General features: G+C 37.8%; 4 protein-coding genes and 1 long non-coding RNA gene across 12 annotated transcripts; 1 reads left to right on the plus strand and 4 right to left on the minus strand.

The window, feature by feature from the left end:
- Positions 1–1,763: 1,763 nt before the first annotated feature.
- Positions 1,764–119,940, minus strand: BRIP1 (BRCA1 interacting helicase 1). Of its 5 annotated transcripts, XR_008467710.1 has the most exons (23): positions 119,283–119,475; positions 118,399–118,528; positions 117,527–117,638; positions 116,853–117,047; positions 116,420–116,547; positions 115,375–115,512; positions 109,363–109,656; positions 108,655–108,876; positions 107,715–107,914; positions 103,993–104,125; positions 103,330–103,481; positions 102,622–102,793; positions 102,370–102,507; positions 101,797–101,958; positions 78,016–78,175; positions 77,113–77,234; positions 63,404–63,516; positions 61,038–61,120; positions 59,016–59,342; positions 57,432–58,265; positions 54,123–54,201; positions 49,986–52,373; positions 38,272–38,749 (listed from the first exon to the last, which is right to left on the minus strand). XR_008467710.1 is itself a non-coding variant. In XM_054209008.1 (22 exons), exons 2-21 carry the CDS (start codon positions 118,489–118,491, stop codon positions 38,724–38,726), a joined length of 3,804 nt encoding a protein of 1,267 aa, XP_054064983.1. In that variant the 5' UTR covers positions 118,492–118,528; positions 119,283–119,475; the 3' UTR covers positions 1,764–2,218; positions 38,693–38,723. The 5 variants fall into 5 exon arrangements, 4 of the variants coding, with proteins under 4 accessions (XP_054064983.1, XP_054064985.1, XP_054064984.1 ...); XM_054209008.1 differs by lacking the exons at positions 49,986–52,373; positions 54,123–54,201 and adding an exon at positions 1,764–2,218 and having other exon boundaries at positions 38,693–38,749; XM_054209010.1 differs by lacking the exons at positions 38,272–38,749; positions 49,986–52,373; positions 54,123–54,201; positions 119,283–119,475 and adding an exon at positions 119,885–119,940 and having other exon boundaries at positions 54,549–58,265; positions 115,375–115,509.
- Positions 119,941–120,293: 353 nt separating this feature from the next.
- On the minus strand, positions 120,294–139,418 carry INTS2 (integrator complex subunit 2). 3 transcript variants are annotated; one of them, XM_054208145.1, is made up of 24 exons: positions 139,093–139,418; positions 138,484–138,622; positions 137,678–137,780; positions 137,323–137,436; positions 136,481–136,611; positions 136,221–136,394; positions 135,434–135,660; positions 134,516–134,641; positions 133,870–133,941; positions 133,660–133,774; positions 132,923–132,991; positions 132,348–132,482; positions 131,682–131,858; positions 130,861–130,969; positions 129,741–129,845; positions 129,099–129,263; positions 128,708–128,909; positions 128,032–128,157; positions 126,267–126,456; positions 125,070–125,315; positions 123,707–123,814; positions 123,168–123,273; positions 122,816–122,992; positions 120,294–121,961 (listed from the first exon to the last, which is right to left on the minus strand). In XM_054208145.1, the coding sequence occupies exons 1-24, from the start codon at positions 139,383–139,385 to the stop codon at positions 121,792–121,794; spliced, it is 3,579 nt and encodes a 1,192-aa protein (XP_054064120.1). In that variant the 5' UTR covers positions 139,386–139,418; the 3' UTR covers positions 120,294–121,791. The 3 variants fall into 3 exon arrangements, with proteins under 3 accessions (XP_054064120.1, XP_054064119.1, XP_054064122.1); XM_054208144.1 differs by having other exon boundaries at positions 136,481–136,629; XM_054208147.1 differs by lacking the exons at positions 138,484–138,622; positions 139,093–139,418 and having other exon boundaries at positions 136,481–136,645; positions 137,678–137,782.
- A 2,712-nt stretch (positions 139,419–142,130) lies between these two features.
- Positions 142,131–196,645, minus strand: MED13 (mediator complex subunit 13). 2 transcript variants are annotated; one of them, XM_054208142.1, is made up of 31 exons: positions 196,338–196,645; positions 194,141–194,375; positions 184,118–184,286; positions 169,545–169,690; positions 169,053–169,100; positions 168,273–168,470; positions 167,163–167,357; positions 166,036–166,198; positions 165,623–165,733; positions 162,922–163,605; positions 160,244–160,460; positions 159,248–159,332; positions 158,757–158,878; positions 157,466–157,556; positions 157,080–157,294; positions 156,430–156,626; positions 154,307–155,223; positions 152,718–152,885; positions 151,412–151,635; positions 150,651–150,840; positions 149,674–150,139; positions 148,787–149,006; positions 147,898–148,089; positions 147,525–147,748; positions 146,944–147,086; positions 146,555–146,713; positions 146,274–146,459; positions 145,936–146,084; positions 145,513–145,686; positions 144,248–144,348; positions 142,131–143,535 (listed from the first exon to the last, which is right to left on the minus strand). In XM_054208142.1, exons 1-31 carry the CDS (start codon positions 196,401–196,403, stop codon positions 143,403–143,405), a joined length of 6,588 nt encoding a protein of 2,195 aa, XP_054064117.1. In that variant the 5' UTR covers positions 196,404–196,645; the 3' UTR covers positions 142,131–143,402. The 2 variants fall into 2 exon arrangements, with proteins under 2 accessions (XP_054064117.1, XP_054064118.1); XM_054208143.1 differs by lacking the exon at positions 169,053–169,100 and having other exon boundaries at positions 196,338–196,642.
- Positions 196,646–200,906: 4,261 nt separating this feature from the next.
- LOC128912375 (uncharacterized) lies at positions 200,907–227,635 on the minus strand. Its single transcript, XR_008467614.1, has 3 exons — positions 227,187–227,635; positions 208,573–208,630; positions 200,907–208,399 (listed from the first exon to the last, which is right to left on the minus strand). It is a non-coding gene; the product is annotated as an uncharacterized LOC128912375 (long non-coding RNA).
- A 2,857-nt stretch (positions 227,636–230,492) lies between these two features.
- On the plus strand, positions 230,493–239,144 carry RNFT1 (ring finger protein, transmembrane 1). The gene is made up of 9 exons (XM_054208149.1): positions 230,493–230,636; positions 232,557–232,975; positions 233,305–233,381; positions 233,958–234,058; positions 234,712–234,865; positions 235,927–236,085; positions 236,919–236,984; positions 237,843–237,944; positions 238,137–239,144. Exons 1-9 carry the CDS (start codon positions 230,632–230,634, stop codon positions 238,269–238,271), a joined length of 1,218 nt encoding a protein of 405 aa, XP_054064124.1. The 5' UTR covers positions 230,493–230,631; the 3' UTR covers positions 238,272–239,144.
- Positions 239,145–242,141: the final 2,997 nt, after the last annotated feature.

Below are 242,141 nucleotides of genomic sequence, written 5' to 3' on the forward strand. Positions count from 1 at the left end.
TTTCACACCTTGAAAAACCAGGCTAGCAGAAAGTCATATAAAACTGATTAATAGAAGAAATCACGATATCAAGAGAAAGATCTCCTGTTCTGACTGGTTACAAAAATTACACACAGGACTCTCATCGCTGGCCCCAGTTCTATGTGTTAAAAACACAAAATTGAAGAGTATCTGAAATTACAGATCTGAAATAAAGACGCATGCTGGATTAGAAGTTTAATAATAAGTGCCTTGGGGACTAACTGGTGACTAATGACAAAACAGGAAATAAGATGAAATACAGAAGGGACGTACACTAAGTTCTCCATGATTATTGAAGTTAATACTCAGGAAAATGGAGATCAAAACAGTGATTTTATTATATAAGAAAAGCAATATTCATTTAACACTACTTTTGTAATAAAAACTATTAAATTCCAACCTAAATTTGAGAATCTGATGCTCATCTCTGAGACAACCACCCTATTATTTTGTTTTATCATGTTAATTATGTTACCACAGATGCCCATCCTTACAAATATGTTATTTTTAAATAGTGTAGCTTTTTTGAGCTGTGCTAATGAGGAATGTCATGACAGCAGTCACCCAGGCTTAAATACACAGACATGAACGGCCAATTTTAATAATTATCTTTGTATTTGTATACATTGTATACAGGTGATAAAATTATTCTTGAAGAATTTTTTTATGACGTTAAAGGGTAAATTTATACAACAGTTTGATATATTTTACACACCATCTACCACTACAAACTATTGTTAAACCTTAAAATCAATACAAGTACGTTACTTCAAGTGAAACCAAAGTCACACCGTGTTTTCAAGAACAGAAATGGGTTCTGCTGCTATTTCTCTCTGCATCTGTTAGTCTGGCTCAGATTCCCTCACACGCTGTGGCTAAAAGCTGGTAATTCAACCATTTCACACGCTTATGATAAAAATCTGAGATTCAATTAAAAAATTATTCGGGCATACTAAAGCAAATGTATTCCAAAATACTTTAGGAAACAGAAAGGAGGAGATAGACAGTCTGAAGTGATCATTTATGTGAACGGTTATGTATGGCTGAAACAGAAAAATCTCAAGCAGCAGCCGATTTATACGCTGCTAATTCCTTCCTTAGACGATCAGACTTAGACTGGTCTGATTTCAGCAGGAAAATCTCTGCATAGAGATCAACACTGGTCTCAAGCATAAGATCCTAATTATTTGAAAGGCATTTGTTTTCATAGCTTTTTTTTTTTATGTGTCCAAGTCGATGGCATTTTAATGCCTTATTAAATGGTTGTTTTACAGCAGCCCGTCTGTTCAGTCTCTGTGCCCATGTCTGTACTTTGTGCTGCAGGATTTTACTTTTCATGCTAGCCAAAAAATATTTTCCAAATTCCCTATAAAAGTTTTCGATATTTCCTAAGACAAATACAGTGTTTTTTTACATACTCTAAAATGACATTGATACGGTAGATAGGACATGTATGCCCCTCCATTTACGGTGTGCTTGCAAAAAAGGTGAAGGTTTGTGTTCGTTAAAGGTATATGCTTGCTAGCTTGGACCCAGCTTTATATGATTTTTTTTAATTACATAAAGAAACGCGAATGTTTTCATTTCTGTTTTTCTTTAATTCGGTTTAAATCCCAGCAATAGAAAATATGTGAACAGTCCCCTACCACGTTTTTAGCCCAGACATTGCCACGTGGGGTCTCTAAATGCACAAGAAATAAAAAAAATGAACCAATTCAAAACCAACTCGAAATAAAATTAAATTGAGGAGAAGTTTTCCTATCAAATTACTTTGAAGTGCACGTAAGGTAAACAAACATTCAAATGTGAAAAGGAAGGTAGATTTACCAGCATTCTGACAACAGTCCCAGTGAAATGTTTCTTTTAAACACATGGTGAAGCCCTTGCTTTGTTGAAGTCAAATGGCAGAACCCCCACCGACTTCAGCGGGGCCAGAATTTGTAACCAGGTAGCTCTTTCCCATCACTTACACACAAAGATTGTGCTGCCTCTCCACTGAAAGCTGAAGAATAGCTTTATTGGAGTTGGCATTAAATAACAAAGTCTTTTACTTATCTGTCTTATTAGTCCTGATGAATATGTGGTATGGATCAGCAACAATCTTTTAAGACGGAGTATAATCTAAATTGCCTGTTTTCAGTTCTTGAGGGTTCTGTAGCAGTAAGCAATAATGAACAGACGATGGAAGCAGCCAGACCTACAAAAGAAATAGTATTTTAAAAGTACTGTACTTAGGGGAAAAAAGGTTTGCCTTTGTACATAAAGAGCTCTATTCATTAAAAGAAGTTTTTACAAATGTGGTTATTTCAAGTAGTCAAAAAGCGTGAAACACACTTAAAATGAGTAAAATTTGTGGGTTTTCCTGTGGGTTAAATATGTGCCATGCTAATAAAGCTCTCCTCACACCTCTTCCTAACTCATAGTCTTTGGCCTCATTCTGCAAGATGTTTCGAATTGAGGGAGCTCAGCACTTTGCTGGAATGGACCATTAGCCGTGAAAGTCCCAGCTCTGCAAAGATTTATGGACTTTAAAGGGATCCAGAAGAAACCATCTAAATCTGACATTCAGCATGGCACCACCATGGTGTCCTGCACCAAGCCCATCGGTATGTGCGTGAGTGAGCTCCATGTGCTTACCTGGGTCTACCCCAAGGATCCCACTGGGGGACAGAGCACTGGGAGGAGTAGCTGCCACGCTGAGTAGATAAGCAGGCACAATACAATCACGGACTCATAGAATGATTTGGGTTAGAAGGGACCTTAAAGATCATCCAGTTCCACCCCCTGCCCTGGGCAGTGACACCTCCCACCAGACCAGGTTGCTCCAAGCCCCATCCAACCTGGCCTTGAACCCCTCCAGGGATGGGGCACCCACAGCTTCTCTGGGTAAACTGGGAAGCTCCCACCTCTCTTACTACCCTCACAGCAAAGATGAAATGAGAATGGAGACCAAGCCACACAAATCAGAAACATCAAGCAATCTCAAACCTCCTTCCTTACAGCCCCCAGCAGGTCAAATTTTGAAGCACAAATGACTTCGAATTCTGCCCAGATCTCACGTTACCCCAGAATCCAAGGACCTCCCACGTACATACATACCTGGGGCCATTGACTGAGAGGCCCCAATATCAGGCACAAGTAACAGCTAACTGAGTCTGCTATTTAATGGTAATGTGCTTGTCGGAGCTTGCAGGAGGGATTCCCACATTCAGAACCAGTTTTCTGGTGCTCTCCTTCCCAGTCCTGTTTTTAAAATGTACCTGGCACTTATGCTGTATAAAAAACATATCAACAGCTTACACACGAGAAAACCCACCCCTGCTTCATGTTTCATTAAACGTTCCCCTGCTGATGCAGGTCAGTACGACACAGTGACCCGGCAGAGTTAGATGCGAGCTCATTCAACAGGGATTTTACAGGTGATGAAAATCTTTACACAACTGTTTTTCCAGTGTTCGATCCCTCCTACTGATTGAAGAAAGCTTCAAATAGCTTTAAAATGAAACAACTGTGTTAAAACCTGATTATCCATAAGCACCCACTTTCCTAGCTTTTGTCATTTCGGTTCTCAACTGCCCGTGATGTCCAGAAGTTGAGATACCTGTGTTTAACAGAAATGGTCTTCAAACCCATGCACTTATTTGCCTTTGCTTCTGTAACTCTGGCATCACGGTCCGTTGCTGCACATGTCAATGAGACACTAGAAATGTAACATGCCGGCTCCACGATGGTTCAGGTACAGAAAAACAAGACGTTTTGTAAAGCATGGCTTTAGATACAAAAACTTTAAAGCTGATTCTCTGTTTGCTATAGCGAAGAACCCTCAGAATTTCATAGCGCTTGGTTTAATGTAACAACAAAATTATCAGTCTATTACTTAGTTCACACACATAGACCCAAGAAACCATAACGATATTTTATAGCTAGCTAGATAGGTATAAACACGCATATGTTTCAGTCACATGGTATTGTATCCTCCTTCACTAAGGTACAGATTTTCTTTGCTTCATCTAACAGTAGAGATGGAGACTGCAGTAGCAGCATACCTCCTTGAACACTAACAAATTAATAAAATTCGATTTATTGCAGCATACTTATGTCAGGAGAAAATAATGAATGACAGAGACATACGTTTCTTCAATATGCTTGTTTAAAAAAAAAAAAAAAAAGAGTCCATAATTCTGCCCACAGCAGGAATCCCGTTACAGGAGACTGCCCATCCCTCCAATTCCCTGTTCCATGGGAATGCAGATTTTCAGGAGGGCCATTTTGCCAGCTGGGCTTTGGGCTACTACCAGGGTTTCCCCAGGTGAGCTCTTCCTCGTGTTCTGGAATAGGACAAGGCTGGTGATGAACCTCCAGCGCTGCTTTCTGGACAAACCTGTGCTCGAGCCTGTTTCATACCATGGGAGCACAACATTCCTCCTTTCCGTGATCAGGAGGCAACACGTCCTTCAGAGTCTGCAGCCTGCCGAGGATTTGTCCAAACCATATATCCTTTTCCAAAGAAACAGCAGTGAAAATGTTCTATAGATTTAACCACTGTCAGATGTTCTTTGAGCAGAATATTAATTTCTCTCCCGAGAACATGAACTTTTTGTTGTAATAAGCCACCATCCTCTCAAGTCCTTTGATTTCCTCTGTCAATACTGCCCCCAGACCATAAGCGCTAGCATCTGTGTCCAGCCTGAGAGGTGTTTGAAACATGGGGAGGCTAAAATGCGAGCAGTTACAAGAGCTTTTTTTTAAAAACTGAAAATGTTAAGTCACACTATGCTAGCCACTGAAACGGTTTCCTTCTCACCAAATGCATGCAGTGGTTTTACAATGTTAACAAAGCCACGAATAAACTGCCTGAAATAGTAGCAGCAGTAATCCTTAAAAAAACACGGAATGCTTTACCTGACTGCCATTGTCTGGAGAGCCGGTCAGGACTGTCCTGCCTCCATTTTCTTCTTGTCTGGGAAAACCATTCCCTGGCCGGCTGTGTACTCATAATTAATTACTTCTGTTTGCAATGATTCACTTGTCTTTGGATTTGATTTCAGGTTGATGACTTTCAGCGTATTACAGACCATTTGTAAATACGTCAGTTCCTGTTCAAATGCTTTACTTCATACCAAGATATCCTCTAGAGATAATCTGAACCAGGCATGCTGCACCATACCTTTTCCCCATCCCCTAAAAAGCAGCAGGTGCTGAGCCAAAAGACATCTTTTTAAATTGCAGGAGGTCTTGTCCTGCTCTGAAAACTGTTCCCTCCCCCTTTTCCCGTTGCTTGGCTCTGCAGAATCTGCTCGGGCCACCATTTGACTTTAATCAGGACTGCGAGTGAGGTCCAAAAATTGTTGAAAGCTCACTTATCCCATCCCCGTTCATTTCCTTGATGCCCAGTAGCACTTCTTACCGCTTTGCTTTTGCTAAATAGCGAGGTGCGGTGTAATGGGTTGGTTTCCCTCAGAATCAATCTGTGGTAGACCACTGCGTGCAGGCTGTATATTTATTGGATCCAGAGAACGGATTTTTAACTAAACAGTACACCGATATTGTGATCGCAGCACAGCTGTGGTGTCTTTATCCCTGCTAACACAAGTACCAACAGCAATGGCGACTCCAACTTCGGTAGAGGCTCACAAGCTCAGTGTAGCCTGAAGATACTTCGTGGACCTTTATGACTTGTATTGATCTCTGAGCTGATGTATTTTCAAAGTTACACTTACCTGCGCTGGCTGGCTTAAAGCTAAAGCAAATAAACCTACCTGCAGCATCATATGCGGCGAGGAAGTCACTTGAGAACATTCTGCAGCTCTGCATTTAAATTAATTTAGAATTTAAGTTTCTTAGTGCAAGAGAAAATTAACCGCTCCTTTAGATCTAGCAGCTAAGGTTTCTGCAAGGGCTTAAAATGTGATTTTTCATCACCTTACCTTTACCTGGGGGAAAAGATACTGCAACAAGTAGCTGCTGTACTAGTTCACTGCTCTAACTAGGAAAATCTGCTCACTACAAATCAATTATCTACAAATACTGTGCTTCACCTGGGTCACATAATTAAAGAAAATTTCTGGAGATTTAATTTGTAAGGCAATATTTCCAGCATGTATTACTTTATTACTAGCCATAATGAAATCCAAATCCTTCCATAGCTTATCCATCATTTTAGTTACATTTCTTGCTCAGAAGAGGACAAATGTTCAAAATCAATTTTCCCACCTTTCGGGTGCATCATGTTTGCCAGCAGTCGCTCTCCCTGCTTGAGCCCAATTTATTCTTTTCCAGTCCACCTAGGCCAATAACTTCAGTTTGAGAAAGGGTACTTTATTCCATTCATTTCACAGATCCTAATATACATTCAAAAAGTAAACTGACCAAATCTAGAGAAAAGCTATAAGCTTTATCCTCATTCCTTTGGAGCTCAGCACTTTCAGCTTCATGTCTTCACATTTCCTGAACTGATTGAAGAACTTTCCCTAGACATTTCTGAGGCTCTGTCCTGGACAGCCTCAGAACGGCTTTTATGGCCAATTTTTTCATAAGTCTAATATTTAACCGAACTACTTCCTTTAATTTTTCCACAGCTGCCAATTTTCCTTGTTTTACAAACCAAGATTATCACTTTTCCTAATTGTACAGTAAGGCCAGGGATCAGATTAGGATCGCCCCTTTTCATCATTCATTTTATAAACAGTACTTGAGTTACAGGATTTGGCTGCTAAGAGTGCCAGTTTCTGTCCATCTTTCCAGTCATTCACTGGGGCTGTGATTTGAACAGACCATATGTGCTCCTCCTCAAGCCCAAAGCTCAGAAGTAGAGGGTTTGATATTATTTGAGTTGATCTGAAATATCCCATCCGAGTATCTGTAAATTTCAAATTACAAGTATATTTTTTCTCCTCATTTCCCATCTCACAGAGCTGTCTGACTGACAGTCGTTTCGTTATGCTCTGGACTTCAAATGTGACCCAAGATTCTTTGATTTCATTCCAAAATTGATATTTTAATTTATGTCTTCATCTGTGCTAGGAAGTTCCAGGCTGGCCAAAACTTTCCTGCTTTCTATTATCTTCTGGTAAGCCTGCCGGGTGATGGCAGTCGTATTGCTGGACAAGACAGTGATCCTGACAAATCAGTCCTGGAGATTTATATCCAGCCTTCCCATCCGGCCAAGGAATTTGGTAGATGTCCCCAGATTTTTCGTTCTTATCACAGGTCTCAGTCCTTCCAAAAAGGGGCTTCCAAACATAGCAGACTCTTGTTGAAATTACATCTGGCCATCTTTGATTTCTGCAAGCCCTGCAGAAAACAAGGTACATGAGAAAAAAGGAAAAAAGAAGCAACAACTTTTCAGATATCAGTGTTTAAAAACACTGTCTGGATGTTCTGAATTAATATTGTGTTAGAAGCAGCCAAATGGCTGTATGCCAAGGCTCAACCCAAGGTGTATTTTTATGGCAAAGCTATAAACCCACAAAATAAGTGGTTTACAATGGAAATTCTGACACGCTTTGAATACTAAGAGCAGAAATATACTGGTTGTGGCAAGTAAGTATTTGACAGCTGTGGTACTCACCTGTCAGCTGTACGGCCTAAACAAGTCCATTTTGATGGTAGGATTCCTCCTTTATCTCATCCTGCTTCAGCCACGTAGTTTTGGGGCAGATGGACCGAGGCATATTCTGCAGTTCATTCTGGAGCCCTTCAAAACCCTTTTTCTGACTGATTTTACAGGGAAAAGCACTGCCGCCTGCAGCGTTCTGAAGCTTAGTGCACTGACTTGGCTCCAGGCAGAGAGGAGCTTTCATCATCTGAAAGATGGGAGTTTTCCTTGGACGCTGTTCCTTTCCAGTGGACTTCCCACAGGGTGACAAGGTACCATGGTTGGGAAGAACTGTGGGGTGGAGCCTCCTGGCCTTGCTTTCAATCAGAAAACATCCTTGGAAACTTGTTGATACCAGGGCTATGGATCAGCCCACACACGACTGGAGAAAGGTGCAACCTCGAGTAACATATTTAGGATACTCTATGAATTTACACAGGCATAAAGATTATTGACCTGCTGTGAATGTGATAATAGTAGGAAAGTACTGGCAATGATGATAAAGGACTAAAAAGAATTGCATTACACTGAAACATGGTACAAATAAATACCATACCTAATGTGATATGTCATAATTCTCATTTGAAAAAAGACAGGAGAGAGTTTTACTTGCACATGAATGCACAAACTGGTCACCTACATTAGTAGCCTCCCATCAACATATCATTTACAACATATATATATATATATATATATATATAAAGGGAAAGTAGGAGGAAAAAGTGTGAAAATGCAGAGCCATTTTTCATTAGAAATATTTAAAATGGCAGTGTTCAAAACAGCTATCTAAATGGTATTCACTGGCTCTATATCTGATCCATCTCTATCGCGTGTATTAAACCTGAGATTTCCAAATATAGTTAAGGAGCTTACGGATACCTTTCCTATCCCAAGCATCTTGATTTGCTTCAGGAAACTAAGAAAGGAGTCAATCTTCGATTGTCAGAATAGAAGTTGAGACATGCACATACACACTTCTACACACATCTTGAACTTATTTCATACTTCACACACAAGTTGGAGAGAAAAGATTGTGACTCAAAGTGAATGAAATCCAACCAGCTGACAAATAAACACGGGATGATGGATTAAACTTTCCAAGTAGCACACAAGCTTTCTACGCTATAAGATTAACTTTTGCTACTCTTAATGCACAGATGAACTGCAACAGCAAATAATGCAGAAAGCTTTTTCTTTTAAATAAAATGGAGAGGAAATTGAAACCAAATTACACATTACTTAAAAATAATCTATCTGGAGATTAAATAAACCATTTGTGACTATGAACCAGGATTCATACCTTTACTTCCAACATCTTCCATTAACACCCCTAGGAAATTTAACACAATTAAATTAACGTTCTAAAGGGCATGCTGGATGGAGGGAAGCAGAGCCTGGGGCATACTAACTGGCTGCAGGCTTTAAGAGAGTCTAACAGCTTAAAGACATAAGCAAATTTTACTTGCATCTTGAGGATATTATTCATAAATTTACATCAGCTTAGTTTGGTAGATTCTAAGTGCATTTATAGAATGCCTAGAAATTAAACCAAAGCCAAAAAAAGGCATTGTTTTGTTTCAAATCACAAGCAAGCTGCTTGTCTCAGATTTGAAAACCTCTGTGGTTCTCCACAGAACTTCCTGTACAAACAAAAAGCTGCCATAACGATTTAAGACACGACTGAAACGCTATTGACCAAAACAAAAAAGTTGACTACGGGGCAAGAACCAGACGGAAGTTGATGGAAAGAGAGCATATGAACCAATCTTAACAAAGACACATCTAGATACATCAATAGTTACGTAATTAGAAGTTTTGAAAGGGCTGCAAATTCAGAAGAACGTCAAGGCTCACACACGCTGGTGCTTTCCACGCTGCCACAGCAGTAGTTAGCTGAACTGCCTACAGGCTGCCTGACTGTAGACTCGGTGGTTACGTGCTCTAGCGTTTTTTTTTTGGAAATGCAACTGGCATGTGAGACTTAAATGCCCTGGCTTCAACTTGGATTAGGAGATCATTATATGGTAAAACATCCCCCCCAACTTTCATCAGTTATGGCCAATATTACTTTAAAACACGGTACAACACATGTTGCCGCTCTACTTCGTCGACATATCTTTAAAGTCTGCATATCTACATATCTAGTCTATACAGCTTTCAAGTTAATTATTTTAGTGGCTTTTTTCGTGTTTGTATATAGATAAAAGGCGGATGAGGATATTTTTAATATTCTGGCAATGGAGGTTATGTTCAGGCGAACTTCTGTCACCAACAGAAAGAGAGGATCCTGCCTCCTGCCTTCATTCCACCTCTGTTCTGAACAAGTGGTACCTATTATACTTTGCTATTCACTTCAGTAAGCTTTTGAGTGCTCCAAGCATATACACACATACATAGTTAAAAATTAACATTTATTTTTTAAATACAAAATCAGTTCTGATGCAACCTGGTGAGCTGAAGGAAAATATCAATGTGTCCGTGGAAAGAGTCTTTGGCAAAAGACTTTATTTTTCTTTTTGTGGAGATCAGGCTTTTCTTTATGATTAGTCTCATATGTTTCTTGTTGGTTACTTAGGTTAATTTTTAAATATAAATTAATGTTTATGTTAGTTTAATCTCTCTATTTGGATGCTCTAGGAACGGAGCCCCAGCGTGGGTGTGTGCCCAGGTCTTCTCCAGCTGTGCCTTGCAAACGAGGGAAAGGAAGGAGATTGACAGCTCTTGTTGCTCCCCAGACCAGCTCTGCAAGTCTACAACAGCCCCGGTGCTTTCTTTGGACCAGGCTGCCTCCTTTTATTAGCTCCTAGCTGCATCACTGGGTAAGAAAATCAATGGAAAATGGATTTTCTAAAATATTTGTTTTGGTGTAAAACAAAGATAGCCCAAGAAAAGTACTTCAGTCAGAAATCCCATGACTGAAAAATTAGACTGGTAAGATTTGAAAACCAAGTTAAGAGTTAAGGGCTTTCTTAGTTTTTACTTTCTTTGGAAGACATAGAAAATAAACCCTTTTTTGGTACAACGATGCTCAGAGTCTAAGTATCTCCTTCTGATGTGATTTAAGTCAAGAGATTTTTCTTAAATAGCATTAACTATTAGAATATTAGATTTAAAGATAGATACACAACTTTCATCATTGAGATGTAAAAGGTTTAACAACTCAGACCCCTACAGTCCAGCTGCAGAAGAGCTGGAACATCTCCGCCATGGCATGGGAGCAGGATGTGGAAAGTTGGAAGGTCATTGGAAAAAATATGTGCCATAGGAACTCCATTTTGTACCATTTTGAAATCATCAGGGAAAAACTGAGGGATGCAAGCCATGAGTACGAATGCAACCCCAAGCAGGGGGAGGGCAGCTATTATAGAGCTGCTGCAGCTCTGGGTCTGCAGTGGGAATTCTGGGAGATCCGTTTTGTCGGCGCTCCCTGAAATGGCCAGGCTATACCACCGTGCAAGCCCCAGGCATGGCACAGAGGCGGGGAACTGATCCAGCATCAGTGAATGTGTCGCATACAGTCAATCTGGATGAAACAGCAGAAATCTTAAAATCGCTGAGACAAAGATAAATCTGTTTCCTAGGTCCTGTCTAGACTAGGAAAAGATGGGTTCTGTCCCTCACTGCCAGGGCTGGAGAGGATGTGGTCAGCTGGGTACGTTCGATCATGTATGTGGTTACTGCACAAAACTGAAATCGCTCTGCAGAACCCGTCTTCACTGAAAATATTACTCTAACCCCAGCAGTAGCCTTGCTGGGCGGACAATGTCAACCTGCCAAATATAAAAAAAATGAGGTTTTGCTAAGCTACTTGTTATTAGCTGCTCAAACCTTGACTGCAGCTGAATGAAGAAACCCCAACATTCCCACGACGAACACACGGCTTAACCGAAATACGGGAGGTCCTTTCCTCAGAGAAGATGACAAGCCTAGGAATAATTGTTAAAATAAATACTTGAAAACTTGGCTCTCTTTCTTCACCTACACAAAACAGAACAGTTAAATCTGTAAGCCAAAGTTTCTGACTAAATTTTACAAAGTATTTCTCCTTTGAAACAGTTAAGCAGCATACTTTGATCTTTGTGTATGAAATACTTCATCTTTCAGGGTAATCATAGTCAATGTCCAGACTCATTTTAAAGTATAATTTGTGGCTTTAATATTTACAATGTTATTTTGAGGAAACACAAAAAATATAATTCAGTCAGTATTGTTTATGTCTGGTTTGAAGTCACAGATGTTACAAATTGAAGTTAAGATATTCAGAATTTTCACATCTTTTGGAATTTTAAATTGTGCCTATGGGACAAAATGTCTTCCTGCACAAGGCTCCTTCCCTGACTGATCTCCAGTTGATTTCAGGATGATTTGATTTCTACTTGACATTAGAAGACAGAAATTGGCTAAAAGTAAATTCTGGATCATATTAAGGATTATTTGGCTTGCCAAGTAATATTATCCTGTAAGTCTACATAGTATAAACCACTACAGTAAAGGAGTATTTTTATATGAATTATTTCCATACAAAAAGAAACTGATTAAGAAATACAGCACATAACTTTCTTATATCAGTGTAACACCAGTGTACCACATCTATAGGGCTGTCTGAAAAGGTGAAGCCTGGGGTAAAGGCTGGGGTACGCGGCAGGAGGGACTACTCGGAGCGTAGATTAATGGAAAATGAAGAGCATGGAGGATGTTCCCTGACTCTAGCACAAAGCACAGCAACAATTTAAACACAGATCAATAGAAATAAAAGCTCATATTGACAGAAATCTTACCTAAAAGAACAGATTCCATTTTATATTTAGTAATACTAAAACAAAAAAAAGGGAAGAGGACTGGCTCAATCCTGTAAACTCTTTAACGGGAGTACCTACAATGTTTTCACTGTCTTATTAGCGATTGTTTTAATAAAACTGGATAAACTGTACTACTTTTAATTGCCTTAGGAATAACATAACATCTCTAATATTTTGACAGCGTAAGTCATGTGATGCTCCTTGTGCAAACAAGGAGCACTGGGCAAGAAGATGACAGTCTCTTTTTTTGGAATGACTTTACTGCATGCCCTCCCCAAAAGAAAACTGGCACGTGTACCCTAGACGGGAAAATACAATAGTCCTTCGTGTCCAAAACAGTATTTTATTTGTAATGGCATTCATCCAGTTTTGAAACAGAGATAAATGCAGTAGACTACATCTTCAGAACCCATGAAGAAAAAAGGCTCACATGCCTTGAGAGCTATTGTTACCAGAGAGGGAGCTTTCCCAAGAGGCACCAACAAAATTGAAGATAGGCATCAAAGATAAAATTAATTAAATGCTTATAAAAGAGGAATATCCACTATCTCTGTTCCTTTCCAACAAACATCCCCATCTGGAATTTATTTTTAGGATGCTCATTCCTTCTCACAGGTTCAATGCTACCCATTTCACACCATTTAACTATTGAAAGCTCTTGAAATTCCGGACCAGGGAAGCCAGAGCCCAAAGTATTTCACAGTGATGTAGCTAATGTGTCAGACTTGTAAAATAGCTCTTAGTGGTAGACCTCCATTTAGAGAAAGACGGAAACTAGCTTTAAATACTTAAGGCTTTAATATCTAGTCCATTACGCTGCAGCAAGGTCTTGTAAAGAGTCAATTATGGGATACTTCTGATTTGATCCACATGCAAGGGAAATCCGCTTCTTTGCCTTTAAACCTCTGTAGTAAGTGTCCTGTTTAAATAATTAGTGACACTTTTTCTTTGATCAAATTGATTCACATAGTTATTCTTTTATGTTAATTTAAAACTTAATCCATGTAAAATCCAAGACAGATCTTAATCCATCATTCAGAGAGCTTTTACAAAAAGGCACTATCATGAGATTGTCCAGAAAACACGACAGGTTAAAGACAGTAGTGAACAAACTTGAAGTAAAATGCCTTTTTTTTTTTTTTTTTTGGCCTTCTGAAAATCTGTGAATCACCAACCAAGTTAATACTAGTAGCATGGGTAAGCAGTGCGACAAATGGGAAATAATTGTGAGCGGAGACGCAAAGCTAGCAGCTACTCCAGCACAAAACCTATTCTCCAGCATATTTAACGATGACGCCAAAATCTGAGCGTTTCCTGCCATTAAAAATGTGTTAATCATGGAAAATATTTTAAAACAAACTGCAGCTACTTTAACTGATATTCTTCCTTTCTATTCAAAGCTTAGCTGTCCAGGTTACAGGGAAGTTACCAGCAACAAAGTTGCCTGAAAACCAGACAGAGCTAATTACGGTGCTCAGCCAGTGGACTATGTAGATATATGTATGCTCTCAATATTCATCACTTCATGCCCATGCCATTGTCTTTGGTAGATATTTCTATAAATCTATGAATGAGAGGCTGGTAATAAAGTTACCTGTATAAGTGCATAAATATTTGAGTTTTGTCCAAGCCCATAAATTCAATAGACCATGCCCACTCTTTACTTACTGTACACATACAAATAATTTGAATTAGTATCTCCACAGTGAGGTAAAAATTAATTACAGTCTTAACTGAACACAAACTGATAATTTCTGCATAGCAGAGTTACACTTTACCATAACATTTCAGATGCCTGTATGTTTCCTAATAATAATAAAAAAGTTATGTTTCTAGGCAGCAGCACTGCCATTTAATGACAAACGAGGCACAGGAACTACTTTGCTAAAATACTGCTCTATGCTTCTTCAAAAGGCTTGATGGAGGAGCACTTAAAGCCTTCAAGTGTTTTCCTAAAATACTACTGCAACACCACAGAAGAAAGAGTAACAGATAATATTTCACAATAATTAAAAAAATATTTGAGGAAAACGAGATGACCATTTTGCTTAACTACACGACAAAATCTTTGAGCAAAATTATTTTGTAAAATGACTAATGGAATGTAATTGCTGCAAAATTTCCACTTGAGCATGAACAGCTGGGTCTTGAGGACCTCTGCTGTCAGGCAGCGCACTGTACAACCGACCGTCAGAATATTGTCTCTGCCTAATGGCATCGGTGAACAATTTTCCATATCTTTAGAAATTACTCTGGCTGTACAGTCACACTGAAATTTGAAAATCATTTCATCTAGTATAACAACCCGGTACTTTTGTAAGTGAGTATCTTTCAGCTATCTATCACTTATAAAGTTAGAGACTGCTGTGAAAATTTAAATAGCTGGTATTTTAATTCACATGCTTATATTTGCACACTGACGGTGAAATGTGGAGATTTGCGGATGTTGTCCCTTCACCATTTCGAATAGCGTGGAGTGAGAAGAAACTCGCAGATAACACTGGAGACACCAAGGCACCAAAGATATGGCAGATAGAGTCTGGTGAGCTGTACACTGATAAAGCAAACTGAAGATAAAAGTCTTCACAGAGTCCCTTCTGTAGAGGAATAGTCTCCATCCTCTAGGACAGTGGCGAATCAAATCGTGTAACACCCGAAAGCTGGAGACAATAGCAGCAGCCCGGCAAGGCTGTCTCCGCTACCGCAGGGCGACTGGGCCGGCACAAGAACGCTACCTGTGACACAGCCAGATCGATCCGCTACTGACTGAAGTCTGTCAGCTACTGGCTGCAAACACCAGTCCGTCTTCATGTACAAAGGAGAGATATCTAAGTTAGAGCTACAAATGCCAATAAGAAAAGGAATGTATTGCTATCAAAATTAGGAGGCACCTTCAGGGAGCATGAGAAAGGTAAGCATTTTATCCTCCCCTGTACATTTTGGGAACACCGCCCTCTGTAACATCTGAGCATTGTGCATACCGAGTTCATACACCATCTACTGACTTGCATGTGCTATGTACCTATAAAAACTGCTGGGGTATATTCTAATCTTGTTTAAGCTACTAATTGTTCTTTATTAAGACATAGTTTTTATTTTTCAGGAAAAGTTGGACAGTAAAATTTGCCCAGAACTTGTTATTTGGCTTTCGAATACCATTTGAAGAAAGACTGTGCAAACAGAGAGTGCCGGCAGTGTTCTAACTCCACCCGCCGTGCTCTGCCCTTGACAAGTATTCTCCTTTCAGAGGTATTAAATCTTGGCAACATCCATTGCAGTTCCCACTTAAGCTGAAGTAAGTACATGTACAGAAGGGCTCTGTCAACATATCTGAGTGGAAAGATGTTTGGATTAACTAAGAAAACCTATTTCAAATCTCAGATAATAAAATGTCCTCCTAAATCCTAATTGCAACTTTCATCTTGTGTCTTAGACCTTGCCACCAGCTGATGTGCCGATACAGATCAAGTGTTTAGTTTGATAAATGCGGCTTACCAAGGTCTTGGTATTGCTGACTGACAGAGTAGCTGAATAGGATACAGGCTTCTAAAGGTGATTATCTGCCTAAAGAAGGAAGAAGATGAGCACAGGATAACCTTGTTTGTCATTTTGCGCACTTAATCAGACAAAGCCCATAATACTAAGAGCTTCTCTATACTATCAAAAATAAAACAAAAGCAGCTTTCAAATAAATTACACTACCATTTTACAGAGGGGGAAATCCATAAGCACGCATTGGAGAATTATCTTTTAGTTGCTATTTTCCAGCAAAAGAACTTATAACTGGAACACTAAATCATATTCCCAGGGTCTTTTCCTTAGGCTGTTGTTTGGAGTTTATTGCAGCCAGATCTCACTTCAGGGCACACATAAAGCAGCATTCTAGTTTTAAACAAGATATCCAGGTAGAAAGTCACTAGATAACAATTTAAACTAAAAGGGCAGGTCTTGTTATCTAAAAGAAATAGAAATATAATGTTTTTTCAAGGAAGATAGCAGACCGAGAAGGCTAACTCACTAATGCCCCTTTTCTGTGTTGAGATAACACCAGCAGTACGTGGCCATCGCTTTATCTTTGTGTCTGTAGAAAACGAAACACATAAAGCAATTCTAATGTAATATGACAGAGTAGTGTATTTCTCACTTATGGATTTAACTTACAAAGCATTATGTTTAAAGCAGGTCAGCGTGTAGTGTCCCATTACACCTTACTCTCAGCTTTGTTTTATGTGACAAAGAAAAGACCAATTAATTTTAATGAAGTTCTCTACTTCCAAAAGGGAAAATGTGAGAAGTGGAAAAAAGAAGATTTACTCTTGGTTCTGCTTTAGGGTTAATATAACATCTACAGTCGTGTTACGAACTTCTCTCTATTTTGTAAAATATCTGTGATATTTAATTTGCATTTCTTTAACAAAGAGCTTGCATGGAATTAATTTAATACAAACAGACGATTAAAAGCAGGTGTCATCAAAATACATACAAACAACCAGCATTTTCAGTGGGGAGCACTCCACCATTTAAACAAAAAAATAAAACAAAAATCTCAAACCTCAAGAAGCAATAAAAATGCGCAAGTAACACCACTTTAATACTAATATTTCAAAAAGAATTAAAGGGGTCAAAATCTCAACTGAAATGCATTCAATCCAGAAAAAAAAAAAATACACATTCAAAATTGCCAATAACTTGTTATTCTCATTATTATCACAATTTAACAGCAACTGAGTCCCTATTTCGTATTGAAAGCTCCTAGTCTTCACTTTTTTATCGCATGCAGCAAATACTTAAGCAGCCAATTTTCATAAAACAAATTCCAAAGCAAAGGCCATTTTCTCTAAACTCGCAATATGCGAGTAGGCTCATCGACACCTCCAGGACTATTCACACGAGCGTGGTCTCGCAAGGTCTGGCGTTGACATTAAGAACCGCACTTCTGGCTGTTGACTGGTATCAGAATAAAAGTACCTCGGTTCACAATTTCAAAATTTTACAACTGATTATTGGCCGTATCATTTGTTACTGTTCATTTCATAGCTGAAAGGTTTTGATTATCAACTCTGTCAATCCAAGCGACTTGTAATCACACCTAATTCTACATCTAAATCATTAGAAGGATAAAGTTGTTATACTTGTAATGGTATTTGTCCTACTTTGAACATTACCAAACTGTTTTATCTAATCCTTTAGGAAACACCATAATGAGGCTCATCTAATGGCTTCTACTGGTTAGGACGGCAAACTAAAAGATTTAGCTCCTCAGTCTGTCTCTAAATCTTCTAAGTGAAAGATGATTTACAGTTAAGCTATGAAAAATGTGACCACACTCAAGTCTGGAAAGTCTCAATCTGATTTCAACAAATTTAAATCATGAGAAAAGATTGCGTCTCACTAACTATAGATTTCCTTACCCAGGGAATCAGCATCTGGTGTGAAGCATTCATTAAGTTATAAAAGGTTTATAGACTTGTCTGAGCTTCTTATTAGGAAAAAATTGCTAGATTTTTCACTGAAAACACTGATCTGAAAGGTTAAGGTTATAGTTTCTGTGTTTGATACCTAAAATAATGTTTTCCTGTCCCACTTGCAAAAATGTTATAAAATCAACTAAGATATAATTATTGTGAGAAGAAATGGTCATCTCAATACATTAAGACAAATATTTACAGAAATTAAAAGAGAAAGTGGCGTTCTTTTTGTTATGATGAAGATAAATACCCATCCTTTTTTAATTACTTGATCTCTCCAAAGTGTCTGAAGAACAAAAGAGGATAGTACTGACATTACAGAAACCACAAAACATTTATAAAGACAGGACTACATTTTGTTTAGAACGTAAAGCAAAGATTTAGCAACTAATAGTTTCAGAGCAAGCAAATCAGGAGGTGAGGAGGGGAATGGAACCTAGGTAATTAAAATATAAATTTCTTTGTATCAGGCTTTTGAAGGTTGATGCCTTTCGCCTTGTCGGAGACCCGTGCCCCATCCTACCCTAGCACCAGCTCCAGCGCACTATTCATTCATATGAGGCTCTACTGAGCACTCACAAATAGGTTGGAATTTGCAACACAGCTCTGCACCCAGCAGTACCCAGTTAAACCACCAACAGCTGCTTGGTATTAATAAAACTCAAGTCTCCAACAAACCGGTGGAAGCTGTTTTGTTGAAGTGAACTGAATTTTTCATTTCATAATTAAACCCCGCGCAGTACAAAAAAGACAAAACCGAACCTGCAGTCAACTCAAGTGGCAAGTCCCGGCCGGGACTGAGAAGCTGAATTTAACAGAAAGTTACTGTCTGTGAAAAAGAAAAAAAAACATCAAAACAAAAGGAAATGAAAGAGGAAGATAAAGGCCAATACTGACCTAAATACGTGTTTAAGAAATGGATTTCAAATGTCTGTGCTGAAACTCACTTCCTGAGCCTTCTCTGGTAGGAGGAGCAGCACTAACTCCTGTAGGCTTCAGATTGTCTCTCGCCCTTTGAGAACACGGCAATTCCAGCACATACTCGCTTCTGCCAGCAAACATTTGTCATCCTCCTGGTCCCCTAAACCAAAAATCCACCTCATGGACAGTAGAGGGAGTGAGGCTGAAGGAAGCACTGGAGGTGGACTGGGAAGAAGAGCGTGGGAGGAAGAGTGGGACAAACAGCCAGAGAGAGAAAAGCCCTTGTTGCTAGAGGATGTTCTGGTGGAAGAAGAAAGTAACAGGCCCAGGTAGATAAACTCAGTTTTGCTGGTGGCAGAACCTCCTGCTGATTCAACGACAGCAGGAGCAAAACACACGGTTTCCTATACAGAGGTCTGGAAAAAATGAGAGAAAGCAACTTCACAGGGTAACCTTGCTAGAGACCCTCATTATCGGTGCAGGGAGACCTTCATTATTGCTCCCTGGTTTGCAGGGAGAACATCCTTTCCTGTCAGATTTTAAGTAGTTGTGATAATTGTTATAACTATTAAGAATTCACCTTTCTTCCTAAACAGCAAGAAAACATTTTTTTTTATTCTTTTATTTTTAGGCCTTGGGCTTCCTCCCTCTCAGAAGGTCTCACAGTGGATTTCCGTTCCCTATTGAAGCGCATCCTCGCTGTCTGCAGAAAGGCAGGGCTGCAGGTGCCTCCGCACTCGTCACCGGTTTCTCACTTAACCAGAGAAGTCCTGCTAAATGACACGGGGGAACCTTGCATTCTAAAGCCAGAAGAATTGGCTTTAGATACAAGTTTTTAAGTAAAACAGCCTAGGGAATATGCAAACTACATTCTCTGAAAGTAAATTTGGGGTTGATCCTAAGAACCACTCCTAATTAGTGTCAAAGAGAACTATTTCCTTGCAAAAACATTCTTCTGTCTTAAAAATAAAGTTTTGTATGTGAAACAGGAATTTTATTACTAGTTTGATGGCCAGACAATAATCACCTAGGTGTATAAGCAAGTCTGCTATAGCTGACACCACTGTGCAAAAGTTAAACCCCTACTCCCTTCCCCCACAAAAAAAGAAAGAGTAAAGAAAAACAAAACGGCTAGTAAGAAAAGCAGAATCTCAGAAAAGAAACTTTAAAGTATTTTAGAATAGAGGTGAATGCATATCCAACATATTTATTTGTAAAACCAATAAAAAGTATTTGGAATAGCCACAAGTTCATCATACTTAAGTGAAAATTAAAGAAAAGATTAAAGCATACAAGTTTAGCACCATGGGTTAATGTGCCCATTTTACCTTCCTCCCAAGAACATATTCCAGCAGAAATCTGGGAAAGAAACTCTTTTCACGGCCTGTTCAAAGGGCTAAGCATTGTGCAGTGTTGAGTGGTTTTCAGTTTGAATAGCAATATAAGCACACCTGCTGAAACATTATTCTTCAGTTAATGTTTACTTGGGGAATAAGAGTTTGGGTTTTGGAGTTTCTTGCTATGACACCATTGAAAACGTAATTTGAAAAGGTTATTTCAGTAGTGCCTTTTCAGTGATCGGCATTTGACTGTTGATCTGTTCTGTGTTTTTCTCTGTTGTTCTGGTGTGCTTATCCAAAGTCTTTGTTATGAGTGATTTGCTATTCATAAAACCTGTGAAAAGTTTAGTATAACTAGTGATCAATGAAAGCATCTTCAAAAACACAATAACTTTTGTGGCACTGGGTGTAACCTAAAATTGAAAGCTCTTCAATATTATGTATCACTACCTCAGCACATTGATATAACTGAATGCTATACGAAGCCTTTATCATACATGAAAAAACCCTTCCATGCTGAAGGCATTATAACGCTCAGATATTATTTCTGTTCAATGCAGCGCTGACAACAACAGAACAGTCTGATGTATGACTAAGGCAGATGAAAATGAACATCTGAAACAGTCCATGAAAGCTGTGAATTGCTTTCTTGTTCGAAAGAATATATTCAAAGTGTGCTTTGAACTTCCCTCTGCTGTGAACGATGACTGTGAAGAATATGAAAAAGTGGAGAAAGGGCAAACACAATTCATTTTCTGACTTGCAGCCCCATTGTCCTCAACTGCACTTTTCCCGCACCTTTGCATTAGGAAGAATTACAGTATTAAGGAGAAGTTCCTTTATAGATAATCGTGGAAAGGTTTGACTCACGGTCACATTCGTATCACAGCATTGTCAATCTATGCACAGTACACATCAAGTACTTTGTATTTATTTTATAAACATTTTTATAATATTTCAGATGTCTAGAAAAAAAAAATACTCTGAGAAATGGTAGATGCAATACTGTTCTCAATAATGACTCCAATGCAAAATAAGGTAAAACTACTGTCAAAAAACATACACAGAAGTTACCTAAATGTTTGTCAGAGAGACTGATTTTTTTTCTCTCCTAGCTCTGACACAAATTATTCACTCATTTCTGAGAAAGGGAATTTAGTTGTAGGCAAATATGCCAAGCTGAAGCACTGGAGAAAAATACTCTGTTTAAATACAGAGCATTTTGAAGTTAATAGTAGTCTACTACCCCACACCTCCTTACTAAGGTGATTCAACACGGACCAAGAGCATCTCTATAGGTGTAACTCCTGGTTTTATCACCCGTTCATTCATCCATATATACCCAGACTAATAACAGACAATTACAACACATAAGATTTTTCACATTCCAGATGTAACTAGGTTTTCACTCGCCTTACAAATATACACAAAGAAACCTGACAGATTCAGATATTTACTATACTGGAGGAAGTAGTTACCATTTTGATGGGCTTGGTGGAATCATACTGAGACCAAAGGACATTCTCTGGGCGCCAGTTCTTCACCGTGTCCCAGAAGTACCCGCTGCACTAACCACAGCTTTCAGAAATTAAAAAGCTGCATGAAAAAGGGAAAGAGCTCCTATCATAGAAAGGCTACAGAGAGATGTCTGCCTAATAGTGGTCCAACAGCATGGCAGCTTCCTCATCTACACAGGAGTTGCAGGCTTTAGTCCCAGCCCTTAGCCTTCTCAGGACTTGCCAGATCAAACAGCCTTCAATCCTTCTGAACTGCTAATTTTAGGATCTTACTGGTTCCTTGTCCCCAAAGAGTGGCGTGTTCTCCGTACCTGGGAGATCTTCTCCTTCTTTACAATAATTCACATGCCCGTGTCACGCAATGTTGATTTTAAGACATTGAAACGCAAATCTACTCATCAAAAGCACGAGACAGCACAAGGATTCCAGTACGGCTGATTCTTACTCTTGCTATGAGGAACAGGCGCACACAGCTAGATAATAAGCCAGTAGTAACACCTGTGTTAGGACAAATCATTTTGCGAACAATTTAACTAGACAATGTGCTCTGCAAAGAGCCCCTATTTGTATTTCCCAAAGGAAAATTCACACACACCCCCCAATACTTTCTAACCCCATCTTTTTACAGCTTGTCCCTATTTCATCTTCTGAACACAAAAGCTAATGGATAAATTAAAACACTCACTTGCAAGCAGGTTATATTTTGTATTATGGTGCCACTTACAAGTGGCATTTTCCAAAATTTTACAGGATTCTGTACAAATATATCTGGCAAATTACCTGCTTGTATTTAAAGGTACAGCAAAAATCTTGCTCATGCTTAACATTCAGTGTTCTGGCTTTATATGCAGCATATCAGTTTGACTTATAATTAAGCTAATAAATGTATATCTGCAGGCACCAGGATAAAAATCTTAGAACTTTGTCAGACCAGAATACCCTATGATACTGAAAGGAAAAATTATTCCTATTTGCAAAAAATAATTCAAGCTGCATATAAAAAAATAATCTTTCAACAGCATTATCAACATTTATATTAATATCCTTACAGCAGTTCATTTAGACATCGGGGATGGGTAGAAATAACACTAGTGTTCTGCTGCCACCTGCAGCTGAACGGAGAGTGCTTGTTTCTTCAGCAACAGCCGAGACCAATGCTTATATCTGAAGTTATAGACTATTTTCAACTGTTAAAATGCTCCCTCCTGGGTTATAATTCACTGATCTGTCCGAGTTTTGTTGCCTCACATTACTGAAGAGAACTGGTGAGAAATTCGACAGACTGATCCACCTACTTGAGCAATTCCTAATAGACGAGGAGGAGAACAGATACATGCAAGCTTTGAAGACTATGAAAAATAAGTCAATTAAGCACGCAACATTCAATACTTGCAGAAAGAATATTTCAAACTGGCCTTTATTTAATGTTATAAAAGCGGTATTAATAACTGCGGGTATTGTTAAATTTCCAGTGTCCCTATCCGTACGTCCCGTTACAAGCAACTTGGCTCGTTCGGAAGCTTTATTATCACTTTGCTAAGGGAAGCGTGCAGTATGAATAAACTTTCATTTTTATGCTGAACAAAACCGATTCATGTTCTGGTGAACACACAGCAGATTCCAAAAACCTGAGATACGCAGCGGGCTTTGCAGCTGGACTGCTCTGTGCCAGCAAGAGTCACATACATCCATCATTAGTCTCAATTTATTATCTGTACAGAGGGTCTTAATAATGCCCTAGGCACCTCAGAGAGCCTGAAAAACTTAAATATGCCAAGATCCCAAATACAAAAAAGTATTATTCAATACAACATTCTGCTGTATTGAACCTAAACTACTGCTGAAAACCATCGAAAGTTTTCATGAAGGACTCTAGTGGATATTGGCTGCTATAACAGCTAATCTCTATCCTTCCATTTTTAAAAAATGTTCCGAATATTCATGAGTATTCAGCATAAAGCAGAATATTAAAGTGAAAATTAAAATCCATATTATAAAAATGCATTAACACTGGCCACAAAACTTCTGTATCAGCTGTGTTAATTCAGTAAGCACTACCCCTGACTTCACTTGTACTGCTGCTTGCAAGGGAGGCAGTACTAGAGGATGCTGCAATATTCTACGCCTCCTTTTGGTCTTCTCAAAAGAAAAATGTAAGTATTTATTGCTGTTCCGTATGTGCAACAACAAACGGGGTAACACAAAAATAGACTTCTATTTCTTCAGAGCAAACTATTAACAAAAAAACAGTAAAGAGAGAAAACCCACGTAAGCACGGTGTGTTTAAAAGCTGTAAATGTTCAAAAAGAAATGTGTTAGCTACTTGTTATTCTTATAATTTCTACAAGCTTTTTATCTAGTTAACTTTTCATTAATAAAACACTCAAAATACTTCTAGAGCATCACAAACATACTTGTCACAACTTCTGATGCTTTACTTGTCACCGCAATCTATATAAATAGTTTCTTGAGATTACAGGTGCTTGTCCCGGAATGAGGCAGGAGTAAGTCCTTGTAAAGACCCTTTACAGCCTCAGACCACATCCTGATACTTTTCTCTGGGCGTGTTATTTCTAAACATTTATTAGCATTCAGAAGTCAACCCAGCCGTATATCTGAAGTGACATATAAGACTTAAGACACGTACTCATAGAAATTAAATGAACAACCTCTCACTCATCTTTCAGCATTGTGTAAAATGTTCTTAATTTATCTACGATCTTTAAAATAAACAAAGCGACTGCCAAGAAAGGCTCTGAAAGCTGCAGATCAAACTAAAACCTTTCAGTAACAGATCTACAGCTTTGAATGGGCAGTTCTGAATGGCCTAAATTCTTACATAATTAGAGTCATATAATACACACACACACTCCCATATCCTTATGCATGTGCTTGTGTGTGTATATATGTGCGTGTTTGTGTACACACACATATCTATCTAAAAAAAATAAATAATATAAAGATATGCCCCGAAGCAATGCAGACACAAGGTATGAACAGCCAAAAAATTAAATAGGTCATATCTTGCATAACTTATCACATATCGCTTCAAGAAGATATAAAAGTCAGAAAAAATAAACAGATATCGATATTAAATCAGAGGAGTAGATAAGAAACTGGAAATAAAGCATATACTCTTTTGAAAAATTATTTTGTAACAGCAGCATGTGTTTGAAAATTAGCGAAGAACATGTGCCCAGACATCAAATAATGTGACAGGTGGTATTACCGCAGGAAAGATAAGCATCCCACGGAGGCCCCAGAAAATGCTCAGGGACTGCTTAATATTTACTGGTCTGGGTATCCCGTCAGACTGGCTCGAACAGGGACTGCACCAGTCACTGCTCTTCTGCCTCCTCTCCTTCCAGCATCAGAGCTATGAGCTCCACTGCTGCTTCTCAGCTCTCTTGTCAACGTTACTACTATCTTATAAAGTGTAGCGAACCCCCAATGGCATTATAATTTAATCATAGCAAAAAGAAGAGTGACTGTCACGCTGACAGCCAGTGATTGACATGGCCTGGATTTCTGCTGTCAAAGATTTGCATGTCAATCAATAAGAACCCATATGGCATGTGTTTACAGTGATCAGAAGTCATTTGATATCAGTATCTTAGCAAAGCTTTGATGGAAATGAAATGAGATCCATGTTCTATATTCCCAAACACACGAGCTACAATAGATGCATGTAGAGCTCTCAGTAGCTGAGTTAATGCACATTAATGCTGCGATGGGTTTGAGAACACAATGCTCTAACAACAAAACCATCAGGCAACGTCCCCTTATTAAATTCAATGAGGATGCCATGTCTGCTCCTGGCACTGTCCCATAGCTGTTCCTATTGATTTTGCAGCTTTCCATTTTATAAAATAATACATCTCTTCTGAATATGTATGTGTGTGAAACTCATCACCTCTGGTAATGTCATCAACCATGAATTATTACTGAGCCACATCTAGACTTCTTTCATAGTTCCTTTTGGCACTTCATGTGTTCACTTCCACTTTCTGTCTAAAGTATTGCAAGATCATTAGCTAAATTTGGAATGCAACTGGAGAACACTCAGGCTGACAGAAGGATCTGAACATTAGATTCCAGAGAGAAAAATAACTTATCAGGCAGATATCCTTATTGCTTTAAATATCTGGCATGGTGTTCACTGGGAAACCATTCTGGATGAAGGCCACAAAAACTCACATGAACTCATGCTGGTTTTATTGCAAATTCTTGATAGCAAAAAAATGCACGTCTGGTAGTAATCATAGTTGGGCATAATACCATCCTGTAATGCAATTCTGTGCACCCAAAGAGTGATAAAAAGTGTCTTGACCCTTCTTATTCATGACTGAGGAGGCTGCAAATTTACCCCAGCGTATTGCAAGAGCAATAAAGCTTTTCTCTCCATAAGTGAGTTTCATGTTCTTAATCCTGCCCGCACGCTGACAGATCGTATCTGAGCATTCTTTTGCACGGATATTCTCACACACACAAAAAAATAAATACACCAAGACTGCAGAAAGACTGTACAACTCCTCCTATTTTTTTTGTAATTTCTTCCTATTTCTTCACATGGAACCTCTTCTAATGAGTGACCTGCTACAGCTGCTAATGCCAGTTTTTCCAGATAAGCTGAGTATTAGCTGTATGTGACATTTAATGGCAGTGGAAAAGTGTAAAGTACACTCACATTATACGTAGCACTACCTGGAGCATTCATTTGAAGATGGATAGCCGTCAGATTTCCCACGTCTCTCTAGGAACATATCTAAACATATGACCAAATGAGTTATCCATCAGAACAGTAACAATCTGAACCTTTTTTTGAAGGAAAAACATGAAAAAATGTTAGAACTGGGGGGAAAAGAAAGGAAAAAAAGAAGAAAGGAAAAAAAGAACTAGGAACTAGCCCGGTTCTCTCTGCTCTAACTGCCAGGTCCATGTTGTCTTGCTTGTATCAGCTACTTGCATTTCCTGGATGGTCACTTAATGAAGTAATTAGTTCATCATTTTTAAGTCCAAACACTATGTGCCTAGACAAGTTTTGCTTTTGTATATATAGAATTCCTTCATCCTTTTATTGTCTTTAGTGCCATTCAGCGGTGACTCAGTTCATGAAGGAGAGATGCACAGTTTTCGTTTGGGTAAGAATTAACTGGCTATCCAGTAGCAGCAAGTTTTTCCTTCCTCCACAAAATGCGTTTTCGCTTTAGCACAGCATTGTTCCATTGTGATCCTAATCAAATAAACTGATGAAAGTAAACATCTGTAATTCAGGAGGCATTTGATCACCGCCTTTCCTCTGCGTTTGAACCAAGGGGTTCTTTTACAAGATAACTGCCCTCTCCCAGGGTGGTATACGTGATTACCCAATTCCTGTTGTTACAACAGACATGCTTAAACCACCTATTGTGTGTACTATCCATAATTATATTTGTGGTTTCGTTCCATACTGTCTCCTGGTCTGTGAGCTCAAGCCTCTCCTAATCCTCTTTAAATGAATGCCACAGAGTTCTAAGGCCCAGAGATCTTATTACCAACAATTACCAATTTCTGCCTTTTCACAACACTTAAGGAATCAAACATACAAAGAGGATATTAAGATCTTTCAAATACATGAATCAATAAGTCACACTGGATTAAAAGAATTTAGAAGCAACCCTTTAATAAATCTGGAAGCATTAAAACGAAGAAATATTACCACGACCCCAGGTTAAGTACAATAAGGGAATATAGATGATGAAATATGTCTAAGTATATATCTAATATGTCTATGTATTGAAATCTGTGTGCAGAAGACACATGGGAGGCTGGAAATGCAGTGCCAGGTTCTACCTCCACTTGCAAAATACAGGTTCAACAACAGAAGTGTTTTATAATGCACAGCATGATCAAAATCAAAGTTGGAGAAAACCTCCCTCTCTTTGAAGGTCAAATGATTTAATGTTTGACTGAAATTACAAAAAGATCAGAATAATAAAAATTATAGTGAATTCAGGACACAGCAAAAAAACGTATAAAAAAGTAACTTCCATAATAAAGCCAGTCTGGGGTCTGTGTCACTTCCTCGCTGTATAGAAAGTCTTACACCTTACTAAAGCTATCAACTAAACCTCTATTGATTTTACTTATTTAAACAATCAACTGCAGGATTACTGAATATATATTTGTTACATTTCGATTAACATCTAAGCACTGTGCCCCTACGATAATATTCATTCCAGAGATTAATATTTTATAGAGAGACCTTACTATAAAGTTAGTACATTAACTACATTCTTTTCTCAAACACAAGAGACAAATTAAGCTCCACTCTATGCTGACTACCACTCATAAAAGCTAGTTAATTTAATTGGAATATCTGGTAAAGTAAAAAAAATAAATTACAGACTGCACTGGAATACTAACAACATTTTACAGTCCATAGAATATTTATTTCTTTATTGCTCAACTCTGGTGGTTTTATTTTCTGCCCTCTATATAGAATGTTTACATCTAAGTTGTATTTGAGAGATTAGAAACTGGCTGGAAATTTGTCATTGAAAGCGGCCAAATTCTGAAAGCCCATTTAACTAAATACGTTTTAGAATGTGTGGGCAGATCCGTATGAGCATATGGGTGCACATCAGCCTATGTCAAGTGCTGTACGATGACTAGAACATACACAAAATCCCATACAGGTGAATCTAATCAGCAGTTAAATCCTGTGTCCCATCTCTAACACTGTCCAACACCACTTGATTCAGACTGCCAGAATTAAGGTTAACAGGCAATCACAAAATCCAGGTGTACAGTTCTGGACCTCCCAGTATAAGACAGACTCTGATAAACTGGAGCAAGTTGAGCCGAGGGCCACCAAGAAGGTCAGGCTGCTGGAGCAGGCAGTCTAAGAGGAGGAGCTGAGAGAAGAGAAAGCTTAAAGAGGGGGCACAACAGCAGCTTGTCAGTACCTACAAGAAGGCCACCGAGAAGATGGAACCAAGCTCCTTACTGATGTGCAGCGTGGGAAGACAAGAGACTGTGGTCATAAATTAAAACAGGGGAAGTTCTAGTTAGATATAAAGAAACAAATCAAAGAAAACAAAACAAAAAAAATCACAGAGTATAACTGAGCAGTGCCACAGGGGCCGAGAGAGGTAGGGAAATCTCCACCCTTCCTTGAAAGTTTTTGAGATTGGACAAAGTCCTAAACAGCCTGGTCTGAATGAAATCCCGCTTTGAGCGGGAGAGGTTGGACTACTGATCTCCCAACCTGAATAAACCTGTGATTACAGCTCTTCTGGGCCAGGCTGAACATCCACATGAATCCACAAGACCTTTCTTCTGAGAGTCGTCAGAAGTGAATATGAAGAGAAAAATAATCAGGAGAATTATAATGACCCATACCCCAGATTCCATTTTATGGACTTCCAGAGCTGGTAGGCAGCTTTTTCTTTATTAATATCGTGTTTTTAATTCTTGAAATAATTTAATCAGTTCTTGTTGCAGAGCTTTCTTCCATGAGTATTTCTAATTGCTTTTGGAATCTATTTACGCACAAGGCACATGTTACAACCCGTTTCAAGGAGTCTCACAATTTAATTCAACAATGCATGAGAAGTATCACAGTCTTTCATAGACATCAAACACTCCTCATTCATTGTTGAGCTCATCTTTTTTCTGATTAGAACCCCTTTTCTTTCTTATTATTTACAAAGTAATCAAGTTTGCAGTGATCACTTTGGAAAAAAAGACAGCAGTGGTAAAATCCCTTTTGGATCCATAGCAACCGATCATTTTTATCTGTTCTCTTTAAAGTTCAAATACTAGGATTAGATACAGCTAAACACGTAACACTGAGTCATTATTTAAAAACGCAATGTTGGCCTAAGAAATTATTAAGAGCATTCATAATAAACATGTTCCTTCACAGAGAGACAAGCTGCCTTATGATATGCTCACGGGCCCCATCTAAAGGCCCTTTACACCAGTCTTTCAATGGATTCCAACAGGAATCATCAGATTTTCACTGAACAATCCATTTTACTGAACATTCCATTTACTGAATAATTCCAGGCAACAATCACCTTTTCAGGTTTGCTTTTTTCCCCCCCTCACAAGCCTATACGTAGGTCTACCAACTGCTGTAACCAGAATTCACCTTCAGCCACCTACGGCAATTCATTGCTGTTCGCCTCAGCCAGGCCGCAGTCAGCCACACAGGCCAGCGGGATCCGGACACGGAGCTCGTGCAGGAGTGCACAGTTGCTTAGGATTTGGTATGGTATGCGATTTCTTATTTTGAATATATTATATCTCGTTATGACAGTTCCAGAGAAGAGAGGCTAATAACAATAAAGGGCTGCCCTCACTTGTCTATCAACAGTTATTAGATACTCTTCTTCTGAACATTTGTACTAAATTTAACTTCACATTGTTACAAAAGTTGACTCCTCCCAAATCTTTCAACATCTGTTTGATTCCCTCTCATTGAAAAACCATGCTTTTCCTCTGCTGCTGGATACACAAGAAGAAACTAGCTTAATTTGCAGCAAAGATAAAGGTTGCATTTAGGAAACCTTTCAAACTCTAAAGGTAGTGCAACACTTGAGGCAGGCAACCCAAGAAGCCGATGGAGTCTCTTTCAGTGAAGAATTTTAAGATGACAAACATTTGACAAAGATGGGCTAATTATATTTGATCTTGTCTCTGTATAAGGGGCCAAATTAGAATGGCTGTCTCGTCACATCCTGCAATGATTTCTATGATTGATGGATTCTTTTTCAAATTTCAGCTTCTGTGCATTGTGCAAATAATACTTTTACTTCAAACCACTTCAATCACTTGCTCATTCATCAGACTATAAAGTTTGTAAACACCATAATACCTAAGCGGGAGGCAGTGCATGCCATGCAAATTCTAAACATGTCTAAAGGACCTTTATGCAGTTCTAGTAAATCACAGGGTGTTTTTTTCTTTTTAAAGATAAGTATACCACTGAAATTTTGTCTTATTCTCCTTTTAAAAGTGGTCCAAATAAGCTCCTCTGAGATTTACCATTCATGCAGAGACCAGTACAGGCCAGGAAACTAGAAAGACAGAAGTTTTAAAAATGTAGTTACAGAAACAATGGCATTTACTGGACTCCCTTATTCTACTAGCTGAAGTTTGTTTTAAATGACCATGGCCAATTACTTGGCATAAACTATTTATTCCAATACGACTAATTTTCAAATGTTTTATTCAAACTAGAGAATTTGGGAGAGACGCTTTTCTTACTTTGCTTTTTTTGAGAGAGTAATGAAAGAATAATAGTTACAAAGTCTGCTGGAAAATCCTTTGATATGGAAAAAGGAAACATTATGTCCAATTAAACCTGTAAAACCAGCTTTAAACTGGGATTTTCAAAATTACTAAAATAAGAAACCTTCTTGAAAATGCCGTTATCAAAATTAATACATTTACATGTATTTTCACACAACTAAGAGTTATATCATGGAGGCAAAATAGGGCAAGTTAAGAACAAAATTATAAGCTGAACTACGAAGTTCATTGATACTTTCAACAATACATTCAATGTTACTTCAACATATTTTTAATAGAATTTCAAGTGAACACAAAAACCTGCATAGTATGTATAAACCTCCACTGGGAAAAATACTCAATTACTTTCTGCATGCATAATGACACTACATAATAATCTTAAACTTATATACCAAAGGAGTTTAAGTTTTTTAACTAGGGATTTAGTCACACTTCATCAGTATCATATTTACGTGAGCTCAGCCATACACAAGTGAAAGTTTTACTGTCAACTTACTTTGCATGTTCTGTTATTAATCCATACAAAGTCCATTGAGGTGGTCCCCAAGGTACCATCAGTTTTCAAATGTTGTGAAGAGTGTTTAAAATCTAGGCTAAGTGGATTTGCCAAGGTATGGATTTTGTCCTATGACAAGTTTAAAATGTGTAACACAATTAAAACCAATCTGTAATACCAGATACCAGCTTTAAAGATGACAGAGAGGTAACACAGGATATTAAATATGTGAACGTTATGTATCTGTATGGTTTCTACATGTAAGCATACTACAGATTTGTAATATAGGCATTGTAGAAATTATTTATATAACTACTATGACTACTGTTTTATTATTATTTGAAGCTGCAGATTCCCCAAAGGCACTAATTGAGGGCACAGCCCATCACACTGGTGTTGTCTGGACAACATGAAATGGGCTTTTAAGGGTTTGCCCTCGATAGACAAACCAGTCAAGTCTTATCTCTGTTAATGGATTTACACATCCTATAGATAAAAGATAAAACAACAAACACCACAAGCATTTATGGTATGGGGCAGCATCGTAAGCCTGCATACCATTACAAATGTTTCATGTATATTCCTATATAGCAACAGTACTTTTTAGCTCTTTAACTATTATAAAAAAATTCCCATGTACGCATCCCTCCGATTAAAGGTCTAAAAAGTAAGGGAACATGAGCTATTCTTAAAGTAAGTCACATAAAACCGAACATTTTAAAGCCATAAACTTCCCAGTCTATTAGAAATAAAGCACATTTGTATTTTAAGAGGTTTTCCAAGTGCAAGTGTGATTTACATTGTTCAGACACTTACAGTTATTATTCATTTCCGTGAAGCAATGCCCAGGAGAATGGCTTTGCATGATTCATCTTAAACTTGCGCCAGTTCTGTACTTTCTGTTTACACCTGTGTAGATGGCAGAGGTTTTGTGGTGGTTTTGTGGTTTTTTTTCCAAAGCTGTATTTTCCCTCTGAACTACCTCTACAAACACTATCCCCCTTATTTTACAAATACCTGCCATCCTTACAGAATATTTGATATATTCTACGTGTTAGCCCTAAAAAATTCTATACAGTAGTCAAGAACTATCAAGGTCATTTCCTTTAGATGAGTTATGTTTTGACTGGATTTTTCAATTTTTTTACTATGGCAACATATGGCCAATCAGAATAAGAAAATCCCATCTGTTTGCAATTGGTTTCAGCTACTATGTTTTAGTCTGCTGGTAATATTTTGCATTCTAAGCTAAGTAGGACTTAAGATAATTTTTCTTTTTTTTTTAAATAGACCTCTAGAAAGGAGAAGATTCCGAAACAGTTTTAATTCAGCAGTGATACTTTCAGCAACAATTTTAAGGTTTTTCATTCTATACTATTATCAGAATCAAAATGCATTTGTATAATAACAATAGTTCTATAAAAGATAAAAGCATGGAGGAAGTTACAAACCCACCTACAACTCTAAGTGTCTTTCATAGTTATATTATAGCCCAATACGGTGTTCATTGTGTAGAGAGATCAATAATCGTCTCAAGCTATGATTTAAAGCATTTAGAGGAAACAGCTTGTAACAAAGCATGACCGCTCTGGCATTGAAACTACATGACACGGGACTTGTCCAGCCAGCTTTGGGCGAAATTCCTCTCTCATCGTGTCTCAAGACAACTTCCTGCTAAACGCACGCCCGGGTGGGGAGAGTCGCTGGAGGAAGCAGGACTGCAAGCCCGGGCTACGTTTATTTTTACTGGATTACTTATAATCCAACACCATTGCTTCTTTCTAAAACTCTTCCATTTATATATTCGTAGGAACTTTTAGTACAACATATCACCACTTTTAAATGCAGCTAAGCTGCTTTAAGAAAAAGAAAAAAAAAAATCAAAACCGCAGTCACATTGTGATCAAATGGTATATTGACTTATTTTTTAAAAAGAGGGCAATAGTTATTATACTCAAGCTTATATTCACTACGTGGTATATTACATACCTCTACACCTTCAGAGGCAACCAACCAAGTGGTATAGCAGATGCTATGAAAGGTGACTTATGAGATTGTTACGCTTGCTAGGCATCAACGAAAACAAGTTGCATATTCACAGGACAAGGAAGTCTTTAAGATTAGTGTCTGATATGGGAGTAAATAAACCGTACACCAAACAGGAATAATAATCTAAGCATTTAAGTTATTAAACCTACTGTGCATCAAATCATCTCACCACCGTGTATGATGAAAACTTTTGAAAATAAACACCTGATAAATCATTCATGCGGAGACACAGTCAAATATAAACTTATACAACGTACACAACCAAATGAAAATTCCCGGACAGATTTATTAGCTTGTGGATGTTCCTAATTATTTGAAAAACTATAGTCTTACTACCAATAGTAACAGCAATCTGTAATAAGACTCTGAATCTCAGAAAAAAAAAGTCATTTATTGAAGAGATGAAGAATAAAAAGAGAGAGAGAATTAAAACAATCTCATAATGTAAGGCAAACATATGGTGGGCAAGGGCAGTGGTCCCTTGCATCAGCACTGTTATCCTGTCACTACCAACAAGGCGTACTATAAGTATGAACTCAAGGATACAATGCAGAAGGCATACCAGAAGGAAGGCAGGGGAAGATTTATTGCATTCAATTATTTTTGTTTAAAAGTTTCCTCTGGGGCACAAGCACGTAATATATTGTACTTTCCATTACCTGGTGCAAATGTAAAACATACCTGAAAAACACATTTCATGCTTATAACATATTAAAACAACAAGTAAGATGTCATGGCATGAGTTTGATAGATTAACTGCCAGTTACTGATGTTGTACTATATTAGTTAACAGCAAATTAATATCATCAGGCATATTTCCTCTCTTATACCTAAAAAATATTAGTACGAAAACAGAGATTCCCATAAATTCTTATCACTAGATTCTAGAGTTGGGTTTTTAATCTAACTTGGTACAAGATAAGCAGCAATTTACACATTTGTTTGCAAATGTATTACTCATAATCAAAACTTTTTCTACCTCAGATACCTTTTGCAATTTAGAGATTTTTTTTTTTTATTATAAGCCTGAAAACCTACATAAGTGTCCCCACGATTTTTTCACTGTGATACTGATTCTACTTGACACACACACACACTCTTGTACTTTATGAAGTAGCTCTCAAAGAGCATTTCAACGAATTGTACTGAGTTTACGATAACTGTCCCTACCATAAAATGAGACCAGAATCTTTCATCAACACCTTTAATTTAAATTTATGTAGCTCTGTAGATTCACTGTTATTCAAAGTAAAATAATGGGAGGCCAGCATGTTCTTACATAGACTTTATATCGCCACACTTATTTACTATAATAGCCTGACCATCTGGAACGTACTCTCATCTTATTTCATTTGTTTTGTTTTGTCCTCCAGATTTTTTTCAAAGCAAGGAAAGCAAAGAAATAAATAGAAAGCAACTTGACACAAAAAATCAGATGCACACTAAAGTCTAAAATGTTATCATGTTGAACATATGGCTAAGTTTGGTCTTTCATGCTTAGCATTCCACAGGCTCCAGGCTCCACTGGATGCACATTTCAATTACAGTTAATTGTAATAAGTGACGCATTGCTACATGCCTCTCCTGGCTCCACCTTCAGAAAAAAACCTGCAGACACATTAGTTTTGGCGAAAGCACTTCAACTTCCATTCAGACACCACTCCAAACCATGTAACAAAATGAAGCTTATTCTGATATTTGGCAGCCAAGCCCTGCAAAGCCGCAGCCCTAACCATGAGTTGGGCACATCCCCAGTCTCGCTGCAAGTCAAGCTTTCCTTAAAAGGCTCCTCTCCAGGACAGCTGTTCTTCCATATTATACATGTATATTCTCAAGTATAATCTCATGCTTCCTCTGACCTAAGAAGAACACAGTAGTGACTCTCTGGCATATTCCCCAAGTGCAAAGTTTTAAAATCAGAGTTCACAATCCACTGTCCCTGGCCCAGTGATAACCCTCACATCTAGTGATGGAAGTACATCCTTCCTTACAGCCCCAGTTTTGTGGGATCTGAAACTGCATGTCACCTCTTCGTGTGTATAACAGAAAGAAGTGGACACAGGGTTTCACTTGGATTTAAAAAAATAAAATATGCAGTAAACATTGATCAACATCTCATAATTTTTGAGAATTTTCTAGGCTTCAATCAAATTTCTCAAAGTTGTCCAAGACTCCTCACATCCTGCTCACATATACTGTCTGAATTGTAAGTTTCTCTCAAACTTTTTCTACCTCTCCCTCCAAAATAATTCACTTTCTTAATTATCAGAATACTATCCCATTGCCAGAATTAATAGGTTCAAATGTAAGTTCTCCAGCACTCTCTATTAGCAGTAGCTGGACAAGCCAGCCTTTCTAGGGGGGTAATGGCAACTACAAGTACACCCTATGTGACTGGATTAGGAGTAGTAATTCTATTTAGGGCAGCCTTTGGTCAGCAGTACAAGCCAGTGGCTGTGGCTCCAAGCAGCACTCCTGACCTTTGATTTATATATCAATTCCTGGCTTAGATTTCCATATCCTTGGCTGCTATTTCAGTTCCCGTCTGGCTCCAGAGCTTTGGCTCTTGAAACACTGGCTACAGCATGACTGCCTACAAGCCAATCCTTCACATCAGTCAAAGGATTTACTGCTTCTTCCTGGGAGTTCCAATTTGAAGAACTGTTTTGTCCCATGCATTGACAGCGTTTTGTTCAGTTACTATTTTAAATTGGGAATCATAGAAGTTTATTCCATTGTCCCGGGTTCTTTAGTTTTATTGCATAGAGTTGATATGATATAGCTGAGTTTACATTCAATAAAGCATTGAGTAATACAGAAATTTCATAGCCAAAATTCATGTTATGCATATATCATCGCCTTAGTGACATGTGCCAAAGTCACAACTCCAGTCTCTAAAACCTAGAAATAGTGTAAAATCTATGAGAATAAACTATCCATCTCTGTTTTTCAGGTTTTTAAAGTATGTTTGTATTGCTTCTTATCGTTACTGTACAGTCCTGAGTCCTAGAAGTTTAATTTAATCAAAGGAAGTTGATGTTCATACATGCTTACACACTTCTAGGAATTCAGTTGGGAACCACCCACCCACCTTACTTATCCCCACAAAGAACACTTTGGAAAATCTGGGCACTTTGTCTCCATAGCATTACCAACACAAATGAAAGCAAAACAGTTCCCAGGATGTTTAAAAGGAAGCAGGCACCTCTTTGAAGAGCACACTGTGCCCTACCTGCACCTAAGCCTTTGCTGTCATCACCGCTGGTGGTATTTCTACATTGCAAGCTTGTCTTTCAGGCTAAATTTCCACTCCATCCAAAATTCAATCTATTTTAAACATTTTTCTTATGGCTATTTTCTGTTTTCCCAGTCATCCTTACTGACATCCAAATTATTTCTCCAGCACTTTTCCCACTCCCAAATAAACTGTGATGTCTATAATCTATCTACTCCAAAACACATGGACAGGCATAAGCAGGACTACGCAGTGGAGATTGGAGTCCAAACTCTCATGCACACTAATGGACAAAGGCTGATTTAGGTTAATGTTACGCACTTAAATCACAGTAAGTTTTTAGTATTATCTGTGTGTGTCATTTCATCTATTCGTAAACTTAACAATTGAAAAAAAAATCATTAATAGAAATAAACCCCATAGAATAGAGGTAGACCTGAGCTATGTTTTTTGTAAGTTAATTTTTCAGTGGTCTAGTACGGCACCTATGGTTTAATATGGAATGCAAAGAGGAAGAATGTGGCCTCTAAACGCAAGCATTTCAACTTTTTTCTTTAGTATGCCATGAAGCACCAAAATTACTGATATTCATGTTCTTTTGCAGAAGCAGCTAAGAACACTGCTTCCCCCTCCTTTACAAAACAACTATCTATCTACAGTGTTCTAATGTAGATTAAGTTATGACAATACAAACCCAATGGAGTTCAGAGCTGTGCTACTGAAACACACAGTAATGAAGGAAGATTCAACCTCCAGCTCAGTGATGACAAGTGAGCTCTATAAACTGACATTCCTAGCTTTTGCCAAAAAGAAAATCAATAGCATCTTTAATGACTAGCAATCATCTTTAATCAAACCAAACAACTGTTGAGAACCCTCCTGTGATAGGAACGGGACTGTGTCAATATAGTAAAATATATGTTATAAAGTAGAAGAATGGGTCTACAACTCCTGCTCTAAAGCTCCGCTGCTGCCCAAGAGACAGCCGGCATGTGTAGAAATGCAGATAATAAAGTTTTGAGGGATCAGGGTTCAGTTTATTACAAAAAATATTGGTAATAAGATGATAAATAGAGAAGAGAAAAATCACACTCGAGTTATATTAATTTGTTCTATAAACCCAAATGCAGAACCAAGTAAGCATGAATGTCTATTAAATCCGTATTTTCATATTTTCCAGATCCAGACCATAACGAAGGATAGAGCAGAGGAAGTGGGTTTGATTAATTAAAAAAGAAGCAATACAAGACTGCAGCTGTTCCTGCTTAAGCACACAGCTTCAGAAAACTTCCTTCAGTTTTGCAACCTTGATCTCAAGGTGCTCCACCCTTGCTTTCCTTCAGAAGAGGATGAAGAACTTGAATAATGCTGCACAATGTACAACATGGCTAATCTTTCATTCAGAATATCTTTTGTGGTTTTTGTTTTGTTTAAATTAAAGAAATGCATTTTAAAAAGAATTTTGAGAAAAAAAATCTGGTTATAAAAAAGCATAGCTGCTGAACTAGAAAGCAAAATTGTTCTGGTAAATTTTAATTTTAATATTTTGGAGTGGTAAGCAAAAACTGTAAAAAATATACTGCATTTAGATTATTTTAAACAAAAAAGAAAGAGAAAGAAAGAAAAAGAATGTCTGTGCCTCGTTTATTTAGAGCCTAATGAGTGTTCTTAATGCAGAGGGGAAAGAAAGAAGTTCTGTTCAGGCATCCTAAAAGAGCAAGTATCAAAAAACTAGTGAAATGTGCAGCCCAGTGAAAGGTTCAGTATCTAATGATAAAAGCACAGCAGTGATTCAAAAGCAAACAAATCCTGCTAGAATGAAAAATCAATGAGCTTTGAGAAATTCTGACAATGAAAAGGTCTCTCTCCCTGTGAGATCAAGTGGAGAAGCCCCATTAACAGAGCAGCCATCTGCTTTTTCCTGCTTCTTACGTACTGTACATACTTACGCTACTTTTTCCTTCATCAATACAAGGACATTCACAGTTGAGCAAACAGGCCCAAAGCTTGGGAAAAAAGAAGAAAAAAAAAATTAAAAAATCAACTTGAGTGACACAGAACAGAGACAAAAACCAGCCTTTAAAACCAAACCAAACCAATCCAAATCCAGCACAATACTTGGAAATTAGAGAAACAACTCCTTGCTGCACACACTATCTCCAGTACCAGGGAACCCGATGAATCCGTGAGGCCCGAGCCTGACATATATCCCATCGAGGGAAATGATTATTCCCAAGCACAGAGATTAAACACTTGTGTAAATTCTTTTGTAAGAGTATCTGACACAGCAGTGGGCAAAAAGTTTCAAGAAGCCAATATCAAAGAAGCATGATTGCCCCCAATGCTGCTGAATAAACTTCGAGATGAAGGACAAATTTGTATTATTGACAAATGGCTTTATTGACCTGTCTCCTTTGATTACCCATCATGTTAGTGTCTTTCTAGACAGGGTAAATGTTTCTAATATAAAGGCTGAAATACATACTGTGGAGGAAGAAATTTTACAAGAGACATCACGTAACAAAGCGCTGGTAGATAACACAAGCTTAAAAGAGAAAGGAAGTAAAAATTCCACTCTCTTGAAGAGAAAATTGGCTCTGATTCATCCCCTGAAGGTGACACTCATAACAAAATCCAAAGCAACAAGTGGTTTGGATTTGGGGTCTGTTTTATCAACTGACAGTTGAAATCTAGCTGTAAGGAAGGAAACATTCTGGTTCCATTCATGGTAGTTCTCTTGTTGCTTTGCATGACTTTCAAAGCAACTAAATAGTTGGGAAATAAATTAATAAAAGTTAAAGAGCTCCTCATTATAATTAACATTCAGACATCTGCATTTACCAAAACACCCAAAATAAAGCTTGGTTCTTAATCACAGTCAATCATGCGGACAGTGCACTGTGGAGGAATGTAACGAATGTTTTGGCTACAGCACTAATTCTTTTCAGTGAATAAATATATTTGCTTAAGAAGTAATGCAAAACATACATATTCCTTTCCAAATTCCCCAAGTGCCTTCTCTTCTTTTCCCCTATCCTTTCCGAGAGACTGTATTTAATGGACAAACATTTCTTCAATTTAGTAGTCTTACAGCTAATTAAGAGGGTATGCCAGTTCTTTACCACTAGAATTCAGATCTGTTTCTCTTCAACAAACTTTATTCTTCAATACAATTTATACTGAAACTCTAATATGAGCAGACTGACTTTATACAATGGCTCTCAAGTTTATGACATGAGAAAAACATTTTCTCTATTACTATAAATTCTAAGGATTTATTTTAAACTAGTAAAATGGGTGTTTTAGCTCCATTGATGAACTTACATTTACAATATTGATTCACCTTTTTAAAAGCATAAGTAGTCCAATGCATCAGAAAAAACAAACCCAATCATTCACTAGCTTACGGCATACTGCATTTAAATTACAATAAAAGTAACCTTTATTTACATATATATGTATATTTTCACCCCAGAAATATCCTAGAATGTTAAAATTTGGCATGGAATATATATTTGCATCAAGGAAAATGGTATTTTAGAGTGATAAAAGGGATGACAACGGTTTAAGAGATAATAATGCCTGCTTGCGTCCCAGAAGAACAAGCTGTAACCTCTGGGTAGGGTGGTTCAAACAAAATAAAATTTACTCAAAAGACCCCTCCAAACCACTCTATAAGCTACATATTTCTTACTTTTAAAAAGAATGTACAGTACTATCATGGCTTACTACAATTTCTCAGATGATTTCCAAATGTTTCATTACTACATAGTATGGGATACAATTTCTGATCCAGATGCTTAAAAGAACAAATCTAACAAAGAAATTTAATCTGAGCTAGACTTGGCAAATTTTCCAGAAAAAAAGGAGAATGATGTTTTGGAAGCTGCTCAAACAAAAGCCAAAATGGAAATATGCCTCTTTCAACCATACCCTAGGCTGCTGTTAAAAATAAAAGGACACTTACAGTTTCCACAAGTGTGAACTGCAGCTGAGGTTTATAAAATATAAAACGTAGATGTCAAAACTGCCCAAGAATAGTTCTTTACTTTTATGTAAAGCTAAAACAACCATTTTCTACACTGCATTAAAAAAAGAAATATGAGAGGTCTTACATATACATGAAAGATTCTACATCAATTAGAATAAAAACACTCATTGATTTTAAATTATTATATCTTTAAAAATAAATCATGGAAGCATGTAAATGGTAGAAAACTGACACAAGTCCACTAAGCAATAATAACGCATGCTTCTATAGAAACTTTAATCTGACTATTTCAAAGCACTTCATGAACACAAGCTAAACGTCTGTAGAAGTTTTTTCCATCTACGTAGTAGGGAACTGTAGGACAGAGCTCAAATATGTTTGGAGTCACGTACGATTTACGTGAATTCAAATGTGCTGAGGTATTGTTTTATCTGATAGCCTTATTCCTCCTCTGAAGAAAGACATGGCTAAATCTTTGTATAGCCACACATCTATCTATAAACACCATAAAAATCTTTAAAATCTTAGCCAATTTTTTTTATTATTATTATTTCAAGCCCTTCAGAGAGGAGAAAGAACCAAATTTATCCTTGGCTCCACTTACTCCAGGCAAAGAATTTGGCCAAATGTTTGTATTCCATCAAGAGGAAGAAACTATGAACTTAAATAATAAAAATAACCAATACCACATACAAGTTACATATGGAAGAATGGTGGTAATTGTCTGTCTTTCCACCCCCCTACCTTACATTATTGCTGTATGGTTGCAATTTAAGAACTAGAAAAGTTCCCAAACTAGAATTCCTAAAGTGAACTAGCCAGACATAACTACTACAGAGAATATCCCTGCCCGCTGCATACCACGGTCTGCGCGCTCCGATATCCACCATGGAGTTTAATTATGTAAATCTATAATACTATAGTCACTTTATATAAATCAATTTTATTCTAGTTTCCTAGAAAGGAGGAATGGCTTGCAGAATCCAGAGGTATCCGATTTAGAAAACATCTGCAACAAATCTAATTCACTCTTTCATTCCACTACAGCCACTTGGCTCTTAAAGTGTGAGAAATGGCTATCACTTAGTAAACTTAGTGTCAAACTACTTGAAAGTACACTCACTCTAAAAATAAAAGAAAAGTCAAATTACAAATGTTCTTACCTACCTTGACTGGAGGTTTACATTTATAATAGAACAAAAATTTACAAGAAGGGAGAGTTTGCTATACAAAATTAATGATGAGAAGTTTAGATGCATCTAGTGAATAAAATCTCTACGGCATTCAGATGCTTTAACTACATTTATATTTTAATTACGTCACAAGGTACGGTAAAGTACAATTTAAAAAAAGACTTGAATATAATCATTTAAATGCAACGTTCAGACTCTGTGGAGCTTTTCATTTTTCCTGTGCATGATTGCAATTCTGTTTTGAATTCACACCCACAATGGCCAAGACATTTCCCATACTGATAACAAAGAGGGGTTTGTTACTGCTGATTGAGGGGTCAGTGGCAGCTGCACTGTGTGGCTGACATAATCAGTATAAAATACTTGCTTGTAACAATGGCTGCTCATTAGAATATAAAACAATCGAAATGTTGAATGTGTAATTTCAGCAGCTGCTACTGTATACATTTTCAACAACTTCTAAGCATCAGCTATCAGTGCACTAACTTTCTCCTTCACATCCCAGACCTCATTTTAGTTGTAAAAACCGTCTGTGGGATTGTACAGGTTTCAGAAGCCTGAAACGAGCCAGTATAACAATAATCCCACAAAAATAGCAATATTCTTAATCCAAACCATTCCAGGGATGCATTTTGCAATGCAGCTTCTCAAAGAGTTGCCGTAATGCAGCAGAGGAACAGACTGAGGCACAAACTGAGACCCAGGAGCAGGGGAAGGACAGAAGCTTCCCAGGACAGGCTTCCCTTCAGAGCCAGCTTCGCCTGCAAAGACAACCTGAGTTTATATAAACAAAAGTTTACTCTATTTTTGCATCAGTACTGCAAAGGAAGCACGAAAAATTGATTACGTTTTGCCACTCGCAGCTTCAGTAAGCATTGGCCTTGTCCGATGAAAGATGACTTGATTGTCAGTGCTAGGCAGACAATAAATCACAGTGCTGGCAACTGCCTCAGCACTTTAAGAAAATTTTAAAATATGTTGGGCAAGCCTAACACTAGTTTTTGGTTCCTATATTTTTTAATGTCTCTCTCTCTAAAAAAATATTTAAAGAAAACGTCTATATTTTAAAGCGAATTTCAACATAGTGGAATTCAAATAAGCCTGACAACTAAGTTAGCAGAATTTTTCTGGCAGACAGAATGCCAGCATGAGCAGGGAGGTAGGAGACTAACTGGTGCTTCATTTCTGTTATTTATCTATTAAAAAAGTAAAAAGACTACGTTAAGTGGCTCTAGAAGTCCAGTTTTGAATTTAAAGCAATCATTAGCTTATGAACACCAAACTCATCTTTCTCTCCTGCCCGTGGGATTTCTCCGAAGACCACTTTGCAGCCGTGCCCATGAGCAGGGGCTGTCACATGCCTGGCAGGCTGGTCCCCAGCCTCCTCCAGTTTAACAACGCAGTCCTAAAGCGGCAGAGGCACACGATTATGGATCTGGTACCACATGGAAATGGCAAGAAGCTATCTGTCAGAATCAGTGATAAAAACTATCCTCAAGTAAGAGCTTGTAAATGCATTTCACATCAGACGCTATGAAATCATGCTACAATACTTAGGGAAACCTACGCAGCTTGTCTCTAACCCAGACAACAAAGGAAAAATAAACTTCCATGTGGGAAAGATAACAAATTATTTCATTTAGTGGCTTCTGCTCAACCACTCTCTCTCTTGCCTGGATCTCACCTCTACTGACCAGCTTTCTCACCCATGTCTAACATCTTCTGACACTCAGCAAGCTCCACCAGAGGAGAAATGCGGCAGTTGTCAACCTACAGAAAGCTTTGCAGATACTGTCGTCTTATGCACCCCACTAACGACAGCTTAACACGCATGAAGACGTTTATGATTGATGAGAATTAAACTATGGAAAGAGAAGAAATGGAATTTTCGGAATTTGAAAATCAGATTGGGTAAGCGCTATAAATCATTATCATGAGAATATCTGGGAGAAATAACGGATTTGACGAGTAGGAGTTGGCTTCATTCCTGTGCTTTACAGACCAGTTTCTGCATCCCTCCTTGTATTGGGTTTATGGGGCAATACACTCCTTAACTAGTTAGCGGTTACTCAAGAGTTATCCCTTCTTGTTAGCGACCATGGAAATACGCATTTGTACAAGTAAAATTTTGAGTATCTGATACTATAATTCAAGAAGAGGAGGATAATTCATCTTTAAAAAGAAAAAAAAGACATCAAAAGGACTAGTAACTGCAAGATAGCACTCGGAGGTTGACATGTATTTCTCACTAAATGGGATTTAGTTTCACTTAAATATTGCTCTCAAGGAATTCATTAAAGAATAAAATATTCAGTCCCTGATACCTAGAGCTTTCAGCCTTATCAAAGAATAGTGTAAGCATGGGTATGATGACAAATACACAGAAGATTTTGCAATGACAACATGGCACGCACTAGTATCCAGAGCTATTTACTGAAACATTGTTTACTCTTCTTCCCAGAGTTAGAAACCCGTTTTTTCTTACCAAGGCCGTATGTTCAGCAAATAACGATATTTACAGAGTCTGCAAACAATCTTTTAATGAGAAAGGCAGAGGTAGCCTGCAAGTATTTTCAATGCGTTTCATACAATTCAAGCAGCAGTGTTAGTTGAAAACAGCCAGGAACGCAGGGAGGAGGAGAGAGAGAAGGAGCGAATGCATTTTTGGCTGAGTAAAAATGAACATGGTGTCAAGACTAAGTTAAGACATTCAGACAGATAATTCCTGGGACACCAATGATTCCGGCACCAGCAAAAAGCAGCAATACAAAAGACCTTTCCCAAGGTCATCTATGGCTCTTCCCTTCTGACGGTGCGCATACAGATGCTCTGAAAATATTTAATACATTTACACTTAAACTCAGGTAAGTTCCAGTATCTGGCCTGTCTGTCCCCAGTATGTTATTTCTCAGAAATTCCCAACATGCCTTATACAAGTGCTCGAGAACTGGTGCGGTGGACGTACAGGCTTTGTATGAAATAAAAATCACACACAGAAAAATAGCAGAGATTAGATTTAGTCATGATATTTAATTAAAATTGGTAACTAAAGAGATCAGTGAAACTCCAAGTAGCAGGGAAAGAAAAAATGCAGAGCAGAAAATGTCATTTCACAGGAACAGAAAAACACAGATTGTGAAGGAAAAGGAAAAGCACGGTGTCAAACCACTGCTGATACAATGGTTTGTATCAGCCTGATTTAACAATTAGCTGCAAGGCTTATGCACGCTTTTATACAAAGCGGCGTGTTTATATTCATTTGTTTTATATTACAAACATACACATCAGCGTGCAATATTATCACTGAAAATTTAGAAAGCATTTATTAAAAATTATGATAACCATGGTTGCAGAACCTCCATATGAATAGGATACCTGTGCCTGTCCACAGCAATATATTCCCAGTCATTTCAAATAATCCAAGTAAAATAAATAATTATTTCTGCAACGACACACCAACTATTCTCAATTTTTACCCTTCAAGTGATTTACCAAGTAAATATCCATATGCCCAACAGCTAAGAGTGCAATAAAGAGAATTTGGTCCCCGCAAAATTTAATTTTGATTTTCTGGAAGTGTAAGATGTGTCTGTCCTTCATAAATATTCAGTAATGATCTATTACACGTGGAGTGTTTAAAGAATAATTTACAACGAGCATGCCCAATTTATTTTAACTTGTATGAAGCACCCACCATATTTAAATGGTGGTATCAGCTGACATAAGCAACTATTTAACAACTACCAAATGCAGTTGAACTCTAAATTTATTTACTGTAAGTAATGTCAGATGAATGTTATTATCCTCCTGACTCTCAAAGATATTGTTTCAATGCTCATATATAATAAATAATTGCCAGTCACAAATACTCTTCTACAGAAATAGTCGCTCTACCGTTTAGGTTATATTGTCAACAGAAGTAACATTAAGAAAATTTAAGCTGATGTAATGGTTTTCATGGCATCTTTTTGACAACAAAGCTTGTATCTAAGATCTGACCACTCACAATTTCTAAACCAGATTATAAAGCTAAATCCACGCAAACCCTTAATGGATCAGGATTTTATTTCTAGCGCTGCAAAAACTTCAGTTGTGGCCAAGTCTTATCAGCTACAGTGGCAGACAGATTACAGAAGACGGGCCGTGGATAAGTATGAAGCACCACCAGCTTAAACCAATTACACACTTAGCACAAAGTTGTCAAACTACAGCCAAATGCCAAATCCTAACATGTAATTTCTATCATGCTAACAAATTTAAAGGAGAATTATACTGAATAGTCAGCCTGTAAGAAACGCAAAATGTGGCTGGGAAAACATATGGTAAGAAGGACAGTGTTTGGAAATATGGAAGATTTTAGTGGTGTGTAAATAAGGAAACCATACTAACTCAGGAATTACCATTGCAGAATCTACAGGATTTTTTACTAGAAGCCAACGGTTCAAACCTGCCTGCGTCTATTCACTGGCAGACATATCTATTAAATTATTTGCCAGCTGAGAGTCATTTCTTTTACAATAAGCAGCATAGTGAGAGGTAACTACAAAGCAATCCATAGCTGTCCTAATTACTCTTTATAGTCAGGAAAATGTGTGATAAAATGCATGTTTTGTGATTCACCTCCTCTGGTTTACTTGCTTTGGTGCTGTTAACCTGTAGCTCCTGATGGCCTTCTACTGTGCTCTTAAACCATATGAAAAAAATCTAGAGAGACAATCACTGTACAATTTAAGGCACATAATTAGCAATTATTTCATGCACACTTCACAATAATAATCTGTTACGTACTAAGGGAAAGAAACATTAATGAGCTACTTCTGGTGCTGCTCTGTGTACTGTGTTTGCATAATAATGAGGTCCAATCTGCTGGAAAACACATAAAGGACAAATTAATAAGGTCGTCATTTTTGTCTAATGATGCTTAATACAGTTTTAGCAATCTGCTCAAGACAAAAGACGGTCACTCAGACATAGCCGATTACGCATTCGCGTGGCAGATGAAATCTTTATTAAACAGAATGATGAATCTGATTAACATGTGATAACAAATATACAGTCTGCGAAAACGACCGTGCCACCTCCTGCAAGCATCCCTCACGTCGACTATTAAGGCTTTACTCAGATTGAGGTCAGACTGGTATTCCCGATAGGCGCATTAAGATAAAAGTTTGCCAAATGTGGTAACATGATGAACAAAACAATATCCTGTTATATAAAAGCTACTGTCTCAACAGCTGACTGTCTAATCACTTATAGCAACAACTCCTTAATAAGTTTAAAAATTTAATTGTCAAGAGTTTCACTCACCTTTTAACATATGAAAGACAATTTATTATATTAGCTAAGCTAGATCTTAAAGCACCCCGAGCCCTCTACATTTATGGTACCAGAATATTTTCTGTAAGTCCCAAAAGTACCGTCTTCCATAAAGTTGTTACCATTTCACAAAGAAGACTGCAAACAGGAATATACAATTATTTAGGGTATTTTAAGGGATATAAAAAATAACATTAACTTATATGCCACCAATTTCATATAAAGTTAATGGAGGTTTCTAGGTCAATGGCAAACACATGATGTAATTGAATTTGTAGAAATGTAGCAGTAAATTTAAAAATCTAATTTTAAATATAAATGTATAATTGATAAAAAAGTAGTTAAAAAAAAATTGTAAAAATGTAACTGATTAATCCCACCTTAAATTTAAGCCATGAAAAGACAGTGCTTCCTCTTTAAATGATTACCAAATCTAGAAGTAAATTACAGCTATTAAATCCAGTGATTCTATTTTAAGCTTGCTTTGCTATAGCAATGTGATTTCTATTACATGAACAATTCCTTGCCTTCCAGAACCAACTGTACTTGATTTACAGACAGCACATGACACAAAGTAATTTAAGATGACATATGATACCTCATGACAACGTACATGATTTAACAGAGGGTAGGCAGCAGTATAAACTACAATGTTGATTTTATCTCTACAAATACATTGCTCAACAACAGCAGGATCTTATAGTCGAGAATATATAACTGGGAGCTAAAACTGACTTAATCACAGCTTCTTCACTTTAACGCATATGCACTTGCTCTGGTATATGATAGCATATAATAAATCATCATTTTAAACCCCTTTCACTCATTCTATGTCTTCATTTACATTCATATATTCCCAATTGCAAGAAAATGACAGGCATTTGATTTAAAGCAAGGAGATGATAAAAATAAAGCTGTATTTACCTCTACCATCACTCATCCCCAGTCCATCCTACCTTTCTAGATAAGTAGCATAATTTTCACACAAAAAAACCCCAATAAAAAATAGTAGCTTCCTTCCTCACCCCACAACTCTCCCACTCAAGTCCTCTGGCACATTACTCTAGGCACCAGGCACACAGTTGCAACAGATTCAAAGCAGAGATGCCAGTTCTGACAACTGTTTCACAGGTATCTTGAAGATGATGGGATATTTTTTTCCCCAAGCCCCTCTTTCAAACAAAGACATGCATTAAGAGATTAGATGTCTCTCTACTGAAAGCCACTAGCTTTCAGAATGACTCTCCAAAGCCAGATGTGGTCTTTTTTAGCCTATGTTGCTCTTCCAGGCCTAGAAGTTTACCACAATTTCTTTCTAGTGGATAGAAATAAGTTATAAGAAAAGAATAGGAAAGGAAGGGACTTATTCAGAAAACCTGCAACAACTAACCGGGTCTTTCTAGCTAAAAGAAACAGAAGAAGTTAAACCTACAGGTAGGCTAAGAACATAACACTTGCTTATTTTACACTAACAAAACCACAACACTTTGAACCTAACACCAGCTGATTACACATGTACATTGATGCACCTGGGATGAGAGGCAGCCAGCCCCTTCTTCAGCTGCCTACCTCGCCAGCAGCATGAATAAAGCTGCTGACAGTGTGGGGTTTGCACAGCCAGCCATGGGAAGCAACAAAGAAGCGGAACACAAAGCTTCTGATTTCCTGGCAGCAGTACTGAGCCCTTGTTTCAAATATACAGAAAAAGACTGTTAAAAAGATAGAAGAAGAAATCATTATGCCTCAGAGGAACCCATTATTTCATGTTCTTTCGGTATACATTCTCTCAATGTAACATTTCATTATCGTTGATATAGAAGGAATCCTAAAATACCATGAAATCTTAGTAATAGCGTTCAAAATATCAACATTCATGGCATATAATACTTCATAGATTTTGTTCCATCATCACCCATATGACTATAGCGCATTTCAAACAGCCTGTACAGTCAATAACGATGCATGGAGGCCAAAACGTAAGGATCATATTCAGTTTTTGACAAAGTTTTAGTCTCGAAAATCTCTGACTAAATTCAATTACATTTATATCCACAGAACAAATGAAGGAAAATTCAGGAAAGGCATAGGTGTCCTAAGGTTACCTGCACAGCTCATTCAGGATGGAGCCTCACCCTCTGTTTTTATCTTAAACTAAGCCATTGCTAAAAGTACAGTAAAAGTACACATCGCTTTCTTGTCTAGATTTCAAAGAATTCTATTGAGAATGTAGTTTGCTAACGTTGTTGGAAATACAATACCTATGAAAAAAGAAAAGTTTCTTCCTGTTGACTCCTTTAGACCTTGTCTGTGTACATCCATCAGGGTCTGATTGACATTTTTGGTAGTGCCACAAATAACATAAAACTATGTGTCTGAAAGTTCAAGCCTGACTGTATCACTTATGCAAATATGTTTTGTTCTGCTTTTCCTTTCATGAAAGACATGGATAGCTGCCGCCTATATTTTCCTATCCCTTTTCATAAGATGTAACACTATAGACACTGCATCAAATTAGCTATAGACAATCACAAATATACTAAGTGAGCTGAACTCAGCTCTTAACTATAAATTCAAATCTTTGTGGTAGAAATTAGATGAATCATATACAATTCATATAGATAAAATAAAATTTTCATTCTACCTTTTACAGAAAAGGTATTTTAATATTCACTTATGAAAATATTTACTATGAAAATCATTCAATAATCATTTTAATATACAAAATAAACTAATTTGACTTACCAATGACTGTACTTTATTATTGAAATGAGTAACTTCAGCTCCTATCAAAGGACATGGAGAAACTGACTGAATGACACAGCTCCTGCACTGTAAATAACTTGTCAGAGAATATTCCTTCTCGTTCCAAACAGCATTTAAAGATAAACTGGCATTCAAGTCTTTCAAAAAGAAAGAAAAAGTGCTTTACATAGGCATCAAGAGACATTTTAAAACAGATAAAAGATCACAAGTTGCCCTTCACGTTTCAAAACGCAGTGTTCTTATTTTGCCAGAAAGCAACATGGTAAAGAATGCTTACTCATCTCTGCAGGCTCAGAAACTTCTACAGTAAAAGTCCTTGTGACAAAACTCATATATGATTAATTGTGCCATCCTAACACCAGAACTGCCCAGACACAAACAAAAGTAAGTGCTTTACATTTGGTCTCTGTCACCTGAATGCTGCTGAAGGATTACACATTCCACGCTCTGGCACCTGGAATCATTTCACAACAAATACACTGAGTTTGCAGAGCCCTACTTTAACTACTGGGGCTGGAGGGTATGTGCCTCCAATTCACGGATTTTAATTCATTGTAAGAAATGTAAATGATTCTGTTCTCATTATCTTTATCTTTTCTTTTTGATCAGAATAATATATAAGATTTGGGAGCGGAGGGTAAGCTGGTAAGCATGGTCAGTGTTTGGTTAAACATGGAGAGTTCAACAGATCTCAGTGAAGTTTCACCTGCTTCCAGTCAACAGTAAGTGTGTGGCACTCCTTTTGTGTGTCAACCAATTCTCTCTCTCAGTTTGATGGCTGAAGGAAGAAGATAATATCTCAAAGGAAAAACCTTACCATCAACTTCCCAAAAGGACAAAGGCAAGGGCTGAAAGTCTTGTGAATGGCCCAGTTAAGAGAAAATAAGTGTATATAATTAGTTTTCCTGGCCAAGTACCATTGTCAATATCTGATTCTCCAACTCCTGTATTTCCAGTTTCCCAAAAAAACCCACTGACCCACATGGTTTGCTGTTTATCTGCTTTCTAGCCAAATGCTGTGCCTTGGACAGTATGCCTGTACTGCCTTCAGCTTCCTTGTTCCATAAAATAATCCAATTTCTCCTCATAAGCTTTAAATAATCTTTCTCATTTATCTAAGGTCAAAGACATAGTTTACAATTGTCATTAACACCTTTCAGCATGGTAGTATTGCTTTTACGCTTGTTTCATCTTTCAAATATTTCCTGGGATTTTCAGCAACATTCACAATCCTTGTCAAGAGGACACAAAACCACCAGTATTCATTGAAAGATTTGATATTTTCATTTAAGAAAAAAATTTCATTTGCTTTAAGAAGCAAAATGTTCCTTTCAATAAGCTATGAAAAGGAAAGATGTCCTTGAAGGAGAAAGCAAACGGCCAGAGCATTTAATTCATATCCAGTAAAGAACTGTTGGATATTGGACTTCCTTCAAACTTACAGAAACTAAAGTAGGAGCAATGGAAAGATGTGGAAGTTAAAGAACAATGCAGACTCAATCACCACACTCTGGCAATAAACAAAATATTGTTAAAGTATCTCTTCAACAAAGATGTAATGAAGCAAGATACTAAGCGATGAAGATCACCAAAAAAATGAAGTCAGAATTATTGACCAATAGGTAGGCAAAAATCAATACCAAGACCTTACTGACACAAAAAAGAAAACAGTGTTTGCAGGAACTACACTCAGCCAATTGCGAACAGAGAAGAAAACCAGTAGAATGCGTGATTTGTAACGTGGTAGTAACCAATGTCACTTACAAGGAGGAAATTTCCTAATAAGGAAACAATTATAATAAAGCTTTAGTACAGTTTTAAACACTTTACATAACAATTTAACAAAAGACAGGCTATAGTCTTTTTGAAAGCTCATGTATTTCTCTTGGCTTAAAAAAGCTTTCCATTAAAAATATCTGCAAACCCTGTAAGAGTGCTATTTTGGAGAGTAAGTAGTAGTGGGGCAAGAGGCTCGTACTGGTCCTCTCCATAGGAGATTTCACATATAAATCAAGGGATACAAACATGTTACCAAAATCAAAAGCATCTGCAGGAAAAGAAAGAAAACAATGTGTTGTATTTAACTTAAAGCTAAAGGACTTGACAAATGTTAGGTGGCATTTATCAGTAATCAGTAAGATTTACCTTCACTTTTCACTGGCATCTGATAAACCTTCAAAGTTTCTTTAAGGTGACTAAGACTTGCAGCATCCGAGATGATCAACATCGTATTATCATCTTCTGAAATGGCATCTAGTTCACACATACAGTTATTAATGGCTTCTTTACTACTTATATTAGTATTCCTGAAGAGTTTCCAGATTATTTTCAGTTCAATATGACTGTAGCAAGCTTTTCTCAAAATTCCTATAATTTAAGAAGTGGGGTGTAAGACTTATATATACATGGTTTTGAATACAGTACTGTTCGAACATACTGCAAACTTTCCACATTTACAAGATGATAATTTAGGCCCTGATCCAATACCCACTGAAGTCAGTGAAAAGACTTCTATTGATGTAAATGGACCTTGGAAGAAGGCCTTATTTAAATTTTTTAATGTGTCCAAAATTTACTTTTCAACAGATAATTTTCCCCTTGTTATTACTCCCAAATTGACCAGTGAGTTTGAATCCACTTTGAATAAAGTCATTTATTTTTCATTTTCTTCAAACTGTGGCAGATTTTTTAACTTTCATCAATCAACTGACATCTGAGATTCAGTTTACACAGCATAAAACTTCCCGCTGACAACGGACACCTTGGTCAATGTAGGCATTAAAGTACCTCAGTGATTCACAACGCTTTCATTTAACACATAGTGATTCCCTTTCACAGATCCTATACCAAATTGCAAAGATATGATGATGCTGATAGATTGATATTAAGAAAATGAATGAAAGTCTACTGATGAGATTACACAAGTCTTAAAGGAGATAGATACATTATGGTTGCTCTAGGAAAAGAGAGGGGCAACAAGTGGCCTCCATCACCTGGGCCTCCCTTTCTTTACCCATAAGGCAACGTGGACTTTGCTAGCTGGCATATGACTTTGATAGGTCCAGAAGCAACAGAGAGATCTCCCACTCCCCCTCAGGATCAGGTTTGGTTTGCGAAAGAGGAGACTTGTCCTTTCTTGATTTCTTCTGATCCAGATAACATCTGGACCTTCACGACCTGATGTCGGGTTCAGCTACATCACACAATGGAGTCATCAGCCGCTAGCACACAGTTCGCGCCTACTAAGCCCAGCCTCCCTAAGCATCTATATCTAATTGTTTCTACTTATAACAGATGATTTTGTAATTAGGTCATTACCACACATGGCCCAGTAGCCTGAAGATAGAATACGTTTTAAAAAGTAGCAGAGTTGTTATTACCATTATCAGCTTTTAGACCTTCCCAAATTAAAGTGCCTCACAAAAACGTAGAGACAATTCCCAAGAATAATCCACATTTCCTACAATGGGTCAACCAAGGACTAAAACCCAAACTAAATTAATATAGGTAGGTTACATAACGAAGAATTAGTGTGATCGTCGTTTTTCAATAAAACTTTCGATAGTTTCATTAAAACATGTATTAGATTCACAGAGTTACTGTGCCAAGATATTACCAGACTTCTCACAGCAACTGGTAGCAAATTAACACCTAATCCTTAGAACGAACGTACCCCAGTGAATGCGCCGCTATGTTACAGATACTTTCTTTCAGCCTCCCATAAGGCCAGGAGCAGTTGCCTTCAGTTAACTCTTAAATAATAGCAGTCAGATTCCTACTGTACTTCAGGACAGGTCAGTGTATGAGGACCACTGAATCAAGCAACAGAAATATGCCAGAAAGAAATTACATTAACAGTAACTTATTTTCACTGAAATGCCAAGTAAAAATAGTTGTGTTATTGTGACAACTCTCTCTTTCTCCCCCAAGAAAGATTTTCTGCAGCTCTCCAGTACATTTACAACAACCCATTTACCTAGTTACCATATCCAGTGGAGAAATTAACCAATTATTCCAAAATATCCCTCCAGTATCCAAAGCTAAGAAAGTAAAAAGATGGATTAAAAATCCTGTCATTCCCAACCTGAAACAAACGACCAGTTACATAGATCTTACCCTCTGCTTTTGGCAGTATTTCAGCTCCACAGACAATACAATAAAGTCCTTTCTTGCAAGGCTGGTGCTGTGTCTCCTTCTAACAAGACAATACGCAAATTCATGTAAATACTAGTTTGCATATAGTACCTATGTAACTATGCAGATTGAAGCATTTAAATATAAACACAAAGAAACATATCAAAACTGCTTCAGAGGAATATACTACTTGAAATACTCAAATCTATTTGAACCTATGTTTATCATTTATATTAGCTAATAATTAAGATATACCTCATGCTAAAAATACTTAACCTAACTTAAATAGAAATACTTTCATATAAAAATATGAGGTATTTTATAGTCTATAACGCTCCAGGCTATCAAAGATTTAGTTTGGAATTTTGCAAAGGAGTCTAGGACGATAGGTGCCCAACTCCTGTCGAGTTTCAGTTCTATTATGTTCTTACACTTTGCAAACTTTGCCCTAAAAATTACAGACTAATCAGAAATTGGAAGCACGGCTTATATTGAAACAGGAATCACATCTGTAATGAGTTTGAGCTGGACTCTGCAGGTTTCTGCCTGCATTAACAGGGCTTGAACACACTCAGCCTTTTTGTTTCCCGTGAGAAACAAACGTGTCTCTTCAATGTGTGAATCGTAAAGATCTAGAGCAAACCATGCAGACGATGAATAAACTATTTCATCAGTATTATTTCACTTAAAAGATTATATAATAATCTTATTTCCCTTGCACCTTAACATTCAACAGCAGCCACTTAAAACAGGCCCTTTATTCTATCCACAGGGTACCTTTCTTTCACAGGTGCTGCCACTTTGCCTAACTGGAGCTTTTCTTTGCCTGCATCGTCTCTGAACTTTCAATCCTTTAATAAAGTCAAGATTTTATGATTATTTTAGATGGAACAGATCATATCTCGCTAGCTATTACATCAAAGTGCGAGAGGACTTTTCAGTAATATAGCTTTTATAGATTTGGGAAGTCCAAACAAACAATTCTAGGAAAGTTGCTACATTGACTTCACTTCCCTTCTATTTGCAAGCTGGGCAGCACGGTTTTTAATTTAATATTGGGAATCACCATAAATACATTAACTATAGAAATAAAGAATATTCTTACCAGTAACATATTAAATACCATAGTTAGTTAGATATAAAAACAAATTAAGATTGAATTTACACAGCTTTTACACCAAAAGAAACTGTCCACCCCCCACCCCCCAAAACCCAGTAATACAGAGGATTATCATCCATCAGTTGTCCAAAGCAACACAGCTATCGTCAGGATCTGAGTTTGGTGAATTTGTGGATAGAGACTTTTCAAGAAAAATTGAGTATCTAGTAGGCTGAAAGCTGATACTTCAGTACATATTTTTTAAAACTAATGGTTAAGGAGAAATTTTATATAAAATGTAGACGTTGTAAACTAATGCAAAATATTTGACATGAAGGCAGCCATGTCTTAAAGGATTTCTAATCAAAGTAAGATGTGACACAAGATCAAGAAGGGAACAATCTGCTCCAGATAAGGAAAGGAAGATGGATTTCTTTTTTTAATGATACGGATTTAAAGACAGACAAATCTTCTGAAAGACAAATAAGGGGTAGTGGTCTATGAGATGAGCAGACAAGCCACAAAGCTTAAGTGATGTCTATTATCTATTTAGATATACATAAACATAAAAAGTGGTTTGATACAGAAGGCCTGTTTTAAGAAAACTGAGCTATCAGAGACTCAAGAGGATGTCGGAGTGCAGTTGCAAAGTCACCTGCCAGAGGCTGCCCCGGCATTTGCTGGGATATGGGACGCTTCTAGTCCAGAAGCCAGTTAAAAACAGAAGCCCACCTACCCTAAGTCCTGATATTCAATCAATTGCTTCAATCTAAAGTAAGTATTTTTGTCTTTAGATATGTCATACGTTTAAACTGCTGTCAATACTAGAGCCTGCTTCTGCCCTGTCAACCAGTTTAAATCCATGAGCAAATGATTAAACGATACCAGGAAACCTAAACCAAGAAAACATGATCCTTACGTGGCATCAATATAACAAAAAGTTTAACTAAATGCCTTATACCAAGTACTGCAAGATAATGCTTGTTAGAGAAATTCAACAGTATTCTTACCATTCTTGCAGAGTATCTAATTTTATAAAGATGCATTTATTGTGTAAAGAAACAATATAATTTAAATCCTGTCAATATGAAAACATTCACAGGTCTGTAGGTGTGGACATCAGAATGTTATTTAGATGAAATTCCATGGAAAATGACCAGTTAACAATTTCATCTCTGCTCTCAGTCAAAAGATACAAATACTTCTGAACAAATCTTAAGACTGTAAAAATCCTGCATCTTCATATTAATATATGATGAAAATGGACAATCTTTTCTTAAAAAAATCAAGCATAGTATGTTTATTACAGAAAAGTCCTGGCTGTTTTGATTGCAAGAAGTGAAAGTAATGTTTAATATATTTAAAAAAAAAAAAAAGTAGACTGAGGAAGAGTTAAAGACCTTTATGTACAAATTTACAACATTGCGTAGAAAATGTGTTTGTAGGGCATACAATTGAGTACATATTTTGATATGAATACATACAGAACCTGACCAAAAGAAAATTAGATCCTCTCACAAAAGGAAATTTTAAAGAAACTTCAGCTTTTATGTAAAACAAATAAAGGCCTCTGAAGAAGCCTCTCATCATCATCAAATATCAAAATGTCCAAATACTACTACAACACAGCTGCCGATAGACATCTTCACAAAAGAAATTTGAGGGAAACAAGATACTGAAGAATATAGCTATTTCAGTATCTAGGCTCAATCTATCAAATTACTTGATCTGCAAAGATGCTGTTCTACATATTTAATTCATAAAAAAAGGCCCTAACAAATGCAGAAAACCATAATTTGATTATATGGGTGTTTTGCTTTCTGAGAAAAACCCAATTGTTTGATTGTATTTAATGGCGGATTAATTAAGTCTGTAATAGACAAACCTCCTCAGCCTACAATTACAAGTCAAATGCTACCTGGGCTTCTATTCAGAATATCCACACACATGATGTCCTTTCGCCACGCAGTTATGATGAAGAATCTTAATTATATCTATAGAAAACCGCATGTAGCATAACCTTCACAATGAAAACCAAAAAAGTATAATGAAAAATTGAGTCATAGTATTAAATGAGAACTAGAAAGGCATCGCTGCTCTCTCGTGAGGCGATGCTGTAAAGGCTGCTCACTACCTTTCCTCCAGAAGCTGTCACTAAGTGCTAGTATTGTTCAATAGAAAAGAGGACACACCTTTATTTCGTGATCTGGAAAGACTGATTTTCTGTTTCTTGGTGTCCGTTTCTTGAGATGCTATCTGCTCTGCTTCTATTTCATCAGTCATCTCTACATAATTAACTGCACTATTCTTACTCCTCTCATTTCGCATTATTCCATATAAATTTGTGCTTCCGCCATCATCAATCTTATTTTTAGTCACACTTAGCGTTTCTGAGGTCTTGATGGCAAAAAGATCATCAGCGACTGTGGAGTTTCCACATTCAAGCCAATTCGCATTTGTATTACAGGTTGGAACCTGTGGTTCAATTTTCTCTTCCTCTGATTCTACGTCATCATAGAGTTCTGGTGTGAAGTAGATGCTCTCATCCTCATCTTCAGCTTCTGCAGATACGCTTAACTTCGCAAGTTCAGATTTCCCTCCTGCTGAAGGGAACTCACTGCAGGGCTCAACTCGAAGCTGTAGCTTATCAGAATGGTCTTCAGCAATGGGAGCCTCAGCATTTGTAACTGAAAAATTAGTTGTTTCCAAACATGATTCTGGTACACTTTGTTTACGTTCTGAAATTAACAATGACTGGCATTGATTTTCACTATCAATAAGTTCACTAGCCCTATTCACATTCTTTTGTTTGCTACTAGCTGTGGACATGCAGTTCTTTGCTACGGGCAAAGGTGTTGAAGTCAGTGGTTTAAGGCAGCAATGTTCTTTCACAATATCAGAATTAGTCCAACCATTCTTTTTTTCTCTCTCTATTTTAGTTGCTGGCATTTTGGGTGTGGCGTCCACATGTTTTCTTCTTTGTGTCACATGGTGAGAATGACTCCCTGCATCAACTTTCTGGCCACCTGTGAAAAATCACAAAACATTAATTAATTGTATATGCCTTCCCCCTGCTGATTTACAACATGTTTAGCACATCAAAATTACCGCTTTTTTATTAGGTTTACAATTATTTTATAATACTCATTAAGGTCCAATACAAACAAAACCACAGATGTTACAACTATCTTTGCACATCACTTGTCTTAATTAAATCAATAGATTAACTGGCACATGTAAAGTTAAAGTATGACTGGATTTAAGATTTTTATTTTTTTTATTATTGTGCTCTTATGTTATTTACATCTTTCTTGCCTGAAATGAAGTCATAAGCTTTCCTAAAATTTAGGAATGGATAGATATTTACTTGTAAAGCTGTTACCGGAAGAGATTATATGAAAGGTGTCTCACAGCAATGTCTAAACAACAGATGTAGCTTGAACCAAGGCACTCATCCTGCAATAACACTAATCTTTATGTGTTTCAAGTATATTTTAAATTCTCGTCATAATTTTCAATTCAAAAAGAAATTTAAGTGGAAGCGTTTTTGATTCCACTATCAACTTATCAAACATTTTCAATTGCTTCAAGACAACCAGATGGAATGACAATTCATTTCAGTCTGTTGAGCACAGCTCATACGCATTTGTGAATAATTATCATTTTGCACCACAGCACTTCTGTAATTTTAAAAAACACTTGTTTCTCCCAAAAAATATGCAACTTCACATTTAAAATTGTTAATGAGGTTTTTTTTCCACAGGAAATGAACATACTTGGTTTCATTGTTGCCATGATGTTACTTGGCTGATTTGATGCTGTAGAATTAACTGAGCTGATGGTTGTAGTAAAATTAATTTCTGAAACCAACTTTTGCTCCTCACTTTTAGCAGGAACATCTGGTGGCAGATGAATAGTTGCATCCCGTTGAGAGGCTTGTGACAGGTCTTTTGAATTTGAAGGTACATGGAGAAATTCACTGCTGCACACTGATGGACCTTCAACGCCTTTCTGGTTCCTCATAGCAAATGCACGCAAGGATTCAAGCGCAGTAGCAAACTTTTCATGGTGCTGGATTTGTTGACGAACCCATTTAGATAATCCTAAGAAAAAGACAACAAAAAGACGACAGAAAAAAAAGAATGTTACTACAAAACTACATTGTCTATACCAGATACTCCACATCAGTAAATATTACCCTAATATTGCAAATACTTCTACATATGCATAGACAGATTCATAAAGATTTCAAGAAGTTGCTCATGGAAGTAAGATAACGTTTGTCTTCATTTCCAGGGCTGGGAACTGGATTTAATCAATAGTAGTATTTTGATGAGTAATACTAACAATATTATTCGTTTTTATTAAAAGGTAAAGACCTTTTTCACTAATACTTTTTTAAGTTCCTACTGCTGCATTGCAAAAACATCATTATATTTCTTCTATGCCCAGGTGTTCATTTTGCTTGTTACCATGAATTATTAAAAAGTAATTTACATATAGTACAGCTATTTATTATCATACCAACAGGGCCTGACAAAATTAGAATATAAAGAAGCTTTTACAATTGTATTTCAGATTAAGTAACAGTAACTCAGATATTCAGAAAGAATCACAACTGCTAAAATATAACGCAATACGTTGTTACCCACCAATCATTTTTACAATTCCCAAATTATCAGGTGTCTTGAGCACAACAGCTGTTTACATGATGTTGGAACACACAAGAGTGAAGTAAAAACTAACTGTCTTGATTTTTAAAAAATGTTTTTAAACCCATTTAAATATTCTTTTAGTATTGATTAAAAAAACCCCAAACCCAGAGAACTTGAGTCTTCTGTAAAGTTTTACTTTTTAGAAAAAGTGCTAATCTTACCAAATTCTGTGCATATAGATTATTTGTATTGCTATATGCATTACTTCCGTTTACTTTGACAATTTAAATGTATTTTTAGTACAGACATGTCAGAAAACGGTTGAACTTGTATTACAGCAGCTGAGCTCCACCTGCTGACTAGACTGCAACAGCATCTGTTTACATCATCTTTTTGCCCATCGCTTCTAACAGGGCAGGAACAAAGATACAGCACGCGTTCCTAAGCAACTTCTTTTTTCATTTTCTAAAAAAAAATAATATTTAAAGTAGTGTGTACCACCTGGTTTATCTGCATTTTTTCTAGCCAGTATAAAACTACAAATAGAAAATACTTTTTCCATATTGAGCATTTAGTAGTTCCATGTTAGAATGGTACAACCTTTACCCCTTCTTACCTAAAAAGCCAGAACGCTAAATTCAGACTGCAAACCCTAATCACTACAGCTCCCTACAGGCAGAAAGTATACGTCCACTAGAGACTTACTCAAAGTCCAAATAAAAATCTAGTAAATACTTGGTTTTAATATATACATATATATACATGCACACATTTGTCTATATACATTATATGTATTTAATATGCAAAGATCTGTCCTTAAGTTTTTATAGATCGCATTTTAAGAAAGAATTCTCAAATTCTGCACACTGAAATTTCTGTATCACGAGCTGCATATCCAAAAGGGGAATGAAATTAAGTTGACCGAACACTGGTATCAACGCGTTTCGGTATATTTAATGAAACAGCAATACACCAGGGTAGAGTTTTAAAATTTTCAGTTTCAATTGCACAACTTTGAGTTCAACGGATGTATTTCATTATGACTTCTACTCATCTGTATCTGTACAACCATATTTATGTAATCTTAATTTTTCCCTATTTGTTAATACTAGGATCTTTTCCAGAAAGATTTTTACAGCTTACCAGTTATGTACTTATTAGGGTTATTCCGGAAGCGGTCATCAACTAAAATAAGAGCACCCCAGTCGTTCCTATGTCTTATACACCTAGAAGTGAGCAACAAAAAAGGAGTGTATATATAATTAGAGTGCATATAGTAAAAAACTGTGGGGATTAGACAACAGGGATTGCAATATGCAAATATATACAGGAAATGCTATCCTTCTGTCTTACACAAAAAATTGTTATGATGTCATGGAAGCTTAATTTTCCTTCAGTTCCTAAATCTACTGTACAAAAATAGGTAAATTAAAAAAAACCCACACAAGTATTCAGCAGCTAATCAAATCACGTGACATTTGTTTTCCACTCTTAACTGGGTAGTGTAAGTACTGAGAGAAGAACATGTAAGTGTAAAAGAAAATAAAATGGACTGATGCAACTGCAAACAGGTTTTTAAATGACTAAGCCATATGTTATTCCTAACTCTAATAACAAAATGAATAATGCTACAGCCCAAAGCTGCGAGCGATACCGTTGGGTTCATAATTCAGTTGTTAGAGGCCTACAGAAATAATCCAATAGTCACTTTGCATGCACTGATACTATTTTTAACATTTTTAACATGGATTTCTCTGCTGCCTGCCAGAAAAAAAATAATTAAAGAACAGTGATAATATAAATGAAATATGGAAAAGAATCTGTCAGTAACAGTTTAGGATTATCAGCCCCACTGTATAAGAAGAGGACAACTTTTAAAAATTATGTTTACAAATGTACATAAAACCACAAGTGTGTCAGAGTCAGGGCTTAAAATGGGAGCAACAAGGCTGGCTCTCCAAAGAAATATTATTTATTTATATTTGAAGTCCCTTCATGATAAGAAAAGCTACCGAAACATCTTTAAGAAACAGATTTCTTCCAACTTCTCATTTTTTTCATTGCTTTAATAAATGTGGTTTTAAGTCATAGCTTAAATGAATTACGCCCACTGGAGACATATCCTACAATTTCAGAAAAAGTAGCACTGCAAGGAATTCATGGCGTGACTGTCACCTGGCCATACACACCATCTGTTATATTCCCAAAGGCTGCTATTTCATTTCATGGAATTGTGTTACTCCATATAATGTAACAGCACTAAATTAAGAGAAAAGTGCCAGACTGAAGAGTGGTACGCTTCTGCTCACTTCTACCCCTGCAGGCACCTTTGCAATAAGAAGCTTGCCTATCTACTATTAACTTAGGATCAGCTTAGTAGACTGTTCTGGTTTTATGAAAATAGTCATCATACGCTGTCATCCTTCGCCAAATCTCAATTTGCTAAGAGCTTAGTCCAATGTTATTATACACAATTTACACATTTATGTTAAAATCGAAGTCTATTCTTTCCACTTTAGACTAGCATAACTTCATTCAAATGATAAATTATATCATAAGCAACTTTTACTAAAGCTAGATTTAAGTTAAAACAAAAGTTCAAAACAATTTCTTATTATTAGCATTCCACCACTTTAACTTCTCTGAAAAAAACCTAACTTTCTCTCCAAAGAGGAATCTAAGAAATCAGACCTATAACAAGAATTTACAATGAGATTTTACTATGTGGACTATTTTCTCTCAGTTTTCTTTCTAAATCTTCATTTACGTCACCGCATTTGTATTAGGTCCAACTCAAATAACAAGAGTCTTCCAGCTGATGTTGCTCCTCTTATCTAGAAATCTGTGGCTATACCTCTATGACAGATGTACGGCACCTATGATAGCTAGCTGTATCTATCTAAGTATATGATAAATTTTGTTGGAGAAGGATTAATTAATTCTATCCTGTTAGTAAGATTGGGGGGAATTTTTTTCATTCCAGTAAGCAAGCTATACCACTTCTTCTAAATCTGGAAAGAAATCAGTGAGCGTGATAATTGAATTGACCTTTTGCAAAGGTCTGAGAGCACGCCCCCCCATTTCTCCCTTTCAAAAACACTTGTAGCCTAAACATCAAACAACTCTAAGCCCACTGAGTGCGTCAACAATTAGTACATTTGAAAAGACCTAAGAATTTTCATTTGGTTTAGAAGTTCAAGAACTGTTTGTCTCTGCAAACGCTCTCGTTTCTGTATATCTGGACCACAAGCAATAAAACCTGCACCCAAACTAAAGTGGATTATGAATGTAAAACAAGAACTCTAATTATCACAACACTCAAAGGCAAAATGACTCAAAATAGACAGTTGCCAGTACAGAAGAGCTGAAGACCCAATTTCTACAATATGAGGTTTTTGGCCTGATTCATCACCTTTGTGTTACGAGTGAGGAATTAATCCTTAAAGACGTCACATCAGAAAGAAGTTCTACAAATATATATGGTTTTGATTATGTTCAGTTTATCTCACCTTCCCAGGGCTTGGTTCAGAGCCCTGTAAGCTTGAATTTCATACCACTGACTCCCTGGTAAAAGGCCTCTTGTATTTTTATGCTGGTCATTGTATTTCCTCTTTAATTCAACCTAAGAAAGAAATCATAAAATATTGTTTTTAATAATGATGTTGAAAAGGAAATATTCTAAAAGGGGAAAACAAGCAAAGGATGATTAAATAAGCGAATATTCAAAGTGTGCTTCAGTGTTTCAACTTTGTATTTTGCATACTAACCAATTATGGCTTTTACCCTTCTCAAGTTATATTTAACATGTGATCTATTCCAATAACTTCCATGCGTTAGCACAACAAGCACACGCTTACTCAAATCTCAGTGCTTGCGACAGAAGGATACCTGTTCACATGGCCAAAAAACCCAGATAGAAGTAAATGGACTAACTAGACCACAGTTCTATTTGCTCATCTGGAAATAAACAATACAATGGAGATCTTTACCCTTTCCTTTATCACAAACGCTGACTCCTGATCTATTGCTGGGACCAGACCATGCTTTTCTCAAGTGAGGGTTAAGCAAATATAACCCCTTCTACTGAAGCTAAGAACGAACTTGAGGGACAGAGTGGCCTCGCTAAATTTCCAGAAGCCACCAACACCAGCTCTAATTCTGAGCTTGCCATCACCTTCTGTGGTTTGGGAACAAACTTTCCACTGGCTAAATCGGAAGCACAGGTGGCAGTGAAGGTCTGCAGGCCCAGGGCTCGCATAAGGCAGAAAAGAACATGTTCGTCTTTTTAAAAAATGCCCCCTCTCTGCTGCTTCAAAAGGAGATCTGACATCAACCGCACAAGAAATCCCTTGCCTCCTCTTTCTAATCGTACGGATAACTACACATACAGTTCCTGATCTGAATTTGAACAAGAATTTGTATTTGGCCATTATACACAGTTCCAACATACATCAAAAGAATTCATTATTATTGGGAGGTGGCACAACTGAATTATATTTTGTAAAAAATAAACAAGCACAAAAATACACCAAAAAGGGTCTTTCCATTGCTCTTTTGTACAGTATTAACCTTTCTAAACTGACAAGTGAAAGGACACGCTTCAGGAGAGAAAACAGCAGACTTCTAACCTCTTCTGACAGGTAACTTTCAAGTCGTATTTGGATAAGAAATTTTATTTTGCGTACTTATGCCCTTTAAATTGCCTGTCAAATTTACAAATTCAGTCTTTACAGCCAGAAAGTAAATTCAGTTTGATTTCACAGATTTAATATTTGTTCCAGTCACTCAGAATTTATTGACTGGCATGTGAGGTTTCCTTTGTAATTTTCAAAACAGAAGATGATTCCTTCTGAATGTTTCACGAACATTAAAACCATTCTTTAAAAATGAACTTAAGCTTATCTGTGCATTTCCACAAATGGAAATACCGCCTGGAGAAACAAAAGGGTACTCCTCACCATTTGAAATGAGGGATGATGTCGGAAAATTTCACTAGATCTTTAAAACATAATTAATGACAATATATTCCCGAACATACATTGTATTTTTATTCTCATCTTCGTATGTTTTCTAACAATTTCTGCTTTTGAAGAATTTCTGTCATCAGTAGGATTTTGGCCAATTGTAACAAATGTAGCTTTACCACAGTTTCTTACTTCGCTAGCAGATTGTTCAAAACAGTATTAGAGTAACTAGTCACATGTCTTACACTGATAAAAATGACACCATTTTTAATTACGTGCATAAATCCACCAAAGTAACAGGAGAACGCAAACCAGTCAGATCACCTGCATTGTATTGCATTACCCTGCGATTAAAAGACTTTATTTATACAAACTCCTAATATGATAGCATTATGCAAATGTATACTGCTTGAATTGCACATCAACAGCGACCTCTCATTTCTCAAATTATACAAAAATCCTATTCTCTTGGTCTAAATGTGTAATGTATCTTTAAAACTTATCTTTTCTATCTTAAGAAAAGGGTTAACAGAAAATATACATTCTGTTTTCTCACTTAAACGATCATGTCTTAGCAGGAGATGACAACTTACATTGCTGAGAGTTCAGTTTTCATTATAAGTCTACTAAAGGTAAAAGGCCAGGGCATGTCATTTTAATGCAATCAGAATCCATTTCATTGTATAACTCTTACATTATCAAACATCAAATCAACGCCCAATTCAAAATGACATGTTACATATGTGAAAAAGCCAGTCTCTCCTGCTAGCAAATATCGTAAATGTGCAGTAAACCACAGGCTAGAAGGGATTAGTTAAAATGTCAGAAGACAGCCTTTTACTTTTACCTGTTCATCCTTAAAAATATACTCTTAGCTATCAGGCATGCTTTACAGACAAATAGCTTCAGCAAGCAGCAGCAGAAGGCCCGTGGCAAGCTCTGCCATCTTGTAGCTGTCAGACAGATTAGTCTTTGATCTATCTGGGAGGTCACGGTCACATTCACATTCACTAAAGTCTAAACAACATTATACCTGCTAACCACTCGTTATTTTAATGCTTAATTAGTTCAACATCTTCCACTATGGAATATTAACTGAGAAATATCAACAAAAAAATAAATGCCGTGAACAAATATCTTTTTTTTTTTTATGACTTGGAAAAAATATTTTGATGCAGTTTCTGCTACAATTCAAAAGAACTTTCAAGCATATTTTTCAATCAAAATTACCAATACAAGTTTTTCTTCGATAACAACAACAACAACATGAAACAACATTCATTATATTAGATTTTAAGTGTTTGATAAGCCACAAAAAAAGTTACCTGTGGTAACATTGCTTCACATGAAGAAACTCAGATTTATTCAGGATTCAAGGAATATATAAGTACATAAAGTAGATTTATACTGTGATGACCACGGACGATATCAGGTAGCTTACGACACAAAGGTCAGAAGACTAGCTCAAAAACTAAAGCTTGTTTTTGAACCTGCAAATTCAGATACTGAAGCCTGCAGAATGCCCTCTTGGCACCACACCAAACTGAAGCAGATCTATTCAAAATTAACAAAACCGTGGTTATATTTAACAGCAAGGTATACAAATATCAATCTGTAATGAACTATTTGTTTCTACAGAAAAATCAATGGTTGGACAATAAAATTAAAGCACTATTTTCTCCTTTAAACAGAGTTCTTTCCATTCTGTAAATATAAAGCTTCGTGTTTTGCAGTCATAATTACAACTGAGCTACGGAAATGTGAAACCTAACTTCAGTACGTTTTAGGTATCTTCAGCTAAAGGTCTGCACAGCAGCCTACGTGCTAATTTACCTGTTAAGAAGTTTTAAGGAGAAAGCATTTAACCTACAAAGAATAAGAACTACTGTGCTACACCATCAATTACTTTTTAAAGTTTTCCTTCAGTAAACCCAAGCAGATGGTCCAGCAGACACTCAGACGAAGAACATGACCTTAGACATAAAGAGCAAAGCCTAGCAGGACTGGAAACATGCATTTGGGGCATTTACATTCATAATCAGAATACTTTAAATCTATTTATCAAAATGAAGGCTGAATGGGCTAAGCCACAATATGCTTTTTTATTATTATTTTGCAGGATTTAAATCAGCAAAATAAACTGTTTGGTTTTACTTCATCTGGCAAAGTTTCAATATTTTTTTAGATGTATTGCTTTATTTAACCAAATGTAGTGCTATACTTTGCTTTCTAAAAACAAACAAAAATCCCAAGCTGTTAGTAATAGTTAACAAGGCAGACCTGCTCTTTGACAAGCCATCACTTCACAAACATCTTCAGTTGTCTCCTATTTTCTCTGGTAGATTAAAAATGACCTGCAGTTTGTAACCTGTGGGATTACAAACCAGATTACCCAGAAATCTGAAGACAAGACAGAAACTTAAGAATACAATGGCTCTATTGTGAGCAGTTAAACAGAGCACTCATCTAAACCCGCGTTTCTCTCTACATCAGCACTTAGCAGTGTTGTGACAGCCCAGGTTAAAGAAAGAGACAATTCCTGAAAGGAAAAAGGCAAATAAATCTGGCACTGTGTCAATACACGCATACACATGTAGGTAGGTACATCTACACACGTGTGTAAACTCATGCCCTTCATTCCCCAGCACTCTCCTCCATCTATTCCCCATGTGACTAAAAGTCAGAAAATGAATATAAATGTTTTCTGGCATTCCACTGACTTGTTTCTCTGGTTTTATGAGAGGAAAAATAGTAATGAAAACAAAGACCATTGCTCATATCATCGAAAAAACTTTAAAAGACACATTCATGTTTAACATCTACTAATTCCCCACCTCCTAAAAACAAACAAGCAAAAAATACCAGGTGGTCATTCCCTGCTTCCATCCCCCCCAAAAAGACATAAAAATGGTTTTTAAGCAAATCTACCATCCTAAAAACCTCATGTGTCCAGTTAAGAGTCTCTCTTCCACCTGAAATAGCAATAATTAGAATTCTTCGAGAACATACTTGCCATCTACTTTCCTCCTGACGAATGCCAAGTAATCATAAAAGTTTGTAAGTGCAGGAAAATAAAAGACATGAAAACCCATTTCTTTTCTTTCACATCTGAAAATCCTTAAATGGAAGTAGCATTAAATAGTGCGGCATTTAACTTTCCCCCTCCTCACTTCAAAAGCAGTAACAACGTCTGTGAGATTTAAGACTAAATAATGCACGTGTAAAGACCTGGGTGAGTCATAGAACACGCTTCAAACATCCTTGCTCCTCAGTAGACCTACTAAAAGCTGTATCTAAACACAATGGCTCAATTTATTAGCCCAAAGGAAAAAGATACGATGGCAGGATGTTATCTTTAAACACTCCAAGCATTCCAAGTGCAGCGTTAATACATATAAAACAGTATGAAATAAGCAAATGCTCATTACCTATAATTTTTTCAACTAGATTCTATATATTACGATAATATGAGGCCATTCTAACCATCTCATATACCTAAAAGACTGTCACCAGACAAATACAACACTCTCCTGCTTTCACACACGAATACCTTTATAAAGCATTTCTTTATAAAGCAACAAGAAAACCCCAAAACTGGGAGCACAACAATACCATATATGCTGTGAATAAGACTTTATCAGCTAGTGACACGAACAATGCTTTGTACTGCTCAATTATCCTGTAGGTGCGCATTTCACAGCCCCATCCTATGAGAGTGTCTGTAGCAGATGACTTGCTGGGAGGCTGAACCCCACACCTGCCGCCCTCCAGCATCTGCCCCTTACAGAGGCCACCAACCCAAATCAACAGCTCCTGCAGCAAAGCCACGTAAGCTTAAAAATAGCGCAGGTGACCTTTTCTGCCTGAAAATTTCTATGCACACTTCAAAATTTGCCTTGCTCCGCCAACAGTGAATAAAATAAAGAAATAATATCTCCGCAGATCTAGATCTCAGAGTAGCCATATCTTGCAGGCTGTTGTATCCGATCGGTGCACCTGAGAAGATACTGAGCACCCATGGGATCTGAACAGTGCAATGTTTATTGCTTCAATGAAGATAGAATCAAAACTATGAAAAGTTACCGGAAATGGGGAAAAAAAAAATAAATCATGGAAATGGCATGAAAGAAACTATATATACGTAAAACCACAGATAGCTTGTTTCCCCATAGCCCAAAAGCTTAAATATGAGATACGATTTAAAAAAGTAAAGGCAAACAACCCAACAGAAAACTCCTGTCCACTGGAGTCTACTAACTGGCCAACGCCACCTTCTGGGGCAGAAACACAGCACTGCCACTTTATGCAAAGCTGTATTTCTCTTATTTTGAACTCACAAGATATTTTATGACTAAATGCTTCCCCAGTATTCTCGCCCTTAATCCCAGTGTTAGATGGGAAGCTTATGTAATGTTGTAACCACTGAACACTTTTAGTATTGTCAACTACACCATGTGGCATCTCAGAGATCTGGAAGTTTTACGGTTTGACAAATCTTGTAGCACATTCACCCCAGGCCCATCTACTCATCTCAGTCTTGTAGGCTTTGAGGGACTGCGAACAAGTGACTTGATTAAAATCTAATGCAACCAAAACTCTCCTCTGAAGAGAAAATTCAATCCATTTCCAGTGAAGCAGAAGTGAAAAAAATCAAACAGCTTCCCTTGAGGTCCAACGCTGCTGCATACGCTCAGCGTCACTGCGTCTAAGGTGAAGTGGTAAGTGTCAGTCATCTTACAAATCCCCAAGGTGATAGCTTCACTTTTAAAGCTTTCAACATACTTTGACAGTAAAGTAAAAACTTAAAGGTCAACGTTACTTGCTAAGGACAAGATAAACACAAGAAAATCACTTTGGAATTTTTTTTGTGGATCAGAAAAGTAAACTATTAAATGGAAAGGAAAAGTTTTGATTTTCTGTATTATTTATCCAAAGGCTTAACTTCCGGATATATTCAGGGATGATTTCTGTGATCTGTGCCAACATATTGACATTAGCCTTGCACCAGTAAAGAGAAATGCCATGCACTAGCCTTACATGCTAACTTAACTTAAATGTTACCTTAGCTAAGGTAAGCCTCTGCCATCAATGTTTTTCTTTCTCAATTAATTCTATGGGATGTGAGAAGAGTGTGGATAGCTTTGACGTTTTGCAACCATTCTTATTTCTGGAAAAGTGGGAAGTGAAAGGTTTTTGAGATATCTTACTGCTTCAAACTGATGTAAGAAATTGCCACACCACCACATGTTTACTGCATTGCTTGGTTTTCTGTACACAGGTAGCTGTACCTCCTGGCATTTTCCTTTGGGAAGATGGGAGATAAAAAAAAAGTGACGAAGATCTGCACTATCCAGCCCGTCGTCTGGTACGATTCTGCACACTTGCACACAGCACTACCCCTTAGTAAGCAGTATCACAGCAGACTGAAATAATTCACAGCGTACTGCTGCAAGCCCAGAACAATGCTGGCTGAATGATACGAAAGCATGCTCTTTTACAAAATGGGAAAGTATATTGTTTCGATAATTGTTATTTAACACATAGAATCTTGCTGCATAACATCGTACATCTCAATGCTGCAAGTATATTAAGTATATTTCTTATTTACATCCTTTATCATTTCAAAAAGCTACTTTGTAATTAAAATACAAAACAAAGTTGAGTGTGAAGTGGGGCATGGAAGAGAGACAAGCGTGTGTGTGCATATGTGTACATATACAAACACGTACACACCTTGCATTTTTACCCTATTCAGTATTGCCCTCTCAGAGAACGTTCAATAAATAATATAACATCATGTTTGGCTTTCCTGTGAAAGTTCCATAAATGTTTTCCAGCTCCCCACTTTACATTTGTAATTTTTTTCACAGTAATGTAGTGAAGAAGAAAGTAGAAGTGTCAGGTTTAGACAACCATCAACACAGACAATCAAACAAACACAAAATTCGATCACTTTTTAGAAACATTTAAATTGTACTGAAAATGATAGCACATACTGTCTTAAGGCTTTTACAATGAATGTCAGATTTGACTGGAAAGTTGTGGCAAAGTTGCTCCGAAACATTCACCCTGCCTAAAACAATCACATCAATAACAGAAAGTCAGTCTTATATCTCTAAAAAAAAAAAAATAATAAAAAAAAAAATCTTAAATTCACAGGGAATTTTCAAATTCTACTAAAGATAAACACAACAATGACCTTCCCATAAAATGTAATTTTCCGTACTAGTTTGCCCATATTTTAAAACAACACTTTATTTTGAATAAGTAGTGAAAATATTTTTTAAGTGATGCAAAGCTATGACGGAACTCATACAGTGCATGCTACATTTCTCAATTCAGGTTAAGCACCTAAAATAACAATCCTTTTCTTAGAAATTTTTCTTTTCCTAGAATATAGGTTGCAGGAAATGAATTATTTCAGCAACCATTTATCCAGCACGAAATTCTTTCTCCTTTCAATGAAGAAAAAGCATATAGGCTTAAAAACTGCCACAAGGACTAGAAATTAACTTAAATATTCAAAAAACGCTATTATTTTGAAATGATACAAATAGCTCAATTTTAAAGAAAGGAGAAAGAAACTTCAGCCTGATAACTGCAAACTCCTGGTATCATTAAGTTACATATAACCCAGCAAATTGTAATGGAAATGATGTGTTCCATCATGTTTCCCAAATTATGTTGCTGGAAACAATAAAGTATTTGCCTTCATAGCTGATATTCACCCCATAGCAGCTATGGGAAATACTTCTCATTAATGGCAAACTCAGCCACATCTCTCGAGTAATGTCACTGCACAGAAATCCTAGCCTTATCAAGTTTATTTTCCTTGCGCATCTATTGATGTAGAAGGGTTTGACTGCATTTTCCTCTATATTTTGCTAAAGTTCTCTTAGCTGTTACATGATTAAGTACACTCTATTGTACTACGATCAAAAGCATCTGGAAAGGTGGAAGTGAAGAAATGCTCTCTGGGAAAGTTAGCTTAATGCTTGCACTTCAGAGTCGCCCATTATCAACATTTCATAGCGAGTTTCTTTATTTTCAGGTCCCCAAGGTAAGAACAGTAAATTATGACTTGAACTAAACAAGTCACACTTGGCTCCAAAATCAGATTTTCCTACCTCCAGTTTCAGGTCCCAGAGGTGGGCAGAGGAAATCCTGGTCACAGCCAAAGAAGTCATTTTTGGCTCTGAAATAAATTTTCCTGCTTTACTAGAGCCAATCCCTACCATTGAGAGTACCATAGCTTTAAGCAATACTTTAACATTTCTTTTATATATTTTGCTTTAGCAACCTGATTCTTCAGCAATGCGACACCATTTTCAATAACACAGAATTAGGGGTTTCGCCTCTCTTTATAAAATCAGTATTGTATCAGTATAAAATCAAGTATGCTTCTGAGCCTTAATCATTTCTTTCTCTCTAACACTGACAGAGTGCTTCAGACTTCTCTTTGTGAAAATGAGTGAATGCAAGACATTACGTATCTAAAATTTTTAAGTGAGGCAACTGGAAAAGAAAGTAAACTATATTCTTTAAAGGTTTTACAGAAAATAATGTAACTTATAAAAGCATACAGTTACTTAAGGAGACCAAATACTTGCCATTTAATACCAGAAGTTGTGGCGTATATTTAGCACAAACATATGGAGAAAATAAAATTGGATATTATGCACAACACTTGACAATGAGTTTCTTGCCCATATAAAGACCAATGTCTGAATCCAAAGTGCTACAATTCAAAATATATAACAGAAGTTAATGAATAGTATGTTAGCATCAGATAACATGCATATGGGATTACACATCTTTTTCTGTCACATTATTTATGTTCTCTAATATTACAGTTCACTGGTATTAGCATCAAGTTACAAATCATAAAACATATTTAGAAAGCAGGTTGATCACAGATGAGTAATATTAGTGGAGATGAGCCAACATCAAACTGCCAACATAAAATATTGGTCTCCAATGGTACAATTCTACAAACCCTTGTGATTGTGCTCAGTCCTAGAAGTATTAAAGGGATTACTCACACAAGTAAAAGCTATGTGCAGGAGTAAGGGGTTATGGAATTGAGTCTTAAGAGGACTTTTATTAACCCAAAAAAGCAGACATGCAAGTGCATTTTCATGTAGAAGCAGAACACTTTTTCATGATTTAAACCAATCCCAGAAGTATATCATTCAGGGATATTCCAAGGGAATTGTTAATCTCTTGCATTTCCTATTTTTCAAGGGATGTCGCTATTAATCATCTTACCAGTTTCTTCGCTCAGTAATATCTACTAAGCACCTATTCCTATGTAAAAGTAACAGATGTACCTGTATTCATAATTTTACGTCTATATACATCTAACGTCACTGTGTTTTGAACTTTCTTCTGTCTGCTCAAAATTCAAGCTCCTCCCAAAACTTCAAAGCTGGAATTTTTAAAATTTCCAAGTTTTAATCAGTTTTCTGGTTAACCTACAAGATCTAAAGAAACATTAACGGACTATATCATAATAGCAAACGTAACTATCCGATAAAATTTACCTGTTTAGTTTGGGAACTTAATGTACTCTAAAATCCTACAAAAAAAGATAAACTGTACAATGTCCTCTAATGTTTAAAAAAATCTGGATTCTTCTAACCCCAGGAGGAAAAAAGAATTCCGATAGGAAAAACATTTAAATTAAAATCAGCCACCCTAAAAGAAAGTCACTCCGTTGAACTTCGAAGGGAGATTTTGTATCTTCTCAGTATAATGAGCACTACTGATATGCTTTGAAAACAATCCTGAATAGGAAAAGGTACTTGAATAAGACACTGTAAAGATATTCTTCCTGATAGTTCCATCATAAATTATTTCTACTGTTTAACGCAAGGAGTATTTGAACATCAGCCTTCACTTTAAAACCCAACTCTATTCCCACCTCAGTTCCAAAGGATTAGGATTTGATTATAAAAGTACGGTTAGAAGACAAAGTTCCATCATAAGCTGGATGACACGAGTATAATTTAACCCCCTGGCAATTGGGCTTGTAAGTTTTGGATTCTAACTGCTAATGAAATAGTAATTCAGCCAGCCGAACTCCACCTGGTTAGGACAACAGGTTAAGGATTAACTATAGACAGTTGTCTGCAATTAACAAAGAATCTCTTTTCATTTCAGGTAATACTAGCAACTATCTGCTACATGAGAGCATGGTTTATAGCATCCCTTCCAGTCCCTACCAACTTCAAGCACCTTTTTTTCCTTATTGAGAAATTCATACTCCTTCAGTTCTACAAAGTTTTACTCACTGAAGAAAATTCCAAAGCATTTAGAAGAATTGTAATAAAGTTTACAGGAATAAAATTTTGTTTTCCTTTCTAATGTTTAGGTAAGGTCTGTTGGTCTAGGGGAACTGAAGCAATAAACAACAATTTGCATTTGTTAATACACACAGACTATTAAAAATAAGACATCACATTGGTTTTATATAAAGTTAACAATTTTTTTTAAATGTAGCACTTACTCTGCTGTACCCTTTTATAATACATTTGTTTCATTCCATTCTGGGAAGCAATACTATTGAACATTGAATACTATTCCCTGCTCTGGCGCGGGGCTGGACTAGATGATCTCCAGAGGTCCCTTCCAACCCTATGATTCTATGAATTAGCTCTCCCAGAAATATACACAAGGAATAGTTTCAGGTGAAAACTGGTGTCGTGTCCCATTCTACTTCCCCTCTCCTCTTTTTATGTTCAATTTTACATGCCAATCTTCACTATCAACAGCCAGTTTTCCTTAAAAATATAATTCCAATTCCTTTCCTGAGCTGACTTCTTCAGAGAACGGTGACTATCCTTCACTCTATCCTACTTCATGCAATTGAGCTCAACCAGTAGAAGAAATGTGCATTAATCCAGAACTTTTTGGGCTATCTGATAAACCTAAAGCCCTGGAAAAAAAAAATCCCACCATTCAATTTTGCGGAAGTACTGCTAGCTGGATATCACTTTGGATCCAAATTCTTGAGCAAAAGACACATTTACAATAAAACCCATTTCCCCTAGCGTTATGGCGCGTGCAGTGCCATGCACCAGACAGCTCCTCAAATCTGATGCTCAGAGACTGGTGCATGCCCTTCTCTCATCTAGAATTGATCACTGCAGTGCTTTGTGCATTACCATATCTAAATATATACACTCAAACCTTTAGCTGCTTGCAAGTTGGCAGCTAGTGTTTCTATCCTGACTTAAAAATGTAGAGGTTTTCTGCAGTCTAATTAAAAAAAAATAGTTTAACACAACACTGATTTTTTGGAATTTAGTTATCAGTAATGGGATGTACTGCCTGTGATTCTATTATATTACATATTACCTTGAGCTTAAGGTAAAATCAAATACACTATTTTAATCTTAAGGAACATAATCCACTGTGAACATAATTCACTCTTGACACATTCTTTCCAATTTAATTTTGTATCATTTAGAATATAAAAATAATGACTTCCTGGAAATCATTTGGAGTAAATTGTAAGAGTTCCAGCTACACTGCAAACCAAGTATTTCCAAAATATCATTTCAGCATATCCTTCTAAAACAAAGAATTTCTAACTCCAGAAAGAGTGCTAAGTATTCTTTGAATGTAAATGTTTTTATACTAAAGTACAGTGTATTATATTTTACTAAGATAAAAAATGTTGTGGCTGAATAAGTGCTTCAAGAAAGTTATGCAAGCATTGAAAGAACATTGCAGTAGGCAGCCACCACTAATATAACCTTACGAGTCCTATAGGATGTGGGTTTTTTCCACCCAGGCTGTAATTAGGCACACACTGTAGACAACAAAGAAGTCTTTGGTTGTTCACTTATGCTCAGAACACATCTCTAAACCCAAAGCTGAGTCTGTTTGGGCTTTCAAGTGCAAACCTATGTTTTTCTTGTTTGATTTGGCATTACTAATAACCAGAATCCAGCTGTTTCTGGTACTTATTTATTCTGCGATACTTCATTTTGTTTCTTAGCTTCACAAAGCAGTCCCAAATAGCTCTAAAAGGTACGCATAAGATAAAGTAGTGACGATGGCTATTATCACTGGGAAGAAGTGTGCCAGCAACTGGGTGACTAACTAAGTGGCACGCCCAGACCACTAAAAAATAAGTGGTCTTACAAACTCGTCAATAATAAATGTTCTTTTTTGTAAGTAGAAAGAAAGTCCAGAAAAGCATTTTTCCGTATTCATTGGCTTTCTTTTCCTTTATGAATGCCTGGCTTCAACTACGAAGTGCCTATTCTAGTGGAACATCATCTGTCCATAAGACAAGTCCTGTTGAAGTCAAAAGGAAGGTAGCGTTGATGTGGGTAATTACACAGCAGTGCAAACAACAGGATGCTACTTTGCCCACCTGCTGAAAAATACAGAGTCTCAAATTCCTTTAATTGGAGGCACGTCAGGATACTATCTTTAGAAGGCACTTAGAAGTGTTTGCTAAAGTTAGACAAAGCTTGAATTATCAAGAGACTAATGTCCTCAGTATCCAGGAAGAGGTTCTGTTATGTCATAATTTCAAACCTCAAAATTTCAAGCTAATAAAGCAACATTAGCCTGGAAAAGGTTTACAATTTCACTCTCCGTTTAAGTGGGTAGTGTCATACACACAGTTACACTAAAGAAGGCAATGGGAATTAGAAAGGTGATATATTGCAGTCAATAATGATCTTGTGTGTGAAACACATTGCTTCATTATGTTATTATTTTACACTATAACTATCTTTATCTTTCCACTTATTTTCTGAAGTAATCTTTCGATCAATCCGAATGCCTTGAAGTAGTATTTTCCCAGTGTTTATCCTAGATCTTCACATTCAAACACCCCACAACAGTAAAGAGTCAGGAAGTAATTTCATTTTTATACAAATAACACAAGTTTTGGTGCATGAAAACAGGCAAGTGAAGATGGAAACATGTACTGTTGCTTGGCAGCGTATGAAGTTAATGAGCATTTTAACAATGCAATAGCCTCCTATAGCAATGTCAGACAAAAATTTAAAATATCTCTAGCATGATATTAACTTATTTAGAATGACATAAATGAGTCCACAAGACACGCTACACTGTTCCTCCTCTTACCTGTGTAGAAGGTAACTCAAAGTATGCAAATGGGACCGAGCGGAATCCAAGAGTAAACATGTAGAAAAAAAATATTTTGTGCGTATTTGGTGTTTTAAACATGACATAAAAATAAAGTACAACTCTTTCAATTAATATCCTACCTGAAGGTCTTTCACATTTGGAAACGGAATACCTATGGTTATAACTGCCCGGGCATTCTCATCACAGAAATCCAAGCCTTCACTAACTTTTCCTCTGCACACAGCTATAAGGAGTGCTCCATCTTGAACAAGCCAGAGAGGAATATACAAATCATTCCCAGTGATATCGGAAGAAAGTTTCACCAACATCTTCTAAAGTGCTAAATGTAATACATTATAATACACTGTGTATCAGTCTGGAAAAGGTGAGTGGATATAAAAATACAGACTTCTTTGTTAGAGGGATGAGATTAACTCCACACTTCTATCAATAATGTCGTGATTTTGCATATCAACTAGCAAAATAATTTTGCACTATATAATATAGTGGTACTTAATTATGCAAGAACCATATATATCTACAAAAAAATTTTAAATTTTAAACCTTAAATTTTGCACTCCAAAAATCATGCTATTTATTGTCTAACATACTATCATTCTTTATTCTCTCTACTAACATTTAAGTATTTTGAGAAGAAATGCTATAGTGGCTCTAATATAATATGGTAAATCACAGTTATGCAATGTACTTTAAGTTCGATTCTTTGAGAAGCCACTCTGCGCCCTGCTGGACACACAACTGCACATCCCTACACAGCTCACTGCCTTTTGAATATCACTATTCGGATTATGCATCCTCCTGTACTTCCCTATATCTGTATGCAACAACATAAATAGCAGTCAATTTTCCTCATTTATCACAATAGCTTATTAAGCTGAGGTTGACTTCACTGTTTATCCATGCCTTAATCTAATTGTTAAGCATGTTAAGAATCTTTTAAAAAAAAAAAACAAAAAACAAAAAACAAAACAACAAAACTTGAGGAGTCTGTATCAACTATTTTGTATACTTGAAGAACGTACCTTTTTCTCCTTTACATTTTATTGCATCATAGTATATTTTCAGCAGTTCATCAAAATCACTCTTTGCCCCTCCTTGAGGCTCCACAATGACTGTCTTAACCAGCTCCAGGTTCCTCCATAAGCCTGTGTGCATCCAGCGATCTTTTAATTTATCCAACAGCTGAAAACAAACAGAAAAATCCAGAAGAGCTGTCATGAAAGGTCAATCACTTGAACTGTTCAAATAAAGCACAAAAACAATTATTTTCGTGAAATTGTATTATCCAGTTTTTGTATTTATGAATACAAATTTCCCTACCATACAGTGTTCCACAGCTACGCAACACTTAGTAAACATGATAGCCACTAATTTTGCTAATTAGAAACAGTGCAGATTTGTGAGTTATCAAAGCAAAACTCTCTAAATTATGACCGTGGTCACTAAAGAATATCTTCTGGTATTCCAAAAAGCAAGAGAAATGTCATTCAAAGAAATTACCTGTTTTTCTGATTACCAAGTAAGAGATCCACAAGTAATACTGGAAACAAATTCTAAATTACTTTGAAACAAACCTGTATACTTTAAATTTCTACAATATTTCTGTATTTTAAAATTTACATAGATAAGTTGAGGCATTGACGTAGGAGCCTCCTCTGCTTCTTGAAGGGCCTCTCAGCTTTGTTATATCTACCAGATTCTGAACTGTGCACATTTCACTCCAAATCAGTAACGTGTTCAAATCTTGCATGCAAATAAGCTTGTTCCACATTTAGTGCAAAAATAATGAAAATATGTATTGCATTACAAAAAGCAAAGTCTAAAATTGCCACAGAAACTGAAGTCAGATGGGTGGGGGTCATTTTGCAGTTAGCAGTCATTCCATGCCCTTTGCTCATCAGTTTCTAAACTGAATTTCATCAAGAAAGGGAGCAAAAAAGTCACTGCTTCACCTGACGTGTTTGTTTGACGGTGCACAGCACTGCCCTCAAGACAAAAGCAAGGCAATCAACACATTTTAGAATGAACTGAGCAGATCTGGTTCAGTGGACAGAAGTAAATACATTATTTCACTCTCGCTGTTCATTAGCATGTCACTAACTGTTGTACAGTAGCGTTGCTGAGCTTCATATGTACAGAGATTTTAAATTCACACATTCTGTAATACGGGTTATGCTCTTAATTTGTCTGTACTTCCCTCAACTGCACTCACTTAAGACTTTCCCAGTATTTTGCTCCAGGCTACGTAAACTGCTCCATCTGGAACCTGCACTTGCCCCAGTTCGCTGCTCAAAAAGCCACAGCATCCCTTAACTCCAACCCACTTGGCTTTCTGATGCACTCCAGCCAAGATCTCAGGATCTGGAACAGTTAGATTGTTACAAAATTAATCTGTCCCGTGTCCAAATATACAGTTTAAGTGTTATTGTGAAGCAGAACTAATGGTAACTAGTTGTTGTCACCTTTGAGTTTACAGGGAGAATACCTGCAAATTTATAGTTTACAAGAACCCTTGCTATTTCATGTTCTCAGCATTAAAGGTCTGAGTGTTAACTCATTCTCTGATGTTCAGTATTTGGATTGGTTCCTTTTGAGGTACACGTGGTTCAGAGGGGACAAATACTATTTTATTCTTGAATTTTCACTAGTTTTGCTCAAGCTAGCAAATCTCAGGGAATTATAGTTGCTTACTACCTACACGACACCATTCTCAAGCAAGCACAGAGAGACCAAGTGATGACCAGTAGGAACAGTTTCCTACGCACGCAGATGTTACTGTAGAATAAATCATCTCTTCTAAATGTGTCTGTCCTACTGTTTGTCCCCTTCTCTACCAGCTCTGTCATTTCCTGGCAGCATCCTGTCTGTAATCTCTTTTTATATAAAAGGTCGTAATACTATGACCAAGCAATGACTGTCCATCTTGCCATCCACAGCCTGCCACTATGTCTTCAGTTCTTGGATATCATATGGAGATAATTCTGGTAAAGAAAAGAATCAAACAAATTATGCCTGTAAGTACATCCATTTGGGATCTGTTAGAGCTGCCAGTGACTGTAATATTATTAGCTTTCCAGATTTCATTCTTCCTGCTGTGAAAATAATGTCTGCCTGGGCATTCACTTAGCAGTCTATGCTAAACTCACTTCTAGCGCTGTCTGCTCTTTACCATGCAGTAAGATAATATAGGCAGGATATATTTGGGATACAACTGAATTTGGCATTCACGTACAAAAAAACTACCCATGCTTTGATTTCTAAGGGTCACTTGCTCCTCCTCCTATCATCTCAGCTACTGAAATCAACTGGTATTTTTCAAACACACCCTCATGAAGCATTCTTAGCAGAAAAATTGTTTTCTTGATTTAAGAGAACCAAAGTGTGTTGACAGTCTCAGAAAGGGCAAGATTCCTTACAAAAATTACTTAATCCCTTTAGTGCCACTGTATTTCTCTCCTATTTGAAAGGATTATAACTTAAATTCATATTTGGAAAGATGGCAGTAGAAAATCTTCCTCCAAATTCATAAGAAAACATCTTTTCTCTTTTGTGAGTTACCCAGTCCCTCTGGGTAAGGATCTATTAGACCATAATAGGTTCAGGTTCCTTGTTTAATTGGCAGCAACCTTCACAATAGAAAATCTACAATTTTTGATGGAAATGGGTGAATTATTCATGAAAATCTTTGGCAAGAATGGAACAATTCATTTAATTCACACAAAAGTTATTACCTCTTCCACTTAATGGAGTTTGCTAGATATGGAAACTTTCTTGTACCCAGGAAAGTATGCACAAACACACAAAATACCCATGCTATAGACACAGACACTAAACCAACAAGAATTATGGACATGACTGAATAGAAATAAATAAAATATAGAACACATACATGCCTCGTAAGAGCTAGGAATCAAGTGCGGGTTTCTCATAAAAAATTATTTCACTTTGGGTTGAAAAAGTGCAAATGGGAGCAAGATATAATGCCAGGAATCACAGGAAGCAACCATTAATGCCCACACTCAGTCACTTTTTCTACCCAAGGGAATAATAGTTTCTGCAGTGGAAGGCAGTCTGTGTATATTTTATTAAATCCCTTAAAAATGGATTCTCAAATGGTTTATTAACAAATGGCCTTCCTCCAGGAGAGCAGAAAATCTTGTTAGAAAGAATCTGTCATCTTCCCATGCACTGAAGGATGTTTACTTTGATAGCTCTTTCCTTTTTTTCCTTTCTGCAATTTAAAGACACCTGTAAGCTATGATCCATAGGAACTATGAGCTCAGTATTTAGATTCCCCATTCGCCTTTGTCAGCATCCTCTTTTTTAGGCAGCTTTTGAAGCACTCTTCAAGCTTGGGAATGGGGGAAACTGTTTTCTCAACATCTCTTGCCATTCTCTTGCACTCCTAGGCAAAATCCTCTCATTCTGTGTCCACGAAGGAAAAGCTTTGCCCCTTTCCATTTGCCGCTTTGTTTTATTCAGTGCCAAAAACTGCATTAGGGGTTCCCCGTGTCGTGAAGCAAGACCAAAGATTTGTTTAATGTATTTTACCCTAAGGCAAGTTCATTGTAATTTCCAGCATCTTAACGAAGTTGAGAAGTTAACTTGCAGCAATCAAGTTGCTGGGAATGCACATTTTCTGCAGTACTCATTACCTCCTGACAGTAATTTTCCAGGTAGCAATTACCTGAGGTGAGGGAGGGTCTAACAGAAAACACTGTAACATGATGAGTTACTTATTCTGGTTTACAGTTCCCTAGCTCTTGTCCTGCTACAAGCACCTGCTACTAAATTTCTTTACATGGAATATTCCTTAAATATTTTAGCATTGACTCACGTAATGAATGGATCTCACCTTGCCAGCAGAGTAAAATGGCATCACAGAAATAATCCCTCCATCAAAAAGTGCTTGGGAAAGCAATGGAACACTTAAAAACATGAAAGGATGCTCAAGAGCAGTACAGGACAAAAAGGATAATGGCCTAAGCAGCATCTGACAGCAGAGTAAAATAACTCTGGCTTTATTAGCTAGTTTAACAACTATTAACTATTTAATAATAACTGTCAGTTACAATTTCAAACTATATGCTGTCTTGTTACCCATACATTTATATAATGATAATTGAACAAAAGGTATTTCAAAGTGCCCAAAATTTACACAAATATCTTTTAACCCTCTTAAAGGTCTGCCATGATACACTAAAATCCCCACTTCTCCAAACTTTGGTATTTTTTCATCTTGTTTCTATGTAATATTTTTTTTAATGATATGAAGTTCCGTTTTTCATTGTTATTCCGATACGAAGGGTAGCTGGGGGGAGAAAGGAAACAGCCATTAGTTTTTTCATAATAAAAATCACAGTATTGGCACCACTGTTAGTGCAAAAAGTCAGAGATTCCCAAGGGACTAACATTGATCTAAAAGCCTTTTCCCAAGCAGAGCTCTTCATGTGTTTGCTACCAGAATTTTCTTTTTGAATAAGCACTGCTTCAAATCAAAGTGTGTCTTCAGTGGGCTGGAAACGTGTTTGAAGGGTCAAATAGAAGTTCTACATCCAGTCAGCACAAAACTTTAGAAATGGAAAATAGACCTCTATGGCCAACCCCGAGGCTGAGCAACAGGAGTGACTTCCCTAGACTCCGTTTTGGTAGAACTAAGAGGGCTGTGCTACACTTGGGACTAAAAGGGCAGTCACTTGCAGAAAACAGGGTTATCATCCAATCCACCAATACGTAAAAGTGACACACAAAGACGTACAGTGCTGCTATAATGATGTACTCCTACATCATCTTTTAAGTATCAGTCCATTAAGGTACATGCTACATACAGACACCAAAATTCTATTTACATGAAACGGAGTGAGGAAGAGGTGGCACCAGTTTTAGAAACAGCTAAAATCATGTCATACAAACATTTTCCCCTTGATTTCAAGGCTACGTTACATGGTACTGTGTTTTGGTTTTTTTTAAATGTAATATAGAGATATACATCTTAAGATCATTTCCAGCTATGGTTTGTAAAACCTGAAATGTCTCAAGAAACACGAAACAGAAAATACTGGCCTGGGCCATTCCCTGCTGAATACATAAAACGTACCTGAATACCTACCTGATTAGAGAAAGTATTTCCAAAGGGAATCTAGACTAAACTAGAACACTACAGACATGTAGATTAGGGACTTCAGACATGGAATAAAAGGAGCCCCCAAAGCTCTGGCAGATGGAGAAGAATATACTTTTACATCTACAAAACTGAAATACATCATGCTATTTTCCTAGTACACAGACTAGGGAAATTACAGATTATCTCATTAAACAGTTTCTTTTTCTATATAACTTTGGAACTGTCTTACAGATTTATTCTTTTTTAACTTTGCAATACCAAAAAACATTTTAAAAAGCTGCAGATATATGTGCCCACATCCAGCTGCACCTCTCTCCTCATACAGGATGAGCAACTGTTTTGGCAACCATAATTCGATTCAGAGAGACAAGAGAACCTGCCAAGTTGAATTGTGCTCTTCTAGCCCTTTCACAGTCCTACGTTGTGAAAAAGGCCATAAATTCCCCATGCAGGCAAAGTCAACTGCAAAGTAAGGAAAATGCATCCAAAGGCAATTCCAACTGCCTAGAAATCCAGCTAGGATGAGGGAACAAAACTAAAACCTACTCATTTAAATAAAACAACAAAACTTTTTCCAACACATGGTGCTCTAATTTTAGAACTAGCACTCCTTCCACTCTCATCTGACTCAAACTTAGGAAAATGAAACAGGTATCCCTGCATATTTTAAACATACATTAATAAGGTCTTATACCTTTCCAAAGTATGCAACACTTAATGTCTTACCAGCATTTCAATTTCAATAACACATTATAAAAGAGAACAAATACATCATAAAATAGACCGTGGGAGATGCAAATCTCCAAGTGGTGGTATTGTAAGTGATTCAGTCACCAAAAAAAGCTAAATAACTTAGAGACTGTACTCCAAACATCTAACAATAAAACTTAATAGTATTAAATAATTTTGCTCTTTGCAAAATTTTTTAATTAGGTTTTTCATCTGTCATTAAGAATGCGCATGAATCAAAGTCTTTTAAAAACATACTATTTAAGATAGACCTCACCAGCAGTGTGCCTAACATTTTAAATAGCTTTTCTTTAAATTTTATACTAGATGTAAATGTAACTTATACCTTCTTCAGTACAGAAGACTTTAATTTCTATATCTTTCCCCTCCTCTTCTTCCACTGATCTCATAAACTCTGTTTTGCTTCAAGACATTGAGTAACTCAGTCCTTCAGCGAGTGCTTTTATCTTATCTAAGCAACAGGAGGAAGCAGTGCAGTGGAGGAGGCAGAGGAGTGCAAATACCTAATTTATACATTGAGTCTTATCAAATGTTTTTGCTTCAATGCACTGCTTGTATCTTGACAGAAAAGTAACAGGTGTCAAAACCAAACAAATAAGAGGCCTTTCCCCCCCCCGCATCTACTGAAAACCCTTGCATTCAGAGAGAATGCAGTTTTCTTGTCTTACTACAAAATGTTTCCCACCATTTGGACTGTCTGCCAAACCAAAAATAGTACACGTTGCTTTATATATCACAGGACAACTCAACCAGCATCTCCATCAGCTGCCTCCTCTCTTCCTTTCAATAAAAAAAATAAAAAATTAAAAAAAAAAAATCTATACACTCTGACAGATCTTTCTGCAAATTTAAGCTATTAGGATGGAGGACATCACATTTTCCACTAAAGTAATCCTCTGATGATCTCAAGGCACAGATGTTTTTATAATGTATCTAATTCCATAGGTATTGCATTACCTTTAATAAGTTTCCAGGATGATGCAGTTTGCTGAGTCAGCTGGTTAGCTACAGCTGGAACGTTTTGTTCAAACCACTCTCCCACTGGTCTCAAAGCTCTGGTCTGTTCAGCGTGATGGTTAATTACCTGGTTGAATGTTCGACTTCTATTATGAACGAATGAAACTCTCTCTCTATTAGTGATAATCCCAAAATATATTCAGTCATTAAATAAATGCATTTAGTACATTGCTTAAACACTAGTGGCCTTAAATTCATGTTATTTCAAAGTAACCCTGAAGAATGTATCCAGCCAGACTCCACCCACTTTTTTCACATCACTTACATACTGTTATTCCAGGCTCGTATTAAACTAACTTCTTCAAGAACTGAGATGTTTTGCAAAAGTACAGAATTAACGAAAGTTATTCGATAGTCTCTGAACTAAAAGAGTTGCCAAGCCTCTGTACTAAATGACCCAGAATCCTGAATGTAACTGACCTCCAGGACTATTGGAACTCTTCAATTTGGGGGAAACAACAGTTTACCATGTCAATGTGGTGGCATAGGATCAGTAATTAATTCTATTTCCATCTTTAGTAAAAAAAAACAAACAAAAACAAACAAACAAAAAAACCCAACCAAAAACCCAACCAAAAAAGTCCTTTGAGGTTAAAAGTGAGCACAAAGGAAATAGCAGAAGGAAGAAATCAAAGAGAGTAATGAAATGGGAATAAAAGATTGAAGGGAAAAGAGAGAAGTGCCTAGGATTCAGGTGAAATGAAAAAGCCGAGTTGCCCTCCAAAAACGAGGGAAAATATTTGGGCCAACTAACCAATAAGTAATTATGTCCATTATCCAAATCTTTAAAATAAATTTGGAAATAGCACTCTAGATCTATTAAAAAATAGTACTATAAAAAGCACAATGTCCCTTAATAAGAATGAAAGGTCACATGTATGAAAAGAAAGCAATGAAACCCAGTAACATTTATCAGTATGACCAAAAATATTACATGCTTTCAAAAGGACTGAAAGAACATGCACCTTTTAGCCACAAGTCATTTACCAAATTGGCCGAGCTAATTTACATTTCATCTTTTTTTCCTTTTTTTTCTCCTTAATCAACCTGTACACCTTTTCAACTGTCATTTCATTCTTCATCACATTCCTCACCAAAAAACAAAAAACCTCAATTTTGCTTGACACCCAGACATTTGCACCGCACTAGGCTGGAACTACACCAGCCAAGAATAACTTAGTCCATTGAATTATTTAAGCAGTTGTTCGCACTCAATTAGATTTTCATGAAAGGTTAAGCAATAGACTGATTCGCAGAAACCTCTTCATGTTTATGGGAGGTATCTAACATAACACAAGGAGGTATTTAAAATTCATTCTTTTGAATGACTAAGTGGATACAAAATACTAAAGTATCTATTTAAAAAAAAAAGTATTTTAAACTTCAAATTCCACTTTCTCCATTTCTAATTAAAACACATTTCATTTAAGGAGAACATGAAAATATGTCCTTTGTGAAGTAAAATCTACTTTCAAAATAGAACATTAATTTCCCACTGTTAATGGGAAACTGGAGAAAAATACCAAATGCCCATCTAAATACGCACAGGTAATCTTTTCTTTATGTGCCAAAAAATAAACTGATTTAATGGAGCATTTTAATGGAAACAGGCCACACAAAGATGCTATTCTTATCGAGGAGAGGCTATGCCTCCTTTCTACTGCACATTTCCCCAACTATTTATTATCATCGTGGGGCTACAACCAGCAATGCCCAGAAGTGTTCTTTTGAACCAGACTTGCTTTACAGAGCACTAACTCCAGATCAATTTCTGTCTGATTTCCTTTCCCAAAGTGTTACAGAGCCTCTGTAATGAAAAGCTCCACAACTGCAAAACAGAAAATATATTAAAAAATTATTAAACATTTTTTCTGCCAGCAGGAAAAAGAAAGCATTCTATTGTAAAACCAATAATTAAAGAATACAGGGAATATAATATGTTCAGACTTTGATTTCTTTTTTTAAGGAATATGAAGACCAGGCAAGGCATAGAGGAATTTTAATGTGGAAAGACCTTAGAGGAGCACTGAAATAAAAGTAGACATTGGAAGGAATGAGACCAGAGTGTATGCTCACCTAAGTACAACTTCCAGAGGAAAACACACGTTCCTCACTTTTTTCAGAACCTCTCCTTTTCAGCTGATGAGGAAGATTTTCTAATGTGTATTTAACTGCTAACCCTTAACGTCTGTTACCGCAAAAAATCAAATCAAGTGCATAAAACAAGAGCATGTATATTTAAAGCAGAGGTGGTTAAAAGGAAAGTGATTTTAAAAACTTAAGCTTACACAGATAGTCATGATTCCAAAATTAAAACAAAATTGCTGAAGTTGCTCAATGCTCAGCAGGTCATTATTTTCTATAAGAAAACCTAAATTTTATTGGAAAGCCTTTAACAGTCCAGAGATGGAATCCAGGAAGTTGTGAAGGGACCTTGACGCAATCACAAATTTATTTAGTTTACATTTCTTCCAGAGTTACGAAGAAAGATCATACAGCCTTTTAATTTTCCTAACAGGTAGTCTAGATCATGGAGTCTTTCCTCAACACAACTCCCAGGAGAAAGTCACCCTCAGTTGGAAATCTGTGTCATCACTACATGTGCTATTTCAAGAGATTTTTCACTTAGATCTCTCTCATCATTTCTTCACAACAGCAAATCAGCTTGAAGAATAAAACTTTAAAGCCAAGTGTCTGTGATTTTCAAGAACTTGTGTGGAAAAATTGTCTTTTTAAGTTTGGAAGTACTGATTTTGTCAAGGAAAATTTTAAACAAACATGATAGACAAACATTTAGGACTCCTGTGTTGAGATACCTACGTACGCTAGTAAACCTGGGGTAAAATCTGTGCTAGCCCAAACAGGCTTGGCAGACATACTGGGGGGAAGGGGGGGAGGCTGGGAAAGAAAAAAAGAAAAATTAGATAAAGGCTACCATGCAACTCAACTACATAATTAAACTAAACCCTGAACATGGTGAAAAACTCTGTATTATGAACAAGATTCTGATCACCATGTGCACACTCCAGCACAATCAAAGGTGAATAATTCATAATCATTTTCAAAGAAAAAGTATGCATCACTCAACTTGGGGGAAACACAGGGGATTTCACTGGTATGATTTTTTCTTTAGGGACAACGACAAAGTGCCGCTCACCAGCAGGAAACTGAAGCACTGAACTGTGTTCCATGTGCCATAAATCAACACTGCAGCCTACAGGATGTCTCTCTGGTACCAACATGCCATCAATTTTTCAATAACCTCCTTAAATAATGGAATATGTGAACGGCGACAACAGTAATGAAAAATGAAATGTTTTGCACGCCAAAGACTCTAGAATAACATGGTTAATACGTTGCTTCTACAGTTAAATAAGTTTTTTAATATAAAATCTTTTCCCAAAAACCCCAACATGTTTTACCACAAAATCTGGATAGCCTTTGAAGTATTCAGGCTTTGAGCTCCATCGCAGCTGTTTCTAAACAACCTGGTTCAAAACAGGGTTTCTTTTGTGGTTTTAAAATTAACCAAGACAACAGCTTTCTGTGTTACAAGAACTGCTTGTACATTCACCCTTGGCTATCATTACACTTTCACGTTCCGTTGAGACAGCAATCTTTCAAGCAAAGAAAGCTCTCCAGAAAAAATTCTTTTTAACAGTATTATTTAGATCCTGGTCCGGAATCAAATACGAAACTATTAACAGCACATGAATGAAGTCAGCATCCTGCTGTCCTCTTCTTCACCAGTCAAAACCCAAGCTCAGTCATCTTTGACCTCTTTTTTTCCAGAACAAAGAAGAAGGGAAAAAAAAAAAAAAAAAAAAAAAAAAAGAGTAGGTTGTCTTAGCGGCCCATCAGTAGTGAGGCACAGAACCATCTGCAGAAACGCATTCAAAGAGACGTGCGGTGTGGTCCTAGGCATGAGGCCGACCAACCTGACAACGCTCATAGAGTGAACGGGGGCAGGCAGATGCCTGTCACGGGGAACTGACTCCACGAGTGGAAGACTAACAGGTTAACAGGTTTTTAGCTTTTAGTCTTCTATTAACACTAGCAGAGAAAATATGTTCAAATTTATAGAAGGCATTTTATACCTGTAGTTATTAAATAATTTTAAGAAATGTTAATATTCCCTCTACTTTCTCAGAAGGGTTAGTCATTTTTCCCTTGTTATACAGAATATCAGTGCATGTAAAAGAACTAAGGCAATTTCTCAGCAACAACCATGTATGTTATGCACAATGTTTAGCTCTGAATAGGTATTTACATAATGACAAATTATGATAACAGGGAATGATATCAGCTCTGATTCTTCCAGACATCTAAAATTTCTCATGTGGGAAGCAGGATCACAAAACAGAAAAATCAGTACAATTCCAGACCTCAGTCAAAGAATGAAGCAAATGTTAAAAAACAGAAATGCAAAGCGATAAATCTTTCCACAATCATGACAATGTGGATGATGACCCTCACCAGTGTCACCAGGATTAGAAACATGTACTTCAGTCAGCAGTAATTAAGGGGGGAACAAGAAGCAATTAATCTCACACCACAAGAAGCTCTTCAATGACTTTACTGAATGAAAATTCCACAGCAATCTGCCAAAGTTAACTAAGTATATAACATTTCTATAGCAAACGAGAGATAAGATAGTGTTCTGTAGATAAAACAGCATGAATAATAAGAATGAATCGTGAATCTATCCCACAAAAAGAATCTGATGGTGGGGAGGAAAGCCTGAAAGCAGGATCCCTGAACACAGTTTATCATAAATTTAGTGACCTCCCCAGAACTGTGCTAAATTATGCTAAGTAAGGATTAAGTATCCTTCCTTCTCAAGTGAAAAAGAATTGTCTGACCTCATGTAACTTCGACCATCTTTTGTCCCACAGTAAATGCTTGATGTATCTTCACTATACATACTACACAATATTAAAAAATAAATAAAGAAAGAAAAACACACTAGTGTCAGTATTTCTTCCAAGTGGACAACTCTATCCCCCTCCCTCCTTCCCTTCTCCCCCACAAAAAAACATAGGAAGAGAGAAGAATGACAGACTTCTCAAAATAGCTGATTCTTAGGAAAAGAATTTCTTACGTCCTGATCAAAAATAGGAAGAAAAAGCTGAAAACAAAGTTTTAAATGTTAACACCCTGCAATTTGGCAACCAACAAGCCAAGTGGCTCATTTGTAAGTCAAAACCAGAAGTTTTAAGTTTTGTGCAAGTTATTAGTTTCAAAACATTTTTGCTTAAAATAATCCATTAATGAGCTGTGAACTGAATCAAAATGCAATGAATACTCTTCAGAATACACCATCTCACTTACCCAATTAGCAACTAAGTCTAAGGCATGATTTTCTGAGACACGACTGATAGGCTTCCTGGCTTTCCAATGAAGAAGAGTTTTTCTGAATTTAAAATAGCCCAAGTATCCCTTTCAACACATTTAACATTCGAATTCTTGTATGTGCTGTTACATTGCTGATACAGAACATGGTACCTAAATATATGCTTTGAAGTATATTTTATCTCATATATAGTGTTTTCCACACATGAAGAAGTCACATCTCTACCACATCAGGCACTGAACATCTCAGAAATGCCAAAGGGACCAGGAACTCTGCGGGTTGCAATGCTTCAGAACAACATTAATGTCAGAGTAACCTGTGCAAGGTACACTTTCTTCTTAAAAATAATGTTGCTTGTGTATATTCTTCCCTATTAATAACTACTGTTTTCTATCCTGCTTTCCCTCCCCTTCATTAAAAGCTCTTGAAGAAAAAGACAAGTTGACTGTAATTGTTATTTACTATTTGGACTCTATCACTCACAGAGTGCAAACTTTGTTTGCAAAACCCATTCACAATGCAGTTAGTACTTAAATGGTAAGAAAACTATGCAAGCAGAAAGTGTTAATTACAACGGAAATTGGAGCATGTGTTAACTAGATACAACAATTCAGCTTGCAGCACTTTGACAAGTCAGAGCTCAGAAGTGAGAAACAATAATAGGTTTTTAGTTTATTTTCTTGATGCTGTATGCTCAGGGTATTTAAACTAACAGCATAATAAAATATTAAACTGCACAGCTCACAGGGTGTGAAATTCACAAGCAAAACACTCATCTACCAGTATGGCATAAAATTTTTTTAGACATAATACCCAATAATCTGCCACAGACTGTCACTACGGATTCTACTTTATATGACGTGCAGATGCTATCAGAAAGTCTAGCTGCTCTATGTAAAAAGCAAGTGCCACGGGGCACTTGAATAATTGCACATCCCTTGCTGGTCACCGTAGCAGTTCAGTAAGCCACAGAGTGTATTTGTTCATTCTTTGCAGCTGGTAATTCAAAAAGATAAGGTGGGACCCAAATCACACCTAGAAATTTCCCCTGAGCCAACAGCACTGACCTGCTGGACCACTCAACCTTAACGGCCGCCGTGTACTCGAGGAGCGGCCGTGTGTCAAATGTCTGATTGCAGTAAGTTGTACAGACGAACAGCAAACGGCTCCTCCATTCCCACAGCTTCTGCGGGCTTCCACAGAACGAGAGGTCAGAACAGTTCATTCTTTTCATATCACCTCACCCAAATTTCCATTCACCCAGAATATTCACCTGAGTAACTCTGGTTTATTTGGTTAATGTGTGGTAAAGACAGACCCAGTTAACAATGCTGAAATTTCATACTAACAACTTTATAACAGAACCCATATTTCATAAAAAGATCAGAATTTCCAAATGAGTATCTTTATTCTTATATTAAGGTCACCCGTTGAAAACCATGTTTTAAAAAAAGCACGGTAAAGTTTCATCCCTGAGGCTGAGCTCTATCAGGAAAAGGGATGATCACGCTCCCTTCCTTGAGTGTGCATCATCATCTCTTCCCCTGAGCTCTGGCACTTCTCTCACCTCTTGATGAGCCAACTCAATTCACAAGGCCAGCAGAAAACTAACCAGGGATTTAAAAAAACTTAAAAAAAAAAAAAAAAGGGGGGGGGGATAAAAACTTTTCCTTTGCTCTGGAGATCTGACTCAGATGACACAAAATTCAGAGTAGCACAAGAACAATCACAAGGAAGGGGTAAGAACCTTGTCATTCCACAGCAAGCTGCTGGATCATCTCCTCCAACTTCTCAAGTCATATTTAATGTTTGGATTGCCTCTAATTTCCCAGAAACCAGAAAAATCACTCCGTAACCAGTGCATACCTAGGATCCTGTCATACTATTTAAGAGAGAAAACAAATATTGTGCAACTATTCCGATTGTCAGTTACCATCCCTTAAAGATAAAATTTTATCTTTGACATAGCCTAATGTTTTTCTTGGCCTGCTTTGTAACACACGTGGCTGGCCAAAACTAAAATCAGCCATCAGTAACCAAGCAGTGGGGAAAAAAACCCACTCCAAAACCAAAACCCAAACAACTCAACAGGTTAAAAAATTCTAAGTGAAAACATTGTAATAAATCCTTATAATAAAACAAGCATCAGCTTTAAAAGTTTAGGAGAACTTTAACTACGCAGCACTTCAGTTATTCTTTTGGAGCATAATTCAGGACTATTCTGGCTTTCTTCTTTCAAGGAGATGTGTTTGCTGTAGCCTCTATAATTACACAAGAAATGATCTTGCCAGGGTGCGAACTGACAACTCCATCTTCAAATTTAGTTTGGCAGAGTAACTTGACTGAACTGACGACATGAAAGAAGGAGGCTCACCAACAGAGTTTGAGGATAAAGATTGTATACTTGGTATAGAAAAACTCTAATTCTTCTAATTCTTCACTCTTCCTTCTGCTCCTGTTCTTCTCTATTTGAAACAATACCATCACAATAGTCTTCAGTGCCGAGGGGAGAAAAGAGCATCATGATGGAATGGCTGAAATCTTGATCACACAGAGTGATTTTTACATACATCTCTGCTATGCTCAAGTCAATGGGAAAAACAGAAACTGCAGACTTCAGAAATCACATAAGATTTACAGGAGCCATTGGAGCTCTCAGAAGACACCTCAGATAATGCACACCAAGCCTGAAAATTATTCTTCTGGATGAGTGTGAGGGCCCCAATAGCTAGACAGTTTATATTACAGACATTTAAAAGTTTAAATGATGGAAAAATGGAGAATAAAACTGAAAGTAGATATCGTATATGGGATTTTTTTGCTCCCATTAATCATAAAACATGAAGCAGCTGAGAGAAAGATCAGAAAGAAAACTACTAGTGCAGAGTTACAGTGAAAAACAAGCAATAGAGAAACAATAGTGGACAACAAGTAAAACAAAATTCCATTTACATTTATTAGGTAAAAGTGTTAAAGTGCTTATTTCCTGAGTTATTAGAATTCGGCTTTTTTAGACCACATTTTCCCAAAATTCTGGGCCATCAGACAGAAATCACTTCACTACGATTTTCAGAGTAAGGCAAAAGACACAGCTTTAGAATCTGGCAATAAGCCTTTCTTTTCAAAGAGAAAAAAAAAACACACAAGAAAAACCAAACCCAAAGGGTCACTTCAGTGTCACGAGCCCAACCTCAGCCCTCTGCAGTTACGGAAAAAACCCCAGTGACTTCCAGAGGGCATTGCACAGAGTCGTTAGTGCCAGGAGAGAGACACGGAGTGCTTCTTTAATTACTGTGTTGTTTAATTACTCTTCCATCATTTTGCTCTACTTTTATTGTTAGGTACTTGCGCATAATTTGAGATAACAAGGATGGCAGAATTCTATTCCCTGAAGTCTTTTCTTGTTTTTAGGGTTTCTTACATACTGTAATAGCACCGTTGCAGCTGTTTGGCTCAAACAAATAAGGCTTCTGGAGTAAGAGAATGCCTTTCCCTTGAGAGCAGCAAGCAAATGCTGTGCAGAAAGTGAGTATCATTATTAATTTACAATTATTTCGTAACTTATCCCTGATATGCCAGCCTGTTTAAAGGCCTCCTTTCTTTTCGTCCCAATGAATGTGATGTTGGATATTAGCTATAGTTACAGCATCTAAAACTAGATCACACATTGAAACATTCTGCTTCCTGTACCATTTTAAAGCTGTAACCGTGTAAATTACATTCTCTAACATTAAAATGATGCAGCAAGTTAATGTTTATGTTAACTTCAAAGAACAGATTTCTGTCATAAAACACACTTGGTGTGAACAGATCCCTACATCCTGCAAATATTTACAAACGGGAGTAAATCTCTTCCTCGACGTACTCCTACAGCTGTCAACAGGAATATCAAGGAAAATATTACTCTCGATAAAGCATTTATCCATGCATATTATACCTAAATACACCTAACAAAAATTTAAGCAACCTTATGGAACCCACCCGACGTAACTAGATAATTCCTCACTTAAGCACTCTGCAGTCACTGCAGCTGCACCATGGAGCAACCATCTGTGGTGCAAACAACTATTTTTCTATTTAATTTCAAATTCACCTTTTAACTGCACAAACCTAATGGTTTCCAATTTTTCCTCCATACGCATTACAAGCAAAAAGACACTGTGGAATGTTTATCTCTTATCTGGATATTGTCATTTTACTGTCTCAAACTTCTTAAAACAAGCTTTTCGCTAGGGAGGAAATCAGTCAGCATCAGACCTAGTGGGGAAACCCTGCACTTGCTCAATGTCTGTGGCTCTTACATAGTTCCAGATGTTCAGAACATTAATAATGCACTAACTCAAAACCTCTTTTTGAAACTTTAGAATGTGCAAATTGCATTAAAACCTCTTTGCCCTCATTAATGGTATTGTTACAATCCCAGTACTCTGGAAAATGTTTTTTGGCATTTGTTTAACTTTGTGATATTGCCATTTACTCATTTTAACAGCCAGTGCTCAAATCTTAATGCTTTTAATAGGCCTGGCTAAACAGACTACCATCTTTTGTAAATTTATTGAAGTAATTTATTAAATAAGTAAAAGTTGTCTGAAGGCAGTGTTGGGGTTTTTTATTGATAGCAGAAAAAAATGCGTTTCTTATAATTCATTTACAAAACTGTGTTTCAGGAAAGTTTTAGAAATGAAAATATTCTGTTCTTTTTTCAGTGTTATGACCAATTCATTTGCTGCCCCTCTGATGTAGACTTCTTTTAAAAAAAATAATTTCTACCAACCTCATACAAATCTCAGTAAGAAAAGGGGTCTGTCTTAAACTAAGAAGAGCCAGACATTCAGAATTAATACTGAAATTGTATCCCTCCCTCAGTCTGTCATATACAGGGGTGGCACATTTATGTCCAGGCCAGCAGACAGTATATTTGAGGACTTGGGCTCATATCCAATGCAGACACACCGCTGTGCAACGGCAGAAGAGTAAAATAGTCAGAGGTTAAACTGAGGTCCCTCCTGTTTATTCCAAATAACTACTTAGACTGAACCTGAGGATTCTCAGTCTGTTTGAAAACAGCACAAGTCAGACCTATTGCCGTGCTCTGCACTGCTCAGAGTTAATGAGCATTGTTAAGACCTGCTTGCCTAAAGTTGTGTAATACTGCCAAAAATGGTTTGTCAACAGAATGGTAAGCAGCGCTGGTCTGCACCTTCACTATAGCTTTCGTTGATACCTTAAACATGGAAGGGAGCCAAGACAATAAACAGAGGTGTTCCTGTCCAAATGGATTTGCTGACACCAATCTGCCTGTTCTCACTGAAGAAAACACAATCAGCCAAGGCAAGGAGAAAAAGGGATGAGACTGGGAGAACTTAAACTCTGAACTAGCAGCTCTTAAAATTATGAGATACATAGAAACTCAAATGTGAAATTCAGCATTTATTTTTTGCAAGTGACAAAAGTTACTATACATGTATCATTATAACCTTACCCCAAAATTCTCAAGGGAAACAGCAAATGCAATGCAGCATTAATTGGTCTGTACCTACATGTTAATAGTTTCGCCTTCCTAACATAGTACTTGGCAATGCCAATTTATGATGAAGGACATTTTTTCATTAGTAGTAGGATTGAGACTGCCAGATGTATTCAAGATTGGATATTGAACGGTTTTGTCTCAGATTTATTGTACACAAAATTAATGACCTACATGCATGGAAAAGTAACAACTAAACGTTGCTAGAGCGGACTGTATTGCAAATATTTACCCTTATATTTAAACCTCAAGTTCAATAGCATCTGTGATAAAGTGACCTAAAAATGATTTTTCTCATGGTTTTGGTTGCTTTTAAATTATACTGTTAGTTACAAAAGTGCTACTTCAATAACGGAGCAGTGCTTTCAATTAGCCTTGTAATTCCTGTTTCCTCTTTCACTTTGTTCTGTTGTTCTTTTCCTCAATTCCAGCTCACAGCAAAGGGGAGGAACAAAACTCAAACCCACCCATTAATACAGGATGTATAAGAACCTTCTCTAGGATATACCAACTAACCTTACTGGAAATAAGTCAGTCTGAAAAAAGGTAATTCACAAGAAAAGTGCTCTAGGAAACAAATGCCTTAGACCACTTTGTTCCAACATAGTATTTGTTAAGGTTGGAATCACTGCAGTGCACAGCAGAAGCTCCAGACAGTCCAACAATTTTCCAGCACATACTGTTTAACTGTAAGAAAGTCTTTCTACTTCTTCCATGATTCTCCACTAAATTCTCCTAAAACCATTAATTGATTCTTTTTGTGTGTGTAACTTCCAATGAATGTTAATGCAATATAAGAAACACTTAACAATTCTGCATTCATTTTCTTTTCCACTTCTGTTATCTTCACTGCTTCTGCAATTAACTGCCCATTAGAGGTAAAATTCATACGAGACCATAGCTGTAAACCTCAAACAACTGTCACCTGCATTTTAAAACAGTAAGACAACTGGCATGAAAAAAAATAGAATCTATTTTGCAGACATTTGGATACAAACATTTCACAGAGAGTATAGCAAATAATTTTTTTTAATGTGGATTTAGACCATTCAGCTACTTCTAAGAGGTTCACGACACAGACAACAAAGCTGTTACTATTCCTATCTTCGTAGGCTAGTGTTTCTTGAAATTCTCTTCATTTTTCAAAGATATTTCCCCTACAAAACTATTTAATAGTTTTGCATTTGCATATAATGCAAAATACACAGCAACACTGTGCAACTACCACGTAAAATTGCTATTTGACCTCAAAAGTGAAAGCCTTTTTAAGGAAAGCAGATACAAAAGAAATATGATTAATCTGAAATGATGGAGAACATGACATCTTAAAGGTGTAGGAGAAAAAGAAAAAAGCAGTAAACAAATCTTGGATTCTCAAGTGAAGAACACATCAGTTCGTAAGTTTTACTGATGAAAACAGGCATTCAAAGCCTTTTAAGCAACCATCTTATTTTAAAAGCTTTACTTCCAAGTTATGGCTCAACAATTAGCAGATACAGATTAACAAACAATGCCTCTCAGAAAAAAACAAAGCAAAAACAAACCCCAACACACCAACATTAACATTATTGTCCAAAGCTTATTTTGTAAAAAAGCTACTAAAGAAAGGTCAGTTAATTCATCATGATGGATTATCACTAAAATTTATAAGCATTAGCATTTTTCTCCTTGCTGGATACCTTGACTTTGATATGACACATATTGAATGAATCATCTAAGATGCAGGCACCAGGCAAGATATATCTTAATGCAGACAGGTTGGCGACATGAACCCTAATGGTCTTTATCTTAATCTTGTTTAAAAGCATCTTAGATTTCTGAGTAATCTTTTCACCTTCTGATATTCTCTTTTATAGAGTGTTTTTGTTGGAGTTGCTACTGATTTTCACATAAATGCATTTTTGTTGCATAGTATCACCAGCCTTAGTAGCCCTAAAAATGATCTAGGTTTGCAATTTGGTAGATGTTAAGATAAAGCTTATTTTTAAAAAAGTCAATGTACCAGAACTCCAATAATGACAATAAAAATTTGTATGTTATTGTAGATTATCCCATTCATGAAAGATGGCATTGCAGCTGTTCATAACATAAACATAAACCTGTCAAATGTGGAGATGTATATCTGATGCATTGTTTTCTTCTCATCCATATGTTTTCCTCCACTGCATTATTAACCTTGGATATTTGCCATGTGTATATTTTAAACTGTCACTCTTCAACAAAAAATATGTTTATTCAAATACCTGATTAAAATAAAGGCGAGTTTATCTACTATTGCTTTTATCATATTCACATTGCATCTAGTAATTTTCAAATTACACAGAAATAACAAGGTGGGAGACTTTTCCCACAAACTTGTACTGAGCTCTTTCTGCTACTGCTGCTTTGATTAAAAAACAAAACAAAACAAAAAAAACCAAAACCAAAAAAAACCCCAACAAACAGGATAGAGGGGCACAGAGGAAGATAACAGGTGAATTATTTTTAAATCAGTTTTTTTTTTTTTGCAGTAACAGCAGTTCATACATTAGGTAAAAAGGTCTTTGGAAGTATTTTCTTAAGCTGATCATTAGGAAAGGATGCAGGTTTACAATGTCGCAGCCTTTAAATTCTTTACAAAACAGTTGAGTGACATTCTACAGATTATAAATATCTTGTTGTAAGGGGCACTCCAGAGCAAAACATAGACAAGTGACTACTATCTCTTCCTGGCAGTAGACAGCTTCTTCAAAGAAATCTAGAATCTCCCAGGAAATATCTACCTGAAGAAACGCTAATAGAGAAAAATGCAAGCCATTAATAGATGCTTTTTGCCCACATTAGCACTGGAAGGAGTATGTGCCTAAAATGCTAGCTCCTGCAGCAATGTACTCTACTGACATTTATAACGTTCGTCCCAGATATTCTATAAGCGGCATCCAGTTTTCCCATTTTATGATTAGGTTAATGTGGTGACATTTAGACATTTTACTTGCCCTCTATTTATTTGCACTTGGAAACTTTCTAGTAGGTTGTTATCTCTTCTAGGTGAGGATGAGATATTTTTTCTCTCTATTACACACTTCAAAATCTGAAACAAATCATTACATTTCTGCCAGAGTCTGTTTCTCTAGCTCTAATATGAATACAGGGGTCATCACTTTCACCAAGTATTGGTAGATTACTTCTTTAATGTATACAAAACAACCTAAATTTCCAGACCAAATATAGAGAAATAAGTATTACTCATGAAACCCCTCAAATTCCAGACTGAGAAGTTCAAATGGTAATATTTTCTATTTCTGCCATAAATTTGTTTTATTTCTGACATCACGTAATGAAGTTCTGAGTAACAGCACAAGCAGGCAGGGAACACTGCTTGGGTGCTAGCTCTAGGGTCCCAACATCGCTCATCACAAACTGTGTCAGGCAGGGTTCTCAACTTCTGCTTCCTGGAGCAGGTGTTACACCCTTCATTCTTCCTACTCCCATAGACCGAGGCCAAAAAGTGTTGATTTACCATTCTTACAGCAAAAAAGAACATATACCTATATTTTACTGAAGTGAACAGAAATGAATGAAAGTGCAGTTAGATGCTGTTTCCGTCTCTAGCACCTTATCTAGAAACAAGGAAAGTAACATACAATCTACTACCTGAATGAAATTAATAAAGGGCTTTCCAGAAAAATAAAATTAACTTTTTTACAAAGCAAAATAATTAGGGATAATTGTCAGAGGCATTTTCAGGCAAACAGGTAAAAATGTGCAGCATGAACGCGGAAAGTGAGGTAGTGAAACAGCCAGAGGCAGGCAAGAAGCAGGGCTTCTGCCGGAGGTGCAGAGCAAAAGGGCATCGTTGTTGAGCCACAAATTCTTAAAACTAAGAGTACGTTGAACTAAAAAACACATCTCTAAGAGTAACCAAACTCAAATCCAATGTACATACCTAAATTCAAGCTCACCAAATTACCTGGATAGATGGGACTCAGAAGTCAGAGCACTGCCCTCAGCCTTCCAGACATTTAAAAAAAGCTTTACTTTTCACCTATTCCAAAGTTGAAACTCCAATTCATAAAACAACCTGAACCCTCAAAAAATCTGCTTATCTCACAATATTTAATATACGTGGTCATGTACCTCACTAAATTAATCAGATCTTGATTGCCTTGAACAATTTCTTTAAGAGCTGCAGTTTTTTAAAGAGACGTAGCAATTTTCCCATGAAAATCTCTGAAAATCAGTTTTGAAATGCAAATGTGCAGGTAAGCAATATTCTGTATGATGATGAAAAATACCTTGTTTTCCCTGTACTAATATGCTTATCCTTACATTATTCTGTGCTTTCAACATATTAGTCTCAGACTCAAAGGCAACACAGTCCAGAATAAAAGAAGTAGAATGAAAAAGGGCATCCATAGAAAAATATTGGCAATGTGATTTTAAAATATCATCCTTCAATTGTCTGCAATTTATATTTATCAATACTTTCGCTAGGATCATGGAAGTGTTCCCACAAAGAAAAAAAGCACTCAACGTGTTTAGCGAGGTGACCTTTCAGTAAAACATAAGGGCAGCGTGAGGGGAAAGGGTACCAGAGCTGTCCAGCAATCTCTTTCCTTCTTTATTAAATGTCATTACAAAATCTCTCTATACTTTCAATTCAGATTACTAGTCTCATAAAAACTCACATAAATATTTTTCAGGTCTGTATACATAAGATCAGCAATCACACACGGTTCAACATTAGAATAACGACGATAGTGAAAACTGAAATATGCCATTTCAATTTTTAAATAAATTGAGTGCAAAATTTATTTTCAGATTGTTAACTTCGCATACAAATGCGGAGTTTTGTGAGCTAGGTTAAAGAAATTTATAGTCAGTAATCTGCTTTTTTCAATTACTCTACATTACCTGGTCTAATGTGGTCACCTAATGGTCACTGTCAGTAATTGCACTGATGACTGCAATTTTTTATATACACCCAGTGAAGAAAACCCCCTCGCTTTGCAGCCTCTTCAGTTAAATAGTAAAACTAACGTGAAGGTTTTGTAAAAAAGAAGAAATCGGTTTTATTTCATTTTTTAAAATATCCTCTGTTAAGGATCCTTAGAGATGAGAGAAACGGTCCGAAACCTTTATTTCCATTATGCTTGGGTTTTTGTTCATTTGGTAGGATTTTTGTGTTTGCTTTTTTGAAAGGTTTTAGTTTTGTTTGTTGAGAGGATTTTTAAAAATATCATAAACAATGGTATAAATGAAAAAAGTCACACTCTTGCAAGCATTACAAGAAAAATGGGCATGAATTACAGAATTATATTGCGGGTTTATATTCCTGTTCTTCAGAGCTGACCATAAATAACAGTAAGAACTAATGGAGTAGAAAGCAGAACTACTGTGAGGTACAGATTAACCATAATTAGATATTTGTTGTCAGTGAAATTAGATATTACATGGTTTGAAATTGAGAAATTTGATTCCTTTCAGCCAATGCCAGTGAGCAATTCTCCCCGACTCAAGAAAAATATACTAGAATCTCCAATGCAGTGAAATGGAACAAGAAACAAGGAAGAAGAAATTAACTGGATGAATACCATATTCAAACAGCATACAAAGAAAATGCAAAGGCATTCTTGCTGCTGAGTTATAAAGTTTCCTTTCAAGATGTGTGCTTACATGGAGGAGATTTTGGGGTGTTTTTTTGGGTTTGTTTTTGTTTTTTTTTTTTTTTAAATTCTAAAACAGTCAGGGAAAATTCAGGAAAAAAACTGCAGTTCAGTCTCGCTCTTTTTTTGGTAAAACTAATTGAAACCATTGTACTCATTAACTAAGATACAGACATCTGTCAAAAACGAATATGAACATGTTTTTTCATTAAAACAAACTTATATGCCAGTCAATATGACATCCAAGAAATTACAATATAATATAATCACAGTGTGTTACTACAATACCTTTATTTTATAAACATTTATGTACGTTGATGCATAAAGCAAAAGATTACACAGCAGAGTGTGTTTTTAGAGAAAGAATATGAGTTCAGATTTCCTTACCTTATAGGATGGCAAAAAGCACAGAATTCCTTGGCCAACTGTTTGACACACTGAAAGCAGAAGTGCTCCCACCTCATCTTGGAACTCAAAGGTCTCTGTATGCTGGAACGTGGCACACAACTTCCGACCGTTAGGGCCTGCTCCAATGGTGCCAACCCAAACCTGGTGCATTTCATATTAAAAAAATTAATTTGAAAATACGCAACACAAACTGTATTAAATTACATTAGGTTAAAAAAAAATTTCACGTGTGAAGGAAAATATTGAGATATTTCTAAACAAATTAATTCCAGTATTTAAAAACAGAAGAGAAATTGCAATAACTGACATAAGATGGCTATTACCAAAATAGCATGACTTTGACTTTTCCAGGGGAGCATGCATCTAAAAATTGCCCCTTTTTTCATTTGAAAATGTCCTTTACAATTGCATTAATCCAAGCAGTAGACTGTTCTGTACATTTCTTTTTACTTACAGAATGGGTTTGTCATCATTTTTACTTGCAAGTTATCATTTCTTTTACAATAGCCAGCATTACAACTCAGGAGAGGGAATAACAATGCAGAAGTTTACCTGTGAGTTCCGAATAACGTGATTTGCCTCCAACTGAATCGAAAACTTCACGCCAAGCTCTGAAGAGAATGAATCCATTGGAGAGAGCGTACCAGATGTCAGAACAATTGTTCTAACATCGCTTAAGTCTGAAAAAGCCTAGGTTGGAAAAAGAAAAGGAATTTAGAAAAACCAATACAATCACTTTAAGATTTTATATGTATTTGTTATCACTCAAATTACTTCAGACCTTCTACTTCACGCTCAGCTTACCACAGCAGGATTCAAGCACCAGAAGTTAAGCATGTGGACTAAGGTTTTCTGACGCAAACTCCTTTTATGCTTGGGCCGTGTAAAGAATGCACTTGTATCTGAAACATCCAATTGGTTTTCATTCATCCAAGTGTAACTTTGCTGTAGAGCAACTCTGTAGTCATCTGCATACCTATATAGAGAAATATAAATATCAATAAAAACTACAATTAAGCAATCAAACTGTAAGCATTAAGCTCATACAAAGCAAAGACAGTGTTGCTACAATGCATTTATCATTTAAGTATAAAAAAAATTTATACTTTCAGAAAAAACAGTGAAACTTTAATTAATATTCTAAAATAAGGTTTAAATCAGAAATTTTTAGTAACTGCTGGCATTAGTAGTCAAGCTATCAAGACAGTCAAATGATAAGTGCTATGCAGAAAAACAAACCCCATGCATATTTAACTTGGCAACACATCAAGAAAATTTACACCTAACCTTCAAATAAATTTCTCCAATATTTGAATTCATTTGTGAATGAAAAAGAAATAATTTGGTAGTATTTAAATTCTTCCCACATAAATAGATTTTCCAAAGCTTTATGAAATGTAGGTTTTGCTCAGAAGCACCATAACTGAGGTGTTGCATAAATGATAGAGGCATTTTGGCAAAGCAGCTGAATTAAAGACAACCACGCAGCTCAGGCTATGTATTTGCACTGACCTGCTCTTATCTTTAAAAAGATATGAAAAAACCATGAATAACCCTTTCAGAACAATCTGAGTGGCAGGGCTCACAACTGGTATCTCAATAAGTTCCTCTTTACCAAGCATTGATATTTTTTCTTCTTTTTCCAGGACAGTAGCAAGATGTTTCTGTAAGAGGCAAACAAATTCCACATTAACAACCTTCAAAGCATCTTCTCAAAACCAAAACTAATAGAGATACAAGACTATCAGCACACTGTTTCAAAAGTTCGCCTAAGATGTTAAAATTAGACTGAAGACAGAATTGGAAAGGGAAAGTAACAACGCTTTTAATATATTTGGCTTACACAGAAAGGAGGTATAGACTTGAAAGTAGGATAAATACATTTCAGCAGTCAATAAACATGCAGGTGGATAGAACAGACGAAACTATCACGGACTCAATAGTTCGATTTAAATAATTGCACATGATCAATTATATCCTTTAACACATTGACTCTCCACAAATTCCAGTAGCTCAAGTGGATTACTCCTGGTTTTCATCAGGTACCATTTTCAGACAGCTTTTCAATATTGCAGTAAATTAAATGATGTGTTAGCATTTAACTTAGCATTTTAAGATGTTTAACAACATCAATATTATGCCCTCTGTACTCATTTACATAGCATACAACATTACCTGTAAAATGGGAAAGGTAATATCAGTTATTCCCATTTTGTGCAAAATGGTGAGCATTTCTTTTCCACTCCAGACCTTACAGGAAGTTTCATACCCTCTTTCTACTAGTTGACTTGAGCTCTCCTGTAACCAGCTGAAAAAGAGAGAAATCAGAAATAATTCCAGTATTAATTTTAGAGATTTGGAGATACTTTGCAGGTACAAACCAAACCTCAACAATTGCAGCAGACTTCTATGAGGATGATAAATATTTTACTACATCTAAGTAGAGAGATTCTGCTGTTCCTTATGCCAGTTTTCCACTGTTGAACTAACTTCTACGGAACTGCTCTTGATGCAGCTCATTGAAGAAGCAAATTTGTCCCTATAGGTTTATATTTTATCATCATGTAATATCTTTACAATATAGAAAAACAATTAAAATATAATTTGCTCTTATGATATAACATGTCAGGCTCACTTAAGAAAGATCTCTGCTGTACTTTTAAAGCCACTCATTATTAGTGTAACTGATGCGAGTTGGTTTATCATCCCTGTCAATTGTAGGCTTTCCTATTACGAATAAATCTCAAACCATGAAATGAGTACATTTAATATTTATATACAGTAAGGGAAAGCGGGGGCAATAAAAAGTGCATATTTTAATAACCTACCTACAGGTATTTGTAACTCTGCTACATTTTGAAAATTAAGCAGAATTATAATTGTATGTACTAAAAACATGCAGATCATCTCATCTATGGCAGAGATTTTTCTCTAACCAAATGTCCCCTCCATCATCCCTGCAGTATTATAAGACCTTCCCTCTGCCTAGAAAAGCAGGCAGGCTTCCTCCCTCTCAGGAAATGCCGGAGCTGTCTGCTTCATCAACCAGCAGGAGGCATCAGAAAGACAGCTGTCATTTCTACAACAGTTCAAAATATTTACCTGTAAAGTCAGTTAATCATTATCAACTAAAGCAACAAGGTTTAGTGACTGTTTCGGTTCCAGATTTCCTGTCCTGTCGCTGCAAATAATCTGATCAATGGAACGATTGGAAAAAAAAAAAAAAAAAAAAACCACACACAAAAAAAAACCCAAACCCACTAACTTTCCTTTTGCCAGTTAAATGCAAACAAAACCCCATAAATACTACCATAGCACTCCTTTGCTTCTTTGGCTATAATTTACTTTATCTTATTAAGGAATGATGATCACTAACACAGGCAGAACTTCACCAATGTAGTACTCTGCCCCATTTCCTCAAATGTAATATCAAAAAGACCTGGAACTGAAATTAAGAAAAGGCCGCTATGACAGAAACAAAACAGATTTACAATGGATAAAACATTTCAGGAAATGTAAAACTTCTGTTTCGCTGTTAGGAACTTCAAACACCATCACGTACTTTTCCAAATGGTCATGCTATAAATGCAAATAGAAACTTAACACAAGGACCTTTCTAGTACTAAAATATCACAAAAAAGCAAATTCTAGAATAGATTCCATCCAGTTAAATCTAATGTTAAAGCAATTACTTCAAATACCCGTTAATTTATTTCTAGGGTAAAGCAGTAAGAATAAATAAAATTAGCTTGATTCCCAGAAAGATATCTATGGTTTTGAACTGAAAATTGGTGCATGCAATATTTTCAGGAAAAAAATCTAACAAATGTTACAAACATGCCTTCAATTCAAAAAAGTGTATTTGCTTCTTCCCTCCCCCCTCAAAATCCCATTGTTGACACAGCTTACTCCATTGAACAAAGCAATTTGTCCTGGTAAATCTGCACCTCATCAGAAAAGCTCGCCAGAATACCTCTATTGGTATATCTTCAAATTCCTCCGAAAGGTCATTTTAGCACCTCTGTGGCACTAAGCCCATACTTGAGTGCTTTCTGGAATGAGGGGCCAGGATCTTTATAACTGAAATAAGATTTGTCTAATTACCCATGCATTTGGCAAAGCCATGTCACTATGCAACAGCATTTTACCAATTACTGGCTATTTACACCCATTTTTCTGCTTTCCAACAACTGCTTTTCATGCTGTTGGCAGATTTGCCAAGACAATCAACCTTAGTTTTTCTGATAAGGTTATAAGCTTGAGGCAACCAAATCTCCAGCCATGCTGTACTCATCTTTTACTAAAACTTAACATTTGAAATATCCAAGGTAGGAGAATTTTCTTCTGAAAAAAAGAAAAACAAAAGTCACTTGTCTTGTGACACATAAACATTAACTCTCAGAATAGAGAAACGATAGGAAAAATGGTGAACTACTTGCTGTAGTGTACTCCAAAGTCTATTTCACCAACCACTAGCGCAACAAAATGACGTGACATGCACTGAATCAGAGTTCAGCTAACTTTGAAGCCACCTCTATCATTATTTGCTTTTATTCTGCTGACACTGCTGTTTGAGGTTTCATTAGCAGTGTGTGCCTGAACTCTTTCAGTGCCTCTCAATCCCTCACAAGAAAAGGTTCAAAAATCGAGGGCGACAGAGATAAATTCCAAATTCTTTTGTGGTGACAGACTCTTCTGACACTGTTTCAACTTTCTCATGTTCACACTCTACCCAAAAGACTTGGGTACCCTTGACTTCTTGTTTCTTTCCCTCCTTCCTCAGCTTCTGCCCCCAGTCCAATTCCTTTTGTTCCATCCCCTCTCACGATTTTCAACTTTTGCTCAGGTCTTCTTCCCCTTCCAGTTCTGTCTCCATAGTTTCTGGGTTTTACCTTCTTTTTTGTTCTTACTACCTTTTCCTCTACGGGTACAGAAAGAAGCAGAGAAGACAAGAATGTTTTCTGTTTTTTCATCTTCTTTATGGTTTATTGATCAATTCTTGCTTTCAAAACCACTCCCTCAATCATCCATATTTCTCTGTCCAGTGAACTCCACGACCCTTGCGTTCCAACAAGGCAGATACTAAGAGATTTAGCACATCCTTGATTTCAATTTCAGGACAAAAACAAATCATTAAAACCACATTTTACTGACACAGTCCAGGGACAAAGAATGATCAGAAATTCCGTGTGGACAAACTTTTGCCCGAGAACATCAGAAATTCAAAGAGGATAGCGCATGCTCTGTTCAAAGAGTTTGCTACCCGAATGCTCTAAAGACTTGTACAAATCTCTTCTGAGAATTTGCACGTACCCCAATTTTGCAGACCCTTATCTTTTTGCTCATCTTCAAGTTGTTTCAAAGGGAAAACAAAGGGCATGACTGATAAAATTCACTTTCAGCTACGATGAATCTGTTCCAAACAGATTCCAGTCTGATTCCAAGAAGAGATTCTAACCTGTTCCAAGGTTTTGAAGACAACTTATAAATATGAAGTAATTAATGCTTTGACAAAATAATGCTATTACTATTTGTCAAATAAGCAAACAGAAGCACGAGAAAAATAAAAAAATATTTATCTTAGGTAAAATTTTCATACAGAACTCCACAAACTAGGACAGCAAGCCCCACAAAGATTAGCACATCATTCAAGAGCATAACATACTTTTGAAAACAGAATTTCAAGGCTTCCCTTTAAGACAAGAGTATTTTTTAAATAGAACAAACCCCTCTGGATTCCTCAAATGCACAAAGATCAGGTGGCTGCATAGTTTGAATTATACCTCTGTTTTATCTGATGTAACATAGGAACCAGTAAATTGCATCAGCAAAAGGAATCTAAATTTAATTTTAAAAAATACTAATTGATACAATGGGATTAGAAAGAGTTGCCTTACTTTGTCAAAGAACAGCACACAGCCCGTAGGGCCTCATGATCCTTCTGCCTGATGTTGTTATTGACCATGAAATCTAGCTCTTCTCGAGTAGCTCTTAGTTGACTTTCTGTAACACCGTAGCTCACTGACTCCCGAGCACAGTCCTCAATATTATGGGCTTCATCTAAAATGACTACTTGGCCTTTTAGGTTAATTTCCATCTAAAAAAGAAAATTATTTTCTAGTAAAACAGAGTGAAAGACATTAATGAGAAATAGCAACTAACAGGATCCTGTTAAAAAAGTGCATATTTTGCACCATGATGTAAGCAACAGGAAGTTTTAAGCTTTTTGATCCAATTTCTGTAATGTAGAAAATAACTAGAGGGAGAAGAGAGAGGAAAAAAAGGCCTTATCTCAGCCTGGATGAATATAATCTGAACCTTTTTTACAATGAGGGTAGTGAAAGCCTGGCTCAAATTGCCCAGAGAGGTGGTGGATGCCCCATCCCTGGAACCATTCACGGTCAGGTTGGATGGGGCTCTGAGCAACCTGGTCTATTTGCAGATGTCCCTGATCATGGCAGAGGGCTGGACTAGATGGCCTTTAAAGGTCCCTTCCAACCCAAACTATTCTATCATTCTATTACACTCTCCATCAACCAAACAACTGTGAAGTTTGCAAGGGTTTCTCTTCCACCGATTGAAAAAAAAAAAAAACAACCATGTGACTGATCAGCTAGAGTATGGACCAGTGGAAACACTACTTGGAATACAGAAATGGTCATTTGGGAGGGGGGATAGTGGGAGAAGGGAAGAGAAAAAAATTAATTCACGCAAGAATTATTTTGTAGATAATATTTTGGATATAAATCAGATTTCAGCTGACCATAGCCACTGAACTTTACGTTTCTAACTTCCCTTTAATTTCAGTTATTGTAATCTTCTTACAAATATACTTACACTCTCCCGTATCTGCGGGTCTAGCAGATAATTATAAGGACAAAATACAATATCTGCTCCCACCATGAGTTCTCTGGCTGCAAAATATGCACAGGCATGAAGCTTCTTTCCCAGGCTCACTAGATCTTCGATGTCCCAAGCATGATGCATCCTCTGTGCAGACCGTAGGGCATGGTGTTCACTGAGTTTATGTACACCATGATAGTAAAGACAGGACTTGCCCTAAAAGCAAATAAACACAGATAGTTCCTGGTTACAAAAAATAATGAAAAACAAGTAAACTTAAATCCTCCAACTTGCTACGTGCAATTGACTTTATGTCCTGGAAGCATTTCTAACAGCTATTTTTTATATTGGACAATAATGAAAAACACATCATGGAAGGAAAAAAACAGGCAAATCTATGTTCCTAAAATGTGTATCAATAAAGGACACTTCTTTCTTCTTCATCTATAAAACCAAAGACAATTTAAGTCTTAAGAGCATTAACCTAGCAGTCATAAATATTATTCCTATCAGCACATATTTTTTCAGTATTGATACACTCTATCAACATTTTCTAACAATTAGTATTTAAACCAAATTACCAGAGACATTTAACCAATGTAGTATAAAGAAGTCAAAAATATTACTCATTCCAATCGTTCAACTACCTTTCATTTTAATATGTTTAAATGAGCGCTCATTTTCTGAAACAAAATTACTCACATGTTTTCCTTCCAGCAATTCTACACACATTTCGTTCCTGTTACCAACACTACTAGATACCACTGGATGAATACAGGTATAATCCCGGCTAGAAAGAATTGTCATAGGGACACTGGAATACGCTGTTCTCTTCAACTCTCTGGTAATCTGGGATATTTGCTTGTGTGTTCGTGTCCCAAAAAATATTTTGGGAATGAATGACTGATCGCCATTTTCTTTCTTCTTTGTGTTACTAGTATTTTTATCAGTTTTTTTTCCAGAAGAACAGGAACACTCAGTGCAAGGACCAGAAGACTGCAACCCAAAACAAAAAAAAAGATTAACAAAGTCCCACAGTATGATAGACCATAAACAGATTTAGTATGTTTATTTAGAAAATGCCCTCTAGGATAGTTCAAGATAGCCTGTTAAATCACCAGGTTGGCACACCAAACTGCAAAACGTTTAAAAATGTTAAAGCATAAACACCGTGTCCTCATGCTTGAAAATCTAAAAAAAAAAAACTTCTAGCAATCACTAGAAACAACATTATCATAACCCAATCATAGAAAGAATTATTATTCCAGTAGAGTATTTGCACATGTGAATAATACAAATAAACTTCTCACATTTAAGCTTCAGCATTAGAACACTCCTGTTACAGACCAAAAAGTATCCAGCATCCTAAATTAAGAAACCGACACCCAAACTAAAATACTGAGTACACTTTTTCTTGAAGCAAGCAGAAGAAATCTGGACAGTTTAAAGAAATCTATTGGCAGATAAAACAGACTACATTATATACACTCTCCATTAGAAACACGTTTGTCATGCCATTACCTCAAAGGTCATCTAGTAACTATGGGAACAAAAGACAAAATAGGGATTAATTCTAAACAAAACCTAATCCTGTAGATTATTTCTTAAAAGACAACTTTTTTCTTCTTGAGAAGGACGATCTTTCATAATATAAAATACTGGAACAACTGTCATGAAATTGTAATAATTATTACAAAGAGACACAAGGAAAACTAAATAACTGGTGAGTAACCATGTCCTCCCATAAAAAATAATGAATTCTTCTAGTGTAAAAAGAGTTTGTATTTGGTTTTCAGGTGACAGTGCAAGTAACAACATGTACTGCCCGCTCAAATACTCCTCCCTCCCCTTTTAATTGTAATCAGTAAGATTATCCATTATAAACAAATGCTAAGTCATGCTGTGTGTTACACCACAATTCTGGGGATCAAGCTGTCTTTTAGCCTCCACTCTGAGAAAAAGCAAGTTCGTGTTACCCTCAGTCCCACTCAGTCTTGTCCGCCATTAAATATTACAATACATGATAGAATGCATGTAAATGTAACCCTTCTGGAGCTGTCACTCACTGGGATAAAAGGTTCACTGATGTGCCAAATAAACAGGCCTCAAAGCAGATAAAGTTACACCCATGCTGGAATTGTTACATTCCCCTCTCAGGTTGCCAGTAACAGCAGATTTCATTACGGTGTGCTGCCACATTAAATAGCCAGTTCCAAATATCCTGCCTTCTATATCGAATAATTACTTATTCACCGAAAGGATAAAAAGAAGAGTTATGAATGGGGCTCTTGTCACCAGCGAAGCAGGAAACAGCTGACATATGGTATATGTTACATACGTGGCAACACTCAACTCCGTCTGTACTCACAGAGAAAACTGCAATGCAAATTGTGCCTTCATATTTCTATCAACTATATTCTGTTTTGCTCTTTGAAATAATGAAAACCACATTACCATGCTAACAATTAATATAACAGAAGCAGTTTACTTACTATGTAGGGCCTTTAAAAACACATTTATCTTTTAATTCTAATTCACGTCAGAGTGTGTTTTCAGGGGTAAAAAGAACACACAGAATTCAAAGATGATACCATATCACTAATATTTCCCTGCTAACGCTAAGCCTAACATTTAGTCTGCCAAATAAAAGTAATAGAAAAATATTAGGACCAATTAGGCAGCTATTTCGAAGAAGTTGTTCTAACGGCAGGAAAATGCAGTTCAAATAAACATATACATAAATATGAACAGCAGGCTCTTCTATGATGGGTTTTAAAAAAAGAATTAACTTGTTCTTATATGCGTTTTACAGGTGACCCTAAAAGTTTGTCTTAAAAGGTTTAAAATTGGTATAATACTGGCTTTAAGAAGCCCTTTACCCAGTATTCCAGTTTTAAAATGTTACCTTTAACTTTGAAAATAAGTGTGGGTTGTTTTTTTTTTTAAATCATCATTGAGAAAGCTGTACACTCAAACTAATTTTATAGTAACAGTAAGAGTATAAAACTGCCTGCAGTAGTCATAACATTTCTGAAAGCCACAGGCACCATTAGTCCAAAATACATAAATAAATAAATCAAGACTTTTTAAAAGGTACTTTATAATGAAGAGAAACTTTAAGAAAATTGTAAAAACATAGTTTAAAAGGTTGAGCTCTTAATGTTATTTGCACATTATTCAAGTGTGTCAATTTGCATTTGAATTCTTCCTATCTTTTAGAAAATGGCTTGGCCATCTTTAAATTTTATTAAAACCAAACTATTTTAATTATGTATTTCCATAAAAAGAATTTACTGTTGATATCACATAGCAAAATCTAACATGGTGTTAATCTCCCACTACCACAGCAAAAGGAAAGAGAATACTCTCCAGCTGAACAAAGTGCTAACTCCAATATGGCCGTTCCCATAGCAGCGTTGCCTCATAAAGTACAAATTTTGAGACTCATAACACAGAGATATTGGTTAAACTGTAATAAAATTAGAAAATCTTTCAATTTAATTATGAAAGAATTGGGGCGGGGCGGGAAGAGCTGAATAGAAAACTATTTCATAATACCCTCTGGCTTCAGGACTAAACCTGTTTTCAGCTGTTTGAATCTGGGATAGGGATTTTCATTTGGGAGAGGGGGGAAAAAAAAAAAAAGATACTTCTCTATTTTCTGCAGTATTTAATCAGAAACATCCAGTAACAGATGCTGTTAGAGATCAGATATCAGACTATATGGACCTTAGGCTAATCCAGCTTGTTTTTACTTCTGTCAGAGGGTAGATAATACAGCCTATCACATCAATATTTATACGGCAAAAATGTGGAAGCCTGATTAAAAAAAAAAGAATAATCAGGTCCACCAACCTGTCCTACCTGTAAAATAGAGCTAAACAAACACTGAGGCTATGATCTTTGAAACACAAAGAGATAAGAGGAGTTCTTCATATCTTCATCTACATTGCCCGCTTACAAAGCCATCTAAATGATACGGCAGTGAATACCTCTTGTGTGAAATATCACACAAGCACAATCTAGTAAGATATCAGCAGTGACATTACCAGAGCTTTTCAACTATTCCTTTATAAGCTCTCAAAAAGCACAGTATTCTGCTGCTGCTGCAGCCTCTTGATTAAAGTACACAAAGCAGCTGTTTATCCTCTCACAGTAACCAGCAGGTGAACCCAGTTCAATATTTATCACAGGCTTTCACAGATCACTGCTAACCAAGCAAACGTTTTAATTAAGCTGGAACTTGCTTCAAAGAGCTCATTCAAAACGTCAATCAGCAGGAAAAGGATCAGATACGGTGTCAGGTGAGAGCGTGTAATACAAATCCACAACTTTCTTCATCCCATCGTGGTAAATTAGCCTATTCTGGAGTCCAGACCCTGATTGTAACAGGCTGCCAGTCTCCTGGAATGTGTAACAGAAGTCACTCAAACTCCATTGTGAAGGTTGTAAGCAATATGTTAAACTGCAATGGGCTAGCACATTAAGACAGATTCTTTTCACAGTTGTTTTTTGATACCCCAAGTGTTTGTTACACTACTCTCCATTTACTGTTTACTTTTTTTACCTAGTATAAATGGGGATTCCTTAACCCAGCTGCCCCAGTTTCTCAGACCCTATGCTTTGACAGGAGTAATCATGAGTGTACCGTAAGGGTATAATTTCTCATTTAAACTCACCCTAGAACTGCCCTCTCCTGCAAGAATTAACAGCAGAAGGGCAGAAATGGATTTCCAGTCTCCAGACCCAAAGCGGCTAAGAACAGGCTGTCACCTTGGGCATAAGATCCTCACCCACTGGATCTACGGGTGTCATTCTGATGATGCAGCACCTCTCATGCTCTTAAAACTACCAATGCAGTCCCTCTCTGTTGGGCTATAAAAAGGAATACTTGACAAGGAACTAACTTTGCTTTAAGCACAAGATTGACTACAGTAAAACACAAGATATACAAAGGGAGGGTTATCTCATTGATTAAGAAAATATTTCGATTGCATTATTCTATTATCCTAAATACACAGTCCATTATGGTAAGTGTGGAACATAACCTCAGCTGACTTCATTTCCTAAGCTGCACTAGAAAAGCATTTTTGTACCTAACAGCCTATGCTGTGATGATATTCGTGTCTTAAACTTAATGTAGTTAAACTGCAGAACTACTAATGATAAACAGGGCCTTACTTTCTGCAGTTCTTTACTGATAGCAGACAAGTTCTCAGTCTGCTGAAGTAAAAGTTCATCACACGAAAATACTACCTTATTCTTTCTTAGAAAGAAACTTTGTTAAAAAAACAAACAAACAAACCAGTACTTTCATTCTTAAAAGAAACTTTCACAAAAATAAACACTTTTATTTCTTCTTAGGTTACTTCTTTCTAAAGGAGTAGTAAACAGTATAGTGTTTAAACTTTGAATAATATGCTGTACTGTCTATCTGCAAAATCAGACCCAAGGACAGCACATTATAACAGCTCAACTACTCATGTACAGCTCAACTACTGTTACAAAAATAGTCATCTCAGAAAAATCAGACTGTGATTCAGTATTTTATTATATATCAGTTTGTTGATCTATACCAAAAGTTTTCAGTTTTCTTCGCTACGTGAAATTTCCAGAAGTTGTAAATCAAGTTTTTCAGATACCCACAGCAAAGTACCAACACTAATTTTACAATCAAGGAAGGACAAAAGGTCTTTTTATTTGAAAATCAACAGCACACTCTGCTGGCCTTTGTATTTCAAACTACCAATTGAAGTTCAGGGGCACAAGGCATTTCAAACCCTACTCAAAAATCTACAGAGCTTTCCAAAACTAGTAAAAATTACTTCCCATCAAATGACCTAGAACACAGATTCACTTTTGTCAAGAAAAGATCTAGCTCCTAGTGTCTTAAAGTAATACCAAAGCTTTTGGCTTCTTTTGTGGTAACTTAAAACGAAAAAAACAAAAAACACACCCCAAAAACGACAGACAAACAAAAAAAACAACCCAAAATGTAAATCTGTCACAGTAACACACTGGATTTTTCTTCTTAATCATGTGAAATATGTATTACTCATTTTTTATTATACTATATAATAATGATCAGCTCTAACTTTCTCCATACTTTTTAGATCTTTTTAAGGTCTAAAGGCACACATGTTAATATTAAATGCTGTCTTTAATTTACTACATATGCCACAAAACAACGAATGGCAAGTTGAATGAAATCTACAAACTCTGATGTCACTTAATATCCATGGTCCTAGTTTAAAGTTCTTCCATAATGCCATAGATCTACTGTAAATTGGAATATAACACACAGATTTATATCTGCTGTACAATTGCTGTCACGTATTGGAAGTTTACAGGCTGAATTGCTGCACCAGATTCTGTGCTATTGGGGAACCATGGTGTAAAAAAGTTCAGCCCACTGTTTAGAAGAACAACTTTCACAGAAATAATCTACACTTTGCAAACCATGTTGGTTAGACAGCACCATTAGGAGCAAAAGCCACTGCAGTTCTCGCTATTGATAATGACAGTATATTACTTTAAAGCAACTTACATACTTGGGAACCTTTACATTAGGGTGTAATGCAGATGGAGGTACAGTGTTTTCTGAAACTATATTAACAAGCTGAATTTCATGCATAATCCTTTTACAGTAATATTTTTTTTAAATTGGTCTTGAACTAACAGTCCTGATGTAAAAGATATTACTATATTACTTACTGTTTCGGGAGAAAAAGTAGTGGTTTTCACACTTTTTTCAGAGTGAACAATCAGCTGTCCATTTTTTCTCTGATGATAAACTTCTAAAGCATCAACTAGCTGTGCTCCTTTTGCAAAGCAATGACGTTTTCTAACCTGCTGGGAAAAAGAAGTGCTGTGTTCAAATACACCGGACAGAACTATGTGCCTACACTAGCAGTCAGTGATTTAGTTCCAACTGTTTTCCACTGAGTCTGTTTCAGTATCAGTGCCTCACTAGTATTCGTCAAGAGTTTAACCAAGTCTAAGCCACACAAAAGTCATTTGGGAAAAGCTATAAAGTTTTAATTACAAAATTCAGCAACAACAACAAAATCTGTAATTATTGCTGGGCTTTCCTTCTTTAGTTTCCCACTGATACAAAACTGATAGAAATCATACTACTACCTAGATATAAGTAGAAAACTTCCATAACTAAAACAAGAAATAAATTCAAGCCATATTGATCTAAAAAGTTGAACAAAAGTAACCATCTGAGCAATACTCTAAAAGCAATAAAAAAAGCTATTTACAGTGCACATCTGAATACAAGTACTAAGTCATGTGATGCCAATACTGACACAGACAAAAACTTTACAGAAATATTGCACTCCACATATTAGGCCAGAGATAATTACATTTGACAGGATATAAAACAGAACTCTAATACATTGACAGTATTACTTGAATTTCTAATACATACTTGGAAGAGCACTTTCAACTCTAGAGTCTCATTCTTTGACTTAATATTACAGATCAACTGGGGATAAATAAATACATTTTGGGGATATTAGCTGTTTAAATATGCAAGATATAATTTAGGACATGGTTATTACGAACAATTTAGTGCAACAATGGACTCCTTTGTAACAAGTAACAATAAAAACGAACAAAAACCTGTCAATTTATACTATGACTGTGACATGACTCAACTATTCTCTATGCCCCTCTCTGGAATGTTGATTGGTATTTGACAGCTTTGTTGAACTACACCTGGATTATTTTACTGCCAATAAAATTTGCTCACCTGCTGCTCAGTTTCTAAAGGACGAATCCTTTTCCTGTCTACTTGAAAATCATCACTCTCCTTGTCACATAGAGATAACCTTTTTTTGGCAGACAATTTTGAAGCTAGCGTTTCATTTTCCTTGCATTCTGTAATTAAAAATAAAAAGGTATGTTGGCTACCAGGAATGCATTAAATAAGAGACACGTTTTAAAAATAGAGTTTACGATTCCTACATGTGATGTAGGAAACAGACATTTCTAGACCCATTCACTATCTCCATACAGATTTCCATGCAGGGCAGAATCATGTAGCACTCTGCCATTATGATGGTAAAAAAAAAAGTCCCTGACTTGAAAGCAAAAAAAAAAAAAAAATTTAAAAAAAAAGTGACATCACTGGCTACATATTTTACTTCCAGAACAGATTTTTAACTGCCTATGTATGAAGTTACCTGTATTTGTTAGTGGGCTTCCAGGTTTTATGGAACTTCCTGTTTCATAATTATTAAAAGAACAAGAAGCACCATGATTCACACTTGTTGCAGCCTCGTTGCTCTTAGACTGGGAATGACACGTGCAGTGACACAGTGGTGAGGTCTCTGGCTTTCTGTCTTCCTTTTCACATGACGATGTAAGTGGCGATTTCTCTAAAGGACAGAGTCATTTGTCTTCCATTAAAAACTACTCAAGACTGTACATGAGAACTAGACTTTCGAAACAGTTAAGATGAAAGATTTTGTTTAGGCACCAGCTATAAACCTCGTGTCTCTACAAAGTCTGAACAAACTCTCATCACCCTTTGAAGAACTGCAGTGCAAAGAACTGTAACAGCTTGCAGAAACGAAAAATACCCTTCTTTTTCAATTCAATCTGCATAACTATAATCCACAAGTATTTTCATTCAAAGTTTTCTTTCCAATTCCCTTATGATAACAGATCGCTAAATCCAGTTTAGCATTACTGGCCATTACTGGCTTACGTTGCCAATCAGGCAATACGTATAACAGTGGACAAAGACCTAGTTAGATACCTGAAATCAAATGTTTAAAGTCTGATAAACAACAACAATTCATTATAATATATTTTGGTAATAAAAACTGGGCAAACAGACACTAAGACAACTTACCATACAGAGACTGCTGCCATGATAATGCAGAACAAAGTAACGCCAGGCTTTTGCCACTTCCTGTAGGGCTCTCCAACAAACAGTGTTGCCTGTTATTTAAGCCCTTAACAATCTTTAAGGAGAATAACAAGAACAAAACCAGAATTAATAGGAAAAAACAAAGCGGATGTCTTTAGCTAAGCTAAAAATAACTTCTAAAAACAAATCAGAACACCTGCTGTCTTGTAAAAAAAAAGAAAAGAAAATCAAAACACACCTCCATCACCTTTAATAACAACAACAGGTCAACGAGCCTTAGCTGTATTTCTCTCAAGAGGAACATGGCTATTAGCAGCGCTCAGAGGTTCACTTACGGGGGCTGTGAAATACTTACCTGCTAACAGCAATACCTAAGGGGGCTAGCTAGCTTCCTTTAGTCTTACAGAACCAAAACATCGCAAACATCTGTTAGACAACCAAACCATTTGTCCCACAGAGAAAAAATGTTTAAAAATGGATAAAACTGTGTAAAAATGTGTAAAGTGTAATAATTCATTTTTAAAAACTCTCCAAAAAGCAAAAACTTACTGAAATATTACATTCTGTTTAAAAGACAGATGTTTTACTAAATCATTCCTTCTTATATACTTGCAAAATTATATAACATTTCTATTACGGTATATCTAGTTAAATAATCATATATATTACGTAACACATAATTGTTTCTTAGCTTAAATGTTCACAAATCCAAAACCTACTTCCCACTCCCTAGTCATGGGCCAGATATCTTTGTAAGATCAGGAAGTTATGTTACAACTGAAATTCTCAAGATATTGGTGGCTCTGAAAACATAAGCTATTAGTTTAGCAAACATTAATATAAATTCTACTTACAGAATTCATCATAGCAAGTTGTGAAGGGTAAGCCTTGCAAGGGAATACAATCTTTACTCCCCCAATAGTGTATTCTGACACATCAGAAGACATTGCTACTTTTTCCTCCCGTTTACTTCAAGTTTTTTAACTGCAATAAAAAACAGTATTAACAAGTCAACGATAACAACCATGCACAGCCTGAAACATATGGCACCAAAACCAAGCAGAAACTGCCAACCTGACAAGGGGGCCAAGTAGCTCAGGATATTACCAGAACTGGCATATAGGAATTTACACACTGTCAGTTCAGACTCGGTCCTGAGAAAGCAAGTTACTACCATCCAATGAGTAATATCAGCAATTTAATTCTATTTCTCAGACTGCATATTGTTAGGGTAAAACCCCAAATCCTTGGGGGAAAAGCATTGCAGGATATTTAACAAATAAACAGCCAGTTTTTCAATTCTGCAGGTCCATGAGCTTGAACTCAAAAGATATTGCAAGCTACAAAGATGCAGCTGACAACAGTAGCTTGTATTGTTCATTCTCTAACAGTGAGAAAATAAAACTGGACACTGATTTTTAGAAATAAGATTTAAACCAACTTCTTTTTCTACTAGTAATACAGTAATTATTCAGGGTAAGACGAGGTGTCATTCACTTTACTATCCTGTGAGTATTATCTTGGATTTCTCTCACTCTGGATAATAAAAGAAAGTCAATTTCCCTATCATGCTAAAACATCAAAATTATTGAATTAAAAATACTGAAAAGGCATAGATGGCTTAAAAAAGGACGTTTTTTAAAACGACAGCATTTTTTTCTTACAGCTTTTCAGTATCTACAAAATAAAAGAGCAATTTTAAATTGGCAGATTCCCTGTGATAAATTAACTCACTAACCTGTATTTTCATCTGACTTTTAATGAGTAAGCATATATACCAAAAAAAACCCCCACCGACGTGTGGCATGATTCAGCTTCATCATCAACTTTCTCAACGGGAAAAAAAAATCCTAGCAAAAAGAGATTGCTGACACGAGTTTACATCCTACCCCTCCTTCCAAAAACGTCACCGCACCCCATTAAAAGGCTTTTCCCTAACACATTCGGGGGGAGGGGCCGTCGCTCACACGAGCGCTATTTCGGAATTGAGCTTTGCCCAAGAAACACCAACGATCGGGACACCGGGAGCGCGGAGAGACCCTTCGTCCCGCTCTGCCCCCACCGCGGCAGCGCCTCCGGGGCCACTCCCCGGCGCCGCCTCGGCCCTACTCCGGCTCCAGCCCCGGGAACGACGTTTCTGCCTCTCTGCGGCCGAGGGCAGGGAGCACCAAGGAAGCTGCTGTCATTCTCCTTCGTGCCTCAGCCCACACAGAGGCACTTAGGCGTTTCCTTTATCTTCTTTAAGAGGTGGGGGGACCCCAGAAAGCCACTTTCCGCCCTTCCTTCCCTCCCAGCCCGGTGCCCTCAGAGCCGCGCTCGACTCCACGGGAGGCGCCTCACCTCAGGCGGCGACCCCGACCCCCTTCAGCCTCCGTCCTTCCCGCCTCCGCCCCGGCGCCAATCAGCTGACAGGAAAGGGCCCTGAGCCGCCAATTAGCAAGCGGCACACTGAGACGCTCCCTCCTTCCACTCCTGCGCTGTTAGAACCAATCACGGAGGGCCTTGTTGGCTTCCGGGTTGTACTCGTTGCTGGGCAACCGCGGGGTGAGCGTGGGGGAATTCTATTGCAAAATATTTTTAATGCTTTTAATTATTTACCTTGTTTTAGGCAGGCCGCGGCCCGAGGGCGGCACAACTTCGTCCTGTTGTGTGGAGAAACCCCCACCTCGTGTTAAACCGGGTACAAAACCTAAAATCCATCCAGGCCCCTCCCTTTGCAATCAAAAGTATGAATATCTACGACTTGATGCAAAGCAAATCATACGCTGTTGCGTTTTTTTTATTTAAATACCAGTCCAGCATATAAAATTACACTTAGAACAGAGGAGGAAAAAAATACATACATTTAGATTATTTACATATTTTACATCAGGATGACAAAAATACACTGGGCAGCCAGAGGGTGCTACGGGAGGGTGAACCCAGACGCAAACCCGCATGTTTGGCAGTTGGGTATCAGCCTCCATCAGCCACCGGCCAACGGCAGCAGACGAGCAACGCACAACTTTCAAGGCCTCGCTAAAGCATCAGATCATTATTTCTGGTTTTAACTGAAAAAATATTTTACTTATTTAAGGACCCTGGGTGCTGTGAAATGAGCAAGTGCTGGATTGACAAGTTTAGCAATGCCCATGTGTTGAGTTACTACACTTAATTCTGGCACAACCACCAAACCCTAATCTTCTTTCTCTGCCACAAAAGCACGTGCTGCCTCGCGTTTGAGCTTGTGCAACCTTCAGGAAATTCCCAAATATTGCATCACACACCGCCTTCTGCAACGGCACAAAACACATCTGTCGAGGCTAAATCCTGCAGCTTTTGTGCAGGAAAGAACAAACAGCTTCATGCATGAAGCACAAAGGATTCCACCTTCTCGCCCACTTGAGCTGCATGTAACCCCTTCGGTATGGCTGAAATCTGCCGTTCCTTTCCATGAGGGGAAATTTAGCTTCAGTCCAAGTCAGCCTCGACACTAATTTCTTTTTTTAATCTTATCCTGATGACAACTTGAGATACCTTTGCACTTATTCTCGAAGTCTTTCTCATCTCTTTTACACTAAACCATCTGAGCGGCATTAAAAATACACATTCTTTTAAAATCACATTTATACAGCCCATTTTCAAGTACTAGTACTTTTTTTTAAAGAAACTTTTAGACCAGTTTCAAACTTTTAACGAAGGCTGGCTGGTCTTCAAATGAAGCTCCTGATTTCACAGACTGAAACTTTGACTAACAGATTGAAACACACCTAAAAAAAAAGTTAAAGCATTTTCTTAGTACTCAGTGTGATGGTGCAAGTTACTTACACCACTTTTTCAAGTCTTCCTTGGAGTATTTAATTTCCTCTTGCTCCACAAGGCTCTGGAACCACAGTTCCTTTAACTTAAGCAAAGGCGCTTCAATCTCAATTTTTCCTCACCCATCATATTGCTGTTTGCACAACAAAGTATTCACATTTCAGAGTGTTATAAACCCTTTTCAGGTGCGTTGCTGTATCACTTCAGAAACCAAGCAAGCCTGAAAATCACGCTCAGTTTCACTGACCCCACCAGCCTCAAAAGTTTTCCCTGGAAGCAATATAAGCCTCTTTAGAGAATTCTTTTCTTTTCAGCCATAACCGAATCAAACGAATGAAAACCACGGACTTCTTGCGCTCCAGTTCCTCAGTCCACTTTCGCAGCTTTCTCCAAATTTAGGCACCCCAGACCGTGGGACCAGCTACAGTACAATTTCATTTGCGTTCTTCCTAAACTCCACTTACGCTCATGTTAATTATTTCAATGATAGTATTTTCAACACACTGGCATAACCGAACATCAGGGTCCATGCTTGCAATGTCTCTTGAACAGCTCTTGATAGATGAATCTTTACAAAGTCCTGACACTTCATGCGGTTTCTCCTTGAGTTGCTGGAGACCTAGAAAATTAAGTAGAAGCAGCAAAGTACATCTAAATAAATAAATAATTTTAAAAATTGTTATATTACACCCCTAACACAAACATCTATGCTATGAAATTGCAAATTTGAGCTGTCACTATTTCATGCACCAGGCTTAACTCTATGGATTATTTCTACAAACACTACAACATTTCTTTTTACCTAAGTCTGACTCCTTTGGGGTTTTTTATATTACCCTCTTACTTCTTTTAACACAAATATACTAGCACAGATAGCATCAGGGAACCTGGTAGCACACGGAGAGAGTGTTTGTCTTTAGACAAAAAAAGAGACAAAAACAGGCTAAAGATCAACTGATACACTTAAACAGTTAATCCACGTTCACACAATCACTATGTATTTATTGAACCGTGCTATGTCATGGGTAAAACTCCAGGTAGCTCATTTGACTTTCCTACAGATTAGGAAGATTGATATGGCCATTATGCCTCAGCTGAGGGGTTGAAACGTCCTTGTGTTCTCAAAAGGCAACAGCCTTCGCTCATGTCTTTCGTCCTTAGACTACAATGGCAAATTCTATGCACAACACTTGCACTACAGGGATACATCTTGAAATCGCACAAGCAGGGAAACAAAACAGAAGGCAGGCAGTACAAAGCTAAATAAGAGGGGTACTTTCAGCCCTTTTAGCATCTAAACTCTCTCCTCCAATCCAATAAATCCACCTACCCCTACGCTTTCAGTATTGACAAGACAACAGCAGTAAATTTCATTTCATTTCATTCCAGCTACACTCAAACTTTGGAAACATTAGCATAATTTTCTCCCTGGGACCACAACATTACTTTTGAAATAGAAGATACTTTACTTACGTGTAATAATTGGGTCGAAGTCTCTTGTCTGCGTAGCAACATCAGAGGCACAAACTTGTCCTATTTGTATCAGCAGAGACATAATATCCTCATACAAAGGAGGAAAGGCTTGACAGAATGACACCAAACAAGGCAGGGTCGGCATAAAAAAAGCATAGCGCTTCGACTGGGTTAAAACTATCAAGGAAAAAGAAATGGTTAAGTAAAAAGGAATTATAAAAATTCAGTCAAGAATTGTTGTTACTTTTACAACTGTAATTAACACAGCGGCATTTAGACAAAACTACCTTCAACCTAGACAAATAATTCTAATTTACACAAGAATGTATTTAGTGGTTGCTGGAGTGCTTACCTGTGAGTAGGGTTCCCATCACATTGATAGCTAACCGAGCCACGCTGAGAGACTTAGGTAGTGCGTACTGGATACACAAAAATGAAAGTAACTGGATGGCAAATATCTGTTCAGTAGATGAAAGGCAAAAGAGAAATAAGCCATAAAGTTACAGATTGCTTTGCATTTTCTATCCAAAGCTCTTCACGTAACGTGAGTTAGTAAATATTCTCTGTTTTATACTCAATATAAAGAACAAATGAAAGTAATTATTGAGAAGTGCTTTTACTCATGTTCTTGAAGGTAATATTGAAATTCATGAGTATTTTCTGAAAAAGCGTCCAAAGATACGTGAGAGGAGTTGTCACAATCCCTGTTTGAAGGGGATTTAAAGGCCAGGCCTTTAATTTCAGGTAAAAGCGCTACAGATGTTACCTTAATATCCTAGGCAAGTTAGAACAGGACTTTTTTTAATGATCCTTTTATTTTCTCCCCTTAACTGATACTTCATCAGAGTTAACTACCTACAGTGATTCTCAAACCAGATGAGTGTACAGCACCTGTTTTTCAAGTTCAGGCTGGGCAATGAGCTCGGGTATGAAATCCAGACAGATGTGCATCGAGGGAATCCCCGCCACTGTCAGAGCCAGAAGTTCACATGGATAACCCTGCGTGATTAAGAAAACAGATATGTCAAAGGTGGTTTAAAAATTCTGCTTCAATTAAGATTTTAAATTAGATCTGCGTTAATCATAGAATCTTCATGGTTGGAAAGGACCTTTGAGATCATCAAGCCCAACTATACACACACAAAAAACAAAACCAAAAACAAAACACAAAAAAAAACCTGCAAAAAAACCCAACCCCTACAATCTCTGCCACTAGAGCATGCCCTGAAGTGCCAAATCTACATGTTTCTTAAATACCTCTAGGGATGGTGACTCAGCCACCTCCCTGGGCAGGCTCTTCCAGTGCCTGACCACTCTTTTCAGTAAAGTAATGCTTTTTTCAAAACTAATATACTTGGAAATCTCTTTTGTTCAGAATTATAAGCAACAGGCCTGCATCCCAAGGCAACACGAGGCAGGCTCGGTGACAAAACGAGGGTAGGAATCAGTTCTTTATCCTCAATACTCAAGGTATGATTTGCACATATGCTCCCCCCTTCACCCCCCCAACTAAACCAGGCTGCAGCGATGGCCCTCTCTTTCTGTGTCTTTCCCGTGTTCCAAACTTCACCAAAGGCCCCAGCTTGCTTATTTCACAACTGCAGCATTATGACTTTTTCAGTCACTTAATCAGTTCCAGGTCAAGGCAAATTAACTCCTTTTAAAGAGACTGCCATCTGGCAACCAGCAATTTAACACACGCTAAAAACACATTTATATTAAAAAAATTGTTTTTTTGAAGGCACACAGCTGTTTTGGCAGGAGCAACATTTCTCCTTCCACTCTAAAGAGATAAACTGTGCCCTAACCAAAAGGAAAGATAAGAAGATTTTTACATTTGAAGCCAAAATACAGTTTTGAATAATGGGTACACTAGTTTAAAAACACGGCCAGAAAAAAGTAACCCATAAAAGATGTGGAATAAGTAATTATAAGATGATTAGGCCAGTTTTCCTTGGCCTAGAATGGATAAATTACTTTGATATAAAAAAGGGCAGAGGCACAATGCAAGCATGTGATTAATGATGAGGAACAGGCATAGTTTAGCCGCTCCCTTCTCGACTACAACACAGCCCAAGCACAGAAATATGGAGAAAATGTAGGTACTGCAAATTTGGCGAGGCGGGAAGCAGAGAAGTGGGCCATTATAATTTCTGAGGAACACAACAGCAGCATTCAACATCCTTTGACCACTTCATTTGGCTCTTTCTTAACCAGAGAAACCACGGAAAAACTAAAATAGTGCAAAGCACACCTGGAAATGAACTAGTTTGACTATGTTGGGATCAGCTATATACATCTGATGCAGCAGACAGCAGATCAGACACTGGACCTCTCGAAGATTACACAGCAAGCTATCTTCTTCTTCTTCGAGTTCTGGACTCTTAGGGCTTGTGGTACTATGAACGCTCTTCAGCAAACTGTGGATATTACTGCTCTGGGCTTTCTCTTCTTCTGTAGGTAAGCAGATCTCTAGAAGAATCTGCACAGCAGCACTGTCCTGTGAAGAAAACAAGCAACAGAACATGCATTAAAAACCCCAATGAAATCAAAGAAATCAAATACAAAGTAATGACAACGGAAGAAATGGAAGACTGTCAAGGTGGCTAGAATTTCTAGCTATAGGGGGTTTTTTTCTGTACAATAAAAACAACTCAGTTCAAGAATCAAAAACCCTGAAGAGCGTTAAAAAGCCCCAACACTTTATCTGAATCAAGACTCAAAGAACAGCAGCTTAATCTAATGGATCATCACAATCACAGATCAAAAGAGTAATTTCAAAGAAATCTCAAATTGTTTCAAAATAAATATCCAATGGTCCCTTGAAGCATCCAGATCAGAAAAAATTTGCACATGGCCATGTAATTCATAGTGTTCAGAGGAGAATACACTACTCATTTAAAATAAAACTTCCTATTAACTCAAAAATTATCTTCTAATAGGGACTACCTATGTGACACTCTTCCAGAGAGAGGTAAGCGACTGTCTGTGAAAACAGGATTACCCAAGAATTCCCATAATGTCAAGCTAGAGTAAGTTAACTGTTCGTCAGCCTCACACTTTACAATGCTGGCTGCTTCTCTTAACTAACACAGTTCAAACGATCACACGTAGGTCTGTCACGTTTATTCGTGTTTTACTGCTGCAAAGCTAAGTACAGAAAGAGCCTCTGGATAACACAAGCAACAAGGCAAAGGGGCTAGTACGCAAAACTCTTCTGTTCTAACAGAAAAGAACACTATCAAAGCAGTTAACCAACACAATGCTTCAGACTAGAAAACAGAAGACCGAAAATATTTAACAATTCAAATACAGAAGCGGTTTTCTTTTTCATTGTAACAGAAGTTGGTAAAAAAGAAATAAAAAGGTCTTCTTTAATTTCCTGTTTCTGTATTTCTGTTTTATCTTTGTCTTTCCTCACATCATTTAATATCCATTTCTTCCCCCTTACCTGTGCAGCAAGCAATGCATTTTTTAGTTCTTCCCTTGTAACTTCTGGGGCCTCTGGACCCATTGCATTGTTTTGGGATGGCCTAATGTCCTGCTCTGCTGTTTCTTTTAGGTGAGCGTTGAGATAAGCTTTTGAAGCAAGAAGATATCCGTTCAACATGTGCAAAGTTATATCCATCAGAGGAGGACTCCTGATACAGGAACACATGATAAAATACAGGCAGTTGAGTAGGCAGAACGGTAAGACAGTAATAAGGTGAACAAACTAAAAGCACTCCTCTAAGGCGGGTTTGGTTGATGGTTCATACCAACGATGGTTCATACTGAAGCTGTTTTCCCTAACACAGCAAAATACCAAAGGTCACAATCCCTTCTGCTGCCCTGCCATTCAGTCCTACTTCTCTCACGCGCACACATTTATGGGTACACGCCAAAAAAACAAGGAGCTGCTGAAGAGACTAATTTCAGCTGAACAAAGGAAACCTAAAGAGTGTTGGCGGTACGTGAAGTAAGGAAAAATAATGACCTGAATGATGAGGAAAAATAGGGCAGACAAGCTCTGAACTACTTTCACAATACTAAGATGGTAGTTTTCAAATCACATTGCATTATAAATCTCCCTAACAGTTTTGGAAATGTAGGATTTTCAATTTGCACCCAGGGCTGAAGGGACATACAGTTAAAAATTTCACCTATGGGTTGGGGATTAAAGATGTCGTCAGAACAGAAATTTGAAATCTAGCCGAGTTGTAGCAACTCAAATGAAAATTGGCTCAATTGCTAAAAGGCAAGAAGCGACAGATGCATACAAACAAGAACGTGAAGAACAAATCAAGTTGACTATTAGCCCTTTATTATGAACAAAAGGATAATACAAAAGGGGAAAAATAAACCACAACTGACAGAAAACATGAAAAAGAATACAGAAGGAATAAACTTAGGGGCTGAAGTACATTTAGAATGATTAACCGTATCTTTTTTTAGAATAACAAATGCAATTTTCTTCATTACTATGAAAAAGCAAAGTCATAATTTACAAATTCTGACTTATTGTTTGCATTATTTCATATTCTCCTTAAAAGCTGGTCCATTGCTATCAGTTATGATCATTTTCACTACTAAAATCCTCAGCTTATTCTTCTGCATCAGAGCCATAAAGCAGCACTACACATCCTCCTCTGTCATCACTGACACCTAGAGGAAATAATTTCTAAGTCCTATTACAAGACTTTCTTGGGAAATTAAGCAAATCTACCCTTGTCGTATCCATCAAGCACCCACTGGCAGAAACTGTTACCCAGAAGGATGGAATACGTACAGGCCCACAAGGGACAGCAAAAGACAGTGTGCAGTGCAGGGATGTCACAGCTACAACCTCAACCACCACCACCACCACGTGGCAGCAGCCATTTTAAGCATGCTGCAACGTCTATTTAGAACAAATTCACACGCACAAATCTAAAATGGATGATCTGTGCACAAATCTCAGTTTCCGAAACAGAACTGAGTGTAAGGCTGTCCAACAAGACACTCGGCTGGACAGCATGACATGCTGAACCAGCCCGCGCAGCTCGCTCAGTCCTCCGACCAACAAGCTTAATACAAAAAAGATGGAACTTACAAGCTCATATGATTAGTTTGAAAATATGTTTTGAACTACTGAAAGCTTTTAGAAGTATTCTGTGAGACAGCTTTATGATTAGCATTCTCTATGTATCAATGTAAATACCACAGAACGCAAAAAGCTGCAGGAGGGAGATGCTTACCTGTGAACTCTCTGATCGCATCTTAGTACAATCAAAGGATCAATCATCAGATCATTCTGCGTGTATTTCTGCTGTCGGACTATTTTTACTGATGGCTGCAGAGCATTAACAGTCATCACCCACAACCTAAAATGAGATTATTTTTACAATTTTTTTTATTAGATAATCTGTAAGAGAATAGGGATCACATAAGCATCTGGATGCTCGCTTATCTCAATTAGCTGTATTTTTCTAGGCCTATCAAGGAGCAAAAAACCCCATGATTCATTTGCAGCCCCTGAAGTTAACCAAGATATAGTTAACTCACATTCACTGGAATTACAGCGACCAAACTCTTTTCTCTGCAATACAGCATCCGGTTCCTCAGAAAAGGCACATTCTTACCAAAGTGAGCTTACCAAACCAATGTTTCAGCAGCAATTTGTCATACACAATGTACACTATAAACCCATACTCCTGTATTTTAAGCGAACTGGTGACTTCCCTTCCCCTGAGAACAAGAAGTACCGTCCTTTTAAATGCAAAGGTTAAAAATCTCAAGAAAGCAAAAAGGAATGCAACTCCAACACATTCTATTCAGTCACAACCTCCAGTTTCCCAGACAAAAGCATCGTGCCATTATTTTTGAAACAGACAGTGGCATTCCACAACAAACTAACCCGTATTTTGAGCCTACCTTCTTGGCATCACAGTGTTCAGAACCATCCAAAGCTTATTGACAGTCTGAAGAATCCTCCGAGGGACTCCAGCATTGAGCAAGCGATTCATATTTGATGTCAACACCTCTGCGTATGGGATCAATTCACCAGCTGAGAGAAGTGTTAAATGTTCTAAGATTTGCATCAGCTGGGTGTGATTTCCAGGCAGCATGGAAAATGCTGTAAAATAAAGACAATGGGATCTTGGTAAAACTGGACTTCTGACATTTTTTTCTGACTTGGCAGCAGAACATTTTCATGACACAAATGCACTACGATCAAATGAATTAAATGGCTGTACACTTCCAAACCCACTCTATTCCAACCAATTTGGAAAGAACACTGCTTACTTCACACGAAGTTATTTACCTTCTTGGAGCTGTTTGGGAGAGTGATTCTTCGCAATGTTTGTAAGCAGCATCCTCCTCAGTAAGGCATCAGTGCCCGTGATCTGCTCCTCACAGATCCAGTCTTCCACAATGCAGAGGTGGGGATAGTTAGTTGCAAGAAGGCGTAACAGGGCAGAATGCAAGCCTTTAGGGATATTAAGAAAGTATACAACTTAGATTTGAGTGGCTATGCCTTTCATCTGAACATATTCGTGCCTATCATTTCAACAACAGGCCACAACTGAATCCCTACTGAGAAGTTCAATGAGCTTGCGTGTTTATAGCCTGATATTCCAGCTCCAACAGAAAGGAAAAGTTACCTTTTGGAAAGCTGGGAGGACCCCATAGTAATTCTTAAACCTAGTCTGGAATAATTATCAATTCTCAGGCAATTCCTACTCCAAAACCTACCCTCGGTAGGCAAGGCCTACTCCAAAAAGAACCACCTTCCTCAAACTTTCACTATTACTCTTCGAACGTATCTGTAATCTCACTAGTTACTACAGACAGATTTTAGAAGAAAAAGAAAGGAAGGCACAGTGAAACAGACAACAACCACAGAGCTGGAAACACACTTAGCCTGCCTTCTTCGCACACATTAGACTCCAACACGCAGATATACCTCCCAGTTCCTGCTGCAGCCCTTGTGCCTGCCGGATGAGGTACTTGATTGGAATCTGATCCATTAATGCTGAAGAGTAAGACTTGGGTTTTTTCTGCATGGCAGCTATAAGGGAACAGGACAAGAAACCACACAGAACAATTACAGTTGGAAAAAAGTACTTCCCCAACTGAATCAATAGAGAAAACGTGAAGCACTTGTCTCTGTATTATCCAGGTAAAATAGAGAAAATCCCAAATAAAACACTTCATTCTTGTTAAAGTATTAAATTAAACTCTTCAGGAAACCATTTCTGTGAACACTTCCATTTAAAGATTATCTTAGCATTTAGATTTGTTTGCAAGATTTCCATACTATCTTTGACCAAGTCCAACTGATTTTGAGATCATAGTTCAAATCTGCACTTTCTTTATCCAAGGTTTTTTATTCGTAAAAAAAACGGTTATCAGTTGGTATATGGCATTCAAATTGTTGTCACACACAACACCCTGTAGTAAGGTGGAAGTTATAAATGCAGGAGGAACTGTAATTGATTTTATAGGATTTCAGTCTTTCTTGAATTGCATGAAGCAAATAGCACGGGTGAATGCTGGAAGTTTTGCACCATAAAAAGGGCAGGTAAAAACACCAACAAGTTATAAATACTATGCTTTCACTGAAATTAAACTCCATCAATAAACTATACAACATTCTTTTAGAATTGATTTAAAGTTTCAATTTCACAGGTAAAACAGGATCATTCGGTATTGTCAACTATAAAATTGCCAACCCAAAGAAATGTGTCTGCAAGTTTGATGACATGAATATATGAAGATCTGAAGTAATTAAGAAGTCTTTTTTAATTGTCGCTGTATTTATCAGATGTTCATAAATATTTCTGGTAACTTTCTGGCCAGCTTGGATCTTTTTTAATTTGGAAAACAAGTTACTCAACTAGAGGGTTTTAGCAGAAACTTTATCTCCTTAGTTTCTACAGCAATGCTGTATTTTTTGCAAGAATCTAAACTTTCTTTGCTGTGCTTGAATCTGACAGCAAGATTAATTTTGGTTATTGTAAGAACTCCTCTCTTTGCATCTGATTTTCAGTTAATCTGTTTTCCACTGATGCACTCGCATATACCTAGTATCTTTGTGTTGGCCAGAAGCGCTTCTTCGTACGACAGGACATAGTAGAGGACAAGTAATTGCGTTGTGATGCTGTATCGTTGAGGAAGACGACTATTTTCTCCCTGTATATAAAACCACATACAAAGGTCATGTTGCATTCCTGATTCTTGAGAACAAAAATTTTGATTTACCTGCAAATATGAAGACAGATAAGGCAGTAGCCTTGTATAAAAACAGCAAGCCATATGGGCTCCAAGCAGAAAGTTGCAGGTAATTTTTTTTATTTTTTTTTTCCCCCAATAAACTTGTAACACCAAACGTACTTTTGATATCTGAGGACACTAACAAGGAGTAAGCCCAGGACTCGAACACAAATCAACGCTTCCCACTCACTCTACATGTGTCCAAGCCACCATTATCACACTTGTATCAAAATGAAAATGCTTCTTTCAGAAACAGCTAGAGTGCTCCAGTTAAATAGTATTTTTATCTAACAAGATCAAGTCGGTACAAAAATTATACAAATCCTACATAAACACCTCAATTTTCCAATCCATGAAGTGCTTTTCTTCACATTTTTAACAGCATGAGCTGATCGAGGTCCCAAGGAAAAGGGCAAAACAGGGACAAATAGCAATCCTCTGAAAAATCTGAGTAGCACTAAGAAGATCACTTCAAAACCCCTGACCGTCCCTGTGGTAGGAGGCAGCTCACTATCCAGGCATTAAAGACAAAAAGCGAGGCAACTTACAGAATCTGCATCAAGCATATATACAAAATACTGAACCACATGTTCACACTGAAGTCCATGAAAGAAGCAAAGAAATCATTTACCCCAGAGAGTCCCTGAAAAACATTCAGTATCTCCTGCTCCGTGACGGGCTGATTGGTGGCCTCTGGGTTGGATTTAGATGCAGGAGTAAGAATAGAGTTAATGTAGACATCAATAAGAGGAAGCAGCTGAGGATGGAGTGGAGTGGTGGTTTCACAGAGCTGCCGATAGATCCAGTCCTAGGAAAAAAACATGCCATCAGACGTTCAGTTTCAAAGCTGGAGGGCAATTTTTTTTTGTCTGCAAGTACATCCCCTCTTAACTAGTTACAAAAAATGTAATAGAACGAGGTTTTGATTTTGGAAAGCATAATACCAGTTCTGAGTTGGGCCTGGTCATAAGCTGTGTACTCTGGACCCTGCTCTGCACAGACCCACCAAAGAAACCTGTCCTGGCTGGAAATACCATTCTGACTACGATTTTATTAAGTGCGGGCAGGGGGAGAGAGGTAACTTTTTAATTATTTTTAACTTCATTAAATTGTGGCCTCTGGATTACAGAGTTAAAACAGGATACCCTAACTTAATATACAGTTCCTTCTTAAATTACATGGTAATAGGCTCTAAGATTCATCAAGAATTCTGTTCCTATCATTCAACCAAAAAAATCAGCCTGCAAAACCTAGTCAACATTGAAAATTATGAAGAGAAATAAAATGAAGGTCATACCTTAATGGATACTTTGTGCTTGGTGAATGATCGACTTTTTAAAAGCTGGTAAATGCAGTGAATAGGCAAAAACCCTGTAATGTTGGCACTGAGGTTGCCTGTAACAGGCACACGAACTGCATGGGCTGTAACAACCTAAAGGAAAGTTGTAATTAACAAGAAAAATACCACAAATATTCACCTTATCACAATACATAAGCACAAGGTGAGAAAGCTGCACAGCTACATTCCTTCTGTCATTTACGTATTTTTTGGTTGTTTGGAAGCTGAAGAACATTTTTGTATAGTTTAATACAGCATGTGTAAAACTGCAGCACACGTACTACATTTGTGAACCATTTCCTGCCACCGCAAAAAATAAGTCACAGCGGACAAATTTTCTCTTTTGCTTCCCCATTATTCAAAAAAGCCAAGTGTTCAAAAAGCATAATCAGATCAGAGTACAAAAAGAAAGAGCCGAGGCTCTTCAGTACCAGCAGGGCTTGGATTCTTTTTGTAGGTCAAACTGAAGCAATTACAGAAGAAAGAAAGAAAAAAAAAAAAGACAAAAAAAAAGGCAAAAAGGCTTAAAATACCTGTTCAGTGAAAATCTCCTGTGTGAAGATTGTCTTCATTCTGCTGAGTGAGCTCGGCTTAATGACAATCTGAAACAAAAAAACAAAGTACTTGCAATTTTAAGTTCTAGCTTGCTTATTTATAAGTACTGCAAATTTATTTTATGAACTGCTAACTTTTAACCTTCTTAAACTTGTCTTCACTGAGATACCAGGAAAACATTCACATCTATACTCAAATGTAAACCAGAAATATTTTCAAATGTCACAAGTTCATCATTCTATGTCTACCTTATCCTAAAAACTACCTACCCAGCTTTTACATTTGATGAGACACTGTTTCACAATAGTAAATTGAAGGCAAGTCTCCCTCATTAATTTTCAAAAACTAATTATTACACATATAGCTATTTCTTCAAACTATTTAAAAGAAAAAGTTTGCAGCTCAGTTTGGAAGCGTCTTCAATTAGTCTTCTCAAAGAGGCACCTTCTTGCAAATGATGATTTCAACAAGTCAGCACTTTTTGAAGATACATTGATCATAACATTCCTCTGTACGAGGAGGTAGGCACAGAGAATATTTTTCTAGAGGAACTAATTTAGTTAGTTACTCATTTTTTTACTTTACGTTTGCTTTAATTAGATTAGCAAAACCAAAGTTCTTTATATTAAAACTAAAGTAAATACAAAAGTATAAATACACAGTAATGCTAATTTGAACAGAGAAATGTACGTGCTAGGAACATTTGAGGATTTACCTTCATTCCCAAGGTGGAGCAGACCAAATCAATGATAGCGCTGAGCTGATTACTATGGAAATACATGGCTACCAAGAGAAGCATCTCTCCAAAAGAAGCAGACACCCCAGAAATGCTAACAATAACAAAGAGGAAGAGTTAATTTCCAGTAGAACATAAGTAAACGTGAGATTACTGGAATCGTTAAAACCAAGAAAAGCCTGCTCTCACCTTTCAAAGTAAGCTTCTTCCTTTATCATCCAACTAAGCCACATTACCATGAGTTGCTCCTGTTCCGGGGTGCTGCACAAAGAAAATCCATAAAAGATCCTTTTCCCATGAACCACTGCTAGTTTCACTAACAATTATTAGCAGAAAAGCCAGTACTTGAGGCATCTTAAGCCAGGACACTTTCTGAAGCTTTCACTGTAGCCTCAAACAGCTGATACACACTGATAGTTAGCACAAACTTCAGCCCAATGGTCAGGCAATTTCCTGTCTGGAATGGACACACCAGAAAGCCGCAGCCATTAAATATCCATATTGCTGTTCTTTTGAACAGGGTCTCTAAAGAATTTAGCCATGAACTTGTTCCATGGAAAAGTGAACTAGTAAGCCCTACTTTAGCCTTCAAAAACCATTCCAAAATAAGCTAATGCTGACACTCCCCTCTCAAGAGATTTGCTATAAATAAGAGGGAGAGCAGGGTGGAATATCAATTTACTCGCCATGGCAAGAGACCAATCCCTTCAATCAACATATGGAGATTTGTATAAAGAATTATGAGAGAAAAACTGTGCAGCCCTGGGGAGGCCATTGCCCTAACGGTGCTCAAACAGTAACATCTTTATAAAGCTCCTCCTTTATCGAGAGTTACCTGACAAGAGTGGAGAAGGCCAGGAGCATGCAGAAGGAGAGAGACACAAAGCGAACACCAGCTGGAGTTGCAGGAGGCCGGCTGGTCATCAGCTGCAGTAGCTGCTCCGCTTCTTCATCAGTTGGCCTGAACAGGAGGGAAAAAGAACAAAACCCACACTGCCAATTTAAAAGTGAAGAGATTTCCAATCTCATCACAATGGTTAAAGATCGAATTTTCTCTGTTTCTTAATCTGTTTATCAAGTTGCCATCAACAAATGAGTATCAAGATTAACTGGCATTTCTCTTTGAACTTAAAGACACAAAAATCTCTATTAGGAGATAACAACAGTGAGAAAACTTCCCCGGGATATAATCTTGCCTATTAGTATAAAATACCTAAATTAAAATTAACAATGCATGAAGATGCTATGTTAGCACTCTCTAAAGAGTAAAAGAAGAGGAACAGAAATTCTAAATTTACATAGTGTACGTTGCTAGAGTTTTCAGCTGCTCTCTTCCACACACTACTGCAGCCACTTAGGCCTAGACTTCTTCTAACAAGTCAGCAGAACTGACTTTGAAGCGTTAAAGAGAGCATCGTGTTTCTCACGTTATTTTAGACTCAAAAAAAAACCACCAAAGCTGATAAATACATCTTTACCATTAGAATGAAAAAACTTTTCTGTTGAGAACAGCACTGGAAAGGAAAAACCGTATCTGTCTCCACAGAGCTTAGCACTACATAATGTTTGCTCTCTGCGCTGTAAAGAAACTTCCACCAACTGGCACCTCCAGCCCTCAACACGTGAGAAAGGCCTCCCCTAGCACTAGAACTGGCGAGTCCTGCCAAGACTGTTTCAAGCCCAAAGCTCTCAACCTCTGTTTAAATGGACAGACAGTGAATAAAAAACCCAAGAGCATTAAAACATTCCTTACTTCAGCCCAGCGATTCCCATCAAAGCGCAATAGAGGCGTAACAACGCGCTGGCTTTCACGACATGCTCTTCCTTCAGTCCTGAATACACAGACACATTTGGCTCCATATCAACATCTGCTTCTTCAACAATGTGCGTGCTGCGAACCGTGGGAAGGATTCCCATGAGCTCCAGGAGCAGCTGCCTCCTCATTTGCCAAAGCACAGAACTGATATTATCTCTTTTTCTCTGTGTAAGAAGTTAAAAGATGAGAGCAGCAGTGTAAAACTCATCCCTTCAACCAATATATTATGTAAGAGCTTCCTCAATGATGAAGTCAAGGAAAAAAAAACGGGGAGGCAGGGAGGAAAAGGAATTTTTTTTTAAATACAATTTTCAGTACTAGGGCAACCGGCAACACACGATCATATTACACCACCTTATTACATCAAAGCACAAGCTTTAACTAACCCAAGCAACTAAGCAAGTCAAGACAACTTCCTACTGCGAAGGATGAAGATATTTATCAGGAAAACATTACAAACGTACAATTCCCTGGTTTCCATGCCTATTGAATCACCTACCTAAAAATCTCTCAGAGGAACAAGCAAACAGCTGCCTTCAGGGATGCTATTTATAGACCTGATGGTCCTATAAGACGAAGCTGCCTTGTAAAGCTTGCTCCAAGACATGCAACAGGATTTATATACATTCAGGCAAACATAGGTGCCCATATCCAGAAAAGGTACAGCAAGCTATAAGAATATTTTTTTTTTTAAAAAAAGCAGAATATTCAAAGATTTTCATACCTGTTGGCCATTTCGGATAAAAGTTCCAAACCAAGTTCGAACCTTTGCGTTTGTTCCAAGTAGCAAACCACTCACAAAACACACCAGGTCACTCACTCCATCATCTGAGGATTCGTTTTTGGTGTGATCCAAGGTCAAAGCCACACCAAGACCTGGCAGATGACACTCTTCCACCTAGATAAAATGCCCAGGCTCAATCACCTTTTTTACTTTTAAGGTTCTAGTAAGGATCATAATGATGATTTTCGTGGCAGACTTACCACCATGCCTCGGACCCTCAGAGCTTGGGAAGGGTTCATTTTGCACAGGTGACGAAGTGCTTCTGTTCTCCGACGGCCTCCAACACTTTCCTCATCCTGCCGTTCACCATTCTTAATCAAACCCCTACAGACTAAATGTCCACCAGGAGCTGTAAGTAAATGTGGCTTTTCCAACAGAAAGCCACAAAAACACACACACAGACACACAAAGCCAAGGCAATCTGTTCAGCTCACTATGACTTATTAGCTGGGCCACGCAAACCTTGTCCAGGCAAGAACTCATGATCTACAGTGTATGAGCAGAACAAGGAAATGGTCTTTCTCCTCAGAGAAATTACAGGGTCAGAGAAATTACAGATTCACGCATCATCCAATTACTCCTCATACTCTATCTAATGTAACCTGTGCATCTGGCAGCCCTGGAGACTGAAATCTTATTGCGAGGTAAGGGATGCTGAAAGGCACCGACAATGCAGATTTTTCACTGTGGAATATGGCTCAGTGTGAGGGACAAGAACTATTAAGCAAGGCTAGACCAGGTTTGCAGCCCCACTCACTCACTGCCCGACTCAGCCTTTACAACAGTGACCTAGAGATGAAAAGCTGCAACGCGCGTACAATGAGCCTGCAGGTAGGCTGCAAAAAAGGGGAATCAACATGATGAGAATGGGAGCCCATCAGCACCTCTAGGTATAAATGCATTCAAATTAGATTTCATAAGCCAAACACTCTCCTGTTCAAATATTTATGACACATAGTGTAGCCCAGAATTAACTACATTGCTAGAAAGAATTTCAAACCTTTAGAAAAAGTAAGCCGGACAACAAGAAAGTGTAACTCACCCTCATTAAAACTATCAGGAACATTGGCCACCAGAAGGCAGAGGAACCAGGCTCCGTTTTTAACGTGCAACAGAGCTTCAGCCACATCGACTATTGGCAACAGTGATGGCAGCTCTGGAAAACAAGAGGGTTTTAAAAGTCACAGCATTTCACTGTGATACAAGTAAAACCTTGCTTTTAATACGCATTAAAATAACATGCTCAAATCAATAAACGGAAAATCAATCTGTGATCTATTTCTCTTTCAAAGAGCTAGACAGCCTAGATTAACCTTAAATCAGCCACAACTGCTCCAAAAGTTATTTTGTTACACTCTTAAGAGGTTAGAAAACACTATAAACACAGAATACTACACCTGCTTGCAAAATGCAGAGAACATCTGCTGCCTCCTCCAGATAGACAGGACTCTCGAAGAGCTCAGAAGATTTGAGGAAAAACTCACCATTTGATTCTGACACCTACAAGACATTATTCACCATCACCCAACAGGTTTTATGAAGCAGTTTGTCTAATCAGTCTTTTAGGGCTTTAAATTCAGCAGATTGAAAACATTAAGAACTGTCAAAAATGTACAGCTATAAAGACAAAACAGGCAAGAAAAGTGTCTAGAATAAGAAGCATTTACTAGTGGAAATACTTCAATGTAGCTGGTATCATTGCTTCTTTCCAGAAGACCTTACTGACAATGATAGAAACATAGTAAATTTACACAAGCAAAATAAAATGCTGGGGCGAGGGTGGGAAGGGAAGAGAAATATGGTGTCTAATATCCTACTGCAATAGGAATAAAGAACTGGATGGAGAAAAGTCGTAATTCCATTTTCAAATATGATTTCTGCACTGATGTATCACAAAATCACATTATATCTGAGTAAAGCATATTACAGAATATACAGGGCCCATATCATATTAGAAAAGATTACCCTCGTTTGTCCTGAGGAAGAAAGACCTCCCCTAGGAAGCCGGGGTCATAAGGAGTTTAATCAGAAGCCACTATTCAATCAGACTGAGACTTCACATCTTGGTGAAGCAGGTAAGAGCCGGAGAAAACAACTCACACACAGCAGCAGCACCAAAACAGAACAGGCAGCACACCGACCTACCGCGAGTGCATTTTCCCTGACATCAAATTCACAAGGATCCAGATATGGAGAAATTTACCTTATTCATAATTGCTAGTAATTCGCTAAGTACAAGGCGAAGCCGACGAGGCGAATCGCTGTGTTCAAATTCCAGCGTCAGCCCATGCTGAAGCTGCGACACCAAGATGCTTTCTCCGCTCCCTCCTCCCAGCTTGTGCCTAATGGGCAGTTCAAGACAACAACTATTAAATGTTTCTGCAAACACAAAATTTTTATCAGTTAAAGGAAGACTGTAAGTCTGTAGGCATTTCTTCTATCATGCTAATGATCAGAAAAGACTCTTATAACTATAGGATGTTAGGAAATCTACTTCAGCAGGTTACTGAATATGAAAATATTACGGAAATTCCAAGGGCCCCTGTTCCTCAGCAGCAGGGACACCACCTGACCCGTGTCCTCGCCTCAGGAAGGAGTCCCAGCCGCCACCCTGCCCTCACAGCCCGGGCAGCTCCCTGCGAGCCCGGAGGGGAGAAGGCCCCGGGGGAGACCCAGGCCCAGCTCCCTATCAAAAATGGTGTTTTTCCTCAGAGATCACGAGGGGACCCGCGCAGCCCGGTCCGCCCGGCGCCTCCACAAGACATGAACCACCGCCGCTTTCGCCAGAAGAGACGCCGCTTCTCCGCGTTACCGGAGCTGCTGCTCCTTGCTGGCGTCCTGCTCCAGGGCGTGGAAGTCGACGGAGAGCAGGGCCACGATGGAGTTGACGGCCTCCACCCCCGAGAGGAGCCGCAGGATGAGCTTCTTGTCCTGGGCCCAGCTCTGGCTCTGGTCGGCGGGGGCGCAGAGGGCCATGCGCACCAGGCAGGGCAGCAGCAGGCGCAGCTCGGGGTCGCTCAGGGCCGCCAGCCGCACCACGTCCACCTTCTGCATCGCCTCGAAGGCGTAGGGGCTGACGAACTGCAGGCCCGAGCACTCCGCCATCCCGCCTCCCCCTTCGCCCCTCCGCTTCCGGCGCACGCCCGGCGCGCCGCGGAAGTGACGTCATGGCGGCGCGCCGCGACCCCGCCCCTGCCCCTCCTGGCTGTAAATAAGGCGACACCACAATCAAGGCTTCATGAATAATTTATTCCATTTGAAATTTTTTTTTTTTTTTTTAAAAAGTATAAACCTTTTTTCATTTTCCTCAATCACAATTTGTACAACTCAGTGTTTATGGCATTCGGCAGCAATAGTGTTTGTTCCTTAATCGCTTTCATCATCATTATTATTATTAATTATTTTTTTTCTGTCACGATAAATAGGGCGGCCGGGCGCAGGGCAGCGGCGCGGGGCCCTCGAGGGCGGGGAGGCGAGGTGAGGCAGCGTCGCCCGGCCCGGGCCCGGCCTCCAGTTCTCTCCCAAAAACCTCCGGCTCCGTGAGTAACATCCCGAGAGAGCGACCCTGAGGAGTGTGGCAGGTCCCAAATCCAGTTCTACTGTAAATTAAGCTTTACTCCACTGAAAATAAAAAGTACACCCACAAACAGTAATTAAAAAAAAAAAAAAAAAAGCCCAAGTATGAAGCGTAGTCCTGTGTCCTTTACTAACAAAAATAACACCCCAACCTGCCCAGGTGGAGGTTGTGGGGACAGCGATGGCGGACAATGTCACCTCAGCAACGACTTCTCCAAAGAAACCCAGATGAAAACACCGTTGATGCAGCATTACTGTCAAACCAGACTGATATGCTGTGCCATACTGTTGTGCAGCAAATTATATGGTGCAATAGCATATTATTTTTTTTTTTTAACATTTTACTCTTATTTTTTGAAAGCTTTAAAATAATGTAACATAATATTTTGATATTACAGTATTAACAAATAGTGCTTGATTAAAGACATCTGTAAGCCTTCATAGCAACACATGAAGTTAAAATTACCTTCAGAGGTAAATATAGAAATACAATAATCTGCGCCGTAACGGACAGCTAAGTAAGAACATAGCTGAGGATTTAAATATAAATTCATTTATGTTTAATTATGTTAGAAAGATCTAAATGTTACAGCTACTTTAAAATGTAAGGGTTGTTCGCAAGTACAATTGGTGGCCTGCTGGTCCATCGACGGGGGTTTCAGAAACCTAATTCAAGTAGTAGTGAGTCAAAGGTGACTAAATGTCTTAAATGCAGTAAGAGCTAGGTTAAAATACATATTTTTTTAATGGGAATGGAAGAATCTCAGATTCTTCTTTCATCGGACACTTAAGAGGAGGTGAACCTCCACAGCTACTTAGCAGAGCACTGCCAGGAACAGCAGTTTCTTGCAAGACCATTTTGAAAAGCTTTAGCTGAAGTTTTCAAACATTTAAGCCTGTACTTGCTGAAGAACCCAAGTTACTGGATTGTGACAATTTGATTTACAAACCAGCTATTATGCGGACTTCAAATAGTTAAATGAAAGTAGCTAAACAAAACAGTATGCCCAATGTAGTAGACGACTCCCTGGTGCTGGCAGGTTTGATATGTACATTGCCGGCTGTGACTATCACTCCAGAAATGGCGCCTCCTGATCTTTCCTAGTGGTTACGATGTTATCATTTACTTTAACTGCTTTCAGGGGGGAGAAGTGGGAAACTGGCGGCTTTCACAGTTGGGAGTTTCACAGGGAAGGCTGTGGTGCAGGTGACAGAACACAGTTACACCAGTGTTCAGGCGGCCCATTCACTTACCTTCATGAACACAAGTCAGATTTAACACAAAGGAAGCCACACCAAAACGCAGCCCTTAGAACTTGGCTAACTGAGCCAGGGTTAAAAATGACCACTTAGCCACAAAGGTTAAAAAAAGGAAAAAAGATAGATAGGACATATGCTTTGAAAATTCCAGTTTTAGGAGCACTTTTCCACTTCAAAAATCTCATCCAAATGAGAAAAAGCCTTCTGTAAGACAATAACGTGCTGTGTAATCTGCAGTACATTACTGTTATCAAGATAAAGTAATGGACAGACCCAGTTTTTAACTCTGCTTATCAAAATATGCTAACTTTTGATGATTGCATTCATGGTATTTTGAAGAAATGACTCAAAGTTTTCATCACCAATTGTACAACTTCTCTATACAAAATGAAAAAAGTTGCTAATATTGTATATACATGATTCAAGGAGACTGTTCATGTGAAAAAGAAAATAGCTCAGGCAGGTATTTTGCATTTACAAAACATGATTTTCATTAACAAAGTAAGTTTTGTAAACGCAAGCAAATTCTTCCTTGTAGAGGATTCACAGCAGGTGCACAAACAGATCTTAAAAACTTGCTCCTTTAACGGTTTGAACCAGCGAGACGTACAGCATTGAGACCCAGGACACGGGTTATCGCAACAGGCTCAGGCGAGCACTGCAGGAGTTACGTTTTTAATCTGGCAGTCAGATGAGGAACCCATAAAAAGCCTGTGCAGTTGCTCTTCAGCACCCGTAGGGGCTATTTTAGAGCAGCATCAGACACTTGGCATGTGCTAGGAGAAAGGAAGGGAACTACGGAGAAAAAAAAATGGTGACCGTAGATAGAGGAGTCGATTACGAAAGCCTTGCGATTTGTCAGTCCCTTCCTTCGGGAGGGCTCAGCCTCCTTGGCACACGCCCCAGCCAGAGCCTGAAAAGGGGATATGGGGAAGGCCAGACACTGATACTTGGGACCTTCACCACAGTGCCAATAATACATTAAAAAGGAAAATGTTCAGGGTTTTCGTGCTGTTTTTTTTTTTTTTTTTTTTTTACTAGTGGAATAAAATCTGAATACCAGAATTCACTGAGAATCTATATACACCACATTTTAGTTAAACACACACCAATCTTAAAGTCAAGATTGACTATTTTTGCATTTGTAAAATGGCTAGAGCTGGGCTAAATTTCAGCCTTACAGGAGACTTTGGATAAGATCAGAGTTTTCTGTGTGTTATGCCTCAGATCCACGTTTTATCGCAAATGTTGAAGAAAACAACGCAGTCACCACAGTGCCAAGAATATCTAGGTAACAACAATGCACGATAGATATTCTTGTAATATTAAAACTTGTGTACTGGAAATAGATCTGAGAATCTAGCCACAGCCCTGAACCATAACACAAACTTCAATTGAAGAGTTTATTCATTTTATTCTCACTACAAGTTAAACCACCTACAATATCACTTATATATTGCCATTGTTACTCTGTAAAGGTGTGATATAAAATGCTGTAAGACCCGGTACCTTTTCAATTTATATAAACACAGTGAACTTCATTACTGTACATGTACTCTGCAACTACAGCTTAGCTGTAAATCCCCCACACACAATGGTATGGACATTAACCCCTCTATCCCCATTAAACTGTACATCAAGACAATACAAATTTACTGTCCCCACCCGCCCCTTACAAAAAAATAATACTCTAAAAGCAACCTACTGCAACTTTTAATTAAGACGATTACATATATTTTAGACCAATTGCTTTAAAGCAAGAAGGCAGTATAAACCTTCTAGGAAAATTTTTATAAAAGAGGTTAAGAAATATAAGACAATTTATACATTTAAAAACTTACAATAAATAAGAGATGCAGGCATTTTTGAATACTAGGTACTATAATCCAATACAAGAACATCTTGATGTTCCGAAGCCATAGGTTGAAACTTATTGTTCCTCACGTTTCTTCTCATCTCCATGCTTTTAATATTCATTAACCATGACTGGGTACTATGGCTCATTACTCTTCACAAATACTGTGGTTGGGGAAAAATGGTTAATTTTGCTACTAAAAATGTTATAATACACTTTCTGATCATCGTTCTAAAGTGTCCCCCATAGTCGATGACTCCAAGACAGCAGGGCGATAGGTGCCCCTCTTCTCACAAGTCAAAACAATATTTGCTGGAAGTAACAAGATTCATACCCCATCACAAACAACTTGCACTGAGAAGAATTATAACTTAGTCCTGCAGTGAAATATCCCTTTTCCTCATTTTTGTCTTGCAAAATTCAGATGAAGATCACAGCATATTCATGATAAAGTTATACAACTGATTCAGCACCACAAAATGAATTGGGAGACACGACCGTCTGTCCTGGGTTGCAGGATCACAGGTTAGCCAGGAGAGTGCATTGTACTGTTCCAGAACAAACCTGAAAAGCAAACAAGCTTCCATCAAGCCAACAGATTTTTCTCACCAGTATTTTACAGTCCTAATTTAATATAATCCAGTTGCTTCGGTATTAAAAACATAAAATAGGTTTGCCAACATTCTGAAATAACATGCCGTCAGAATTATTACAAGCAGTTCAAAGCTACACTTTCTTCCAGAGGAAAACCTCTCATTTTAATTGTCTATGCTTAATTAATGTCAAGCAGTTCACATATTAAAAAAAGCCACAACGAAAAAAGTCTGATGCTTTCTCAACAAGTGTTCTACGTTTACATGAGTCTCTATAGACTCTTGTACTTCAGCATTTCAGTATTCCTACAAGATTGCCATGCACGATTCTGGCTTAACTGCAACATCTTCCGCTCATTTATGCGCCATCATCTGTGTTACAACTCAAACTCTCTTCTAGCTTGAGGAATTCACTGTCTTTCAAATATTTTCAGTTGTAATCAACACTGATTAACGAAAGAAGGCCTTAGAGATGTTTGGTTTTAATTGCGCTGTTCTGTGATAAAGTCATCTTTTAATCACTCAAAGCACAGAAATTTATATTGTCTCTGTGATGTACTACGGATATTAGCAGCACAAATTAAAAACTAACAGCAAGAAAAATAAACAAATACGTAGCTTCACTGCAGCAGTTTTAAAAATGAAACACACAATATTTTTTGCAAATAATCAATCATAAATACCTGAGCACATCAGAAGTTTGATTAGAATCAAGTGGATGGGAGTGTTTACTGTGGAGTAGCTCGTCTGATTGCACTGAAGGCACGTGGAGGTGCAAAGAGGCCTAAGAAAAGAAGGAAGATGCTAGAAATTACTGCCTGATTCAATTACACCGTGTTTTCTTCTCTCTGTATTGTTGACCTGTACCTTGCAGTCACCTTCTATTCTCTGACACAGAAGCCAAACCAAACCTTATCCTTAGGCCATCAACAAGTTCAGGAATTATCAGAATATAAAGGAAATGCAGGCAGATCTCTCCTAAAAGCACAGTGCTAGTAGGAATATCTTTTTTTAATCCCTTTGCTACATTAAGCGATTACTAAAAAAAAGCAACTCAAGTGGCCCGAGATGTCTAGTAACATACAGACTTGGAAGTTCAGTTGCTTTCCATAGGACTGGGCTATTGATATTCCATAGAGCTGCTTATGGTAAATAATAAATCCTCTATTAAAAAAAAAAAATGTCTTTTATCAAAGCCACATCTGAGCTTAGGCCAAAAGGAACTGCTAATTCAGACACAAATAAGGCTGCAGAAGATATATCTATATCATTAGAAAATAAAGCGTAGTATTAGAGATGCTAATTTAAGTCAAAAGTGAATAATATTAGCATACAGAGAAACTTTCTGTATTAATGTATAGCCTTAAATGTGCCAAGGTATGTCGTGATTGTGCCATAAAAAGATAAGGGGATCAAACAATATCCAGACAGATGATACAATGGCTATCACTTGGCAACAGCCAACATGGAAAACCTAGTTTTTATGCTTTGTGCAATACATAAAGTGATTTATTTATTTATTTTTACTCATTGTAAATGAGATATTACATTACACTTATGTACTTCCCTCTCCACCACTGGTCCCCATGAGACTTGGGCATTAACCAGAGATCTGTTTAGAAACTCAACCTGTTCTTAACAATATCATAGCACAAAGTCAGAAAAAGTAGTCCAGACTATCATGAAGAAAACATCAGAAGAGCAGAGCCCTTCAGAACATCTGCTACTTCCATTAATCATTTTCCTTTCCTTTAAAAAAGCGAACATGAAAAGCCAAAGCTTAAAAAATTTAAAACCCGACCTCTCTTGAAACAAAGGCAGGCATACCCCAAGAGACATATACCAACTTTGTTTTAAGCGCAGTAGTTCTCATAATTCAGATCCCTGCACAATTTTCTATGACAGATTGCCCGGGAAGACGCTGTACAGCCTGCTGAAGTGACAGTACCTTAAGAAACAAGGGACACTGATTTTGTGCTTGAGGACACGCTGACCAAAACCAGTCAGGCAATGGACCTGCTTTGGCAGTTGACACAAAATAACCGAGGGCCAATGGCTGTTGCAGTATATTTGTTACTTCATCATGAGATTCTGTTGAAAGCAATCGATCTGTACCTTGACCCTGTAAAACAACAGGCAACGGTTTAATATTAGGAGAGAGCACAAACTTAAGAATTATCTGTAGCTTTCAAAACTCAAGGCATTTTGAAATATCCGAACATTACACGAATCTTGCAAAGACAATCCCACATCCAATTGATTTAAAACATTTCGTAGGAACCTTTCATTCCACAAAAGGAAATTAGCAGATAGAGGAAAAAAAAAAAAAGAAAAAAACAACACACAACTGTGTATTTACTCTAATAATTACCTTGCCCATGTCACCTCCATGGGGGTAGTGGGACCCTGGAGAATGTACAGGGGATCCAGTAGGGGATGCAGGAAGAATATTTATAATATCAGGATCAAGATCATCTCCAGTGTCTAACAAGTCAAAGATTCCCATTCCATCTGCTCCATCTTGAAAAAGAACAAGACCAGTGAATTTCTATTTTGCCTACATACAGATACAACAATGCATTTCTGACATCAAGTGATTTTCCATATAAATCTGGTGGTTCATTAGAATAAACATTCTTATTATTGGGAGGGTGACAAGGACTTTTTTTGGTTGGTTTGTTTTTAAAAGAATAAATCCGATCTACTAACCGTTGTTTGTGTTAAAGGCCAGATCCAAGTTTTCAGTGGTATAAGTTGACGATGCTACTTGCACAGATGCAGACGTGGGGAACACCAGTATATGAGTGCACGATGTGTCCTGTGGGGTATTCAGCTGAGATGTCTGCATATTCAAAGTGGTGCTGCGTCCAAATACAGAGCCGGTCGATACAGAATCTTGGGAAGAGAAATCAAATGTTTCCTTAGTTTTGCTAAACCCGAGCCATGAGTTCCCTTGCCAAAGAGAGAGACAGAGAGAGTTTCTCCAGTACCTGGCATAATAATGAAGGACCCCTGTGGTTCCATTGCCACCAAACACGCACTGAGGATGCTGGGAGAGTCCGCAGCAGAGATACCGCACATTCTGCACATGTCTTTTAGTCTCTTACTGAGGGACTGAAGGTTTCGGCGACTCAGCAAACAACTCCAGTCTGAGGAGATAAAGGACACAGGTTTGTCTAGAAGACCAGTGCTTGCTGCAGAATACGTATTTTACGTATAACAGTGTGAGGTGCAAACTTCACGTCTGCTGAGTTTTGAATACACAAAGGAACTCTAAAATTATTGAAGTTTTCTTCCAGGAACAGGGACAGACACTTTATATTACTGAAAAACGAAAGCTTCAAATCAAGTTTTAGACTCTAAAAAATGCTAATGTTACCTTTTAATTCCCCATGTCCTATTCTTCCTAAACGGCCTATTACGACTCTCCATGGCAAAGAGCTCATCTGCACAAGTCCCAAGCACCATTCCCAGAGCTTCTGAAGACCAAGTCTGCGGGCTGAGCCCTTTTTCCTGCGAGCTCTAGAATTAAGAAAGAACGGAAAACAAAAGTAGAACTCATCTGCAACAAGTTTTTATTGCCACGTTTGGAACTTCTTACTTGTATTAACCTGAACATTCACAGGATCCAAGAACGTTAGTATTGTAGTACATCAATTGCAACTTTAGTTTGTTTTTTTAATTAATCACATTCTAACACTGACATCAAAAGCCAGCAAATGTGTGTGGGAAGTATGAACACACGTAGAAAAACACTCAAGAATCACAGGAAAACAAATAGCATTCTTCTAGAAGTTTAACTCAATATGCACATAATATGGAAAATATCCATTTGCTTTAGCTAGCTTTGCAATATAGTGAGTCTACTGAAGCCAGAGTTATTCTTACAGCATCATAAACAGATTCTTCAGTGGAAGGAAAGAAGATATACATGCTAAAAATTAACAGTTTTGTTCTTACCTGTTTGGTACATCAATATTAATTATGCAAGTTTCTAACTGTTCTCCATAGAGATCTGTACAGGATGCAAGCAGCCATCTCTGATCATGAGACAAACAGTAGCCTACAAAAAGCACGTTATACTTCTGGCCAGCCTCTCCAAAAGTTTCTCCTAGTTCTGTTTGCTTGTCCTTTACAGGAGCCAGTATAAAAGGAGGGGTGTAGAGTCGAATACACTCAGGTCTCTATAAAGGTGACAGAGCAGACAATGAAGTTTCAGAAAGCAATGACTCCTAACAACTCTAGTTAGTTAACATGAAAGACACTGGTGATTTAATAAACCCGGATATTTCACTGATCTGCATGTTTACACAATCACGTTAACAATACTCACATCAGGGCTCTTAAGAGCAGTTTCCATGGCTAAACCTGGGCCAAAGCCAGTTAATGTTTTCACGTTGGTGGAAGTTGGAAGAGGTCTCCGACACTGAGTAAAAGCTGAAAATGCTAAAGATTTTAAATGCTGAGTGTAAATCTGCCGGTCTTCATGTTTCACAGGTTGGAGAAGGTACTGACATGGGACAATCTAGAACAGATTACAGAGGGGAAAAAAAAAATTACTGTTTCATCATTAGATTAACTGACTTTTTTAATAGTATTTTGGTATGTTGCTTTTCCAGTTTTACTGTACAACCAAATTTCTCTGGTTCTTGGGTATCTCCTATCACTTCTTCCAAAACTATGTAAGACTTCAAGCAATTATTCTCACTGAAATTTTCTTCAGAGAAGAAAAGAATTTGTTTAGAAGAGAATCTTGATTATTCCTCCAAAAGGATGCCCTCAAACTAGTTTTGCTGCTACTGACATTACAGTTGGCTGTCTATCAGGTAGGAGCAGTGTCTAAAGCCCAGCAGGGTTAGGCTGGCAGCACAGACTCCGGTGATGGGACAAGCAGCTTTCCCATCCTTCACTCAGTATTGGAGTGGGCCACTACATTTCCTCTGAGACAAGGCCGATGAGTTTGGAATCTACTACAGGATTTGGCTTTGGTTCATCACACCCAAACTGCCCTAAAAAACTAGAGTCTTAATGATTTAATAGCCGTACAACTGTAAGTAATGTTTACAAAGCAAATGAAACTTTCACCTTTAGGCCGTTATTGCCTCCAAAACACAGCCAAAGATCATAGAATCATAGAATTGTCTAGATTAGAAGGGACCTTTCAGATCAGAAAAGTCCAACCAGATATTTTGTTTGGCATTTTTCTATACTTATTGGCTCACCTGCACAGAAATTATATTCTTGATGTTAGGAGGAAGAACTTGAACCATCTCTAAAAAGCAGCGCAGAAGTCCAAGCGTCCACAAACTAGATGAGCTACTGTTCTCATCCTTTTTTTCATATGTAAAAGGATCAATTATGTAAACTACAATTGCAGGCGGATAGGTGATAGCATGTGAATCTCCATCTGTAGGGACTCCAACTTTATCACGATCCATAGTGCTGGAAATTAAATTTTGAAACCAGTTACAAAAAGCTGTTTTATAATGATTTATTTTTACTTTAAAATTAAGATCGAATTGTCAAAGATAAATCTAAAAGACCTTCGAATCAACTGTGGCGTAAGAAACAAGAAATAGTCTTTTTATTTCATTTTTATATGTGTGCTTATCAGCAACTCAGTATTGCTTGCCTTTTCTTTAGCCTTCTTTATTACAGAAGCTCAACAGCCCATAGTTCTATTGCTTCAACTGGGGAAAAAGAATATCTACAAGGTCAGTCTCTCAGTAAGAGCTGTCTTTACTACTGCAACTTTGATACTAGGAAGTAGAACTTTAAGACGGTGCCAGTTATCTATTCCCCCCCTCCTTAAAATATAGAAGTTCTGTGAATTTTTTTCTCTTTAGAGAGAGTAGAAAAAAGAGAAAGTTTATTTTTGTACCACAGCAGACACTGAGATGCAATTAGAACTGCAGCTAAAACTGGAACCAAAAAAAGTTCAGCTCCACCATGAATGAACTTTCATTCTCCCTAAAAAGCAACCTGGTGACTAGAAAAGAAATACAAGATTTTTATTGAGGGAATGAGATTGGCATAAATAGGTTCAGACTAGTGGAGCTGAGGGGTTGTTTTTTTTAGCTGACGCAGGTTTGAGACTGCAGTACATTACCTTTCAGAAACCTCCGGATGGGGCTGCGCAGGCGCTGAAGTAGTATCTCCAGACATCCCCGCTGTTTGCAGTGTTGGCTGTTGCTGCTGTCCTCCTGTCTGCCCATTTTGGACTGTTGCAGCCTGAGTGGGCAGGGAGGCAGAAGTGGTATTGTTCATACTGCTAAAAGCTGGAAACGAAGAAGGCTTGCTTGTTGGTATCCCACTGCCTATATTGGCAGAAGAGGACGATGGGGCAGTGGTAGTCAACGTTGCATTAGCTGTAGTAGCTGCAGAAGACATGGCACTGTTTGATGTTGCTGTCATAGTACTACTGGTGGGAGCTGCAGGAGCAGACGACGGAGTGTTAGGATTTCCAGCATTCGCTGTCACTGGGGGCAGAGCAGAGGCTGGCTGGCTGGCCGGAGGGATCAGGTTTGTTTGGCAAAGTAAAGAACTGTCCAAAGGCTGAGAAGCAAGATAAGGACCTAAAACCAGAAAAAAAAAAAAAAGCATAAGTTTTATATTGCAGCTGTTCTTAAGCACACTTCATCTATGTAAGCCTATAGTTTTAACAAAACAGAGAGCAAACCCTTAGCACACATTTTACCTCTCAAAATATTAAGTTTTCAAGTTCTAGTATTCTCATAAGACTCTTTCAGAAATATCCAGAAATTTATTTTTAAAATATTTTTTTCCAGACATGTTGAATTGCTAGAAATCACTGCTTCAGAATTTAAGTCACCAATACAATAAGATAACTGAAGTCCCTGTCACACAGCAACACTGCTGTTCCCTAAAGATACTGCTAGATAAAGAAGCCATTTTAGCATGTCTAAATATATGGGGGGTTGGATTTTTTTTTCCCCCAAGCTTAAAAGTAAAAAGCTGTAACAAACAATAAGACTCAATGAATAAATGCAATGATTTCTTATTCTCTACTGGAACGGAGGAAGTGGTTATCGTACAAAATAAGAAACACACAAAAAAATTTCATACCCAGCTCATATCTGCAAACTTGGGCATATAGTTTGAGTTTGGAAAATGCTTCATTGTTGGCATTAGCTGTCTGTGAGAACCATTCCGTGACCAGCTTCTCAGAAAGCTTCTTTGAAGCAGTAGGTCCAACTCTCATGATCCCATCAGGCAACAACTTACAGATAGGTCTGTGCTGACCCAGCCTGCATGACTGCAAAGAAGGTAAAATAGAAGATGCAAGATAAGGAATTTACAAGCCTTAAAAATCTGTTAAATATCACACAAAGGTGCACATATATATATATGAAGAAAGAGAACTCGTAGTTTAGTTATGATATTCCAAAGTAACATTTCATTCTAGAATACTACACCAGTATGAAATATTTAATAGTGTATTTTATGGTTTATTTTCAGGTTTTCCCAAATGCAAAGAGACCAGGTTGATACATTATCTACTCTAATCTTAATCACAATCCGAGTAATAAATGCATTTAATTAATTAATTAAATGTAGCTAAAACAATTAAAGTGGTAATACAGAGTTTTACCACTGAGTGGCGTTTATCAGATAAAGTCCCTCAAAACAGCTATTACTGCAAGGAATGGTGAGCAGCATGAACAACCCTTATCTTCCAAGTGCCCATTCCTAAAATCCTTTCTAGCAGCTTTCCGAGACAGCGTTCTGTGCAAGCGTTTATATCATCCGAGACAAGCCTGATAAGTAGTTATGAGTAACAGTCTTTCAAAAACCCATTTCACTGCTAACTGCCATAAATAATGTACCTCGTATATTGCAGTCAGATCCCTAAAGAAGCTTTTTGCTCCATTCAGCAGAGCCTCATTCTCAGGGCACACCACAACATAAGCAACATCTCTTTGAGATCCGTAAGGTTCCAACATCAGCCTTTCCCAGTACGGCAATGCAAACGGAGACAGCACCAGAAAATCGTAATCGTATCCCAACAAAAATGTTGGGATTGGCAGTGGTTCCGGGGACTCATCGGTTCCTGGAAAAGCAAGACACATTTTCCAATATATTAAAGCAGGAAGCTTAAAATGAACACCCTGCTTCTAGGAAACACGAACAGAAAAAACACTAGCGTTCCCAGCATCGAACAGGAAGTAGCACTGGTGATAAATGGAACGGTTCTCATTTTAACAGATACAAATGAAAAACCTGCATGTGTGATCCAACCCTCCACAAAAAAGCATCAGCCAAGCATTTTTATTTGAAATCTCTCAGGGCCTCAAGAAGTTCCATAGTTGTTTAATACTTCTATCAGTATATAGACAATCAGGAGCAGATCTTTACTGTTCAGGAAGCTTTCCCCGCACAGTCTAAACAATCAGCAATCAAATAAAGGCGGGGGAAGAAAGGTAAATAATATAAGCAGGTATGTAAAGGACCACAGAAGGAAAAAAACTGAAGAACATGCATTTATATGTATAATTACCATGTTCTAAGTATAGCTACAAAAGATCTGCTGGTGAAAGGTCACTCTTCTATATAGTGATAAATCAATCTCATATGCTAATGAAGTCAGTTTATATCTTGAGTGCACCAAGTTTACCTTGTATCTGTAAATATGCATCACGTGTTGGCCACTCCAAATATTTATCACAGACAACACAATGGATAACCTCAGATCTTCAACACAGTTCTGAAACTACTGAGCAATAAAGCACATTTTTTCAAGCATTTCAAAGCTAGTATTTTTAACTATGCTATTTTTGGAGTAATTAAAAAGAGCGTAAAAAAAAAAGAGAGCAATTACTCTGTTTTTGACATTAAATCCATCTTTGCAATTTCAGTCCCTCACTTGCAGAAGCATCAGGTGTATATAAACAGTGCAACTGAAGTTGTTAATTTTAAATACACATATTCCTTAAAACAGGAAATGAATTAAAGATGGAAATGTTTTCTCTTTTTCTAAAGAGAAGAATTTTCCCCTGTCTAATAGCTTTTGTTAGTTTAAGGAAAGGTCAAATGTTGCTCGGAATTCCAATAGGCTGAACAGCATCCAGACCCTGAGGTTTGGTGGCCGGATCAAGCAGAGATTAACGGAGAGGAGACTACACAGCAGTTTACCGTAGGAGCCTCTGCCAGCCATTTTGTGAAACTGTTGCCACGTGAGGGGGCCTTGCACACCCCAGGACCGGACCGTTCGCTTTTTCTGAATTGCATCCTGAAGAACCGGCTGGAGCGAGAGGAGCATACGAAGGATGTCCTGGGAACACTGCATGCTCACGTCCACAACTGGAAGGACAGAAGATTGTCAAGGCCTATTGCAACAAGAGGGTACAAGAAAGCCCTCCACGAACAACCCAGAATCCTAAACCACCTTGATTTTTAAACAGAGTCACGCTCCGGAAATGTACATGCAGGCCACCCAAAGGCCATGATATAAGAAGTTAAGCACACAGATTTAGAGGTCTCCCTCTATCCCTTCTCAGCTACTTCCAAAAAAACACAGATAGATTGTTGTTTTTTTTCTTGTAGTTTTTTCCCTTGAAAGCCTTACCAACTTATGATTTAAACTAAGGGAAAAAAAAAACCCTAAAGTTAAAAAAAAATACAAACAAGTTGCACAACCCTTAAACTACAGTATTTCCCTCCAAATAAAGGAGGGCTGGGCAGACCGTCACCCAGTGCTCGTTCCAGAGAAGCTGAGGGAAGCCTCAGTCACAGCCCATTTCATCAGCTTGCCACCACTATGCCATGTAACGTACAGCATTTAAGAATAAAAAGCTGACACAAAAATTGGTACGGCTATAATTATATAGCCTTCCATTTAGAAGTATCTTTACATCTTTTTATGCTAAATACCAAGGTCACAGTAACACAGTCTTCTCCTGGGTGGCCGAAAACATTGATTTATCTATAGCCTGGGCTTTTAAACTTAATCTCCCACCGATAAACAGAAACCTACCTGCGTTTTACTGTTAGTCCTCCTCATCCTCATTAAAAACTATGAATCGCAGCTAACTGCTATCAAAGTTTCATATTTCACTGTTCACCCTGCTAGAGCTGCTACTTGAAAAGACTATTATTGAGAAGTAGTAGTATGCAAATGCACAGAATAAAGGGTATTCTATGAGACAGTATATCATTAGTCAGGCCCTAGAAGGAAAAATCGAAGGATCTCTGGCAGATCCAACATGCAGTGAAGGCTACAGTAATGCTTTATTTGCCACACATGCCATCATAAACTGCCCTCCCCCCTTAAAGACGGGGGGGAACCAACTGAATCATAGATCTTGTTTAATTCTGCCACAGTAGCCTTGACAATACAGTCACCATTTGAGCCACCTACACTTCCTACGTACACTCATTCCACAGAGCCTCCGTAGATGCAGTCACCAAAAGCTGCTTTAAAAGAATAAGCCTAGTGCAGTGTTGTGAACAGTTACTGTGGTCTTACATTACACTTCAAATTTACGTTAGGAATTTACAACTGACAGTAGCCAAGGCCTACACTCTGCTTGGTGTGCGGTACAAGCACAGAATGTAAAAGGAATGGTTATTCTGAACACTGTTAAAATAAAAGTTTATGCAAGCATGCAGGTGGAAAAACACTCTTAAGCATCCAATATTCACGAAGGAAAATAAAAAAAACCCAAACCCTTAAAAAAATGCATAGGTGGACAAGTAGGAAATAAGCCGTTTTCAATATTTACCATTTCTTTTTGACCAGTGGTGCAAGCAAGTAGTTTTCACAAGTGCTTCATCAACTTTTCCTCCTGACATATTGTCCATGAACTGCCGTCCATGTTCCAAGGCTAAGTAGCAGTCATTGCAACAATCCCTTTCTTCTACGCGTACCAGGTTGCTAACTGCGCCAACTTTGGGAATGGCATCTTGATCTGCTGCTCCAAACGGTGAGAACAAGTTGGTGCATTGATCCTGCAGCAACAGTATTAACTCATCGGGCAGTTTCTCAGGTTCTTTCAGTCCTCCACTGCCATGTTCAATAGAAGTAGCTCTGAGTGCTTCAAAGCGTTTTTCTGCTTCTTTGCCGCACTCCGTATTACGGCCTAGAATATCCAATTCATCTTCAAGAAACAGTCCGGAACTGTTGCCAAATTTTCTATTCATAACAGCACTGAAACCACAGGTACACCTATACTGGGCCTCTTGTGTTGGATCAGGAATGTAAACTCCAACATCAGCACCTTTGATGTTCATATTGCAAACACATATGCAGCAGCTGTCAAAGTTACAGTCTTTGAAGAGATTCATTACAGACTCCGAGAGGATGAGATTCACATAAAGACTGTGTGCCTCTGGAATGGAAGGCACAGTTGCAGGTTCAACAGAATTAAGCGGTCTACATGTCGATGGTGTGGAAGCTGGTGAGTATAAGTCAGAGTTCTCATATTTGACTGAACCCTGTGCACTTGCAGGTCCACCAGCTCCACGAGGTGTTCGAGGAGTCCTTGGTGTTCTAGGAGTTGGGAAACGAGGGGTGGAAGGAGAAGGGAGAATTCCAGCTCCACTGTTACTGGGAGGCGCGCTACTTGGTGGCATCCCAAACGGAGTATGAGTTTGTGGCGTGTACGCAGGGCCATACTCTTGATCCATAGTGCTTCCATCACTAACAGCAGCCACAAGAAAAAGGAAATACTTTAAGTACACAACATACTGGTTTTGAAGTTTAAGTCTCAAATTTCTAAAGAAGGACCTTCCTAATTAATATTTGCTTTTTTAAACTAGTCTTTCATAATCACAATAATCACAGCAAGACTTTCATTCCCTAAGGAACTTCAAGAGCATTTGTTCTAAATGACTTTGCAGGACTCCCATTGACAGCACTGTTAAAGAATCTTTCCCCGCCTGCTTTCGTCTTTTCCTTTGCACAAAGCTTCCAGGAAACAAGTGTGGTCAGAATAAATTATAAATTCTGTGGATACAAGGAGTCTAAAGGACACGTTTTTTCGTTCATGTTTTATTTACACGTTGTGTTGACACACACTAAGAAAATATTCAGGTTCAGCTGGATCCATGAGGAAAGTATCACCTAGAAACGTTTAACATTTTCTTTCCTAAGCAGCTGAGTATCACCAAAGACCTATAAGGCTAACGAGACCTGGAAACATATTGCTTATGAATGACCCTAATAGAAGCAATATCAGTATTTACTCCCAAGATTTAACATTCATGTAATTTTATCAATAAATACCTAGCCTCCTTGTTGCCTAACCCATTTACACCAGCTACTAACACAGAAGAGAAATAAGAATAAATATTTTCTTCAAGAAAAACTGCCATCAAGATCATCACTACCAAATGCAGATTACAGAAATGCCTACTGCAATACTACTGTTACCAGCCAATGTCACACTGGGCATAGCTTGCAATCAAAGGAGATGTTTTCCTCGTGCCAATACAGCTGAGATTACTACTATTTAAGAAACAGAAACACCACCTACTAAGCCCTTACAGTACCTACAACACCACCGCAAAAACAAAGTCCCAAGTTTACATTTATCTTGATTGTTACCATCTTCATTACTTATTAAAACTGGACTCGCACCATTAAGCTTCCCCAAGAAACCTTTAGATGAAACAATGAATAAAATGTATGCACAGTTAAGGAGCTATTTGAGAAGGTAGTCTCTTACAGTAAGGTTTAATCATAAGGATTTTTTTAAAGGCTCTTGTCAGCTGTATAACCACAGCGTGTCTTTACAAATACTTCTCATTACAGATTTAGCAACAAAGAAAATATTTAGGGGTACTTCCTATAGTGTGGATAACCGACCACCTTACAAAGCTTAAACGTTTGTGGCACAGGTCATACCCATCTTTGATGAACGGCATGGCAGGTCCCGGAGGAAGTAAATCCAACTTTCCCACAGTCCAACTCTGGCGATAAATGCATTCTTCTGGCAGTTTGATGGGAGGAAGACACTGGCTAGGAAGCGTCTTCAGTGGTGCAAACATGGAACATCCCACTAGAGCTTGACAATTCTCAGGTTTATAAACATAAGAATAATCCTAGAAGTTAGACATGGTAAAGCATCAGCATGTAAATTAGACACTTCAGCAATTAAAATGCTTCTCAAAAAAAAATGTGACTAAGTTCAAGCATTAGTTCTTTAACATTAAATCCTGATATAGCTGCAAAAGAGAAAGCTAGATTTATACACACATAATTCGTACCCGTGGTTCTCCAAAAAGCAATATGCCAGCACAAAACAAACAATGAACTACAGTTACTGAAATGCATTTTTTCAGCTTACTAATGGCTAATTATGTATTACTCTTCCTTGAGGTTTAAGTGATAAAATACTACATACTACTTACTAGAACGTGCATTACCTACCCCAGTATAACGCAGGGCACAAGTTACAAGTTGTACTTAGTTTCCCACAGTTCCTATTCAGGATTAAGTAATAAATGGAACAGTAATAATTAAAAACATTTATGAGGACTATCAGCACTACCTACCTTTATTTCAGCAGGTTTGGGGCTGCAGAAACCCTCATCTACTTCAATTCTGAACTGAGCTCCCACACTAGAGCTATTCCCTTCAAGTACTGTTCCTCCAAGTGTAGTGTCCATACTGCCATATTCCTTGTTATTCATGTTCATTGGAGAAAATCCCATAATATGTTGTTCCAATGAAGGTGGAGTTGGATACATTTTATGGAGATCTGCAGTGCCTAATTTCAGATTAGAAGTAGGCTTTAGAGCATGAAAACCTTTTGAAGTATTTTCTTTGTCTTAAAATTTCAGTAGAGCAAACGAAGCGTATGTTTCCAAATTCCCACAACATATTAGCAATCAAATGTCTAGAGATAGTATTCTATTTAGAAAAAACAAATAAAGCTTACTTATGCATGACAGTGGGTCTAGGTTTCCTGCTTTTGCCTCTTTGCAGTTGGATTTGTCATCAGCGCCATTCACTGTTCGTTTAGATCCAGGCTAAGAAAAAAAAAGTATTGTAATACAATCACTTCAGACACGAACACGCGTTCATATTTCCTGCTAACAGGAAATTTCATGTGCAGTGTACGTACAAAGATGAGACTTTGTATAATATTTAGAAAAATTAAAATAAATCAGAAGCCCAATGGCTTCAGAACGCAGTTGGGGTTACACTTGTCCTCCCTTAACACTTTTAATTCAGAGAATGCTCTCCCATCTAATCATGATGCTATTAAAATGAAAGACCAGTTATAAAATAACTCTCAGCCTGTTAGCAGAGATATTAAAAAAAGCTAGATAGGGCTGCCCACTATCTATCAGAAAAAAAACAACACTCCCAAAGCCATGCTAACATTACTGATGTTACCACATGAACAGGAATAGAAAAGATAGAGAAACACAAATCCTGGAACAAGAGGTACAGGGAAGAAAAGCTGTTAAAATTAAAAGAACAAGAGATATTTTACAATGTTTAGATAGTACTAAAGTCTATAGAAAACAAGAGTCTTCATGTTTAAGAGCAAATACACTTGCTTTATGTAACGATGACCTTTGATGGCTATTAAGATCCTTCAGCCCTTACTCAGCTACAGCTCCCATTAAAGTTGATGGGCATTTTGTCTGGGTAAGGGGATTTGGGATTAAGCACGGAGCAAAGCAGAGTTCGGAAAAGACAACTGATTACAAACAGTATGGAAATAGAAACTAGAAAGATAATGGATTCAGAGCTACCAGAGACTGCAAGAGAAACTGTTGCAAGATAACAGCCGCTTCAATGAAGCGGCTTATTTGGCAGAACATCCACATGTTTTAATGCTTGTTCTCTTTCATAAGTTTTTGTTTTGTCTCAGTATTACCTTTAATGACTAGCTCAACAGAATTTAGACCATAGGAAAAGAACACCAGTACCACTGTCAAATCTGTAAAATTATAACTAAAGGTGTAGGCAAGAAGCATATGCTGTCTGTGGACAGTAAGGATATAAGATCACAAGCTTGTTTGTATCAAAAATATGATTGTATGAGTTAACCAGAACAGTACATCTGCTATAGAGGAGCCACAGCACTTACTTACATGCACGTTCTGCAACCTCTCCTACAAATGCCAAAAAAATCCCAACCCAAAACCACAAAAAGACATCCTTGTTCCTTGCAGGTTTTTGTCTAGCAGCTACCATTACTTTTGCACATCACTTACTGTTAGTTCATCTTCGTCAGAATTGAAGAGATTGTCAAGGTCAGTGTAAGAGACCACTAAGTCTGTTTCATGGAACAGGCTAGTTGATGCAGTGCGAGCATGAGCAGCAATACGTTGGGCATCTATAAAGAAAAACAAACGTTACAAAAACACTGGCAATATATATTCATTAAAAAAAAAAAAAAAAGACATCTTAAGAACTATTTCCATAGCTGGGGGGAGGGGGGAAGTACATTCTCAGTTCCACTCAACTGTCTTACACATAAATGAGTTCCCTTTAATTTTATAATCTTTGGATTTTATAGCCAACATTTATTTGCAAGATGCAACAAAGAAAATGTGTTCCTAGCAGATTCCTAATTCTGAAGGGACAGAGAAATACAAACCATAAAGTAAAAACTTAGTAGCATATTAGAATCTATTGACTATTCAAGAGATCATTAACATAGCACAATTAGAATGGTGGGGGGTGTGGGGGGGAGTCTCTTTACCTTGCTTGACGGAAGGACTAAATAGAGACATAGCATCCTCTCCTTCATGGGATAACACTGTAACACTAGACGTCCCATCCTCAGCCTATTAAAAAAAAAAAAAAAAAAAAAAAAGAGGTAGAAAAGTTTACTTCAATTAACTGGGGAGGTGAGGGGGGATTTTATTTCCCTAAGGGTACATATCAGAAGTATCAGGTTCTCATTAGCCAAGGTGTAGTCTGGGGGCCTGCTTAGTGGTACTTGCTTGGGGAGAAAGGAGCTCGAAATAGAGACAACATGCTAGCAACACGCAGATACGGATGTGAATCTTAGTTTTTGTGTTGGGGATAAGTTTAAAAAGCAAGCTGTGGATTGTTGCTACAACACCTTATTGAAAAACACTTGATATCAAATGCTATACATTAACTATACTTACTATTGAATGAAACTCTCAATACCAGAAGTGCATACAGACACAACTAGTCCTAATATGCAAATTTATTTCATATACAAGTTCCCAATGCAGTTATATTTTCTCCTTTTTTGGAGAGTGTACTTTTGTTTTAAGAAGCCACCTCACATAGTTCGTACTGGCTAAGGCACAAGAAAAGAAAAATAATTCAATTCACTGCGCAGGCAACTCATCAGAGTTCACCTCACCTACCCCCAAATCTTTCCACACGCGGACAAAGCACTTGCCTTGCTCCTCTCTTCCCCAAGCACCTGCCATCACCCGTTTCTACAGAAAGGCTACTGAGCCAGATTGATTTTTGTCATGATCCAGCAGTGTTCTCCCAGTATAAGTCATAAACCCTTAACGCAACAGGGCCACCGGTGTGCCAAAAGAATTTTAGGTGTAGTGCATGCTGCATAATTTCATTGATAATTTCTGCTAAATACTTTTTCTTTTTTTAAATATACTTCTAAATACACAGAGAAGGATTTAAAGTATATTTGGTGACTACAGCAATTTGTTTTAATCTCATCACTGATTTGTATCCTCATTCCTTTACTCACCTTGTGTTTCTTCCCGGCTTCCCTCTCAATATTCTGCCTATCTTTTTTACTATCAGGAAATAAGAATTCCACATCACCATCAACGAAGGCATAAGGATCGATTTCAGGTTCCTGGTCAGCTTCCGTTGCTACTGCCGCTAGGTATTGGTTTTTACTCTGATACTGTTGCACCAGTTCATCTGAAACCTTTAAAGGTTTCCTACATTGCACCATTAATCTGAACAGAAGAAAAATAAAAATCACAAAATATTATTTCTCATTTATTATGTGGAAATATTTTTGCTACCACACAGCCTTTACAAGAACACCTTCATCTTCCCTTCCCACTTTCTTCCTTTCCACCCCAGCTTCAGAAAACTTTTTGGGAAAAAGATTAAATCATTAGTCACTTAATATAACCTCCTTACACATGTCAGATACAGCAGTGTGATTCATTCTGCCCATCTCTCCTCAAGCACTGTCAATTCAGATAAAGATTAGTAATGTATCCCAGGTCATAGCTGTCATTTGTTATAAAGTACAAATGTATTAAACCATCTATATCCACTAAGAGAAGCTCACGAGGTTAAAAAAATTACTCATTGCCATTCCCCCATCCACGTCCCATAAAATGATCAGAAAGAAGTTATTAAACCTGAATTTTCCATGTTTTAAGAGTCTAATTCCTGAACATTTAATCCATTTAAATGTAGAAAGTATGTCTGCCCTCCCAATACCTGCTGTGTCCGACACTACAAACAGACCAACACTGTTGTACACACACAGCCTGGCTCTCCAAAAAGCCCAAGCAATAACCCCCACTAAAGCACACAAATGCCACTATGTTTAGTAGTCATTTATATCACTTCTATCAATACAAATGAAGCTGCAACACACCAATATCTAATTTACTGAAGAGAATAACAAAAACACATTTGCTTTTGTCAGCATTTTTCTTCTCTTAACATTTGCAACTAAAAATGGAGTTGGTAAGTACACAGAAATTAAGTTTTTGTGTCAGGATTATTAGTTTCACAGATGTAACATTGCACCAGCAAAGAGACACTGGCAAGTAGAAAACTATGCTATAATTATTAGCTATACATATGCCCCTCCACCTTCTGCCACTAAACAAGCTGTATTTTATGTATCCCGGTATACAAAAGGCACCATGTGAGGAAGATATTCCTTCAAACGAGACCAGTATTTCAGGAGTATCAGACTAACGTAGGTACACACTTTCTTCTTGCTCCGAGACCCTCTTCCTCCCAAACAGCAACAGAATGTCCAGTGAGAAGCATTTACAGCAATGTCACGCATGAAGTGAAAAAGGAGCATTGCAAGGATGAAGATGACAGAGGGATACTTCAAGTCCAAACACAGGTTCCAACATATCTATTCTTTCCCTTCTCAAGCCTCTATCCAAAAGGAAATGCTACCCCAGAAGAAACTAATGCATCTCACAATTAGTGGGGCTTTTGACAGCCTAGATGCAGACACTAATCTGGAGTTTAGAATAAAATAGGCTTAACATTTCTCCTCTGAGACACCAGACAGAAAGGGAAGTCTGATACAGAACAATTTAAAGAGTTCAACCTTGAAATTCTGCACACAAAAAGGCAGCGATTCCTCAGAGTCCTCCTCGCTGCCTTGTACATCCCTGTCAACTACGTGGTATGAGAAAGAAGAGAGAAAGATTCTTAATTTGTCATAAGGCTTCCTAGAAATAAGCTTTCCAAAGAACCACCTCACAGCTAACAACATTTTCAAATCCATCCACCGGAGCTGGTCATCCATGCTCAATAAAATCTTGTTTTAGGCATGACCACCACAGCACGACTGTCCCCAGACAGCAGTGCAATGGGTGGCACATTCTATGATTCTAAGCTTTGGTTAATGAACAAGGGTTTCCCGTATGATCCAAGGTCCAAGAGCAGTAACAGCAGGCACACCAGGCACTTGTTTTCTTGACAACCTCAATAACCTCAAAAACCTTAAGCCTTTTGAACAGCAACACAGAGAGAACGTGCCATGTGCAAGACCACCAGTTTATGTTACTTGTTCCACAGAGAAATTGCTGATATTAGAAAGTACTTGCAGCCTACATTAAAGTTAACATCTTCCAGGAAACCAGATTAGCTTCCTCATTGTTCCCATCAGCCATTTAAACACCAGCTTTCAAAATCTAAGAGCTCATCTGAATAAAGACAAGAGCAGAACTGAGGCGGAAGAAACTTTCAGAGGGTAAGCCTGCAGCTGAGACCATCCGTGCTTTCTTCAAATAATGAACCAAGTATTAAAATAAGAAAGTGGTTGGGTTTTTTTTTCGGGTGGGGGGGGAGTGTGGACTCAGACACATGGGACAGGACACTAAGTCCCAAATAGGCATAATTTGGCTACAGATTAATTTTACAGTGGAAAAACAAACTTCATTGCCATCTGCTAAACCAGAGTTCCAATGAGAAAAAGCTGGAAAGTCTCACTACATATTTGTCTGTGCCTTGTGCTCACATTTCACAAGTATTATCTTCTTGGACAGCACAGATAGTTACACTCACACACTCAGCATTACTGCTCGAGCTGATGAGAACAACATTATGCTTTAGTGACAAGGTTGTTTATAATAAGAAACTACTGCCTTTGGCCTTTCAGTTTCCTCACTTTCTCACGTTATTACTACAGTATAAGGTACTACTTACTCTGTAACTGATGTTACATTTTCCTGTCCAGCAGGTGTTACTGGATCGTCTCTCAACTTATCATTTGGAAGCTGAGGTGGTAAGAATTCCACATCCTTTTTCTTTGGAACTTTATAATACTTCCAAGTAGTATCAGCTTCATCTTCCTCCAAATTCACTGCAGTACCAACATACATCGTAGGCTCTATAACTTCAGGAAATTGAGCTGGAAAAGGCTGAGACAAGCCATCAAGTCTGTCTTCCATTGTTTTTGTGGGAACCAAGGGGTCTGGTGTTGGCATCTGGTAGAAATGTTGACTCTGAGGAGTAGAAGGAGCTTTAGCTACCCCTTCATCAACTACGTCACACGGGTGAGGACTAAGTGGTGGTGGCTGAGGCGAATTTGCCATTTCAGCATTATGCATCTGAGGAGTCTTTGCTACATCATTAGTTCGGATATTTGAAAATCTCACTTGACTGTCTGGTGCAGTCATCACGAGCCTCTGACTCGCTGAATCGGCCTCCATGGCAACATCATCACTGATAGATACACGATGATGAAAAGGAGTCAAAGGGCGTTTCTGTGGCTTATCCCCTTTGTCTTGCTTCTCATTTGTCTTGTGCTTTGGAGCTGCTTGCTGTTGTTGGCCCACAGGTGGTGCCTGCCCCTGTTGACCTGAATTTCTTGGTTTGAGATTTTTGTGCCTGCAGAATTAATACAGGGGAAAATATTTCACATTAATCTTTCAAATACGTCTATCATGTTCTTTTTCCCTAGATAAGAACCCACTTCTAGGCCACTAAACAGCCAATTATAGAACTCAAACTGATACCGTTCTGAAGTGAAGCTGCCTCTTTCTGACCGTAACTTAATTTGAAAGACTTGAGTAGCATTGCAAGATTTCAGAATACCATTTAAAACCTGGAAAAGCTGTCCTATGAGCCAAACACACAGTCCTCATAACTGAGGACAGTATTTTATAACTGCTTTTAACAGAAATAGATAGTCACATGAACACGTTGTCGCTTTTAACTTCTGCCAACGCTGACGACTCAGTAGAACAACATATGAATGACTTCTTGAATTCAAGCACCCGTACTAACCAATAGTGCTGTCCGGGTTTCTATGGGATAAGGAGTGGAAAATTGACATCAAGAATCTAGAAGACAAGCTCAGTCCTATAAAAGTTATTATTTTGAAGCTTTTGTAGCTATTTACCTACAAATTTAGCAAGGGCAGAAAAAAGAAAAACCTTAATGTCTCCACTGCATTAGTGCAGTTAGTTTTTTCCAGTATAAATGCACTTGAGCTTAAACATTTCATCTTCAGGTTCAAGATGCCAACTTTCTAGATCATCTGACAGAATGAAATACTAAAGCGTAGAATGAAATGTTTATGATTAACTGCATGTACATCCTTAGTGTCTGGCTATTCTTTGCCACTCTTCCATTAAGAAAGTTAAAAAGGATGTAACCATGTAACTTGTATTAAAAAAACCCAAAAACACAGGATTAGGCAGGAATAAAATGTGAGTGGTATCAAAATCTATTTTTACTTTAAACTCTCATACACATTTTCCGTTGCTTTGAATTCAAAAAATGGAGAAAAATAAGGGGTTTTAAGCCTTTTCAATTTCTCTTTAGGCAACTGCATATTTCTAATACACATCTCACACAGTTAATTGATTGTTTTCTCTTAACTAGCGCTATCGTATCTAAATTCTCCTTGAACAGAATATTTAATCTTCCTGCATCTCCCAGCTCTTCTCAAGACACAAGTATTGCCACAGAACCTAAACCAACCATTTCAATAAAGGAGGAAAAAATGTGTTTCTTTCAAAATGCTACACCATCCAGACATTTTCATTATTTTTTTTTTTTTTTTTTAAGATTCCAATATTCATTGCAAGGTAATCCATGTAACATTTAAATCAGAGAAAGCATTTAAACCTTTACAACACTTCAGTCACCTAAAGATTAGTATTCTGCCATAAGTACAAAAACTGAGAATTTACTGAAATTAATGTTTCCGTTTATTTTAAACGCCTGTATTAACAGTCTGTGTCAATGCAGAGTTTCAAAACAGAAGTCATAAAAACCGGAGGTTAATTCAGAATTCCCCCTCGTATTTTGATCCTCCCCCCCACTAATATAAAAAATATATACTGGCAATCAACTCACAGAAAAGTGGTTTCATATACAACCACACATGGAATGCCATATTTCCCCAAAAGTAAAGCAGGTTTGGGGTTGGTTTGTTGTTTTGGTTTTTTTCATGTTCATCAAGACACAATGCTGTAATCGTCTTGCTGTGATTAAACAGCTTTCTCCCTTCAAGGCTAATGCCACAGCCGTCTAGAAAAGGTTCTTCATTCCTAAATAAATAGGCATTCCCTTTCCATTGCAGCCCGAGAAAGTTGCCTATGAGATAGTTTCTACCCATGTACAGGCCTAAGGAACTCCAGCTTAAGACTCAGAAATTGTCACTGAGCCGCCAGTAGGTTCACTCAGATGATTCACTTGAATAAGAACTCTGCATTATCTTATTGGGCAGAGTTTCAAGACCCACAATGACGTTTAGGATATGAGATACAAATTTTGTTACAGCTTTCCTACAAGCAGCTATTGTTTAATTACTCCTAAAGGAGTCATCACAAGCCCTCTCCTGAGCACTTCAATCTCAGTGTACATTGTTGGACTGAGGGTTTGCCAAGTACTGTACCTTGAACAATTGCAATTCGTCCTCTGCGTGGCTTCAACAAAATCCCAGGATGCTACCTTGTCAGCTGTCTCTTCATCACACAAGCCATTTGATGTAGCAGAATACTTCCTCCTATGATTCAATATCGGGAGAGTTATTTGGGATCAATAGATGTTCTTTCCTTCTGTCAAACCTCAAGAGCAATTTTGTGGCACAGGATTCAGCAAAGAAATTATAAATAGCCTTTTACTAACATATTAAACTGTGAGCTAAAGAAACTACTAGTTAGGAACAAATTAACTTCTTTAAAGTGTTTTATTACTAAGAGTAAAGCACCTCCTACTTGCAGTCACAGCATCTTTAACGGAACTACTTTCTACAACAAACGCACAAGATACCATGGGTATTTTTAGCTTCACAAAATGAGTACGTACTTGTTCTGTGCTCTGTTCATATTGCATTCTTGCCAAACTCTGTCCACCACTTGATTGGCTAGCTTTCTAGGTATTTTGCCACCATGATGGCTAGTACTGTCAGAGATAAATCCATCAGAAACTGAAGAAAACTTCACCCATTTCTGGGCAGATTGAGCATCAACTGAAAAGCAGCACCAGAGGAAAGAGTTTTAGGCAATGAGGCAATACACTCACAACCACTATGACTCCAATTCAGCCACCACAGGAACACCTCAGGAAGAAAAGTATCTTCTTAACTCAATGTTAGGAAATAAAAACAAATAGAAAATTTAGGTATAGTAGCCGATTATTATAACATGTTTCCCTCTCATAGGAAAAAAAAAGTACCATATATGTTTATGTTATAATTGGGTTGGCTACTCTTGATCTTCCAAGAAGCTATAGATCTGAAAAAGAAAATAATATTGCTCATACATCAGGAAAATTTGAGTAAAGCTACCTGTTAGCAAATTTAACAATATTATTCAAAAAAAGCATGAAACTAAGGTAACAGAAGACTGGGGGAGGGCTGGGGGGGGATAAACAAAACCTCTTCTGCACAAGAAGAGCTGTATGTAAATCCACCTGAAACTATCAGTGAGCCTTACCCGCTTTGACTTAAAGCTGCTTACCATAACCGCTACTCGCGCACCCTTCAGAGGGCACACAGCCTTACTGGAAACTTAACTACCAAGAAATCTTCCTTGGACTGTGAAAAAGGCTGAAAACATTACCTTGCTCGCTAATGAGGTTTATAAATTGCTCACTACCTTGCGCACAATGAGGTTTATAAAGCTGTGCCAGAATGCACACAAGCACACACAGAGAGGAAAAACAAAACAAAAAAATCCTTGACCACAGAAATTTGAAGTACTGGATAACAACATCAGCTACAAACGCAATCCTCATTTCAGCAACTTACAAAAGTGTTCAAGTTACTTTTGCCCACAACTGAACGATAAAAATCGGTTTTACTACAACAGACTTATGACTAGAGCAACGGGATTTTTGATAACAAGTCAGTTGACCAGAGAATATCTGAATCCTTTCAAACAGGAAAAGCCATCAAAATGATTCCCCACATACACAAGCAAATTTTATTATACCTGTTTGAACTTCCTCTGGGGATGTCGGTGGGGTCAGAGTTACTGAAGACATGGCAGGATCTCTTGTGGAAGCAGGCACTTGGTGGACACCCAAGCAAGTGGTAGAACAGTGCGATGCCCCTACGGTACTAGGAGCTGGGATGTCTGTCTGAGGAACTAGAACGAAGCATGCTGGGTATACCATTCGCACACCAGCTGAGAAAAAGAACAAGTCGATTTTACAGTTGTACACCAAAAACTTATACTCAAAATCACCAACAAATGTCTCATTTTTGCCAGTCACTCATAAGTTTAGGTACCCTTTCTACCTACTAAGGGAGCATCCTTGGACAAAAGGTCTCTGTTGTCACTCTTATCATTACTTTATGATTGATTTATACAGAAGACTTGGGTGAATGAATAAAAAGGCCTTTGCATATACAGGCAGAGACAGCCCTGACATCTACATGCTACTACTTGCTTCTGCCATTTTATTTTATAAAGAATACTAAGAAAATGCTTTTTAGTATCTGATGTAAAACTGACAATATTCCCCTCCCCGTCATCATCAGGGTCTCCAGCCATCGCTGCAATACAAGCTTGTAACACTCATTACAGAGAAATGATTACATTAGTTGGCAAATCAAAGGTCAATAGCCCACAGCAGAGGAACAAACTGCTGCATCCCAGGGGCTTAGATTTTAGGAAGAGCAGCAGATAAATGCGGTGCCTGAGTACATTAAGTTCTCCAGCATTGTGGTTTTGAAGACATCCCTGAAAGGCACGTCTGTTCTGTTTGAATTTGCACAGAATCTGAAACAGTACAACATGCTTTTGATGCACCTCAGATGTCAACAGTGATAGTCTAAGGTTTTTTGATCGTCTCTTATTTATGTTAAAAAATAATCGTGCTTCTTACAGCACGAAGAAAAACACCTCCTACTAATAGGTTTGCAAAACCCACTTTAAGCAGCAACTCATTTTAAACACACCTGAGCATTAAACAGAGAAACAAAAGATCGACAGCAGTTGCAAATAGCTGCAAAAAAGAATAAAATGGGGCTATTTTGCATTCAGAATTTTGCAAGACCTAACCAGTTCAGTAATTAAAAAGGTAATCAGAGCACTCACCAACAAGGACTTCGACAGCTGCTAAAGAATCATCCTCCCAATCCATTTCTTCTTGTTTTTCCTCAGATCCTTCCTTCAGGTTAGATGTGACAGGATAGAATTGTTTCCATTCACCAATAAGCTTTTTTGTCGATGAATCAGAAAGCTTGAATGACTGCCCTGTGAGCGTGCCATTTAATCCAAAGGGACTTAGAATAACTAAAAAGATAAATAAAAATATATTGGAGATTATATCTAAACAAAATTCACTCTTCCCCACTGAAATAGCATTACGTTTTTATCAGCCACACCAAATAAACAATTTACCATCGTAAGTCAGAATGAAACCTAATCACATTTTACTATACCGCACAAGTTTTTGGTAATAGGTACATATTGTTAAGTGTGCATGTACTGTAAGAATCAAAGTACCACAATAACAATTACAAATTAATCTATTTAAACAGACAACAAGCAAGTTTTCATCTTGGCTAGCAAGGAGTCACTAACATACAGGTGGGATAAAGAAACACTATTTCAAATTCTGAGAGAGTTGTTTCCTCATCCTTTCATTCTGCTTGGTACAGTTACAACAACAATGTATACGCAGGGAAGTAATCTGTTTCGTGTTTAGTCTTGTCCATATTAGGAAAGCGCAGCTGCTGTTAAATTGCATTCAAAAAGCAAGTTTGGACACTGAGCATTAACAAACAAGGGCAGTGTGTGGTCATGCAGGAGAACTGATTTCTATAGCCAAGACAAGTGTGTCTAAGACAGGGAAAGATCAAACAGCCCACTAACCAGACTCAGGCCCCATCGCTCCTTTGTCTTCAAGAGCATAGCCTGCATCTGCCGGTGGAACCAAAGGAATTTACAGGCAAGGAAGAGCCAAATAAAAAGGGGTAGGGGGAGTGAATAGGTTAAGTACATTGAGTCAGAAATGGATTTCTAAAAGGGGACTTGATGAAGGTACGTGGGCATTATAAAGCATGTTGAAAAAGCAAAATATTTAAGTCACCAATAGGACAGTACTTGGAAATTAAGTTTATTGCATCATCGAGAAAAATTATTTAGCTACGTGCCAAGAGATGAGTATGGAAATCATCCACCTGCAGAAGAGCTGAGACACACCAGCTGGCTTCTGACTATGTCAAGACGGGACATTTGGGGAGAACGCATAATCAATACAAAACAGATAAAGCCTCTGCTCCCACTTCCACTCTGCCAGAAGTCCTCATTCTGAGCAACTCAAAAGATTTATTTTAATACTCACTACTGACTGGTCAAACCTACCTTGAAAAGGGCTGTTGGACTGCTGGGCGAGAGTGAGATGCTCTTCACTGAGCAGGTACACGGGTTGGTGCTGGCTGATTTCCACACTGGTGCAAACATTGCTGTCTCCGTGTAAGAAGAAGGTGAATGAGCAGGACAAATGCTCGCTGGGGAAAGAAAAAAAAAAATTCTTAAGTATAGAACTTCAAATAAGTTGATGGTTTTCTCACTAGTTTGAAGGCATTTCCTCTCCAAAATATTCATTAAGGAAGTAACCAAAAATCCCTTCTATTCAAATAGCTGGAAAACACTAAATACACGTTCCCTTGGAGCATTTACAAGGTATTCCAGCATTAGTGACAAAACCAAAGATCAATCAGTTAGAAAACAACGGACGCTCAGTTTTCAACCTCTTTAGACTAACATTTTATATCTTGAAGTCTGGAGGAAATTTAAAGCACAGGTTTTTGCAAGAGAAAGAAAATTAACTTAATACTTTTATACTTTATATATTTATTTTAAATCTATAAAATATTTTTGAACATATATTAATTTTAATGAAGTCATATCTATGTTCTCCTGTCCCAGGTCTACTAAGCAGTATTTATATTTTAAGATTTACATTTAATATAGGCCAACAAGCAGGAAGAATGGCAACAGCTTTGAGAAGCACTGGGTTTGGTTTGTTTTTTTTTAAATTGAATCTTATCTTCGTGCTCCTGAAGCCAATAAAGTAACTAAAAATGAAATCACATACCTACACACAAAAGGGAAGATACAATCAATTTAAAAAACCCCAAAGCTTAAGTCATTGTTAATTAAAGTAATTAAAGCAAGTAACAATGTTTAATATCAGATGCTTCACTAATAGCTTCTCTCAGTCCAGAGTGCTTTAGGAAAAAAAAAAAAAAAACACACACCCCAACAATAAACATATCTTCTTCATATAACTCTGAATTAAGTGCTGTTTTCACGGTGCTGTACTAGTCACTAGTTACCAACTCCATGAAATCTTCCACCTCCCAAGATCATGCTTCAGAGATTTCCCATTTTTTGCAGCTCTATTAGCTGTTGTTTTGTTACAAAAATATAGATAAACCCCTGCAAGTACAACTATCAAAATGTTTTATGCTGCATCCAAATCAATTCAGCGGTTTATATAAAATATATTTTACCAATTTTAATTAAAGAGCAGGAATAGAGCAGGAAGGCAAAAAAAGCAGATGCCTGCCGGGACACCACAGGAGCATTACATCTTCATACCCAGTTCCATCTGAAAAAACTTTTTTTCTTTTTTTTTTTTTTTTCTATTTAAGGAAGTTGTACAGGCAATTTTCAGTTATATTAGCTACAAGTTATCTCAAGTGCCTGCCAGACTAATGCACTCCCATAGGAAGAGAACAGATGTTTAAAAGCAAGAAGATGCTATTCACATTGGACATTAAATTAGGTCCACCAACTCAGGAACAGAAGAATGAAAGTCAAGGAGAACCTTAAAAGTACTTCATAAACTACTGAACAGAAAATAAATCCTTCTCCATAAGGAGGGCAGCAGCAAGAACCTGCTCAGTCTCAGGAAAAATAAAAAAAATAAAAATGAAACAAGTTGAGAGAGACAGACTAAGTCAGTCAAAATAGCAGATACTAGTGCATTTTTTTGTAAGGTCAAATGGAAAGGACACTCCATGAACTACTGTATAAATGCAACACCATTTCCCCAAAAATAAAATTAGACCCCATCAACTAACACCCAGGATGGCGTGCACGCTCTCTGACCTCATGATATGCTTGCATTTCTCAGTCTACGGCATAAGAATGTAAAGCAAGTTTTGTGTTCCTGAAAAAGACACGCAGAGACCTCCAGAGCACCAAGAACTGACAAACTCCAAGCATCTGAGAACACTATTAAAATACAAGCTCCACAGGAACCGTCACCGGACACATCTTCAGTGTCATTTCCAAGATGTTGCTTTCCTCCACCAGCAGGTAGATGGTGGGACAGTAAATAGTAAGGGGAAAAAATAAAAAATAAAAAAGGTTTCTGGAATTGTCAGAGTCTGTTCAATCTATGAAAACAGAGACAAATCGGTTCACTGACTCTCACCCCAAAAAGTGAAAGAGCAGCCACTGGGGTAGTCACCACAATGAGGAGAAAGAAGGCCAGTGTTTGCCTACCAGCAGATTTCAAATTAGGGACCTAAAACACTTCAAGGATGAGAGAACGCACAAACCGTTCAAGGAGGAAGAGGAAGCACAGCATGTTTTTTATTACAGTAACTTAAAGCTGGCCATGAAGTGAACTCAATGAGGAACTGCTCTAAGCGGCTGAGGGATAACAGTTTTCAAGGTGCATCAAGTCTGCGGTGGTATGCTCATCCGCTGTTCAACTTTAATTGTGGTTTAGGAACAAGAAAAGCCAGGTCCAGACATCTAAGTGAATTATCACTATTCATCGACAACTACATCGCACAACCGCTTCAGTAATCCAACTCTGGACCCAACGCTCCCTGCAGATGAGATATACTGCTCAGGAATCCCACTTAGTTAGTTTCCAAAGGCAAAAGTTATTTTCCAAAAGGCAGCAATGATGGAGCTAAGCATCTTGTTGATGATTTCAAGTTCAAGTGAAGTCGCATGGTTAGCAAACACCACTAAATTCCTATATGGAAATCTGATTAAGCTTTAATCCTTATGCAAATAGTTGAAGACTGATTTTCAAATTGAATTTTATTTTAAAATCATATTGCATGGTTTAAGATGAAAGAGTGGATAGTGTTCTTGGTTCTGAGCAACAGGTAACAATTTAGAAGCTTAGTATAAGTAAGGCAAAGTTTAAAAATAAAAGCACATATTCTTTTAAATACACTTTAAATGCAATTAAGCTATGTCTCTTGTAAACACCACATTATTACACAGATAAAGGGCAGACAATTGCAGCATAATCTGATGGAATTCAAATAAACCAAGACAAAGAGAAGCATCAGCATGAAAACAGGAGCATTTCAATTCATTACACTGCAAAACTAGTCCTAAGAAGTAGCAAGGAAAATCCAAGGTCATCGTGCAAAAGCCAAATCAAAAAAAAGCAAACAAAACCCTCCCCCCAAAATTAGAACTCTTTTCTCCCTCCACTCAGCGGGGGGGGGAGAAGTTTCCAACAATAAAGTAAGAGAGTAGCCATTGTTGTCACTGACATCATTTGCCCGGCGCTGGCATGCAGACATGGCACAGAGAGCAGATCTGCTATGGTACAATTCAGTCTAGAAAATCCAAGCATTACACAATTTTCACTAATTCTGGTTATAAATTTAAGTGTTAAACAGCAAAGCGATGCACACCACCTCAGGTTTTTGTTTCAGTACTTTCAGAGGTGCAGCGAAGTCATTTTATTCACATAGGATAATATTGTTCCGTAGCAGAAATACCCAGCAAAACCAGTGCCGTCCTTAAACTCCAGCTAAAGGAAAAATATTTCCACATGGTATGCACAGCATCTCTTGAAAACATGAGTCTTCTTTAAACTGAAGGTTAACATGAAAGGCAAAACCAACACTTTACGTACTCAAACATAGCATTAAATTTCTTCCCAGCTAGTCATGCTCAGAAACTGTTTCTTCACATTTAACATCATAATTTCTGTTAGGTTATGAAACTTAAGGAAATATCAATGCACATACAATGATTACAAGAAATACAATGAAAAATGCTAATTAAAAAATAAAAAAAAAGAACAAACCATACTGAAGCTCTTTGCAGGGGAGTGGAGAAAAGAAGGAAGAGAAACAAAGAACCAGAGCTCTAAGTTAAGCTCTAAGTTACTGGATCCCCCTACATACACCATTTTATGGACTTAGCAAGAAACTCTCTAAACACATGTGCTTTTTATTTTATTTATTTATTTTTACAAATTAATATATTTGTACATTCTCCAAAGTTTCCAGAGACTGACTGCTAGTACCCAATGCTGCCTCAACCTCAGCTTCGGAGGAATCTTCTCAAACCTTACCATAACTTATTAAAAAAAAAAAAAAAGATATATCTATCTCCACCATTTCTGTAAGACTTTCTCCCCTATCCTCAATAATTCACCTCACAGCCAAAAATCCTAATCAAGCCAAAAATTTACTTACTTGTCACTTTGGGGGAAATAGGCAAATCACCTTTACAATGCAGTCAAGGACACAATAACAGAAAGCAAGCTGGTGGTTTCCTCCCTGCTAATGCAGAGTTCATCTTATGCTTTTATTTGCAGACAGTTTTTAAATAGCTCAGAAGATCACTAGATAATTTGTGCAGAGCAACTCACAACTGAAATATATAAAAAAAAAAAAAAACCTGTACCTCAATGCTCAGAACTGTTGTCCTGCATGCAGAGACAATCAGAGAAGTCCTCGAGGTGCAGATACAGCAAAAAAAATAGTAGCTTCTCTTAAAGCTAGTATTGATATCCCCTCCTGGGTTTTTGGTTTGGTTGGGGGGGGCTTTGTTGTTTGGGTTTTTTGATTTTTTTTTTTATTTTTTTTTTTTTACTTTTACAATTACAGTCAGGTATCGGTGCATATGCATACATAAGAGCAGAAGACAGAATTTTAACAGAAAATTCCGAGGGAAAAAAAAAAAAAAAAACATCAAACCCTAGTTCTACCAAAATCTCATTTTCTTGCCTGACCCTGAATATGAAGTTACTCCATTAATATTTCTAATTAACTTAATTTCAATAAAGTCCTTATCACAGAACTTTAATACCAATAATCCTGTTTCCAATTGATCTCTGAATACAGATGTTGTGAAGTGTCATCAGAACGAGCATTCTAATGAGTTTTGGTCAGAGTATACGAGTCAGAATGAGTTCCAATAACGAAAGCAACTCTAAAAATCAAATAAGTAATAATTTAAAAAAACAACAAAGACACACAAACAAAACAGAGAGAGACACACTCTTTGGAAGTAATGCCATTTTAAGCAACTTTCGGTCCTCACCTATAGTCCATTAAAATACATTTATATAAAAATATTTTTGATTCCCCCATGCTCCCTCTTCACTCTAATGATACAAAACAAAGATGTTTTTGTTTCAGAGACAAAGGATTATGATTCCATGAGAAAAGAAACAGAAACTGATGTGGACAATTTCAATACAATTTCTACTTCCACCTTTGTAAGGGAAAATGAAAGGTAGGCGGGGAAAGCACACTAAAATTTATATATACATGAAGTTTCTACATCTCCATTAGCAAATCTGAAAATACCTTCTTGATAAAAGGTAATTAGGTCTCTTTTTTCCTCCACATCAGTACTTACGTAGAGCTTTATATCTTCAAAGTGCTTCTCAAACACTAGCTGCATTGGAACCTCACTAATCCACTCTTCGCTAGATTGCATACTTCACATCAGCACCACACCACGGCTGAAAGGCACGGAGACTACAACAGCAGAAGCAACGAGGAAGCCTCCAACTAAAAAACCCTACAGCACATTTAACAGTCAATTCAAAAAAGCATCCAAGTGTTTCAGCTGAAAGATTGAATGGTGGGGTTTGGTTTTGGGTTTTTTGTTGGGTTTTTTGTTTGTTTGGTTTTTTATAATTACCATCTCATATTTTCCTAGATTGTCTTTGTAAATTACTTCTGAGTTGAAACAAGAGTGGCTTAGGCTTACCAAGTTGAAGCACTGCTAACCTCACCAAAATATTTACCATAGCCTTATAAACTATATACTTTCTACTGCCGTTTCCTAGATAAGGAAAACAGATATTGCAAAGTAAAATTACTGTCCCAGAACTAATGGCTGTCACAATTCAGATTCTACCATTTCTCTTCCAGTGGCATAGAACACACCTTGTTTAAGAGCACAAACACATCAACTGCAGTTTTAAGTCTTTAATTAATATGCATCATTTTTTCAGACTGTTATAAAATGTTTGCCAAAACCTGGTATGCATTGGCCAGCACGAAGGATCCTTCAGGGCGTTTTGACCAAGAATCAATACGTCATAAGTGGCTGACAACACTTAGCGGCAGCAACAGACCTGAGAGTTCCCAACTGATGCATCAGAGCTGCCCCAATAGAAGTATCTCCAAATAGTTATTCTTCACTACAGACTACTTCAGTATGCCACTTAAATAAATTTAAAGTATCAAAGAGGTTCCTTTTCAAAAGGTGACAGTAGCCTTTTATAATAGACTCTTGGGCTGGAGAATACAGTCTTACATTTAAATAGGTTCTTTTGGAAATAAAAAGTTAAATGGAAAAAAGTTTTAAGGTGACACATGCACATACCATGAAGCCCCAAGACCCTTCATATTCAGTTATTTGTTGGCTTTTTCTTTTTCCTTTAACCAGGTTAAGACACACTATAGCAACCAGCGTAGGACAGAAAACACAACTTAACTGCCAAAGAATAAATCTCGAGGAATTACATACCTGACCACATGCTCAACACGCACTATGTCGTCCTCTATTCTACGATACATTACATTCTTTGTCAGGCAACCCTCTAGGGCTTTTCATCACCGAGAAGAAAAAGAGTGAAGCTGCCAGCCACTTGAGGCTTTCTGAGCTAATAGAAGAAAAGCAGAAGCAACTCCCTCAAGCCAACCCATCTACCACCTTTTCTTTGTAAGTGCTTGTTCAGAATAGTTCTCTGTGCCTATATACATCTTCCAGGTACAGCCATAACACTGCGGCGCACTAATGAAGAGAAGCTTTCCACGCAGCCGCCTTCACGCCAATACTGCTTCAACAGCCGCTCTTATTTTTAAATCTTCAGCTTCTACTCACCATCCATAATCCTGAATTATGAAACTCCACAATCTTAATTCAGACTAGAGAGGAGAGGGAAATTAAGTATGCATTGGTTGGAATAAGCTAAATATAAAATAAGTAAAATACTAGAATCAGGCTGTTATATTAACACAGCACCAAAAATAATTCCCAGGCAAAACATTTGAGTTTTCTTAATTTAAGAAGTTAAAGAAAAAGGCAAACACACCACCAGGCAAGTACACAAATTGTGTCAATTATTAAATACTTCAGGAGCTTTCTTTGATTTTGTTTTAGTTATTGGGGTGGGGGTGGTGTGTGTTTTTGGTTTTTACGTGCTGGAGGCTGAGGGAAATGGAGGATAAGAGAAATTAGTTCCTAGTTCTCTATGAGGAACATGCTATCGTACAGACTTACTACATTGCAGCACTACTTTCTATGATAAGAGTTTGAGTCATCAGTAATCAATTTACAAACATGCCTTTCTTGCCGTTGGCTACAAGTTCCCTTATAACATCAGAGTTTGCATCAGCCCCATCACAAGGTCTGCACTCCAAGCAGCGACATTAATATCCTTCATGTGAAAGCGCAAAGAAATCTAAACAAATGCACATCTCCATTTTCTAGCAAGTTGCATATTCTGTATCTTAACATGAAGTAATAAGGTCTCAAAATACAGATGCTTCTCTAGCTACTGACAAAAAGATGGAACAGCAGACATTTTTCTAAGCATCTCTGAGTAACTCCCTATGGTCATGAAGGTAAATACAGCAGAAAGCTGATTTTGATGATAACACAAAGCAAAAAACATAGCTAATAGCAAAGTAGGAAAAAAACCTTCCAGTTCAAAGCACATCATTAATGACTACTGTCAAGAGGCTCTCCAAAATATTTTTCACATAGCTGAGGATGTTTTGATTTTAGTTAGACCTGCAAGTTAATGATATTTATTTATTCCATAGCCAAGTTATGTGCACTAAAACAAATACAAATGTAGCAAGTGACCTGTATTCCAGAATAAGTCACATTCACCCTACAAACTTCCACATTTTTAAATTAACTTCACTATTAATGGGCTTAGCTTCCTCCCAATAAAAACAAGGTTGAAACAAAGAGCAATTTTTGTACATTACTAAAACTACAGCATGCCATCTTACAAAGAAACAAAGCTGATTTTTTTTTGGAATGCAATCAGAACTTTATCTATACACACAGAAAAAAGGTATCTATTTCTCCAGATAAAACAATTATAAGCAATACTACAAAGAGTTTGCTCCTGTTCCTGTATTTCAGAACTTAAATGAGACTAATAAACCTGTTGTCTTACATTTTAGCATCCTTTAATTATTGAGGATGCAAATGTCAATTATCTGAACTTGAGCTTTCACAATGAAATATACATATGCTATAAAGAATAAGAATCCAGAACATATTTGGAAAACAGATAATAGCTAGACATTACTCCATTTCAAAGTGTAACAGCTTTCAATACATTGCTCATTCTGAAACATTTACAAACATCTTGTTAAACCAGATTTTTTTCAAAGTTCAAAACTGAAACACATTATAAAATTTTCATGTAACAAAATCTGAAGTATCTGTATGTTTTTTGTATTATCTTATTGTTCAGTGAACAAAAAGAGCACAGATTTATTGTTAAAAGCTAAAAACTATGGGCCATATCATTTTTTCTTGGTTCTTCCTGAGGAACCAACTACCACTGTAACTTAAGCTAAATAAGAAAAAACTGCTTTGTGATGTAAAGTGCTAAATTTGTCTGCTTGTAGTCTCTGTAGCAACCCAATATTCCAAAGAGACAATCATGTGATCAATGCTCTCAGCTCCTGCTGTTTATCCTGCACTGTCCTACTTACAGCAGCTCTCAATTCCAGCTGTCTACAGTAAAAGGAAAAACATCACCTGCTCTCCTGCCGGTACATGATGCCAGAACAGGCTCATTAAAGCTGTTGTAAAAAAATGTTGACATTGTTTGATTTGAAGATTAACATAGGGAGGAAATTTACCCCGCAAAAAAACAGTCCAGCAGACCTAACAGAAAATACTGCAACAGTATCAAGGAAGACCCACACAGTTCCAGCTATTAAGGTTCAAATTAAATATATAGAAATAAATGCAAAACCTGTGGGAACACGTTATTCTTGTATAGTTAACTCTCTCAAGTATGAAGATGTTTTTGAGTTTAGCACCTGTAAGTCTCCTCATTCTCTTCCTTAATTATTCACACCACCATCCCAGAGGGATCAAGAAGCAAAGTACTCCCTTCCTATTGAAAGAGGAGCCCATGGGAAATAGGAAAAAGGTAGCCAAAGAGGGGGATAAGGCAGAAAGGTGTGCTCAGGACTGAAAGCAGAGCATTCCCTTTGTCTTCAGGGCAGTGAAGACCAAAGGGACAATAGCTGATATCTTTCAGAGTAACTGCTCTTACATTATCAACATAAACATTTCCGAGGTAGGCTGCCAGACCATTGCAGTAACCCAAATGAAAGAAAAAAAGACAACAAAAAACACCAGCCCCACCCGTCCCGGCCATCGAAGACTACAGGTTTGCCTACACACTCGCACCAAACCGGGGAATCACATACATTGTGGCTGGTTTTTACCTCCCTCCTGGCAAGATGAGGTAGAGAGAAAAAAAATACATCTATTCATAACTATGATAAGCACCCTTTCAAGTCAAGATAACTAAATGTACAAAGGCTTATAAATTTGGGGGGTTTTATATCTAGAATGTTTTTCAGCATTGCCCATGAAGTCATATACTTATTATTTACATCAGTTAGACAAAATAGTATTTCCATGAAAAAATAAAATAACGGTGGGCTGGCATTATAAAATCCTGTACACAGACTAATGTTAAACAGCATTACCTGTGAAACCTGTGCAGCAAGTTTAATTTTGTAAGCTATGATAAGCTTATCACTTACAATTTTCCAAGTGGAGTTTTGGCTTTTTTTTTTTTATTTTATTTTTTTTTTTTTTTTTTTTAATTTGTTTTAGGTGTGTGGCGGTTTTTTGTATTTTGTTTAAGCGAACTTGTCAGACACAAGTTTTGGTTCGCCACCCACTGCAATTGCTTATATTATTTCCTATTTATAAGGAGGGGAGGAAAGCAACTATACAAATAATATAGTAGCTTTTAGTAGTCTAGATTTTTCAGTTGTCTTATCAGATCCTCCCACAAAATCAGCATTACTCAATTATTTGCTTACTGGTATTTCAATTGCGTTAAAGTTTAGCAAGTTGTACTTATGACTAAAACTTCAGAAATATCCTCCACGTAAGCACTTCATACTTTCATTAGGGTGTCAGATTAAATCTTCATTACGGAATTGTACCTAAAACAGTGTTTAATCTAACAAATTTCCTAAATCATATTTATTCCAGGTATACACTACTATTTTAGCATCCAGTTGGCAAGAGGGAAAGTCTCATCCAAAGGCTGTTATTTGAGCAGTCTAACCAGAAAAGGTAGACAGGCAGTTGGATGCAGCAGATCACAATCTCTGTCTCATACACTTAAAGGGTGGATATTTGAATAAAGCATAGACAACCATATTTCTGAACGTGTCAATAACAACACAATAGGTTGGAAAGGAGAAAAGAGAAAGACATTCCTATTCGTCAAACTCTGTAATTTAATATGCAGTCATTTAAACCACATTATTGAGCTTCTGCAATCTACCTTGCTTTAAGTGATTGAAAAAGGTTGTGACAAATACTAAGGCAATGATTTTTTTTTCCTGTTTGGTTACATCTAAGACCATTAGCAAAACCTTCTCTTTAGTCTTTTATTCTACTGTTGTTCTGCTGACCCCCATCGTCCATTCCTGAAAACTGAAAATCGCCTACTTGAAAACAAGCAACAAGAAAAAACCCACTGCACCCACTTTAGGGAGTGAGCCGCTCCATTCCTGTCCTATCTATAAACAGAAATGGAACTGGCATACTTGAAAACCTCAGACAGTTTCCTCAGGCATGGCAATCGTGACTTGTTCTAACAGATCAAATATCACCAAATACACGACTGTCTCACTTTTCTCGAATGCTGGTTTTAGACTGGGGAGAAGTAGGGGGAGGGAGGGAAGAGCAGGTCATGCTTATTACCTTGCAGCCTTGTCAACATGCAGCATGTGACCGCATAATGCAAACATTTCAGGTTTTTACTTTTTCCATAGCAAAATTTTTTAAGATGTATTAAACAACAATATGAGGTTAGTTTAATAAGTTTGTTTGTCTGTTTTAAGTGTTCAGGGTTTAATTATGTTTAATGATGTGACTCCTAAAACCATCTAATTCTTACTTTCTTGGTCACCTTTTCATATGCCACACTGGCATCAGTTTATGAACATTAAGGACTGTCCTATTAAAGTTAAAATTTATGCAACACAACAATGAAAATTACTTTTTTTTTTTTTTTAATATAACCTTAACAAGGAGGAAAAATAACAGAGCAAGAGACGGGAAGCCACAGCTGCCTGAGGATCTGTCATCCCAGCCAAACACTTATCAGAAATCACAGCCTTAGGTCTGTTGCACTACCACATACATGCAAAAAGCGCAACATGACTGACTTTCATTGTTGGGAAAACAGATAACAAAATCTTACATATTCTGGAACCACATGCTTTCAAGCAGAACTCAAAAATCCAGATGGGATCAGCTTCAAATTAAAGAAATAGCTCCACGCATCCTTCAAAAAAGTGGGACTAAAGTCCTGCACATTGACCAACCACAGCTCCAGAAAGCACACGTTAAGAAGTTGCCTCCATTGTCAAGAGCACTGACTGCGCAGTCTCTAATCAATGTCTCTGAAACTAAAGACTGCCAGCAAGAACAACCAACCTTATCGAAATCTGTAGTTGTAATACACAGAGAACAAGTCTCTATAGTGGCCAAGCAAGCCCCAAAATGCAGGGTAGTATAAATTATGATCTGAAGCAGGCTGGTAGCAGACTTCATATCCCCAGCATACTAAATGGCTCTAAATTATATAGGCATGTGAATTCTATACGCAGAGTTTCTGAATGTTAACGCAAAGAAGAGTCCCAAAGAAAGCAAAGCATACATAGCAACACGGGATGGAAGTAGGCACTAAAGATAACAGTGACAAGGTCTGAAATGAAGACAACACTCATGCCGGGATACCAGAGTGGGGCAAAGCCTTCCTATTTTTGGGTACACACAGTTTCTTCCTGTACTTCTCACACTATTCAGTGTTTTCTAAGGAGGAACGGATGAATAAAAAAAATATATCAAACACCATCACAGGCAACGTTTTTCTTCCTTAAGAATGAGATATACATTTAATCAACACAAGCAATATAAAGAAGTAATTACAACCTTCCTGAACAGAAAGGCTTTAATCCCTATAACAGATGCAATACCTGCCACATTCATCTGTCGCCACTTCTACATAGGAGAAGCACTACTTTTCGGGGAGATATATACATCTCCAACAGAGGAAAAAACAGAAAGTCTTCTGAAAAAGACTATTCTTCCTAAATCAAGCAGCTAGTATGATGTGCTTCTGAGAATAGCATTATGAATATTACTATTCCTATTAGTTGAAAGATAGCAAAAATGCCCAAAAGACAAAAATATAGCTTCAAAACTGTTCTGATTCTTAAGATACGTGCAGCCATAATCATGAACAGAAGAATGGCTTTGGGAGGGGTTGCTGGTAGTTTGTTTTGGTTTTTAATTGTCAGCCACAACTACAAAAAAAGATAAAACTTAGTGTACATCTTGATGATTAAATTGATCCTAAGAAAGGAAAAATATGCAAGAATTTTCTAGAACAAACAAAAACTAAATCTTAATACCAGCTGCCTGGTAAGAAACACATTAGCACCCTGGGTGGAACATTCAGAGCATTTTCTAGGCAGGCTGCAAGTCCTGTTGTGTTGAGTTTTGAGTTTGCTGCAATGCCATGCTCAACATTTGTTAAAAGAGAAACGTCCCTTTGGACTAGAACAGTACTCCAATTTATACAAGAGACCAAAATCCACTCCACTTGATATCTCCTCCTCAACCATAGAGTGACACACTCTCTAGCTACAGAGGTGGTATCATAAAGCACCCATTTCAATCATTTGGATTTCTCCCACAGGAAGCTGCTGGGAGCGGCAGAGGCCTGAACTGGTATCTCTGAACAGCCTAACTTTCCAGAGAGATTATCCAAATTATAGATATTCCCAGAAGGGATGAGCCAAATATGCCAAGAGCATGCACATATGTTAACCATTCCCCTGACTTCATTTCACAAAAGCCAGTACTCAGAGTATCACAAGAATATCACCTAGTATTGAGCTATCCAGCAGAAACATTGAGATTTCTCTACAAAGAGATTGTTTTACACGGATCTGTGTAAATCTTTCCACATATTTTTCCAGTAGTTCTGGACTGCTTATGATGAAGTAGTTGCATGGGTAAGCACACAATTCCTTCAGTTATTTTCATTAGGCATGCTGACCTTCTGACCTTCTTGAAAAAAGAATTAGAGTCTCCAAATTAAACAAACACCACTATTTTATTTTAAAAGCTTTCATCAGCTTATCCAGCTGCTGCGGAGAGCTTTACAGAATGACTATAAGAGATGCCATGACATAACTAATGTTAGTTTCAAATGTCCATTTGGAAAACCAGTTCCTCAAATGAGGAAAGCCCAGACTGTGCCAAGACAATATTGGTCTAAATAGTTAAAAGTAAACTCTTTATTATTGATTTATAGCAACAACACACAGAAGAAATGGATGGACAAGGACACCCCAGAGAGGAAACATTTGCCCTGACCAGAGTGAAGAAAGAGATGCCCAGAACTAAAGGACAAGCTTATACCTAAATTAAAAGCAGCAGTTCACAGCTACTAACAGAAACACTCACAAACATGTGCTTCTGCTTCTTTTGCTCCCAAACAGCTCTAATTTTCTTTCAACTTTAAATTCATCGCAGAAGATACCAACAACGGCCAACTCCACACCCAGAAAGCAAAGCCACTGATCTCAAGATTTCCTGCATGCAACATTTAACACATACATATACACACAAGCCCCCCCCCCCAAAAAAAAACCACCATCGTCTAAGCTTTAAATTACTTTGTATTTCAAAAGCTGATTTGAGAACAGCGATTAAACTTGTTCCAGCTAACCTACTTTTTATTCATTTCATTATTTATTGCTAGGCAACATAGACCGTGTCAAACCATGTTAGAACCATGAGAAGAAGTCCCTCCAATTTAGATCAAAAATTCTCTTCTCACCCTCCTCCCCCTCAATGTGGAGGCCACATGTATTCTTATAACACCAGTGTTCCCAGACAACCTTCTTTCTGATCAGGAGCTGACATTTCAAACTCTCTTCTCAACATCTCCTGTAAGATGCAATTTATCCAAACCTCACGTGGTGCCTGTAAATAGCACTCTAGATGCTGCCTGTTCAAAGAATGAGCCTTTCCTAGTATTTACAATCAGAATTCTTCCCAGTCGCTATACTGGCAAGTCCACAGCAGATCTCTTCACACAGTTATCCTTTTATTCCTTTCTAGAAGACTCTAGCTCTTTTCCAATATCCCTATTATCTACCGTCTGTATACGGGTACCAGTACAGAAAAGACTGACTACTACCTTTAGTGTTACTTCCTTTCATCATAAGGAAGTTTTGAAGAAATCCAAAAAGGAAGAAAAACAAGAAAGATCAGAGATCCGGGTTCCCAAACAAATCACAAACAGAGTGCTCTTAATTAAACGTTTCTTCCAGCACAAAGCCTCAATAAACTGTATAACTTCTTTAATAAAGCAATAAAAAACATCCTACCTTTTGTTTATAGGTTTTTCATCTTTCTCATAAGGCTTCACAAACCATTTCCCAATGCGTACAAAATTCCGATTCATTAAACACCTCTCCAGCAGGTTGTGAACGGCTTTGAAAAGTAGAGTGCGACATTCGTAAGAAAGTCCATTCTCCCAAACACCATCTTCCTCTTCTATAAGGCAAAGGGAAAAAAAAAAATTAGCACTGAATTCCATCCTATTATTTCATGCACATATCACAATATCATTTTCTCTCCCACAAGCTTTTAAGACATTCACAGCATCACATGCAACCAAAAAAAGCCTGTAACATTCAGATAATAACTCTACTCACATTATAACACTATAACTGCTAAAAGTAATCAGCTATAAAAATATCTCGTCTCACACAAGAAAAAAAAAGATTCAACAGCTATTTGTACACAAAAGGAAACAGCGAGCACCAGTACGTTACATATTTCAGCCTGCAAAATCACTGTATATCTGTCTGCAAGATGGCTTGTTTTGGGTAGTCTGAATTGCTTATCCTGAAGACTTAGCCGACAATTATGCTTAAAAATAAATTGCCCAAAGACAAACTTTTAATATATCCTAGTGTCTCTAGCTACCATTGACTGAAGAAAGCAGGGCACTAAGAGTCAGTTGATCAACAATATTTATGTTTATCAATTTGCCAGAGGAGGGGAAAACAAATACCCAGAAAATGTGTAAGCGCAATTTGATTCTCCCCAGAAGACTCTCACAACTGCAATTTTTCTTTTTAATTCAGAATAAAAAGCAAAGATATTTAAGCAGGCTAGTCCTGCTTTCTGATCTATACATATAACAGAAGAGGAAAACAGCACGCAGAAAGACAAAGCCCAGTTCATATTGATAGGATTCTGAAGTGAAACATTGAGATCTTGTGTGCCCCACAAATCAGGGTCGTGGAATCTAACTTACACAAGCCAAGTTGATTTGCCAAATCGGAAAGCAAGATTCATTACAAGAAGCTGTAATCTCTTCAACCACTCTGGCCCATAATCAGTGTTTGAACATAGTTTACAGGCCCTAGAAGTATATGCACCAGTACAAAAAAATTACAATGGCATTACAACTAGACTCCACAAGTAAAGGGAGGGACATCTGAAAGTTCCTGTAGTATCTCTCAGTATATATGTGATATCATTCATTCCCAGCTACACGCTAATACAGAGGATAATATAAGAGAACTCAAGATCTTGTCCTTAAATTACTGGCAATCAGGTCTTATCTTTACACCTACCAATTCCTTGTATATCGTGTTTTACATATATCCCTAAGGGTCCGCTACTGGTCTCCTTGGACTAACCTAGCATAGTTATAATGCCATTGCTTTTATACCCCAGGTAGCAGCAGAACAGACTAGAAGACTGTCTGACATAGATAAGGAGACATATTTTTACTTCAGTCTCTGGATAGTCATGGAATAATTTAGGTTGGAAGGGACCCGTGGAGGTCATCTGCTCCAACCCCCACTCAGAGCTCACAGCTAGAGCAAGTTGCTCATCTCTCACATTCATTCATTGCCCCTTAGGCCTTCTCTGCACACCTCCGAGAAGCGAGGCCTGGGTTTAGATTTACTTTCATACAACGGGTCTTGCGATAGCAACCTCTCTGTTCACCTCTCCTTCACAGAGGATTTTGGTTCAAACAGCTTTCCACTGGTTTGCTCGATGGTCAGAAAACCTCAGTAATACAGCCAAGTCCTTGCATTTTAAATCTCCCTTTGAAATAAGCCCCTTCACCTTTATCTGGAAGCCACTTACAAGCTTAAAAGGTTACAATAGTATTAACTAAAGTCTCAATATCCTTAAATTAGAGAGCATGTAGAAAACCAGACACCCAAGAGTTTTATTTAGGAAAAAAAAAAAACAACAAACACCTTACAGATTATTACAATAAACAACACCTCAGGCAAAGATGACAGAGAAAGGAATTTCAAGATAATATTGCAACCAGAATGTGGTGGCCATATTTGTATATTGCAAGATTCCACACAAGTAAATTTCCACTCAAGATCAGTATTGTGAGTTAAAGAAAATTACTCCCAGTATCCTTCTCTGAGGGACAGAATAAGAGTAAACAAACCTGCCACATAATTTATAAGTGAGGTGTGCATCATTACAGATGAATCATTACATGAAATAATTTTCTGGTAAAGACAAGGAAAAGCAAGGAACCGCATTTCCTAAATAAAAGGCTTCACAAGGAGCTTCCCACCCCACCACCCTAATCCAGTTTTGAAGTTCAGCAAAAAGCTTGTTTTTAAAAGCCCTAGAGCTACAAGATAACACAGTAACTCAAGAAATAAACATCATACAAGAAGCTTGTAACAAAAAGCAACAAAGGTCCAAAGTCAAAGGGTATAAAATGTTTGTGCCAAGAGGAGGCATTTTTCCCCAGCCCCGCGATTTGCAGACACAGAGAAAGGAGCAGCCTCGTCCTACGGGCAGTTCTGCTGCTCAGCACACGCCGCTCAACTGGTGGCAAACAACCGGCTCGATAGAGCAAACATTAACTACAAGGCTTAATGATATTGGACTTTAACTGCACAATAAACTCCACGCCATTTCAAAGGTTAAATAGTTGGTTTCTATATGGCTCTCGTAATTTAAAAAAAAAAAATAAATAAAGATTCATTCTAAGACCATTCCCTGCATCAATTACCCATTATAAGAGGAAACAGAAAGAGCTATTTCCAGCCTTTACGCCCAATTTTGTTTTGACATATTAGTGCATCAATGAGAAGAAAGATGCTGAAATCGCAAAGATACAGAAGCGTAATTCAAAGCTTGTATTTTGATGGTTGTACTATGGACAAAAAGGAGAGCTTTCAATTTTCTAAGACACTCCAAAGTGCTAGGTATTTCATTTAACATCAATAGTTGTGCTGACAGCCAAGTTACGAACAAAAGTTTACATGCAAGAACTTGCCACAAGACTGTAATTCTTCGGAGCTCTCTTTGCTGTCTTAGTTTATTGCTGCAACAGAGAGCTCTTAGGCAAGTATATTATGTGGAGAAAGTGTAAGGCATTAGATGGAAGTCACAATTAAACCCCTAATATTTAAAAACATAGCATGCTGTAAGCATGCCTCCTGATCAGGATGAATGTCCAGTACCCAAAATAAGACCACCTGTTCAAACTGAAGTGCATCTTGCTATAGAAAGGGAAGGTGAAATAAGATGACGGTTAAAGATACCCTCATTTCAGAACATTATTCAAATTCACGCAAAAAAAAATAGCAGTAAGTGTTCTGTGTCTTTTCAAAGCCTATTTAGTCATTCCCCCCTCCCCCTTTTTTAGGGTGGTGGATGGAAGGAGAGAAACATGACATCTGCTCACATCTCCCAACTATTTTTTCTTCTTCATTCAAATTATTGTTTCTCAACATGAGAAAAATCCTCCTACTTAACAGAAATTGTACAAAGTAAACCATTTTTAAGAAGAGAGGGAGAGGAAGATGCACTTTGTCTTCTAAGCTTTCTTAAACACAATAACTTCAAATGTTCAATCTGATAGTGTTAATAAACCAAAATAAGTTGCTGACTCATTTTAAGAAGGTGTTAAGCCACAATTTCACTTCAGACGAGTGTTATCCACAAAACTGTCCTGGCAACCTGAATGTTACAAATATGTTATTTTTTTATTACTTCTCTTAGCTGCCCAAACCATTCAACTTCTCTGCAACACACTTTTGTGTCAATCCATTGATCAACTTATACACGTATCATCCCAGTATAATGAATTTAGTTCCTTCTCTGTTTACACCACATATTGGGCTGAGAATTTTCCTTAAATTAAGTTAAAAATTACCAGGAAATTAATAATTAATGGAAAAAATGGCCAGGAAAAAGCAATTTTCATACTACACAAAGAACAGACTTCCTCAATCAACACTTCCTTGATACTACCACCATCCAATTTAACGAAATAGTTGTAGGAGGCTATTTGCTTTTGGTACTTTTATGTTCTACTTTACATTCTTCATACAGTTCACCTGAAGCAGCTAAGTTCATTTTTACTGATTATGCCCTTCCATCTTTCTGGTGCTCTCGGACAAGCACACTGGGAGGCAGAAGTGTGGAAGCACATTCACAATACAAAAGCCTTGCAATTTTTATTGAATTCTGAAAAAGCAGTATCTTAAAACCTTTTAATTTCATTCAAGTCAGGTGTTTTAAACCATATTTGTTACCCACAGATCTTTAGCCAAGTTTATTAATCAAGGATTGCTAACAAATAAACAGATCTTTGCTTAATGCCTGGTTTTTTTGCAAGAACACCAATTTTGAATACAGTACTAAAAATGACGCTTTCAAGAACACTTTTAAAGAATGTGGATTTTCCCCCTTCTTCCTTTTAACATATAGCTGGCCACATCAGCAAAACATCACTAAGCATCAACTCTTGAAAAGGCTGAATATGTTTACCATACCATTAAAAATATCTTACTAATGCTCAATGAACCTCTAAAATAAATGATGCAAAGAAACAGACCGGTCAAGCCTCCACGTTGGACTACAATTCTCCCCCCACAATTACTTCAGTTATACAGCGGAAAAATCTATTCCTTAGTATCACGACTGAGACACATCTTTTAGAAGTACTACTTACCTTCACAGGCTTCCTTTCTGTCATCATTTGACAGCCTGCCAGTTATAGAAATAGACTGATGCAAAACTGATTTATACAATCAAACTTCCTATATGAGCTTCAGATTACAAGGGAAGTATAATAAGCAAAGTGGCATGAAATTGCTGCTGTATGCGGTATTGTAATAATATGCAGATACACTTCAAGTAAAGTTTCCTATTTAAAAAATACATTTTTAAAGTTAAATACTTTAAGATTAAATAAAGTTGCTCAAATCAAGAGTTATCCAGTTAACCTATTAAAAATAATTTTAAGGACCTATGTCCCTTATGAAATAAATGAGAAACAACAAATTTTGTGTGAAAAAGGGACCGACTACAATTAAAAAATACCAACTGCAGAATCCTAGTAAGACAACTTAAGCTTGTTTCTAGTAGAGCTGTATCTGTTACCTACATTCATGGACAAGAGTCTAGATAGAAGACTCCAGATATCCAAACTAGCTGCAAAATTTCATCAACCGAGAAGCAAGCCAAAACATGCGCTACCGTCCAAAATACCATTCTCAAAATATTCAGCACCAATACAAGTCCGTTTTTGTAATGCCAGCCCTTTACCAGGATCACATACATAGGTTTTATGCTTTCTCTATGCAGCAGAATATTTTTCTAAATATTAAAAAATTTTAAGTATGACCATTTTGTATGCAGGTAGCTATGCTTGTTCATAAGGATAACAAGATAACAGCTTTCCTTCACTATTTGTTGGATGTCAGTTTGGCTGGTCAGTAGACCTACTGCATAGTGACGGGAAAAGAAAAGCTGAAAAACTTTCTAGCTAAATGTTCCAATATCCTCCTCCACACTGTCTTTGAGTAATTTCATATGCAGATATATTTCACGTATATTGTTAAATCCTATCCTTCGTGCCCATGGAGTCATTGCTCTTATTTATAGAGTTATATTACACATGTGACTTTGTACCTACAACCAACACAATAAGATGCAAAATCCTCATTTACTGTGACAAACTATTTTTCACCTTTACTCCACAGATATTTTACATGCATGTTTGGTCAGGAGAAAAGAAAGAAAGGAAAAAAGTTAAACACCAGCTTTGAGCTGGTGCTCACACCAAGTCACAGAAGTTATACAAAGACTGATTCAGTAATTTTTGCATAATGCTTATCAGCAGTTTTGCTTAAGTGCACACATCTCTAACATGGAAGACTAAAGAAATGCTAAAGCATCAATGCACTCACTACACGGCAAGGAGTATTTGTAATGCCTTCTTATTACATACATAGGAACACACGTATCCACCACAGACAAGTTACTTAAGCTCACCATACTAACATTAGGTGCAAAACTTTTTATAAAAGCATAATTTTTTTTGTAGGAGTTATACAGTTTTAGAAAGCAAATTCTATTAAAAAAATGCAAGCCACTAGCTGAATTATTTTCAAAGCTCGCTTTGCCGACTCCTTGCAACTGGCAGGCTTTTTTGCAGAACCCTCAGTACGGTAACTGGCTCATACTCTGGTTTCCATTGTATTAGAAGGAATGAGGCACTGAATGCTAACATCAGCACAAAACAACCAATTCAGATTTGTTTGGAGACAAGGATTTGATCTATAACACACATCTTGAGAACTACACAACACATAGAAGTCTTTGCTGCCATGACTGTTCCTGCTTTTACCATACAGTATGAACAGACCAGCATCAGTACACAGACCTTTCTCCTTACTCTTTCAAGCTTTCCTACAAGCCCAGCAAAGAGCCAAGACTAGCGTTATTTTTATACATTTATCCCTCGCAGCAGCATGAGAAATAGTGTTCAGCAAACAAAAACTGATTAACTTGATATATGACAGGTAGAAGGAAAATTCTTTAATTTTTAAAGTAAATTAACGAGATTTAATAGACACCGGAACAAAAAAAGATGCATCTTAGAGCTCACCATTTAAAAGATGCAATTTGAAGGTCAAAGGCATACAGAAGCATTTCCCTATCCAAGCATTAATCAAATTGTAACTATTTCCTTGGGACTATGTCTTGTACATAATTCATACCCAACTGTTCTCAGGTTTGAAACCATCTACTGCCAATTTAAAAAAAATAAAATAAAAATTCAAGTGTACAGGTAACCACTTTAAAACAAGAATGAATCTGATAAAAATCACTGCTGATTAGACCAGTGAGAGACCACTGCCTTCTGAAACTCAAGGAGATGTTCTACTTTAAGGTTTGAGTTGCAGGAATTACTATAATCAAGCCTCACTGTCACAACAAAAACATAACCTTTGAGATTGTTAGAGGATAAAATAACATTTCACTCACTTCTGTCTGCCTCTAGCTATGTTGGGGTAGAAACAGACTTATGGGTTTTTTGGTATTACATACAGTAAGTAGTTTCCTGGGGAAGGAAAAAAAAAATGATTGAGTGAAGTCAATATTACTGATCAATCAGCATCTCTGAACAAGTCTCCTTTTGACATGCCCCCAGGCAACAACAAACCCTGACCATCAACAAGACAGTTATCCAAGGCTTGATACAAGAATTTAGATATAGCCAGTAGCAGGCATTCAAACATATCTCCAGGGCAAAGAATGAACTTCTAGAATGTAGAGGCTGAAGAGGGAGAGATATAGTTTATTTTTTTAATCTGATATGCAGATATGTACACCCACAAAACTGTATGTTCCCTCTTGAAGTGATCTTGGGAAGGCACTCTGTAGGGGACAAAAGGATTCTTGAAGGCTGCCATATTTCAGATCCCCAGGGGTTGATAACCAAGATGTGTTCCAGACACTTAATGTCCATTGTTCACTGAAACTACAAATCACCAAAAAAAGTCAAAAACTGTCAAAATACCAACCTCTCCTTAACAGGCATAGCTTCATACCAAAGGAAGACAAAATCAAAAGTTATTAGCATTGCCCTAGCATATTTCTAACTACAGCTCATTCAAGGCACACTTCCCCAAGTGAAGTCTGTCCATAAGCAATAAAGGACAGGCTACCAGCAACAGACTGCTCTTAGCCCCTCTCCTCCTCCCTCACCACATCCTTCAGGGCAATTCTTCACCTATCGAGTAGAAAAGTTCTAAATGAGGCAGCACCTCAACAGTCCACAGCAAACAATTGCCAATCAATTTTACAGGTAACAAGCCTCTGCCAGGAAGTCATTTATCTTTCCCATTGAAAATGTAACAAGCAAGCATTGGGAGAACAGGGCAACGTGAATTACTAGGAGAAATTGTCCACTGATGAAAAAAATCCATTAGGTCTATAACAAAGGTCAGATAACATTGTTTGGGTTCAGCCATAATTCTTTCTTGTATGAGGTTCACATTAAGATTTTGTGTAACGGGAAGAGAAGAAATGCAGGTGCAGGCACTCCTCAGCCATCTCCTCCACAATCTAGCTGATTAATATCTTTATCAACTTCTAGTCAGAAGAGCCAAGCAGACTAACACACTCTAAGAGATTATAATGTCTCCTTTTAATTAAAAAGGAGACAAAGACATGCCTGCAAAAACCAAGATGTCAGCTACATCTACACACAGACATAGGTAACACTCTCATGAGTGATGAGCATTTATCTAGAAAAATATCTAACAGCAAGATGCATAGAACAGCCTCCCTTCTGAAGTGCAGACATCCACAGGTGACCTGAACAAAGAAAATACCCAAAATAATTGCAAAGACATGGCTAGGAGACTCTAATCCTCTACTATCTCTCCCTTATACCCTAAGAGAGGTTAAGAGTTGATAAGTACCTAGGATGATACGTGCTTATCTACATGCGCAAAAGTGTAATTCCATAAAAGCATAAATACACACCAATCTAAAAGTTCAGCTACAGAACACCACTATTTTCAAAAGGTACCTCTATACTATATCACGAGTAGATAGATTCGAGATATAATGCAAAGAAAGTTGCTCAAACAAATAATTTTGATGGCCAGATAGTGCAGAAATGCACTCTCCAAATGGCTTAACCTTTATTTGATCTTCCACTCAAAAAACAATGTAACATTATTTGTCTCAATTTAATCTCATCAGCCAACAGCATACAAAATTTACATAGATACTTTCACACAAGTGTTGGTCTTTGCTCAGGGCAGGCCCAGGCCAAAAATAGCATTTAGTCTAAGTTACATCTCAGTCATACAAAGGATGTTCCCTGCAGGTCAAGACTGAGGTTATTCACAGGGCAAAATAAGGAAGCCATAAATGCACTAAAATATCAAGCAACCTACAATGTAAGTGCCATTTAAGATACAAAGTTTCTAGTTCCAGGACAGCCAGGAATACCAGCAACATCCAAATCTTTGAATTCAATTATTCAAAGAAATAAACATCATTTTAGTGCATCAATTGTTTTTCAGATCATATGGTATTACATTTCTACACATTAAGTTGTTTCAGGTCAACTTCCTCAGCGGCACTTCAAATTTGTATTTGTTCTTCAGCTATCCACAAACCAAAGCCAGCGTTAACAATTTCTGGTTACCAGGTCACCGAACCTTGGTCTCATTTTACACTTCAGTAATCTGAATACTGTACGTTACTTGAAAGGAAATTGGAGTGATGTGACTTTGTTTTTTTCTAGAATTAGTGTAGTCTTACCACTACACTTACACAGACGGCTTAAAAACCTAACTTCACCACCTTACTGATACGCAACTGGAAAACCATCTACTGGAGATCAAGAAGCAAACATTTGCAAAACAAGCTGCCAAATCTGAAGTACAACATTACTGAAAAATATAGATATTGTTAGACTTTCAAAGGCCTAAGTTTGAAAGCAGGTACAGGTTCAGAGCACTGGGAAAGGGGGAGCATAAACACACAAGGTTTAAAGATCCTTGCACAAAAACAGCAAGTTAGTTTCAGATGCCTTCTTTTGAGGGCTTCTCACCAATGATTTGACTTCCAATCAACAGAACTCCATACGGTTCAAGAGTTGCACAGATCCCTACAATGGTTATTACATAATAAAATGGGGTTTACTATTTTAATTTTAAAGTTCTAATTGCCCAACAAAAGGGATCTTATCAAAACATGTTTAAGACATCAGTTCTGAATCACAGGCACAGCCTTCTTGTGAAGAAGCTGACAAAATTCATAGCCTTGTGTGTTTTGGTTTTTTTTCCAAAAGAAAGAAGTGGGGAGCAAAAACTCGCTTCTTGAAAATCTAGTAGTCCAAGACCACCTAAACATAGACAGGAGCTGTTTGAACACTGCGCTGCCATAATAATTTGGTGTAGACTGTAGCAGCAAATTTATTTTATCTATAGACAACAGTTCATCTAGTACAGATTTTCTAAGGGCTGGCAGAAGACAGTCCTGAGGAACAGCATCCTTTCACTGACCAAAAGAAGGTATAAATTTCCTCCTACCTGAGAGATCATGATGAATAAGGTCGGCAAAGTTGGGGTCATCACCCCACCAAAATATCCATAGCTCCCTGCGTCCAGGTCTCTGGTCTCGGCGCCAAACACTGAGTACATCTGCCTTCAGACAGCGACTGAAACTGCTCAAAATAGGGTCCTCTTCCGTGACCGGAAAGAGAATTGGGGCAGATGTTGGACCCTGCCATACATATCGCTTCCATTTAATCCCAGTTAGATCAGCCTAAGGGAAGGAAAAGAACAACTGTCAGACACTGGTGTAGGTACATCCCCAACAGAAACATCCTGCTATAAAAAGATGATGGCACAGGAAGAGGTGGGTGGAAGGAAGAAAGGAAGGATTAATCCAACAAAATTTAACAGAAACCATACTTGTAAGTTTTGTGCACCTTGGAAGATAGACTGGAAATAATCAGGCACCCTGTTTTAAAATCTCCTTTAATAACTGCAGTAATGCAAGAGCTGTTCATTTTCACTGCAGCTTTAAGATTACAGAGAGAAAAGTCAGATTTGATTTAAAATTTTAAAAAAGTGAAAGATAAATGAGTAACATAATTATTTGCAGACTGCAACTGTCCAATCTACTAAACACTTGCCTTAGCAAAGAACGCCTTTCTTTTTGCTTACTTATGCATACACTACCTTTTCAACCCAAGATTACTCTAAGGAAATAGGTAATATAGTAAATCTAACTCAAGCATACCTTCTTTCAGCCACCTACTGCTTCCGAAAATTTCACAAGTTTCTCCATTGTAAAATATTCTCTGTATCTCACACAGGAAGCCTCTCAAGTACGGTTATTTTACCCAGAGCTATCACACTTTTAATTTCTCACACCACAACTTAAGAACTTAAATCCTGTTTTTATCATTAAATTATACGTCAGACTAGCGTCCACAATATAATCCACTAAATCCCCTTCTAGGCAAAAAATCATTTGACTTTATAAAAAGTAAAAGAGTTACTACTATATGTAATGGGAAACAGACAATTCCTGGATTATGTACAATGCAATACCACACCAAGTTTTAGCGCTAATTTTTTTTTCACATGAGGACAGTCACCTTAAGGCACGTAGGGGAGGCTCTGCCCCTGGGTTCTCTTTGAGAAGGGAGAACAAGGTAGGCTGGCATTTGCTAAGAAGTCAATATTTTTTTTTTCCTTCCCAATATGACAACACACATAAGATTACTGCAATATTTAAACCTAACATGGCAGCCTTCTTACCATGGAGGAGAAGCAATTTAGACAAAAGGTGGGGAGTCTGCAACAGTTGATACTTTAGAAAGACTTTAAGATTTAAAAATGCACTGCTAAGATGGAGCTGCAGGCCTGATGCAGGCTGCAGACATGTTCAGGCTGTCCAGATTCCCCTCCATCCAAAAAAACATTAGTACCACAGCTTGGCACAGGTTTTTACTTGTAACCATCTCTAGAATAATAAATATTTGGCAGTCAGCTAAGATTAGCTGATTTGCATTAAAACGCAGATGAAACAGCTCTGCACAGCCACCAAAAATTGCATCACAGTCCAGTTAAATCAAATTTACTTTGGGAGCTACCAAAATCAACAATTTGAACGATTTCACACTTGGGTTTAAAAAGACCACAAAATGGTGCATAACAAAATACAAGATACCACCGCTTCACAGAGAGCGCATCACCAAAAGCAGACCTCCAGAATAAAAAACATGCAGCAAAAGAGAGCACTTTAAAAGCACGGAAGAAGGGAGGTTTGGGCTCTGGTTTGCCTGGGATGTCATTAGTGGGGAGAGAAAAGGGAAAGTTCCTCGAGGTGTGGGGCTGAAAATAAGAAGGAGCCGCAGGTCTCCTTACCTCCTGCGAGAAACACCACGCTCAGAAGCAGAGATGGGAAGACAGGGGGGAAAAGGAGGAAAAGTTGCAGGCCAGGAAAGCGGAGGAAAAGGCGAGTGGCAGGGAGGATACTACCCAGGAAGAAAGCGGAGGGAGGGGCAAGGCGAGACAGACAGCGATGGAGGGGGAACCAGAGGGGCATGGGAGAGTTGGCTGGCTCCAGGCAGGGCCTACTCCGAGGACTCATCCAACAGAAGCTATGCTAAAAATGGCTGCTTTGCTTCCACTGCCCCTTCCTCCCCTCCCCCGAACCTCCTCCTCTCCCTCCTCGCTCCCCGTCCCCGTGCGGGTGCCGGCGGCCGGCACTTACCAGGCAGAAGAGGTTGGAATGGCAATCCTCCAGGCTGGCCCCGTTCGGCACGAAGCAGGAACTCATCCTCACAGCCACAACCCACACGCCATTATCCCACAGCCTCCGACAAGAAAGAAAGAGACAGACAGAGAGAGAGAGAGGGAGAGGGAGAGACAGACACCGAGAGGGAAAGGGGGGATGGGGGACTATGCACACGCACAAATAATAATACAATTAAATAAGGGATTTACATACAGACACACACGCACGCGAAACAGTGGCAGGATAAATAAGCCAGGAGGAGAGTGGTATCGAAGACGGGGGGGGGATAAAAAAAAAATATATTAAAAAATTTAAAAAAAAAAATTAAGAGAAACTCAAGACGTTTTCTCTTCTTCTGGATATCGCACGGGGTGTGGGGGGGTAAAGCCACCGTGGAAGGGGAGAACAGAAAGAGGGAGGTGGTAAGTAATCCAACGACGGGGAGATTAAGATCAAAATCCTCCCTGTTCCTCTTGTCTTCTCACTCGCATAAGGAGGGGAGGGAGAGGAGGTAAGGTGAAGGGGTAATTGATCCAACAAGAGAATAAAAATGGGGTAATTAATCCAGGGGGGCTAGGGGTAAAAATCAGTTGACATCCCTCCTTCCTCTCTTCTCAGATGCCAAGCAATTCCTACGAGAAGTAGGAAAAATAAATAATCCAGTGGGGGCAATTAATCCAGAAACCTCCCTCCTCTTCCTCCTGTTTCTTTAGTCATCAGATGAGAAAGGGGCAAATTGTGGAATGACTGGGAAGGATTGGCTGTGGGAGAGAGAGAAAAATCCAGGCTCGTCTCTTCGGAGTCCGAGGGCAACAGGGTGGGGGGGGGTGGGGGGTCGGGTCAGATTCTTCTCCCCTGCTCCAAAAATATTCCAAATAAATTAAAATTTAAAATCATAAAAACAAACTTTAGGGGCCAGAAGCACGGCGAGTCCGAGGAAATCGTAAAGGCAGAACAAGAAAAATTTCCTGGGGTGTACCCCAAAAAAACATCTGCGGGGGCAGGGGAGGGGGAAGGTATTCCTTGAGACAGAAAGGCCGCAAAAGTCTCCTTAGCAGCCCAGCGGGGGATTAAATTCCCCGGTGGAAAACCCCCCTCCCCAAAAAGAAATACTCTTCGCAGAGAGGGCGAAACCAAAATATCCTCCGTTGGGTAAAAATCCTTCCGTGGGTAAAGGAGGGAGGGGGAGAGGGGTGGAAGGAGGAAATTGCGGGTGACCCTCGAAGTCTCTTCGGGGAAGGATGGAGGAGTCTCCCGGAGGCCGATCCCCAGTCTTTTCGGGGGAGGAGGAAGGGGTAAAATCGCAGAGTGTCTTCAGGGAGGCTCGCCCCCCCCAGCTGTCCTCCGGGGCCGAGGGAGCCCCACGAAGTCCACAGGGCTGGGCGGGTCTCTTCAGGGGAGCCCGGACCCTGCCGAGTTACCGCCGAGGGCCGGCGGAAGGGGGGGGATCCGGGGCAGGGAGGGCCCCCTCCACCGCGCCAAACCCTGCAAGACCCCCTCCAGCGGGAGGTGGGGGGGAGGTGAGGCGGGGAGGGACCAGCCCAGCTGCGACGCTGGTCCCTTAAAAAAAAAAAAAAAAAGAAAAAAAAAGAAAAATAAAAAAGGGGGGATTAGAAAAATAGAAAATGAGTCTTCAAATGGAGCGGTTTCTTCTGCGGGGGGAGGGGAGCGAGCCCCGAGACCCCCCCGGCGGGGTGGGGGCCCCCGCTCTCCTCAGGTGCGGGGTCTCCTCAGGGCCGCGGGAAGGCTCCGCGCCGCCCCGCTGCGGCGTCCCCGCGGGGGCGGTGGGCGGAGGGCCCCCTCCCCGAGGTCTCCTCGGGAGGGCGGGGAGGCGGCGGCCGAGCCCCGGGCTCTCCTCAGCCGGAAGGGCCGCGGGGGGGGGGGGGGGGGAAGAGGTCGGAGCCCCCACAATTCCCGGCCCCGCCGCCGCCGCCGCCGCCGACACAGAGGGACGCGGCGGCCGCTGCTGCTGCTGGCGGCGGAGTCGGTGCCCCGAAGCCCCCGCCGGCGGGTCTCCTCCTCGCTTCCCCTCAGCGGTGCCTCTGTCGGCGGCTGCCCGGCCGCGGCATCCTGGTCAGCCGGCTCCCCCTCAGTGAGTCTCCCCCATGTCGCGTCGCGGCCGGAGCGGGGCGGGGGGGAGGGAGGATTCTTCTCCCGTTTAATTCCGAGCCCCTTTTTCTTTAATGGCGGCCGCAGGGACGAGAGTCGGGGCCCCCCTGCCGCTCTCTGATTGGCCGGCGCGCCGTCACGTGGTCCCGCACCGCGATGGCCGCCGTCGCGGCCGGGGGAAGGAGGGTGCAGGGGCGCGGCGCGGCCGCCAGGCGCCGCCCCGGCGCTGGAGAGCCCCCCGCCTTCCCCGTTGGGAGGCCGCCATCTAGCGGCCGTGGCGCAGCGGGTTGCGCCGCAGGTTTGGGGGAATCAGCAGGTCGGCGGGGCCGCGTGTTCGAGTCCCGCCTCCCCAGAGCTGGCTGTGCCCCACCAATGTCCTCATGTCCCTCCCGTCGTGGCTCCCACCCAGTGGCGGGCACCACCTCGGGGCTGTGCCATCAGCGAGGGGCCAAAGTCCGGGCACAGACTGTCCCACCGGCAAAAAAAACACTCGCCCTGACTCCTCTGCTGCAAATTGGCAGAGGTTTCCCAGGATCTGCCCTCAAATACTGGGCTGGCACTTCACGCTGTAGAGCAAATTCACCTTTCTAAAAAATATGCAAGTATTGGTAAAGCTTGCATTCATATTTAATTAGTCCCACTGACATCATAACTGTACTCCAAAATCACATTTTTTTCCATGCACAGATACATATTGTGCAGTTTGCGAGGATGGAGTAGGTGGTTTCTGTTACTACATGCACAGATTTGCAGGAGGACTTACTTTGAGATTATTCAGAATTAAGATGCTAGAGTGACAGTGCAAGCTATTTTTAAGAGTTATTTTGAAAGTATATGCGCCTTGTTAATCCTCTCATATTACGTATTAATTTTCTATGCAATGGTTTGCATGTAGAATGCAAAATTTTAAGTTACTATATGCAGAATTTTTTGACTGCAGAGTTAAAGTGAAAATACAAACCAGTGTAAAGTGCCTAAAGTAAAAGAAAGACTTGAATGTCTCAGCTAACATGACATTCGCATTAAAATATGATCCGTTCATGCAACAGCAGCACATTGCATCACAACTATGCAACATGATGATGTTTCAAAGGCCCTGCAAATTATTTCAGGAGTCAGGAACAAGACGAGTGGCAACCTTCTGCAAATGTCTTGATAGAGTAGGAGGAAAGAAGGACACTCTATAAATAAATTTAAATGATAAGTTAAAAAAAAAAAAAAAGTGAGGCTAGATATTTTCCCCAAGAGAAACTTTGAAGATTTACTCACACTAAGACTATTTTTGTACGTCGGTGTAGGCAAGCAAGATTCTTCTTTTTATCTAAATAGAAGCAGAGTATTTTTAACACAGGAGATTCATTCCCTCGGTGCTCGTCGGAACACAGCAGCTGGGGAGGGCGCCGGGATGCGGGGGGAGGGCGTGCGGAACCAAACCCCTTTCCAAGTGGAACAGATGGTTTTCTCCATGGTGGCTGCAGACGAGGACCACGGCGCAAGGGGGACTTGCTCTGCGCCGGCGCTGGGAACCAGCTCCTCCACGCTGCCGGGGCACCCAGGGGCACCCCAAGGACCTCCAAAGGTCCAGTGCGCTGCTTGGGTCGTTAGAGTGATTACCTCACTGCGCAGAGAGATGTTATTAAGTCCCGAAGGAGAAATGCAATGCTTTGAAGGAAATAAAAGAAAGCGGCACTCGGCATTAGTAGACAAGAACAGGTATGGTTTTCCCTCTAAGAGGAAAAAGTATCCTTTGGTAAAACTGGGATTTGGTAGAGGGAACGGAAATCCAGTACATGACTCAGTGTGGGCTTGACGTACTCTTGCTTTTCCCCATCGATTGCAGGATGACACCAAATTTTCACAAGCTGAGACTCCATTTCTTTTGCCTGCAACAGCAGAGCTCAGCGTCTGGGAGAGAGGATTAATCCAGTGTCTAACGCTGGGTTTGGCATTGATTCACTTCACAGTTCTGAGGAACCCGGCTTCCATCTCTGTTTACTTATTTGTAAAATGCATTTTGAGATCTGGTTCATTAGTACCTACATATCAATCACAATAAATACTCATGTAGGATCCCAGCACAGTCAAGTGCAGAACATAATTTTTCCGGTGAACACAAATAAAGAATTAATAAAATACTGACAAAAGAGAAGACTAACACATAAACTAGAGATTTTATTTTAAAAGTCATTCCCTTCCCACTCTGTATCTGAATTCCAGAACCTACAAGCCACCGGCTTTCCCAGTTACCTGTACAGCACTAAATGACAGTAACACACACAGGGTAACAGTCATATCCATGGTTAGCAAATTTTGGACCTGAGACATTGCCTGCCCTTTGCATACTGGCCACGCTGTTTGGGAAATAAAGCTTCCTTAAAAAAAAAAAAAAAAAAAAAAAAAATTATGGAAAAAATGCTGTTGAAAATATGCTTTCTATTTTTCAGATAGGTTCTTACATAGTTCTGTTCTCTGCAACTTCCAGAAGTGCATTAAGCTGCATAATTAGCATCTGTCACATGTAGCCTTTTCCTTCCCTCTTCCTCTCCCTGGAGGGAAACTGCATGAAGAAATTTTAATATAAATTTTAGAATCTACACTGTGCAGTGCATTCATATTAGGAAAGACACAGTCAAATAAGTTTCTGCTTAATCTTAGGTTCATCTTTGTGTAATATAAACTTCACCAGTTAAAAAAAAAATGCTACCGATCCAATTTAAATATTAACTAGCCTTTTGGAAAGACAACGGTAGTGGGGGCGGGGGTGAGATGATCCCCGTTGCATCAGATTTAAACCAGAGGAATTGTTGTGAACTGGGCAGTTAACGCAAGTCACTGGTCCTGGTATTACGTCCTTACACTCTCACATTGCAACATTGAGCCAAAACTAGTAAAGGGTAGACGATTTTCCCCTTCAGTCAAAAGTATTTATTTTCAAAGGAATAATGATATCTTGAAAAGCATCAAAGCAAAAGGTAGGACCTTATATTGCTTTTTCATTCACATTAAAAGATACTCCACTGTTGAACATAAAAAGTCAATGGACTACAGCATCTCCAAGTGAATCTCTGCAGAGGAACTTAAAAGAAGATGCCACCTTTTAGAAGTAAAGACTAAAAAGGAAGAAATGCAGCTTAAGAACAATAGCAACATGAAAAACAATGACATTATTTAGCATTTGATTTCCATTCAGACTCTCTCCTAATTTTTCAAAGTATTTGTTTTCTACTTAATTAGTTCAAAGAAAATTGAGATTATGGGATTGAACATATTGCCAACAACCTGAGGTATGAAGTGCAGACTGAATGCTTAAACTTCAGCTACAGAGGTGGTAATTACTGTAATTGGTCCATGTGAAGCAAGTATATCAAGCAGTATAGAGTTCAAACTCATGCCAGTCAGTCTCCAGTTGGCACCGACAGTTCTATCGGGAGGATACAGAGGTCTCAGCAGGACTTATTATTGGCAACTGTTCAACAGTTCTCTTCTCCAAATGGTTTCAAGGGGATTTGGGTGGGAAGAAAGATAATTTTTAACAAATTAAACTACCTAAAAATGGCTAGATGCCCAGAGCCACCTTGTCTGCATTAGTCACTACTACCAAACCATTTTAAAAAGAAGATTAAAAATATCATTGCTGTAAGGAAATGTCTATCCAGCTTTAACAATATGATCAGATCACCGCAAAGTTACCCAGACGTGTACCATACAGCATACTATAAGTATGTATATAAATATGTCCAGAGTAAAAAGTACAGCAGAGTATTTACACAGTGTGTAAGTAAACACGGAAAACAAGTAGCCCAAGTTACTGGAATCCAAGTATTCCTATAAGGGCATGCCATATAGTTTCAAGAAATCACAAGACTGCTTACTTTTTAATTAAAAATGACAATAGCAAAGCCCCCATGGGAGACAAGATTAGGGGGACTGTTTATTTCCCATTAGTATTTATCTTACAGCATTTGTAAGGTGTCCATAACTGTGGTGTAAAACATAATTTAGATTTGCACTGAGAGTTTTCACAGGAGACCCTGCTCTGTGCCATATTGATGTTCGACTCCTTTGTTTAGATTTTGCAAAAATGCTTTTTTTCAAATGGTGAATATGTCATTTTTAGCAGAGGTCTCCAGGAGAAGATTTGAGTTTAATGCATGGCAATAAAAAGAGGAATATGAGAATTCTTCCTCTCTTTAGTGTCAGCTTTGGTTAAGACGTATGAATGCACATGAATAGTCTTGTCAGAATCTCTGGGGCTACTGACATTCAAGATCTAACTTATTATTACTTTTGACCAGAATGTTAGCTGCTATGCAGTAAGGAGAAGGGAAAGAGAAAAAGATAGGACCACTCCCTAATCAGACAGAAATTTTTATGTATTTCTCTGGTTGGAAATCTCTGAACAGAACTTCTCTGCTGTGAAAATACAATGCTTATTTTCTCCAATCTGAGATGAATGACTGTACACACTCTTTAAATCTGCAGCAGGAAAAACAAAACAAATCATTGTTTAATGCCTGATCTAGCACCTTTTACTCATGGAAAGGATCCTAGTTAACTCATAGGAATAAAACCCGTACAAGCAAGTATTACATCCTTGTGAAGGACACACGCTTATCAGAAGAAAGGTTCTAGCATTTCTAGTGTCTGACTCTGTCTTTTACCACTGAAAGTTTCTTTGAATTACTAGCTTCAGATAAAAATAAGCTAACTAAATAATTTAGTTAAAATAAGATAATTTTAATTCAAATGTCAGTATTTATCAAAGATGAATACCACTACAATGAAAAGGTTCATTCACCAGAAGCAAAAATCTTGCGATGTGCTTCTGGCTGAGTTAAGAGAACATATATTTCAGATTGTTGTTGTTGTTAGCAATTTGTTGCCAAATAAATTGAAATTATTCAAAAGCACTGAGATCAGTTTAATCAGTATGTTTGTCTTCTGAAAGATGAGATGAATGAGTACCTTTCATTTATAGTGCAACAACAGAGAATCTCCTGCACTTTGCAACTGAAACTACCTTTAGTCCACATCCACAAGTCACAGCATGTCAGACAAAGAAACTGATTTGTTTGGTGCAATAAATGATAGCAGACCTTTACATATTTGAAGTGCAACAGATGGTCTTCCAAGAAGAGCATAATGACTGGCAGACAGTACACTTCGTTAGAGTGGCTTGGAATGTCTTCAGCAATTACACAGAGAGTGTTTTGGGGGGGAAGCCCTGTCATCTCTATGATTCTTCTCATGTAAATAGCTGTGATTTCCCTGTTCAGATGCTAAAAAATTGTATCTTCTAAAACCCGATAAGCTAGCCAGTGAACTGGAAAAGGAAGCACCTTTGGCCCTCCCAAGACTATTCAAGATGCGGCTCCAGACATTTTGTCACCTGAGAAGAGAGATGTAAGCAGAAAAAAAAATAGCATTAAGAGTAAACAACTTTGGGCAAGTAACTGTAAAACTATTAATTCACAGTCGAGTATTCTGTGGAAATGTAATTTATGAAAAAAGGAAGGTTTAAAACAAGGTCCTTCAGACTTTTAGAAGCTGGGAGGTCAACAGATGCAACATGCAGAATATCTAGGAAAAAAACCCAAAAGACAAAATTGCTAAATAATAACCTCCTTCCTTTGGGAAACTGGTGACTTTTGAAGAGCCCTCTACAACATGAAACATTGTGGCCACAGTTCTTCAGGGCAGGGTAAAGGGAGCTTTTTTTGAGGCTGTGGCAGTCTTTCCATTTTCATAGACAAGCTATTCCACAAGTCAGCAATTAAGAGCTATAATAAACAAAGAGAGTAATAAAATGCTAGTCTTTAATACAGTATACATGGGTTAGAAAAATTTAACTTCTATCTCTCCTTCCCTTCCCCCTAATCCTAGAATCAGTCTTTTCTGTTATAAAATCTTCCCCACCAAATTCACCCTGAGTAAAATTTTATGTGGCAATGTAAACACGACCAAAATGTGTCCTTTAACAATGTAACTTAAATGTTGATGGAATCATAACTGCATTACTCCCTCTCCAATTAGCAGCAGCATTCTTTATGTTTGCTTATGAAGCGTAAACTGTTCGCTTGTCACTACAAAGACCTTCTGTAGAGGACTTAAAAAAACAGCCACAGCAATTAAAATGACAACAACAGAGGTGGATTGGTCACATTATGACAGAAAATATCCAGCTGTTTCGGTCCAGCAAAAGGATACACCAACTATACAGAAATACTATGACCAAATTTTGTCAGGCTACATAATGATGATAGATATTGTGGCAAAAGTACGCATTTGCAAGAAAGGAATAAACTAATACAGACCCAAATCTAACCTCACAGACTCATTTTTCCCCCACCCAATCAGGATTATCACTCATCCTTTTTACCCATAGAAATTTCCCTTTTTGCTGGAACTATAGATACTCTATTTTGTGAGAAATTCGGTAAAATAAGAAAAAATTGGAGTTTTATAATCCAAAATAAGCAATGCAAAAAGTAAACTGATACAGTTAGGACAAGTAAATTAGATTTTAAACTTATTTACTTCAGTTGTGTTAAAAACATTCTGAAAGTTGTTAATTAAGACCATAAGTCTCATTACACCCAGGCTATTACTTATAAACACTAACCTCTGTTACAATCACATCTGTCTCTGCTGCTGGTTCCTGCCTGTTCTGCTTCACAACAGTAATAACATGGGGAGTTATTTGAAATACATGTATGGATTTGTAAAAATTATTTTAGACATACATTTAAATAATAAAGAAGTCTGAAAAGTAAATGTTTCAGGTTAGCTTTTCCTAGTTCAGATTATAGGGACTGAACATTGGAAGTGGTAAGGTAGGTTTGATTTCTAATACTGCAAGAAAGACCATGAGAAAATAACTGACACATAAGGAACCAGCCATTCACAGAGGAAAAAACCAAACACTGTTTGTAGAATCCACCTACAGATATGTCCTTGGAGAAAAACTGATGAGAAAATTATCAGGAATATTTTCATTGCTGTTTCTTTTCTGGAAGTTTTTGCCTCTCATAACAGCACAGACATAGCAAGGGATATGTATCAGAACTCATCCATGCATTATATTTTGCACATCAAATTAAGTTGATTATCCATGACTTTTGAGGCAAATACAGGAATGCAGAAAACATGTTAGCTGTTGTATATAGAATATACGGGCATTTCACGCCTTACTTTACACTTAGAAAGAGCAGCAGATAATGAGCTCAACCATTATACTGAGAATAAATTTTATTTGCAAGTCTAGAAGTATCTCTGTCTCTTTATCTGTTTTGTGAACCAGAACTTACAGGTAGCTCATAACATTTGTCTTCTGAGTTGTGTTTGTCTCCAGAGTAATTGCCGTAAGTGGGCAAAAGCTTTAATGTCTTCTTTATACCTTCAGCCATAATGTTTTTCATAAGCTGAGAACTTACAGATTCAAAACAATTACTGCAAATTACAGAGGACAAGAACGAAAAAAAAATTAAGAAAACCAAAAAACATGTCTTTTCCCTTCCCTAAATTCCCAGAATTCATCTTCAGATTTCATGCCTGTAAATTAGCTAAAATATTTTCAGACTATAATATTATGCAACTGTATGTTTCATCCGATATAATTGCTTGACAACAAGCATCTCTCTCTGCAAGTATGCGGTAGAGAATTTATTCACATCAGGAAAAAAAAAAACATTAGAAATTTGTCTAATTTTACAGTTTGCAGGTTAGACACCAACGACAAACAATTTAGTGTGACAGCGTAGGCAAGACACAACCTTGAATCATTCTGGTTTTTTGTGGACACAAAAGACTGCCTTTTTCATCAATAGCCACAAGAAACATTAGACTGCCAAAAGGTCTGAAATCAGCATGTTTTGACAAACCAGTAAGAAATCCTGAGAAATAAAAAAAAAAAAAGGTCATTTGAGCAATATCTCATAAATATAATTATTCTTTGCAAATGTTTGCTATTTAATACAAACGGAAGAATGTTTTGTTCCATCTGGACAAGTGGTATCAGACACCACTTTTACTAAGACAATGAGCACAAGACTGTTCAATCTCCAAAAGGTAAACTCCTTGACATTAGGCTGATAAAGTCATTTGAGATTTTCTAATATACGTGTGTCATACAATAATTACATTTTGTTTTGTAGTTTACAAAAATCTATTCACAAAAATACAGAAGCTTGTCATGCATTCTTTATTTTCAGAGAATAACACTCATCCATGTAAACAGTCCTTTTAAATCACTGTGATTGCTTGCATATGAAAATTACCGGATAAAGCAAACAGTGTCTTATTGGAATGTATCGGAAACATAGAATGTCTTTTGTGACTTGTTTTACAATCTCCTGGAAGTCACATATACAGCTGAGTGTGAAAGTAAAGCTTTATAATAACAAGCCAGAAAGTAATAACTGTGCTTATGTTATTGTCTTTGTTGGCTAATTCACTCATATTTGTCTCAGAAAGGACTGACTACCCATCACTAGGTCAGAAGGGAAAGTATACTGCAACAATGGTTTAATAAGATGTCCATTGTTCCTCTGAAGTCCTAAGCTTTCATATGCTCAGGAAGCTAAAGCTTTGAGTCACTCTTATTACTTAGATACTGAAAACCAACCAGGTTTAGAAGGCATTAGGTACTAGAAACGCTACCTGCTTTCAAACACAGTGGGGCTTTCTGTTCACAGAAACCTTGCAGAATTCTACTGTGAAATAGAAAAGAGTCCACATGTGGAAGACTTTAAAACTTGGCCCCAGAATGACTGCAAAATGCAAGTAAAGCATTAAGTTGCAACTGCAATGTAGGAATGGACATGGAGTTCTAGCCAGAAGTTGAATCAAACCCCTTTGTATGAAGTGAATGACCACTACTTAATATCATAATAAAAAAAAATAAATATAGAATTCTATGATCTGATCAGTATAAAACTGGGTTCTATTTGTCCATATATCAATAGTGCTAGCATGCTTAGTCAAAGAAAGGTCTTCTTTAAATAAACAACTTTCTGGAAGATTGATTGATGTTTGTTAAGTACTGGATATGGTCTGAATATTCGCATGTTTCACAAGTGTAACTTTGCAATGTAATTACAATAAGGCTGCAGACCTTGTAGAGCAGAAAACTAGGGAGAAAGCAGAACACTTCTTGTGCTGGAAAGACCTAAAAGATTCAGTGAAGAAACTGACGGGAAGTGCCCTTCCTCTGAATGCAGATACCTGCATAGCCACAGTAACTGCAGTGAAACAACCAGAAGGCCGTACAAATGACAAGACAACACGGCAGCCATAGAGCAGGACATTCCACCCACATATGGATCCTGAAAACACAGACTTCTGGATTACAGCATCTGGAAGTACAACAGAGAATAAAATCCTACTTCTGTCAGGTAAAGCAGGAGCCTATGTCAACAAGAATCACACACTCATATTATTGCTCAACAGATGTACTTGAACTAGAGAGATAAACTACTTAAAAATACAGGGAAGGTACGTGCAAACTGTTTTGCCTCTTGTGCCTCTTTCATTGTAGGGGAAGTGCACACTAGCCAGGATTCAGAATACCTTATTCTGCAGTAAGTGAAAAAAAAAAGAGCAAAAGAAATCTTGTCAATATACAATCATCTAGTGTATTACAAGAAGATGGGAGGACAACCTTGATAAAGCACAAGCACAGATAAAACCAATACATATATAAATTAGAATATAGTAAGTACACTTACCACTGAAAAAAATTGTACGTAATTCTCTGTCCTGAGGAAGGCTTTAAGACTATTTTCCTTTTTTCAAATCCACACCATCAGTGAAGTCCCATAAATGAATATTCTCTTGCAAATAAAGTGGTCGTCTTCACTTTTTGGCAACTGCTGTAAGAACTGCCTTACAAAAAAGATCCCATAAGTAGGTTTTATTCCTGTGAGTAATCTCTTCAAAGAGTGAGGAGAAAACATGAGCTAAAATTACTTGCACAATCATGTTTTGTAACTGTTCCTAGCCTAGTAGTATTGGTCCTTCCTTTTCCCAAGTACAAAAATGGACAAACTTTTCTCCCTCTAGTACTAAGAGGAAAAAAAAAATCTGCTTATCCTTGGATACTTACAGAGTTTGGAGGAGCTGAAAACAATGGAGCACTGTGTGCCCCACTCATCACATAGACTCTGGAAAAAAAAAGTATGGAAAAGAATGCACAAAGCATGTAATTACTGTTTCGCAAGATAATTTCATTATTAATACATCCCCAAAGATAGCATGCACAGTACCACAGTTTAATTAGATGATAACTGGAGGGGGTTTGAATTTATGAGGTAATAAATATATTTTGGTATAATAAACTCCAAGGCTGAAGTGTTTATTAATCTAGAATATAAAGATTATATAGTTGACAAGAGACAACCTCGGGTTGCGCTGAGATGCCTATTGTTTCTATATTTGAAAATTAATATTTACCTTCTTTTTGGGAGCTAGATCAGAAAGCCAAGATTGCTGTGGGTGGTACTGAACAATACTAGAAACTGTCCCACAACTATGTGTTCTCAAAGGCAAAGACTATTTAAGTTTCAGAAGATGATGCGTTTTTAAAGTTTCACTTTTTAATCAATTTGTCACCTCCTTATCTATTAAGTACTGCAAATATACCCTCTATACTACAACTTCTGACAGCTATCAATGCCTTACTCTGATGGTAAGAAAGGACAGATTCCCTTGAAGGATAACTAGAGCCTTTACGAGACTAACAGGCTCCTCTTCTGTTCCCCCCAAATACTCAATTCTATCTCTATTCTCCTGCTTTTGGATTCACCTGCAAGACTACACCATATAGTAGCACATCAATTTTAGTGTCTCATTAAATTTTTTCTTTCCTTAACATTGCTCTATAAACTTTTTGCCTAGTACAGCACATTAAGGATTTGGAAAGTCACTGTTCACCACTGCGAGAATTTGTATCCTAAACAGCTGTGCCAAGAAGTCTGAGGAATCAAATGGCATAATCTATTAACTTGTCCTCGGGTAGTTACAACTACAGCTGTATAAATTGCCATAGAGTTCAGTCCATTTAAACTACATTTCTCTGTTATTTTGAAAGTGCCAATGTGCCACACAGACAAGACGGAAGACCAAATTTAGTCCAGGAAAAAGTGCGCATGATTGAAGTCAAAGACCAGGTTGCTTAAGCCAAAGCTAACTTTAGGCCTGAGAGAACTAGAGAGAAAGAAAAAGGAAGAAACAGTAGGAGGAATAGCGTGTGGCACCCTCACCTTGCAGGTGAAACGAGACTAACAAAAGCAAAACACATGACTGAGTGATGGCTGCTGTGGCATTAACGGGCAAAACCAGAGAAATCCTGGATGTGTCAAGAGCCACAGCACACTGGAGCACAGGGAAGGAGAGGAGGAAAGGGACAAGACACATCACATCTTAGATTTACCGGTAACAAAAAATCCTGCTTCCCTGAACCAGTCCATGCTGAGTGATAGCAGTAAGGAAGTTGCATTACTGAGAGCTGTAAAGAGTTAAAGATATTTAAGAAAATGTTTATTAATTAGCTTAGGTGATCCAAATATAATTGGCCGTGGGTTCAGACAGCTTCCAGTCTGGCTCCATAGGTTCAGGGCAAAGGCCTCAACACTAAATCTTGAGAAGACTACACGGATAATTAGTGGAAGATGACGATGACGGCCATTTCCAAAGCTCCTGCTTTTTAATTCCCAGGCCTATATACTCTCTCCAAATGAAAGAAGCAACAGAGCTAACTTTTCAATATTAAATCTCTAGGCAGTATGTTATTCATACAGCTTATGTAGATGTCTTTACCCTCTGGAAAAAACAAAATTTAAGAAAAATGGTTCTATCTTTGGGGAACAGTTTAAGTCTCAGGATAACTACATTAGGAAATCTAACTCTATTACTTTGTATCTTGCATTTTATTACTAGATTGGTAATAGGAAATTACCAAATAAAATTGGTATTTTACTTGGTAATTTTTTTCTGTGGGCCTCGTCTAATATGAAAGATGGTGATCATCAAATTTATTCAAGTTTTCCTGTCAACAACATCATTAACCAAATCCCTCAATTTCAAAGTAAATAAAAGCATCTGGGCTTCTCGCACAGCAAGACTGACTTGCATATTTAAGCCTCATATATAGATGAATTTGCACTGGACCAAATTTGCATATTAATGAAGGACTAATTGCTCTTTGCAGTCAATTTTATGCAGATGAATTTACTCCTCTCAGTACAATTTTCATAATGTTCAGAAAGAACCAAAAAATGTAAAACTTTTTAGAAGTACACAAATGTTAGACAATCAAGGAAGAAATATCATAATGACATCAAACAGCTTTACATTAAATTGTATATAATTCATCTTTTATATTGTTGCTTTATTTTAACAGCCTCCCACAAAGAACGGAACAATTCATAGAATAACTTCAGCTTATTCCCCCTCCTCGGTCTCAAATTTTAACAGCTTGTAACAACCCATCATATTATCTTGTTTCCAGCTGGAAGGATGGAGCTTGAAATTTTAGGAGAAGTTAAATTTGCTAAACAGGAATTTATTTTCTCTCAGTCATCCTCATGCCACAGGTCATTTAGGAGATACCCTGCCCCCCACGATTTTAACGTAATTTCTGCCCAGTTTTGCACTATCAAGAAAAAATTCAAGGCCCAAATTCCCATTCAGTCTCTGCTTCTGAGATAAAGTACAAAATGCCGAGAATAAAACAGGAAAGTATGTGGGAAAGCAAGACATCGACAAACGCTAAGGAAAAAACGGTAACATTAGGGAGGAAAGAGGAAAATATAAAAACTGGAGTACAGAAGAGGAAAGGAAGTGAAAATGGAAGGAGAGAGAAATGATGGTTCAATGTGTATATTCAGGTCTACCTAAAAAGGGGAAAACTGAAGGATTTGGAAGAAAGTTCAAGGCAAAGTAAACAAATAAAAGAGAAAAATCAGCCACAAATGTACCCACAAAAAAAAAGAAAGAGAACAGAAAAGATAAGGAAACAAGAAATAAAGTGAAAATTAAAGAACAGAAGATACATAAGAAACAGATAAATAAGAAGATATGAAAACCACAGTTTTTCCTAATTCTGTTGGAACATAAGGGCAAAGTTAGTGGGAATGCATTAGGACTCTGAATTTGCATGTATAGCCTTCCTCTTGCCAAAGAGAAAAACCTCATTTTAACTGTGAAGACTGATAACCATAATATTTACATATATCATAAAATCACTTACAGAAGATTATTTTAATCATAAAAGGAATAGCATAAAAATTATATCTTTAAATGGTTTCAAGGCCTTTTGTAGAAGGAACATGGGAATACAGTTCACAATCACGACATCTGCCATATCTTTGATTGCATTTGTTGCCCTTCTCTACAGCTTTTGCTGTTTCAACATATCCTTTTTAAGTCACTCAGTACTCAAAATGCAGATATACGACGGTTTTATAGTGGTATCAGAAAGTTTCTTGTGTTTCTTCTCTATTTCTTTTCTAATAATTCCTAGTATCCTACTTGCTCTCTAGATCACAGAGCGTTGAGTTTACAGATCTCCTATAATCCCACAATTTTGTTCCTGAGGAGCAATAGTTTATAACCATCGCAATATTTCATGATCAAAATAAAATAGTCTTCAGCATGAACCTTTTGACCGAGCTATGCAGTCCTTCCCAAAGAAGAATCAGAAGAGCTTGTGAGCCTCAGATGCAAAGTGGAGGGAGCACATGAGAACTGCCAGAGAGGTCGCGTTGCCGTCTCTTCTGTTGGTCTTTCCAACCTTGATGACAGAAGCCACAACATATGGAGCATTTGTTAAGGATACACTCCTCCCATGAGCAATAAGGGCAGTGGCTGTACTGAGGCAAGATCTAGCCATTGCAGGGGAGGGAGAAAAAAGAAGAAAAAAAAAAAAGAAAAAAAAAAAAGCTTCAGGGCAGAAAAGTTGGCAGAAAATATCAAACTGAGGGGAATGAGAGGGAAAATGACCAAGAAGCTTTCACTAGCATTCAAAAAAAGAATAGACCATAGAACAACAACAAATAGAGTTATAAAATAATAAAAGTAATAATTGGAAAAGAATGAGAAATACCCTACCAGGAAAATATTGCAATGCTACTGCTGAAGAATTTTCACCAAGAAAACAAGACTTAGTTCAGCTGATCAGCCCAGAGAACTTGCTTTTAAAAGTTATTTGAAAACAAACTACAGTTCTTTGTGTACTTTGAAAATACAGCTTTTATTCTGGATTACAAATTCAAAATGTCTTCCTATTTTGCTCCAGAGTAATGAAGGGAAATGCATCCTCCGTTATAACTTACGTATACAGCATTTGAAAACCTGCTATGGGCACTCCCCCTTTTTTTCCAAAAGATGTCTGGCTCAAGTGATTAATGCTGTGTGAATGTAAACAAAGATAATTATTCAAACAAGAACAAGATGTTCCACCCAAAATGATTAGCTTTTTCAGTGGATGAGATGCCTACTTCTAATCATCAAGAAAGGTTAACCTGACCAGATTTAATTAGCTACTTAATACAATAATAAAGATGCATACATAAATGGGGAGGAAAAGACTACAGAAGCAACACTGAATCCAAACAAAATACCTCCATCAAGCACAAAGCCGGGGTTGTTATTACATGATTACACTCACGTAAGAATTCCCAAGTTTTTAGATCCACTATACACACTTTTGCAATTGTCTGTGTGGAACTTTACCTGATTAATAATAATAAACACATATTAAACAAACAAAAAAAGCAAGAAACAACATCCCTAAAATTAAATGATAAAATGAACCCTATGATATTTCTTAACACCGTGCTTCAAATTCATAGAAAAAGTCAGCTGCTTCATACAGATTATTTGTGGGCTACAGCCTTAAAATGAAATAAGTTACCATTTCCTCATAATAAAAAAAAAAAACCAACTAAAAAATGCTCATCACTCTTTGGAATCACAGCTGCTCAACTAACCCCTGCAAAGCAAATTTCTGACTCAGAATTAAGAGACAGCTCTTTCTGCTTAAGTGTATTTTAATAGCATCTTCTCTGCAGAACAGATGTTTTCAAGTTTTGTGGGTACCATAAATATTAAGAACTGGGCAATACATTTTAGATGACAGTTCTCATTAATCTGCTAGCATTTGATTTTTGAATGAGAAGGACTATGTCCCATGTAAGATTTTATTTTTTTATATATATATATATAAAAATATATATATAAAAGAAGATATCAGACAGATGTTTTCAACACAGAGTTGATATTTTCAGTGAAAAAAAAAATACTAGTCTTACTTTAGTATTTCCCTAATAATTAAATTAAAGCTTTCTAATACAGTAACAAAACAACTTGCAAGTATTTAAATTTTATATACTTGGAATACTGCAAATATATTACATTTCAAAGTATGTTAGGAAATGTTATTAGCCTTGTATCTCTGGATAACATGTATAGCACTTGCTGGTCGAGGCTGGTTGTATGTCTAAGTGCTACCAAATAATGAGTTTTCAAAGTGGAGGACTATCCATCAGACATTCCATTTTCTTTCAGTAAAGTTTAAACATCCCTTAAAATAAACAATTCAGTGCAAACCAATGTATCTGATATTGATTTATTCTATTCACAAGAAGTAACAACATGATGGTAAATTCAATCTATTAAATGAGAAGTTTATGAGCTTAAATATATCAAAAGGGCAATGAAAGCTAATATATAGTGATTAAATAACAATCTGTGAGAAAAAGACACTCAACCTTCAATTCCATTATACTGAAGTCATATACTGTCGAAAAGCAGGCTTTTGAATTGTTTCAAAGGAAGCTGCAGCCATTTGCCCTTTTTAACAGCTTGAAAGTTCACAAGGAAGGATTAATTTATAATTTAACTGAAATGTATCTCAAATAAAGTTTTTGATTAAAATCTACATTTCTGAGCCTCCTGGCAGTGCCAATATCGCTGAAACAGGACATCAGCTGCAACGCCAGCAATTCTGGAATGCAATGCAATAAACTGTAAATCAGTTTTGTCCTACTTTAATATCGGTTTAACAATGAAAGAAGAACTTTGATGTTTAATATTTAAATAGTATAATTATTCCTTTGGAACTAAGTCCAGAAGAACCCTTCATGGGTACACAATGCAAAACAACAACAGAAGGAATGTGTTGTTGCTACACTAGGAGGCTTTAATTTGTAGGACCCAGTTGAAAGGTACAGCACAATTTCTGTGTGCTGCAGGAGATTCCACAGAAATTCTTTAGAAGAGGGAAATGCTCTCCCACGATGAAGATGGATCCACACACAAAATTGAACAACAAAGCTTAAATGCTGTCAAAGCAGAGAACTGTGAACAATATCCACTACAGTTAGTTGCTCAGAAATCATCCCCAGCTGGCTATCCTGCTGCCTTGGTTTTGAAACTCAGACACAAGGCTTGCTTTCTTCATCATTGTTTTTGAAGTCAAGATTTGAACAAGCAAAGCCTCCCTTTACATTTTCCTCTCTCCCCTACCATTTGTCACTTCAGGATGGGTGAACACAGAAAAATTTAGATTTTTGGGAGGAATGCCTGTAATTATGAGCTAAGTACAGTCTCTGAACATTTAATAAATTAGTAATGTTCAGATGCAATAGTTTTTCTGGTTTGGAAAAAAAGTTAGAGAGAAGGTCAGTTTTGCACCTGCACTACAACCAGGGAATGTAGGGTGATTATAACTGCAACTGTCAATTTTTACCAACCATACAGGACACTAGAATTACAAAACCATTTCCCACTACTTAAATAGATCCAAGGTACTACTGAAAATACAAAACCAAATATAATTATCTGCTGTAACACAGAAAACTCTTGTATGTCCAAGGAAATGTGAGACAAAGATGTCATTCATTTTAACTTCTAATGCTGTTTGCCAGATCAAGCAATTACAGAGTTACACCCACCGAGGAAGGATGAAGAGTGATAGAGGGGTATGGGCTGAACTATGACTTTGCGATGCAAGGAACGTTCAAAGTAGTAGGAACTTCTGTGATGCAGAATACAGGCATTATAACGCGACTTCCAGTGGTGGGAACACATCATCTGCCTATGCCTACAAACACTCTTAACCCAACACCGTACTGCACTATCCAGTATCTGGCCACCATGTTTCATATATGTTACAATATAAGCTATGCACGGGAACTAAATCGTGATTATCTAATTAGGAAGTCAATTCTTTATAGCACTCTGCCTTAATTTGTTCCAGAAATTAAAAAGAAAAGAAAAAAGTGTAATGAATACAAAAGGAAAATGAAAGCAGAGAAAATTTCATTATTAAGGTGGATGAATACTATCTAGGGAACAGAATGCCACCGCTACTTCTACCATGGAGTTCCAGTGCAATGAAAGGTAAGTTATATAAAGCCATGCTCTTCAACATTTGGTTACTAATTGGGCTCTCAACATGAAAGCATCATTAAACGTAAAGTCTAGTTTCAGCTCTATTGCCTGGAATGGTACGCTGCACAGTTCAATTACAGGAAGGAACTGTGACAGCTGGAAAAAGCTCAGGAAACAGATTCATCTGAGATTTTAGTTGCTGAAGTCCATCAGTATGTTTACATAGTTATGGATGCAGACTCTAAGCGAGATTCTCTCCCACAGTTTTCCTTCTAAAATGTCAAATTTGTAGCAAGACAGGCAAAGGTCTTTCATACAGCAGCGGTGGGATACGATGTCTCAAACTTGAGGTATCTTCCCAGCTGTGCCTGTCTGCATTAACCGTAAGCCATGGCCCATTCTCTCCACTCTGTCACTTCACACGTGCTTGACTTGAGCCTATGCCTGCCCTGAAGAGGCTACTTGTAGGTATAAGGCTACCAGTACAGGACAGAGACCCTGGTGATTCATCTACAGAGCCAGGGCCTAGAAAGGCTCTACTAAACACTTACACGCTCAAAGAGCGAAAAAAATAACTGGCACTTTAAAGAAGGCAGAGTTTGCAGTCCCACCAATATCATTAAGAAATGCTGCTAAAAATGTAAAAAGTTAAATACTGATAATTAGCGTAGTAATTGCTGTTAAGATCAAAATTCTTATTGATTAACATCTGAGTACTGGAAAATAGCGCTCACCTTTAGTAACAATTGCAACCCTGACTTACTTCACTGCGTTAATTTTGAGAATAAGGGATCTTTATATCTGAATGCAAATAAAGACATCTAATTCATCAGTGTAGTAAGAAACTGGTCACTTGATGAAAACACGATGGATTGACGTTCCCTATTTATCATTGCATTCTTACTCCACGGTTTTCAAGGGCCATGTAATAACATGGTGAACTGAAACAAAAACTAAACTGCAAGTTTACTTGCTCAAGCATTATTTACTATTTGCATTATTTCAAAATGAAAAATAACTACATTTCTCTGTATCTCATATACTTATATAAACACTCAGATATTTTACACACAATTATTCCTAGTGTCTAGTGACTTAAGTCCAGAAAGTGTATGTACACTTATGTCTAGACAGATAAGGATCTACAGATTACATGTGTACAGAGAGGGAGTGTGCATATGCAGGCATTTGTAGGTAATGAAAGTAGAGCACTATTTACTACCTAACACAGATGGGTAAGTCCACTTCGGAGATCTCTGCAGACTTGTGAAATTAGGAGGATGTGCTTGGAATTCTTCTTGTCTTCTTCCCTCCTGAAGTAACTCAGGCAAATGTATTTTGGCAGCTCCTTTTAAAGATTCAAACTAGCCCATTTTACATAATAACCTTCAGCTGCATTGAACACAAACACACAAAAAACAGGTAGCACAAACACTAAAGTCTAAAGTTGTATTATTCACATGCAAAATACACAAAGTCTCAATAATCTTGCAATTAAATCATAAGTATACTAAAATAATTTTTACACTAAGTTGTTTTGTCTATGAGTCTTTTAGGAGTGAAGTCTGCACCCAGAGCGAAGTTCCCAGTAATGAAGCGGTGTACTTTCCAAGGCAACTGAGGAATGGCAAATAGATCAAGACATCTCTAGACCTATTGGTTCCCATCAAACCAAGTAAAATCCAGCCTCCTGGGGTATTATAAGCTCCTGCTCAAATGCAGAGTGCAAGTCATCTGTATTAAAGAACCCCCTTATTCCATAGCTCCTAATTAGCATTTGCCTCAACACTGAAGTCCATGGCTTTCATACTATTTGTCTATTAATTTATTTGTTGCTGGGCATAAGAAAAGCTTAAATCACAATTCTCTGAAATGCCAAATGAAACGAATCTCTTTCCAATCTAAATTTTAATTAACTATTTTACTTCAGCATTGCATCTTATTGCTACAGATTACTTGGAGGTATATGCAACAAAGAAGGTCTATAGAAATACGGAATGCATGAGAATGAATATAAAAATATTTACTTTGAAACTTTCATTTCTTTTTCTCCAAACTGTTAAAAAATGTATTTGGTTGGTTGAAATAATGTACAGACAGAGTAACAGAAATATGAGGTGACAGAAGAAAATGGACCAGATCCTTGTGAATCAACTCCTTTTTGCCAGGCACGTAAACTAAACCAGCCTCAGCTTGATGCAACTGTTGTATCTCCAAAATGAACGTTAGACATGAAATAGAAAAAAGGCTGGTGAGACAAATTTATCTTATGAGCTTTTTTTGTTATTATTCCCCTTCTACATTTTCAAAATATCCCTTAATGCTCTTTCCTTTCAGAAGGAAATCCAAGTCCCTCAAAATAATATTTCCAATCTCAGCTGCAATGTCTTTCATAGTAATTCACTCTGGATGTCTGTTACTTTTTGTGAGGAATAGTTCTGCTTGAGTTCTCCACTTAGAACAAAACAACTCTGTTTTCCTGATATACTTCATATTCAAATTATTCCGAAGTGTAGCACAGAGACATTAATTAGATAAGGGCATAGGGAAACATATAATCCATACATGGCTGCCATGATGAGCTCAACAGCAACTGATACAGCTGTAAGCATTAAAACAACTCTAATGAGAGATGATATTGACCTAAATGCCAGAGTTATCATCACTACTTCCTTTGGAAAAAAAAAAAAAAAAAAGAAAAAAGAAGAGATTGACTTAACTTCCACTTCAGCAGTCTCCACCGACAAATATTTTAGTGTAATATCTACTTCCGATTTCCACTTAAAATACTTTTAGATTGTTACTTAGATATACGCGAATTTCAAAAGCGATCTCCATTTTAGTTTTCTATAGTCCTATGATTTTTACACTCTCTTCTAATTAATTGAAAAGGATTCCAACTTCTTTTCTCTTTCTACCTAATTCAAAGACAGATGTAATATACCTTATCTTTCGCTACCTCCTCTCTAAATTAATAACTGTGTTTCTGTGCAGCCTTTCATAAAGTTTCCAGCTGAAAATAACAATGTCTAGTGCAGTGAACCCCTTGTTTCTGGTTACTGCTAACACAGAAGAGGATACAATCCTTTCTTTTCTACACCTATGTCCACATTGCAGTGAGAAGTGCAGGCCAAAGCACACTGGTACTCAGGCTGCAGCTCTTAAAACCAGCAGCACAGCCTGCAACCCCTGCCCTCCAGTTCTGAGTCACTGCTGTCGACGTCAGGTGGATGAACACGAGGGCAGCTTCCCTGTGCACGTCGTAATCGCCCATCTGACTGCAGCAGCAGTGCTGCTCCCAGGAAACTGAGACTATAAAGTAACTTTCATGATTAAGATGAGCTATCAATAATCATCTATTTTTAAGTACAGCATCCTATAAATCCTCCTAATTAGTAAACTAGATGTCTTCTTTTTAGCAAACAATCCCCAGCCTACTTCCTTATTTATTTTCTTGAATTCAATTATATTTGCCACCTGCTGGCCCAATCACCTAAATGACAGATTCTGGATGTAAGGTAGAAGCTGGGCCATAAACAATAATTTCATTGTAGTTCAATTTAAAATATTTGCCTGCACCTATTTTCTCTGCTTTATAAAGAATGTTTATGCTACTTCCTCCTCCAGGGCTCTGCTGGCTGTGGGACTTTGCACTCCCCATCAGGAGACGTAGCAGCAACAGCAGCAAGAATTTTGCACTGCTCCTTACCCTCCACGCCGACCTCACAAGAAACCAAAACTGAGATTTTTCTGGAGGGGAGGGACCACTAGAGGCTGAATAAAGAGGGTAGAAGCAATTTCCAAACCTGGACTGAAAAACTGATATATCTCCAAAAAAGGACCCTTGGTAAAATATAGGTTAGGAAATATTTCTTTAGAAGATAAAAATAATAGAACTCTCTTGACATGAAAAGAAATGGAGGAGGCTATATTCTGTTGTTATTTACCTGTCATGGGGCTCTAAAATCCACCTACTCCATAAGATCAATAATTTACATTTCCAAAAATCTTCATGAATGAAATCCAGTCTGTAAAATGCACACCTTGCAGACGGAGAGTTTAACTTGAAGGATGAATTCAAATGCTTTGTTCGGTGTAGCGGACTAGTCTCCCATCCAAATCATCAGGGTTCTACAATTCAGGCCTTCAAAGAAATCCCCATTTCCTTCCGTCACCTTTTGAAACATAAGCTGCAATCATACCTTCAAAAAACTCACTGTTACATTCTGAAGCCATTACACCTTCCTCAAAAAACACCAAAACATGGGAAAGCTGCCCTTCTGAAATTTAACAAAACTCAACATTGTGACAGGAGACAATAAAAGCAATGACCCAGATTCTTGAGCATTTTCCCCACGCCCCACTATTACAGTATATATAAATTCATGCTACTTCCTTTATAATTACAGATACTTTCTCCATTATATTTTCTTATAACTGGTTAAGAATACATATAAGCACAAGTTATTCTCTAGCAATTCATTTATTCTGTGATTCTGCATCTTTCATTTCACCAGTTCTTTCCCAGATGCATTTTCCATCTACTTGCATGTTTGAAAATTAATGTTAAGCCAATATTGGGTAAAATTATTTTACCATACTTATTTTGCAATAAATAGCAATTTGAGTGAGTGTGTAAAACTGTATAAATGAAAACATTAACCAAACTGGAGGCATACAGTCAGTTAATGCCCTAATAGAGGAGCCTTGGAGAGAGAAACCGTACAGGATTTTTATGTAGCATGTGGGAAAACAGTGCAGCATGGGAGTTTTGAATGTTAATACTGCAGCTGTACTAAATCTACTGTGTCAGACTCTGTCTGCAAGCAAACCAGATTTAAGGAAGTACATTTTTACTGCAGCATTGGAGGCTGAAAAATGGTTAACTTGGTTAAGTTCAACAGAAGTAAGTTCAGCTTACTTAAAAAAGAACAGACATGAATTATGTGTACCTATTAAATAGTCACAGACAAATAGATCTGTATGTAGACAATTATGTGACCTGTATAAAGGTTCAAATTATGTATCAAAGAGTAATGTATTTTACAATTATATTTTAAAACTGTGGCAATTATATGTGATAGAGAACAATTACTGTATTGGGATCCAAACAGCGAAAAATAGAAAACATTTCTGTTGACCAAAATTTCATTGCTTAAAGTCTTTTATCTGCTCTCATGTCTTTCTCCGAATGTACCATAAAATGTTAGATGGATAACTGAGTGACCCTGGGCAGGACTCACAGATATTATTTTGTTGTAGTATTTCATATTTTCTTATACGTTAAAAGAAAAAAAAATGTTCTATTGCACACAGAAATATACACAGGACAAATGCTGTTCAGCTGCTGTTATCACTGTGACGCATTTAAGAAATTTAAATAAACATGCCAACTCTTCTGCAAGCCTTGAATTAGTTGTTTTTCCATAAGCACCGAACACAGTGTTGGCCTCACTGACGACTGTGCGGAAGACATTCTGCAGGCCCTTTCTGAAAAGAGGCACAAAGAAATATCCTCCGTACAGAGAATTTCTGCAGGATGGGATGCATGACTGGGAAGTTTGGAAAAGTATGCATGCATACATCCACACACACACATGCAACAGTTTTGGGCATCTATTATGTTACAGCTAGAGTCCTAACAGTGCTATGATATATTTAATTTATAGGTTAATTTACCTATATCTGTCCCCCTCTCCTCATGCTGTTGTTCTCTAGCTCTCTCCCCTTTCACAGGGCTAAAGAGAATCTTTTGTTGGCCTGTATATACTCCATCGCATGTTCCTCACCCACAGCCCCTACTCACACAGTTGACATCTCCATTTGGTCTTCTCTAGGAAGCTGCTGTCAAAATTATAACTGGAATGATTTAAAACCAAACAAATAAACAAACAACACACACTAGTAGTGTGGTATGATGAACTCAGCACCAAATTAGAGAGTAGTAGACCAAACTTTTCAAATTTGAATGCCTGAAGTTACACATCCAGATCCTTATTTACACATATTAGGAAGCCTGCTTTTCACCAGACATGCTCAGACCTCCCAGTTACTACAACTTTCTGCATCACTCGAAAAAGGCTTTTTATTTAGGTACTTATCTATGGAGTTCTTGCCTAACTTCAGCCAATCAATTCTTCAATTTTCACTTACAAACTTCAGCATTTCTGCTGCCACATCAGTAAAAATGAACCTGTTAACTTGCTGGAACTTGAACGTCCCTCAGCAAACTTTATATTTGTATTCTTGACCTGTGAGCAGTCAGAGACCTGGCTGAAACTGATGGACGAGACAGTCATTTTCTACTGAAAACAGGGGAGACAACACCATACTTCAAATCATGCAAGCTCACATGCTTAATCGTTATAATGTCTTCTGAAATAAGTTATCTATATGAGCCTAAGACGAATTACAATATTCCTCCACCAGTATTTTACTTCATAAGAAGTCCTTAGTTAAGTGGTAAGTACTCTTCTAGGTAGCCTTCCATTAACTCTTTCTATTAATGAAGAAAACTACTGAGTGAGACAGAACTCACTCTTAAATTCTTAAATTAAGATAATCATTATCATAAAGAGATGTTTGACAGTTTGAGGGATATGGGTGTGCTGGGTGTGCTGTGATTTAGTTCAGAGACTTTAGTTCAACTGAAGACTCAGACCATAAGACTAAATGAATTAAGCAGCCTCACCCTCCCCTCGTCTCTAATTGTGTAAATCATAAAATCATCACTCTAAGGGACAGAATTAGAGATCTTTGCAAAAAAGACACTAGTGTTGTTTTGTGACATAAGTGCAAACATACTGAATTTTCTCTGCCTACTCAGAACTGGTTTTAAGTATGCCACTGCAAGAAAAGTATACATTACAGCAAGATAACAAATGTGTCTTGCTTAACAAACAACAGTGCTATCTCCTTTGACCAGACACCAAGTAGATGGCACTATCTCTTAACCATATGCTGCAGACAAAGCCTCTGGCAGGTTGAAAGTTGAACACCTCCTGCTATCATATATCCACTTATAATATAACTAAACCACTGAAAAATAAGCATACAGCCAACATGACATACATATTAAATGCATGGGGGAAAAACTCTTCCATGGAACTGAAGTGTCACATTTGGAAACGTGGACTAGTCAACTATAAAGACTAAAGGCCACCTATGCATTTCCCGCTAAACCATACAAGCGTGACAATTGCACTTACTCTGACTTAACTGAAAAATGGCTAAGTTTGTGTTCACTTCCCAAAACAAAAATAATTTTTGAATTAGTAGGAGGAGTACTCTAATTTTATTCCAGAAACCTTTGCCTTCTGAATTAACATCTGCATCCTAATTTTTACAACCAAAACATTTGCGTCGTTAAGCATGGGGAAGTACAATGAACAACTGCTTAAATGATACCAGTTTCATATGTGGTATTTAGTTCAGAAACGTGCTGCCTCTTCACCAAGCTGTTGAAGTCTATCCCTGATTTTGTAGTAACTAGGGACACATGACATCCATAATATCAGCAACAAGTAACCCTGAGTTTTGCATAATTCAGTTACTAATTTTTCAGCATTACTATAGCATACTACACTACTAGCCTCAAGAACATCTGGAAACATGCTCATTGCTGTTAAGGTCAATGGAAAGTCTATCGCTGATTTCAACAGGGGCAAGCATGATAAAACTAGACAGACATTTCTGTGGGATAGATATCCTACCAAATTTTGCAGTGATCATCATTCCATAAATTACACAAACATCAGTGTCTCCTCTCCAACTAAACCATTTTTATTCATTAAATCAGAAAACAGTGAGCTATATGTGGGCATAAGCCGAAGGATTTCCTAATGGCAAAGCAAGTATTTTTATTTTTATATAACGTTGAGGTAAAAGGGGCCTTGATCCTACAGACTCATGCAAATAACTTTATAGACAAGGAGCTCCTTGATTCTAATGAGACTACTCACTTATGTATGCTAATCACATACATTCATAGGATTATGTCCTAAAAATTGCAGCAGAGGTAGACTGCACCACTTGAAAGAACAGTAAAGTTCTTGGGGAAACTGCTGCCAACATACCTGAAAATGTTTTACTTGTTATTTGCATATTCAATTTTACCTATGATCCTGATAAAATTAAGGAAAAGTTATATAGCTTTGCCTATAGATTCATAAGGCTCCTTGAAAATCGTGATGGGCATAGTTTCTGTCACTTCTATAAATTCTGATGGACACAGATTCTGTGGTGATTGCTTTGTAACAGAAAGTAGTTAGACATGGCTAGAAACTTGTATTAGAGATCTGTCTGTCGTGAATGAATACAATAAAGTTGTATAAAAAGAATTTTTTCCCCCACAATATTTACATTTCCAAATCTGTGTCCAATATCTTCACTAATATATGCTCCTTTTCTGAATGGATTACTTACTTCAATTAAAAGCCTGTCAGCTTTTTTATTTATTTGCTTGTTTATTCAAGACTAGGTTAAGCACCTTCACGCAGCATTTGTTTTTCAGGCAGCCTCCTCAAGTACGCTAATGCCAGACAACTTCATTGTAAGTAGGTCTGCCCACGAAAATCCTATTCAGCAGGCTATGCCTGCTTTTATTCTAATCCAGCGGTAGCTTTTCCCATCAACACATAGGAGTATCTTGTCCTCAGAGCGTTGGGAAGTTTCTCCTAATGCCATTTTTTACAGTTATTAATGCTTGAGCCTCCCATTATTATAAATCAAAACTAGCAGAATATGTTGGCTTCCCAGGATTGGAAAAAAATCTTTTAGCATTACATTTTGTATTACAGCGGTCATCTCTACTGATTTGTAATATAGTTGCAATAAATAGCTTTGAGTTTTAGTTAAACCAAATCAATTCTGCTTAGGGTATTAGTCAATTTTAACAGCAACATATTGCTTGTGCAGTATATTAGTAAGAAAAAATATTAACATGTATTAATCTAAACATGAATGGAATACCAATGTTTTACCAAGGAAGAATTTTGCAGTCTCTAATAAGAGACCCCAGAAACTTGGGATAAGTGGGGAGGGAAATGAAGGAAGCACAGAATAAACTTTCATTTATTGATGGTCAACAAGAGCTAGTGCAGAAAAGATGACCGTAATTTCTTCAAAATATTGGAGAACATTTATGACAGGGAGCAAACCAGTGTGTTCTTGAGCTTTGAGAAGGACCCAGTGCTCATTTCTGTGACAGCTCTAAACTGGGGAGCGAGGACTCTAACTGAGCATCTGAACATAGCCCAGGATATCTCACCTACTATCAGGTGCAACTCTTCAAAAACACTTCTCAAGATAAATTAAAAATCTGAAGAGAAGCAAAGCTGAAAGCAACAGCATCTTGCACAACTACCACAGATGACTGTAAAGCCTTTTCCTTTTTTTTATCCCCCATTTTTTTTTCTTTTAAACACATTTGACCATGAAGTACAAATTTTCAAAATGCCAATGCTAAAAAAACAACTCCCCCAAAAAACAGAACCCGCAGTAGGGTTCTATGGTTCTTTCACAGGAAGCTGGGAAATGCAAGAAATTATGCACTGGATCTAGATGACAAGCATTTCCTTAAGACATGTCAATGATTTAGGCAAATTTAACTCCCAATAACATTTCTATGAGCCAAAAATCTACATCTTGTTTCCAAGGTCCTCCTTCAGTCTAATTATTTTATCTTATGCAAGAAAAGTTAAAACACAAAATACCAAATCACCATTTAATGAATAATCGTATATTTTCCTATACCAAAGAGCTTGAGTGGCACACAAAACAAGTACAAAAAAAACCTGATGTAAAATTCCTATTTTACAGTCTTATAAAATTATTTTTAAATGCAGTAATTTAAATGCAGTCATTTTACCCTTTTACCCTTTTTTTTTTTAATTATGCTTTCCATACTTGTAAAATGTTATAGGCATAATCTGGATAATCTTATTACATGATGAACATGGTCTTACTTGTGGATAAGACTTCCTAATAAACTAACACACATCTGTTAATATAAAACCTTTTTGTCAGAAAATAATTAAAAAAGCCCTCTCTAAAACAGAGAATTTTATATATTGTCACCAAACTAAAAACAGTAAGTAAATATTAACTTTGTGAAGTGCAAAACAAGTTTTATTGACCAGTGAGGTAAATATTGACTGAAGTGAAGCAAATATTTATGTGCTGACGTTAATGGGACAAATCCCGTACAACATGGCAAACAAGATTTTGCCTACTATATTTCTGTGTTTGTATTTATTCTGAAAGTTCTGAAAGGAAATATCTGGAAATCCGTCTACAATGGAAATGCTTTTTAAAAACAATTGACTTTCCTTAGCAGCTAAAATGGATATGCATTCAGAGGGCTGGAATATTTTTGACCTTGTACAAGACAGAGGTTTTATAAGTTGTTTTCAGACAGAATGTGTTAACTCACTCACTAAAATCTGACCAGACAACGACATCCAGGACCTCTGTTTAACAGGTCTCTAAAAAGGTAAACATAAAGTTGGTCAGTTTTCAGCCCCTCATAAACCAAAATTTTTCTTACAATATAGTGGTAACTAGTGCCAGAAGATTCTTTATCGCGCCATTTGTTCAGGTTATAGTCGGTCAAATAAAAGTTTTAATGGCAGAAAATCTTAATAATTACAAAAAAGACAAAAAGTAGACTTTTTTCCTTCTGTGAGCTAAAGGCTGCCACCCTATCAGACCCCGGACAGAGCAGTTACGTGAGCACTTACAGGAAGCAATACCTCAGCCTGAGGTACCAACAGAACCAGCTGCAGGGTTTGTTCCTATTGACAATGTGTCACAGAAGCGTCCGTCCCCCCCCCCCCCAATAAAACCCTTTCCCATTATAAAACACAAACTAACCTAAATTAATAAACCCATATAACTTTTAAACCTTTCCATTTAATGAGTAACATTAAAATGTTCGTTTGGGTTTTGAAACCAAAATATATTAATATTTACCAAGGAAAATAAAGAACAATTAAAGATATAACTATAAGCAGGTACTACAGACCGAATATAAATTAACAAACCTATTTACCCCTTCCTAGTAAATCCACTCAGAGTAGGTTTTTACACACATGAGAAGTCATCATTCAATAGAACAATTCACACGGGGATTCACACATTCAGATTAACACATTAGGTTGGAAAAAATATAATTTCGAGAAACTTCAGAGATTCTATTGAAAATTCTGGCACCTTTAAGCACACCCATTAGAGAATACCAAGGTCTCACACAGTGGATGATCATTACAGTCCATCTTCTGACCTAAATACCTTTGTAATGGTCTTACAACAGCAATTAACACATACCTCCTAAAATTCTTTAACAGCTGAATGTTTTTCGAGTAATTGTATTTAACAGATCCTTCAATGTCACTACAAGAAAAGACCAGTTCAGAAAACAGCTTCTCCACTTCATTCTAATGACCATGGGAATCGCTCTTTCTGGTGGATAAAGACAGAGGCTGAGCACCCTCCTGTGCAGCGAGCAAAAATTACAACTGCCCTTTGTGGCTCTGCTATCTAATTTTCATTCAAGGCTCTATCTATGCACAAAACCCAAGACTCCGGGATCTAATTCACCAGTTTTAAGGCAATTATATGACACCATTTCAGTGGAACTACTCTCAGTTTAAAATGACTCAGTTCAGAAACGAGCACACTGCTGTACACAGAGAGCTACTGAGATTTCTGGAAATCTCAGGGAACAAGATGATGTCATTGCATTATAAAAATATCTAGTTCAAATTCTTTGTGAGTCTGCTGGACAAAGCTTACATGATCAGACTTCCACAGTGAAATTCACGTTCCTTTGCCATCAGTCCAGTGATGAGTTTTCAAAACTGGTCTCTATTCTTCAGTGCCTTAAATATGGGAGCACAGGAGCTGTTTTCTTGTGCTCAAAATTCAAACTGAAGTAAAGGTTGTATAAACGCAAAAGCTGGTTTTAAAAAGATTAAGCATTCAAAGCTCAGGAAGCATTCAAATTTTAAAGGTCATTTGAGGCTCCTGGCAAGGCTTTCAAATCCTTCAAACAATTTAAATTAAACACCCTTAATTTTGCAAAAGTCTTCCATACTCAAGTAACATTTTGTGTAGAATGAAGACAACCAATAAAGCCTTTGAATATTCAGGACATTCTGCTATTTTACAGACTCTTGCAAGGAAACAATTTTTTATCATATCATTAACTACAATTCCTTTCCATATATCTGAGATCAGTTCCTTTAAATTTCACCAAAGATGTCTGCTATACATATAATTTTCAAGGACTAGTTTCTCCCACACCTTCTGATGAAAAATAGCAATATAACGGTTTATTATGAGGAAAAAAGGATGAAGATTGCAATCCCTTAAATTGTTCTTTGCAGGAAGGCTTCTACAGAGCTCCTTCGGGAATTAGGGCTAGGATACAAAATATTTTCTTCTAATATTTCTACATATAGAACCAGCTCTCAGCAACTTTTAGTACAGTGTAACTGTTGAAAAGGTAAGCATTGCGCTGCCAGGGCATCACCAGCAGAGTTCCATGAGCATCAGTGTTTGTTACAGTATTGTCCCAGGCATTTAACAACTACAGGCAAAGCAGGAATACGCTGATGAAATGTGCTGATAGCATTCAATTAAGGAGGTACCACCTACACCTAGGAGGATGAGAAAGTCTGGGATACTTATATCTAAGCATATATATATATATATATATATATGCACAGCTGAAAACACAGCAGCACACCAATTCAGCTGTCTGCATGAAATTTATGAAATTTATGGGCACCCTAGGAGAAGAGTCCAAAATACAGATTAGTAAATTTATTACTAGGTATTACGTGACCTAATCTATGCAATACCCATGGGAACAGATTCCCGATTTTATGTTAATAATCTCTGAAATATTTCTTGTGTCAGGAGTTACTAAATCCAGAGTTCATTAACAGCACCATGAAAACATACCTGTTAAATAACAACATCACTGAAGAGTTACGTACCTTCTAATGAGCCGTGAATTGGAGATAAATCAGCAAGTGACCTGCATGAGCAAACATTATTGATTAATAAGCTGCCACGAATTAATTTCATATTTCCAGTGCATGTAACAATGAGAAACAGTTTGTGAACAACTTTGATTTAAAACTACATTTGTACTTTAATGCATTTTATAATTATAAAAAAGAAACAGCTGAACGAGACTTTTATATTTATACACTTCCAAGTAATGTACAGAAGGCATGCATAATTTGCAACCATAAAATACTATTTAAAAATAAAAAAAAAAATTATAATTGCTTTTCCTGATTTGAGAATCAAATTAAGATTTTTCACATTGTCCTTCATAATCCAAACACTATGCAAACGACTAACTGAGCAAAAAGTAAGAGAATGAACAATATGGCATAGCATAACTCAAACACAACAGTTTTGTGTTATCTTTGGAAGGATGGGGATATAGTCATTTAAGTCATAGAGTGCTTCCAGGAGAGCATCTAAAGCCTGCATTCGTGCTGCTATTGATCAGTATTGTGATAATTAGGCAGAAGTACTGTACAAATTAGGTCTTCTGAGTTCAGAGGGCCTACAGGAAGAGGAGGCTTGTGGGTTTGTTCAATACTTCAGTGTATCTGTAGTAATTAGCCCAGGTTTCTTCCAATGTATCAGTCACAGCCCAAGTGAAATGCAGAGGATATGAAGTCTGAAGTTTCCAGTCAAGAAATTCTCGATACAGGTTCCCAAAACCTCATAAAAGTAGACCAAATTGCTTCAGATGCCTCCTCAAAACCTACCTCCAACAGAAACAGAGACGCTTCCAGTGTTTTCAGCTTCTTCCTCAAGTATAAAAGAGAAGGTTTATGCTTAGATGGTATGCGTTACTGAACACCAGGCCGCTCAGCTCTTCCAAACGCGGTTTTTCACCTCATGAGATCTGATGTCTAAGTGCCCATCCTTTCCCTCTCCCAGGGTTACTGACCCCCCAGCATTTCTGTACTTAAAACTTTGAATTAAAACAGTATTCCTGTTGTTTTAGTTCAGAACAACACAGAACTGATTTTCAAAACTTTTCAGATATTAGGCACCGGTTTAAGTGTGAGCTGCATACCTAAACACTTTTAGAGAAATGTCTCAGCCAAGGAAAACAGATGCCATTTCTGGATGCAAACTAATTTATTCAAGAGCATATTTTGAAAGAAAACCCTGTATCTATTTAATTTCAAGCTTCTCCTAAGAGCTACAGCAGCATTAACTAGGGCAGCATTTTCCTCAGGTTTCCTAGGAGGCAAAGCCAATTTCCAGACAGCAGGACTTCCCTGCGGTGAGCACTAATCGCCACCGGGAAATAATACTACTACAGTATGTATATATATATATTTTTTATATATTTCTTAATTTCCTTCTTTATTATTGCCTTCCCAGGTTAATTTTAATTGAGGCTCTAAATAAAAAGCAACAGGAACCACTGCCCGCTCGCCCCCTCCCCGCGTTTGGCGGGCCCGGCCCTGAGGCGAGCCCCGCTCATCGCCCCGCAGGGCGCCCCCCCGGCCGTCCCCCAGTCCCCTGACGGGCTGAAGGCCTCGACGAGCCGCGGCCGCCCGTTGTCAGAGCAACCCGGAGCTCGGAGCCTTCCTCCTCCTCCTCCTCTCACGGCTCCTCCTCTTCCTCCCCCCGCCGCGCCCTCTCCCACCCACTCGGCCTCGGCGGCGATGGAGGCGGCGGGCGGCCGCGGCCTGGGCAGCGGCGGCGGGCGGGAGATGCCGGCCGCCTGATGAGGTACTGCCGCCGGGCCGGAGCGAGGGGAGGGCGGGAAATAGGGCTCCCCGCCGGCCGCTCCCCCTCGGAGCCCGCAGCGGGGCGGGGAAGGAAGCGGGGACGCGCCTCCAGGGTCACCCCCTCCCTGCGCCGGGGCTCCTGTGGAGGCCGGCGGGGCCCCTCCGTCGGCAGAGCCCGTCCCGCTGTCGCTGAGGGGGCTCCGGCGGTGGCGCGGCCCAGCCCGGGAGAGGCCGCCGCGGCCCGGCGGGAGCCAGCAGCGGGCCAGGAAGAGACGGGAAACGTTGGAGAAGTGCCTTTATCAAAGGGCTTATTTTATCTCGTTAGGGAGGGGGGAAGACATTCTGGAAGCCGTCCGCCGCCTTGAAATCCCGTTTAATAACTTAGTTACTTGAAAGTTTGTTAGGCAGAGCGCCAGGGGAAGCCGCCTTACTCGAACAATGGGATCGCTCACTTTTTTTCAACACCGAACTGTCAGTTTTTTGCAGAAGCAGGCCCCAAACCACGAGCTGAAGAGCGCTAATGAGATCACTTTATTATTATTATTCCCCTCCTTTTAAAAACATCAGTCGTGTCCGGGTCTTGCAGACACATGGAGTAATGCTGTTCACCCAAATCAATAGTATCTCCAGTTTATTTGCTTTATTCACGGGCATAAAATTACAGAACGTGAATTTTGGCTGGATTGAAGTATGATGTAATCTTTGGCCAACAAAAATATAGTAGTAGCAGCAGCAGCGCTTCTAAATGGTAGTAAGTTCCTGTATTCATTTTTTAAATCGATGCAATTTACTCTTCTAATATAATCTCAAATTTAAAGGCTAAATAATTCTAGGTTTGTGCAAATACATTAAAAACTTCATGCTGTGCAAAACCAATTTTGCTTTAACCTTTTTGCATCCCCAATGAAACTAGCTGGGTATAAACACTAAGATTTGGAAAAAAAATAATTTCAAAGAGGAATCTGGAAGAGTCTGAATTATAGAAAAAGGATTATAATAAAATTTCTAATGTTTCAATAATACTATTCACTAGCGACAAGTATTGTGCCAGATGCAAAGCATTCTCCAAAATCATTACTTTCATGTCACACCAGTCCAGCGAAGTAGATTGAACGCTATTTGAGCAATGTAAAGACTGACACAGAAGTGAAAAACTGTCCAGGAAGACAACAGAAAGAAGCCAAAGGACAAATAAATAAGACCTGGCTTGGGTGGTCTCACTGTTAGGTTACTGCTTGTTGGCTGCACTTCTTTTTTCACCTATAGACCAGATGGTCCCGGCTCTTTTAAATGCTTTTTACAAAATGGACTAACCTGGTTCTGCTCACTTACCCAGACAGGATAATCTTGTTAATCTCATAATGGCCCTCAATTTTGAGCACGCACTGGCTTTTGATGAGACTTGTCTGAACAAATGCTTACCATTTTATGGATGCATGTAAATGCACTCTTTGCTTCCTTCCCATCATTGTTTGCTCCTTCTTTGGCCTACTACTGTTACTATTTTTGTGAAATTATGCAGCATTTCTGAGATCTCTTCTGTACAAGCTTGTGCTGGTCTCCTATTCAGCAGTTTTGGCTGTTCTGATTTACACTGGAGCAACTTTAGATTTTACTAAGGCAGCCAGGTTCACTGCAGGCTAGAAAATCTGCACAGGAATGAAAGGAAGTCATTTAATATGGCAAAAAGTAAGTTGCCCCGTGGAGAGACGGTGCAAACCCAGCGTGCCAGTTTTCAGACTGAAGACAGACGGTATCTGTCAGAAATCATGCAAGCAATCACTCAGTACAAGCTATAGTATTTTTATGGGTTTTGTTTGGGGATTTTTTTGTTTGGTTTTTTTTTTTTTTTTTTTTTTTTTTTTTAACCCTGAACTAATTCTCTCTTCCTTCAACTGTAACTTTTTATATCCTACTTTAGGAGACAAAATAGCAAGAATCTGGACCAGAAAAAAAATCCCAGCATGCAACAAAATTGCAGTCATCTCCACAACATCCAAGGGAGTGGTGATGACTCTTCATCTTCTCAGAGCGCCCACGCAGCGAGGTTGTCAGGAGAGAGCTCGTGCCATCACAGCGGCGACGTTCGTATACAGCTGAACTCTGCTGTGGGAGAAGCCAGAGAAAACGCAAGTTCCCGGCATTCCAGGCCAGGTTCCCAAAGTCGCTCACATGGACATGCCCACAGCGAAGCAGTGGGGCTCGATGATTCCACCCCAGACTCGGAGGAACACGGGGGCAGCTCCCTCTCAGAGCTCAGATACCTCCTCCAGTGGCTGCACAAAAGTCTGCCGTATATCTTGATTCTGTGTGTCAAACTGATCATGCAGCATATAATTGGTAGAGTATAACAAAATAAGGTCTGAGAGAACAGATCCCTTTCCCCAAAGAGATATACTAATAACCGTGCCTGAAATATAATTCAATTTATTTTTAGCTTTATTTTTATTTGCTTTATTCATCAGAAAGGGAGATTTACTAAACTACATTTCAGTGGCTTCTGTTTCCTTTCCTGGCATATGTACAATGTGCTTAATTATTCTGGCTTGATAGTCTGAGCTATTAATTGTAATTACAAAGACGTATTAGAAATGGCTGTTTTTTTAACCCAGTTCGGTAATTTTTTTTTTTTATTTTCTTGTGTATAACTGACCCTTTTCTCCTAATAGGCATTTCTCTTGGAATTGGGCTGCTAACAACTTACATGTATGCAAACAAAAGCATAGTAAATCAGGTTTTTCTAAGAGTAAGTATCACCCTATGCAACAAATTTCTCTAAGTTAACCAAGACTTCTATCCATCAATTTTTGAAAGAAATGTGAATGGAGATACTGTTTATTTACCTAATAATATTAGGTGTCATGGTTTCAAGATGGAAGTAAAGTCTCAATGCTTCCGTACAGTGTAGAGCTGCTCAGATAAGTAAGGTTTGCAAAATTCAAAAAGAGGGTTTTTTCCCCCCTCTGCCTTTGAATATTGAAATCACTTCAACTGATAAAAGCTTTTTGCATTTATGGAAGAACTTCTTAACTATATTTGTGGAATCAAATAGCAGTCCCAAAGGAAAATTTGTTGTTTCTTTAGAGTGGGGTGGGTTTTGGTTGCGTTTTTAGAAAAAACCTCGATACGCATAGAAATTGCTATGTCGAAAACATTAAAATTACTGCTTTACCTTTCCATTGAGTTCTCCTATTTTATTTGGCCTGAAGATAAAATCCTCTAGTAGTCATACTCTGTTCAGCTGCAGCAGATTTAGTGCTTCAGAGGTATATTGAAGACATTGAGATACGGACTGTAATACGTCTTTACAATGATCTTACAGGAACGGTGCTCCAAGTTGCAATGTGCTTGGCTACTAGTGTACCTAAATGGATCATCTCTCCTCTTGTATTACACCTTTCATTCTCAGTCACTGTATTACAGGTAAGCAGAGGAACATCTCTACTCACAACATAAATTACTTAAATATTAACTGGGAACATTTTATCTGGGCTGCTGCTGGTTTTCTTTAATTGTGGCATTGGTTTCTCTTTTTATTTTAATCTCCATTCGTCTTCTTCTGCCAAACTGAACAGGTGCTGTCCTTAAAAACAGTATGTTGGAATTTGCAAGATTAGACCCCATACTCAGCTTAATGGCACTACTGTACCATGGGGAACGTACCTGGGTTTGATTCCTAGCTTTGACCCTGCCTCCTTGCCTTCGGACTACTGAATATGGCATTCTGGGGCTCTATGGAGTTTATCTCTCCAATTTATTTTTTTTTTCCCCTTACCATCCTGTAGCTACTGTCTTGGCTGTAAATCAGCCAGAGGCTGTTTTGCTAAAACGGTAGAGAAAGCCTGTCTCTAGAGGATGGGCGTTGTGGTGAAGACACAGGAAAGAAGGTTCAAAAATGGAAAGGTTGTCACCGATCATAAATGATCAATTTACAATAAAGAGTTCACTTTCTTAACAAATATTTTTCCTCTGTGTAAACCAGGTTTCCTTTTTTAATTAAACCTGCCGTGATAATCTCTGGTTACGCTTTCCTCTAAATAGGGTGCTCCAGTAACTTCTGATAATTCTTTTTGTAGCTTAATCTTCTTAAGCCCTACTGTGGATTTTATGAACTTCTGGGAGGTACTCTGGATTGTGGGAGTCTCAGACTTTATTTTGAAATTCCTCTTCATGGGCTTCAAGTGCTTTATTCTCTTGGTGCCTTCTTTTATGATGTCCTTTAAGTCCAAGGTAAGGAAACAAGCTATATTTTTGCTTCCTTATGAAGATTCCTTTATCGTAAAATGAGCTAATTATTAAATTCTGCCCAGAGAAAAGTCTTTTTAATTAAAGATCCGTATATAATCTACCACTACACCATGGGTGAGAAAACCCTGTGGATTTCACGCTTTTCCCTGCTTGGTGCTAAGGAAGGTTTACAGTCTGATCTGAAACAATTGCTTGTATTATGTCATTGGATAAATGGGTTTATTTCTGTCTCTTAAGTGGGGGGGATGAAGAAACCTTTTATTTGCTGCAATGTAAGAACGTGTATACAGGCGGTTAGCACAGAGCAACTGAAGCACAGTAAATTTTTTACGTGCTCAACAGTAACTGACATGGGAAGATTTTAAGATCTGCACATGCAAACAGCTGTTTTTTTCTGTCTCTTCACAAAATAATTCTGAATTTTCCTTTTGTTAATAAACATAAGCAGTATTTGTGTCAGATCAGTGAATTTGATTCATAACTTAATTCCTCAAACCAGTGAAGTTCAATAATTTTCACAGAAGCCTATACTGGTTGGTGGGGTATTTATCCCATCCTATGTAGGAGTTCATTATCACAAGATAAGGCTTCTTACACATGCATGAAATAACATTTACAGGAAAACAATCTGTAATTTATGTTTTTTAATAAAAGAACGGGCCCTGCAGGATACAACTCTGCTAATGACAGGCTGATTTATATGACCAGATTTGTCTTGTCTTCCTTTTTCATGTAGCTTTTATTTTATTTTCTAATGCTTATGAAATAAAGTCTGATAGCACTGTTAAGTAGGTAGGCATCTGACAAAGCAATCCTATTTTAGCGTATTACTTTGATTTTCTGCAGTACAGCAATCAATTGTGTTATTGTTATTTGTACAGTTGTGGTGAGACTCAGCATCTGGTCTTCATTCTTTTTCATGCTTCATATTTAGTTGTTTCAAGAGGAAGTTACTCAAAAGAATAACAATGCATCTTTTCTCTATATTTTAAAAATCCTTTGTGTTTTAAATCTTGAGCGATTCCTTTGCATGTCTTGCTTAGGGCTACTGGTACATGCTGTTAGAAGAACTCTGCCAGTATTACCGTATGTTTGTCCCCATACCAGTTTGGTTCCGTTATCTTATTGGCTATGGGGAGCTGGACAGTGTACTAGGATTGACCCTTGGGATATTGTTGGGCCTTCTCTACCTCATCCTAAAAGTACGTAAGCTTTACATTCCTCTCAAACTATTTTACAGTAGTCACTGGACGGTTAGAGGCACATAAAGTAACACATTTCCAGTTGTTCCCCTGTGTTTGAACTGACTTGCAAGTTGATGCTTCAGTTTAACTGACACAGCCTTCCGAAACTGATAGGAATACTGGCTCAGGGCACTAAATCTTATTTTTCCTGCACCTGTTCTGGGAATGGATTGGGTTTGTATAGCAAAGAACACTGTTAGTAGAGGTCCCCTCATGTCAGACATTGGTAAGACTGTTACCAGATACTGAGGAAGAAAGCTAGCAAAAATAAAGGTAAATTTAATGGCTAAAAGAATCAGCATTTTCGAGGAAACTAGATTTCTTCTGTACTAGGGTATCCTGTGTGATGCTAAGCAAGTGTTCATGCTGGCTGTCTACTTCACCAGAGAGCTAATCTGCCCCAGATGTAACCAGACTCAGTCCGAGTTTGGCTTTGAAAACAAAAAATACTTTATAATGCAAAGGTATCTTAATTATACCTCTAAAGACTATTGCATATGTGATAGTAATGCTAGTATATTTGCATTCGAGTGCTTCATTTCGGAACCTCAACGCTTTTTCTTTCAAAGAACAGACACCTACTGGGAAAAAACTTAAGGCTAGAGTCTTAATTTGGTTACATATTAAGCAACTAAAATAGGGCTAGTCGGAACTATGGCTGTGCTTATGCTCCTGCCAACATCAAACTAGCAGTGACACTTCTAGTGTTGGAATCTACACAAAAGCTTGGAAGCTTTTTAGTTCACAGAGAAAAATATTAAGTGTAACTCAGGTTTTCTTTCCCATTTCAGCTTTTGAGCTTTTTTGGACAGTTGAGAAACTTCAGACAGGTCCTACGGATATTCTGTACACGACCAGTGAGTACTGAATTCTCTTATGACAAAACAATAAACCCAGTTTACATGAAAAGACTTCTTTTTTAAATACCTCATTCCTATAATAGTTTGTATCATTCTAGTAATAGACAACTGCTTTTTTAAAGTAAACCCTGTATACTTGTTCTCCCATTTCCCAGTCTGAATTTATTATGTGATTACAGTGTCAGCTAAACAAAACAAAACAAAAAACCCCACAAAAAAAAAAATCTGCATGCCTCTTCAGATAAACATATGTGAAATAACAGACCCCTTTTTGTCCTGCTTCCTACTTTTTAACTGGAATAAATATTGGTTGGATGTGGGCAAACCTTTATGCTGAAACATAGTGAGAATTGATGCTTGCCAAAATAATTGACATGCAAGTAGCTTCTGCTAGAATTGCAAGTTTCTAGATAATCTGTCTCTGTAGTAAGAGGTATTGTTTGGAGTCTGCTATTCACACAGTAAAACGTATAGAAGATTTTGGAACTCAGTGTCATGAACTAGAAGTATAATAGAGCACTTAATTCTAAGTGGTGTCTTGATCAAATTGGAACTCCAGACAGTGTTTTGCTCAGAGGTCACTGTTAAAATAAAACTGCTACAGATTTTTCCAGTAATTGTGATCAGGGGAAGATACTAACTAGCCAGCAGGATAAGTGGGAACTCATAAGCTTTAGGCCCCAAGACAACTATTAAAAAACTTAGCAACGTTTCGTTGGATTAGGGATTCGAATAGTTTTCCTGATATAGCAGCCCTTATTCCCAATTCCTTTCTGTCCTGGTATTTTTGTGTTTTGTTTTGGCTTTCCCCCTTCCCTCAAAACTAATTTCGGCTGAAAATACCTTGTTTTACAGCACTATGGGGTACCAGCTAGCAAGAGACAGTGTTCTGAATCGGATGAAATTTGTTCCATCTGCCAAGCTGAATTTCAGAAGCCTATTCTGCTTATCTGCCAGGTAATAACACATAATCAGAATTTTTTTTTTGCAAACTTAAGAATATTTTAAACTGGTAAACAAAACAACAGAAAGTTAGATTAGTGAGTGTATGTCTTCTGATTATTTTTAGAAATCAGGCTATGCAAATAATATACCGTCTTATAAATGGAAGAGCTTAGAAGCTCTAAGTTCTCATTCTTTTCATTACAGCACACATTTTGTGAAGAATGCATCTCTTTATGGTTTAATAGAGAAAAAACGTGTCCACTCTGCAGAACTGTTATTTCAGACCATGTTAACAAGTGGAAGGATGGAGCCACATCTATGCATCTACAGATTTTCTAAAGCATGTCAAACAACTTGTTTTACAGTTTGTTTGTTCAAGCTAAGGTTTTTCAGTTTACTGCAGGTTAAATTGTAGGTGGCACAAGGAACGAGTTTCCAAATTCTAGATATCATGCTTCTATGAAATGTTCTAGTATTTAAAACAGTGCAGAAAATGTTAACTTGACCTTCTTAAGTATAGAAAAGTAAGTTTTCAGAATGAACGCAGAAAAGCCAGCATTGCTTCTCTTGTGGTTCTTGTAGGAAACAATCAAGTCCTTGACAAATGCTGCATTGCTTCTTGCAGTAACTTCTTAATTCAGCATTTTATTTAAAACTTGAAGTAGAGTTCCAGACTGTATTAAATTGTATTTATCCTTCTAACATGACTCAACCCAAAAGGTCGACCTACCAATTTTATTAAGATTATAAGCAAATTTTATACTCTGGATGTCATGGTTTTGGCAGGATTGGCCAATCAGAACCTCAAACCAGGACACCTGACTACAGTGAGAATTAGAGCTACTTGTCACACTTAGCATTAAAGGTCCTCTAATGCTTGCCCAATAGATGACAGAAATTAGCTTCTTATTCGTGCACCTATAACAGCAACTATTTCTCACTGTACCTGGAGATCAGTCACATGAATAAGAAGTTTCCCCTTTAGGTTCTTGTAGATTTCTAATGGATCTTTGGCTTAATACATAAACCAACCACTGATGTTAGTTTTTTACTCAGCATTTTATAAAGTTGGTATTTTTAAAACAAATCTTTAATACTATATTTTTGTCATAACAGGAACCAGAATTTCTTACAGGGGAGAATCTATTTTATACTATATTTGCAATTTGTAGTATGCATAAAAATCAGAGAGAATAAATGCATTTAAATCTATTTGTTTGGTGCATGTTGAATAAAGAAACAAGAGTCATTGCTGTTTCAGTATTAACTTAACGCGTAAGCACGTAACAACAGCTCACTGCTAGGTATACTTTTCCTGTTAAACTAATGTCTCTGAAAACCAAAAAGCCTCCAAATGCTACAACTTATTCATGACTAGTCTTTATGCTAATTATAGAGCTAACTTATTGCAATCTTACTTTTTTTTCCTGCTTGTCTTTTTTCACCTTGCTATTCAGATAAGACTAAAAAAAAAAAAACACTCAAATTATTCTGTTACAGCAAAGTTAAACTGAGTTGCCATTAACTTGAGCTTGTCTTAACTGAATACCTTTAGGAAACTTCTAAATTAGGGAAAAACCAGAATGAAAAACTTAAACACTTACTCGATGAATGATGTAGCAAGTCAAATGGCCAGGCAGAGCGAGGACTGTAAAGTTGCAGCTGACACAGCCAGATTTATAGGGCTGACAGGGCATGATGGGAGAGCACCCTTAAAGGTACAGCTAAAAGTGTAACACCAGTAGAATTTCGTGTTCAGAATAAAAATCTAATGAGATGGAAGATTCAAGCTAAGAGGTATCATTTTATGTTCAACCTGGGTTTTGCTATAGCATGTTGTGTATTTGCTAATTGTATTTTTGTTTGAAGTTCACTGCAGTTCAGAGTAAACGTGCCCTATGATTGTTCCACTATGGTATCTGAGTGACTGGAGGGAAAAGACTCCAGCTTAAAGCAAACAGGCAAACGCGTCTAAATCTGTAATTGGAAACTCATGGGACTAGAAGAGACTGGTTCTCACGGAAGCCTTTCCCAGCAGGTGAGGTACTTAGTTTGGAGACTGTGCAGCTGAGTGGTGTTAGAGCAGTCCTGAGGGTGGCAAGGAAGAATCGGAGCTTGGCCACAGCCAGCGCTGGGCTGTAATGGGCTTGTGCCTGTGCCTCCACTGTGGTCAGAACAAGCTGCTCTTTGTTTCCTCAGAGATCTAGCTATGCCTTAGCTTGCATTTGAAGTTCATACAAGATCAGAACTGTTTGTTGTTTACTTTTCATCAGTGCTGATATTCAGACTGCTGCTGCAGCAGAACTCTTGAGAGATGGACAGGAACTGAATCAGGCAAGGAACAAAAAAGAGTAGGGGGAGCTTAAGGTTGGATTCTACATCTCTGATGGGCCCATGGAGACTTTGGCAGCTCACTGAGTTACACAATCATATTTAGACTGTCCCAAAATTAATCATGAACATACAGTTTACCTAAAAAGTATTTTAAGGTTTTTTTCTTCATACGGGTGGTGTGTGAGTACTGTGTAAAGAATGTGAGCGCTTTATTTAATTTAGGCAACAAATCACACCTATAAGAAAAGCTTTGCTTATGTGAGTAAAATGCATGACTAAGACAAATACACAGTTTATAAGGGCAGATGTAATAACCAACCCTTTCTAAAATACTGTCCAAAACAAAAACTGTAACTTATCCCGAATTAGCCTTTCCTGAAATGCTAATGCCAACAGCTTAATCACTTTTTAATTCAAAAATCCTCTGAGAGAAAATATAAACTAAAATTCATTAGACTTGGACATGACGTTAGAGCAAGGAAATGCACTTCCTAAAACTTGAATATTCATTAAATTCATTGCCTACCAGTAACGGGTAGCCATTCATCAGAATTCCACTACTCCGTGACAAGACTTTCAAAAATCTTTTAGAACAATAGGTCTAAATCACCTAGTGCATTCCTGGAATATTAACTGGGAAGGTACAGATTCCGAGGTGCACCAGCTGCTTAATACAAATGCTTGTCCTGAAAGCAGAGCCACTACCCTGCTGACTAAGGGAAAAGATCTGAGAAATAAGTGTAACAAGGACACTTTCTTACTGCCTTATCCCCACGAGGAGTAAATAACAGCCCCGTTGCTCACGCAGCAGGAAATAGCGAGAAGGACGTCTGCCGTTCTCTCAGAGAATCACAGAACAGAATCATGGATCTATGACAGCACAAAGGGAAAGTGGTCCGTCAAGACCAAGAGCTTGGACCGAGGGATCTAAGATGATCTAGGAAGGTAGTTACAGATCGAGAAACGTGCCGCTTTACACATAGATATTCAAAGCACACAGGGAAATTTGAAAGAAATTAACCTGAACTAAATATTCGTTTGCTGTAGAACAAAAGTATTTATAAACTACTTATCTCCACATGTAGTTTGATACAGATACTGTACATGGAGGAATTAAGGCACCAAGGCTGGTATTATTAGTAAAAAATATGAAACTAATTTAGAAGTATTACACAGTGTCACCTGACCTGTAAAGCTCACCAAGAGTATTTTATGGAGCACACCAGAACATGGCGTCAGTGCTTTAAGTCAACCCTGGATTGTTGCTGATCCTTTGGCCTTTGTCTACCACATAGTAGTAACAACACCTTACTAGAATAAGGGTAAATATTAGTAGAGATAGACCAGGGAACAATTTCTTTTTTATTCTCTCTCCCTGTTAATGATTTTTTTTTTCCTTTAAGATCCAGTGAAAATTATCCAAACCAGTAATATTATCAAACACAGTTTATTAAAAAACAAAGCACTAAAAAGAGATTTTGATCAACCAGTTTAGATTTACACTTCATAAATGAAACAAATCATTCTTATCTTGGTTACAGAGAGGGGAAAAAAAAGTGAGTAACTTACATCCATGAATGACATCCCCTCTGATCCGCTTGTCAGCATCATGCTAGTAAGATGCGACTCTTCCTTATCAAGCCCACTCAGGCCAGGGTGGCTGCCCTGCTCTCCACACACACAGACACCCAGACACCCAGCACCCGTCTGACTCTGCAGGAGACAGAACAGAGAAGAGGATGACAAATGGCAACCAACAGCCACTTTTTAAGAGACCAAGAACCAAGGCGAAGGTACCAGCCCTTGGTAAGACAGACCGACCAGAACTAGCGTCTGTCAGGTCCTTTTAAGTCCTAAGCGGAATTCCTCCTCCCT

Source organism: Rissa tridactyla, chromosome 7 (assembly GCF_028500815.1).
Source record: "Rissa tridactyla isolate bRisTri1 chromosome 7, bRisTri1.patW.cur.20221130, whole genome shotgun sequence".
Lineage (NCBI taxonomy): Eukaryota > Metazoa > Chordata > Aves > Charadriiformes > Laridae > Rissa > Rissa tridactyla.

Bases quoted from the DNA above. Each gene is read 5' to 3' on its own strand.
- BRIP1 (XM_054209007.1), bottom strand. From the start codon at position 118,491: ATGTCTTCTGATGTGTCAGAATACACTATTGGGGGAGTAAAGATTGTA. The intron at 117,639-118,398 runs GTAAGTAGAATT...TTCTCCTTAAAG, and splicing joins AACTTGCTATGATGAATTCT to ATTGTTAAGGGCTTAAATAA. The intron at 117,048-117,526 runs GTAAGTTGTCTT...TCTGTCCTTTAG, and splicing joins ATGGCAGCAGTCTCTGTATG to AGAAATCGCCACTTACATCG.
- INTS2 (XM_054208144.1), bottom strand. From the start codon at position 139,385: ATGGCGGAGTGCTCGGGCCTGCAGTTCGTCAGCCCCTACGCCTTCGAG. The intron at 133,942-134,515 runs GTAACTCTCGAT...TTCTTTGTGCAG, and splicing joins GCCTTCTCCACTCTTGTCAG to CACCCCGGAACAGGAGCAAC. The intron at 129,264-129,740 runs GTATATCTGCGT...ATATCCCTAAAG, and splicing joins GCTGCAGCAGGAACTGGGAG to GCTTGCATTCTGCCCTGTTA.
- MED13 (XM_054208142.1), bottom strand. From the start codon at position 196,403: ATGAGTTCCTGCTTCGTGCCGAACGGGGCCAGCCTGGAGGATTGCCAT. The intron at 168,471-169,052 runs GTTAGTGGGCTG...TTATCTTTTTAG, and splicing joins AGCGATGGGGCCTGAGTCTG to TTATTCTAAGTCCCTTTGGA. The intron at 150,140-150,650 runs GTATGAAATTTT...TTCTGGTTTTAG, and splicing joins AGTTTGCAGATATGAGCTGG to GTCCTTATCTTGCTTCTCAG.
- RNFT1 (XM_054208149.1), top strand. The intron at 232,976-233,304 runs GTAGAGTATAAC...TTCTCCTAATAG, and splicing joins GATCATGCAGCATATAATTG to GCATTTCTCTTGGAATTGGG. The intron at 234,866-235,926 runs GTAAGGAAACAA...TGTCTTGCTTAG, and splicing joins TGATGTCCTTTAAGTCCAAG to GGCTACTGGTACATGCTGTT.